Below are 282,848 nucleotides of genomic sequence, written 5' to 3'. Positions count from 1 at the left end.
TCTATTGTCCCAGCTGTCTGAATGTCTTTTGCATCTCCCACCTGCCTTCCCCACCCCTCATCTATTCCAGCCTTGCCCATGCAGCCAGAGAACCAGACACCCCTCTTTTCTGATCACCTCTGAAGCCCTGAACCATGTTGCCTCCCCATCCTGTTCAAACTCCTCGGCCAGTGGAGTCTTGGCACTGGGAATGGAAGAAAGGAGGCCAGGGCCGGGTTGGAGGGCTGCCCTCATGCTGCCGGCCCTTGCCCTCCTCCTCTTGCCTGGAATTTTCCCCTTGCCACGCATCCGCAGTCACCTCATCATAAACCCTCCAAAGAATTAACCTACCACCACTGCAGCCCTTTGCCTAGTGAATTCCACCCAAAGACACAGAGGTGACAGCAACTTTCCTGAAAAGGCCACCAGGAGAATTTGAGGCAGTACATGAGTTAGAGGGATAGTACAGATGAGACCCACCTCCCCAAAACCTAGCAGGGGCTTCTCCAAATTCCACATGGTATGAGTTGCCTTCCTTCTGCCGTCCTGGGCAGGGTCACTGCTATGCTAGGAAGTCATTACCTGTTCGGGGAGCTCCCCTGCTTCTCCTGGGTGCCTCCCTCCCCCGCCCCCAGCTCCCAGGATCTTAGCTAATCGCTCACTGAACCATGACTGCCCTGGAGCAAGGCCGTGTCTTCTTATTGTTCCTAATAAAACAATAACTACACAGGGGATTTCGGTCTCTGTTAATAAAAAATCTTCATATTTTCTCATCATGAGTTCCACATCACACAGGACACTTGAACCTCAGAGAGAGGAGGTGACTTGCCCAAGGTCACCAGGTGGTAGGAGCAGAGCCAGGACTCAGAGGTCAAGGCTTTCCCCCACAGGATGGTTTATCACATCTCCAGATCCAACACAGCACAGGGAGCAGGCACTTGATAAATATTTGGGGAACTGCACCAAACCTTAGCAGATTCCTGCTGCATGAATAAAGCTCTGATAACGAATAGAAACCAGACCACCTCGGTGATTTCCAATTCAAACGCTGCCATCCGCCCCATGAATTCTGATGCACTGAAGTCTTTTGTTTTTTTGGAGGGGGTTTTGTTGCTTTCAGCAGGAGAGGCAGCAGGAGGAGGTACACGGAGCTCCCCTGGGGAATCGATTCTGCACAGCATTTCAGATGAGAGATGAGGAATCATTTTAGAACAAATAGATGCTGGTTATCACACTACCACCAAAAGGGAGATGGGCAAGGACTTGGGGTCCCATTTAACAGATGAGAAAACTCTGCTCGCCCCCCCCCCCAGAGTCAGGGGACATGTTTGAGGTCACTCAGGGAGGGACCAATAGCAGCTGTTTCAATCCCCAGGTAGGGTGGGATTCTTATAATTCCTCTGCTACCACTATCTCCAAAGTGACTTGCTCAGAACACCAGGGGCTGTGGGAAGAACAGAGGGCTCAGCTCTAAGGAAAACATGGCAGCGTCACTCCGTCAGAGGGCCCAGCTCTGACTACAGGCAGAGATCCCCAAAACCAGCCTCCCTGAGGCAGGAGCTCATGGCCCCTACCCCAGCACCTTGTCTCCCTTCCCCTCTTCTGCATGCAGCAGGCAGATAATCAGAGCAAGTGGACTGACTCTGCTTCTCACACTGTGCTTTGCAGAGAAGAAGGGAACCAAGCAATCAGTGTGTTTCTTGTTGACACAGAGTTGGTGACACTCTCTGGGCATGGGGTTCCCGGAAGATTACAACCCTTGACTGACCCTCCTTGCCAGTAAGTGTCTAGAAATTCCCCTGCCCATCTTCTAGATGGAAGGAGTTGGAATAGAGGGAACCCAGCACGAAACTAAGGCAAAGCTCTCTCGTCCTTTGACCTGGTAACCTTGGGCAAATCACATCTCCCTGAAACTCTGTTTCCCCATTTGTCAAATGGTGCTCAGACTACCCACCTGGAGTAAATGTGTATCTCCAGAGATCAAATGATGACATGACATTACACCTGTTTTATTACAACTGTGCTTGCTTCTCTTATTACAGCTTAATGCCAACCCTGCTATATGACTAGCTCCCAGCCTGCTCCTGACTGGAGCTGTCCAAAGCCAGGGCTCAGGGCTGGAGGTCAGCCACCAGGCCTGGGCCAGAGAAAAACCAGTGGACCAGCTTGGATGGTTAAGTGTGGTTGCCTATGGCAACTGGAAACAGACTGCATCCAGAGTACAAGGTCACGTCTTAGATGAGGAGGGAGCAGAGCCAGTTTCTCAGGAGCAGTAATAAGCATCAACAAGAAGGGAGACGAGGCAAGGGTCAGGAACCACAGAGGCGAAGCCAGTCAAGATGCCAGCAGCAGCGTGGTCAGCCAGCCAACAGCTTGGGAAGAAGGCTGTGAGCCAGGTCCCTTGTCAGGGGAAGGTCACACATGGCAAGGCCCTGCAGGCCACAGGCCACAGAATATAGCACAGTCTGTGTGGCCAGAGTCTAGAGTGAGACAGGCTTCTGTGACCAAAAGTGGGCCCAGCACCCACCCTCTGGGTCAGCCTGGGAGTGTCACCTTCTGAAGAACTTTGTCTATACCCCATATATAACTTGTCTGGTCCCTACCTTCAAAAGTGACCTGAAACATTTACACATCTATGAGAGATTTATAAAGATCCATAAAAGCACCATGATAAAACAAATTAGAAATGGATATGGACATAAGAAGAAAACAGAATAAAGGATATTCAATGCCAGAAATCTGGCTAATTCCAAAACAAAGACTACAAAGTCTTAAATGTTGTTTCAAAATGTCAAAATTTTAGATCTGAGATTTCTGGTGGCAAGTGCAAAAGAGAAACCTGATCAGTTACACAAGTAACAAGTAGAATTAGCAGGGGCTGGACCACCAGAAGTCTGGGTGCTGAGGAGCCCATTACTGCCCAGAGCTGCCTCTGAGTTCACAGCTAAAAAGGCCCAGCATCCTGCCCCACCACTGGGACCAACCTGAGGTTGTGACTGCTCCCACCCTGTCTGGGCCTTTCAACTCCTGGACAGTGCCCCTTCCTCCTTTCTCTGGTGTTGGCCTTGCTGCCCAGATTCAGGGACATGGGGCCTCTTAGATGGTTCCCAGCCAGGGCAGAGTCAGCTCGGAGAGGAGCAATAGGTATCAGGTGGACAAGCCACTCCTGGATACAAAAATCAGCCTGAGTGTCTTAGAGGAGAAAAGGCCCTTAGACATCAGCTGACACAACTCCTTCATCTTACAGATGGGGAAAGTGAAGCCCAGGAGGAGAGGGGGCTGATCCAAAATCACACTGGCTGGTTGACTCCAGAAGTTCAGAGTCAGGAGATGGCAGAGGGAAAGCCAGACCAGACAAGTCAGCAAGAGCCCTGGGGATATGGGAGGAAAATCCAAGAAGAGGATGCATGTGAATAGAAATCACCCCAAGCTTAGGATCCGCATCAGAGACCTTAGGCAGAGGATCATGTCCCCCAGCACACAGCTTCCTCACCTGCTCCACAGGATGTCACTGACTCGTCCTGCAGGGGTACTGGGAGGAATAGTGAACTCTTTGTAAACTGTAAAGTTTTGTTCTGTACCGAGTGACTTTGGGCATGATAATAACAGGCCCCTCAGCACCAAGCATAAATGCGTACTGCTCTGAAAGCAGCCCCCCCGAGGCAGTGACTGGTCATCCCATCTTACAACATCTTACAGCAACCTGGGCTTAGTAAGTTGCCCAAAACTCACAGCTATGAATACACCACTGAGTGGGTACCAGGACTTTTGCTCAAAAGAGGACCTGAGACAGACCCAGACTTGGGGAGTTCATCTCTGAGAAGAGTGTGGGTAGAGGAAGCTGAGCAGCTCAAAACCCCAAGAGCTGAAGAGCCCCAATCTCACGGCCTCCAAGTCCAGGCACCTTGGGGTGTGGGGGGAATGAAGGACCCTGTGATGACAAGAGGTACTGCCCAGGTGGCACAGCCATATTAGCAATGTGGACACCACATTGAGGTTGCTTCTTTAGGCTTACACACCAGTGACACAATCAGATGTATGCAAGTGACTGGCCTGAGGAACCACTGGTACATCTGGTAGAAAATGTCCTCTGCCACAGTGGGACCTCATGGTAAGCCAGAGGGGCCAGGGGTCCCAAGTTGTCCCATTTCAACTTCTAGGTTCAACTGGTTGTGTACTGAGTGACAAAGAATCAGTGGTGGGTGGGCATAGACATGATGGATGAGTGATGGACAAGTAAACAGCTCAAATAGGTTTCCAAGTCCCACCAGGAAACACTCAGTCCCTTTTAAGCCTGGTCCTATTGAATGTCATCTTTTTGGTGAGAAACAGTACAAAACGGTTATGTTTAAACTCTCAGAAGCATCAGAAGAGGGGTGATAAAGCCCCAATTGCAGGGGTCTTGACTTGGAGCATACCCAGGTGGCTCTGAGGGTGCATTCCTAGCCAGCTCCCAGTTACAGCTGTGGCCGTTGCCCCACACGTCATGCTTTGAGTCATTCTTGGAGGAAAGCAGAATAATTGGCTTCCAGAAGCCTTTGCCAAACAAGTTCATGGCCAAGATAGGGTCACCTGGCCCGGGAGAGGTCAACAGGAGAGGAAAGAAAGGTGCCCCTCCAGGCCTAGGGTGCAAAAGAGGCATGACATGACCCTTGCCCCCATCTCTGCCAATCTTCTGCTCTCATCTGCAGTCTGGACTCTCATAAACGTCCCTGTGAAACCGCAGTGACCACTGCAGCAGGGATCTGGTCTGGAAGACACCACCTCCCTCTGGGAGTTCAGGCTGCACAGCAATCCCAACAAGTAGACAAGGTATCCAGAGGACAGGCAGGCCACCCACCTGCTACAATCCTGCCAGCAAGGAGGAAAAGTCCTGGGAAGAAGAGAGTCCCCTGGCTTTTCACACACACACACACACACACACACACACACACACACACACACACACGTGCTTGAGGATACCTGAGAGAGCTTGACCCTTTCTCACAGACATCCGCCAGATCTTACTCACTGTCAGTCCAATGGCCAACAGTAGCAGAGCCTTGGTTCAGGATTTAGCTCAGTCATTAACTTGCTGTGTGACTTTAAACATGTCCCCTCCCCTCTCTGAGTCTTAGTTTTTTCCAACTGTAAAAGAAGGGAGTTGGACCTGGCCTTGCCTAGGAAAGGAAACCATCCCTGGAACCACTGATGTCCTCACTTTTTTCTTTCTTTCATCCAACAGTCCTGTGGCCCAGGAGTAGATCTCTAGAAATGAACAAGAGCAATGAGATGAGCCCAGGGCCTCATTTAGTGCACGCAATGCATTACTCTTATCTTATTTTGCCTTGACCACACACAACCATGGGAGCTTTACAGATAAGGAAACTGAGGTACGGAGTAAGTACAAGAGCCAGGGTTCAGAAGTCAGTGTTTCCGCAGACCGTCACACACTACCAAGCTGCGACCCAGCCTTGGTCCTCCAGCTCTGTGCTGGGGGGGGGGGGGTCACCCTTCCCCTCCCCGTCATCCTCCCACCCTTCACCTCCGTGATCCTCCAAGATCCAAGATCCATGACCTACAAGGATGAGGAAAGACCGGATGCTATGGGGAAGACAGTTCTTACCCCCCAATCAGATCTGGGGGGTCCAGGCTGGGCAAAGGCTTCTACTCCCTCACCCTGAGAAGGCGATTCCAAGCCAGGCTGCTCAAAGCCCCCGACCACAGCATCTCCCTGCTCTAGGAGTGCTGACAGGTGCTTCCCAGGCCCCGCCCCCACCTGGGCTTCTCATCATTCACCATGATGCCCACATGTGTCCCAAGCTGTGGAGCAAGCCCCACTCAAGCAGTAACAGCCTGGCACGAAGACATGGAATGAGTCTGACTTCAGCACACTTAGCCACAATTTTACAAGCCAGAAACTAGAAGGATGCTATTTTAATTCCAACACACAAGGAAGTTTAGTATCATTATAGAAAATGAACTTTATTTTGAGTTATGCAGATGAGACTGTGACCTTGTCAGTGCTTGGGGTCTAAAGGTCTCAGCCAGCCTAGGCCCCATGCCTCACCTTGCCACTTTGAAGATGTGCCAATCACTTCCTACCGCCTGAAAAATTTCCACTCTCCTCTTCTGCCTCTCCAGATATGCTCATCTTTCATGGCTTCCTTCACCTTATGTGTCCTCCAGGAAGTTGCTCCGAGCCCCAGTTGCCACCCACCTCAATCCCAGCTCCTCGCCTGGATTGCTGAGTTCTGGAACCCAGGTCTTCCTCGGACTGTTTTCCTGGTTCCTCTGCTATTTGTCAGGTTGAGGCAGGTGGTGGCCCTACCAAAGGCCTTGCAGGGACATCAGACACCGTCTAAGACAGTTCTTTCAACGTCTAAGACCATTCTTTCATGGGGTCTGTGAAGTTGAAGGCATTATTTACCTTTACCCCTCTCTTTTGCAAGCGTACTGTGGCACCTTCTAGGGGCTTCGTGACGTGCGGTAGCTCAACAGATTGAATGCAGAAGCAAGCATGAGAACCCAGCTGTCTCCTCATAAGTGAATCACTAAAGAGAGTCGCACAAATGTAGTGATGCGGTTCTTCTGTTCAAATTTCTCCCTTTTAGGAAAATAGTTATTTTATGAAAAAAAATATCTATGTTAATGGAATGGCATATTCTTGGTACTCTTAAGGAATTAATAAATATTTTGTAATTTCTCTGTTTTAGTTTCTAATATGATAAAAATCGAGTGACCGGTTGTTAACCATGTAACCCCCCCCCCACCCAAAAAAAAAAAAAAAAAAGAAAGAAAAAGAAAAAAGAAAAAACAACTGTGGCCCCTATTAACTTCTAAGAGTAAAGGAGTCCTGAGGCCAGGTCTGGGATCCGCTGATTGGAGGAGGTCCCTGCCGGCCACAGTTGATGATTGGAGGAGGTTCCCTGCCGGCCACAGTTGATTGGATGAGGGGTGGAGCGGGACCGAAAGAGGACTTGCGCTGTGCTGTGCAGAGCTAATTGGGCCTGGAGGGCCCGCAGAGAGGTCTGGAGAGAAGTCAAGAGGAGTTTGAGACCTTAGAGCGGCCGCATCTTTGAGGAACAGGGGCTGAGGTCCAGGCCAGACACACGGAGAGGAAGAAGGGAATGCAGTCATTTGCATGGAACAGAATCAAGCATAGAAGCAAGGGACATGGAGATAACACGGCGCCATGCGTGAATTGCAGCTCCAGGGACCTTTACTGATGTGCCTGGTGCTCCCTGGTTCCCAAAAGGTTCACACCACATGCCCAGCTCTGAAACACACTGGCTTAATTCTCCCAGATTTCGACGATGGGACTTTTTACTTGGTCCTCCTCCATTCCTTGGGGTCAGGTAAGCACCTCTGTTCCTTGCCATCTTCAGAGCTCAACAGACAGCCTTGACTTCTGCCGGGCTCTGGGACCCTCCCTCCGGACAAGCAGCTGAGCAGTAGTTCCATCCCATCGTCACCGTGAAGCTGCTGAATGCAGCTCAGGGAGCAGGGAGGGCTCTGGACGACTGACATCATCACATATGGAAGGGCTCTCAACAGGTGCAGCTAATATTAGGATGCTTGCTCCTGCCTCCACTGCTCCTGTTATTATTAGTGGTGGTATTAATATCACAGCAGGAAATGGTCTTCAAGGTCACAGAGCTCCAGCACTTGATTTTTTTTTTTTTTTTCAGGGATAAACAGGAAGGCCAGGAGTGGGTCAGAAGCAGAGCCGTAGTCAAAGCCCACTGTCCTGTTCTATCCCCAAAGTCCTAGTGAGACTGTAAGCTCCCTGCGGGCAGGGGATATCCACTAATGCCCACACCCATGTGACCATCTATTCCTTCTCTCGGGAGTCATTTCTTTGAACACATCCCATGGGCCAGGCACTATGCCAGATGCTGTTTGTCTACAACAGGGCTTGGCCCCAAATTGGTTCAATCGATGTTTGTAAATCGATCCTTGGCCTCTCCCATCTGGCTGGGCACTGAGAATTCAGGCCAGGGGTGGGGGTTGGAAAGGGCTTCATGAGCCAGCCTCCTGACCACCAGTAACCAAAACACAGCTGGTCCTCCCAGCAGTTCTTATGCCAGTTGTCTGCCCAGAGTACCTCTAGGGTAAGCAAAACCTGGATCCTCATCCCTTTAGTAGGGGAGGAAACAAAGCCCAGAGATGTTTAGTGCCTCTCTCAGGATGCACAGCCAGGAATGGGAGCACAGATCTTCCAGTGTAAGTTCCAGATCCCAGAGCATGACCAGCTCAGGCAAGTGGAGGCATGTCAGAATGTGCCTGAGAATGGGGAGTGGAGGGTCTTCGTGGGCAGAGAGGAGGGTGAAGGAGAGAAGTCTCTGTTGGGTAGGCTTTGGAGACACCGAGCCACTTCTCCTACCATCTGCTCAACTGAGCAGCTCCAGCCTCAGATATTTCACACCAAGATAGTAGAATGTCTGTGCTAGACAAAGCCTGCAAGCCTGAAAAAGAAGAAAGATGAAGCCACTGTCCTAGGCAGGGTGGAAAGTGGAGGAAGGGTTGTGGCAGTCCCAGAGCTCAGGGACAGCTCCCTGGGAGGAGCTGCAGGGGTCAGCAGAAATGTAGGCAGCACTCCTGCGGAAGGAGCAGATTAGTCAAAGCTGGGAGCTGGCCTCTCCAGAGAGGAGGTGGGAGCCCTGAAGTCTGGGTGGGGAAGAGGCCGGCCAGCCGCGAGCACCCTGCCAACGCTCTTCCACCTGCACTTGTGAGGCGTCTCCCCAACAAGGTGTGAGTCTCCCTGAAGGCAGGGACTGGACCTGGGTGACTATGGATGCTGGCTTCAGTGACAACGTGGGACTGCTCTGGAAGAGGAGCTCTGCACACAGGAAAGGCACCGGTCCTGGGCAGCCACAGGCTGAGCATGGGTTCCTGATCCGTTTTGGGCCTCAGGAGCCAGTGGAAAAGAGGGTGCAGAGGACAGGGCCTGGAGGGGGGCTCCCCTGACAACTGAGGGATCAGCAAGACCCAGTCAGGGGATCAGACCCCCTCCCCGCAGTCTCAGCTCTGCAGGCAACTGAGGCGAGCTCCTGAGTCCAGGGTCCCCCAACACCACGCCGCAGGTGAGGCTCCAAGGCTGTCTTTTGGCTCCCACTCAAGCCTGGCTGATCTGAGCCAGCTGAACAGAGCACAGGATTTGGGAACAGACGGTCTCACCAGGTTACAGGGAGGAACCATGCTGCTGGTGCCTGCGGTGGCTCTTCATGTCCCTGGTCCAGCCTGCCTCGGCTCCCTGGGTGTCCTTGGGCAAGTCAGTGACCAACTGTCTCTGAAGTCCATAAGGGGGGCTCCGCCATGGGTTGAGGCTGTGACTAGGTCTGTGCCTCCCCACTCACACCCACATGCACACACACATGTACATATGTGCACACACGTGCACATGCCTGGTGGCACTCCATGACCACAGGTGCCCTGCTGCAGGAAGGGCTGGGGAGGGAGCCAAGCAGAGCCCGCAGCAAGGTCCCTAACAAAGGCAGGGGGGCATTGGCAGTGCGAGGAGTGGGGGAGGGTTGGGAGGGAAGTGGCTCAGAGCCTAACAGGCCACCAGCAGCCGCAGCATCTGCTTTTTCTCACCTCTAAAGGGAATCGATTTGTCTCTGACTGATTTCCCTGACGTCTAGTTTTCTTCTCCGCCCGGCTGTCAGCCCAGCCACCATGCAGGGGGGTGGGAAGTGCCTGGCCGCCAGCCCGCACACCCTCCCACCTCGCCACATGCCCCCACATCACGCTGCACCCTGCACTCATGCGGGCCCACAAAGAAGCCCACACCCCACAGCCCACAGCCACCCGCTTCCCCCACCCACACCCCCACCGCAGGCCCGCCACACAAAGCACACACATACACAAACACACGCACAACATGCCCCCTGCAGCAGCCCTGCTGCACAAAGCACACACACAACACAACACACACACACACACACATGCACACCATACCTCAGATCCCCAGGCACTGCAGTGGCGCCCTCACCCTCACACCATGCTCACAAGGCCAGGCCCAGAGGGTCACACACACACACACACGTCCACAGCCATGCAGGCCTCAGCCCTGCTCACACAGACCTGCACCTCGACACACACACAACTTCCTGATCCCCTCCAGAACTCCCACGCCTCACGTGACACCCTACAGCCACACTCCTGACGCCCACGCTGACTCACACACCTGCGCGCTGCACGCACCCCGACCACACACATGCACTGCTGCTGCTGTCCCGGACATGGGGCCCACAGCTCCCACTCCTCCAAGCTGCTTTGGGCCCTGGGCCTAAGGGTTCTCCTGGCCCCCAAGTGTAATGACACCCTCGTACTGCCACCCCTCTGCTTGCCCTCTGGGGCGGGGGCGGAGCAGATGCATTAGGAACCCACTTTGCACCCAAGGACTCCAAAGCTTTGCTGGAGGCAGTCCTGGCGCAGAATAGGGCAGGGCCAGGCCTGGCTGGGTGGGCGGAGTGCCCCCTGCCTGGGAAGGTGGTTGCAGAGCAGCCGGGTGAGGTGCAGGATCCCAGCAGGGTTTGAGTGACATGGGACAGGAATGGGGGGATCAAATCTTCAGCATCACCAGGATCAGTCCCTGGTTTCCTGACCACAAGCACTTCAGGAAGGGCTTCCTAGCATTCCAAAGGACCCTGGCCAATAAACAACAATCATAGCAGCAAAAGAACAATAACCATATAAACAGACCCTCTCTGTGTCCACAAAGCATCCTCAGGTCCCTGCCGCATAGAATTGGATCCTGGGAACAGACCCTGGCTTAGCACTATTCCCATCTGAAGGACGAGGAAACTGAGGTCCGAATCAGGAAAGGAACTTGTGTGGTCAGTGACTGAAATCCAGGTCTCCTGATTTCACAGTCAAAAATTCAGACCAACTAACCAACTCCAGATAATGGTCTACCTGTCCTCAGAAATGTCATGAGGCCATCTGTGTTGGCACCACTCCCACCTTGGACAATATGAAAGAAGCCCTCCGCCTAGTGCTAGTGAGGCCTGTGTGCGGAGGTTGTGGAGGTGTGTGATTGCCAAGGCGAGGTCAGGTGCATGCAGGCAGGCAGGTGGGGGAGCAGGTCCTGTTGGCAGGTGTGGGGGGGTGTGTCTCCATTGGGTGCATGCGGCTGGGTAGGCGGTGGGGGTATGTGCTGCCAGAGGGGTCCAGATGTAGTAATAGGTTCACATGCACAAGAGGATGCAGATGGGGACTGTACAAGGGAGAGGTGATGGTGTGTGCCCAAAGATGCGCACAGTGGCGCGACTGTGGCAATGCTCCCTCATACGGGGTGGCCACTGGAGATGAGGGGCAGGTTCCCCTCCCAAGCCCTGTCTCCTGCTCCCCTTCCCTCCCCCAGGGCTTTATCTAGCCAGGCAGCCCTACTTTCAGCTCGGGCAGCAGATAATTGATTAATAGAACTGGTTCTTGGCTCTTCAAGGTCTGGCTGGAGATAAGAGGAGACGCGAGTACCAGTACAGAGGGGTTGCTGCAGAATCTGGGGCTGAGCTGAGGCCACGGGCCACAGGCGCTCCTGTCCCAGTCCCGTGCCCTCCTCCCGCAAATGCCAGTGGTCCACTTACCTGCCTGAATAATACTCAAGGCAAAACTCAGCGAGTCCCTTGAGGGCAGGGACTGGGCAGGGTCCACCTGCATGCCCATGGACATGGACTCCATGCTGAGCCATGCTGCTGGGCAACTTACCTCCCTGCTGAGCATCCACTCCTCTCCCCACTCCAGGTCCATTCATCCCGACACCTGACTCCGCACCTGCTGGCTTCCCTAAGTTGGGGGTGGCTTCTTCAGCTCCCGAGGCCAATGAACCTGTTCTTTTCTCAGAGACCTTGCTGCTTTCTGTGACCCCTGAGGACCTCCTCCAGGCTGGTGGGACATGTAAATAGGCTATGACACCAACCTGAAAGACCCAGTCACAAAAATAGAGGCCACAAACTGAGACCTGAAGTTTTGGGGGAACCAGGGACCCTGGTGGATGTTGGGAGGGGAAAGGTGGACATGACATCCTGGTTCAGCCACCAAAGTGAAGGCCTCCCGCACCAGTTATTTCTTGTTATATGCTAGACACTGTGCCACTGAGCAGTGAGGTTAATTTCCATACTCCCTGTCAGGAGCGAGTACTGTTACCATCCAAGCAAGCATCTCACCCATGAGACTTCAGAGAAATGCAACAGGTAGACAAATGAGTCCTTCAAAAGTCATCCCCCTGACCTTAAGGGTACAACAGAAAGATACCAGGGCTGACAGCAGGAGACACCCGTTCTTCCAGGGTCCCCTCCAAGCAGCCATAAATTACCCAGGATGGTTAGGGCTCCCAGGGAGGAGGGCAGGAGGCTAAGTGGTGAGTGCTAGAGGATTGCCCTCATCTCAGGTGGAGGCCTGAACTCACTGCCCCTTGCCGTCTGGGGAGGGGTGTGCATTCACAGCTCCCTGAAGAACCCCCAGAGCCCCGAGGACTTCTGGGCAGCACAACTTCCCTGGCGCGGAGCAGGGCTGGCTAGTCGGCCCCTGGGAAAGAGCCCGGAAGTACTTCTGGAGTCATCCCACCCCTCGAGCCTGGCCCATTCCCTGCAAACCTCCCTCAGCCTGGTTCACTCTGACTTGGAGAACTATCCAAGCCAGGGCCAAAGGCCAGCAGAACTCGTTTTCCAGGGGAGAAACTGAAGCCAGCACAAGGGAGCTGCAGACAGGCTGAAGGTCACACAGCTGGTCTGAGGCAGGGCTCGCCTCGCACTTGAGCTCGGGTCTCCTGATGCCTGGGTGGACCTCAGCAGGAGCAGGGGCGGAAGCCATCTGCTGTGAGCCAGGGTGCAGTTCTCCATCCCCCTTTTCCCTCCCACTTCCAACGTCTGCCCTTTTCCCTCTGCTTCTGTTCTGTCCCCAGGCCCACTTCCTCTCCCTTTTGCACTTTTTCCTCTTTCTCCTTCATATTCTTGACATCCTTTTGCATAAATGTAGGAAAAAGGCATCCTCTGTTTCCAGAGTGCAGACTATCCGTGTACAAGGGAGAAACCTCAGAGGCTTTACTCCTCATTTGTGGTAGACAGGTTAATGGTCCCCGAAAGATGGACACATTCCAGTCCCTGGAACCTAGGGTATGTTAGTTTATATGGAAAGGGGACTTAAGGTGGTAGATGGACTCGAGGTAGCTAAGCGGCCGAAGTTGAGGTGGGAGAGCATCCGGGGTTATCCACGGAGCCCAAGGTAATCACAGGGCATATAAAGTGGAAGAGGGAGGCAGAGGGCAAGAATCAGAGAGAAGGCAGCATGGAGAGGCTCAGCCTGACATTGCCAGCTTTAAAGATAATAAAGGGGGGCCGCAAGTCAAGGAATACAGGTGGGGGCTGGGGTTGTGGCTCAGTGGTACAGTGCTTGCCTGGCATGTATGAAGTACTGGGTTTGATTCTCAGCACCTCATATAAATAAATAAATAGGTTCATTGACAACTAATAGAGATAGATGATAGATAGATAGATAGATAGATAGATAGATAGATAGATAGATAGATAGATAGATAGATAGATAAAGAAATACAGGCAACTTCCCAAAGCTGGGAAAGGCCAAGATTCAGACTCTCCTAAAGCCTCTGGAAGGAATGTAGCCATGCCAACAATTGATCTTAACCCAAGAGACCCATACTGGAATTCTAACTGTCTACCTGTAAGACAATAAATTTGTGTTGTTTCAGGTCACACATGGTGTGTTACATTTGTTACAGCAGCTATTAGAAACTAATACACAAACCACATCCCCAAAGCCCTTTGGTTGCCTTCATCCAGTGGAGACTCTCCAACTCTGCTGACTCTACTGTTATCAAGTGCCTCCTCAGAGGATCCTAAATTATTCCCTCTGGAACTGTTTCTGATGCTTCAGCCCTGTCCCCCTGAGACCCCAACTCAGCCACTCTGCCTTCCTGATGTTTAAAAGAAGTGATCATGGAATGAGCCCCTCTCTAATCTTCTTCCCTTTACCCACATTCATCAGAATTCCTTTCCGATTTTACCTCCAGAAACTTCTCTCAAAGAAATCTCATTTCCTACTTCAAACTTCCCCCTCATGCTGCAGGGTCATCATGTCTAGGCCAAAGTTCTCAGAAAGATAACCAACCAGCAGGACATTGTGGACATCATGGTTTCAACTGGCTGTGTGGCCTTAGACAAATCCAATGCCCTCTCTGAACCCCTGATGCCCCATCTGTACAATGGGATGGAAACCCATGAGTTCTGTGGAGGGCCCCCGGGAAGAGTGGCTCTCCCCATGCTGACTTCTTTGCCAACACAAGTCTCAAACACCTGCCTTCTTTCCATGTTGCTTGTCATTAGAAGAGAGGGGAGAGGCAGAGGGAAGGAGAGAGGAAAGGAGAGGAGGGGAGGGGAGAGGAGAAAGGAGAGGGAGGAGAGGGGAGACATTTGTCCCTACAGAAATTGTACTCCAATGTTTTATTATGTGCTCTGGCTCGGGCAGCACCTTAGTTAATGGTGTGTCAGATGATGGTACAAATTTATAGCTGAAGGTTTACATCACAGACAGCTGGAATGAATGACAATAAATTAATTTAAAGTGCTACCAAAGTGTTCCCCAAAGTATCTGTGCTTATGAGCTCTGGGCTAATAATTTATAAATGCACGCCTTTTATAATCCTGGTCTTAAGTCTTGAAAGCAGCTAGTTAAAAAGCAGTCACATGACATCAATTATTTTTATTAATATCACAAGTGCACGATCACGGTGGTGGGGACAGTGGTCACCAGCCCGTGGTTTCTACAGTCAACCCTCTCTCCCTGTACTCCCTGTTTCCTCATCCAGAGGGGCTTGAACCTTACAGTCCCAGGCTCCATTGTGACCCAAGACCCCCTCAGGCTGCCAGGGTCCAAGGCAGCCTGATCCACCACACCCTAATCCACATTTCCTGGGGGATGGAGTGAAATTTCCATCCATTATGGGGTCCTTCCTCTAAGGAGGCCAGGACATCTTCCTTCTCCTCAGGCAGAAGTGAGCAGACATCTTTCTCGTTCAGAAAATCAGCATAAACACACAAAAGAGCAAGTGAGTGAGAGAGAGAGAGGAGAAGAGAGTTGCTGAACCTCAGTTTCTTCACCTGTAAAATGAACCTCACAACACTGACCTCGTAGGGTCATCAGGAGAATGAAGGCCACCTCTTAGCACTTGTTATTAGAGGACTCTCCACTACCTAGCCTACAAAGGGAGAAGTTGGAAGTGGCTTGTACTGCTGGTCTGTTGGCTTGCTCAGATCTTCTTGATAAAATGCAAGATGTCTCTCCCCTTCTGGACCCCATTCCAAACCCTCTTCTCTCTGAAGCCAAGCCCAGCACAGGGACCCTGTGCCCCATGCCCAGAAATTGTCTTGGTGGACCTGTGGATCCTCTCTTAAAGGTTCACACTGGCCTGTATTACATTAAAAATACACAGAATGCTTTGCAGCTCCTCCCACCAAGAGCTGTCTATTCTCACAGCCCTTGAATTAGACTAACCTGTGACTTGCTTTGACTTACAGGATACAGTAACAATGACACTGTAACTTTCAAAACTGGGTCTTAAGATACCTGCAGCTTCTGCTTTGGAGCATTTGAAATACTACCTTCTAGAACTCAGCTGGTATGCTGGGAGAAGTCCAGTCCAGGTGCAAGGACCCCAGGAGGAGAGCCAGGACACTGGGGACAGCAGCCCAGCCATGCTCCCCAGCTTTGACCAGCATTGCCCCCTAGCCACATGAGAGAGCGTATTAATGTTTCAGTCCCACCCAGGTCTGCAGTCAGAACCCACGCCACACTAACCAGAAGAGGTAGCTGGCTGAGTCCAGTCAATCCAAAACCTGAGTGACAGTACACGGCTGTGGCCTCAGGCCCTAGCTTTTGAGTGGTTTGATCCACAGCAGTAGGTAAGCAGGGTGCCCCTCTCTGCTGGCCACTCTGCCCAAGCATCTCCATAAGCCCCATGAGAAGCCTCCCTGGATCCAACTTCCCCCACCAGCTCCATCCTGAGCTCACTTCCTCTGTCCAAGGGCGAGAAGTGTTTCTGCACAGTCCCCTCTTCCACCCTTCCTCCAGGACGGTTACCTCCACGTCACTGGGCACTGGCCTCCCTTGAGCCCTGCAGCCACTTTCACAGGACCCTCGGCAGCCTGCTTCTCGGTGCCCACGCCTCCTCCTTTTGACACTGTCCCCCAGGACTCCTCGACACAACCCTCTCGGCCCTCACCTCTGCTTTCCCCTGTCATTCCCTTAAGGTTTACTGACAGGTCCCTGTTGCTCCTCTTGAAACCTTGGCCTCCGTCTCGAGCCATGTTCTCTGCCATCTTCATTCACTTCCAGGCACATTCACCCCCTCTCTTAGATGCCAGCGCCTCCCAAGTCTGTGTGTCCCACCAGGATCCCCTCTTCCGGCTGAAACGCACAGCGGGACTCTCCACCTGCACATCCTGCAGACATGCCGACCTCCGTGATTCCCACAGCCACTCATTGTCCCCATACCTCCTGCCCCCTCCTCACTTGCCTCCCCTCCAGGGATCAGTGCTACCATCTGTTTAGTTGCCCAAGTCCTAAATCTGGGATCCAGTCTTGGTCCATTCTTCCCCGGCCCCACATGAAATCAGTCACCAGATCCCAGCATGGAAACGTCTAAGTTGTCCTAAAAGCTGTGGTGCTCATTGCCATTGCTCCTTCCTGACTCGCCCGCTTCCCTACCTGGAACATCTGGAGCACTCCCCACCGCCCCTACTCACGCACACGCAGTCCTTTCTTCATTCAGAAGTAGAGACCCTAATTATATCACTCACTACTTCAAGTCTATTTGTGGATTCCAATTGCTTTCCTAACAAAAGCCAACCTGGGTGTTACTTTTGGGTCCTCTACAACTGTCCTGAGATCACCTCTCCAGCCACAGATCTGACCACTCCCCACAACCACACTAGGGTCACTCCCATGACCTGCTGCGTGTCCTCACATGGGCCTTCACAGAGGCCCTTTCGCGAGGACACCCTTCCCTTCACAGGCCAGCAGACACCACCTCCTGCCAGCCTTGGCCTCCCCAGCAAGTCTCGCCTGACCCTCGACCCCTCCTTGAGTGGCAGTCCTGCTGGCTGCCCACTGCATCCTCACCCAGGATATTCACTGCTCCGTGAGTTGTTCCTCTCAGCTGAAGAGGCAGCTTGGGTGGAAAGGAACCTCTGCCATAGTCTAGAACAATGAGTGGCACAGAGGAGGAACTCAGGACATACTTGTGAATAAATGAGTGACAAACTTCATCACCTTGCTTCTCCAATCCCCACCATCTCGAGCTCCTGCAGATTTATAGAGGAGACTCCGCCTCCACCTTCCATTCATCCACTTAGTCACTCAACACCCATTTACTGAGCACTCGTCAAGTACCATCCCTGAACGGACAAGCAACTGACAGATGAACAGGTTAACAACATTACTCAGCTGTAAACGGACAAGGGTATGGAAATGTGCAGCAGCATGCGTGAATCTCAAAGAGCAGTAGGCTGAGAGGCCAGAGACCACACTCTGGATGATCCCACTTATGTGACATTCTAGAAAGGGCAACCTAGAGGCTCAGAAAACAGACCAGGGATCCCAAGGCTGCAGTCTCAAAAGTCAGGTGGGAGCTGAGTCGACTTTGTAAACAGCCTCCGAAACCACCCTGCATCGCTCTTCCCCTTTTTCTCGAATGGAAGTCAGTCACTACAGCCAGCCCTCACTGTGGGGGAGCAGAATGGAAGGCCACCTTTGATGGGAGAGTGTCAGATTATGTGAGGACCTGCTCCGACACATCATCCATCCCCACCTGACCACGCATCCACCAGGCACGATGACAAATGTACACTCAGTGTCTGCAGGTGGCACAGCCACGACACCAAAGGCAGCTCTCATTGTAAGGACATTATTATAATCAGGCTAACAGAACATATGGGAAGAAAATCATCCCTAATTACTACTTATTCTCCATGTGACTATAAGTCATTTGCCTTCTCTGTTCCTCAGTTTCCTGATCTGTAAAACAGGCATAATTATAGTCCCTAACACGTCATGTTATTGTGAGGATTAAATGAGATAATTACGTGGTGTGTTTAGAAAAAAACATGGCCTGTAATAATTTCTAATAACATTGTAGTGGCTTCTGAGCCAGCTGGAGAAATAAATGAGATAATTTATGGAAAGAGTTTGGAGTAGTATCTGGTACATGAAAATTAATCAGTTACATATTATCATCATTATAGTTATGATAATAATTACTAGTCATAGTCTCCTCAAGACCTCCAGGATAATATGTGACCCACTGGACCACCATCCAAGGGCCTTTGCAATACGTCCTTGCTATCCTCTGGCTTACCTTTCTCTCTCCCCACACAAGCACTATGTTCACCCTCCTGAATGGGCCCAGAACATTCCTCGCCACAGTCCCTTCTCCTAAGATGCCCTCCTCCAGGCCTCTTCCTGTTGCACTCTGCTCATCACAAACATCAGGCTGGGAGTCAAAAAGAGATTGTCAATCATGTCTTCTTCTTGCCATGCCCAAGTAACTGGTGGCCAGAGCAGCCCTACCAAACAAACAAACAAACAAACAAAAGCAGAAACACCAGTTTTCATATAGAAACGCAAAGCACAGATCAGTAATTTTCTAGAGAAGTAAAACAGATAAGGTAAACTCTACAGCTGTCTCATTTTTCTAACTGGAGACATGTTCCAGACCACAAACGAAGAGAGGGAATCCAAGGAGAGTTCAACCATCTCCATGAGCTGATGGACAGAGATTGGAGCAGAGGGAGGCTGAGGATGCTGGAAGTTGTGAACAGCACCAGAGAGGAGGGAACAGGCCAAGAAAGAGTTCCAGGGACCTGCATAGGGATCTTTGTGAGCCTTTGGCTGAATTATAAGCTGTGCATGCTTCTGGTGAGACTCAATTAGGCCAGGCAAAGACAGCTATCAGAGAAAATCACTACTGGAGTTGGACAGCTATCCATACTCACACAGCACTGGGAGACTTTGGGTCCCAACTAGTCAGAGTTGAGAAGCCTCATTGATCAGCTTAACAAATCTTTAGAATTAGCCTCAAAAGAAGCAAACTGATCCACAAGTAAACTAACTGCCTGTCAAATATTCTTTAGTACTCTTTAAAAAAAAAGACAAGAAAATCCAAGCACTTGGCAATGCAGTGACACAATGTCCAGCATCCAAACTAAAACTACCAGACACACAAGAAAGCATGATACAGAGACCCACAACTGTAAGAAGAAGAATTAAATAGAAATAGACCTAGATAACAGAAATTCAAGAATTAGCAAACAAATGCATTAAAATAATTACCATAAAATATTCAAGGATTATAAAAGAAAACTAGAAGGTAAAGAAGAGATAAATGGAAATCATAACAAAGAAACAACTTCTAGAGCAGAAAAATAAAATATAGGAAGCGAAATTTCACAGGAAGGAATTAATAGTAGATAACACACTGAGGATCAATATATCTAGGAACTTAAAGACAAGGCAACCGATATCATAGGGAAATGAGAAAATATTTTGAACTGAGTGAAAAAATGAAAACACAATATATCAACATTTGTGAGATGCGGCTTTAAAAGGGTGGCTAGTGAGAATTGTGTAGCTTTAAATCCTTATGTTAGACAAAATGAAAATCTGAAAACGCTTGTACAGAAAAGGGTTAACAGAGCAGGTCCCAAGACTACTAGCCATAGAAAGTCCTCAGAAGGTCTTGGGTGGCATCTGGCAGCTTGGATTTCAGGAAGATTCCTGTCACATTCCCTGATAAAAGTGGCTTACTCTGCCTCAACAGCTTTTGTAAACAATGTGGTCTATGCTGAATACTGCTTTCCTTCTGGAAGTCTAGGATGCTAGAATATGCCATGCAGAAGGTGCATAGGGGGTGCACCCCTGGTGAGAACCACAGGTATGGTGTCTCTAGTACACTCCCCTGGGAGAGGGCACATCACATACATTGTCACGACTCGTTGCCAGGATAGTTGAGCACATCCCGTGTGACTCTACCCTGAGCAGACTCTCAGAGGCTTGTGTCTGGTTTCCTTAAAAAATTCACCCCATATGCCTTTTCCTTTTGCAACTTTGCTTTGTGTCTTTTGCCATAATAAATCTTAACAAAGGAGCATGACTTTATGCTGTACCTGTCTGTCTTCCTAGAAAATCATTGAACTTGGGGTGTTCTTAGGGACAGACGCCCAACACACCATTGGCTCACCTCAGAAAATTTGAAAAAAGAAAACCAAATTAAAATCAGGTGTAGAAGGACAAGAACAATAAGGAATAGAAATGGATAAACAAGAAAATGGACCTATATTAAAGAAACTCAATGAAACCAATAGTGTATGTTTTTGAAAAGAAGACGGGTAAAAATGAACGAAACTGTAGCTAGACTGATCGAGAGAGAGAAAAGGAAACACAATTACCAAGGTCAGAAGTCAAAGTGAGTTCACTACAGATCTTACAGATATTAAGGATAATAAAAGAATATATTATGAGCAACTCTAAGTTAGTAGCTTCAGCACCTGAAATAAAGTAGACAAATTCCTTGAAAAACACAAAATACCAAAATTGACATAACAAAAATAGAACATAAGTAGCTCTGAATCTATTATAGAAAATCAATTCATAAAATAAAGCCTTCCCACAAAGAATATTCCAGGTTGATATAACTTTGTAGTGAATTTTATCAAACTTTTAAATAACAAATAATCCTAAATATAGACCCTCAAACCACAGGGAAGATGGGAGTCTTCCTAAATTTGTTTATGAGATCAGCATTACCCTGACACCAACATCAGACAGATATATTACAAGAAAAGCACAAACCAATGAAAAATCCCAGCAGAATTTTAGCAAACTAGAAATTGACAAGATGATCCTAAAATGTATGTGAAAATGAGAAGGACTTCCTAGAAAAAAGGAGAACAGACTTGGGGGACTTAACGTTGTTTGATTTCAAAACTTACTATACCATAACCAACAAAACGTGCCACTGGTTATCAGGAAAGACATGCAGATTGACGGACTAGAATAAAGACTCACACCTAAACATACACCTAAACAACTGATTTTTACAACAATGACAAGGTTATTCAGGGAGTAGAGGATTATATATGTACGAAAAAAGCATTCAAGCAAATGGGTGTCAGACTTTCAGTTTCCATTCTAGCACATAAAGAGTTTGGGAGTTGCCACTCTGATCCTAACGATAAGAAAAAAAGCTGGACAAACTGAAAATCAACAACTTTTCTTAGAACCATCTGAGAATTGAAGTCATGGGGCAAACTGCTGCTCTCAAAACCAGAGAGACACACAGAGGAATACAAATAATCACAGCTACCGAGCAGATACGTATGAGCAGACACCTCTGCAGGAACCTGGGTCAGACGCCATTTTCTCAGGACATCAGGCCTACCTTTGAACAACAATGACAACGAAAAATTATGAGATTTTAAGAAAAGCAAACCGAACAAATATAACATATAGACAAGTTTGAAGAGATCAGAATCAGACTCAGTTATGGTAAGGATATTAGAATTATCAGGCCACAAATTTAAAATAATTGTGATTCATATGCTAAGGACTCTCAAAACAACAAAAAAAATGGATATTATGGAAGAAAAGATGGGTAATATGAGCAGAGATATGAAAATTGTAATAAAGAATCAAACATAAATGCCAGAAATCAAAAACACTATCATGGAAATGAAGAAGTCTTTGATGGACTCATCATACTGAATAAATTATAAAAAGACTCTCTGAACTTGAGGAAATGGCAATGGAATCTTCCAAAACTGGAAAGCAAGGAGGAAAAAGACTGAAAGAAGAGGAACAGAATGTTCAAGAACTGTAGGACTCCAGAAGGCATAGTATACGTATAATGGGAATATCAGAAGAAGAAAGAGAGAAAGGAACAGAAGAATTATTTGAAGCAAGAATGACTCAGAATTTCCCAGAATTAATGTCACACACCAAACACAGATCCAGGAGGCTCAAAGAATAGCAAGAGGAATAAATTCAAAAAAGTCACAATGTCATTGAAATTTCAAAAATCAAAGATAAAGAAAAATCTTGAATAAGCCAGAAGAAAATAGAAAACCCTTATGTACAGAGAAGCTACAATATGAATGACATCACACTTTCCAGAAATCATTCATGCAAAAAGAGTGGGATGAATACTTAGTGTGTTGAGAGAAAAAAAAAAAAATCAACCTAGAATTTTGTTTTCTGCCAAATTATCCTTCAAAAGTAGATGAGATAAACACTTTCTCAGATAACAAAAATCAAGGGAATCTGTCTCCAATAGATCTGCCTTGAAAAAAGTGTTAAAAGAAGTTCTTTGAAAAGAAGGAAAATGATATAGTTCTAAGACAGATCGACATAAGGAAAGGAAGATCATAGAGAAGAAATAAATGAAGGCAAAATAGAAAGTTTTACTTTTCTAATTCTTAATTGATACTACCAATGACAGTTTGTTCAAAATAATAGCAAGAGGATGTGAAATGAAGGACAGTAAGGATGCATGGGATAGGAGGGAGGGATACTTTGTTACTAGGCTGTGCTAGTACTGTCCATGAAACAATGTAACATTCTTTGAAAATGGAATTAGATTATTTGTAAATGTATTGTTGCATCATAATGCCAGCATCTGTAGCCACAGTGACTCTAGAGACTGAGGCAGAACCATGACTTGAGCCCAGAAGTTTAAGCCCAGTCCAGAAAACATAGCAACATGCCATCTCTTTTTTAAAAATGTATATTGTGAATTCTAGAGCAAGTACTAAAAAAAGTTTTTAAAAAATAAGCATAATTGATAACTAAGAAAAGAAGATGAAATCATATAAAATGCTCAAAATCAGAGAAAGTAGAAAAAGAGTAGAAGGCAAAGCTGGGAACAAAGAATAAGGGCAACAACCAAAAAGAGTAACAAATATAGTAGATAAAACAATGGCTATTTGTTTGACACTCAACTCTACTTCATACCATTCACAGAAATAAATTCAATGGGACCACACATCTCAACATAAAAAGCTAAAATTATGGTACACTTAGGAGAAAATCTTTGCAACCTTGCTGGTTGGTGAAGCTTCCTTAGAGAGGTCATCAAAAGCACCAACCATACAAGCAAAACCTCATCAATTGGACCTTTGCTCTTCAAACAATACCATCAGGAAAATGAGGAGGCAAGACACCAATTGTGGGAAAATATTTGTAATACATACATCTGACAAAGAACTTATATTGAGTGTTCATATGAAGAATGCTCACAACTCACTAATAGGAAACCAAAAGTCCAATAAATTTGGCCAAAAGACTCAAATGCATATTTCATCAAAGAAAATATATGCACACAAGAAGATACTCAAATCTTCAACATGATTAGTCATCATGGAATTACAAGTTAAAAAAGCAAAGAGTTAGCATTACATACTCACCAGAACAACTCAAAGCGAAGTATCAGTATCAAGTGTTGGCAAGAATAAGGGACAAGTAGAACTCTATTACACTGATGGCAGCTGAAATGGTGTGAACTCTTCAGAAAAAAAGTTTGGCACTGTCTTACAGTAAAACACATAGGTACTGTATGACCTAACAATTCCACTTCTAGTCATCGTTCTAAGAAAAATGAAAAGTTGTTCATCCACAAATTTGCACATGAGAGTGCATAAGTGTTTCATTCATAAAACCCTAAAGATGGAAAGATTGCAAATGTATATTGATTGGTTAATGTGTAAATATGGTATGTCCATTCACTGGAATACAACTCAGCAATAAACAATGCCAAACTGCTTGTGCATAATACAACATAGATGGGTCTACACAGGCCCATTAAGTTCCATTTATAGAAAGTTATAAAACAATCAAAGACAACTTACAGTGATAGAAATCAAATTGAAACTTGCCTGTGTGGGAGGAGGGGATTGACTAAGAAGTATCAGCCAATGTTGAGAGATCATGGGAATTGGTTACCTCTCAGCTGTGGTGGTGTTTGTTCCACTGTATACATTTGTCAAAACTCACTCAACTGCACAATTACAGTGGGTGCCTTTTGTAAATTATTCCTTAAAACATTAACTTTTCAAAGAAGGAGGAGGGGGAAGGGGAGGAGAAGGGTTGGCAGAAGAAACACAGTCATAGGGTGGTGACAGGTTGGAAGGAAATGGAGCCTGGAGGCCATGGGAGCCACTTTGAAGAGTTTGAGCACCATTCAAAACTGTCTTTGTGGACATTTGGAGCTGCCTTTTCTTTTCCTCCTATCTTAGGAGAGGAAGCCATGGAGCCAAGAAGTTGGAACCACAGGACCTGAAACCCCAATTCTTTATAGTAACAAAGTGTGGCTGCCTCTTGGCTCTTATCCCGAGATCAAGGACATCCTTCGTTCACCTCCCCCTGGGCTGGACTCATCGACTTGTTCTTTCAGTCCAATCCAGTGCTTATTCACCAAGTACCTGCTACACACCATCTCTCCTGTGCCAGGAGATTTACTCACATTCTCACTTTTAAATTAGAAGTCAGACTTTACCTAGAGTGCACCCCTGCCTCCTGACTAGCTGGCTGACTTTGGCCCCGTTCCTCAACTTGCCTTGGTTTCCTTCTCTGTAAAGCATGGATAATGACCAGGTCTCCTAGCAGGATTGTCACAGGGTTTCAATGAGGTAGTTCTTGTAAACTACACACATTAGTAATCTGAGTTGCCATGGTTACATTTTTGGAAGCCCTTTCACCTGCACATCTGTATTCATTCAGTGCACCAGGCTGCAAACCCCGTCCTCATGTCTCACGGGCTGTGAAAACTGGAGATGGTCATGTAACCTCTCTGTGCCCACAAACTGAGAATCATAGTGAGCCTCATTGTCAAGGTGGTTGAGGTTTAAATGAACTAATAGAAGTAAAGTGGTTGACTCAGTACCTAGACATCATAAGTGTTTAGGAAATGTTAACTGTTCTTACCCTTTGGATTATCAACACATTTGAGCAAAGAAAACCAAAGCCCAGAGTGGCTGGGCCCGTTGGCCAAGATCACACAGCAAGACAGCCAGGATGAGAATCCTGTCTCCTGGCTCAGGAGAGAGCACATTTCCTGGCCAATGTTCCTATTTCCTCCCTCCACACCATGCCAAGGTCTCCTGGTTCCCGTCGTCACCAAAGACCAAAAGTCTGCAGGTAGCTTGGGAAGAGAAGGTCCTCCCCTACCTTCCCCTTAAAGGTGATTGGCCTGAGTCTGAGGACACTCAGGTCACAAGTGACAGACTGCACCCAGTTGTCCATGGAAACCTGCTGGGGCTTGTCAAGGGCATGAAGACCACTAGCAGGGGAAGAAACTGAGGCAGGATCCACCTTCCTACACACACACACACACACACACACACACACACACACACACAGAGCCGTGGCCAGAAGCCCACACGGTGGCCAACAATAAGTCACTGTACATCCCCACGCTCTGGGGAGGAAGCAGGGTCTCCCAGTTGGCAGGGTTAGAGGTAGAAGTTCCAGGCAGGCTGGTGCCCTATCGAGGCAGTGACGGGCAGGGAGGACCCTAAGCAGTGCCCAGGGGAGCAAAGAGCTTCCAGGCCAGTCCAGGCCCCCGGGAGCCCTTCCCCTTGGAAGAGTCCCTGCTGACGGACCCTGGCTTCCCCACCTCCCCTTCTGCAGGACACCAGCACATCCGCCTCCTTTCAGAAGTGCGTAAGCACCACTTGGAACTGGTAAACGGATGGAAGCTTCGCAGGTTCCAGCTCTCCTTTGCCCCCCTCTCCAGGGTGGGCTTGAACAAAGGCCTGGGAGTACAAGGTTAAGGGTGCAGGTCCAGGCCCCCCAACAGGCTGTCAGGTGGGTGGGTCAGGTGTGTGAGACACTGTCACAGTGCTCATGAGAGGTGCAGCTGGAGGAGGGGACAGTGGCCAGTGGTTCCTGGAGGAGGAGACTTGGTACAAGCACCACAGGATGACTTAGTAGGAGGGACGTTCCAGCCCCAGGGAACAGCATGTGTTGGGGCAAAGGCACAAAGCAGGGGAGCAGGGAGCTTGCAAAGCCTTAGCCCACAGGTGAGGCGGCTGAGCAGCCTGGAGGAGGCCCCCACACCAGGGATCTCTGGCTGAGCCCCAGAGCTCAGGTCCTGCTGCTGGGGTCCCCAGGGAACCCAGATGGAGCAGGTGCTCCTGGGAGAGCCTTCCTGCTCACAGATCAGGGACCAGGCACTTTATCCTGTCCTTCTGGGCTCAGACCAGTTACCCCCCCTCCTCCAGGAAGCCACCCAGGACTGCACCCTCGGCTCTCAGACCAGAGGGCCACAAAGTGATGTGGTATGAAAGACCTCAACAAAACTTTGCTCCTGGCTCTGAGTCTGCCTCACAGCTCTGTGTTGAGGAAGCCATGGGACAAAATGCATCCAGCACAGGGTGTACCCCCAGGGCCATTTAGCAAACATCGGTGTCCGGAAGCATGGAAGGATCAGACTCCATTACTCTCATTCTAACACAGGAGGGAACTGAGGGTCCGGGGAGCCTGTAGGCAGGCTTATGAAAACATGTGGTTTTTATGTGGCAAGAGGAATCTCGATTCTCCACACCCACCTGCTTCCAGGACCCTGAGTTCAGGATGGGAAAACGAGTCCAGAGAGGGCAAGTGACTGTGCAAGATCACACAGTTACCCACAGAACCCACACTTGACCTGGGTCTCCTGACACCAAACCTGACCTTTCCCAAGAAGCCTCAGACAAGGCTTGGGCATTGCTTCTCAGGGGATGCCCAGACTCCAGGTAAGCTGGTTAAGGAGGCATATAAAAGGCAAAACCCACAGGAGCTTGGATATCGATGAGCCAGGGCTCTGGTCTCTGCTGCACCAGCTCCAAGAAAGGCATTTTCAGGCACCCACAAATTCTCTGAGCCTCAGTTTCCTCATCTGTCAAATGAGACTAATCGTATTACCAGAGCCTGATGCTAAGCCAAAATTCACAGGCACATGAAATTTCACATTCCACCCCACACCCTGCGCTGGGATGTTGTTTGTTTCCTTGTTTCCCGTGCTGAGGATGGAACCCAGGGCCTCACATGCGTCAGGCAAGTGCTTCGCCACTGACCTACATCCCCAGCCCAAAACGTCACATTCTTGATTTTTCTTTCAAGAAACTTAATTGTGGTGGGTTTTCACTTAGGACAGAGGCTTCACAGTGCCCAGGAAAGTGTGGGGCCCCTGGCATCGGCTGTGTCCTGCTTCACTGGACCGAGGTTGGAGCCAAGTGTCAGACCGGCCTCCTGGGCATGGCGGAGACCAGGTCCCAGGCCCCGGTGTCTGAGCAGCCCAGCCCTCTCTGATCCGCCTTCCTCCCCAGCCCGGCCCTCCTCCACTCCCGCCTCCTGGGCTCCCTGGGTCTCGCTCCTCATGGCATCTTGTCTGAAATGCCCAGAAAGTCCAGGGCTTGCAGCAGTTTCTGCTACAGGCCTCAAACCCCAAAGTGAAGACGCACCAAGTGCCCAGCAGGGAGACAGCCACGCATAGCCCAGCATCCCTAACCCAAAAATCTAAAATTCAAACTGCTCTGAAATCTCGAACTTTTTGAGTAGCAACACGATGTCTCCTGTGGAAAATAACCACACAGTGAACCTGCCTCACACTTAAAATTATTTAAAATATTGCATCAAATTGCCTGCGGGTGTGTGTGTACCAGGTACACCTAGGAAACACCATTGAATTTCATGTTTAGACTTGGGGACCGTCCCCAAACTATCCGATTACACATATGCAAATATCCTAAAACCTAGAAAAATCTGAACTCGGAGACAGGCTCTATGCATTTGGAGAAAGGGATCCTCAGACTGATTTAATATCTGTAAAGAGCTCTGTTGTACCCACATCCGTGGGTCCCTGCAATCCCACGGCAGGCACGGAAATGAAGGAGAGGCCAGAGAGGGTAAGGGCCTTGGGAATGAACACACAGCAAGAGAGGGTGTCCGTGGCATCCGTGCAGCCACTTCCGTTGCCAGGAAAGCAGGCGACAGTGGCTAGCTCTCCCAGTTTTTGTTTGCCAGCCTCATACAGGACGCAGGCCCTAAGGAGAGTGAAAATCAGAACCTACGAGAGAAGCATTTCCCTTCCCAGAGCTGAGCAGGCGCAAAGCAGGAGGAGCAGCATCCCTGCCCCCGGCCAGAGGAGGAGCCGGGAAGCCTGTGCACCCACCAGGGCTTTGGTTTGCCTGTCTGGGGAACAGGTGCCTCCGTCTGCTGTGAGCCTCCGACTTTCCTCTCCCTGACCGAACTTTTGAGAACAAGGTGGCCTTTGTCCCCACACCTCTTCCAACAAATTTGGGAAGAGGAGGAGCAGCAAAGGTCCCTCTTGTTTCCCAGCCTCTTTGACTATCAGAAGCAGTGGGTCATCTCTAGGGAAACCCCACAAGAACCGTCATCCTTTTTTTGTTTTTTTGGTACCAGGGATTGAACTCGGGGCACTCAGCCACTAAGCCACATCCCCAGTCCTATTTTATTTGGACAGGGTCTCCCTGAGTTGCTTAGCACCTCGCCAGTTGCTGAGACCTTGAACTTGCAATCCTCCCACCTCAGCCTTCTGAGCTGCTGGGATTACACCTTTAAGAAAACCTGTGACACATCTTTTTTTTTTTTTTTTTTTTAACTGAGGACTGAACCCAGGGATGCTCTTGCACTGAGCTCATCCCCAGTCCTATTTATTTGTTTCAAGACAGGCTCTCTCTAAGTTGCTGAGGCTGGCCTTGAACTTGTGATCCTCCTGCCTCAGCCTCCAAAGTCGCTGGGATTACAGGTGCGCGCCACGGTGCCTGGCATATTAGAGAAATTTTCACTTTACCAAAAGTCTCCACCCTCAGAGAAGATGTCCCCAAGCCCCCTGACACCCTGAGTTCCCCTCTGTGACCTGCCAGGGCCTCAGAGAGACCTGAAGTGTGGGGGGACGAGACCAGACCAGCTTTCGTCTTGCCCTGCTCTGAGGGTGAGGCTGCTGGGAGTGGGCTCAGGACTGGGGCCAGGGCTGGGGTGAGTGCTGGGCCTTGCAGCAAGAGTTCCAGGGAGCCCGGCTGGTGGGGTCAGTGAGACAGAGGTGACGTGGGCCTCCAAGGGGCCTGCCCTCACCAACAGCCCCTAGGACACAGGGGCTGCCCTGTGCACCTGCAGCCCACAGCGGGCTGCGGGAGGAGCCTGGGGGCAGGCCCTCTGCCCTGGGCAGGTGCCTGGTACAGGCCACACGGGACAGCCTCCGTGCTTGCACTCCTGGTGGGAAGGGGGTCATCTCATTTTTCTGAAGAGGAAGTCAGTCTCCTGGGCGACCTCCCACTCTTGCACCTCTGCCTTCTGCTCTTACTCCAGTCAACTGCTTTTTCTGAAACATGATCTCAGAAACAGCACTCCCTCAGTCCCCTACCTTCAGTAGCTCCCAATCATCTCGGTGGCTTCCCCAACCAGGCTGATGGATGAAACACTGAGGCTAAGGACTCAACTTCCTGCCTGGAAAGGCTCCTGGGAATTTCTCCTTGTTCCTCATTTGATAGATAAGCCATCTGATGATCAGAGAGGCCAAGTGACTTGCCCCAGGCCACACAGCAGGAGAGGTTAAATTCTAATCCAGCTCACAAAGCTCATGCCCTTGGGCTAAGGGTTCAGGAAGGAAGTTTCAGGAAGTTATGTGGCTTGAAAGGGGAGAAAATGGCAGGTAAGGAAGGAGGAAATCAAATGATGAACTTTGAAAACAGCCTCGGATCTCGAATCCACAAGTTGGGTTTGCTGGCCTCAAGTTGCCTGCTTTGAGAAATGGTTGGCAAGACCCAACCTTACAGGGACCTCGTAGGCTTCCATGGGAGGTATCTGGACAGTGGTGCCACCGAGGGGCACACAGGACACCTCAACTCCACATTCTGTGCCTTGCATGGGACCCAGAGGCCTAGGATTGTGTGCAGACTTGGCAGCTCGAAGCCCCACAGTGCCAGCTGCCACCCACAGCCCCTGGGGCTCTGTAGGCCCAGTAAACAATTCCTCCCCACAAAAGGAAACCTTAAAACAACAGAAACGAACATCTCTGCACCTCGTGTGTTGGTGGCAGGAAAGGAAACCTCACTTCAGAGAGGAACGGTCCAGGGGTGGGGGCGGAACCAGCGGAGCCAGAGAGGGAGGAAGGCAGATCTGATAAGGAGGCTGCTCAGCAGGGACCTGGGGCTTCTGCAGGGGGAGTCTCAGCCCCTCCTCAGTCCCCTCTGGCCCCTGAGCTACAGCTGGGGGTCTGAGGTGGACCAGGGTGGCCCCTGCCCTGTGGGGACACTCAGTCCACAGGCCTAGCAAGTGTCCCCTCCCTGGGGCTGGCTGTGTCCTCTGGCACCTGCCCTGCTTTGGGCGTGGAACTAGCCAGAGACTCAGTGTGCATGGTTCCTCCTTCCAGCTCTGCAGCTAACTTTCCCATGGCCTTAGGACTGTTTTTGTCCCTCTAGGCTCAGCATCCCTCATAGGAGAATGTGGACCATCTAGAGCAAGGGTGTTAGGATGCCATGCCAGGCTGGGAACCTGGAGGGTTAGGGTTGTGTGCTGGCCATGCAGCTTCAGGAAGGGGGACTGAGACAGTTCCAGCTCAGCGCTGGACATCCTGCATCCCAGGGCCTGACCTGAGCCAGCCGTGAGAGCTGGTCACTCTGTCCCCTTCTGGGCTGAGATCCTAGACGTCCCGCCTAGCTCACCGCGTGGCCTCCTCCATGCCGAGGACCCTGCCTGGAAAGCAGGGCATAAACCTTCCCTGGGACCAAACCTTTCCTGGGACCATCAGGCAGCCGGCAGGCGTCAGAGCCCCGACGCTGGAGAGGGTGGATCCAGGTGCTGGGGCAGCAGCTGGGTTTGGAGGAAGGTTCTCGAGGGCTTGGCTGCACGGTGGGAGACTGAGGAGCAGAGAAGAGCAGGAAGGTCCTTCTGTTGGGGGCGGGAAGAGCCTGGCAAAGCTGGAAGGGCTGGAGTGGGGGAGCAGTGTCCCCCCAGCTCTGTTCTGAGTGCTCAGCACGATAGTGATCCCCAGATGGTCTTGAGGACCTTGTCCATTCTCTGGATTCCCTGACTCTGTCCACTGCCATGAGATTTGCACCAAAATGCACACCCAACAAGTGAAACTCAATACACAGCTTGTGTTTTGTTGCTCTTTGAAGTGAAGGTAGGCTTTTCCCAGAAGTTCAAAGCCCCCAGAGGCTCTGAAAGGGGGGCCCTACCTCCTAATGCCACCAGATTCCCTGTGCACCCCATAGGCCAGCCCAGAGTGAACAACCAGGGGCCACATGGACAACGCCCACCTGGGATGTCCATGGGGCCTGCCCACACTGGAGGGTGCCTCAGCAGCCACTTTGTGGTGGCAGGGAGTCGCCAGGCCATGCTAGTTGCGTGTGCCCAAGACCTTGTCTTCGGGCCTTGGTTTCCTCGTTAGGCTGCCCTTTCTGAGCCTCAGTGACCTTCTCTGTAATGGAGGGTCTAAAACAGGTCTCAGGTGGTCAGGGCATGTGGTGGGGTGGGCAGCCAGGCCCTGCTCCTGTGTTGGGGGTGTGGGACAAAGGGAGGGGCTGCAGAATCAGGGGCAGCAGTGTTAAAAGTAAGCCTGTCCCTGTTAAGGGGCCATGTCAGCCAGTCTGGGCCTCTGCAGGGGCCAGGGGCACATCCGCCCTGGCTGTCTCCCCATGCACCCGCTCAGCTCCTGGATTGCAGGGTCACGGGGTGGGATCCCAGCCCCTGCGCTTCCGTGCACCTCACACCCGCTGTGCTCGCCTGAAGAAGGCTCACTGTTTCCTCCTGACCCTCTGGAAGGCCTGTGGTTCCCCCTGCTTCCATCCATACACTGAGGCTGGGAAAGACCAAGCGACTTGCCGGGGATCCCACAATTAAAGCCCATCGCGGACCACAGCCAGTCTGCCCAAGAGGTCTGGGTTCTTCCCAGCACCTGCAAAGGAACCCAGAGTACAAGTTCCTGGCAGGCAGGAAGGAGGAGTGGCAAAGTGAGGTGGGTCGTGGCCAACTGGACTGAGGGCCTTGAGCCTGAAAACAGCAAGGTCACCCACCTGCTCCTGTGAGCGTCGGGTAACTGGGGTGCAGAGAGGAGCAGGGGTGAGGGAGGCTGGAGGTCAGGCCTCCTCGATCTTCCCTCCTCCTCGAGGGGTCTCAGAAGTGGACAGAAGAGAAAGAAGGAAGAAAGAAAGTGGGCTGGGTGGAGGGCGTCGGAATGTGCTCCCAGCCCTCCCAACAGGCCGTGCGCCGGGCCTCCCTCCCCAGACAGCACAGGGGCGCTGGGGACGGTGGTGATGCCCCAGGGCAAGCCACGGGTGCCCACTCCCCTCCACACGTGGGCTCCTGCCCCCCGCGTTTTCCTCTGCTGATTCCCCATGCTGGATTGATGAACAACATAATAAAGGGGGCAATCACATTATTCCTGAATGCATTTTAATAAAAATCAAATAAAAGCAATTATGTGAATTTCCAAGAGGATCACCTCTCCTCCTTTCCCTGAGGTAGGAAATGGAATGAATTCAGGAAATCATTAAAATCAGAAACCCGAGCTGCCTGCCACCGCGGCGCTGGCGGCTGCCACACAAAGGCAGCAGGGAAACCCAGTCCCGGCGGGCGGCATCGTGGGCGCCTTTCCTTAGCTCTTTGAGTGGAAATTCCACCTATGGGTGAAGAAGGGTAATTAAGGGCCAGGAGAGTTGCTCTGAATGCAGGTCACCTTTGCCCCTCCAGTGCAAACGTCCAGCTTCAAAGGGACCTCAGATGCCCCAGTGGAAGCTCAACAAACTAGCAGCTCAGGCGGGTGGGGGACAGCGGACGCAGGGCTCAGGGCTCAGTAACCCCCACAAACACACTCACCCTCTGCGGGGACACAAGGCTCTCAGCCCAACCGGAAGCCAGATGCTGGGTGCACAAGGACAGGGACAGTGTCAATAGGTACCGGTTCCTGTCTTCCAGCATCTCCAAAAGGGGCATAGCCTTGTGACTTCAAGGCCCACTGATGTCAGATCTGCCATCCTTGCCTCAAAGGGACCCTGGGATCCATGTGCTCATTTGGGACTGATGCTGATGCAGCTGAAAGGCGCAAGTGACATGCCCAAGGCCACATGTCCGGTGAGGGAATGCCAAGACTGGGATTCATGTTCTCCTGAGACCAGAGGCAGACCCAAATCCTGTGGTTCTGGTGGCCTGGACTTGATGGGGCTTGGCCAGGCATGGTGCTTACAAGCACTGGTCACCCCAAAGGCCATCCCTTGGACTCTGGCCTTGGCCAGCATCATGGTGTCCAAACTCTGTGATGTGAAAAATTCCTATCCTCTCTACACAGGTTAGGGACTAACTGTAGCCAGATGACATGGCCTGTGTTCTTCACAGGTGGCAGAGTCCACAGCCAAAGACGACCTACCAAACCCGATGCAAGGAGCTTACATGGGACAACCTTCACTCTGGTCTTCCATCTACCTTTGGGAACTGGAGGATGCAAAGACAGGGATCCACCAGCCCTGGTATTCACACGTGCTAATAACCCATGTCACCCTGCCACCTGAAAGGTATGCTGAAGGTGCCCCAGAAGGAATTCCCTGTCATGCCTCAGTTCATCTCCTTCAGCCACCAGCATCCTGATTCTCAGATTAGACAGGAAGAGGGCACAGGAAAGCGGCCAGCCGTAGGTCTGCTTTTGGGACAACCCGAGCAAATGAAAGAGTTCACTAAGGCTGGGTGACAGAGGGCTGGCTTTGACTCTGCATGTCCTTAGGCAGCTCCCAGGTCCTCCTCAGGCACATGCACACATGCACGTGTGCATGAGTATATGTGTTGGAGCAGGGGTGACCTGGTCTCCAGTTCAGACCTTGCTGGTGGTGTCCCAGTGTAACTCAGCTCAGAGCTGCCCTTAGTCTCTGCTGCTGCTAAATGCTATGGCGCCCTCCTAGAGGGTGCTCAGGGAAAGTCTCCGCCAAAGTGCAGTTCCCATCAGGAAGCAAGAGGAGTGCAGGGGAGTTATCCGGGGCACCCCTTCAAATGCCAATTTTCTCTTGGAAGTCAGGGGTCCTGCAAGCCCTGAAGCATCCTGCACTTGGGATGGAGGACACAGCACTGATCACAGACCACTAATCTCATTGTTCCATCCCCACTGTTGACTCAACAGATACCCAGGATCTGGGGAGCGAAGGCAGTGGCAGCTGCTTTTAGGGCTTTGGCATAGGAAGACAGCGTATGAGTGTTCTGTCATTCCCATCCCTTCAGGGCCAACTGCCCTGCACATGGCTCTGTCACAACCCCTTGGTTATTGCATACAGCATACAGCAGGTATTCCATAAATGTATGCTGTGATGCTCAAAGAGAAAGCAGGCCTGTCCAGGAGAGGGAATTGAAAGCAGGAAAAGGAAGCACCCCTCCATGCTCTGCAGGTCTGTGGACGTGGGACCATGTAATGCCCAGGTGTGTGCCAGCAGGTGAGTACATGTGAACATTCCTCTGGTCACACCTGCCTGCAGATGTGACCTGCCCATGGGTCTTGCCCATCAACACGAAAGCCCCAGGCAGTCTCCCACAGACTTGCCTCTCAGTCCTAGCCCACACTGGCCTTGGAGCAGATTGGTAGGATCTTGGAGGAGGTTCAGACCCCTGGGGTTACATTACCCAGGGATGTCCATCCACTGTTACCCCAGGTTCTATCTTGATCTCTCTGGGAGTATCTGCTTCAGATCTAGGGCTCCACTGAACCTAGCAGCTGGGTACTGGCTACAAGTGCCTCTGCACTGGGACAAGGACTGATAGAGGGATGCCCAAGGACAGGGTGCAGGAGAGCAGGTCCAACAGGGAAGGCCTCTCTAAAATGAACCCTTGAAGCTGGAGCTGCAAGAAGGAGCCTGGTTCCCTGAGCAGCCCAGAGGGGAAGGGCTCCCCAGGGCAACTGTGAGGGGGAGTTTGTGTTGAGCCAATGTCCAGCTGCCAGGCACAGCCCTGCTCCTCCTGGCTGCACCAGGAAGAAGTGCCCTGTTTCAGAGCACTCTCTGGAGTGAGGGGCCAAACACGGTACTGATGGGCACTGGAGGAAAGAGACCCACGGGGGCCAGGGGGATCCTCAAAGCTCCTCCCTCTCCCCTTTAAAGAAGGCACTTCCCCTGGGAACGCAGAATAAAATGCAATGACTCAAAAATGCATGGGCCCAGGGGTCCCCATACCTGCTAAAATTATTTGTTAAAAAAGAGGAATGGAGCTGGGCATGGTGGTGCACATCTGTAATCCAGGCGGCTGGGGAGGCTGAGGCAGGAGGATTGTGAGTTCAAAGCCAGCCTCAGCAAAAGCAAGGTGCTAAGGAACTCAGGGAGGCCCTGTCTCTCAATAAAATACAAAATAGGGCTGAAGATGTGGCTCAGTGGTGACCCCTGAGTTCAATCCCTGGTACCAAAAGAAAAAGAAAAAAAAGAGGAATAGAGCAATTAACAAAATTTGGGTAGTGGTTCTTTCTGAGAAGTAGGGAACCAGGAGGGGCAGATCTTTCCTGGTGTCCATAATAATCCATTTCTTAAGTGGAGGGGTCATGAGCCTTCCTCTTGATGTGTTTCATAGCTCACAAATAGTCTTTTATATGTATGAAATATAATGTAATAAAATTTTAATTGTGTTTATGCCCAAGTTTATAAGGCTGTTCCAAGGCTGGTTTGGCTGAGATGCCTCTGTGATCACCTGAGCTGGGCATCCTCACTGGTGTCCCATCCCCTGCTCTGGAGAATTCAGGGGCCCGGACTCTTGTTCCAGCTCCACTGGGTCCATAGAAGATTCGAGTCACTTTTGGTACAAGACTTGGTGTAGGGGACGATGGGGGCTGAATGCTGGCCAACTCTCTGTGTGACTTTGGACACATCCCTTCCCTATCTGGGTCCATTTCCCCTCTGTACAGTAAGGGACTCTGGTTGGCTTGTGTCCTGGGCTTGGTCAGATTTCACCACTTCCTGCACATGGGACAGTCTGTCCACCTGTCAATCAAGTCTAACAACAGGGTGCTGGGAGAATTGTATGAAACATGTATGTTCAGGCAGCCCCTGGCTTGGAGAGAAGCCTTTGCAAATGCTGGGTAAAAAAAAAAAAAAATCATCAAAACGAACAAAGACCCTCCAAGGAAACAGGGCAGGATTGGAGGCTGGAAGATCTGAGCAGGTGGCCTGGCTGCACCACTCACTGTCCAGAGCCTCTGGGGTCCCTCCCCAGGCTCCTATGCAACATGGGAAAACCAGAACCCCACCCTGGAAAGAAGAGAGGAAAGAAGAGGCCGTGTTCTGGCCTGGAAGAAAGAGTGAGAAAATTCTGGCAAAGGAGTGTGCGTAGCAAATGCGGGCCAGCAGCCAGGCTCTAATCCCCCAGACCCCTCCCAGGACAAAACCCCAATCTGCTGCATAGTAGGATATGCCCGGGGGCTTCACCCAGGGCAGCCCTAATCTCAGACCAGGCTCTGCACCGGGCTCCAGCTCAGAGTTAGGGGCCCAGGCTGGGGTGGGCGGGGCAGTGTGGATCAAAGGCAGAGGAAATTAGCATCATAGTGAGCCCCCAGCGAGCGACCGAGGCCAGGATTAATTCACTCTCCTCTTCCTGCTGTTCCTTCCACAGCCCAGGGAGCCTGTCCCGGTTGGGGGAAGGGTCACCTTCCATCCCGAAGCCCCTACTGCACACCTGAGGCCCAGTTCTTACCCAAGGAGACAGGGCAATGATTTGGGTGGAACCTCCTGGGGAGAGGAAAGCCGCCAACTGAAATGGACAGAACGGAGGTGCCTGGGCTGGGGGCACATCTGCAGAGGCTGAAGCCTGGACGTAGGCCACCGAGTGCCTTGTGAGTCCTCAGCTCTCTGGGAGTCATTTCAGGTACACAAGAGCCTGTGTGTGTGTGTGTGTGCATGCACGCCCATGTGCACACACTTGTATGAATGCGCATACACACATCTGTCATTCTGAGCATGAGGGTGGGCATGGGTGCGAGCCACCATGCGTCCCAGAGCCCACGGGTGCTGTGTGTGTGTCTGCGCAGGCTGGGCACACTGCCTGCACACATGTAAGTGTCTCTGAGCCTGTGATTGTGCGTGAGTGTGAGCTTTGTGTGCGCCTGTGAGTCTGGAAGACCACGTGTGGACGTGCCTGTGTGTGGGTAGTGGGGTGGAAGTGCTGGTCCGAGAGCGACTTGAGAGCTCGGAAATGAGCAGAAGGCGGAAGTGTGTGAGGGACACGGAGCTGAAATGCTTCCAGCTCAGGTCCTCCTTCCAGGCTCCAGGATGGTCCCCATCCCTCCCCCTCCCCTTCCCTGCCATGGTGCCTCTGTGGACCAACTGGATGAACCTCTCCGTGCCTCAGTTTCCTCATTTGAGATGAGGGCACCTCTAGTGTGGTTGTGAGGGTTCCCAGGAGCCTTTGACACATGGCCCATGCTCTCCAAGGATTCTTTAATACCGTCAGTGCTGCCTGGAGGCGGCATGTTTTAGCTGTACTGAGTTGGCAAGAGGAACAGGGTCCAGCCCAGAGCCATCTTTGCAGAAGCAGCAGAGGTGGGCAGCCTTTGGCAGTGCCCAGAAAACAGAGCATGCAGTGCCAGAAGAATCCCGTCTCTGCCCCTGGCCAAGCGCAGGGGCTCCTCCTGCCCTCCCCATCCCCCTTCACTCCCTCTCCCCTCCAGGACCTCCCCACCTCCTGTGTCAGACACAGACCTCCAACAGCCCTGTTTTATCCTTCAGCTGCCTCCTAAGGTCCACTCTTCATGCCCATTCTGCAGAAGGGAAAACCAAGGCGCAGAGAAATGGAGGGTGTGACTGCAGAATCTCACAACAGCTTATAAAGAAGCAAAATGCCAACCTGCCTTCAGAGCTGCCCAGCTGGCCTCAGCTCTGTGGGGTCTGCACTGGCTTCCAGAGTCCCTGAACCAGCCTCCTCAGCTGTTCCTGAACTACAGACTGCAGCCAACAAGCCCCAATGCATGGATTCAGATCCATCCCACCCATGGAGTATGTGCAAATGTCCAGCCCAGCCTGACACCGAGAGGAAGCCCCCACAAGCCTCTCCCCCCTTTGCTCCTGCTACTCTCGCTGCTTGTCCACCTGGGTCCAAATCCTCCTTTGTCAAAGCCCATTGCAAATGCCACCTCTTCCGTGAACCCCCTTCCTATTGCCTTACCCAGGGGAGACCTCTCAGTCCTCTTCCTCTCAGCAGCACCAACCACTTTACCTTTTATCTCTAGGACCTCCTAGAGGGCACAGCAGGGGTTTCTCTGTATCTCCCGACTCCTATCCCACAGGATGGAGATGCATCCACACCCCACTCGCCATCACCACTCCATAAGTCACCACGAGCCTTGGTAGCACAGCCGTGTAAGATAGGGTTCAACAGCTAAGCCTCTAGAGTACATTTTCCCGGATTCAAATCTCTGTTCTTCCACTCATTAGCTGTGTGATCTAGGGTTTGTTATGTAACCTCTCTGTGCCTTACATCGTCACCCATTAATGGAAATAATATTAGTTTCAATGTCACAAACTTGTGGTGAGGATGAAATGAGTTGACGCATGTTAATTCTTAGAACAACACCCTGTTCAGGGCATTGCTATTTGCATAGTATAGAGATGGGATGATGATATCGACGATGCCATCATTATTAATATTGTTTTTACCAGGTGACGACAAGGAGGCATTCACACCATCTCTGTTCACAAGAGGATGGGCGTCCAAAGTGGAGCAGGGAAGGGGTCTACATTTCTAATGCCATGTAATGGCACAACCACGTTGGAAGTGGTCATCACCAGCCCCACTTTACAGATAAGGAAACTGAGGCTCCCAAAGGGGGCGTGAGCTCCCTGAGATGGAGGGCCAGGTCATGCGGCTCCAAAGTCCACACTCTTTCAACAAGCCCGTGCTGCCTCTCTGTCTGGCAGGGAGATAAGCCATGTACACAAATAGCTGTAATCCAAGGTAGAAAGTGATAAGTACCAAACGGGCGATAAGGCTCTGGGAGGGCTGGGGAAGGGAAGAGGTGGAGGTCAGGACAGACTGCGGGGACAAGGCGGCATCTGACCGCAGCCCGGAAGGTGGATGAGCGGAGAGGGAGGGTGGTATACTGTCTCCTCTTGGCTAGAGATCTTCCCCCACTCACAGGAAGAGCGCCGCTTCATGGGGTCCCCCTTCAGACTGGAGTTCCTGACAATCAGATGCTTTGTTCAGTACCAGAAAGAACTTTCCAGCAAGTGAAGCCAGACAAGTCTTCTCTGTGGGGCAGGGGCCGTGGTGTGTCGCGGCCTGCTTGGACTGGCTCATGAGAGCCGACTGGTAAATTTCAGGAACTGTGTGAGCTGGTTGATGTTAAATTGGCAGCTTGAAATTGGCCGTGTGGTGGGAATATTTACACTATGGAAATCAGCAAATACTACAAATCAGGTTGTCCCCCCTTCGGAGAGCCAGATGTTAAACATTTACCGGCACACCACTGGGCAGGGGTCTGCTCCATGAGGGAACTAGTGCCCCGTGTCTGGAAGGGTACAAGCGAAGATCGTCCCTTCCCAGGAGGCCTGAGGCTAAGAGGCTTCTCCTCAGCCAGGGGTTCACATCAGATGACCTCGGAAGCCCCTCTCTGGCTCCAAGTACCCATGAAAAGTTGAGTTTAAGAAAACACTAAATCAGGGTAATTATTCATGCCAGGAAATCATTAACCACTTGACCCAGAAGTGGGGAGTAGGCAGGAACCTGAGAAAACGTGTGAGAAGCCACGTGCTTTCAGATTTCACAGGTGGAAAACCTCATCCAGTGTCACGCTGACATTTAGGGGCAACAGTGGGACAAGGACCTGTGTCCAAACCCTCAGCCCAGGGCTCCTTCTAGGGCATGTAGGCTGGACTAGAGCCCTGGCAATGTGACAGAACAAGGGCGCCTTTCTGGATGAAGTTTGGTGACTGTCTTGTCCACTGGAGTACCAGCTCTGTAGATCCGTTTCCTTAGTCTTGGGGACCTGCGCCTGGTTTTGTGCCCAGCACATCACCTGTATTCTATATTGGTTGAATGAATCACTGTTCCTGACATCCTGTCTCCTGGCAGCATCTGAGGGGCTGGCAATGCCATTCTCCAAGACCACCAAGCCTGGGTGTCCATTCCTGCTTAGTGACATGGAATTAAGACCAGGGTTCAAATCAGAGCTCTTCCCTCCTCCTCCCCCCTGACCTTGGGTAAACCATAGGCCTCTTGAAGCCCCCAGTTTCTTCCACTACAAGATGGGCTGTGCATTTAACCTGCCTCCAGAAGCTGCTGCAGCAGGTGAAAGAAGGTGCTTTACCGACTCTCAAGTGCCGTGTCTATAGGAGGAAGGAGGGAGTGTGGGAACCTGGCTGTGGTGGCTGTGTCAACCCAAAGGTTCCTGCTGGACATTGGCCAGTTGCCAGGGTGTTGCTCTCTTGGTGTTGATGTTTGGGGTAATCTGGGTCAGACCAGCATGCTCACAGCCTAGGGAGATGGGGCCCAGGTGCCAGACAGCTCGCAGGAGGGAAGGGGAGGGAGGGAGGATGAAGATGTCAAGGGAGATGTTGGAGAATCACTTTCCTCCTCGAGCCAAAGGTAGAAGGCAAACCAATGACTTCAAAAAGCTTTTTTTTTTTTTTTTTTGGTCTCCATAGAGCTGTTTATCATGTCACTTGTCCTCCAAGGCCTTCACCACTGCAAATGGCCTTAATGTGCTAGTGGAAGCCAGGCACGTGGGGTTGGGCTGGGAAATTCTCACAGATCCATCCATCAGCCCTGGAACCAAAACAGTATTCTAAATGTTTCAGTGGAGGAGGGCATCTGGAATCCTCTCCTGAAAGGGTGGGGGTCAGGCTGGCAGGGAGGGTCAGGCTGTGGGTGGATGTAGAAGGAAAGCACAGGGGTGGGGGGGGGGGGGTGCCACGTTCCTCTGGCCCTCCCAAGTGACATCCAGTTTGTGCAAAGAGGGAGAGGGCAGTGGGAGGCTCAGAGCCAGGGCCAGGGAGGCAGGTGGAGAGAGTCCATGGAGGGGCTGCAATATTAGCCTGGTCCCCAGTGGAAAACAAACTAGAAAGGCCCTGTGTCAGCAGGTAGGTCCCCGGATGGCCAGCTCCCGGTTCCATTCTGTTCAGCAGGTTCTGGTTGGCACTAGCTGCAGTGAGGAACAATGCCCGGATGTCTGTCTGTCTGTCTCTCTCTCTCTCTCTCTCTCTCTCTTTCTCTCTCTTTCTTCTTCTTCTCTTTCCATTTTAATAGAGGGGGAGAAGGACCTGAGTCACTCGTTGAACAGCTCAGCACCATGGAGGCGTCAGGGACTATGCATCCTTGAAAGAGTAGTTGCAGGTGCCCCACAGTTGGCAGCGAGGTGCAGGAAGGCACATCATGCCAGGAGCCCCCGGCTTCCATCCCACTCCTGTCCCACCAATGCTGTGTGACCTTGTGCAGTTCTGTGCTCCACTCTGGTCTGTTTCTCTACAGCCTCCATCAGAGCTTGCCTTCTAGGCCCCACTCAAAGCTGGTGCTTCTCCTTCTCCAAATGCTTGAAGTGGCATTTGATGTGGGTAGTCCTCCCTGGGAGCCTGGCAGCCCCCTGGAGGGCTGGCTCTGGTCCATCCTCTACCCCCGACTGTCCTGGACCACCTGTCAGTTCTTCAAGTGGTGTGACAGGTCAAAGGATGGAATAAACCATGCTGCACCCTGAGTCCTTCGGGGAGGGGAAGATGAGTGCATACCAGACAACCTAAACTGTGAGGTGTCATGCTGGGCCAAGGAAAACCCTGTGCCTCAGTTTCCTTATCTGCAAAAGGGAAGGTTTGATGCTGACCCTCAGCTCAGACAAGGTCTGAGAAGTTCAAGAGAATGACTACTCGGTTATTGGCAGACGGTGAGAACAAATACTGGCTAAGGCCACACTGATGGGGAGGCATGTGGGGCTGAGACAGGTAGACAGCAGGTCTGATGGAAGCATAATGGTTGGCCCTCGGCAGGTGGCTGCAGATGTGGCCTTGAAAGCTGGGAGGGGTGTGTCCCAGGAGGCAGGAAGGAGCCTGTATATAATGCTGGCCACCCTGAAAGGCTCCCAGCATGACTGCAAGACAAGGCATGAGCAGGCAGGGGTGCGAGCCCTGCCTAGAGGCCAGGAGTGTGCACATCCCAGGAAATGTTGCTCTGAGCCCTGCTCCCACCCCAGCAGGAGGCAGAGGTCTTCAGGAAGCAGCCAGCCTGCTCACGCCCAGCCTCTGTCTCCAGTGCTCCTGGAGGCTGCTCCGGAGAAGCACCGGGGCAGGGGAGTGTGCTGCATGTGGAGACCTGGTTCTCATGCCAGCTCTGGCACATCGAAGCTGTGTGGCCCTGAGAAAGCCACCACCTCCCTTTGGAGCTCAGTTTAGTCACTCATAAAAGTGCCAATGTGCAGCTCAAAGGATGAGATTCCCCGTGAGGAAGACTTTAGGGTTGTGAAACCTTCAGCAGCTTAGATGGTCCTTATCCTGGGCAGCTTCCTTCAAGGGCATCCATTTTCCTGTTCTTATGCCCACCAAAGGGGCCCTGCTGAGAGAGATCTCCAAAGAAGGGTACCCCTCAAATCCTAAAGTGGACTTGAGGTCAGTCTAAGGGTGAAGACTCACAGGACAATCAGAGGCCACAGCTCCAGGCTGTCCACTTTGGGTACCACATGTTCTCACACTTGGTAGATGGGGTAACAGGCACAGAGAGGCTGTGATGTACCCAAGTCACACAGCAAGCCAGGCAGTTGGGTTGGGCCACCAGGTGAGGCAGCTCCTGAGGCAGGCTTCTGGGGCCTCCCAGCAGAAGAAGAGGATGCTGGTTGAGCTGGGTCTCCAATCAGAACCACGGGACAGAGCTCTCTGGTGGGAAGTCAGCTTGCTGGAGGAAAAGCCCTGAGGACAAGACCAAGGGCTACAAGGGGTGGGCTCAGAATGGAGGGGTGATTGCTTGGAATACTAGGAGGAAAGCAGAATAGGGGAGCCCTATGTGCTAAGGACATAGTCCCTATCTGCTGGACTTGATCAGACACCCCTGAGATGTACAGGCTCAGGGCTGGGCAGGGAGGGTCCAAATGCTTTCTGGATTCGCCAACAGGTGAAGACTAAATGTACTCCCCAGAACCCTGCTGCCATGGGAAGGGCCCAGTAATTTCCTGGTAGATGGGTGAGCCTTTACCCCTGGAAGTACCTGGAAGTTCATGTCTTCTGCCCCATCGCCTGGTGATGAGTGCAGGGTTAAGACCCCATTCTCCACCTCAAGGCATAGTCCAGGCCTAAAGCCCAATCCTGGTCCCACCTCCTCAATAGGCACAGGATCCTGAGCAGATCACCAAACATTTCTGAGCCTCTTTTCTCCACAGGGAAAGGATGATTGGGGGAAAAGAATGGAAGGAGAGAATTTTCCAAAGTCCCTGGCCCACAGTAAACACTCAGGAAAAGGTGACTTTCTTCCCATCTCTGGAACCAATTCCAGCGTCTCCTGGCTCCTTATGGAGAATGAGGCGTGGAGACACAGAAGGCAACTCTTAAAGAACAGGAAATGTGTGCTGGTCCCCACCCCCAGCCCACTGAGGTCTCCACTTCCTAGCCCAGAAAGACACAGACCATACTCTCCAAACCCTATGTCCCACAGGTATCTCAGGCCTCCCATCACCACCTTCCTCCTGGTCCTGAACTTCCTGCCTTCTGAGACCCAGACCCAGACGTAACCAATTGCCTTTTTCCTTATTTTGTTGATAGATTCTGCAGGGCAGGGAAAGTAACAGCATTGAGCCCACTGGGAAGGTGGGTGCCAGTGGGGCCCAGCATCAGCACCTGCAGCCCAGACCCATGCAGGCCCTGAAGCTGGATCAGGTGATTTATGGGCTGGCACTGACTGAGCAGAATGCATCTCCCACCTCTCAGTGGCTGGGATACGTGATGGCACCCTCCCCTCTGCCTCACCCCCCAGGCTTCCTGACCCAGAGAGGCTGAGGCAAGAGATGGGAGTCTCAGGACACACATTCGTCAGTAAGGTCTGCTCACTGCCAGAAGAACTTGCCCTTAGTCTACAGAAGCTCAGAGAGGAAAGCAACTTGCTTAGGGCTATGCGTAGTCTCTGGATGTCCTGCAGAGCAGGACACTTTGTAAATGAGAGCCAGAGTTAGCATCGTTACCCACTTCAGGCAAGTCACTCAGTCCAGTCTCCTCTAAAGGGGAAACAGGAATAGCTCCTAACTGGAGTGATGTAGGAATTTAATAAGCTAATGCCTATCATGCCCTCACCACAGTACTCAGCACACAGTGGGAACTAAATAAATCATAGCTTCTTCAAAGACCCAGGGGGATCCAACCTGCCCAGTTATCTCCCTGGAAGATGAAGAGAGATAGCAAGAACCTTAGAGTCCAAGACTGGGGACCAGTGTCTCTAGGTGGCTTAAACAGGTTTCTCAGTTTGCTCCCCTAAGTGCCAGGCTTGTACAGCTGGGGAGGGCTGACATTACTACTGGCTCCTTGTCACTAAGTCTTGGTCCTACTTGGCTTCCCTGCCCTCTGCAGCTACTTCCTCCTTCCCAGATGTAAATGCTGCTAGAGAATGGGGATAGGGAACTTCTAGACAGGAGGTTACCTGCATCCCCTACTTCCTGCAGGTGGCCAGCTGTGTTTATTCACTAGGAGATTGGGTAGAAGGTTGAGAGAAGTGGGTATCCTAACTTGGTGGTGGCCATCAGAGGACAGGAATGCTCAGTTGTCAGCTAGGGCAGGAATCTTGCATTCCAAGTCCTTAAACACTCAGAAACTCTGTACTGGGATTTTGGACCTGGGTAGGGGTGGCTTTCTGGTTGTTGTAATGCAGTGGATCCCCGGGGACAACTGGTTCCAGCTACCATCAGTAAACTGAATTCCGACCTTCCAAGTTAGGGCTTCCAGGATTTCTCAGCTACCCTCTCCCATCCAGTGAACTTGGGTCGCTCATTGGTTGAAGAGGGCTCCCTCCTACAGGAATGTGTTTGTATCATGTCTCCCTGTTGTCCCTAGAGGTCTGGAAGTGATTTCATACCACCCACCCTCCCCAGGGATGCTCAGCTGCCACCTGTGGGTGGGTGGGGGAGCAGCAGTGGTAACAGTCCATTCATTCCATGTGACAAACTGGAAGACTGAGGCCTGGAAAGGGGCTCCTTCAATGGTAGAGGAAGACAGAATTTCCCCTGGGAAAATCAAACAGGTATACACACACACACACACACACACACACACACACACACACACACCCGGAGTCCCTGTGGACCTGAGCTGCTGTTCTCTGAACACTCAGGAATTCCAGGCTGAGTTCACCGGCTGTCAGACCATCAGGGCCCTGAGAATGAATTCAGAGCTGGCAAATTCATTTTGCCTCCTCTCTTGTGGTGGAAGGAGTGATCTCTCCGGCCCTAAAGGAGTTCAAGCCGAGGTCAGAGCAGTCCTCTGAAAGATGTTCTAAAATGGGGATCTGCGATGGAGGGAGTACTAACGGCCTGCTCCCCCTGTTGGCCCGGGGTCCGCTCAGATCACCGCCCACGAGGCCCAGGCAATCCGCGAGTCTTCGTGGCACGTCTGCGCTCCCATGCGGACCTCGTCAATCAGGCAGTAGCCCCAGCGGGGCCAAGATTTCTTCCGCCAGCCCCAGGCCCCCGGGGAGACCCCCGCCCGAGCAGCCTCCCGGTGCCCGCCCCCGGCGGTGTCATTGTTCTCTGACGTCACGCTGCGGCCCCGCCCCCGCCCCCCCTCCCACCTTTCCTCCCCACCTCCGGCTCCCCTCGTCCGCGACCCTGCAGCCTCCAACGCCCGGGCAGTGCAGGGCTCCCCCCGCGTCCCGGCCGGGGCTGCGCCCCCTTGCGCTCTCCCCAACTTGCCTTTGTTATTCCAGCTCCCTTCCTCGCCTCGCCTCCGCCACTGCGGCGGCCTGTAAAACGCGGAACGCGGAACACCCGCCACACCTGGATTCTGAACCGGGCTCCCGGCCCAAGTCTCCCCCTCCTGCCCCGGAGGGGAGTGCGTGCTTGCGCGCTTGTTTCCAACCCCCGCGCTGATTATGCTTGGGACTGGGGGGTGCAGCTCATCAGGGATGGGGGACCTTGAGGAAGAGATGTAAAAGGGGAGGGCGCGTGTTTGTATATATATGTGAACGTGAGATTTAGTGCACAGGAGAATGTTTTTGTATGTGTGTGTGTGTGTGTTTAGTGTACGGGGGGTTGTGCATAGCGATGTTTGTGTGTGTGCAATCGCGTGTTTGTGAGTGTGCTTACTGAGGCCGTGTACGCGGACATGTTTGTGAGGAAAAATGTGTGTGCGGGCACGTTTGTCAGTGTGTGGCGTGGTAGCATGTTTGCAGTGCTCAGGGTGGGAGTGAACGTGTGTGCCATTTGTGTAGGAGTTTCTGTGTGAGTGGCAGTGGACGTGAGCCAAAGTGGGCGCGCTCTTGGATGCTCTTGGAGGTGGGTCTGCGAGGGGAACCCCGCGAGTGGGCGCACACAACTGCGCCTCCTGAGTGCAATCGCTCTCCGCCACCCCTGGGGCAGTTCCCAGGCTTGGACTAGAGGTGGGCCCGGGTCTCGCTGACTCCCTGCGAGGCCTTGGGGCATCCACACTTCCTTGGACTGTGTCTGGTGCCGAGGATAAGCGGTGCGCACCGCACCCTGCTCCTTCCCTGTCGTCGGGGCGGCGCGGGGTGCGGTGGAGCGCGCTCCAGCCTCCCTCAACGCCACCTTTGGCGGTGAGGGTGGGGAGTCCTCTTCTCGCCTCACCCGCCAGGTCCCGGGCTTTAGGAACAACCCTAAAATCTCCTCCAGGGAAGGTTTTGGAGATCTTGCTAGCAACTCGCTCACCCCAATTCAGGTACCTGACAGCGCCCGCGGACCCGAGTGCACTCCAGGCGAGGGCGTACGTGTGCGGGGTGGCTAGGAGGACGCCGGTGAGCGGGTAATTTTGGTCTCCTTCCCAATGTGGTCCCTTCCTAGATTCTGCATTTCTCCGCTTCTCCAAACTTGCTGGGGTGGGGGGCGGGCGGGGGTCGTTAGGGAGCAGCAGAGGGAGGTGGAGAAGGGATTGGCGAGTGAACAAGCAGCGGGCGGTAGCGGGGGGTGGGGGTGACGCGGAGTCCGTCAGTGCCAAGAGGGGAAAATCTTGGAGAGCGCAGAGACTGGGGAGAGGGGAAGAAAGAGAGCGAAAGAAGCGAAAGGAGAGAACGAGGGGAGGCGGATAGGAAAGGGAAAGAAAGAGCGCTGCGAGAGCGCAGAGAGAGCGCCAGCCAAGGCGAGGCAAGCAGAGCGCTGGCGGCGGCCGCCGCGGTGCGGCGCTCCGCTCCGGCCTCTAATCCGCGCCGGCTTTTGCGAGCGGCTGTCGGCGCGGGGCCCTTTGGAAATAGAATAGCCAATGTAATCTGACACTTCAACTTGCTCGGCTCCGGGCGAGTTGATTCACTTACTCACCCCCTAACGCCGAGTTCCTTTTCACTGTCTGTGGACATTAAAAAAGCGAGCGGCGGCGGCGGGCGCCCGGGAGAGCAAGCGGCCGGGCGGCGGGCGGGCGGCGATCAGCGATCCGGTGGCCAAGCAAGCGAGCAGTGTCGGCGCAGCGCGGTGACCCCAGCCCCGGCCGACGAGGAGCAGGAGCCGGAGCCGAGCCGAAATCGGCGCCCTCGCCGCGCTCCTCTCGGCCCCAACCGGCCCTACCCGGTGGTGGCCTCGGCGCGTCCTCCAGCGGCGGCAGCGGTGCTCGCAGCGCCCGGTAAGTTTGGGGACTGAGCCAGGCGCCTGTTAGCCCTGAGGCTTCCTCCCGCTCCCGGCGGATACTCGGGGTGCGAGCTGAGTCCTGGGGCTTTTCCCTTAAAGAGTCCGCCGGGGCCAGGCGAGCGGGTGAGCGGCCGCTGCGCGGGCTCCGCTGCACTCCGCTCCTCGGCCGGGGGCGGAGGCCCAGGCGAGCGGCAAGCACCCCGCTGCACCGAGCCGGCTGTGGTTGTGCGCGGGGGCCCGGGTTTATCGGGTGTGCGGGGTTTGAGTTGGGTTGTGAGCGCGCGGACCGGGTGCCCGCCTCCTGCCGGCGCGCCTCCAGCCCTCTCTCCGAACACTCGGGGGCCGGGCTGGACCTGGATTCTGAGGAGGGAAGAACCGGGGCTACCGCCTCGGTCTCCCTAGCCTCCTTTGGGGGAGACGAGAAGTTGTGCGCCTGAGAAGCTCCAGGGAAAGCGCCGGATTTCAGGGTGACCAAGGGTGGTGGCGTTAAGTTGTGCATCTGAATTAACAGGGAAAACACACTTTTGTAAATGGGAGGTGGGGGCGCGGTTAAGTTGTTTGTGTGGGAATTGCCCCGGGAACCGCGGCGCGCGGCACGAGCAGGGAATGCCGAGGGGTATGTGTCGGGGCTTCTTGTGGGGCTTTGGAAGCCGGAGGGGCTTTCAGGCCAACGCCTGGACGGGGCTGCCCCAGCCAAGAGGGGAGCCCAGAGGGAAGATGTGCGTTGTGTGCGCGCGCGCGTTGCAAATACGAAAGTAATTTCCCCGTGTTCTTTCTTCCTCTCCGTCTCCGGCGGCGGTGGCCCCGGGGGAGTGGGAGGCCGGCCGGGGCGGAGGTTGAAGGGGCCGGGCCGGGGCTGGAGCTGGGGTCGGGGTTGGGGGCCGGGCTCTGGAAGCTTGTTTCACATTCCTGGTGTGTGGGTTGGGGTGAAAACTGGGGAGCGCGGCCTCGGTGTCTGGGGCGCGCGTCGCCCTCTTGCCGGGGACATCTGTCCAGGAAGCCGGTCGGACGGGGAGAGGGCGCGGTGCAGAGGGCAGGCTCTCGGCCCCGGAGCGGTGGGGGCGCAGGCAAGGGGCGGCCGCCTTCCCGGCCATTGTGCGCCAGCAGATTTTCACGGGAGACTGCCCCGGAGCCGCCGGAGAAGGCCGGGAGCCGGCCTCAGCCCTGGGTTTAAAAGACACTCCAGGAATGTAAACAACCCGGGCGGGAGGGCGGGCGGACGGGAGCGCGCCGGGGCAGCCCGCCCGGGCCCCCCACCCCTCCCCGGGGGACAGCCCGGCGGCAGGGCCGCCCTGCCCTAGCCCTCTACCTGCCGCAAACTTTTCCCTCCTCCGCCTTCCTGTTCCATCTCGCCCCTTCAGCGGGTGCAGAGCGAGAGCCTCTCCCAGGCTGGGGCCGAAAGCGCCTGGCACCCCGCGCCCTACCCGGGAGGCCTGGCGGCAGCGTCCCTCCTTCGGTGTCTGGAACCCGGGCTGCGCCTGCCCGGGAGCCGCGGCTTCCTGGGCAGGCAGTGCCCGAGTAACTGGGGCTCGGAGCCTGCCCGCCTCCCTCCCGCCCTCCCTCCCGCGGCTCCTTCCCCCGCTCTCCCCCTTCCCCTCTCCCCTGACTGCTTTTCCAATGCCCTGACATGAGGGAGGAAGATTTAACTTGGCAGCCCAAACAAATGTTCTCTCTGAGGTCCTCCAAGAAGCTGGCGGCTGGGCTGGCGGGGTGAGGGCACCGCTCGGCCATGCTTGCCTTCCTCTCTGCTCTGCCACGGACATTTGGAGCTCCCTGGGTGGACAGCCCAGGGCATGGGAGAGTAGAGCCCATCCCTGGAGATTTTAAAGGGCAGTGGGCAGCGCCCTGGAAACCCCTGGTTTGGCTCTACAGAACTGTCCTGCTTTAGCTGGCTCCTGGTACCAAGGGTTTTTTGAAGGATTTTCTTGAGCAACAGTTTGTCTCCTCCTGCAACCTGGGAACCGGGCCTGGTGGACCAGAGGGTTAACTAGTGCAGTCTCCTCCTCCTCGTGGGTGTGAGGACAGGCTGGTTACACAGGGCAGGGCAGGAGGCCAGAGGCTGTTCCCAGAGGTGCCTGGGTTTGCTTATTATTGTTTTTTTGAAGGTACAGATAAAGGGACAGGCACTGTGGCTGCAGAACTGGGCAGCTTGTCTGCTGGTGAATTCCAGCTTGGCTTGGCTGGTTTGTGTGGTGCCCGGAGCCTTAGAAGTTGCTTGTAAGCTATGTGGGAAGTTTAGATCAGGCAGCAAGCCCCTGGTTTTGTTTGTCTCCACCACTTTTTGAGGGTCTCCAAGGAAGGGACACACTCCTGGGTCCCTCCTTTGCCAGCTCCCTGGCCCCTGTGCAGAGGCTACTGGGGTTTATGGATACCCAGGAGCCTTGTGCTGACCTTTCCCTCTTCAGTTTGAGGATGTTGAAACACCAGCATCAAACAAAAGACACATTGAGAGCCCTATCTGCTCCGGAGCACGTGTGACTTTGGCGGAGGGAACGCACTTGGAGGAGTTGGTGTTTTCCTCTGAGTTTTATGATTTCACTTGGGTTTTGTTTTCCCCAAAAGGACAGAAGCATCTCCTGTCCCAAATCACGAGGTTATGAAATGCTGTTTTTTCGTGTAAATCTCAGAAGTTTAGACTTGGGAGAGTTGGTAGCCATGGTGGTGGGGAGGAGCTAGAGAGTTTTCAGGAGTTGGATGGGTTTTTGAGGCATTCAGAATCCAGCTCACAGAGACTTGGGAATTAAAAATTGCTGGACTTTTGAATAAATACCTTCGTGCAGAACAGGGTTACTGGATTCTTTATGGGGACAAAATGTCCCCTTTTCCTCCTAAGAAAAGCAGGGAGGAGGATCCAGGAGCAAAGTAAAGAAAGACCCAGAAACTGGGGTTTGGCCACAGAACCATAGTTCCCCCGCCCTCACACGCACACACTTCTTAGCCACAATAGCAAAGCATTATCTCCATCCCTGGTCCCCATAGGCATAACCCAACATAGGATAGGTGTCCACACTTGGCTCATTCCAGAAAACTGCAGGGGGAAGGAGAAGTGCTGCAAACTTCACTTTTTCCCCCTGATTGACAGGGGAGGGGTGGATAAGGAAGGAAGATGCTTTGAGGTCTGCGTGTCCTGAGAATCTGGGCACAAGAGAACCTGCATGTGAAACCATGGATACAGAGTTCTCTAGTCTTGCTGAGGGGCTGAGGGTCCAATGAATGTCTGTGACATGGGTCTCAGAGTAGACGTTGCTGTAAGAAATTGGGTACCAACAAGTTTATTTCAGGGAGGTTCTGTGGGCTCTCATGGATGGAACCAGGAAGTAGGGCCTGCCAGGTTGTGACTGGGTCCCACACAATTTCATTCATAACTCTGCTCCCATGGGCCCTGGCCCGGCTCCTATCGCGGCCACATCTTTATAAGGTTCCTTAGGTTTTCTGTGGACAACAAAAGCTGGGCTGCCATAATTACCCTGGACGCCAGCAGCCTTGCCTGGTGACTGCCCTGACCTCACAGCAGGACACGGTGCCCTTTACCCAGGCCCTCTGAGTGGGGACTCTTTGTCCTTAAGAGTCCCTGAGGTTGGGGGAGGGCGACAGCCTGCCTAGGCTGAAGCTCCAGGAGTGAGTCTGAGGCTGGGCCTTACCCTCAGGGATGAAGGGAGGCTCAGAACAGAATCTCAGGCACAGGCTCTGGGTGAGTCCACAGCCCATCATGATTCTGTGGGTCTTGGCATTTCCTGGGGAGATGCCAGAGAGGAAAAGCTGTTAGGAGGCCATCACTTTCTGGCTACTTGGGCCAGTAAGTTTATTCAGCTGATCTGTGATATGGGCTCAAAGGCAGAACTTCTACCATCTCACTTGGTGGCCTGGAGAATGAGGCAGGTACATGTATGCACAAGAGTCCCAAGCACATGTCCCCTGAAACCTCAGCAGGCTCTGGAGCAGAATGGATAGAACACAAAGGAGCTGGATCGGGGGTGCTAGAAGCATTTTCCAGAGCCGCTCACTCATCCATGCTTAGCTCCCTGGCAACTGACTGTCCAGCTTCGGCTTACATGCCCCTGTGACAGGGTGCTCACCACCTCTGGCAGAGACTTCTGCCTGCCTTGCTTGGCTGTGAGTGTCACCATGCCTTGCCACATGTCCTCTGGCAGTCAACACCTCTGGACCTTTGCTCTGGGCTTGAGGTGCTGGGGTTCCCCCAGACCACAGACTCATTTTTGTCTGAATGATCATGGGTTCAAGGCCGGTGACTAGGCAGGTCATACTGACATGGGATCCGGGGATATCCTTGAAATTGCTGCTGTCATCCTCTAGTGGGGAAGCATCTGCCTGAGGGGCTCCCTGTCATCTGCCTTTGGGTACCAGGTTTGCCTCTTGGCACTTTCCGTCCTTTGAGCTGATATGACAGGGAATGGTCATAACAAGGGTGGGATTGGGTCAGGGGCCAGGCATGGATCCCACTGAGAGTCAGCATAGTGTGAAGACTGAAGCCTGTGGAGACTCACAACTCGGTACGAGAGCCCTCGCTCCTTAGGAGCTTGTGTCCAGCACAGGCAGGAAGATGGGTCTAAATAAATAATTAACCACTGCCAGCTGGCCACCTGCCATGGGGCACATGATGACAGTAATAATCACAGCCTCTTTTCTTTGTATGGCACTTGGTGGATCTAGAAGTGATCTCTAAATGTGTGTGACCCCAATAACAACAGTGTAAGCTAGCTGCTATTTGGAATTACCCCCATTTAAAAGAGAAGAAAACAGGTCAGAGAGGTCAAATGACTTGTGAAAAGTCAGGACTCAACTCTAGACCTTACAGATACCACTGAGCCAGAGCCCCAGATAAGCTGGTTTGTGCGTATAGAAGCTGGTGTGGACCCCAAAAATCAGGAAAGGAGGTTAAGCAGGAGCTGTTCCCAGGAAGGGTGGAAGAAGGGTCTCACCTGTCACCCTCCACCCATCTGGCAGCACAAGATCCATGCCCCCAGATTCACCCCAGGACCTGACTCTGGAGCAGGATGCAGAGGGGCTTCCAGCCCCTGTCCCTGTGCAGACCAGAATTCTCCCCTGGGCTGCTTTGGTTTCTGTTGATACAGAGAGCGACTTGGACTGCCCCTCCTCTGGCTGAGGCAGCCCTGAGGCTCTGTGAGGTGGCTGTCCTGTGGGACCCGTGGGTTTTGTTTGCCCCGTGGCCTGCAGCCATGCGTCTGGATTTCTGGAGCTCAGCTGAGTGTTACCTTAGGGCAAGGCTGCAGCCCATGGGGCAAGACAGTGGGCACCTTCCCAGGAAGCCCAGCCCAGCCTGGCACACCTGTGCAGGTAATGAGTGCAGCCTGGAAGGGCCCGGGGCTTGCCCCTCCCATCCGGCCCAGCTGCTGGGGTTACTACAGGATTGTGCTAGGGAGGTTGGGGTGTCTGAGCTAATTAGATTTCTTAGATTTCAACGCTCCCCTAATCCTGTTAGCCAGGCTGTAATTGTAACCACTTCAAGGTTTCGGCCGTGGCAGGCTGTTGAGGACAGACGGTATGGGGACTCTGCTCTGCCCCCGCCCCTGCCCTAGACAGCCAGCTGGGGATCAGGGACCACTTTTCTAGGTTCCCCCATGGTGGGGGCTTGAGTGAGCGTAGGGGGATGTTTTTCTGTAGCATCTCGGCATCTTGGGATTTCAGAATAGACGTGGTCCTCTGAGATCACCCAGATGGAGCCCCTGGCAGTACACAGGCCTTACAGCACAAAGGGGGAAACTGAAGCCCACAAAGGGACAGGAATTGGCTGAGGGCCTTAATGGCCAGTAGTGGCAGTGCCAGTGGTCTGACTGTAACCCTTGTTCCTGGAAACTTCAGAGCAGATCTAGAAGTCTGAGGAGCTGGTGGCTCCAGAGACGGCTGCCCCCAGATATAAGGGTTGAGGGGCCCCATTTGTCCTCAGACCTGCTCCCTAGCTGGCAGTTACCTATCCTATCCTATCCTCCCTTCCCGCCATGTGTGTCTTGGTGCCTGAACACACACACGCGCGCATGCACACACACATGCACACACACACACATACACACAACTCTGCTGGCCGCCTCAAGCCTCCAGCAGTCTTTCCCAGATACTCATCCAGGCCAGTGCAGATCAGGAAATAGCGAGGCTACTCAGATGGGGAAGCATATAAAAACACAATCTCTACTTTCAATGATGGATCTTTCTTCCAAAATATTTGGGAGTGTGTGGTGTGTGCATGTGTATGATTGCATGGAAACTGCACCCCCTCCTTACTCTCTCTCCTCCCCTTTGCCATTCTTATTCCCCCTATCTCCACTCATCTACTCACCTGCCAGTAGCCCCACCTTGTCCTCTTAGCTCTGGAGCAGTGAGGACAGATTTCATGGAGGCATCCTTCCATCATTGAACCTCCCTGTCTCTGAGCTTTGAAAACCTAAGCATGTAAAATTAGGGGCACTGTTGGGTTCCAGCTCTGGCCTTTCTTCTTCTAGTCCAGGAAACTGAACCTTAGAAAGCAATGATCAACTTCATCCAAGGTCAGCAGCAAACGGAGCCGGAGCCCAGCCTGGAACCTGGTCTTTCCCAGCCCATTAGTTCATTAAACATTTATTGAGCATCTACTGTTGGCCAGGCACAGCCCCTTAGATGCTCCCGAGTGCATACATAAATGCTCTTCCTGCCCTGACCGGGGAGCCCAGCTGAATCTGGGGAGGGCAGGGTTTGCCTCTAAACTCTCGTGGTAGACTAAGGATGGAACATTTTCTGAGGTGCCTCGAAGTCCCCTGCAGCTCGGGCAGGATGGAGTACTCATGGGCAGCAGGTGTCGGTGAAGGCTGATTGCCTTGCAGATGTGAGCAAGGTCAAACGTGATCCCTCTGGGGAGGGTCTGGGTCTCCCATCTGCCAAGGCCTGGCAAGGCCCAGAGAATGGGTCGCTTCCTCTGCCCACACCCCAGCCTTCGTGTGCTGACTCTGTCCTTTTCAGGGCCAATGGCTCACTCTTGTGTTCTTGCTGTCACTTCCTCTGTGGAGGGGGAAGCAGGGAGGGAACCTTATCTCTCTGCCCCAGGAGTCACCTGTGTCAGGCTCAGGTGACAATGAAGGAGGAAGAGCAGGGGGAGATGTCAGTGCCTGGATTTTGCCCTGTCCACAGGCTCCTGCACGAACTCCCACCCCTGCTCTCTGGTGGACCTTGGCCACCATCAGGAAGCTCAGCACACAGCTCCAGCCAGGCAGCGGTGTCACCGAGTAGTGGGCAGGGTCCAGGTACCTCTGGGGAAGAGTGCTGAGATTTTCTTCTGGTGTTTGCAAGTGGGAAAGGCCCTTCCGAGGTCTCGTCCACTCTTCTGGTTTGCAGGTGAGGAAACACAGTGCCCAGGGAGGTGCAGGGACCAACCACAGGTTGAACAGCAAGATGACTTTTCTGCAACAGGGCGTCTCACCTAGGGGCTGCAGGGATGGTTGGGAAGGGGTAGAGTGCACCACGGATGTCGCACTTGGGTGTTTATACCCTGGAAACAACTTGCCATATGGTAACAGAGTGAAAACTTCATTTTAGGCTCTTCTCGGACTACCTGGGGTCAACTCTCAGCCCACCCTTGAGAACTGTAGGAAGTGGGGCAGGTTGTGTTTGATGTCTTGGACTTTGGGCTCCACCTCTGTCAAAAACTTACTCTAACAAGAACTCACATACTTCCTTCCCCGTAGGTTGACCAAGTGGAGGGTGTGCAGTGCCCCAGGTGTCCCAAGTACTCAGGAAAGGCGGCCTTCCTCGCTGTCAGGAACACTGCTCCCCCTGCCTCACCTCCAGTATACTGACTGCTCAAGGTCGAGTTGCCTCAGGACCATCCGAAGCGTCCTGATCCATTGTCCACAGTCTCTCCTTTGTAGCCCACTGACATCCCAAGTGCATTTTCATTCAACTCACTGGGAAACCTCTTCCCCTTGGAGAAGTGTTTCAAAGATGCAGATCTCATCCTGGTTCCTGTCTTAGAACTTCTTTTTCCCTCCCGTAGACTGAGGTGGGTGAGGATGTGACTTCCCTTTTGGCCTCTTCCCGTGTGAAGGATCACCAGGGATGGCCCAGGCTTTGTGATCTGTGTATACTGTGCAGATCGGATGTGAAGGGGACTGACTGTGGGACCGTTGGCTAGTCTCTGACCCCTCTGAGCCTCAGTTTCCTCATCTGACAATCATGTGCTCATCTCTTGGTTTCCCAAAGTGGGTTCTCAGGGTAGCAGAGCATGCCCCCCTCTCCTGGGACATTGTCTACCCTGTTTGCCTGCCAGGGACGTCTTGGAGTGGAAAGACTTTTGCCTCACCCCATGCTTCCCAAACCTACAGGTTACTCCTGTACCCCCTTTGTTATGCAAAACCACTATTGGAGATACCAGTGGAACATTTTGGGAAATTCTGGGCTAAATGCTCTGATATCCACAGAAACCATCAATCCATGGATCCTTTACCTGCTACACAACCCCCTTTCCAGGGGGAAGGACCAGGACCAGCCCCTGCTGCCCCCACAGACCTCCCCACAGCCTACTTTCTGAGCAGTTTTGCCAAGCTTCTAACCGCCCTCCAGTCTCCATCACTTTCCCTGGCCTCCTTTTCTTTGTTACTAGACCACAAATCTCTCTGTGGTTGGGCAGTCCCCAGAGCAAGGCCAGTTCCGCAAAAGGGTAGGGAACCCTGCTGTGTCCCTCGAGGTGGACCTCCATGACTTGCTGTTCCACTGGAAGGGCCCATACCTGCCTGCAGGGACTGTGGGGCCCTGTACCTGTGGGCACACCTTTTTGCAAATATGCAGTTTTCTGGAGATGGTCCACAGCTCTCTTCAGGTCCTTCAAGTGTGGACCTGGAAGCAGTGTCAGAACCGTGGCCCTGGTCCCAGGCTCTGCAGTCCCTGGCCCCAGGTGGCATGGCAGTGTCCTGCCGCTGCTTTCCTCTTCCCTCCACGAGCCTTCCGTCCGTCCCACTCAGGCGTGACCTCTCCAGCCTGTTCTGAATCCAGCTTGACATTTTCCTGATGAGGAAACTGAGACCAGGGGAGGGGAAGGGACTTGACCGAGGTCATTGAGAGTGGAAGTCCTCTGGGATCCAAGACTTGACATCGGGTCTGGGGTGGCCCCTGTGGATGGAGGTTGACTGGCTGTCAGGTGTGGCCTCCTGGGCCCGCGGACCTCACCATGAAACCGCCCTGTCTCATCCTCTGTGAGATGTCAGGTTTCAGTGTCCCCAGAAGGAGCTGAGGATTAGGGTGGAGGAAGTGCCCTCCCACACCCTCCTCTAGGAAGCCTGGGCGGGGCTGGGTTAGGACTGAGCTCCTCTGGGTCAGGAGGTCAGTTTCAGCCTTGCTGGTGGCACCGCCTGTTCATCCTGCCTGGGTCAGTGTTCCCTCCATGGCTGGGGGCTCCCTGAAGTTGATGCAGACCCCCCTTCTTCATCTGAGGGCCTTGCTACTCTGACTCTGAGCCCTGCCCTGGGACCTCCTCTTGGTGGCGTGGACAGCCTGGCTCCCGTGGTGATGGCGGAAGGCTTGCTGCCTCCCGGGCTCATGGTACTAATGTCTTCTGACTGCTGGTTCTGACCAGTGCACAGGTTACAAATGAGGGGACTCCTTGGCCATCAGTTCCCTGGTGGGTGTGCATGGCCCACCCGAGCTCCAGGACCCCCTTCTGTCCCAGATCCTGGGCAAGAGCAGAGAGCTCCGGTGTGCTTCCTTGTCCTGTTCTGGGAGACAGGGCTCCAAGTTCTGCACCCATCTGTAGAAGGTGGCTTCAGGTGGCCTGGGCTGACACGAGCGTTCTGCTTGTACCTGCTCTGCAGAGCTGGCCCCTTCAGGCAGAGGAGTGGGCCTGCTTCGGGGATGCAGTCCTCATGGGCCCCAGAATTCTCTGGGCTGTACTCCTTGTGGATGGCCACCCTCTTTGCTATGCCCAGAGCTGCCTGGGCAGCGTGGCCCTGCTACTCCACACACTTCCATTTCTGGTCTTCCTGGGAACTTTGATTCCCAAGACCACAGGGACCTTGGCAGCTCCTTCAACTGATGCCAGTTATAAATGACTTACGCGCTGTGGGTAGCATCCCCACGGAATGGCTTATGCATTCTCAGGGATGGGCTGTGCCCTGATTCCTAACAGCCCCTTCCATCTGGGAAGTTCCACATGATCTGGAGCCTGAAAGGCTACCTATGCCCTGGTTCTCATTCCAGAACCATGAAGACTGTGGTAGCTTCTGTTCTCAAGAACTTCCTCCTGTACTGTGCACCCGGGACTGCACGCTCAGACACTCCTGCCTAGGCTGAGAACAAGACTGGAGTAGGCCCGGAGGGCTCTCTGGAGGAGGTGGTTTTTTACATCTCTGGACCGCCTTGTTTTTTCTGCCTCTGGTAAGAGTCTGGGCAGCTTGGAGATGTCAGATCTGACTGGGAAATAACCTAGCTCAGGTCGTGAGCTATGGTAGCAGGCTGGGGAGGCCCAGCAGTGGGTCACTGGGGCCCCAGGGGAAGACCGTAGCCTGGCATCTGCTGATCCAGCAGGGTCAGCTGGGTAGGGTGGTTTGGGAAGACAGTATGTCTTCCTGGCCCCTCCTGGTGTGCTCATGTGTCACTGGAACTGGAGCCCTTGCTGGGAGGTGGGGAAGCTGTGAGTGACGCTCCCTCCCCAGCGTGCCTCTGCCCTGCCCTTCTGTCCAGAGACCTGGCTCTCTGCAGGGCATGCTGGATGTGAGGGCAGAGCTCCTGGTACTGCCTCATGCTACGGCATCACTTGGGGCTGGTGTGAGTCACGTGCAGGGCGGGCCCTAGCATGCAGGACGGCGCCACCCATTGTGCAGTGTCACTGTCAGGGAGCATGGTGGCTTATTACCATGTACAGTGATGATAATGTTAGTGCTGAAAGGCTGTGGAGACATGCAAGCCAACCCCTCATTCAGCTCGTCCCTGGAGGGGACAGTCCCTTAGCAGAGCTGGAACTAAAACCCAGGTGCCCCAACCATCCATCCAGTGCTTGACCTGTGCCCTGTCGCTCCTCGGAAGCCCTCTGCTGGAGCAAGGCACCACACAGCTGTAGGGAGAGGTCTCTACAGCTGTGGTAGATGACTGGCCTGGGACTTTTACCTCGTCTCACCCTAGGGGCGCACCCGAGAGCCCTCGCTCAGTTGCCTGGCCTAGTCACCACAGGACGTTGCCTTGGCCGGCACCACGGCTTGGATTTGTGGCTGTAGTTCCAATCTGGTATGACCTCCTAGAGTTCCAAAGACCCAAAGATGCCCAGATTGTTGGAGCAGGAGGGACCTGGACAACTGACTTACCTCATCCATTTCTCATCCCCATTTTTACAGATGAGGAAACTGAGGCCCAGAGAGTGAAAGAATCAACCTGCAGAACTGGCAAGATGCTAGGTCCTCTCATTCTTGCGAAGCCTGGCTTTGCTCTGCTTCCACCCACTGTCCCCTGAGGCTGTCTGGGGCCCATCCCAGGCCAAGTGCTCCCAGAACTGAGGGACCCTGGGCAGAACAACCATGGCTCTGTTCCTCTCAGGACTCTTCCAGCCCTCAGGCCAGGTCCTGCTCCCCTTTGAGGTCTGGGGTGCCCGGGCACAGGGAAAGCAGTGTGTGTTTCCTGCTGGCAGACCCTCTCGCCAGCAGAGAACAGGTTTCCTGACTGATCTCAGGTCCCCAGTGCTCTGACCCTGGGGACAGCAGTGCCTGGAAACCTTCTGTGCTTACCATTGCCCGGCTCCCCAGGAAAGACAGGCTTACTCACTCATTCACCGCGTTCGTTCGTTGAACGCCAGGTGCTGTCGCAGGCTGTAGGGACAGAGGTGAACTTGACTGAAGCTCTGCTTACATTCAAGTAGATGAGACAGTCAGTCAACAGCTTACTGATGTCGTGAGTTTTGGTAAGTACTTGGAGGGAAAATAAGTCAGGCTAAGGTGCTGGAAGAAGAGATGGGTGGGCTGTGAGCTTCCTTCCATGGTTGTCAAGGAAGGTGTCTGTAAAGAAGTGCATCTGAGCAGACTCCCTGGAGAGTTGGGGGGTGATCCCTGTGAACATCTGGGAGAAAAGCTCCGCCTGCTCTGGGAAGGGCAGGAAGCCGGTGTGGCTGGAGGAGGTGCGAAATGTCAAGGATGGAGACTTTCTGATGTGTCCTCTAAGATCCTTCTGGCTGGTGAGCTGAGGGCAAACTGCAGGGGACACGTGTGGCAATAAAGTGGCTTTTTTTTTCCGTGTTGGGGATTGAACCTGGGGCCTCACGTAGGCTAGGCACATGCTCCACCACTGAGCTACACCCCAGCCTTGCTGGGTGATGTTTTGTGTAATCCTGGATGTGTTTTGATGGTTGACTGAGTCTGAGCCCAGAAGCCCACTGGGACTGAGGGCGCTGAGGCTGGGAACTCTCCTGTCTCTGAGTCCCGGAAGACGGAGTCCTTTTTGCTGCTTTCCTCTTGGGCTACAGCTCAAGCTGCCCGGATACCAGTTGGAAAAGCAGAGGCGTGGAGAAGTGTTCCTGGTACCACTGTCTGAGCTTGGAATGAGGGCGCTGTGCTCCGTCTCCGTTCTCCTCTCCAGCTGCTTCTCTTCCCTCCGCCCCCTGTGCTTTCGTATCCTCTACTCTGTGCCATAGTTGTCTAACATGTGAGTTACTCTCAAGCCCTGGGCCTTTGCACAGACCAGTACCTCAGAGCCCCACAAGTCACCTTGGTAAACTCCTGCTCATCCCTACGAACCCAGCTCAGAGCTGTCTCCTCTGAACTCCCTCCCCTGATGCTCTCAGGCCCTGAGGATTTCTTCTCCACTAAAGTTTCTCTACATCGCGTCCCTCCCTTTGCCTGGGATCATCCTAGTTGAGACTGGGACTGTGCCTCCCTTCACTCCCCTTCTTTCCGCTCTGTGTCCTCACAGCCTGGCCCCCCAGCCGGCACAGAGGAGGGAACAAAAACATTTCGGTGTATTCCTGGAGCAGTAGCTGGTTACTATGGAAACAAGTAAGTGTTGCAACTTCCTGAACTTGAGGTTGGGGTCAAAGAAGGCAGCACTATCTTGGTTCCGCAGGATCAAGCCAGAATGACCGAGCTGTGGTTCTTATCAATTCAGTCACCTTCAGCAGGCCTGTTCCCATTCCCGAGCCTCAGTTTACCCATCAGTAAGATGGGAACATTGGTTTTGCTGGGTTCTCTGCCCTTACATTCCAAATCCCACATGACCTGACCACAGGCAGGCTGTTTACCCTGGTGAGCCTCAGTTTCCCCATCTCATCCATCTCTCTTCCCAACAAGATACCTGTCTGAATCAGGTGTGTCCAGAATTGAGTTCCAGCAGCCTGGCTGAACATGGGTAACTTACTGGGATTTGTGCAACTTGCAGGCGCACACAGAGGGAAGTCCCAACTGGATGGCCAGGATGGCGGCAGGTGGAGCAGGGGGGTGGGGAACTGGGGGAAACCAGGCCAGCCGACTCTGGTCTGAACCTGCATAGGTCCCGGCTCACCTTCCCTCACCTTGCAGGTGACCTGAGCCAGTATTGGTCAGGGTGGCCCTTGCCTCTGCTGGGCCTGCCCACTCTGTTTTGCTGCTGTCCAACATAGGCCCTGACCTGGCAGGTCCTGGGGTGGCTCCAGAGCTGTCCCCTGCCCACCATGGTGGGACCGAGTGGGTGGGCAGCACAGCCTCTGTCTCCTCTCTCTGCTTCATTGCTCAGAAGCCACAAGTTAGCAAAGCACAAAACCGCAGCTTGGCAGTGGCACCCCCTCTGTAGCCCTACAGCGCTGGGCAGGGTGTTCTGGAGCTCAGCCCCAGCCACGCAGGGCTCATATCTGACCTCTCCAAACCAGCAAGGCCAAGTGTGCAAGACACCCAGCACAGGCCTGAGCCGAGTTCCCACTGCCCTTGCACCTGTCCCTGGCTGGATGGGCAAAGCTGGGCCCGCCTAACACCCACCCTGACTCCTGCCTGGCACTTAGGAGCAAGTGGGCCTTCCCGCCAGGTCTGGGAGCAGCGTGACCTGGGAGGAGAGGGCCTGTCTGACTCTCCGAGCCTACTCGCCTATCTGTGCAATGGGCAGAAGGTTCCTGTCCCCCAGGGCCACCCGGAGGGAGCCTGAGGCAGGTGGCCTGTGCTCTTTGGAGCCCAATAAGCACTTGCTAGAACCACCAGCAGCAGGCAACACAGGCCGCATGCCGCTGGCTGCAAGCCTCTGCTCTGGGAGACCTGAACTTCAAGTAGGAGAATCCTGGGCTGGGCTCTGCCTCAGTGGTAGAGCACTTGCCAGCACCACCATAATTAAAAATGATTTTAAACCAATGAGACTCCTGTTCTGTGTGTACTTGCCTGCCCCTCTATTTCTGACCCATGTCCAGAGGCCAGCGACTCGAGTAGCCATCCAGATGGATTGTCCCTGTCTCTGGCTGCTTCTGTGCCTCTAGTCTTGGGCTGAATAAAACCCCTGGGGCAGCACTGGGGCCTGGAAGGGTCTCTGTTGAGGGTCAGGAGACACTTTCCTCTCTCTGCCACCGATCCTCTTCCCGACCTGGGCGAGACCGTTGTCCTCTCTGCCCCGTCCGTGCAGCTGGGACTCTGGTCTGAAAGGCTACTGGAGAATTTTGCCTCCTGGGTAGGTGAGTCTCCAACACGAGACCCACACACAAGATTTCATGATGTGCGTCTCACCTCTCCCTGAAAGTTCTCGCTTTTGGCTGGGCGAGGTGGCGTGCGCCTGTAATCCCAGCAGCTTGGGAGGCTGAGGCAGGTGGATCACAAGTTCAAAGCCAGTCTCAGCAAAAGCCAGGCGCTAAGCAACTCAGTGAGACTCTGTCTCTAAATAAAATACAAAATAGGGTTGGGGATTCGGCTTAGTGGTCCAGTGCCCCTGAGTTCAATCCCTGGTACCCCCTCCCTCGCGAAAAAAATAAAGGTATACGAAATAGGGCTGGGGATGTGGCTCAGTGGCAGAGTGCCCCTCAGTTCAATCCCCAGTACCAAAAAAAAAAAAAAGTTCTTGCTTTTGTTAAGTGAGGGCTTGCCATCATCAGCGTGAGGATGGGGACGGAGTGATGTCCCGCCCTTGCTGCCTAGGCAGTGCTCGGACTGGGTATTGCCTCCTCCCAGGGCCTCTCAGGTGTGCCCCTCTGGCCCCTGCCAGCTTGCCGTTCTCCCCGACTGGCCCGTCCCTCTGTGAAGTGCTAGCCGTGTCTTAGTCCTGCACCCCCGTACAGTACGCGGAGTCGAGAAGCCTCAGTGAGGCTTGCCGCATTATCCAGTGAGTGAAAGTCCCCAGTTATCCGGATTGTTCTCTTGGCCAGAAAGCCCAGTTTTCTCAGCTTATGGGCTTCGCTCAGTTATGTTCACTTGCTGGAGTTTTGCTCAGCATATAGGATCTTTTTTCTTTCTTTTTTTTAATTATCTTTTTTGGAAGCTCCATGACCAGGACTGGTTTTTTTATACTTTTGGCCAATCCCTGTCTATCAAAACCCGTGTTTTCTGGCTTGAGTTTTTGTATTTCCTCTATTTGCCTTGTCTGAACAGCTATTTTTTTTCTCCTCTTTTGGATCCCATATAGTAAGTAATTACACTTCTCATTTTATTTGATTTCTTATGCCAAAAAGACAGGGAGGGCTTAGTAAATATACTGCTTCAGTTGTTCTTTGCTTTGTTAAGTGTTTTTACCTCTGTGGATTCGATTTTTAGCTAGCTTTTCTACTGCCTGAACCTCAGGCCTCAAACCTTCTTCCTGCTTGCTTCGTGGCCATGTGTCCACTAGGACGGCTCTGTGTGGTAGTACATGTTGCTTACTGCACAACTTGAGCCTAGCACTCCCTCTGTAGTTCCCACAGATGATAATTTTTTGGCAGATGGTGCACAACATTTGAGGAAGGGCCCAACACCCACCCTGTTCTTGCCTGGCACTCAGGTCAGTCTCCTCATTGTAATTCTCAGAACCACCCTGAGGACGAAGAGTAGGGCTGTCATTGCCTCGCTGCTCTGGCTGAAACTTGGAAGTCACCTTGACTCCTCCTCAGGACTGCTGACCATGACATTGGGCTTCCATCCCCAGTGCCCTAACCAGCGCACGGCCTGTGGGAGGAGATAGTCAGGGAACTGACAGCTCTGAACTCTGCCTTCTGAGTGTTTCCAAGGCCACCCCTCCTCTCCAGCCACCGTCAGTGTCCTTCCCTGGGGTCTCCCTCCAGCTTTCCCTTTCCTGTCCTCCTTCCACTTGGCCATGCCATGGACCTTAATACCCTCTGCTCCTGTTACCTGCGCCCCTCTGCTGCAGGCTCCTCTGTGGCCCCCACTCCCCACGACCTGGCCTCTGTGGCCCCAGCGGACTCTCGTGTGTGTTGTTTGTGCTCTCTGTTCCCCTCATGGTCCGCCTGGTGAGCGCCTGGGCATCCTGCAAAGTGTGCACCAGCTGGGCTGAGTGGATTGGTGTCCCTTTGCCCTAGTCCCACGAGCACTCTTTCCTGGCACCGTTACAGCCCTGGCCTGGCAAGATGGCAGGGTACCCCAGCCACAGGGGGCCCCGACTCCCCAGTACCCAGCACCTCGTTTGACGTCTAGGAGACATTCCAGAATGCTCCCTGCATGGGTGACTAATAAATGGCAGCTACCCCTGACACAGAGCTGGTAGGCTTTGTGGTTTGGAATACACACTTATGTCTTTGCACTCTGGAAGTGTGACTTGGAAATGTCTTGACACTTGGCTTGAGAAAGAATCGAGTAACACCAGGCTCACAGCTGTGCCTGATCTGACCCCTTGGCCCTTCTCCACCAGTTAAAAGCAGAAGGCCGGGCTGGGCTCTCGGGGCACCTCCTGGACCAGGCAAAGCCACTGGGTCTGAGGACTGCAGTGAGTCAGTGTGCCCACATTGCCGCCCGCCCAGACTCGGCTTCCTGGGAGAATTGGCTCAGAACAGCAGCTTGGGCCAGGCTGCAGGGCCTCTTGGGCAAGACTCTGGGCAGGGCCAGGGGAACGTACGGGCAACCTACGCACCGGCGAGTCTGCAGGCAAATGGGCTCCAGCTTGCCAGGGTGCTGGGGGAGGGCGGAGGGAGGGAGGGCCACCCTTCTGTTGGGTAAACACGGGTGTTCAGGCCTGCCTAGGCACGTCCCGTGCTCTGTCGGTTAAAGGTGCAGGACAGCATTTTACCGAGCTGGGAGTTGCCAGGTGTCAGCGAGAGGGTGACAGGGAGGAACACATGGGAGTCTCAACAAACCTCGCCTAGGACTCAGCTCCTCCAGCCCTGGCTGGAAGCAGAGTAGAGACTGCAGGAGGTTTGGGGGTTCCCGACCAGCCTCTGACTGCTGTCCTAAGCCTCTCTAGCCATCTTTTCTCTGTTGCAATGCTGGCAGCAAACTGAGTCCCCGGGAGGTGAGTGGGTCATGAGCAGGTGCGTGGGCTAAGCCAGGTCTGAGACCAGAGATTCCAGTTAGCTGTCCCCACTGCAAACACATTTTAGTCACACTTGCCTGAGGCAGAGCTCCTATCCTGGGGAACGCCCTTTGTGCACCCGGCATAGAACTTTGGGATCCTGAGATTGTCACAGCAGCCCTCTGAAGTGGGTGGTGTTAGCCCCATTTTTCAGAAGAGGAAGCCGGAGCTCAGAGGGGTGAAGTTGCTTCAGGCTCCTCGACTACCCAGAGGAATCTGGCCCCGTTCTCTTCCCATGAGGTCCCTCCCTGCATGGTCCATGTCTGTTGGTCCAAATGAATGACCTTAGTGGCACAGCTGCCTGCCCCTGCTCTGTGACAGGATAGCCACGAGCAGGCGCCTGGGCCAGTGCTGTGCTGGGGGAGGTGAGTGGCAGCCTCGGGGCATCCGGCAGAGTTCACAGCCACAGAAGGGACCCTCTTCACGGTCCACGGCTGGAACATCTGCACGGTTGGTTCGCTCTGTCCCCACCCAGCTGGAGCTGAGCAGGCCCTACTTCATTAGCCCCTGGTGCTTGTGTAAACAGATTTAGGGACACTGACATTGACGAAGAAAGCGGGGTGCTACCCATGAACCTGGCTTATTTTCCTTGTCCGTGATGAATCACCTGCTGGTATCATTTGGATTTCTCTGTCTTCTTCTCATTTGGTTTTAGTATTGGAATCTCTGTCTCACTCCAGGGCTAGCATGGACCCTCTCCCGGGGCCCTGAGAACCCAGAGGAGTCCTAGGACTGCGATGGCAGACTAGACCAGAGAAACTGGGGATGTTGGGACCAGAGGGCACAGGAGGGCACCTGCTGTGTGCCCCTGCTGGTGGAACTGCTCCGCAGGGTCTGCTAAATGGGGCTCGCCCAGGCTTGGAGGGCTGCCGAGCCATCGCTTGTATGGGCATGACAAGGCCTCGCTGGCTGCTCCTGGGACAGCTGGCCTTGCAGGACAGAGGCAGACCTGCTCTTCCTTTGTCCCTCTCCCTCAGACCACCTGCTACCTTTTTACCCATGTGTGCCTGTAGGAACTCCTGGTTTGGGGAAGGGAGGGGACAGGTTGCAGAGACAGGACGAGCAGAGTGTGATTTTATTTCCGTGGTTCTCCTTTCAAGCTGTCACAGTAAATCTATTTTACTTGTCGCTTTGTAAATCATTATGCAGGATTAAGGCTTTTACCAGCTCTGAAGGCTTCTGCAGCCTGGACGACCCGTCTCACCCCCATCCTAACTTCCTCTTCCTCCCGCCTGCCTTTGGAGCGTCAGGCTGCTCTGGGCACAGCCCTACTGCCACTTCTTCGGCATGATGAAGTTGGAACGCCAGTGGGGACAGGGGTCGAGGCCCCGTCCTTGAGCCTAGCTGCCCTGCTTTACAGATGGGAGAACAAGCAGGGGAGAGAGGGGCACGGGCCGCATGCTTTCCATGCTCCGCTTCTTCAGAGGCCCTGAGTGGGGCACGGGGAAGCTGCAGAAAATGACATGGTGTGGCATAGTGGAGCTGAAGGGGTCATCCTCATCACCAGGGCAACCTGGGACTCCCGTGCCTGTGGCAGGACTGCTTGGGACCCTGAGGGGCTCCAGCGTGGAAGGGGAGACATGCTTGGGTCAGCAGAAGGCCTTCTGTCTCCTCCAGGGAGGGGGCCCAGGGGCTGCAGCGGGCCTGGGACACGCACTGGGGGGACAGAGCTAGAGGTGGGGGTGTGAGAGGAGGCGCCACACTGGCATGTAGGACCCCATTTATTTATTTCTCCAGAAGTCTGTGCCCTGCTCCAGAGAAGGCTTTGCGATGCAAGAACAATGGAACCATTGGCTGAGATGTTCGGAGGCGCGGGGAGGCCAGGCTGCTAGGCCAGGAGCCAGCATGTGCAGCGGGGCATTTCCGATGGCTGGTCCATCTGGAGAGGCCTGCTCAGAGAAACAGAAAACAAAAAGGTGCCCACCCACGAGCTGACACCGTGTGGGAGCCCAGGCAGTGGGAGCCCGCCCTGAGGAACCCGGGACGTAGGTGCTGGGCAGCCCGCCCAGCTTTTATCTGGCTGCCTTTTTGGGGGCATACATTGCCTTGCCCCAGGCCCAGGGCTCCCTTCTTCTTGCTGGGGGTCTGGTGCTGCCTGCTTCTTGTCTGCTAGTAGCATCCTAGCCTTGGGGGCCAGCATACACCCACCTGCTTCACCCCTGCCTGCCCGGCCTCCTTTGTCCTGAACCCTGCTCTATAGTCACTGCAGTTTCAGTTTAAGAGGGGACTGGCCAGCTGGAGCACCTCTGCAGGCAGGACCCTGTGGAGAAGCCACCTTGGGACTGTTTACTGCCATGCCCTCTCTGCTTCTGTGGCCATAGCCTGGCCATGTGGCTGGCAACCGTCGACTTTTTTGCAGTTTCTAGACTTGAGAAGGCCAGAACCTTATCTCTGTCTCCCCTAGCACAGGGGTCGTCAGAGCACAGGCCAAGATGATATTTCTTAAATGGAAGGATGGTCAAAAAAAAAATGCTGAGACCCTGACTTCAAGGAGTTTCACAGTGTAATTTGGAAACTAAGTGCGACTACTTGGCAGAATAGGAAAGTCAATAAAGCGCTGAACACTCCGGCGAAGTTCTGAGGGCCCGGAGTGATCTGGAGGACTGCTTGGAGGAGGGCGCATTTAGGGCCGTGTTGAAGGTGCAGAGGCTTTGGCTCCAACACGGCAAGGAGGAGGGGGAGGAGAGGTCCGTCTTTCAGTGGAAGGGCCTGAACACAGGACCGGAGGCGTGTGTGCCCATGTGCTTGGGGGCAGCACAGCCAGTGCCCGTGCGCTCCAGGGGAGTCACTGTGACCAAGCCTTTGGGATGGCCAGGCTCCTGAGAGAATGCCAAGTTTGGATGGGGGAGATGAATGATGGCCGCGGAGGGGGACTGAGCAGGGAGGGCAGGACGGCGGTGTTTAGGAGATTAGTCTGGCGGCAGGGAGGAGAAGATGGAGCCCTGTTAATTACACAGGTAGCGCGGTCCCTAGGGTGCCTTCAGGACCAACCAACCTCCAGGGCTGGGTGGGAGGATGACGGGGCGGGGCCTTCCTTCACCCCGCCCCCCATGCTGCCTCAGGAGCAGGCCACAGAGGCTGGGGGATCCTGAAGGTCTGGCCTGGTGCAGGTTCAGCCTGCCGCTCCTCTGATGTCGGGCCTGAGCCTCCGTCCTCAAGATGGGAGAGTCTTGTGGGCCCTCCTGCCTGTCCCCAGGAGGAGTCAGTGGAGCACAGAAGGGAAGTCCTTCATGGGCTAACATTGCCAGGTTTCATCCTGTGCTGAGAAATCTGGCCAGCCTGGTGGCGACCATGAGTGACCCCTGACCTCCCTGGGTTTTCCTGATGAGAGGCAGTCCAGGGATCCAGGTTTGGTCGTCCAGCCATGTGACCTTGGGCCAGTCACCCTCTTCCGGGCCTGGGCTTCCTCCTCCCTGAGCGGGTCCGTCCTCATGACTCCTGCCACCCTGGCTCTCGGTGAGTGTGCGCTGGTGTGCTGGGACAGCAGGCCTGGGTGGCCATCAGGGGCATCCCTCTGCAGGCAGGGCTCCAAAGTGCCATTGCCGTGACAGTGCTGCAAGGCCAGCTTCTGAGCCTTGGGACCTCAGCCAAGAGGTTCCAGTGAACCTCTTGGCCTCCGGCGACTTCTAGGGCCATTTTGTATTCACTTGCACTTCCTGCATACTCCCAGAAGCCCCTTATCAGATCCCTGTAAGCCCCCCAGCAAGCCTTGCACAGGGCATGTGCCTTTAAATGAAGCTTGGCGTGGACACCCGCTGCAGAGGGGTGGTCAGGTAGCTTGCTTTCCCATAAGGTGGAGTTGGGGTTTTTGTAAAGAGCGAGTTTTGTTTTTCTGATAAAAGAAGCTTTTGAGAGAGTGGGGAGACAGTACTGGAAATAGCACCCCCAAAGCTGTTTGATCATGATGCAGGCAGTGGAGGAGCAGAGCAGCTACTGAAGGGTGGAGGCAACCGAGGCTCAGAGTCAGAAAGGACCGTCCTGAAGCCATCCAGCAAGAGAACAGACGGATGGCAGGTCCAGACTTCAGTTAATGATGACAATTATTTTGTCATTCCTAGCCTCCACTGCCATGTCCAGGAGCCTTCTTAGGGTCTTTGCACTGTGCCAAGCAATTTTTGTGCATTATGTCATTTAATTCTTCAGTGAACCCTAAGAGGGAAGCACTATTTGGATTCCCTTTTTATACACCAGCATAAAGTGTGTGGTACACAGAGATGAAGGCTGCAGAGCTACACCGTGGTGGTGGCTGGATTTGAATACAGGCTTTGGGGTTCAGAACCTTTTCTCCCACTGCCTTTGGCTGCTCCCAGGCCTCTGGGCCTGGGCCTGTCCCTGAAGGAGTGGAAAGATATCTTCCTCTTTCCAGGAGGTCTGGGTGCAGCACACTGTCTATAATGGAGAGATAAAAGTGCCTGTTTGGGATGATTTTTATCAGCTCGACCAAGCCAGTTTGACTTACAGGAAGAAGTCAATTTGCATTTGGGGAGAGAAGCTGAATGCGGGGCCACAGTGAGCGCTGGGTGGATTTATAAATAAACAGTCGGCTGAGGGCATTGTCTGTGCCCAGCCGTACAATGCTGGGCTCGTATTGACACCACAGCCCTGTTCTGCACGTCACAGCTGCCCTTTGGACAGAAAGGCCTGCTTGAGTAAGAGAAGGCCGCTGGAAATGCCAAGGAACCCGTCCTCAGACCTGGTGTCCCCGGGCACAAGCCGGCCGGGTGAGTCCGGCTGCAGCCGGGTCTGTTTATCCAGGCTCCTGGCTGGCACAGGGCGCCAGGTGCGGAGCGCGCCAGCGCTGTCATGGGGACAACGTGGGGCTGCAAGTTCTAGAGCTAGGCAGCTTCTGCTGGCCTCACAACCCCCAGGGACCACTCAAGCCAGGTCCCAGGAGCCTGGAGCCGGTTGCTCAGTGGTTACCAGCCTCCAGAGCTGAGGCCTGGGTTCAGACCCTGTAGCTGCCACCAGGAGGTTCTTTTCTTGAGGCTTAAGTCCTGGGCCATCTCACGGGTACTACTCACTTTCCAAGTCACACCGAGAATGAAGTCAACAGCAGGTGTGTCAGGTATGCCCGCCCTGCCAGCAGGGTGGGTGATCTGGGACAAGTCCCAGGCCTCCCTGGGCCTCACTGTCCTCCTCAGAAAGGGGAGGGGCTGGAAGCTAGTCAGAGGCTTGGGACCCTTGGGCCAGAGGGGCTGCTGCCCTGCACAGGGTGCAAGAGCTCCAGCTCTGGGCCCAGCCTGGATTCACACCCCTGTCTTCATCCAAGGGACCTCATGCATGGGATGTCCCCTCTCCACCTCAGTTTTCATGGATGTAAGGTAGGGACAACTGGGGTTGTTAGGACAATGAAATATAATAATATGTGGTAAGTGCTCAGCATAGAGCCGGCCCCGTGGTGAATGCTCATGAATAAATTATGTCAGTAATATTTATTTCAGGGAAAAAACCTATTTTCAAGTCAGAACACTATCTATTAAATCACGTATTCTGATTTAATTCCAGATGGTACTAAATAACAATAATAACTATAATGCCACTAGTTAGAAGACGGCCCCTATGGGGACCGTTTCCTTGCCCTGCACGCTTCCTGACGGTGACCCTCACTCAGAGCAGACCCTGACTTAGCCGGCTCTCGCTGGCTTCCTGGGTTTCCTGGTGTCCAGATGCCCTCTCTGGTTCTATAAGATGGTTTAGCCTTCCTGTCTGGCTGTTCAGAGTTGCTCCGCCCGCCTTTCACTGAGCCTAGCCCGCCACCTGGGGCCTGGAATGCCCAACCAGTGCCCAAGAGAAGGGTGTGTGGTACCTGTTCACCCAGAGATGCCCCCAGACCCCTGCAGCACTGGGGCACAATGAGCCTCCCTCAGAGCTCAGTCCACATCATTCCAAGCATTTCCAGAGTCCCTGTCTTGGGGCTGCCAGGATCTCTGAATCTCAGCGCAGTGTAGACCACCGACAGAGCTCTGTAGAGGTACCTTGGGTGGATTCTGGTCATGATGATTTAGGGATTCATCTCCTGTGTTGCTGAACCCGAAGGTCCTGAGAGACAGCAGGGGCCGCAGGCTCTAATGCCTGTGTTTGCAGAGGAGGAAATTGGGTACAGAGGAGCTCAGTTATGCGCTTTGCCCAAGTGGTGGGGCCAGGATTTGAACCAGACTCCTGGCCTGGCCTTGAGACCTCAGTTCCCAGCAGCCCTGCTGCCTTGGATGTCCTGAAGAAGCTGAGTGTGTGGGATAGGTCAGGGGAGCAGGAGCTGAGTCTGGAGAGACAAGCATTTGCACAGGGAGCAGAAAGCGAGAGGGCTTCACAGAACTTCTAGAAGTGGGGTTTCAGGCATGGCAGAGATCACTTGGCTCTGAAAGCCTACTGTTTTCTCCAGCACTTCTTGACCCAAGATGCTGCCTTTGGGGATCTGTAGCAACTGGCTTATCCAGTCTTTGCCTACTCTCAGACTTGAGCATGGGGGCCAGAACCCTGCTAGCTTCTAGGGTCAGGATGGTGACCAGAACAGATAAGATCCCTGCCTGCAGGGAGCCAAAGGAAGAAGATGAGTCAACAAGTCAAACCAGGGACACCTTTATTAAGCAGAAGTGCCCAGGAAGAAACGAACAGGGTGCAGCCTGGAAAATTCCAGGAAGTGGGTGTCAGGGCCTCAGACAAGGAAGGCCTTTGCGGGAAGGGACGTGAAATGGTGGCAAGTGAGGAGATGAGGAGAGAGAGCCTGTGGGCAGAGGAAACAGCCTCTGCATGGGCTGAGAAGTTCAAAAGAAGCTTCAGTGTCCGGGGGACAGCAGGCAAGGGACAGAGCAGCTGGAGATGAGGCAGGCACTGCACATACCCCTCAGTACTACCTGTCCCAGGAGAGCCAGCGGGGCTGCCAGGTGAGGGCCTAGGTGTGGACCTGCCCATAGCTGCTGGTGGGTTTCTCGTGGGACCAACTCCCTGCCCCAGCCAAAGGGCACATGATGGTGACATCCTTGGCTATTTCTGCCTCCCGCCAGCCGCCTCCATCTTTGCGGCATGAAAGGGAGGCCTGGCCCCAGCTTTTGATACCACCTGCTAGTTCAGTGGCGCCTGCAGTCATGGAGGGAGGAGGAAGTGTTGGGGGAGGGGTGCAAGGGCTGTGGCCAAGGGTCTTGAGGTAAGGGCAGGGTCTTTGGCCCGGGCTCACCCTGGCCCTGTACCCTTCATTTATTTACTCTGATTCTTGCTCAGACCCTGGTAGCAAGCTGCCTGGAATGAAATGTGAAGAACTCAAGATGATAATGAAATCAATTGGACTGTTTCCCCAGTAATTCTAGAGACTGATGCATCATTAATGTTGGTAATACAGTGCCTGTCAGATCACAAACTTCTCAATAAATGTGCAGCTGGCAAGCTCTGATAGAAATTGGAGGCAAGCAGAGAATGAGATTTGGGGCCTTTGATATATGGGGTGTCAGCGGCACGGTGAAGTTTTTATCAATTTCTGTCACTTTGGGCTTTTGTGCTCACTACATATGTGGTCTTCATGGCACCTCTCTGTGGGCTGCTCAGATGCTAACTGCCCACCCCAGCTAGTGTGAGGAAGAGGGGCCGCAGGAGGGGCCTTGGCACCTACTCGGAACCTTCTATGGGGCCTCATTACCAGGAGCTTCTTGGGCCAGTGTGGACAGGCAGAGCCAGAGGCCTTTGAGCCCGATCCCTTGGGTCATTTAGCCAATCTGCAAGGAACTGTGTGAGTCCGTCCCCTTGGGCCCCCCAGGTACCCTGATGGAAGCCTAGGCCATAGGGCTGTGAGGACTGGTCATATGGTCATTTTTGCCTAAGGGTCAAGGGTCAGAGGGAAATGGATGACTTGTTGGAACTTGCATGGAAGTGTACATGGCAGACTAGGGGAAGGACCTACTAGATGGGGGAGCTGCATAGGCCCAGGCACGGAATCCTGGGTGAACCCTAAAGTTTATGAGGGAGGGAGGAGTTTGACCAGGCTGGACGCCAGTGCCACTGCAGAGAAGGTAGAAGGTTTGGGCACAGCTTAACAGAGTGCACGGGCCCTGGAGCCAGCATGCCAGCCTGCCTCCCAGCTCCTGTGCTCGCCACTGGGCACCCTTGAGCCAACTACTCAACTGCTCTGTGCCTCCCTTTGCCCATCTCTTAAGTGGGTGTAGAAATGGAAGGACCTACCTTGAGGGCTCTTGCGAGCCTGAGGGAGTGACTGTCCCTGTGACGTCCAGACTCGCAGAGCTGGCCGGAAGCAGAGCCGGGACTGGAGCCTGCCTCTCCAGGCTGCTGCTGGGGCTGGGTCAGTGGGCCCTGGGTGCTCATGTGAAGAAAGAGGCATGGGGAGGGACTTCAGCAGACAGGCCTTTGAGGTCACTGTCATCAGCAAGGATGTAAATTACCTGGGGAGGGATGGATAATGAGTGAGCATTGGCTTTGCTGTCGTAGTTGTGTGGTGGCTGGAGAAGCAACCACTTAAGGGATTTGTGTGGGCTCCTAGAATTTGGCTGGAGAAAGGTGACAGTGAGTGGCAGATGAGGTAAATGGAGGCCACATTGCGGGCAAATCCTAGAGGGGGCTAGAGTTTGGGCGTTCTTGGCTGCATCCCCTCAGGGAGCTGCCCTGAGAGGCAGTAAGGCCCACACTCACCCTTGACATCCACTCTGGAGTCCTGGTCACTGGAAACCAGAGTGAGAGGAACACGGGCAGCAGGGAGGACCGTGCTGGGCACTGGGGCAGGGGTGGCATTGCTGACCTGCTGGGGCCTCCAGTGAGGGCCACCTGAAAGTGAGTGTGCCAGTGCTGGGGCCCTCTGGGCAGAGTCCCCAGGCTCCTCCAGCCTGGGGTGCTCCTGGTTCTCCCCAGGCTGCCTTTGAGGTGCTCCTCCCTCCCAAGGCTCCCTGGGACTGGCTCTGCATCCGTGTTTACCAGTCCAGAAGGGCGGCCTGTGAGGCCCCCTGGGGCCTCAGGAAAGAGGAAGGATCTTAGATGAGGTGAGGAAAAGACCCGGGGCCACTCTGCTGCTCTGCTCTGCCAGCAAGAGGCTGCTTCCCGGCCAGGTCTGCCCCTACCAAGCCTCCCTCTGTGCTTCCCTGGACCTCCGTGGCCCCCGGGGGCCTCTCTCCTACTGCTGAGCTTGGGACCCTGACTTGTCCTGGTCCTGCAGTCCCCAGGTGAGAATGGGGCATAGTTGCTGTGGGTGTGCTGGGAGGAGCCATCCGACCCCCCTTTCCGCCCCTGGTCACGGAGGCGGTTGGAGCACCGTGCTTCTGTGGTCCTCCCCCTGTGGGACGCATCACCACTGTTTATGTGACCTGAACACACACCCAGCCCCTCTGAGTGTCTCCAGAGCAAGGACCCTCGGGCCCATGTGCCCTTGGGTTTGGGCCAGGGAGGGACCCCTGATGCTCAGGACAACTCTGACCTTGAGTTCAGGCCCTGGGTGATGTTCCTGGTCTAATCCAGGAACTCAGAGCCTCACTAGGGAACAGGCCAGGAACTTATGGCACGAGGGCCTGCTGGGTGGAGACAAGAGCCCTGCCAAGGGGAGCGTCCAGGGGGCAGGCTTAGGTCAGCCTGCAGTGGGAGGGCATTCATGGAGGGCTTCCCAGAGGAGGTGACCTTTGGGCTCTATCCCAAAGGATGTCAGGACACACTCAACACAAAGTGGGAAGGGGAGGGCATCAAGCCTGCCAGAGGCAGGAAGGCAGGAGCTCCCCAGGGGCCCGAGCACATCCCAAGGGCCCTGAGTGCCCACGTTGCCTTGGAGTGCACGGTCAGCAAGGAGCGCTGTCAGTAGATCTAATTTGTGATCCACACAGCGGCTGCTTGAATGCTGTTCTCGTGCAGACTCGTGAGCCCTTCCGTGGTCTGGGGAGGGGGCATTAGGCCACCGCTGGCCAGCTGGGCACAGGAGAAGGGGCCAGGGCAGTGCTGCAAGTATCATATGGCTGGAGTAGGTGGGTGGTAGCTAGGAGGGGCACTGGGTGCTGTGAAGTCCCGAGGGAGTGAGTTCAAGTGCCGTGTAAGTGCCCTCGGCCACGGGGCTTCTGCAAACAAGACTCCTGGTGCTTGGCGACCATGCAGCTACAGGCAGGTGCATTGAGAAGCGTGGCTGAGAGCTACACATCCAAGGAGGAGCAAAGAGGCTGGACCTTCGGGGCTCCCCAGAGGACAGGAGGCTCCCAGGAGGAGAATGGAGCCGGTTGTGGATCGTAGAATCTGGAAGGGGCGAGGAGAGAGGAGGACCGAGCGCTTCCCTCGAAGGTGATCTGGCACAACTTGGCCTGGGCCTCCTATGCAGCCCTGTTGGAGGGGTGAGGAGGGCGAGGGCCTGGCCCTCGGGAGCTACGGATGGTCTGATGGAGAGGGGCACACAGTGCAGGCACGAGGCGGCGCTCACTCTGCTGGAGAAGTGGGCACTGAGGGAATTCCCAGTCCAGGTAGCGAGGGACGGAAATGGGAGGCAGCAGGAGCAGCATGGCCAGGGGCACAGACTGCCAGAGGGACGTTGTCCGAGGGGCGCGGCTCCCGAAGCCAGGCCAGTGGCGTGGACTTCGCTCCTGTCTAGGGCAGCAAGCCAGCCAGACTTCCCAAGCAGAGAAGAGAGGCCGGGGCCCCAACATCCTGGGCTGCCAAGGTCCTCCACCCAGCGCACGTTTGGTCAGGGCTTGCTGGCCACTTGCAGCCCGAGGAGGGTGACCAGGCCAACCCTCTGACAGCCCGTGTCTCTTAATGGCACGGCATTTGCGGGAGCCATTGTGTCAGGGGAGAGCTGTTTGCTGAGGGAGGGGTACGCTCTAGGCAGGCGACAGGCACCTGCCCCTCCGGTGTTAAAGTCCACCTGAGTGAACCAGGGCAGAGAGGGAGGGAGGAAGGCGGTGGCCTGATGACAGCTGTCCTGGCAGGTGTGCCCTGTCATCTGGCATGAAGACAACCATGGGGACTGGGGACTGGCACCATTTCTCACATAGCCCCCTGCCCCAAATGCACATGCTGAGATGCACTGTCAAACCTTCACACTGAGAATGTGATGGGAGGAGCAGCTCCCATCACAGGTCGGTTGGTCAGTTACCAACCGACCTGGAAGACGGAGACCAGAGAGGGGAGGTGGCCTGCCTCAGGTCACACAGCAAGTTGGACTTCACCTGACGTCCAGCCTCCTGGTTGCTACTACAGCCACTGTGGCCTCAGAACAAACTAGCTGGGCCCCTGCATGGCTGGGGACCTGGCTACCTTTTCTATATTTCCTGCTTTTGGAAGGCCCGTCTCCTAACAAATATTCTGCCTACACAGAATTACAAGTTCGTTCCATGTTTCGTAACCTATCTCCACCTGAAGGCAGCCCAAGACCACAGACTCAGAAAGTCCTGCTCCTTGTCTGCGTTGGACCCCAGAGGCACAGCGGGGGCGCGTGGATCGTGGTAGAGTTCCTGAGCCCCTCTGACAGAGGCAGAAATCCCAGCTCTGGAAGTGTGTAAACACAGTTATTTTTAGCCCTCAGAGGGCTGTGGGTGCAGCAGCGTGACCCGAATTTGGCTCGGCCATGGTCCTGCCCCTCCCAGGAGAGGAGGTGGCTTTGCCCCCTGCACCTCCCCTCCCCCGCCAGCCTCAGGGCAGCTCAGTGAGTTCCAGAACCACTAAGAAAAGGAACTGGGCCCGGGCGGGGCTGGGGGGCGTCTCGGCAAGAGTGCCCAGGGCTGCGGCCAGCTCACAGGGACAGGATGTGGTTTTCAGAGAGGCGACATTTCACGCTGCAGGAGAAATGCTGGAGCTGGAGTTTCCTGATTTTTTCTTGGTTCCTCCTTCTCGGCTCCTTTTGCCCTCCTGACCTGGCCGGAGCTGAGGCCTGGGCAGTACCAGGAAGGAACTCTGGCCCAGGTGGCAGGAGGCCGGCGTTGCTGTGCGCCATGCGTGTGTAGCACCTCTTGAGGTCCCCGGGCCCCTGGGGGGAGTGGACTACTTTCCAACCTGACAGGGAGGGGTGGGCGGGGCACTGATGAGATCATGGGGACGCGTCCCCTCGTTCACACAGAGCACGCTGAGCGTGAATTTTGTAGCAACTGCTCTTCTCGACACTGGATGTGAAGCAGGAAACCGCGCGGACAATGTGCCAGCCCCGCGGGGTTAACATCATTGGGCGGGGATGGGGTGGGAGCACAGTGGAGCAGAAAAAGTGCATACTTAAGCAATAATCAGCTTGCAGATGGATAATATAGGAAACAATATCAAGTGTTGTGTTACAGAGTGACGGGGTAGGGGTGGCATGTGTGTATTAGACAGGGACCAGCAGCAAGAACCCCTTGAGGGTAGGAGATGGTGAGAGAAGAGCAAGTTCAAAGGCCCTGGGGCAGGACTACTCTCAGCATCTGAGGACGGCAGAGAAACTACTGGAGGGGGCCAGAAGTGAAGGGAAAGAAGGTGCACATGGTGAGGCGGGTGGGGCCAAAAGCACAGGTGGACGGTCCCTGGGGATGGGGGTGGAAAGCTTTACTTTAGGGTTGCCAGGAAGAGGGAAAGGGACGTGACAGCAGGAGCCAGCAAAGGAGCTGGCGGGAAGCGGGCCAGCGAGCACGCAGGGAGGTGCGCCCTGGCGGTGACTGGGGAGTGTCAGCCCTGACTTTGGGGTCTGACACCTGGGCTGCTGGGGGCAAAGGGCAGGTGACGGGGGACAGTGGAGGGCAGAGGGAGAACAGGATTCAGGGGAGGGCAGGCAAGGCAACGGCATCCTGCACATACACATGATCGCTGACACCTGAGCGGGAGGGAAGTCCAGGGGAGTGGCCGCATGGGTCCCACCAGGTCCCCGGCTGGCACGGCCCTGCTCCCTGGGGCTCTCTGCCAGCCCACGACCAGGCCGTGTGGGCAGTGCACCCTCGGGGCCTGGCCTGGAGTTTTGTCCCAGTGCACCATGGATGCGGGCCTTCTGTGCCGCAGTGCGGAGACTGGCCTGGTGGGCAGCAGGTTGCAGCCTCGGCGCAGAGGGGTCCGAGGCTCTGCTGCAGGGCTGGGCCTGGAGCAGCATCTGCTGCCAGCTGACCCGAGCCTGGGGTGTCACTCCCCAGCCGCATTCTCAGCAGGATTGGCCTCTTATGGTGAAGGAGCAGCTGTCCCTCGTGTGCCTGGACTGGAGCTTGAAGGCCAGAGGGAGTAGCAACACGTTTTGGGAGCTACTTTCGCCGTAGACCTGGTTTCCTGCCTTACCTCCTCGTGCACTGAAACCCTGAACGTGTCCACACCCTTCATCTAAGACCCCAGGATAGAATGGAAGGTCCTCAGGGTCCCCACATGAGACGCTGCGTTTGGTTATGGAGCTTCGGCATTGAGACTGTCAGGGACCCGCGCAGGGCCCCAGGGAGCTGGTGAATGTGGCATAGAGGCCACATCAAGAACGGTCAACAGAAGTGAAGTGGGGTCGCCAGGTTGCCTGCAGAGGGCTGAATGCCGTTGTGGCCTCCAGAACACTTGACTTTGTCAAAGTCTCAGTTTTGCCATCTGCAGATTGGGGGTAAATACAGGTGCTGCGCAGCCAGCCCAGCACCTGGTGGTAGAATGTCTTCCCTTTCTGGTGGCCGCCGCCTTCTCTTCCTGCCTTCTCTTTCTGTCCTTCTCCACTCTGCAGCTGGAATCCGAATCTTAGGGGAAAGCTCTGCTGCTGTGGGGGCTTCCTGTGAGAGTCACAGTCCCCGGCCTGGGAACCCTTCCAAACCTAACTTGGAGGCCATGAATCTTACCATGGCCTTGGGGATTGACCTGCTGGCTGCGGCTCTGAGCATCGGCCTGAGGTGTTGCTCGTAGGGGCATGTCGGGGTGTGAACCAGAGGCAGCAGTCAGCTCTGAAGTCCTGCCAGCACCGCGTCTTATTTCTCAAAGAAACGACAGGCTTCCACTTCCTATCAGCACTGATGTGGTTGCTGTTGTATTGTTGTGGGGTGTGTGTGTGTGTGTGTGTGTGTGTGAACTGCTTTGGGTTTCAGAGCTGTGGTGGAAAGTGAGGAAAATAGCAGATGCTGGATCCAATTGCCACCAAACTGTCTTGAAATGCTATAAATATTTTCTAAAAGATGAGCTTCCCAAGCCCAATGTGTTAGTTATCTCTTCCCTGAGAAGCTGATTTCTGAAAATTAAGACAAATAACCTCTTAAATCACAGCTGTTAACCTCAGGTGTAAAAAACTGTTACCCTGCTAGCCGCAGGTCAGGGTGACTCTGCTCTAAGTGACTCTATGTGACACAGACACGCCAGCGCCAACAGAGAGCACAAGACCTTGTCTTCAGTCAGAAGGCCCCAGTCATTGGCCTGGCCCAGCCCCTCACCGCCGTGTAATCTGGGGCTAGTGGGCCCGCGTCTGTGGGCCTCTTTGTTACCTGTCTCAAACAGAGCCGTCACCTGCCGCCACGTGGAGCCTAAAGCATCCCTGAACCAGCCTGGGAGTGGTTGACACGTGACTGTCAGTCACTGACAGGTGCCTGTCAGCGGTTGACATGTGTTGATCAGGACTGAAATCCCTGTCCCCAGGCCCCTTTGTCCCTCCCCTGTGTGGAGAACAGCCTCCTGTGTCCCAGACCACCACCAATGTCCCTTTTCAGCAGAGGGCCGAGCTGCTGGGGGCCGGAGCCCCTGGCAGGCAGGTGGCACCCCGTTGTGCGTCCTTTCCCTTGCGCTGGCTTTGATGTTGTGCTTGTATTCGCACCGAGTGATGCTAGTTTTGTACGGAAGGTAACTCTAGAAAGTTTTTTTTTTTTTTTTAAATGTATTTCAGCAAAAGTTGTGAGTTGATTTCAAAAAACATACTGAGCTAATGGCCATCTCCGTGGCAGGAGGAAATTGACGAAACCCAGGAAGCCGAGGAAGCCGAGCGCCCTGCCAGCCGTCCTGTGGGAGGCCCTTTCCCTGCGCACAGTGGATGGGGAGGGGGCTGTCGGAAGGACATTTTGGTGACTGTGTTCCACACAGAGGGGCTGCAGAAATCCCTGTCCTGGGCTCCAGCCAAGGAAAGTGCCCTCCTGGGGCGGGGAGCGCTGGTCAGCCAAGAACCCAGTAGGCTTGGTGGCACAGCCAGTGCCCACCGTCCAACCCCGCTGCTTCTCCTCTGAGGTTCTCAAACCCGGGGAACCTGCTAGCTGGCCCCTCCCACTAGACTCCAAGACCCCGTCTCACCTCCTCCAGGTGTGGTCAAGCCCCGTGGATGGCATAGCTGCTCCACTAACAGGGGTGTCCACTGCAGTTTTGTTTGATACTTCAGCAGGGACAGCCTGGAGTGTCCTACAGGAAGGTCATTCAGAGGTCACAGTGGAGCTCTGTAAGCGCCATGGGGCACGGGAAGGGGGCATGCCTGCTTCCTGCGTGAGGCAGGCATGTTCCTTTGTCACTCAGGAGCTCCCCCAGGCTTGAGGCTGGGTCCTACCCCATTGCTCTGCCAACGCTGGGCATGGGGATCAGTGAGCGGTCAGTGGCAGCCTAGAAGCTCCCCCTGGGACTCAGCAGGTGCTTCTTGGGTGGCCCAGGCAGGGGGACACAGGGGGATGTCTGCCCACTGCATTATAGGCCCCAAAGGGATGGCACCCAGCCCTTAGGCTTGGAGAGCCCTCCCATATGGCTAACCCAGGGCTGGACGCAACATAGATGACCATGACTTTACGTGATTGCACAGCCAGGGGAAGAAGCCACAGAAGGACAGCCAGCAGCAGGGGTTTGGGAGATGCCTCAGGCTCTGCCGGGCAAGTACCGCTGCCTCCCCCTCAGGAGTCTTCAGGTGGCCAAGTGCCCCAGATTTTCTGAGACAGTCCTGCTGCCAGATCCTTCATCTGTTGTCCTTGAATGTCCCGCCAGAGCAGGCGGCTGAGCTCTGGTTGGACATCCTGCCTGCTGTATGGATGGCCATGAGCACGGAGCACTCACAGCATGGTCAGGTGCCCACTTGACCACTGCCTTCGAGTCTGGCTAGTGGACCGGCAGCCCCACTTGCCCCTGTCTTACAGATAAGGACATAGAAGCCCAGGGTCGGCCAGTGACTTGTTTGAGGTCACACAGCATTTTAATGCAGATTCCTGGCCTAACCTATTGGCACCCATCTCCCGGCCACTTCACCTTCTATTCCACAAAGATAACTCAAGAGATGTTACGCATCCTGGTATTTAAATGTCACAGACCCATTTCTTTTTTTCATTGGCTTGGAGTTTTTGTAGCCCAGTGGGTGAGACCTCAGAAGCACCAAATGATCTGGTTTGCATTTCAACCACTTCCTGGCTGGCCATGCGACTTTCGGCCACTTTTAATATCTCCTTGCCTCAGTTTCTTCATCAATACATGGGCATAAATACCTCAGGGGTCCATTGTAGGGACTCCTGGGGCTCACAGTTCCTGGGTCAGAGAGGGGGTCTGGCGGGCCCCTGGTGGTCTTCTCCCTTCATCAGGCGAGCTGCAGAGGCGGATGGTCAGGAGCATCTCCCAGTATAGAGTGGGGTGTGCCCCCCAAGACAGAGAAAGAGCGTCAGATGGACAGGCAAGGGCAGAGGTGCCGGGCCTGTGGGGTCGGGGGAGGAGGCAGCCAGGACGGCTGGTCCATCCAGTAAGGCTGCTCGGAGCAGGGCTTTACCTTGGGGGACAGAGAGGGCATCAGGTCAACACAGGGGCTGCCTCAGCCCCGGCACATCGCAGCACGGTGACTCCTCTGGACAGAGGACTGCACCGTGCCACCCCGAGGTGAGGCAGGGGAGCAGAGGGAGGCCCAGTCGGTTTCTCCCAGGGACAGGCTCAGAGCGTCCTGTCAACTGTTCATCCAGCTCCCCACTGTCTGTCTGTCCACCTGCCCCCCTGGCCCTCCTCCCCACATCTGCCTTCCAGGAATCACCATGGACCTGCCCTCAGGCTAGTGTTGACACTTGTTGGCCCAGAGACCCATTTATTCCGCCACCGGGCCCAGTTTTAATCGTGCCGTCCACCGCGAGATCCAGATGGTTCTATTATTAATAGTCATAATTAGTCACAGAGGAGCCTTTCCCTGGGCAGCAGATCCTCAGGACCATCCCGGGAGGCCCTGTTCCTGTCCCCACTTTACAGACAGGGTAGGCAAGGCCAGGGCAGGGAGGTGACTTCCTGGAGGTGAAGCTCAGTGGCCAAGTCTGGTGAGGGACCACGGTATTCCTGCCCAGGAAAGGACTGTCCGTGCCCTAGGGCCCTGGGTGCTGGTTTTTTGGGGGGCAGGACTGTACTCAGGGGATTCAGATAAGCGTGGAGGAAGGAGATCAGAACAGGGTGTGGGGGGAGAAGGGCCAAAGAGAAGAAGGCCTCGTGAGCTAGCAAGACAAGGGGTCTGGCTGAGGTGAGGGCGGGAGGTGCCCTGGGCAGAGGAAGGCCAGATACCAATGTCCTTCCTCCCCCACACACAGGTGGTGGCCAGGGCCTGACGAGCAGCTTCTCCTAAGTGCTGCGTCCCGGGAATTGTGATCTAAATGCTTGCGGTGGGCGGCTTCCTGATTTATGGGGCCACTGTGGACAGACTTGACTACAACAGCATGGCAGCAGTGTGGGGCTCCTCCTCTGATCCACAGATGGCCACCAGCCCACCTGCCCCTCCCTGCCCATCTCCTGGACCCAGCCCCACCAGGACTCCAGTGTGTGCGTGCCCTGGAGCCCACGCCTGGGACATGCACGGGCCCACGTGCTGTGTGCACCAGAGGCTGTTCCCGTCCCACTGAGCGGCCCGTAGACCGCGTCAGCTCTGTGTGCGGGTGTGTGCTGCTCTTGGCCCTAGTTCAGATGAACACAGGTGTGCCAGGTACACACATGTGTGCCTGCCAGTGTTCCGCAGGCCAGGTCCTCTGAGGAGTCTCTGCCTGTGTTCATCTGCTTCTGGAACTGGGGGGTGGACATCTGTTTACTGTCCCGTGGGAGCATGGGTGTGTCTGTTGGGGTGCAGTGGGCAGGTACCTATGTGCACGTGTGCAAGCACACAGCCACCACCTCCACCTGTTTCCCTCCATGGGTGCCGTCCATGCTGACAGGTGTATGTGTGTGTGCACATGGAGCTCACGTGCGTGCCTAAATGTGCCCGTGGGCGTGTGTGCACCATCAGGGCATCACTCACCCGCACACACAGTGTCCAGTGTGGCTGAGACCCCGGCCCGCTTACAGGCTCATCGTGAGGGCTTTTTGTGGTCAGAGAGGGAGAGGAGCCCTGCAGGAAGTGGGGAGATGGCCTCCTCTGTCCTCGGAGCCCCTCTACCTCATTCCCACACAGATGCTGAAGGAGAGGGAGGGACCTGCAGCCGCCTCCAGGTCCCCTGGCCAACTTCGTTTCTGCCCATGGTGACCACTAGCCTGCACTTAACTCTAGGCCAGGCCCCGGGGTCTGCCCCATGTCACATGAGAACCCCGGTCCAAAGGCAGGCTGATCGGGGCACAAACCCAGGGTCTGTCCACTAGCATGTGGCACCAGGCTGTCCCTTCTACAACTCCATTCCTCATTTTCTGATCTGCAAAGTGGTTTTAACAATGGCCACCCTGTGGGGTTACAGTGGGGATTGAAGGGGTGCATAAACTGCTGGGGAGGTCACCAGGCCCCAGTTTCCCCTTTTGTAAGATGGTACTAATGACCCTCACTGGTCAGCTCCTGGGGCTGTTTTGAGAATTCATTGGTCCAGGGGGCAGGATGGTGCTCGCAAAACTCGCTCTGGCTCTAAGCATGGGAGACGGGAGCTCCAGGCCTGCGTGTGGGTGATACGTAGCCCTGGGTCAGACATCCGAGTGGAATTCCCATGTGCCTTCACTCTGGCCTTGGGACATGGGTAGACCGCCTCATCTTCTTCTCCTTCTGAATCCCTGTGGACCTGGGAATCCTCCAGTTTTAAGCAGGCACCTTAATGGTAGCCTGTACCTCATATTGCGAAGGGAGAAAGGATTTAGGAGAAGGTGTACCAGGGTTGTTTCTTATCGCCTTACGAGAGGTCACTGAGTCTGGAAGCCCGGGCGAGTAGGTGGAGGCTGGTGTACTCTCACACCAGGATGCCTGCTGCCAAGGTGCCGTCTGTGCCTCCAGACTACAAAGCAGTCCTGCTTGAGGAGGATCCCAGCCCTTCCTCAGGGCAGCCCAAGGGCTGCAGTAAAGCCAGCAGCCCCAGCCTGCAGCTTGGCACCTGGGGAAGGAGGTGGTCAGTTCTGATCTCTGTGACTACCAAGGAACCAGTGTTTGGCACCACCCAGTCCTGCAATGAGAGGCCTGTGATCCCTTTACTTGCCTCCTTCAGACCACAGAGGTCCTGAAAGGAGACCGGGGGGAGCATGGATGTCCCATCTGAGTCAGGGGTGTGTTGTAGACCCCACTGTCAACCCAGGTGCTTCCCCTGCTGGCTGCAAGAAGGAACCCATGAGCAAGCCTGTGTGGTGTGACCGCCTAGCCTGTGCCCACTGCATGCCAGCTACTGAGATCCAGAAGAGATGCAGAGGCCCTGTCCTGGCAGGGACTTCAGCAGAGAAATGAGCCTTGGCACCCAGGTCAGGGCAGGCAGAAGACATTTTGTTGACAGTCAGGGCTGCAGGAGCTCAGAGGTCATGGGGCCAAGGTGGGCACAGGTGCAGAGGCAAGAACAGAGGCAGGCTGGGCCAGAGCCAGACCTCAAGGACAAAGGGCTGAGCTCACTGGAAGGGACAGCATTCCAGAAGGACACGAGTGTGTGGGCAGAGTTTGGAGTCCTTCCCGGGGAAAGGCGTACCTCTCCCATAAGACATCTGGGCATCTCTGGCTCTGATGGCTTCGGCTCTCGATGACCAGTGGCTGTGGGGTGAAGCAGATGGCCAGCAGGGGCGGGGGGGGCCCTCAGGCCTGAGCCAAGGGAGGCCAAGTGGCCCACACAGGCCAGAGCCTGAGACCTTGGCACCCGCTACTCACAGCTCTCGACTCGAAAGTTAATGATTCATTTGTGGCCAATTTCTGCTGGCGTTTGTCTGGAAATTCCCAAGCCTGCCCCTTCCCTTGACTCCGGAGCTCCAAGAATACAGTCTCGTCTACACTTGGCTAAAAACATCGCACCCACTATCCCGGGGATGGTTTTCAAAATGACAGTGGGAGCTAAGCAGCTTCGCTATTAGGAGGAACTGGGTCTGGGTGATTGGCTGGAACACAGGGTGGTTGCTCTGAGTGCGGTTGAGTTTAGGGCTCACTCTGACCCCATGTGCCATGTGCTGATGAAAGGAACCCCATTTACATTCATGGTGTCCCCAGTCAGTTCAGAACAGATGTGACCAGAATTCAGTCTAGTGTAATGTATAAAGTGCACAACAGTTACAAAGGGCAAACTGGAGCTTGACCCAGAGCAGGACTTGGCTAAGTAGAGGAAGCCCTGTTATATGCAAAGGCCCTGGGGCATGAAAATCCAGGGGAGGTTGATTGTGGGATGTCTGGGGTATGGATGGTGTGAGAGACTTCTAGGACTGAACGTAGCTCATGAGTGAAGGACTTGGATGGCTTGGGAATTTGGCAGTCGGATGAAAGGCTGGGGGCTGGGAGTCAGGGCTGGTACCTGAGCAGGGACATCTGTATTTGTATTTGCTCATTTGGGTCTTGATTCTGCTGGTCAGCAAGCCTTTCTGGGCAGCCTGTTCTATGCCAGCTTGGGCCCAAGCTCTGCCCAGGGCCCTGCACCTGTGTGGATTTCTGAGTTAGAGAGAAGGGGGTCACGTGTAGCAATCCAGAGAGGGCAACAGGGACCCAGGGGAGCCATAAGACATGGGTGCGAACTTGGGTGTGTGGGAAGAAGGCTGATGGCATCACCCCAAGTCCTCCAGCGAGTGTAGCAGAGGTGTTGGGGTCAGATTTAGGATCTCCGTGTTCCTGGCAGGCCCTGGGGACAGAGAGTTTGGAGGTTACCCCTGTCCCGTCAGACTCACAAGGCCTTCTTGAGTCTGAGTGTGTATCTGTCATTGTGCAGACGAGCAGAATGAGGCTCAGAGAGGGGAAGGCTGATGGCAGAGCGAGGCAGAACCCAGGGTCCCGACGGGCTCGCTGTGCCCCTGTCCCGCTCATCTGCACACTCCTGCAGCTCCGGGTCCGTCCTCCCAGAACCAGCCAATGGAGCAGCCCGATCCTCCGGGACGAAGCATCTGGGAGTTTGGGGAGGGGGTTCCTTTGTGTCGTTCACAACTTTGCAGATTTAATGTCTTCGATGATGCCTTGCCAGTCCCCGGGGTTGGTGGTAAACAACTGCTCTCCCCAGAATGTTTGCCTGTGACAGCAGCTTTCCCTGGCGAGGGTGCTGCCCGCACTTGGCAGGGCCTCTCGGGCTCCAGCTCCCAGCTTGGGCTCCACACGAGTGAGGGATTCTGAAAGGCATTTAAGAATGCAGAGGCCACCATGCGCTGGGGGCAGGGGCGGGCCAGGGAGAGGGCAGGGACGGCCCAGCCCCAGTCAGCCTCTCCGCTCCTCGCAGCTGCCCGTCCGGACTTCAGAGCCTCAGAGGCCCCTGGTTGTGCATGGTCCCTGGGTGGCAAGGTGGGGCAGGATCAGGTGTCCTCTGGCTCTCACAGCCCTGGTGCCCGAGTCCTTGGCACGGCTCAGCAACAGGAGGGAGCCTATCTCCCGAGAACAGCTCTGCCAGGCCTGTCTGTGGCTGACAGCAGTGGTGCCTTGGCCCTGTAGCCTCCGTGGCCTGCGTCACACTGGCTTAGGTGTCCTGAGTCAGAGCCAGGAAATGGATCTGCCACACGAGGGTGGAGGTGCTGCTGCCCCGGGAAGCTGGGGTGAACCCTGACCTCCTGCCCATCCACACCTGGGTGATGCCTGCCTCTGGCCTCCTTCCCCTGGCCTGGCCTGGATTTGACCATTGCCTAGAGGACAATGCTCTGCGCTGCACTCCCTGGACCCAGCCTCCCACGCCTTCAAGTAGACCGTGGACAGCAGGGACGTGAGACCCACGCACGGCTGTGCCCGTTCATGCTGCTGGACCAGGCCTGGCTCTTCCCCTTAGAATGCCGTTCCCCATTTATCCTCTGGGTGCTTCTGTCTTCATCCAAGAATTTCCCCAAGAATTACTTCTCTGGTCAAGTCTTCCTTAGCAACCAACCACTCCTCCAGTTGAAATTGTCCCTTTCCTCAGAGCCACCTCTCCATGCACCTCTATTAATGACTCCGTCACAATGTAGTATAATCACATTTTCTTGCAAAGTGCCCGCTCCCCCATTAGCCCGTAGGGGCCCGGAGGCTTGTTTATCTGTGCATCCTGCAGGCCTGATATATAGTAGGTGCCTAATAAAAGCAGGCTGGATTTAATTAAGGTGGTTCCTGAAGGCAGTATTGGAGTCTCCTTTTCTTAATGGGAAGAGGGGAGGTGGGAGTGTGCTCGTGAAGAGCTTGACCTGCCCCTGTCCCCTGCCCCTGACCCTTTGGGATGATAATTGCTGGGGGCTGGAGTGGCCCCCCACCCCACTTCCACCCCGTCACCGCCTTCCCTGCCAGCAGGAGCCGGCTCCCCGGGCTGCCCGAGTGATCACTCTCCAGAAAACACCCCAGTGGAAACTGCATGAATGATTGATAAGAGCTGAGAGCTGTTTAATTTTTTCCCCCTGTTTAATGGCTATCAATAATTTAATACGCTCTCTGTATGTTTTTAAGAAATAGCACCCATTTTGCCGTCTCCGGTTTAGCTGGCTAAATGATTTAAGTGTTGGAAATGTGCTCAGAGGATGGTGGTGGAGGGAGTCAGAGAATCTGGAGGCTGGGGATGGGGTGGGGGTGGAGGAGGCAGGCTCAGAGTCAGCCACAGCGTCTTGGCCTGGGCGAGAGTGTGTGTGTGTGTGTGTGTGTGTGTGTGTGTGTGTGTGTGTGTGTGTGGGTGGGAGGGAGGGGGAGGGAGGGAAGGGGCGGGTAAAAGCCAGCTCCTCTCTGCTAAGAGCAAGATAATTGCTTTTCCGGGGCCTCACTGAACAGCAACTGAACAGCTGTCGCCACCGCCCCCCACCCCACAACCATGCTGAGCTTTTCTGGATGGCTCTGGGGGCTCAGGGGGGCTAGCAAGGAGCTGGGCTGGTTTCACCATGGGCTGAGACTCCCCCTTCCCCTGACTTCTTTGCCCCCCTCCTAAAGCTTTGAGATCATTTGTATTTTAATGATGCGGCTATCCAGCTGGCCAGAGTCTTCCAGATGGGGTTTGGGTGGCGTGGAGGGGGAGACTCAGAATCACTCATCTCTGGGCCCGCAGGGACCTAGAAGGTCATCCGCCAGTGCTCCCCAAACTTTCCAGATGCAGAGGATCACCTGGGAGGACTTGTTAACAATTTAAATTTCTGGGCTATCTTCCAGACCCACAGACGTTCATTCTCAGGGGAGAGACCTGGCAGACTGTGGGCTTAACAATCAGCGGGGTGATTCTTATCAGAGGAGTTTGGGGCATACGGAGTCCAGCTCCCCTCTAACGGTCACAGCACCCACAGCTCCACGTGGCCGCTCCCTCCAGGGACAGGGTGCGCACACCCCTGCCCTGTGAGACCCTAGACACTCCGTTCCGAAGTTCCTCCTGACGCTAGGCTGACCCGGCTCCCTCTGCACTTGAAGTCACCTCTGCTGCAAAAGAGCCACTCTCTAGGGACCTGATGTCCTTCCCTCACCCAGCCTGGCCACTCTCTGGCTTGGCTATGCCTCTGTTGAGCAGGGAGCTTCCTTTCTGAGTAAAGGCAGGGGACAGGTGACAGGGGGCTGTGGCCTGTGAGGAGTGAATTGACTGGCCACGTCAGCCTGCTGCTGGCAGTGACCACTGGGAACCTTGAGGAGGGCTGAAAGAGATACTGGGTCTCAGAACCGCCTTGGTCTATCAGAGCTCAGTCGTCCCCCCCCCCCCCCCCCCCCCACCGCCCCGAAAGAAAGAAGACTGTGACCCGTCAGAGGTAATTGACGAAGCAGACCATCCAGATGACAGTGTGGGGAGCTGGGCTGGAGGGCTCCTCACAGGTCACACCTCCAGTTAGGACAGAGTTGGAATTGTGAAGAGAGGACAAGAGGCCTAAGGAGTGCAAGCTGAGGCCCTGGCCCTGGGGACCAGCGGAGACCTGTCCTAGTCACCCACACGAGGCCACACAGGCCGGGTGGGAGAGGATTTCTGACTCAGTATGTGAAAGGATTGCAATGGAACCGGTGCCTCTGTCTAGCATGGAGACTTTTCCGGCAGTTTACATTATTTTGACACAGAGTGGAACACCGCGTGACTGCCCGTCGGTTTTGCCACCTTATTTCAATAGATACTTTCGGGGAGAGGAGCAGTCCAGATTTCACGGGGATTTTCATCTGCAAACTGGAGAACCCTGGTGTCCACCTGTAGATCCTCTTTGCACCCCGAAGTTCATCCCCACCTTAATCTCTGTAGGAAGAGTTGGTCAGGGAGCACCTGCTTGGTGCTGATAAGTGACCCAGCTTGTGATCGCCCGTACCCTGTGTCCCTGGAGGCTGCTCTGATCCTTGAAGCTTGGCTGTGGGGGTCTTAACCCGGGGAAGAGGAGGTGAGGTGCTGCCTGACCCTGAGAGGGTCTCTGCTTAGAGAGCTCTAGAAGGTGGGGAGACAGAAGAAAAAGCCATCAGCCTGGTGGAAGACGGCTCTGGCCACAGAGGGAGCTGCGGGCACAGGGGCTGATGAGGTGGGGAGGTAGTCAGGGAAGGCTTCCCAGAGGAGGCGCTGCCTGGCACAGGCTCTAGGCATGGCGGGGAAGGGAAGAGAGAGGTGTGTGCCAGTGGTGGGTGTACACAGAGGAGGCAGGAGAGGCCGCAGGACAGAGTAGAGCTGGACCTGCCACTCCTGGGTGGAGAGCCTCTGAATTTTTTGTTGTTGTTTTTAGCTACTGTTGAAAAACATCCATGTTCCATCTGTGCAGAAAAGATCATATCCTACATGTGTAGCACCACAAATTGTCTGAAAGTGAATACCTTTGCTGTCAAGAAATAGAACATTCCAGACCGATGCTGACTTGCAATAGCCCCTCGTCAATGATCCACTGCTGCCCAGCAACCCCCCAAACCGAGTGGCCTGAAACAACCCCTTATCCTCAGGCTTGTGTGGCTTCAGTCCCCACTGGAGTGGAAGGTCGAAATGGCCCCAGTCACACCTGGCCATTGGTGCTGGCTGCTCCCTGGGCCTCAGTTCCCCTCCACCCTCCAGTGGAGTAGGTGGTTCCTTTCTGTGGCCTGTCTGTTCCATCAAGGTCAGAAACGGCAGGACCTCTTGTGGCCCAGTCTCTGTATCTCATGCCATGTCACTTTTGTTGAATCCTATCTGTCAAAACAAGTCCCAAGGCCAACTGAGATTCAGGGGTGGAGAGCAGACTCCACCTCCTGATAGGAGGAGCTACAAAGATGCCCTGGCTGTATTTAGTCTGTTATAAGCCTGGAGTCATTTTGCCTATTCTTGAGCTTGATATCAGAGGACCCCAGAAGCGTGTTCTCTACTGCATCTGGCTTTTTAAATCCATGTCATGTTTGCGAATCCCATCCGTGCTGCTGGGCACGGCTGTGGACCAGATTTCAGAGATTCTCAGTGCTGCAGGGTGACGCGTTGTGTGGGTTCATCGGTTTATCCATTCAGTGGTTGAGGCTGTTGGGGGGGGTCTTCAGACCTTCCTGTGCAGCACTGCTGGGAACCTTCTAGGGTGCGTCTTTGATGAACAAGTGCGTGGCTTCTGTGAAAATGGAGTCTCTGGGTGGTGAGATGGGCAACCAGGTAGGAGGCATTTCCACTGTTTTACCAAGTGGCAGTGTTTGGGGACCCAGGAGGGATTTTAGAAAGACTGCCAACTGAAGATGCAGCTAACCCTGTGCAGCTGCAGAGGCACTGGAAGGGGATCCCTCTGCCTACCCCCAACCTCAGGCCTCTAGACTGGGGGACATGGGGCCATCAGATGGGAGTCTCTATTCTGAGTGGGCTTTTCCAACCCCAGGGTCCTCTCCTTGCCTTTTCTCTGTTACCTAGAAGTTGCCTGCATGTCCAGCCTGACCATCCACAGTCAGGGACCCAGGTACCTGCAGACACAGGACCTGGGAGACGGTCTCTGACAGCTGCTGTGGGGGGCAGGCCCGGAGCAGGTTCTTCTGGCCTCATCTTCGCGTGTTGTGGGACCACGGGAGGAACCCAGCCCCTATCTGGGCCTCAGGTTCCTCACTTGTAAAACACCAAAGCCAGGTATCAACCTCATCAAGTGTCTGTCCGCTCACCCATCTGATCCCTGTTTCCTGGGCTCTCGCAGCAGGAAGGAGGCAGGGATGCTTTGGAGGCCGCGGGGGCTTCCTGATCTCCGGCCCGTGGTAGTTGGCCCACCATGTTCAGATCATCCGCTGCGCACCTTCCTCTCCCACTACATCCATCCCTACCAAGCCGGCTCTGGCTCTTACTAACTAGACCTCATCCCTGATGTCCAGGAGCTCTGTCCTAAGAGGGGGACCAGCCTCTGGAAGGCTGGAGGAGATAGGGCCAGGCAGGCCCAAAGCTGGCTGGGGGGTGAGCAGAGGGAGGAGGGAAGGCGGAGAGGGCCCCACAGAAGCCTCTGAGCTGAGCAGGCTGCAAGGCCAGGGGGGCTTTGAAGGACAGAGAAGTGGGGACAACGAGCTCCGGGAAGGGCCTCTGGCACATGCCAAAGGTGGGTTCCCGGAGGCTGTGCTGTGCTGGCGGCAGCTGCTGTCATACAGGGCAGTGGAGGACACGGGCTGGTTTGGGGCCTTGAATGTGAAGTTCAGGAGTGGGGAGCAGCACTCGGGGGCAGCACTCAGCTTCCTCTTGGGGCCAGCTTGGTCTACCAGGAGACGGCCCGAGGGACAAGGCAGATAGGATCTAGAGGTCAGTGAAGGGCGTGAGGGGCTGTCCACAGAGTTAGAGCCTGAAGCTCACGGTCCCCTCTCCTCTCTCCATAGGACTTGCAGTGACTGTGCTCGGATATAGCAGGGCTGGGGCAGCCATCCCCCTCGCCCGCAGCCTCAAATCCCTGTCTGTTTGCAGAAACCTCGGCAGGTAAGCGGGATGGGACAGACCCCAGTGCTGTGCGCCTGCCAGTGTGGGCTGGATGGGGCGCCAGGGTTCCCCCAGGGCAGGCAGTGCGTTTCAGGGGACTGCAGAGCCAGGAGGGGAGCGTCTTAGTGTCCAGTTTCCACTTCTTCCTTCGAGGCAGTGGAAGGAAGTGGAGGCCGGGGGTGCCCTGGCCCCAGACTGGGACGCTTGCTTTTATTCTGTTACCAACTGCCGGTGTCACCTCAGGGAGCCCTGTCCCTCCAGGGCTGAGGGCCTCGGCTTTCTTATCTCGTCCATAGACACAGCAGGATGGTGATGGTGATGATGGTGACGGTGACGCCCTCTGACATTTGGGCACTTCTCTGTGTGTGCTGGCTCCTGTGTGGTTATGACCTTTCATCTTCATAACCTCCCCAGGAGGTGGTAGTTACAATCATCACCATTGTGTAGGTGAAAAAGCTGAGCCTTGTGGTCAGGAAGTGACTTGCCTGAGATCACACACCGGGCCAAGCCGGGGTTCAAGCCCAGGTCTGTGTGTTCCGGGGTGCCAGCCCGAGCCCTGGCTCATCCTGCTTCTGACCTTGCCCCCTCCGTGGTTCTTCTTGAGGGTGGGGATCAGTGTCCTCAGAAGTGCCAGGTCCCGTCCCTACTCAAGGCAAAAGGAGGGACCTTTTACAAGGCTGCTGGTTGGTGTGGGGTCAGGAATCAGGTGGATGCAATATGGCTTCCACCAGCCCTGGCCTACGAAGTCCCTCTGAGGTGACACCCAGAGTCCCCTCTAGAGAAGGACTATGCTGGCTGGGTAAGGCTCTTTCCATTTTTACCCCCCTTGTTCAATTTCCTAAGTTCATATTAAGCACTAACTGTATGCAGACCCTACACCAGGCACCACCATGCGAGGGAAAGAGGCCTGTCAGACTTTCCAGCAGAAGCAGGGACATCCCTGTACAGTGGTGAACAGGGCTCAGAGGTTAGAAAGGGGAATTCTGGTAAATAACCCCAACGTGAGTCACAGAGTGGGGAGACAGGAGCAGTGGTCAAGTGGGGAGCCTGACAGGATGGGGAAGAAACTAACAAGGGCTACCAATGCCAGGCTGGGGCATTGGGTCCCAAGGGCCATGGGAGCCACTGAGGGTTATAAATTGTGGTACTAGTGTTGGCTGCACTGGAGAAGTCATTTGAAAGGCCTCGCTGGAAGCCAGAACATTAGTGAGCTGTCCCACAGGCCAGTCCCAGTGGGAATTTAGAGGATTTTAACTGGGGCCAAAGTGAGAAGCACAAGGGACTGGGGAGGGAGTTGGAGCCTCTGCAGCTGCTGACGCTGGGACGAAGGTAGGAAAGCTGCCAAGGTGTGAGATGGGGTTGACCTTGGAATTCTGAGTGGGTGGGGGAGGCTGGGATCCAGGAAGGCTTCTTGAGGAGGTGGAGCAAGTGGTGGCCTAGAATTTCCTGAGGAGGCCGAGAGGTTCATGAGGGAGAAGACAACTTGGGTGACATTGCATTTTTACAGGGGCCTGATGTTCTCGTTGAAAGTATGGATAAACACAGATATCTTCACATACACACCCCAAGACCTCTCTGCCCAGAGTCACAGTCATGCACAGACATCGGTATACACATAACCATGTGCTCTCACACATGCCTGCACATGGAAAAGACACGCAGATGTGCCTACATGCACTCATACATTACTGGTCAGGTGCCCAGGTACTGATGCAGATGTGTAAGTGCAAGCTCCCTCATGTCCATGTCTACATGGACATCACTCCTGAGTGCCACATGTGTGCGCAGGTCCACCTGCAGGCATGTGCATGATCAGATGCACATTCACAAATTGTGCTGCACACAGATGCACATGTGTGGCACTCACACGTGCACCTGGGACTGTACACAACAGACACACACAAGGGGCCAAAGAGGTGTAGTTCAGAGTTGTTGGCTTCTCATCTGCAGAAGTTTCCAGCAGCCGCCAGGGGCACCAGCAGCCGTGGGCCAAGGCCAAAGCTCTGTGGGTGTGGTGGGGAGGGCTGACCACATGACTGACCAAGGCCAAGCTCTTGCCTTCCACCCGCCCCCTCAGCTTCCTCATCTGGAAACAGGAGCACTCCCCCTCTGCTGCCCCTGGGTGGTCATGAGGATTCAAGATGGAGGTTGCTGAGAACAATTTCCGGTGCTTTGCAGCTTCAATGAATTGGAGTCATTCTTCTCCTAAGTAAATGGATCATGGGTGCAGTGGGACTGCTGTAGGCACTGCCATTGGACATCTGTGGGGCCCTGTCCCTGCTCTTCCTGCCCTGGGGACTCCATCCAGGCCCCCTGGGGCCTGGGCACCCTTTGAGTCATAGCCTGACAGGTGACCCCCTGGCTTCTCCAGGGCAGTGGGGTCCATGGCATCCCCCCCCCTTTTTTTTTTTGGAAACGGGGATTGAACCCAGGGGTGCCTAACAACTTAGGCACATCCCCAGCCCTTTTTTGTATTTAGGGACAGCGGGGTCTCACTGAGTTACATAGGGCTTGCTGAGTTGTTGAGGCTGGGTTTGAACTTGTGATCCTTTCTAGCCGCTGGGACGACAGGCATGCACTACCGGGCCCCACCCATGTCATCCTGCCAGTGCCCCATCCGCCTTTCCCTGTAGACTCCGGGGCACTTGGGGTCCGTGGCACTGAACTGTGGCACACCAGTCACTTTAGGCAGGCACATCATTTACATGCTTTTTGAATCCCCCTGAGAAGCCCAGGAGAGAGGCCTTACAGAACCATCCAGATGAGTAAAGAGACACGTTAGGTGAGTTTCCCAGGACACCTGCTCAGAAGTGTTGGTGCTGGGCTCATGGCCAGGCCTCTGGCAGTCAGAGTCTGTGCTCCTTAATCCAGTGACCTCCCTCCAGGAACAGGCCATCTAGTGCCCACTTTGCCGATGGGGAAACACAGAGGTTGAGCCACATAGCCAGGAAGTGGCAGAGCCAGAATTAGTGCTCATTAACCCCACTGCACCCCCAGGCCCATTCCCCACCCTCTTTCCTGGAGGAACCACTTTGAGCTGGCGAGGTTTCCCCAGGAAGATTCTGGGGTTACCTGGGCATTACTCCTGGCCCAATATTCCCTGGCATATTTGCCGTTTTCTCGCAAAGAAAAAAATGGGTTGGCCTCCAAAGCCTGCTGTCTAGCATGATCTAGAAACTTTTTTCTCCCAGACCCCTTTGTAAAGTATCCTTGGAATCGTCCTTTGGAAATGGCCAGCAGGAGACTTCCTGATCCCCAGGAGGCCTGGACTAGGCCTGGGAGGAGGAGGTGGGTTTCCACACCCATTAGCAGGCTCTTTAATCTGCTGCAGGGAGCTGGGATGCTGCATGACATGCGGCGGGGGATGACAGTTACCTGGGTCTCGAAAGAAGAGGAGACATTTGCTGGGTTGATGTGGAAGGAGAAGGAAGACCTAGCAGTGGCCCCAGCTCCAGCAAGTCCCCAGGAAGTGAGAGTCCATTCGCAGCTCTCCAAGGCTGCACCTGACCGTGCCCATCCACAGCTCCTAGAATCAGGTCCAGCTCCAGACTTGGGGGTCCCTGTGGAAAGTGAAAATGCACGTTATGAAGAATTTCAAGATGGTGATGGCAGAGTGGGGCTTTGCCAGCTGGGGCCCCGGGCAACTGTCCTTGTGTGTGAAGTCAGCGTAGTGCTTGTGATTAAGTGAGAAGAACTGTGTTCGTCGGCAGCCTGCCCCTTTGACTTAGAGGCTCGGTGGCTTTGGGCAAGTCCCCCTCACCTCCTGAACCTCTCTGCCCTGGGGAGCATTGGTGTCCTCCTCCCTGCAGCTGCTGGCTTGGCCTTGCAGCTTGTCCCGAGCAGCCGGGGACAGAGACGTCAGTTAGGCAGACTTTGCCATCAGGGACGGTGTCCAAGCCTCCCTGGCCTGTCCCTGTCTTTCTTCCAACCCTGTCCCTGCCTGTCTTGGTGGCCTGCTTTTTTTGCCCTTTTCCTAACCCACCAGGCCAGGTGGCATGTGTGAGGAGTGGGCAGGGCGGGTGGAGGCCGACTGGGTTTTATTTGCAGAGCCCTCTGTCTTGACTGCCTCCCGCCTGTCCGTCTAGCTCTTCTTGGCAAACTCATGTCCACTGGCTGGATGCCAAGGAGCCTCGACTCCCTCTGGCTCCTCCTCCAGGTGGTCGCAATGGCCTCTTGCACCATGAGGCTCTGTGGAGGGCCAAGCTCTTCCACATTCCATCAGACCCTTGACAGAGCCCTTGAGACGCCCTCTTCCCATTTGCTGGATGGAAAACAGAGCCTTGGGGGAACAGCCCCCACCCCACCCCAAGCTCCTGGGCTCCACGTGGGACAGGGGTGTTGACGGTGACAGCAGAGGCCGCACCTGGGCTCCACCCTGGGACGGACCTGCATTCCAGCCCTCTGGGGAGACTGGTTTTTCCCTCCTGCTAAAGAGCTCCAACCCCTGGCCCAGGAGCAGCCTCAGGTACCTGGGGGACTGAGGAGGGCCAGGCAGGCCGAGGGCCATCTAGTTGAAGGAGTCAAGCCCCCAGTCCTGCCCTGCCCTGCCCTGTGGTGACATGGCTCAGCTCACACGGCCAGTCAGGGTCAGCCAGGTATATGTGGCTCCAAAGCCTGTGGGAGTCTCACACCAGGCAAGGTGAGAAGCCCGAGCTGGTTTGGAATGTAACAGCCAGAAAAGGCTGGACGCAGAGAAGAGGGACACACGTCAGGGAGTGACCAACTGTCCCGTATGACTGGCACTTTGTAAAAGGCACTCAAACACTTGGTGGATGAATGAGAGGACATGGCTGTGACTAAGGGCATAAGCTCTGGGCCTTGGGGTGATTCCAGCCTTGCCACTCCTCTCCGTATGGCCTCAGAGTAGGTGACTTCACCTCTCTGTGCCCATGTTCACGTCTGTAAAGGAGGGAGAGCAGGACCAGCCCCACCCCTCAGGAGGTCTCTGAGGTAGCCGGGCAGAGCCCACGGAAGTGCCTGGAGCGCAGACAGCAGCGTGCAGTGCGCGGGCGAGTGGGTAGCAGCGGGAAGTGCCGGGCTGTGTGGGGCTGTGGTCACTTGGGGCAGCCTTAGGGGAGAGGGCCGCGCTCCCTCCGCACCAACCCCTGACGTGCATGAGGCTGCACGCTGCCAGCTTGCAGGCCATCGCCTGTCAATCAACACACTTCCAGGGTCACAGGGGCAGGTGTGGGGCTGGCTGCTAAGACCTTGAGTGCCAGCGCCCACTCACAGAGGGCCTGGCTTGGCCCAGCCCAGGGTCCTGCAGAGCTGGGAATTCCAGGGTCCTCAAGTGGTGCGCCTATCACTCTCGGGCAGCTGAGAATGCGCACCACCCTCCCCCTGCCTGGAATTTGTTGCCTACAGCTCAGGCCCCTCTGCCTGCAGCCCAACTGGCCACCCCCACCCCTGCTGGAGCTGCAAATAGTCCCCAGGCTGCTGCTCCTTCCTGCCTGAGCTGGGTACGCCCCTGGGGGAGGGGGGCAGCAGGGTGAGGCTGCCTCCTGGCTGGCCTTCTGAGCAGGACTTTATTTAAGCCTCAGTCTCACCTCAGACATGCTGCGTGACCTTGGATAAGTCGCTGCCTCTCTCTGAGCTGTTATTTATTGCTCTGTAAAACCAGACAGGCCAAGGGGTCATGGAGTACAGTCTTGAAAGGCGTCAACAACCCGGTGAAGCGGGATTATATTATTGTGAAGACGAGGAAACACATAATAGAGATTAGGAAACCTACTGAGGGTCACCAGCTGTTGGTGGAGCTGGGCTTGAGCCCTGTTTTATCTGATACCTAAAATATGTGTTTCCCCCACTACCAACTGCTGCTCACAGGTACCGTTATGGTCGCTGGGTGACCAGTTCGCTCCCACAGCCAGGGTGGGGGAACATTTCCTTGGACTCGGCACCGTGTTCCACTCTGACATCTGAAAGTGAATGGCAGTTGAGGAGCTGAGTGAACACAGCCCAGGCCTGGGCAGAGGTCACAAAGCCACAAGTGCACACTTGCTGGAGAGAAGCCTGGCGTGGGGGAGGCGGGGTGGAGGAGGCGGTCAGGGAGACTTCCTGGAGGAGGCAGAGGTGTGCCGTGTTCCTAGGAGGTTTTCCTGGAGTCTCTGCATTGCGTGGTGAGGTGAAGCAGGAGCTTAGGCAGCTCAGGAGGGCCTCTGAGGCTGGGCCCTTCGTGCTTCAGGCTCAGACTGGGAGGGTTAGCTTCAGCCTGCTGGCTAGGCCGGTGGGGGGGCATCCTGAGACTCGGCCTGCCCAGAGGCTGGGGTGGAGGGCTCGTCTGCTCCAGTGGGCCACACCTCCCGACACCACTGGGCAGCTGCCAGCCTCTCTCCTGGCCAGCACTGGAGCTCTCTACCAGGAGGGACAAGCCAGCCTCCCCAAAGAGTGAAAGATGAAGCTCCCAGGGCGGATCCAGGTGCCACCCCCTTCTGCTGCCATCTGTATAACTACCCCACCCACATCCCCGGTAGGCCAGACATTAGCTTGGGAGCTTAGAGTGTTTAGTGACTAGGTGACTCAGAGAGGGCCAGAGACCAGCTTAGAGACACACAGCAGCATCATGGTGAACATAGGAGACCGGAGCTCGGGCAAGTGCTGTCCTTGCCAAGGAGGCAGATCTGGGTCTCTGGGGCTCCTAGAATCCTGGGGTGCCTCCCCAGTTGTACATACTCACTCACATAGGCGTGTCGAGCTGTGTGCTATGGCAAGCCCTTCCCCCTCCCGCTAAGGATTCTCACCGTCTCTTCCGAGCCCTGGAGTCTGCCTTGAAATAGAGAACAGCCTTGCCCCTGGCCTGCATCCCCGGGTCCACCTGGTGGCCTCGCATCACAGGTGGGGTCTGCATGAGTCACAGCCGCACCGCGGTTGCTGTCTCTCGTGGAGAGAACGTGGTCTTTAGAAATCATTTGGTCAAGCCCCTTGTGTGCAGGTGGGAAACGGAGGCCCAGAGGTGGAGGGTGCACCCCAAAGTCATTCTGCATGGTGCTCTAGGCTTTCACTGGAGCACTTGGTGACCCCAAACCTCTTGGAGAGCACGGCAGGTGCAGAGACTGGCAGGGGAGAGAGCAGCTGCCGTGGTCACCGGAGCACCAACGGAGGGGCTGGGGACCCAGAGAGGAGGACATGGGGGTTCAGGGCATCTGTGAAGACCCACTCGGTCGGGTCAGGGAGCTGCCTGGGTGAAGGCCTCGCTTGCCTTCACCTCCCGTAATGGCCTCCAGCCAGACCTGCCACCCACAGGGCTTCTCCCCATCAATCTAGCTGATAGCCTCGGGACCACAGGCCTGATCCGAGAGCTGACGGCATGCAAGAGGGTGAGGAAGGAAAGTGGCCTGGGGAAATCAGAGGCCACATGGCTCAACAGCCTCCTCTGCCAAGGACCTTTGGACTGCCCAGCTGGTCTGCCGTCTGGGAGACGGCTGACCACAGAACCGCATTTGTGGTCCCTACAGCAAGGGGCTGGTGACTCTTCTGAGGGGCTCAGCAATCAGAGAGTGCTTCCCGGAGGAGGTGGGGTTGCAGCTGGGCCCTGAAGGAGGAGCCAGAGCCTGAACTGAACCATGACCATCCCAGCCAAGGGAATGGCTGGACGGAGGCAGACCTGTGCACCGTGCAGAGGGCCGAGAGTAGAAGATGAAAGAAAAGGCGGTGGGGATGCCCCCTGGAGGCCAGATGGCAGAAGAAGGAAGTTAGCATTTTCCTTCTAACTTGCTAAATGTCCCTGAGCAGATTACCGCCCCACTCTGCCTCAGTTTCCCTCAGATCGCCTCTGGGCTTCAGGCACCTGGAGCCTCAGAAGCACCTGGTGCTTTGGGAAGGGTCTGCCTTTGGGGCCTTGTGACCTGAGGCCAGGGTCCTGGGCAGAAGGAGACAGGTGGGCAGCTGGCCGAGGAGGCTGCTGTTGGCCTCAGGGCTGCTCTCTGGCTGGCTGGCTAGAGTTGGTCTAGGACTCTGGGGTTTGCCAGACTGGCAGGAAGCAGCAGGCCCCTGGGGCAGACCCACCTGTGGGCCTCGGACCCAGCTCCCAGAGCAGAGCCCGGGGAGTGGGCTGAGACTTGGCTTCCCCTGTCCTTCCCATGACTGGCCACCGCCTCCTGGGAGGGAGTCTGCCTCCCCAAGGCTGCGGGGCTCAGACCGTGACGCAGTGAGAGCGCCCTTTGGAGCCTCTCGGGCTGGTGCCAGGCCCGTGGGCACCTGCTGCCCTCCCCAGGAGGGCGCGGCCCCTCCTGGTGGCCTGGGCCAGGTGGCGTGTGTTTGCTGCGTCTCCACCGGCCGGCCGCCCTCCTCTCACCTCCCTCCTATCAGCAGAGCAGCAGCTATAGCTCCTTGGACTCCGAGTACCCGCGATTGCGCAAATCCCCTCAGCGATTTGCACAGCCGCCAGCTCAGGACGCGCCAGCTCAGGGCTGCCCAGTTCCTGCTCAGGAAGCCAGAATTCGTTTCTGGAATAGTACGGCAGCCACCCCACGGGAGGGAGGCGAGTCTCCCTCGACTCAGAGGCCTTTTCATGACCCCTGAGTCACATTCATAATATCAATGGGCTTAGGTCCTGTGTCAGTGGCAGAAACTGGAGTCAGAGAAGGCATGAGAATTGGCCAGGGTCACACAGCCAAACCAAGACTTGTACCCAGGATACAGGCCCCTGGTCAGCCTCCTTTTTGGACCAAACCAGGGGAGAAGGCCTCTGGTATCGTCTTCCCTCCCGGCCTCCAGTTGCTTTAATTGACTGGGTCTGCCAGTCGCGCTGACATTTACCTGGTGAGGAGAATGGCCTCCTCCCTCTAGAATCAGGAGGCTAAAAATAACCAGGTCCAGCTTCCTGGGGCCCCTGCCCAGCTAGTGCCTGCCTGCCTCAATGACCTTTCTCCTGGGTGCTGGAAGCTAATTGTTTGTGAGTGCTATATGGTCCCTTGTGCCCAGGACTTCAGAGGCGTTGGAGCAGGAATGGCTTTGTGTGCACAGCCTCTGAGTCTGAGCCGGGACTTTGCAAGGCCAACCTGTCTGCACAGTGTTGGGGCAGGTGCCCTGCCTGAACCTCAGCCTCTCTTCCTTTACTCCCTGTGAGCAGTTCCTGTTGGCTGCCATCTCCCTAGGCAACCGGACCCCTTCCTTGAGCTGCTGGTTTCTGCTGTGCTACCCAGGCTGTAAGGAGAGGGGGCCGTCCCTGCTCTGGGCCCAGTGCACACAGTGTGGCATCCTGCCCTGGTGCCACTCCCTCCTGTCACACCAGCAGCCCAGAGGAGCCCGGTTTGGAAATGGAATTGCACATTGCTGACTTTTAATCTCTGTTTGCTTTCTTCTCGTCTTTTCTGGTTTGAGCTGTGCGGGGGATTGAACCCAGGGCCTCACACTTACTGGGCAAGTGCTGTACCACGGAGCCCCAGCCCCAGCCCAGGTCTAACCTCTGAAACGAGCATCTCACCTGACCTTGCAGTGTGTCCAGACTGAAGGCAGTGTGCAGCTGGAGGCAGGCGTGTGTGTCTCGGCTGTCCTTTCTTGCTGTGTAAATACACACTGGGAACCTAATAAATGAGATTGATGTGCTTGGGCAGGAAGGGAAAGGTCTCGAAGACCCAGGCTAACAATTGGCGACTCGGTTTCCCCCCAGTCAGGGACTCTTGTTCCATCCCCTGTACACCTCTGAGTGGCCTGGCATGCCTGCCCAGCCTGTGTTTGTCCAGTTTTGGGGCTGGGTCAGTGTGACCAGAAGCCTGTGGACACTGGCCTTCATCCAGTGGCTGCCTGGCTTTGGAGTCAGCCCAGTGGAAACAGAAGTGGTTTTCCAGGTTCTGGAGTTGCCAGCTGCGGGAGCCTGGGCCTGTGGCGTGGCCTTTGCATGCCTTGGTCTCCTCGCCTGAAAGGGGGTCCATAATGGTGCCGCCCCTGTAAGTGTCATGGGAGTTAAATTACAGCAGGTGTGCAGTACTCAGAAGAGCGTATGGTACGGGTCAGCGTGGGTACGTGTTAGCTGGTCCCCGTGGAGTGAGGCTGGTGGTGCAGTTGGTGGCAGCATCAGTGGCCACCTGCCGTTGGTTGAGTTCTTGGTGTCAGATGTCGTGCACTTGGCGTACATTATTGAATTCAGCCCTCCCGGTGACCGTACGCGAGGTGATGTTGTAAACTCTATTCCAGGTGAGGAAACGGAGGCATGCGGTGGGGGGTGGGGGGGGTGTCACATGGAGTCTGAAAATGGTAGAAACCAGAACCAGAACTCAGAATCAGCTCTGCTAGGGTGACCACCAATTGGGTTTGCCTAGGACTATTCCAGTGTTAGTACCAAATGTTCCAAATTCTGGAAACCTCTCTCTTCAAGGCAAACCAGGATGGCGGCCATGCCGGCCCTGTCTGAAAGCATTGGCTGCAATTCTGAGTCCTCCGGAACCCCTCCTTGGCTCAGGGGCTTGCTGGTGCCCACATCTGACAATTCCTTTCCCTGGCCTGACCATCGTTGCTCCCCACCACCCCCAGCCCTGACTCCGGTCTCCCCTGCAACTTCCTCTTCTCCCTCCCTCTCTAGCAGAAGGGGTCTGGGTCTTGCCTGCTGGGCTGTCTGTGCCCAGGGCTGGACCTGCTGTTGACTGGGGGGCCCTGGGCAGCGCCTCACCAGGCCTCAGTCTTCCCTTTTGCATGGGGGCTTCGGCAGCCCTGCGCTCAGCTCTGGAGAGCTCCAGGAGCCTTCTTCTTAAAGGGGATGGCAGAGGGAGGCAGGGAGGACTGCAGGAGCCCCTCGGGTGCATCGATGGAGTAGCTGACGAAGGGGAAAGGCCAGCAGGGGAGAGGATGGAGTTGGTGTCAGCCACGGGTAGCAGCATCCTCCCCCAGGTTGGGGCTTCCTGGGGAGGGACCTGTGCTCCCTAGAGTCCCGGGTCAATTCCTATTGATGCAGGCTGCTGATGCTCCAGGGAAGCTGGGCATCCAAAGCCCAGAGGACAGGGGAGAAGCCTAGGATGTCCTTGAGACCTCCCTCCCCCTACCCCATGGCCCAGTAGGGGATCTGGGCTCCTGTCCCCCTCATCACCCAACTCCTGCTGGCCATTGGCGTTCTTGCCTTTACATTCCTTTCCCAACCCCCCGCTGCCCTTCCTGACTCCCCACAGTCACCAGGAATAGGCACATTCTGAGATTGGCAGGAAGGCTCCTGTGTGCTCTGCAAGGCTGCCCAGGATGCCTGGGCTTTCCTTCCCCAAAGATGGCAGTGCGCCTGGGCCTCCTGCCCACAGACCCTGGGGTTGTATTGGGCATGGGGCACCCGAGTGCCAGGACCAGCTTTGTGCCCCACACCCTCCTCAGAAGCACCTGGAAGCTGCTGGGGAATTGCCCAGTGCATCTGATGCCTCAGTTTCTGGAGCAGGGCAGGAGCCATCCGTTTCCCCAGGCACACGGAGGCTGATAGTCAGTGCTGACCGTAGGGTGCAGTGGGTAGGGACCAGACTCTGGGGTGGTAAACACAAGTGTCTAATCCCAGCACCCTCACTGATGAGCTGTGTGTCCTGGGTCAGTCATTCTGACCTCTCTGAGCCTCAGTGGGATTATCTGTGAAATGTGGGTGATGATAGTCCCTCCTTTACAGGATAGCAGGACTCAGTGAAGTGACAGTTGCAAAATATTTACAGTGTCCTAGAACAGTGTAAGGATCAATAAAATCAACTCTCATCAGTCATCATCTGGACCGACAGGCACCTTATCCATGAGCTGAGGGCCATATTTCAAAGGGGTTCTTTCCCATTCTTGGAAGAGACCTTCTATTTCTGCCCACTGACCTTGGTCCTGCCCTTGCACTCCTCTCTCACACCTTCTGAGACCCCAGGAAGCCCACCCCGTCCCCACGTGTGCCTTCTGTGCTGTTAATCCTGTGGCCTCCCAGCCCACATGGGTGTTTGGACCAGAGCCGGGGCCTGATAAGAGTCCGTGGGGTGTTACCGATATTCACCAAGCAAAGTCACCTCCAAAGAACAGCATAGCAGTGACCATCCGGGCCACCCGCAGGTGCTGAGGGCAACAGCACACACCCGCCTGGCCCCCTGGGGGGCAGGGGCGGGGCAGGTGGAGCAGCCAGGGAGGGTGTTTGCAGGCTGCTCCTCTCCTCTGTCTGAGCTGTCTGGTCCTGTTCTGTTGCTTGGGTCCTTTCCCCACCCCCACGATTCTCTGCTAAATTGTGTTATTATATTTAAACAAATCAATTCCATTGCAGTTTTCCTGTCCTAATGATGAGTTTGCAGCACAAACGCCATTGATTTCTCACGGCCCTGCAAACCAGTTGATGAATAGCACCGGGCGTGTCTTTGGGGAGGCACGGAGGCAGCCTGGCCCCTGGCTTGCCCTCCCACCACCCCCCCCACCCCATCCTCAGCTGCCTCACCTGCGAGGCTGAGGTCACGGGATAAAGGGAGCCCCCAGCACTCGCCGAGAGTGGAATGTCATCTCGAGGGGCTTGGGCCCTGTTCTGGGGAAACAGTCATGGTGGAGATTTATATTGATTTTGGCCCAAGGCAGGAGCGCAACTTACAGCGCGGCCAGTGGAGCTGTGTGATCTGGGCTTCCCTTACAAGTTCAGAGCGTGCTCCCGAGAGCCACCGCCACTGACAACGCCGACACTGTTCCTGGACCAGGCCGGGTCATGGGAGCGTTGCCTTGTTAAAGGAAGGTACCAGAGGTGTGAGAGCTGTCCCTGCCAGAAAGTGTGGCTCTTCCCTCTGGGAAATCCCGCAGTGTTGGAAGGCACAGTCCCGCTGCCCCCGGGACTCTGACTTCCCTCGGATCTCCCCCTCGCTAGCTTCTCTGAGCTTTCACCCCCCGCCACTCAAGGCTGGGTGGGCTACGCTGCTCCAGGTTAGATGTGGGCACACTGAGTCCACGCAGCCACTAGAGGGAGGGCCTGCTGTGTGCCCTGGTAGAGGCGCCCCCAGCCTAAGTGTGGCCATGACTGTCTCCCCAGTGACTCTGACTACTGGCCTTTTTCCCATCTCCACACACCCTGGCCTTCGGTCTGCCCAAACCAGGTCATGGCTGTCAGCTTGGAAGGACCCAGCCAGTCATCTTGCAGGGGTTTCTACTCGGCTGTCTGCAGGGACCACACCAGCTTGGGAATTGGGCTGGGGTGAGGCAAGAGGGAGTGGCAGGGACTCTGGCAAATTGGAGCGTGTCTGCCCTGCCTAGATTCCTGAAAGCTTGGCAACCCAGGCCCATAAGACCCTCTAGATGAGGTGAGGACCAATTTCCCGCCTTTCCCCTTTGTTTTGGTGACCATAATATGTGGCCCAGTGGATCTTCAAGGTCACAGCACAAGGCAGGGGGAGAGCTGAGTTTTGACGCAGCACCCCCGGCGCCACTGGCTCCTGTCCTCCAGGCTTGGGGAGGCTGCTCCTAGCAATCAGCGTTGGAGGGCAGGGCAGAGGACGCTGTTCTAGGGAAGAGAGGCCCCTTACTCAGAGGACCTAGGGAACGTGCCCCTTCCCTTTGCTCTCAGAGAGGCCACCCTCCCTCCCCCGCCCTCCCTCGCAGACAGACCTCTTGTTCCCGTAATCAGGTTAGCCTCCTGCTCAGCGCTCGCTCTGCTGCGCTGGACCAGCTGCCTCTAATGGCCTGTGGACCTGTTCCTCTCTCTGGCTCTGGGGTGGGGGAGGGGGATCTAAGACAAGAACTGCGAGCAGGAGGAGGCTGCTTCGCTCCCTCCTTCAGACTTTTCTGTGTCTTCTGGGATCAAATCCAACCCCCTTGCCTGTCATCCAAGACCCTGCCTCGTTCTCTGGCATCCTCAGCCCTGGAGCACGCCTAACTGTAGTCACACAGTGCGACTGCCCCCTCCCTACCTTGTCACCTGCAGGTCTTCCTGCTTTCTCAGAAAACTCCTGGGCATCCTTCAAAACCCCACTGGCATCCCTTCGGGTGGGCTGCCTCCTTCCTCTCTGGGCTCTTGCCTCTGGACTCCCACCGCACTGGGTGCTCTGATGATCTGGAACTTACTCCCACTGGGTTTAGAGCGTTATTCCTAGATCTAGTTTTCCTTGAGTTCCAGGAGGAACTCACCCCAGGGTGCAGGGCAGAGAAGTGCCCAGTGAAGCCTTAGTGCCAGCAAAAAGGAGAGAGGTGGTGACCAGGGGAGAGAAGGAGACAGACAGGAAGGAGGATAAGAACAGCTGCTCCCGGCTCCTCGCAGCTCCAACCTACAGCCTGCCAGAGAGGACCGTTCCCAGCTCCTGGTGACATATGCTGGGCCTGAAATAGACACACGGGGGCCTTGATGGTGCTTTGCATGCCCCAGTGCTGAGCAGCCCCCTCCCCCTGGGCCTTGGGCACTGCGGCTCGCGCCCCTCCCAGGGCCCTGCCCCTGCCGCCAAGACCCTCCCCAGCCGTGCCAGGCCTCGCTCCTCTGTTCCTGCTAACTTTGTTTTATAAATAAATTATATAAATAGGCTCCTCCGATTCCTGGGAGCACGCAGTGTTTAAGGACTGGGGCACCGCTGCAGGCGTAATTGTACTACCGAATCCATCAGCTGCCTAATTACCATTCATTTTGCATTTATTTCTGCTAATTAAAAAGAGAGAAACTCCTAACAACTTTTACGTAAATACTATATTTGTTCTATGTAAAGATGGGATGCTAATTTGCTGGTGATTAGCTGATTATCTAATTTTATAGCTGTCACACAAGATGGCCCTGTCTCCCCTTGGCACCCCAGACACCACTCGAGGCCCCTGAGCAGGTGTAAGGGGAAGAGGTCACAGGGCAGTTAGAAGGCCTGTCACCAGGAGCACCCAGCTGCACCAGCATTCAGAGCGGCTGCATGTGGTTCAGGTGACTGAACGCTGACTCGTCCACCGTTTCTGTACTGGTGGAGAAACTGAGGCCCAGAGAGCCCCAGCAAGACAGTGGCAGAGACAACTGCCACTCCCGCCCCTGGGCCCAGCCCCGCTATCCTGTCCTCATCAGGAGGAATTTGCAGGAAGATGGCTGGAGAGCTATCAGGCCCAAACTCCAGCTGTAAGGAGGAAAGGAGGTCGCCTGGTCTGAGCCTGTGGCCCAGAACACACCCTCTGTGTGCCCATCTGGAAACCTCCACCTTTTCCCGTTTCCCTGTCCAGCACCCAGACTCTGCTTCCCAGCTCCCTGACCACTCTGATTGAGGTGCTCTCTCTCTCTCTCTCTCTCTCTCTCTCTCTCTCTGTCTCTCTCTCTCTCTCTCTCCCCACCCTCCACCTGAACCAAGCCCTCCCCAGAAGCAGCCTGCACCCCATCCTGGCCTTGGGCAATATTGACCGCCCTGACAAGTGTGAGGATCTAAATTTCAAATTTTAATATGATGTATTTATTTTCGTGTGGATTAGAAAAAAAATATATAATTAGTTCATCAAACCCCTGATTTCACAGATAATATTGCTGTAGATGAAGCTAAATAAAAAGAAAGTGATTGGTTTAAAGTGATTTAAATAATGATACATAAATAATTAAGACGCAGCACAGATGTGGCTGGCAGTGTCTGGCACCTGAAGTGGGAAACACTGGAGGAGGGCCTGAGCATGAGGGCCAGGCCACAGGCTGTAGGCACCAGAGAGCTGGGGCAGGGTTGGCCAGTCCTCAGCCTTCAGGCCAGCACCACCTCATCCCCTAGCATGCAGATAGTGCCCCTGGACTGTGCCTTCTCTTCCTAGTCCTGTGGCTGCCAAAAGTAGCTCACAAGAAAGGCGCCCTTTTTCCTGCCGGGGCAGTTTAAATGGGAGTCCCTGTGAAGCCATTTGCCTGTACCTGGTCACTCAAGGTGGGGCAGGATCTGCCTCCCTGGCCTCCTTGGCATAGGCGGGTGAGCCCCTGCCTCAGCCCCTTCTCTCTTCCTGGCCCTGAAAATGGCCACCTCCCAAGGTAAAGAGAGGTTGAAGTGATGAGGACAGGTGTTGTCTGGAGACCAGACTGAGCTAGGGCTGCAAGTACCCAGGGCTCTGGGGCCAGGGCTCCAGTTCCATCTGCTGTCCCTGGAGCCTGAGTCTCCTCTGTAGAATGACTGTAGACATTGAGCCAAAGGACTCAGAGCTGGTGCAAAGTGCCCCAGGGACATGCTCGGCATGACCCACTGCCCCTGCCACCAGGGACACCCCCCTGCTCATCGGCCCTTTTTTTTTAAAAAAAAAAAATATTTTATTTGTTTTAATTAGTTGTGCACGACAGTAGAATGCATTTATACATTTTGATAGATCATACATAAATGGAGTGTAATCTCATTTTTCTGATTACACATATTGCAGGATCACATGGGTCATGCAGTCATACATGTACATGAGGTAATAATGTCTGTTTCTCTCTACTATGATCGGCCCTTTTATCACTCTGTACACAATCCAGGGGAGCCTGGAAGGCCACAGGGGCAGGGGCAGAGGGAAAACACAGGACAGACTCAGAGGAGGCCACAGCACCTGACCCCAGGCCACTTGACCCCCTGCTCCGCCCCTCCAGAAAATCAACCTCAGACGTGGGCTCCCTGCCTGCTGGGAGGCCCTTGGAAGTCACTTCTCTCCAGCCATGTTTTTTTGGTTTTTTTTTAACCTGAAAACAAGGAGTAAGACACATACTGTGTGACCTTCAGCACATCAGCCCTCTGCTCCCAGCTTTAGAGTCCCCGTGGGGCAGACTCAGGCATCTCTAGGACCTGCTTCTCCCCTCCCCGTGCCAGCCAGCCCTGGGAAGCAGAGGCAGTCAGGAGGCCCCGTTTTCGGCCCAGGTCTTTCTTGGTGCCCCGGGGGGTACTCGGAGCAGTTGGGTGAGATGAATGAATGGTTTCTTCAGAAGGGGACTGACTTAGCCCTTGGTCCCTGAGGTCACTGGAGTCTCTCAGGAAGACAGAACTCTTCTAGACTCTCTAGAGAGGTAGCAGAGAGCGCTGGCACCCACACCAGGCTGTCTGTCTTGGGCTGGTTTCTTGACCTCTGTTTCTACACCGTTCAAATGGGTACAGTACCTAACTTCTAGGTCGCGGTGAGATTAAAATGAATTAATTCATATGAAGTACTTAGACTGGTGCAGAGAAAGCCCCTTTAATATCAGCCCCTTAGGGTATTATGATCATATCCATTTTATCTCTGTCATGATGGTAGAGAGGGGCTCACAGGCAGCGTGTAAAGCTGCGGAGGAGCTGGGAGTCCCCGAGAGCTGAGGCAGGTTCTGCGGGGGCAGGGTTGGGGCACATAGGTGCACCCAGAGCTTTCACTACAGGCATTTTTGGCAAATTATTTAAAGAAGCCTCATGAAATCAGGGTTCAGGACTCTAAGCCTCCTGGGATTTGTTATGACTTCTGATTCTAAACAGGTATTTGTAATTTTATATCTATATATATTTTAAGAGGATCTTCAGAATCGTATAAGCTTCAGCCCCTGTTAAACCAAACCATAATCCATGACGGCTATTCTATTTCTGTGGCTGGTCTTGTGCCTCCCACCTCAGTGGCCCCGGCGGGAGGATGGCCCCGGCCTTGGGGTTGGAGGGACCTAACTTCTCTCTCTTAGGCAGCCTCGCTACACAAAGGCTCACCCCTGAGCTGGGTCCACCCTCTCATCCTAGACTGGAGGAGGCCCCCCTTCGTGTACCCAGCCCTGCTCTGCCTGCCCTCTCTGGGCCCAGTGGCCTGTATGCAGGCTGGAAGCCCCTCCCGCCCTCGCCCCTCCTCTGTGTGCCCCAGTGGGTAGCACAGGAGGCCGTTGGTGTGGGAAGCAGGCTGCTGGGCTGGAACATTGAGGCTGCTGGCTGTGTGCCAGGCCCAGGGTTTAGGGCCAGGCAGGAGCCCAGGGCAGACCCTACTCTCCGGGACCTGTCAGGGTTGCTGGAACCACAAGACACACCTGGAAGGAAGAGGAGTGGGTAGGGGAAGGTGGTGTCAGACCTCATCGCTCAGGCATCTCCGAGAGGGGTGGAGAGAGTGAGGGCGCGTGAAGACTGGAGACTCAGGAGTGGCCCCTGGGAGGACAGGCCAGTGGCTGAGAGGCCCCCAGATGGGCACCGTGGCCCCTTGGTGCCTCCGCTGGCAGCAAGGCCTCTCTCCACCCCAGCTCTGACAGGGACATTTATAACTCACAGCTGTGCGGTCCTGTGCCCAACTGACTGTGGTAAACCGATCTGGCTTCAGGAAGTCCCGTCCCAAGGCCTCTCCCCACCCGACCCCCACACTCAACCCTCACCTCCTGACACCCACATCCTGTGCTCAGCAGGAGGGGCGGGAAGGGCAAACAGCGGGGACAGCCAGGGGCCCAGCTGGGGTCTCCTGCCTGTAGCAGCACCAGAGAGGACCTAGAGTGTCAGTGAGGCCCGAGAGCTGCGAGGCCACCGAAATCATCAAGGCTGGCTCCCGAGGCATGCACAGGGACACCAAGCCCCAGAGAGGGCTGGCAGCTGCCCCAGCGTCCACAGGATCAAGGACCAAGAGCTCAGGTTGTGGGGCTCAGTGCTTCTGACTACCTAGAGAGGGGATTGTGTTTCTAGTCCCTATCGACTGACTATAGCCGTGGGGGACCCTGGTGGGAGGGCCAAGAGGGGACCAGAGGCCTCAGGGAATGCTGGGAAGAGATGCCATGGTGACCCCTGGGCCTCTGTGTCTCTGCCCTTCCCTGGAACACCCGTCCTCAGTAGGCCTTGTCCCATGTTCAAGTGGGGCTAGTCATACTCTGACCAGTGCGGGAAAGAGAGGCCACACTAATGGCTTCCAGCACACCATGACTTTGGTCCCTTTACCTCCACTGGCCCTGGTCCTGGGGCCCTGTCCGCCTGCTGCCCCTCCTCCCTGCCTCTCGTTCTCCTGTCCATAGAGCAGGGTTGATACGCTACAGCGAGTTTGCCAAAGCTTGGCCGAGGAAACTCTGGTCATCTGTGAGGAGATTCTGGACTTAGGCAGTACCTGAAAGAACATACATTTTTGCTTCGTTCGTTATCTATTTATTAAGGCATATTAGAAATATGTAACTAGCATGCTGTGATCCCTGGCCACCATGGCTTTGGATAAGGCCAGATTGCAGGAGTATTGATTGAGTCATCTGCAGGTAGGCCTCGGTTCCCACCCAGAATGGCAAGGGGCATGGCAGAAGGCCTGAAGTCGTCCTCCAGGGCTCTTGTCTGCTTTCGACTCTGTTTCTGGCCTCCCTACCCGTGTCCAGCAAGGCAGCAACCCTCCGGGTTTGTAGGAAGGGAGAAGCAGGGCGCCCGGCTGGTTTTCCCAAGGAGGCGTGCACGGGTGTTCACATAAGGCTCCCAGCGCCTCCGAGAGACCTGCTGAACAATTCACGAGGAAGGAATTCAGGCAGGGGTCAAAGAGTGGCTTTGAAAGTGACTGCCGGCCTACCGTGTGAGATAATTCCCCGAAGCCAGGCCCGGTGCAGAGAGGAGGCCAGGCCAGGGCTTTGTGTGTCCTGCTAAAAATACCCCGACAGCTTCTCTCTGTCACCCTTCCTGGGGGCCACACAGGAAGGCCATGGCTCTCTGCTCTCCTCACCAAGAAGAGAAACAGCAGCCCAAAGGCCCCGAGCCCCAGAACAAACAAGACTCATGTGCAGGTGTATTTTTAAAATCTCGCCAGGAGGATTCTTCCTCATTGGAGGCTGCTGAGTGGGAAGAGGTCACGGGCTAATCCATCAGGCATCCACAGTGGGCTTAAGTGACCTCAGAGGCCATGGGGACTAGTCCAGTGTGGGATAGAGAGAGAAGGACTGGACAGCCATCTGTGTCCCTGGCTGCTCACGCATGTCCTGTCTCTCCCCTGTATTCCCAGGAGGAAGAAGGGGCCCGTGCCTGCCGTCAGACCCATGTCACAAGGTGTGTGAGGAGAGGAGAGGAGCCACCACCCGTCACTAAGCTGCCAGACCCTGAAGGTAACACCAGGTCCTCGAAGCCCCGGTGCCCAGGTCATGCCGCCACAGTTCCCAGAAGCCTGGGAGGGGGCGAGGTCGGGAAGTAACGGCTGGACGGGAGCCGAGGGCTGTCACCTTTCTCCCTGCTGCTCTTGACCTGACTGAAGCCTTCCCCGTACCTCCTTGTGAAGTTTCCTTATGACCACAAAACACTCTGGGCTTCTGGGTGTCTTTAAATCAGGTGCTGGGTTCAGGCCCTCCGCTTACTCTCATCTCAAGGACTGTGAATCAGGAGGATCAGTTGGTCTTTGGAGACAGGTCACGTTAGCAGCCCGGCCCAGTTTGAACTCTGAGGGTGTAGCCAGGGCCTCAGGCCTGGTGGATGGAGCATGATGTGGCCCCGAGGTCAGCAGCAGGTGGGGCCTGAGAGGAGGGGCTGCCGGGAGGGTGCTTCACGGCAGCGCGGCTGTGCTCTCCTTTGTGACTGCATTCAGACTCCAAGCTGTCTCCCTGGCAGCCCTGGGCAAGAGTTATCTGCATGCTCAGACCATGAGAGCAAGCACAGGAAGTCACTGGGTCTGCCAGGGATCACATAGCCAGCTCTGACCACGCCAGAGCCTCTCAGCTTTACCCTGTTTACCGCATCTGCATCTATACTTTTGCCTTGCACTGGTCTGAGCCATCCTCCCTGAGAAGTCCTGCTGTCGAACCCAAGCCACCAGTAGGCTTTATTATGTGCTGTGGTGAGACTCATCCATCCATCCATCCACCCATCCACCCATCAGTCTTCTCCACACCTATCTGTGTATCTACCTGTTCTTTCTTCCATCTATTCATCTATCTACTCACTGACATATCCATCCTCCCACCCACCTTCCATCCATCCATCCATCTGTCTATCCATGCATCCCTGTACCCATCCACCCCCATCCATCCATCCATCCATCCATCCATATATCCACTCACCTATCTACATTCAGGTACCCATCCACCACCTATCCATCTATTCACCCATCTCTCCATCCATTCTTGCATCCATCTCCCCACCTATCCATCCATTCATCTGTATATCCTTCTATCCATCCATCCATCCATCCTTGCACCCAACTACCTCCACCCACCCATCCATCCTTCCCCCTCCCTATCCATCCATCTACCCATTCATCTAACCACCACTTTCTACTTAACTCATTCATCAAACACTTATAGACTTTTGCACCAGATCAGACCTGAACTAAGGACTGGGTTTTGAAGATGAGCAGAAGCCAACTCGGGATCCCAGAACTGGACTCGCTACCACGGGGTGATGCTGAGACTGCGTAGCATCTGGGACTGTGCAGGGGAGGCGGGAGGAGTCCTGTGCCGGCCCCATAAGCAGGTGTCCAGGGAAGAGGACGCAGCACTTATTCATTCCCCAGATATTTATTGGAAGTCACTGTGTCAGGACCCCTTGAAACTTGGTCGACAGAGCAGGGAGTGAAACAGACAAAACTCCCCCCACATGGTGCTTCTGTTCTTACGAGGAGATGTGGACAATGAATACCTATAAACACTAACCTCTTGTATGTCAGATGCTAAGTTTTAAGAAGATAATTGAATCCAGGAAAGGGAACAGAGTCTCCATCCAGGGTGGGGAGACCAGAATCCGTGGGGTGAACTCAGTGTTCAAGGAAAAGCTGTGCTGGTGCCCTGTGAAGGCAGAAAGTGAGAGGGGGGAGGAGGTAGGAAGCTGTGAGGTTGGAAAGTGTCTGAGAGTCCGCAGACAGGCTGGACCAGAGGAGAGGATCACAAAGACAGCCAGGGCTGGCTCGTGGGTTGGGGACAGGAGCCAGGGGGGGAAGGGAGGTGGTCATTATCTCAGCCTGAGAAGAATGGCCGGGGGAGGGTGGAATGAAGCCGGGGGGCTGCGCTTCACACGTGGAGTTTGAGATGCCTTTGAGCCATCCGGGCGGAAAGGCTGAGCCATGGCTGGATGGGAGTCTGGAAGGCAAGAGCGGTCCCGGCTGCTGGAGATCTAAATTTGGGAGTGTCATAGGTAGCCGGAGTTGCAAGCTGTGTGGCTGAGGTCACCTCCAGAGTGCAAGCAGGTAACGAGGGTCAAGGGCCTGAGTCTGATCATGGCCATCCAGCCCCCCGGAGGAGGGGCGAGCAGCAGTCAGGAAGGTGCAGCACGGGGGAAGAGGAGGACAGAGGAGCAGGCTCTGAATGGACACGAGATGCTACTGGACAGGGCAGGTTAGGGCACTGCAGGCAGCTGGAACACCAACGCACCAAAGGCCCAGAGGCCTCAACAAATGCGCTGTTCGAATGGAGGGTCCAGAGCCGCCTCCTCGCCCCCCTGGCCACACAGGTGTGAGGGCTTGTAGGTATCTGTCTGGTCTGTGAGCGGCCCGTAACCAGGCTCTCCCTATCCCCCTCGCCAGCACCCCCACAGCCAAGCCTCGCGTCCCCATGTCTGTTCACTTCTGCACTTTCTTTTAAGCAGCCTCACTCAGCTCTCTTGACCTTTTGCTGCCACTCTGGGGCTCTTGGACTCAGGGGACCTCCCCCTTGCCTGGAACACTTGTCTGAAAACACAGGGCTCAAGGGGGCAGCTCAGATGCTGCCCACAGGGGACGGACACCCAACAGTGCCTGTGGAGTTCCAGGGTCTCCTTTATCTTAAAGAAACAGCAGCCTTCCTGGGCCATGAGAGGGTGCAGGAGTGGATCACTAGTTAGAGTGCTCCGCCTTCTGCTGGGAATTGTGGGTGCCATCTCTTCCCTGCCCTGGCTTTGTCTCTGTCTCCCGGTGTCTGTCTCTGTCTTCTGTCAGTCTCTCTCAGTAGAGCCCCCTCTGGACCAGGATGGGACCCTGAGGAGCAGGGTCCCTCCCTCAGTTCCAGACATGCCCCCACAGCAGGAGGACTTCAGGAACTGCAGCTACCCCATGCTGGCATTGAAACAGAGAACGCAGAGACTCCAGAAACCAAGCCCCGGCTCTCTGAGCTGTCCCTCTCTGTCCGAGGCTGGGAACACTCACCTCCCCCTCGGGAACAGAGTGCTGGGTCTCTTGGGCCTTCTGTCCACCTCTTGCAGGGGCACCCTGACCACTGCCAACTAGAACTTGCTAATCACCTGCTTTGTGCCAAACACAGGGCTCAGGTTGGCATGTCCAGAGGTGACAACAGAGACCTCCCCTCATCCGAGAGTCGGCAGTCCAGTTGGACTGGTGGGGGACAGGGACAGAACCAGCGGCTTCCAGTGTAACCGGGAGTCTGCAGGCACCAGCAGAGAATGCACACCGTCAGTGCCTCCAGGGAGGCTGCAGAGAGACGCGGCTGCCCCGATCGAGTGCTGAGGCTGGACGGGTGCTCAGGGGGGCGGGAGGTCAGAGGTCGTGTGTCCAAGCCCTGGAATCTACAGGAGCCAAGTCCAGCCGTCTGCAGAAGCCACTTACTGGGCTGTGAGCAGAGTCTCCAGAGACGTCTCCAGGCTGAGAATTGCATGGAGCTAGGCGGGGGCTTGCTGACCACTTCCCTGGGGACAACGTGAGGGAGATGCACCTCTGACTGTGCTCTGAGGACTAGGGAAAGCAGCAGAAGCCACTTGCATGGTGCAGGACTGGTGGTATGTTAGTGGCGGGACACTGCGGTCATCTAATTAGTGTGCCAGGGGAGGGGACAAGCAATCCTGTGTCTTCAGGCTCACTTTTCAAGCTTGTCTCTACCTTTTCTCTCCCAAAATCCTTCCCGTCTCAGTGGCATGAGGCAGGACTGAACTTATGCCCATTGAACAGATCGGTAAACCGGGGCTGGAGAGGACAAAGCGTGCATGATGCCGTAGCTAATGTGGCAGGAGGGATTTTGAACCAGTCCTGTTCTACTACAAAGCCCACAAGCTTATCACCACCCTCTCCCATCTCCCAGACTCTCCTAGAATATCCAGATTTATAAACCACCTCTCCAACATCCTCATTTGGCAGATGAGGAAACTGAGGCCCAGAAAAGGCAAGACACCGGCCCAGGGCCACACAGCAAATCAGAGCAGAAGTGGCTCCAGATTCCACCCTGGACCCTGCCCACTTCCGCTTGGAGCACCCGCTGCTTTTGATCCTCCAGCAGCCTCTGGCATCCTCTCCGACTGAAGGCACCAAGTTCCCTCCATTGTGCCTATTGTTTAAATATAGATTACTAATGAAATGTCTCTTCATTGCCTTCCCAGTGAATAGTTTCCGTGTAAAGTTAATTTGCAGTGTTATGTAAATTCTGTTTAACTTCAATCAAGTTTCTAATTATGTTTTTACCGCAGTAATTCCCATTTGATTTGTCATCTCCTGTTAGGTATTTAATGTTCGGTGGGCGGGCTTGCTTTCTGTCTGTCTCTCGGTTTTCCAGGGTGCTCTCCCCAGTGACCTCCCATTCGCCTCTTCCTCTCCAGTCCTCCACCTCTTTCCCGCGTCCGCCTGCCTTCCCTTCTCCCCCTCTTCCTTCGGATTTCCCCTTCTCTTGCTGCCCTCCTCGGCTCCGTCCCTCTCCCTCTCCTCCTTCCCCACTTCCTGCTGCCTTCCTCACTCTCATCTCTTCCTCTTCTTTCTATGTTCCGGGTTCCTCCCCTCTTCCCATGTTTTCTTTTCTTTTTTTTTTTTTCCTATGGTACTGGGGATTGCACCCAAGGGTGCTTAGCCACCAAGCCACATCCCCAGCTCTTTTTATATTTTATTTTAAGACAGGGTCTTGCTAAGTTGCTGAGACTGACCTCAAACTTGTGATCCTCCTGCCTTAGCCTCCTGAGCCTCTGGGATTACAGGCATACACCACCGTGCCCGGCTCTTTCTGTTTTTTCCGTGCCCTGATCTCTCTCTGCAGCTCTCGTGCCTCCTCCATATTTGTCTGTGACCCAGCCCATGTTCTCCCTTCCTTGCCTTTTCTCCCTCTTTCCTCACTGCCTTCTTCCTCCTCCTTGGAGCTGCCATAGAACAGGGCTTCCTGTTGTACCCAGACAGGTGGAGGATGAAGGCATGGGCGTGGATCACGGGCTGGAGCCAGCAGGACAGCCCTGTGCATCCCTGGTTAGGAGCTCTGCAGAGGACAGGCCTGGCCAGCAGCCGGGGACACAGCTCCTGGGGTTGTGGAGTAGGTATTGATGGAAAACATGGACTCTGGAGTTGGAGTCTGTGGGTTCAAATCCTGACTCCGCCTCTAATTAGTGGGTGACCTTCAGGTTGGTTGGCATTCGTTTCAGTACCCCAGGTCCCATCTATAAAATGGCATGCAAGTGGCCCCCGTGGTAGGGTTGCTGTGATGATAGTGACATGGACAGTCAGAGGACTTTTCTGGCCAGGCAGGGGGTGGCCTTTGTTTAGGAACTCTTGGCCATCCTGGGAACAGTGCTGTTCTGCTGGGTTCTGTGCTGCTGGGGTCCCTGCAGGAAGGTCTGAGGCCAGGTCAGGCTGGGAGCTGGCTGCAGTGACAGAGTACCCAAATGGGGCCTGCCCTCTGGGACAGCAGCTGAGCCCAGGCCTCCTCCACACTGCAGGAGCCCTCGCGTTGCTGGCCATAAGCCTTTCCCCAGCAGCAGAACAAAGGCCTTGCCTGCCAAGTGAGACCAGAATGGGCTCCTACAGGCCTTCTCCTTACCTTGACGCACACAGGCAGCCTGGGCCCCTCCCTGTGCCTCGGCTCCCCACCCAGCCAGCCCGAGTGCCGCTCAGGGTTCTCCTGCTCTCAGGGAACCACTGGGTAGCTGCAGTTTCCCAGCAGGCATCTGCCTTCTGGGTGGGGAAGACAGAAGGAAAACCCCAGGCAGAGGCCACCGGGCTGGGTCCCCCACTCCACTCGCTTCCCAGCCAGTATGTCCCTGGCACGTTCAGGAAGAAGAAGAAAAGTGTTTGGAAAGAACATTCTTCTGGGTAAGGAAAGACAGCCAGGTCACTTGTCCTTTGGAGATACAGAAACCCCAGTTGGCCCAGCCCCTGTCCTTCAGGACTGCATGGCCACTTGACCCACAGGAGTAGCCGTGTGTGTGTGTGTGTGTGTGTGTGTGTGTGTCTGGGTCAAGGAAACCGCAGTCGTCACATGCCTGCCTTCTTTCCCTATTTGTCTAAGTAAGCAGTTTAGGCCGGCTACAGCCAGGAGGCTGTGGAGTGGGGCCGCGATGGTGTGGGCTGTGGGCTCTGCGCCCTGCGCCAGCAGCGGGCCCTGGGTCAGATCCCAGAGTTCCTGGCCCCTGGACTGCAAATGGAAAGGCCTTTGCTGAGGCATGGTCCTAGACCTCTACCTCCCCTGCCCTATCTGGCAAGAACAGACCCTGGGCTCAATCACAGAGACCCCTCCCAGCCACGAGACAGAGAGGACAGGCTTTCTCTGACCTGGAAGAGCCCAAAGGGCAGCCTCTTGGCCTGAGTGGGGGTGAGCACATGTGGACCCAGCCTCTGTCACTCATGGTCCTTGGAGTACGTACGCTGCAGGACCCGGCTGCTTCTTGCCTTGGCAGGAGAATGGAAGTGAGGCCTTGCAGATGCATCCATCAATCTGCTGACGGATTCAACAGATATGTGTCAAGCATCTGCTGTGTGCCAGATCCCGGGCTGGGCAGCAGTAGGGAGGTGCCAGAACACTCGTCCAGAACCTCTATGGAACCCCATATCTATGGTGTTTTCTTCCTGTTGTGTGGGCAGAGTCCCCTTTCATTGCAAAGACCCTGTGATCTTGTCATGAAGGACCATGTCCCACCCTACTGCCATTCCAGAAGGATAGAACCACAACTTTGGGGCAGGGCTCAACAGAGAAGTGAGAGATGCTGCTGAGGCCCTCGTGGATGGGCAGGTGTTTCTAGCTGGGGAGAGGGTCCCTGTTCTCCAGGAGGTGGGAGCCAGAGTGATAGATGATGGGGAGGGGTGCAGAGCACACAGGCCTGGAGCCCTGAGCATCTGGGGCCCTTCTCCAAGCCCACCTGGGAGAGCCTAAGTGGGCTCCCTTGGCCATCATCCTGGTATGCTGGCCTTCATGTGTGTATTGTCACAGATAGTGCAGGGCCTGGAGGGAGAAGTAGGGCTGTGGTGGCATTTGGGGGCCATGCTTTGCAAGCCACCTGCATTTGTGGGTCTGTCTGTCTGCCACCCACTGCCTCTTTCCTCTCTCTCTTCGACACACATCTCCTGGCAGCCACATGAATGGTGAGCCTGTGTTCAGTGAAAGCCACATCCCTGGCCCTGGGGTTGCTTACCGCCAAACCAGCACCAGGCAGCAGCATAGGGTGGACAGGGCTGGTGGAAGTGAACCCAGAGAGGGGCAGCAGTGGGTGGAGGCCAAGTTCAAGGTATAGCTGACTCCTCAGCTACCTGGGCTCTGGGGAACCTGAGACACACTCCTCCCCAAGGGATGGGCTGATGGCAGAGCCCCCAGGAGCCAAGATGAAGGACAGAGAGCTGGCATCGGGGCCGGCAGAGCATCACCAGGCCTTGTCCCCATAGTGATAGGATTCAGGGATCTGGTTTTCACGTGAGCATAAGGCCATTCTCTTAGAAGTAGGAAACCCCAACTCTAAAGAAGAGGTCCAGGGGGTGGCCAGTGTCTGAGAGGGTGAATGGGCCAACCACCTGCCATCCACCCCGTAGCGTGGGCTCTGGGCAGGGGTAGTTGGACAGCTGTGGGCCATTGCACCAGAATGCTGCCTAAGCATTTATCCCAGACCGCGGTTTGTGTGCTGCACCCCAGGGTCAGAGGCCTCCTACACCATGGTGGGCTTGAGGCCTGGCCTGCACCCAACTCGAATCTGCCTCTGTCTTCCGTCCTGCTTGTCTTAGCCCACAGATCATAGGCCTTTAGTGTCCTCTGACTGAGTCCCTCCCAGACTGCTCTCCTGCAGATGGCCCAGAAGACTTGTTCAGGTGATGGGAGCCAGTCCTGCGTGTCCCACACGGGCAGCCAGTTCCTGCCTGACACAAGCAGCCCCCATCCCACCTGTCAGAAGACCCCAGGCCACAAGGGACTGCTATGGATTTGCTTTCAAGGGATTGTCTTTGGCCCACCCATGTGCAGCAGGATACTTGGGCCCCAACTCTGTCCCTGTCCCTGTGGTCCTCTCAAGGGAGGCTTATCCCCTCCTGTCTGCATTCCTCCCAGCACTGAGCTGGGAACCTCGGTCTGTGATGGGCCCTCAGGGCCTCCCCTCTCTGGCCTGTTTGCTTTCTGAGTCACCTTGATGAAGATTGGAGGCAGCTGCCCATATTGTGTATGCTGGGGACCACGAGGCTTATATTCAGACCTTTCCCCTCTCTGGGTCTGACCAGCAACCTCTCCATTCCTGCTGTGCCCCCAACCATGGATAAGTGTGTCCCTGACTCCTGGCACCACCTGGGATAGTTGGGGGTCCCTGGAAGGCTCTCCCGACCCTATTAGCACCAGGCCTGCTGTGCTGGGGTGGGGAAAGGGTCTTCCTCTGGGCTGTGGCCAGACATCATATCCTATTGTACCCTTAGTGTGGGGCCAGCTGGGACACCATACTTTCTAGGGGCAGCACTACACTGCTCTGGTCTTTGACCACCAGGACATTCTGCCTTGAGGCCTGCAGTGGGTCTTACGATTTCTCTCCCTCACCCTGGTCTCCTGGTGTGATGTCTTCAAAATGACAGTGCCAAGCTGCCTAGCATGGAGCAAGCTCAAGGCCCCAAGTTGTGTGCTTAGGGAAGAAAAGCCAGGGGTTCTATTGTCGAGGCCTCATCCTGTAAAACAAATGGTTGGAGGCCTGGAGGCCAAAGGCCACCAAGCACACGAGAGTCACCTGACCACTCCTGCCCCCAGCAAACACTGGGGCTTCTGAGGAGGCTCCATGGTCCCTCCCTCTCCCCTGGGTCGGGTGGATCCAGTGGGGCAGGAAGCCAGGGCCGGCTGGAGGATGGGCTAGGGCCAGGGATGAGGCAAAACCCAGCCTGGCCTGTCCCCAGGGGCACAGCCGTGCAGGTCACCCGGCTTCTGCAAGGGCCACCCACCCCCAACAGGAAGCCCTGCCCAGGCACCGCCTTTGTCCCACCCGAGCTTCCCTAGGCTGGTGCTTCTGTTCCCGTGGGAGCTGCCTCCAGGAATCGTGCCCTTCCGAGAAAGGAAGCCCGACCTTGAGCTGTCCGGCTGCCCTGCTTCTGACCTGCCCTGACCCCCTCCCAGGGCCTCCTACTGGCGGGAGCTCTGGACCCACACCCATCCCTCCCCCCACACATGCTGATGACTGAGCTCCTCTGGAGCTAGCAGGAGAAGCCCCCTTGTGTGTCTAGGTCTGGGTGCCTGGAGGCCTGGGACCCTGGTCCAGGATCGGCCACCAGCTTGTTGGTGTACTCGGCAAGGCACTTACCAATACTGGGCTTCTGTAGAAAGAAGGGGGAGAGGCGAAGACTCTGTCCGTATGTGAGCATCCCACGGGAGACGGGCTTGGGGTAGGCTGAATTATGCTTGGGGTGACTCCCCGGAACCCCCTCCTACATCCCTGCAGGGCTGGGCAGAGCCCTTCCTTCTCCCAGGAGCCGGGGAGATGCACCTGGTCAGTGGCCCGTGGTGGAAGCAGGAGGGAATATTCCTATGTGAAGACTCCTGCCACCACCCAGCCCCATCTTTCTCCTCTCTTCCGAGAGGTGCCCCCAGCCCTGCCCAGCTCATTGTCAGCAGGGATAGTAGCCTGGGACTTTAACTGGGTCCCAAGGGCCTGAGGAGAGGATCGGGACACCAAGCTAGCAAGCCCAAGTCACAGTGACATTGGATGGGCTAAGGCAGACTTGGGGGCCACCTTGAGCTCATGAACTGGCTAAAAGCTCCTCAGCAGTGGGAAAGTCCCTACACTTGAACAACCCAAGTCGCTCCTCATGGCATAGTGACAGCCGAGTCTGGTGGCCTAGGACACATCACCCCTTGAGGCCTCAGGAGTTGCCTGTTGTCAGTCAGCTGGGCCTTGCAGAGTCCGCATCATAGGGTGCCGCGGGAAGTCATCAACATTTTGGAGCACAGAACCGACCCCCTGCGCCCTTCGTTGCAGAGATTGGGGACCGTCCCTGTAGCGCATTGGCATGAGCAGTGGTACAGAGGTAGGAAGGTTCAGGCACAATTCAGAAAGGTGACAGGTCACAGGCAATAGGACACCCTGGAAGTTCTTAGAGAGAGGAGCTGGCTACAAGGAGATTGGCGTGCACATCCAGGGAGAGGACCTGATTCAGGAGGAGTCATGTGGTAAGAAGTTGGCCCAAGTGGGTGTCAGCACCAGGGGACCCAGGCTGGCCCTCGTTCCTCCTGCCGAGGGTGCTGTGCACAGGCTGTGCTGGGCGTTGCTGCTTGGAAGGCTGGGCAGACCCAGTGCTGGCCTCATGCCCCTCACCTCTTCCTCTGGTGTCCCTGTGTCCCACTCAGCCCTGGGTGGAGCTCACTGCTCCTTCCTCCCTCTGTGGCTTTCTGGTCCTCAGTGGGAGGAGACTCCAGAGGCTGCTGTGGGTCACGGGATGCAAGCCAGGGTGGGGGCATTGGTGGTGGGTGGAGTCCTGGGGTAGGTGGCCATGAGTCAGGAACTGTGGGCCTGTGTGTCATCTGGCCACGTGCTGTGCTGACGTCCCTAGCCTGTCTGCTCATCTCTCCCACCTACATCTGGGCCTGTGGGCTGCTCCACTAAAGTGGAGGTACTCAGGTTCCAAGAGCTCAAAAGTGAGGAGGGGGGAGCCTGGTCCCCCACTCTGGCAGTGCTGTCCCTCCCTGATTGTCCCTTACAGAAGGGAGATAGTTGGACTGACCAAGGACTCAAGCACAGGCCCTAGGTGAGATCCAGGATAACTTCAAAATATAACCCAGCCCAGACAAGTTAAGTCCCATACTCGGGCAAGGCTGACAGCCAGGCTGGGTGGCCTCTGATGGGCTGCCCTTTCCACCTTCCCCAAGGGCTTCTGAGAAGGTAGCCCTCCAGATCAGTGCATGAATTCTGGAGCCCAGAGTCTGTGCTAAATTAAGCTTTGTTATTTCCTAACACTGGATCAGTAACTTCATGTTTCAGAGCCTCAGTCTCCTCATCTGTGAAATGGGAGTAGCATCACTCACTTCATAGAATTGCTCTGGGGACTAACCGAGTTCGCCATGGGTTCACATATATGAACAGTGTCTATTAGAGTTGGCCCCAGGCAGGTGCAGTTAGCTCTGTGCAGCTGCCTCCTGCCTCTGTCTTTGATCTGAGTGGGGTTTGTGCCGCTCCCTGCCATCCCTGCTCATTCATCCAGCGGATATTCTGAGATTCCTTATTTTGGTCTATTTTCTGTGCCCTAACAAAATGCCTGAGACCAGGTCATTTATAAAGAATAGGAGTTTGTTTGCTTCTTATGATTCTGGAGGCTGGAAAATCCAAGAGCATCTGCTCGGCATCTGGCAAGGGTCTTTCTTCTTCCTGTGGTATAACATGTCAGAGGCATCACATGGAGAGATAGAGGAAGAGTGCTAGTTTGAATCTCCTTCCTTTTCTTAGAAAGCCACTAATGCCATCATGAGGTCCCACCTCCACGTACCATGAACATATGACTTTGGGATTTTTTCCAACATATGAACTTTTGGGACACATGGAAACTGCAGCACTCTGGTCCAGGCTGGGTACCCCACACCAGGACTGGCCCTGGTCCTTCTGAGTCCCTCCAGGGCCCCAGAGGGCAGGTTCTGTCAGTCCTGTGGACGCATCAGCAGATGAGAGGTGGCTCTCCTGAGAATCCAATTAAACTGCTAGACTGAGAGCACCCCTCTTTCTAAAAGAACAAGGGAGATCGCAGACTCAGGGGAGAAGAAGGGTCATGTCAGAGTTGCTGTGAGGCCTGCAGTTGGGAAGCAGCTGGAAAGGTCCTGGGCACCTCTGGGTGGGCCCCAGGCCCTGCTCTGGGTGTGCTGACTCAGACAGGACTGGGCCCAGAGCTTCCTGGATGGCAGGACTGGCCACGTCTGACAGTGCAAGAAACAGATCAGGGACCCCAAACGCCTCCTCCTCTTCTTAGAGTCCTCCTGCAACCAGGGGGATTAGCTCGACATCATTCCTCCTACTTGCAGATAGAGATAGAGACCTCAAGGGACAAGGGGTACTTGCCCCACCTCATGGAGGGGTGCAAGGCAAAAATGGGGTTTGAACTTCACCTTTGAGTAAAGAGCAGGAAGGTGGAACTTCCTCCGGAGTCTGGGCTGGGGAAGTCTCTTGGGACAGGCTTCAGAGTGAAGCGTGGTGGTCAACAAGAGCATGATCCAGTTTCTTCCCTGACCCTCCAGCAACTCCCTGAAGATCACCACTGGCCACTGCTCTTGGGCAAGGGAACTTAATGATTCCAATAAATAAAATGGGTTCCCAATGACAGGACTCCTCCAAGGGCCAGAGACTGAGCTGGGCACTTGTCACCCAGTCAAACCTTCTTCCTCCTCATCACACCATTAAGGAAACTCAGTCAGGGAGGCACGGGGACTTATTGGCTAAGGTCCCCTGGCTCATGAGCAGCATAGGTGGGATTTTGTCTGGACCCGAGGGACTGCGGGGCCTGTCTTCAGACCCGCCACCTCCTGCTAGCAAGAACAACACTTTTCCTTGTGTGGCACTTAAAATCTGGGCCTTGGCCTTCTCTTCAGACTGGCCAGGCCCACTGTGGCCAGAATCCCAGAAGGAGCCTGGTTGGGAAACGTGACTGCCAGAGGCTGGCCAGGAAGGGGGTCACCGGGAACACGCAGAGCCCGGCTGTTTGCATGACCATCGCTGTGCCTTCAGCCTCTCCACCTCCCTGCACCAAGTGTGGGTGTGACGTCACTCATCTAGTCCTCGAGCCAGTGTTAGCCCCGAGGAGGAAGCCGAGACCTGGAGGGCAAGCGACTGGCCCAGCCCGTTCTTCTCTAGCCTTGTGTCCCAGCCTCTGTAGGGGGCAGGCTTGGAATTGGGGCTCCCTGGGGACCCCTGGGGACTCTTCTGAAAGCCTTCGCCAGAGCCCTTTAATGCTACAGGGATTTGGAGTTGGGGGTATCCCTATAACTCCAGGGCTGCCCCAGATGAGCAGAGACAAGTGATAAAACTTTGGCTTAATTCCTTGGCTTCAGGAATGGTGAGAGCCCTAGTGGGTGCCTGTCTCTGTGATATGGGGTCTAGAACCTCCACCTGGGCAGGACCCCACGTCTGTGCTTGCAGCCCACCTGAGCCAGCGATGATGGCAATCCCTGCATGCTGAGTCTTTCCCAGGCAATGCAGTACTGGCAGAATCTCGTTAAGTCCTTCAGCTCTGTAAGAACAAGAATTCCCATCATCTCCATTTTACAGATGAGTAAACTGAGGCCCATAGAGGCCAGGTTCCTTACCCAGCATCACACAGCTCAGGAAGTGGCAGAGTTGAGGCCCCAGATCTGGAACACTACAACCAAGAGCTGCACTGTGGGCCATCATCTCTGCTGTGCCCTGTTGCCTTGAATAGAGGAGCAATGGTTCATTTGATGATTTCAGAAGGAGGGAGACCCTTCCCTTTTTCCCCAGGGTGAGTGGGCCATGTGCCAGAGCCACAGGCCTCTGGTTGTTAGGAATTGTTGCTGGGGCAGTTGGGGGTGGCTTTGGGAAGGAGGTGAGCCTCCCTCCCCCTTCCCAGAGGGGCATCTAACCAGGGCCTGAGTTCACGTCCGGGGCTTACATTCACCACTGTGTGGCTGCACGGATCTGTTCCTCTCTAGTCTGTTTGCTCTTCAGGTGGCCCCATGCCAAGCTAAAACAGCAGACAGGGTGACAACACGAGTGGAGTTTCATGGGCCAGAGCACCGCTGAGCCAACGGGAGGGGTGGGAGTCATCCTCTGAGGCCTGGGTGATGTCACTGAGCGAGCAAGGACTTTCTGGATTTTGTGAGGTTCTCCAAAAGAGGTGTCACTTCAGAGTGGCCTTCAAAACGGAAAATCATGATCAAGCTGGGAACAGTGTCTTCGTAGGTGCCCCTGCTCACTAAAGCCACCTACAGGGCTATCTTCAGCCCCAGCCTCTTCCCTGCCCAACCTCTGGGCCTGTGCCCTCTCACCCAAAGGCTCCGCCCAAGGGAATGATGTCCCCAAGTCCCCGTTTTACTTCTAGGTCAACCTGGGTACGTCCTCCAGCAAGCGAGCCCCACATCCCTAGCTGACCTGGAACCATCCGCCCATCCCCTGTCCTCCCCACCTCACCCTAGACGGTGGGACACCCTGAGAGGTTGCGCCTTTGCGGCCCTTAGCACTGCCCCCATTGCCACTCCGCTCTGCTGCTCCTCCTTTTCCTCTGGCAGATAGTAGCCGTCATTAGTTGTTAAAAGAAGGAAATGAAAGATTGGCTGAATGAATAAGTGAACAAAGAACTCCTAGAAGTTGCTTCACAGCCACATCTTGGAAAGGAGAGAACCTAAGCTGGAGATAGGTTAGGTGTGTAGTTCCGAGAGACCCTCCTTCCCTAACATGCACTCTTTGGGTCCCCAGTGGTGCCAGGGTGTGGCCCCAGGTTTGCAAAGAGCATCTTTGCATATGTGGAGGCATCTGTGAGGGTCCAGAAGCAGATGTTGGTGACTCCCAATGATCCAGATCCACCAGGCCTGCCCGCTCTGGCCTGGCATTGCCATCTCTCAGGCAGGTCAGCCAAACGCTGCCTGTTGGCAACTCCCCAGCCCCTTGCAAAGTTTCCAGACAGAGAGAGGAAGGCGGGAGAGCCAGGGGCATGCTGTGTGGCAGGGCAGGGCCCAGGGCTGGGCTTCCCTGGGCTGGGTGCGGCAGACTGTAGGAACCGTTCTCAGAGGAAGTGAGGACCCAGGGGTTACTGACCCAGGGCACCTCGTGATTCTCGGGCAGCCCTGCCCAGGAGTTCCTCTGGACCCCAAACTGCCGGCTTGCTAAGTCTGTCTTTCTTATCTGCTCTTTAAAGCCAACTGCAGTTACTGCTCTGTGGTGAAATGGTGCAGAGGATGTCCAGCCCCCGCCCGGCCCTCAGGGCCGCCCAAGCCCCGGGCTTGACTCTGCTGTGCCTGGAATGAGGACAGGGTCACTGTTGCATGGCTGAAGAGATAACCAGGCACCTAATTTTAATTTTGCAAGAAGGAAAGAAACACCATCAGGATGTTCTGTACATTCAGGGTGGGGAAGTCACTCGGTGGACTCTCAGGGAAAGCAGCGTGGAAGAGGTGGTCCTTAGGGCCTCGAAGGATGGACAGGGCTCAGGGGACAGCCGCAGTGCCACAGACCTCTGGTGGGAGGGTGTGGTATGGACTGAGGCAGCTGGCATCTGCCTTTCTATGCTGTGCCACCTCCCGGCTCTGCTGGGCATTTTCCTTTCTGTGAAGTGGGACCCTCCTGCTCCCTAGTGATGGGGTTGAACTGAGGATGGAATGAGATGGTGTAGCAGTTGGGACCTCGCTGGTAGGCAGGAGAATCTGCCCTGTTGGTGGCAGGCCCATCAGCTCACTGCGCATGTGTGCGTGTGAGGAGAGCCAGAGAGGAGCTCAGGCCTGGTGACAGGAGCTCTGAACCACGGCTCTCGCGTGGCACCAGCACAGCCCCTGCCTCACCCCCCACCCAGGGGCACCCCAGGCCGGCCCAGCTGTGGAGTGTTGACCTGTGCCCCAGCAAGCGCCAGCACTCACAGCTCTCCAAGAGCAGGCTGAGCTTCCCCGAGTGGGTGAGTGGCCAAGAGGTGAACGAAGGCAGCCCTGCCCCGTGTCTAGCAGGCCTTGGCCTTCACCTAGGCCCGGGAACCCGGTCTGGCTCTTCTTCTGGGTCTGGATCCCCAGCCCCCAACTTGGTGAGGTCAGGGAACATGTATTCCAAGAATGCAGGAGGCGGGGCAGCTGGCCCCTTTGGATCAGGTTGGGATAACCATCAGGGGTAAATATTTGCCTTGCCCCTGGAGCCAGCTCTGGCCACCAAGGGAGGGTAGTTGCTAAGGTCACATCAGGGGATGAACTCCCAGGTGGGTCTTCAAACTGAGGAAACCCCTCCCCCCTGGAGAACATGCAGACAGCAAATGGGCTCTTGGCCCTGGCCACAAGATGTGCAGCCATTTGTCCCTTCTGTGAAGTAGGGTGGAAACAACTGGTCCGTCTAGCTCAGAGACTGAGGGTTAACGTGGCAGAGCTGATTCTGGTCGGCTCAGCCATGGGAGGGACAGTTGGACCAGGATTGGACGGACCCCCTCTGGAAGGTCCCCATGCCTGGTGCCTACTTGGCTGTTTATGACCTTGAGCAGTTAATTATTCACTCCCCCAAAGCCCCCATCCACCAAGCTTCCTCCATGGCACCTGCTTCTGCACACCCTACAGCCCCAGGGCACAAGGCATATGGAGGCGAGGAGAAGAAGTGACCATAGCAAGTGTGAACAGCTGCCGAGCTGAGAGCTGGTGACAAGAACCCTGAACTTCAGGCTCAGGAGTGCCATTGCCTCTGCCCAAAAGATCACCCTGGGGCCACCTGACCCCTCCCCCAGCGATCTGTGATTAGGTTCCTGCTCTGACCACATCAGCCTGGAGCTTCCCTGGGGCTAGAAGCTGGAGGAGAGATGGAACCTGTCTGGAAAGAAGGTGGGGTGTCTGAGAGGCTGAGCCACTTGCTCAAAGTCACCCAGCAATGAAGAGCAGAACAGGGACCCAGACCCAGCTCTACCCACCCTTGTCCTCTGGCCTCCCCACACTGGCCAGGGCCAGGGCTCCAGCCCAGAGTTGGACTTAACCAGATGCCTTCACCCCAAGTCCACACCCAGTTCCTCCTACGGGAATCCTGGAGGAGGTGGAGAGGGAAAGGAGGATGGTGGGGGGAGCCCTTCTTGGTCCTGGGACATTCCTCACCCTTCAGTGACCTCTGCCTTGGAACCTCAGTATCCTGTTCTGCAAAATGGGCGTCTGTCCTGCCTTGCCATCCTCCCAGTGGCTTCAGACACCTCCAGCTACCTCCCTCCTCCAGGCTGCCCTGTGGTCAGGATCCTGCTGTGTCCGGCCCAGTGAGAGTCCTAAGCAGAGGGTACCCATGAGATCTCTCTGGACATAGGGGCCCAGGGGATGTTCACAGCTCCTCATGGTTCCCAAGGCTCAGGCTGCACCCTCTCCATAGCGCCAGGGGCCTTTGAGGACGAGAACCGTGCCTTCCAGCCCCGCGTGGTTGGTCTTCTAGGCCGCTCAGGCTGGAACAGCTGGGGATTCACACAAGGCTCCTGCCGTCTCTCCCTGGCCTGGCTCGGTGGCCAAGCCCACCCAGGTTGTGAGCCTCAGTGGGGAGCGCCAGCAGGGCTCAAGCTCCCCACCCTCAAGCTCCCCACTGCTGAGCATCCCCTTCAGCGTGAGGGCCCCCAGGCCCGCTGACTCTGAGCAGGTCTGTTGAGCAGCTCCCAGGGCTGCCAGGGCAGGAGCACAGCAACCACCCACCTCTGCTCGGTTCCCATGAGCTTGTCAGGGATGTGACCTTAACAAGTTAGTCTCTGGGCTCACTTGTAAGTTGGGGATGCCAGTTTCTACCTCACAGCATTTCTCTGAGGGTTAAAGGAAATATCTCAGGCATAACCCACAACACAGACTCCATAATGTGAGCCTCTTACTCCTGTCTTCCAGATGGGTGGTCCAGTCCCTGGCCAGGGCCCGAGGTTCCAGTCCTCTACTTATCACTGTGAGATTTTGGACAGGTCCCTTCCCCTGTCTGGTTTCACCTGCCCCTTTGCACAAGCTCCACGCCAAGGGCCAGGGGCTGTAAGGGGCAGTGGGGCGCACGTGTGCGTACCATGAGCTGGAGCACCCCGGTGGATGGGGTGGGCGTCGTCCCTTGCGGCCTGGACCCCACTCACTGAGTAAGAAAGTCCTTTCTGACTCTGCCTTCTCTCAGCTGCCAGAATAATGATCTCTCTGTGTCAGGGGCTCTGCCTGCCATCTCGCCTTTGGGGAAGGTCGAGCTGTGGAAGGTGGGGATTCCACCAGCAGGAGGCTGATTCCAGTTCTACCCCAGCCAGTGACTTGCTGCATAACCCTGGGATGAGGGCAGATGTTGCCCTTCTCTGAGCCTCACCCTTCTCAACTCTGAAATGGGGGCATTGGAGTCATTAAGTCCCAGGGGGTATTTGTGTTCCCAAAGTAGGCAGAGTGTGGAGACTGCAAGAACTAAAGAGTCATCCTTTCCTTATGGCTGAGGTGGGGTCACTGGGCCTGGCTTTGGGATCTTGGAACTTGGGGACCCAGTGCCCTGTGAAGCCCAATGCTGGCCCCTTTGAGACAGTCCATGCCTTAGCTGGTGTGCAGGGGGGTGCTGTGCCCTGGTCCTTAGATATCTGCACGTTTCTCTGGGGGAGCCTCTAATCCACCCCCCTAGTTGAGGGAACTGCAGTAGAGAGGTTTAAGATATGTATCCAAGCACACACCTGGTAAGAGGGTAGATCCCAGCTGGGAACTAAGGGCTTTTATCACTAAGTCCAAACCTCACACCCCAGACCTTGAAGCCAGGGCTCCTATGTTTCCCTGCAAACCTCCTTGCTGGACATGGAGTGGGACTCAGGTCTGAGGCCTCCACCTAGCCCCAATGCCTGTATAGAATCCAGGGTGCCCGTGACCCTGGACTGCCTCTGCCGCTGTTCCCCGGAGCTGCCCTCCTCTGAGACACACAGCCCTGCAGGCCCAGAGAGGCACAGTGATCCTCCACAAGCACGGAGCCAGGCACTGCACCACAGGGATTCAAACTCAGGGCTCTGCATCCCACAGATGCCCCCAGCCAGGCCTCTGGGTCTCACCCTCCTGGGTTCCTATGGGACCACGTGGGTGGTGGGGCTAGGGCGGCATGTTGGTAGAACATTGAGGATGTGGACCAACTGGACCCCACCCAATAAGCCCAGGCCACCAGCAGGTCCTGCAGCTGCTACCCACTGCCCTTGTCCTGAGCCATCTAGGGTGACACCCCTTAGAGGCCCAGACCTCCTGTGACTTCCCTCTACCTTCTCTGTGACTGGCTGTGCCTCCCAGCCCCGACTCACACCACCCACTCCTGTGCTCTGCATACCTCCCTCTCTCCAGTCCTCCCCTGGACCAGGCTCCCCCACCCCCATCTCAGACTCTTCAGATATACTGTTCCTTCTTCCTGGAATGCTGTTCCTTGCAGCTTGGCCTGCCTCTCCCTGGCTCATCCTCAATTTTGCTTCCTTAAAGAGGCCACGATATACTTTGCTGTGTTGTCCCTGCATTTGTTCTTTCCAGCAGGCATGACATTTAATTCTGTACTATTTTATTCTTTGCTCATTGTCTGAGTCCCCATGAGGCTGGGGACCACAATCACAGCACCCGGTGCTCATTAAATGCGTGTTGAGTGAATAAGTGATGTCATCCTGTCTCCCTGGATCCTCCCAGCAACCTCGAGAGAGACCATGATTCCATCTTGACACGAGGAAGCTGGAAGGCAGGGAGGCTGCAAGCGTGTCCATGGCCATTCTTCTCCAAGTCCCCAGTCGTCAGATGGGGCTGTGGCTTTACTGGCTATGGACTTCCTGCAGCAACTGCCTTTGCAGCATGCTGGGTGCCCAGGCCTTGGCACTGGACCCACTGACCACCCCTCTTGTTGCAGGACAATGGAGCTGGAGTAAAGTGGAGGGGCTGCTGACCAGCACGTGGGACACTGGTGACTTGCAGATCACAGAGGTAGGCCTGCAGCCTGGCTGTGCTGATTGGGGGACGGGTGCTGGCCCGAGCCACACTGTACTCTGGGGACCTCAGCCCTCATGGCAGGACTGGGCGCTGGCCATCTTTGCTGGGATATCATCATGGCTGAGTGGGGCCGCCCTGTGCCCAGCACCCCGGGGCTCCTTCGTCCTACCCTGTGTCTAGGATGCCTGTGGGATGGAATGGGCTGTGCCTGGGGGAAAGCCAGGCCTGGCATCCCCAGTCTTGGCACAGCAACCCTGAGTGCCCTGCTCTGAACCTCCTGGGGCCAGGCCCCTGACCCTGAGAAATAAGGCCGCCAGTCAGGAGACCTGGGCAGCAGCTCAGGCATGCTCCCTGGCGTGGGTGCAGTGGCTGCACACCTGAGCAGACCCAAGTGGGCGCTGCTGCCTTCAGATCCTGACTCTGGCACTTGTCCCCTGTGACTTTGGGTGGTGGCTCTGCACCTTGGTTTATGCTTCTGTCCACTGGGATGGGATTCCCCCACTGTTGTGGCAAGGGAACAGCATGCTGTGCAGAAGTCTTCTTCAGGGTGCAGGGACCCTCCCTCCTCCCCACACACCTCCCCACCCCCTTCCCCTTGAGGACCCACCAATGTCAGGATAGACACAAACTGGTCACCTTCCTGGTAAGGAGACTGGGGCCCCTCAGGGGGCTCCTGAGAGTGGCCGAGTCTCCAGATAGGACCTAGGACATCAGCATGTCTCATCTCAGGGTGGCATTCCGGGGTCGATCACAGTTGGCCCTCTGCCAGAGGGCACCCTATCCGATCCCTGTTTAGAGGACAGGCCTTCACAAAATGCTTACTTGGCCAGGGCCCTTGGTTCCAAGGTGTCACGACCCCGGGGACCAGCCCAGGAAAGCATGGAGGCCTCACCTGCTGCCCTCAGCTTCTCTGTGGAGCCCGGCGTTCACAGGGTCCCCGGGCAGCTGTGCTCGGCTCTGGAACCAGGGAGCAGGGCTTCGTCTCTTTCCTGCTGCCAGAATCCCTGCTCGCTGCTCCTCAGCTGCATGATCTTGGGCAGGTTCCTCACCGCGGTGAGAGCCAGTTTCCTCATCTGATGGCGCTGTCGTGAAGATGCTTAGAAGCTGTGGAGACTTGCAAACCCTCCAGCTCTGTGAGCGCCGGCCTCTTCCCAGGCACTCTGCTCCTGAAATTCCTATTTCTCCCCACAAGAGTCCCTTGAGGAGGCTCGATGCAGACCTCATTCTCTGGAGGCTCAGTGTGGTTAAGAGGCCCGTAGAGCTGTAAGTGGTGGAGCGGGGATTTGAACCACAGTCCAGGGAACTAACGGGCTCCTGTTGATTCAGAGTCGCAAGGTGGAGCCACAGAATAGGCACAGGCAGTTGCCCTGCCCAGCGCTTCCGCCAGCTGCTCTCTGGAGCCGGGGTGGCCCCCACTTCCTTCTGCAGTGGGGGCTGCTGGCAACCCAGCACAGGCAGGGGAACCCACTGCTAATTGTCAGGTAACCTTTAAAATTCTCCTTCACGGTGGGTTCTCTTTTCGGATGTTTTTCAAGGTAATTCATTCCCTTTCCAGAAATTGCCAGTGGCAGACCATTAGGCAGCTGGTAATTAATCATAGGAGCAGCTTCGAGTATTATTTTTAAAAAAAAAAAAAAAAAACAAAAAAAAAACAGCAAAGAACAGAAAGCCTTAATGGGGAAAAGAAAAGAAAACCACTCCAAGGCAAAGGTGGTAATCAATACTTCCGGCTGGGTTTGAGGGTGGCAAATGGGCAAACTTCTCCCTTTGGTCTTGGGGTTGGCAGATGGTCAGCATCCACAGCAGCATGAGGCTCTGCTCTTGACCATGAGCTCCTTGCAAGACTCTGAGAAGTTTTTCCCTCTCTCTGGACTCAACTTTGCCACCTGTAAAATGGGTGAAGGGTGAGCTATAGACTAGAGAAGCATATTAATGATTACCCTGGTGCTGGGCGCACTGCTGATATTTTACTGAGTGAATAGATGGTTATCTGGGTTTCTGAGGAAGTGGTAAAGGCCATAGCTCTGTTATAATGTGCAGTGACAACCAGGTTGATGGGCTAGTTGTGTCACTTTCCAAACTAAGGGTGAAAGAACAATCAGGCTCAATGGCCAGGAGAGCTCAGACCACACATTGGTAACCATACTGTTTTCTTGGCTTCTTCACATTCAACTTTCCGAGAGTCTAAGCTGTCTGGAGTTTTTTTGTTTTGCTTCTGTTTGGTTTGGTCTGGTTGTTTGTGTTTGGTTTGGTTTGGTTTTTTTTAAGCTTCCTCTTGGGGAAATAGTGAGTTGCAAGCGTGTGAGCTGGAGCTGGGGTTGCACGGGGCATCCAGGCAGCAGGTTAGGGGCGCAGAGCATCCCTGAGTGCAAGAGCAGGCGTGAGGCTCCCTGGGATGGACTCCGGGGAGGCTGGACTCCCAGGGTGAAGCCTCTCTCCTCCAGAGCTGTTTCCCAGAGGCCCCCAGAAAAGCTGCAGGGAGATTGTCCATGCGGGCTCCTGATGCTGTCCCCTCTCCTTTGACTGGCCCTGTTGCATGGGCACCAAGGCACTGGGAGAGCACCAGGGGAAAGACCCAAGCCCCTAACACCAGGGTGGGTCTCAGGCTGAGAGCAGGAAGGGATGGGGTAGCACAGATCAGGGGATGGGAGGAAATGAAGAGCCCTTGTCTGGGAGTAGGGGCCTCAGACACGGGCCCACGCAGGTCATGTTTAATGTGCCCTCGCCAGTTCCCTTTTCCTCTCTGGGACCTGGGCCACGGTCCTTAGAAGGGAGCCGCAGCTGGGGAATGTTTCCAGGCCCTCCGCTGCCCACGTACACTTGGCCTGGGAGCCAGAGTTGGGCCTGACAGAGCCCCGCTTCCCTTGGAAACTTATGCCTCCACCTCTAATGTGGTGCTTGGTCCTCTGCTCAGACACCCAGGATGGGCACCATGGCCCTGGTGGGGGCCAGAGTAGGCTCTGAATTTGAACTTCAGAGGGAGAGAAGAGTGCAGTTGTGTGAGCCCACATGTGCTGGTGTGAACAGGCGTGAGGGGGAGAGTGTGTTCAGGGCCACGTGTAAGGCTGTGTGAGTAAGCCTGATCAGTTGAGGAACAGGGAGATCCCCCATGTGTGTCAAGACCCACCACATGCAACGCCTCATTAAGACCCTTACACTAACTCCCCACTCAAACTGGCTGGGTGGGCTCCATTGCCCATGACTGAGGGACAGCATGAGGGTAAAGTGGGCTCCAGAGGGACCCTGGAGTAGATAGCATCCAGTCCTGGGTGCGCTGACCTCCCCTCCCACAGCGGATAGGACAGGGCTTTGGGTTCTCTGGGGTGAAGTCTCTGGGTGGGCCCAGCAAATGCCTGTGTGTGGGCCGGTCTTCTAGGGGAAGCCAAGCCCAACCTGGCCCTAATCGCTTCTGTCTTGGCTGCAGGCCAGTGGTATGTGTGTGTGTGTGTGTGTGTGTGTGTGTGTGTACATGCCTGGGCTCTCCTGGACGTGGGACTGTGGTCCCCTGTCTCTCTGCCTCTCCTGCTGCCATCTTCGTCTCCTCTTCCTCTGTGGCTCTCCTGCCGGGCAGCCCCACTCTGCTGCTTTCCCCTCAGAATGGCCATCTTCTCCCTGGAGTGCCTCCCTGAGACCCCAGGTCTCCTCGCCTCTGCTGTCCTTTCCCTCGGCGCTCTCCTTGCCAGGCAGCCCAGTGGCATGTGTGATGAGTGTCACACCCTCCAGGGCTCCACAGAACTGAGACCTCCTGGGCTCTCAACCTGCCTCCCTCTGCTGTGTTTATTCTGCAACATGCCGCTCCTTCCCTTTGGAGGGTCCCAGGGAGGCGGGAAGTGTCCCAGGCAATGCCCCACACTCCCAGGCCTTCAGAGCTTTGCTCTGTGTGTAGACAGGTGGTGGGGGCACCAGTTGGTGCTGTCCCCTCTCTGGGGACCTCGACCTGCTGTGCAGGCCACTTGGGGTGGAGATGGACCTCACAGGCTGAGAGCCCACCCCAGGGCTGCCTGCCTCCCAGGGAACAGAGGGGTCTGCACCCACCAGCAGGGGCCCCAGGAAAGCTGGCGTTTCCCTGCAGCATTAATGAAATTCCTGCTATAATTAGAAGTGAGGTGTACAGGGAGCTGGCCGCCCGGCGGGAGCCTGTGTATGTTCATGAATAAATAAGTTGTCCTCTCCCGAGGGGAGAGGGAACTGGAGGGTGGGCTCCGGGGGAAATGCATGCCTGGGGGTCCTCAGTCACCTGGACGTCCTCTGAGGAGCTCTTTACATCGAAGTCCCTGGTCAGCATCTTCCTGGAAGAGCCTGCCGTGTGCCTGGCCACTCAGCCTGGCATGGGAAGCTGCCGCCATCTGGCCTCAGCCTCTATTCCCAGCCATGTCACATGCCAGCCTCTGCCAGTGCCCCAGGTTGCAGGGCCCCTGCCCTTTCTGCTCCACTCTGTGGCACTCCCGCCTCCAGCACCCTCCGGCCTGCCACATGGCCCTTCTTCCTGCTCAGGGTGGGACTCACCTCCACCCCTGGGGGCCCTGAGCGCCTGCTCCTTCACCCTTCCTTCTATTCCAGGCCCTTCCTCCCCTTTAAGTCTTTGGAGCCCTGGAAAGTGCGCGTCAGATGGGGCCCTGTGTTGCTTCTTCTTGATTACGTGGTGGGACGATAAGATATGAGATACTCAGGGAAGACGTTTTACATTCTGTTTGCCATTCTGAGTCGAAATCTGGTGCTTTTAACACGTACACACCTCCTTTCTGCTCAGCCGCCACAGGGGCTCCTGAGTGCATGGTAGGTGGCACAGACTTGCAGGGTTCAACCTCCTCACTTGGCAGGGGGGGAAACTGAGGCCAGAGGAGGACGTGTTGCGGAGTGCAAGCTCTCTCTGTAGGCAAGACAGTCACTGTCCTAGAGTACTTTGTGGAGCTGAGGCCAAAAAGGCAGATTGAGGCAGGCAGGACCGTGATTGGAACTCACATGACTGATCCTCCCTATGAATAAGGGGTTGCCATGAGCTGAGCTGGCCCCCACCTTGTCCCTAAACAGCCCCAGTCCAAGGTAGCACCCCGTGTTGTCCAGTCCTGCCCCTTGCTCCTCTCAGCTTCCAGATGCTGAGCACAGAGCGTAGGAGGAGGAAGAGAATTGCCTCCCTGGAGTCCAGGGCTCACCCAGCGCTCTGAAAGGGTGCTCCAGAGACAGGGGTTCTCTCAGGGCCAGGTTGGCAGCACAGCAGCCCCTCCAGAGCTGATTTTCTTCTCTGTTGCTCACAAACCCCCTCTGGCTGCACTTGGCCACGTGCTCCATTTCCAGCTGCCTCTCGTGTTTGCCTCTGCTCAGGCAGTGTGGCAGGGAGTCATGGAAGGTTCAGGTGCCGAGCTGTCTCCCTCCACAGGGTTGAGGCCACTCTCCAAGGGACCCGCCTCCTCCCTCCAGCTGCAGAACTTGCACATACTGAGCCAAAAGCCCCGGTCTTTTTCTCAGCACCATCTCCTTCTTCAGCCCCTGCACCAGTGACCTACCCTTACCTCTGCTCCTCCAAGCCAGCTGTCTGCCATCTGCCCTGCTGGACCAGAAGGCTCTCTACAGGCTCAGGGCAGGCTCTGAGCTGAATCCTCATTGTGTTTCCTGGTCCTGAAGTGCCAAAGGGCAGCAGAAGCCTCAGTGCCCCGGTTGTGTGTCCTCGGCTCCCGACAGGGACAGCAGAGGTTTTATCTAGTGTGCTAGTTCTCTCAGCGCTTGATGGGCTGTGTTAAGGAGGATTCTAGGGCTGTCGCATAGACTCTGTGAGAAATAGCATCAGGCACCATGGTGGGCACCTGCCCTCCCAGCTCCCCCGCCCTGGGCTGAGGAGGAGGGAAGAGGCAGTGACCTGAGCTTAAGCCCCACTGGTGTCTGTCCACCCTGGCTGCTAGGTGAGCTGCTCCCCAGAGAACCTTCTGGAGCTCACGGTGAGCTGACTGGTTAATGGAGACAGGGAATCGGTGGTCTCCAAGCTTCCAGAAACTTTCCCCTCGCATCTGTCTTTCCCGATAAGTGTGTCTTGCCCCCTTCGGTTCCAGTTTGGAAGCAGCACATCTTGCCTCACATCTGTTCAGGACCCTTCGCTATCTCCCCGAGGCATCTTTAGGGGCCTCTCTTGAAGCCCGAGGGAGCACCTTTGCTTCATAACCTCCATGGAATTTTCTCCTCTGGTGCCATCTCCATCTGGCCCACCCCCTGCCCGGTCTCGCCAGAGAGCTGTCCCTGGGTGGCCCCCGTGAGCCCTCTTCAGCCCCGTCCCCACCCAGACTACCCATCACAGCCACCCCACCCCCGCCCTTCTCACTGCCCGGGAGGCAGCCCTGCACCCTGCACCTCCTGCCCCTTCCTGCCCAGCAGCTACAGGGGGGTCAGTGATTACGCTAGGAGGACTTTGATGAACTAGAACCTGCAAACTATCTGGAACATTTTTCTCTGGGTGAGAGAAGCATAGCAAGCGCCCCTGCTTCCTTTAGGCAGCTCAGCCCATCCCCAGTCACAGCTCCAGGAGGGCTGACAAAGGACATCCCATGCTGGCCACAGCTCTTCCAGCAGCTGCCCAGACACATCTTTGATTAGCAAGCTCACCATCCACAGGTTCAGTATTAGAAATTTAGGGTGGTAAAGGACACAGTAGGGCTGTGGTTAAAGGGTGGTTTAGGGACAGAGAACTCTGGGTTCAAGTCCCTGGTCTGCTACCTATCAGCCAGGGGAATCTGGACAAGGTGATTTATCTTTGTCTCCCCTCTGGTTTCTCATCTGAGAAGCGGGAGTGGAAGCATGGAATGCAGCAGCCCTTCTGCCACCTATAGCCTGGTCCCCTGGGGAGGCTGCCTCCATCCCCCGTGTCGGAGCATTTACTTGAGGTTGGTATCCATCCGCTCTGGTGACCAAATACTGCCCTCCCTAGAGACACTGGCCCCTCCGACCTTTCTGGAGCTTTCTAGTGGGAATTTGGGGGACGACACTTCAGGACAGAGACAGTGTTGGCCAAGCCTGCCAGCACACACGGGTCTTCTAGGCTAGCTTCTGGCTTAAACCGATTCTTGGGCTCTCTCCTGAGGTCGATTCTGTGGGTCTGGAACTGGACCCAGGCCTCTGAAGTTTTAACAGGTGCCCCAGATAATACCTGTGTCAGGCCAATCTGTGATATACCAGAGCCTGAAAAGGAGAGCTGGACCAAGAGCAGGGCCCTGGATGGTGGCATGGTCCCCTGGCCTGGGCGAGGCCTGTCCCTCTCTGTGGCCCAGTGTTTGCACTATTAAACCAAGGGTTTGCATGATCCGTAAGGGCTCCTCCTTCTCTTAAGACCTTATGATGACCTGATGGGCATACCCTGATGTCCCCAGGGCCAGGATCCTGAGGTCTGTGGGTTTCTGCCCCATTCCTTTGGCCACAGAGCATTTGGCCTCCTACCAGCCCCAGAAACCAAGAAGCATGATGTGCCATTTAGTGGCCATTCCCTTGGGCCTTCCAGTGACCATCTGACTCAGCAGGCGTCTGCTGAGTCCACTCGGATCTGCAAGCCTGGCAGACTGCTAGCCTGGAGCTGGCTGAGGGAGACAGGGTAGGGACAGGAGTGGAGTAGGGTCGTCTGGTCTGGCTGCTCTGAGGGACTTTGGGGCCTTAGTAATGTCAGAACCGAAGATGGCCCTGCAGAGCCCTTTCCTGTTACAGGTGGGGAAACTGAGTACCCCTGCCAGACCAACCAGAGAGAGAGCAGGGGATACTTCGCACCTCTGGGCTCACGGTCTGGTTTCTGGGCTGCACTGTCCTCCATATCTCCCCTCAGAAAGGCCACCGGCAATGGGCAGTCCCTCCAGACAATAGCCCTAAACCATCCTGTGCAGCTCCTGGGAAAAGACAGGGCCATCCCAGGAGAGAGGCCAAGGAGCTGCCTGCTCTGGACATTGGTCCTTTCTTTGACCTGTGCTGTCAGCCTAAATCAACGGGCCACTCCTTGTCCCCAGGTTTTTGGGCAGCCATGGAGGGTTTCCAAAAACCCCCTGCAGAGGGCGGCGAGGAGAAGAAACGAAAAGGCTCTCAGGCTCCCTCGCTCCCTCCCCTCTTCCACTCATGGCACCAAGGGGTGTCCATACCAGAGATGAAGAGGTTGGTCCTGTCCTAATAAGGCTTAAAGACTCAACCCCAGGACTTAACCCCAGGACCTTCGCTCACCCCCACTTGGTGATATCAGGACCTGGGACTCAGGTCTGGGCAGTGCTGTCACTCAGATGAGGGACCAGAGCTCGTCTGACCACAAGTGACCTGCTGGCACAGCCAGCCTTGGGTGAGGGGCCATGGCAGGTGGCTTCATTTCCCTGGGCCAGGAGCCCCAGCTGGGTGCCTGGTACAGGTCCCCTTCCAGGCCTTTGTACAAGTCACCTCTCCTCTTTGTACTCTGTCTGAAGTTGCTAAGGTAGCAGTATGTAGTGAGCACCTACTGTTTGTATGATTTCATGCTCAGCTCTTGGGGCAGACCAAAAAGGAGACCCGTGCCAGCCCTCAGAGAGTTCAGGGTCTAGGTCACAGTGCAATCTAGTGCAGGAGCAGGTAGTGATATGTGGTGCCTATAGAGCCAAGAACATGTTGAGAGCAAAAGAGGAGGTGGCCTTTCGGGGCGAGGCTCGCGGAAGGCTTCCTGGAGGAGGCTGACTGGAGCCACTGACATTCAGACCTCCAGGGTTCCAAGTGGACTGGGGTGGGGACAATGATGGTGTTTGTACCAGAGCATTGGTAGCCACACACCTGCCCTCTCCTGGGCAGGCAGCGACAGAGCGTCCTCGTAGACAGAGTAAGGATGAAGCTGTGCAGCGGAGGCAGCCACAGATGAGGCCCAGTGCGTGGTAGGCCACGTGCCTGTTAAGTAACTGTTCTGTAAGCGTGGTGGGGATAAGCAGCGTGTCGTTGGTACTGCATAAATGCAGAGTGAGCGCAGGGTACGTAGCGCACACCCACCTATCTGTGGAGCAATGGAGAACCAGGCCAGGAAGCGCAGGAACAGGCAGAGAGTGTACACGTGAGGTCTTAGGGACAGAGTGGCACCAAGGGCAGCTAATTCAGCAGAGCCCTGGCCACCGCGGCACCTAGCTGAGCAGGTACCTGGTGGGCAAGGACACAGGGCCCAGCTGCAGAGTGGTGGCAGCATTGGGTACTTGTTGCAGAGATACCCATCCCTCCTAGAGCCCCTGGGACAGAAGGAAAATGACAACCATGGTACGTCCACCACTGGAGGTCAGAGCACAGCCAAGCCCCAGAGCTGCGAGTCGTAACAGCATCCTCTGACCCTGAGCTCTGTCTGCTCTCACCTGGCTGGGGGTCCTCTCGTCAGCCCTCACAGCCAACACGTGCAATGCAGGGACCCACGTAGCATGTTTCTGGACAAGAAGAGAAGGACACAAACTCTCAAGTAAAGAATTGTCTAATGTCTCCCGTTATCAATCCCTGCAAGGCCCTTCCCACGCCTTCCCGCTCTACCCGGGAGATGAAGGCCAGCGCTTACAGGATGGGCCCTTCCCCTGAATCAGCCTTTTGTAACGGAAGTAAATTATCTGCCAGCCGTTGGTGCTGGACAGTGTGATAATTCAGGTGTTTAAATGGTAATGAGTGTGGGGCCAGCCAGGGGAGGGGGCAGTAAGTCAGAGGGGACTCAATGGGAATGAAAGGCACTTGATCTCAGTACATGATTTTTTCCAAATCTGCCAGCTCTTCTTAAAGAATGAGCTGACCCAAGACCCCATGGTCCTTCTGCCTGAGACTGGGCTCCCTGGGGCCGGGCCAGGAAGGGCCAACCTGGCTCCATCAGAGAGGCTCTGGGGTGAAGAGCTCGCTGGGAAGTGGCGGTGACATGGTAACTGTGAGAACAGAAAAGGAGCAAAGGGTCAGAAGGGACCCAGGTGGTCTAGGTGCCAGGACAACCGGCAAGTTTTTCTTGGGGGGTGGGGTGGGAGAGGGGTTCTCAAAGAGTGATAAGGAAAAATTTTAGGAATGTATCTCCATCAGCACAGAGTGAGAGAGAGAGAGAGAGAGAGAGAGAGAGACCAAGTGACTTGCCCAAGGCCACCAAGCCAGGATTTAAGACCCAGTCCTTGGTGTTAGTCATTGTATAATACTGCCACATGAGACCATGTGAGGGTATGAGTTGTGTGCTGGGAAAATCTTAATGGTAGTTGCATTATTAGCAATGGCTCCAGTTACTCTGTATGCATCATCTAATTTAATCTTCACAGAAGTCTGTTTAGGAAACAAGTAAACTGAGGAACAGAGATGTTAAGTCACATGTCCATAGGAGGTAGAGCCAGAATCTGAGTATGGTTGCACCTGACTTTCAAGCCTAAGCCCCAAGGGGCAGAGACCCCTGCCAACCGGGAAGATCAGAGGACACTGTTGGAGGGCACATCAGTTTTATCTCCAGTGGACCCAGTCTGTAATCTTCAGGTCCTGGACCTCCCAGAGACGCTTCCTGGCCCTTAGAAAACAAGAATAGAGCCTCCACATCAAGTGTGGGGAGTGCTAGGCGCACAGTAGGTGCCATCCCCAGGTTGGGTGGATGGCTGCAGAAATCAGTACAGATTCCCTGCCAGTCAGGCTGTGGCTTGGAGCCCTTTGCTGTGCCCACTGGGAGAGTCAATGTTCTCAGTGTCCCCTTCCCCTGAGCCAGGATGGGGTGAGTCCAGGGCTGCCCAGGACACACAGCTCCCAAGGGGAGGACAAGGGGACACTGGGATAAACATGACAGACAGCGAAGCAAGGCAATGGCAGGCCAATCCCTGGCACCCAGTAGTTTCCTCTGGAGGGTGAGTAGGAGGGCCGGCAGGGGACCTGGCCAGCTGAAGGGCCATACCTCTGTCTTATGGGCAGTGGGGAGCCAGCAAAGATTTTGATCTGCAGGACACTGCACCATTCCTCACCGGGCTTTCCTTGAAACCCTGTGTCAGAGCACAGAAGTGCATTGAGGACAGTGGCTCTGCTCCCCGGGGTGCTGACAGCAACCAATGCTCGATGCTCTCAATGCTCGCGTTGGGGATCTCCTTTGGAGCCGAGCCCTCCCTTTGTAAGTCTGGCCTTTAAAATCCAAGCCAGGGTCTGGAGCGCTCACTTGCTGGCCTCAGGTGTTCTCCCTGCCAAACAGGTTCTGCACCCATCTGCATGGACCTCTCTGGCCCAGTCCACAGAACTCCTGGGGGCCCGTGTGAGCCTGGCCTTCACCTGGCCTGGAAGTGGCTCTCGTCCGGGAGCAGGAGTGCCCTGGATGGAAGAGGCAGAGGAGGGGCAGTTTGTGAAAAAAAGCAGACAGGAAAGGGATTATATTCCCTGAAAATGTGCTCTTTGTCTATCTGAGTTGGCGCTCAGGAGTCCCAGAAAGTGAGAAACAGGGTACAGGGAGCACACTGTGCTGACAGACCAGGGCTGGAAGCCACCGTGGTATAGCCACACTGAGGACACCCACCACAGGAAGCTGAAGGCCAGGACTCTGCCTCCTCTCTCCTGCACATGGTGGAAGAAGCTCCCAGGCCTCTTCGAACCCACTGAGGGAGCAGAGGCTCCGGCCCCACCTTCTCCCTCAGTCATTCAGCTGGTGTTTATTTAGCACCTACTGTATTCAGGTGTTTGGGATACCACAGTAAGCAAAAGATTAGGTTCCTGTGTTATGGAACTGGGAGTCCAGCAGGGAGAGGGAAACAGAGACTCTGGATCACTGAGGCCCAGCTGGTCCCTCTCAGAGATTGTGCAGCTGGGACCCTGAAGTGCCAGGGCACAGCCTCCTGCCCACCAGTGCAGCCCATGACATTCTGTGCACACTGGCTGCATGAACGCCCTTGCTGCAAGCATCGCTCGTGCTTGGGAATTTCCCAGAAGCACCTGGGAGAAGCTGGCAGGGCCTGCTTGGTAGTGAAGCTTTTGGACAGACTGAGCAAGGGTGGCTCCAGACAGCCAGCAGCAGGGTGAGAGCAGCACTGGGCAGGGAAGGCGGCTGGGCATCTTTTGCTGAGACTCGCAGCTCTGTGGTTACTAGCCTTGTGAACTTGGGCAGGTTTCTTGACTCCCCTGAGCCTCAGTTTCCTTAGCTGTAAGATGTAAAGGACAGACAGCTCAAGCATGTCCGATGGCCTCCATGAGGTTCCAGTGCCTGCCTGGTGGTAGGCAGTGGAGGTCAGCTGTCTTTCCTGTCACTCATGCCACTTTGCCAGGGGACCTAGTTGGGCATTTGCGAACCTGAATTGAGCTCATTCTTTCTTTGCTAAAAATCTGGTGCCATTGGGAAGGCTTTAGTCTTTGAGGGTCTCTTTCCACATTTGTCCTTGAGGGGCAGGACTGGCCCATGTGGGAGCCAGGAGCACAGGGGGTGGAGTTTGTGGAGTGACATCTTGGGTGCAGCCGCTGCTCACAAAACCATATAAATTAGCTGGGTGCAGAGGTGCACACCTGTAATCCCAGCTGCCCAGGAGGCTGAGGCAGGAGGATCCCAAGGTCAAGGATAACCTGGCAACTTAGCAAAACCTTGTCTCAAAATTTCAAAAAAGGGCTGGGGATGTAATTCAGTGGTAGAGCACTTGCCTAGCATACGCACTCCCAGTGCCCCTGAAACCAACAAACAGAAGAGTTCTAATTTTGCCGGGGTACCTGTGGTGGAGCTGTCTGGAGCGCCGCCCCACGGGGATCCCCCCGAGGTCCCCGCATGGACTCTCCACCACAGCGGGGCCTGGAACTGCTCTCCGCACACAGTCAGGCTGAGGGAGCATGGGCCCTGCTCACAGCGCCTGGCAGGGACCTGTAAATTGAAAACACGATGTTTCCTGTTGGAGGCCAGCACAGGGCTGGACTTCGTGTGGCCTTGGAAAGCTGGCCTCGCTCTCAGGAAGCCCGAACTCCCCACTGCACCGCCACAAAAACAGTGGAAAAGTGAAACCTTTTCAAGTCTGTGTTTCCACTGTCAACAGGGGAGGAAGCTGCCCCTCCCCTCCTGGAGCTGCCCGCCAGCCTCTCCACCCTCTGCCCTGGTCCACCCTGCCTTTGGAGGCACCTCGGCTGCCCTTCAGCCCCAGACAGCTCCCTCTAGTCAGAGAAACCCAGTGGCCCCAATCCATGATGCCCCACAAGTTTAGTGCAAGCATGCCCAGACCCTGGTCCTCACACTGTGAAGTGAGAGAGACTCAGGACTGGCCCAGTGTCCTACAGCAGGGTGAGGGCGGACCTGGTTCTCTCCGTCCTGCCCAGAAGAATCCTCACAGGGTCTGCAGGCCACGAAGCGAGGCCCTCGTGTGTGGCTTCTTTGTCTCAGTGAAGTTGCTGCTTGATTCAGCTTGAGTTTCTTTGACTTTGTCCTACAGAAGAAGTAGCTTGTAGTAGAAGTAACTTTAATGATGTTTTTTTCTTAGTAATACTTGCTTGTTGTAGATGACCGGGGAGTCACAGAAAAGTGAAAGATGAAAAATCAAACTGCCTCTCATCTTCCCACCAGAGGTCATCCTGGTCGAACGTTTGCTGTATTTCTTTCTCATCACTTTATAATTTCCTTTCGTTCTCTTTTGGACTTAAGTCGCCAGCAGATTTCAGGGTCACTCAATGTTCTTAGAAAATGTGATTCTTGATGGCCCTGTGGAGGGGTCCGGTCAGGGTCCTGCTTCACAGCCCGCTTGCCCTGGACTGGGCTGGGTGTGATAGGTTGCCTTTGGGGACACCGTGGGGAAATGCCCCCACCCTGCAGTGATGAAACTCCAGATGAAGGCAGCTTGGCCAGACCCCAGGCCTGGGGAACCTACGTGGCTCTGATTTGCCCCAAGACTCTGGCCTGTCTGTGAAGCGGGTGAACAGACTCCTGTGACAAAGCCCTGCTTGCTGGTTGGCTGCAGACACAACAGGTGCTCCTCCACTTAGTAGGTCCATAAATGGATACGGAGGGCCCACTCTGTGCCAGCACTGCTGCTTCTAGTTGACCCGAGCCCAGTGTGCCCCCATGCCCCTGCCCTCTTTGACCTGCAACCCGCCAGCCTTCCTCATCAGGGAATGCTGGGAGCTTAGCTGGGCAGGGGGAACAGGAGGGGGTCCCAGGAGGAGCATCTCCAGCCCCCTCCACCGCACCGACGTCCTTGGTGGCCCTAAGACAGCTTTATGGAGGACGGACTGAGGCTGTCTCCCTCCTGGCAGGTTTATTTCTGCAGTTTTCAAGCCCTGTTCTGCTTTTTCCACGCGACCTCCCTGCCCCCACCTCCTCCCTCCCCGCACTGCCTTTCCCTCCCCCTCTCATCTGCCCGCCCAGCCAGGAGAGAGGGCCACTGGCCTCCAGGGTGATTGAATCAGTGGGGGAGACAGGCCCGGGTTTTCTGCGTGAGTGCTTTTGGCTCCCTGCCCTTGGAGAGGGGCTGGGGAGGCATGTGATGGCAGCAACCAGGGGCCCCAGAGTTGCCAGACAGCCCAACGCCCTGGATTCTGGGCCACAGTAGAGCCTGGTCTCCCCCAGCCCAGCCCTACTCAGACCTCAGTTTCACCTCCAGCAGAATGGGCAGGTCCCCATCCAGACCCAGGAGGAAGGAGAGGTGTCAGGGCCGCTGGGACTGCTGACTCACACTTGGAAACTTCTGAAACATCTGTTGCCTCTGGGCTGCGGACCAGAGGCCCCGGATGAAGAAGAGAAGAGGGACTTACAATTACTAAATACCTACTGCCTGCCCTCTCCAGCAGTTACTCAAAGTTGCACTGGGGCTGGTAGCAGCAGGTAAGAGTTGCTGGCCTCATTTTACAGCTGAGAAAGTACACACTCCTACCACTAACCTGTGGGCTCCTAGAAGACAGGGACTGTGTATCCCTGGGGACAACAGGAAGCCCAAGACACAGGTGGGACCCAATAAGTGCCTGGTGAACCTGATTCCACTGAAGGGAGACCAGAAAGGTAAAGAAAGTGGACCAGAAGCACACAGCTAGAAATGGAGCTGAGCTACCTGGTTTTGCACACTGCTTATTCTTGGTAGTACCAGGCCACCTCTTCTAGGCTTAAGCCTTGGCAGGGAGGCCTGCCATTCTAGCTGTGGTGGGCTGAGAGCTTGGTGGCTCCAGGCCTCACGCCCTTCCTGCCAGCCAGTGTTGTCCCTCTACTGTCAGGCCCTGCTCTCTGTCTCTGCCATAGGAAGGAGGGGCAAGAGGGGAAAGGCCCCTCTCTTTGCTCTGCTCGGCACTCCAGCTCATGGAAATGAAAAACACATTGGCTTCATTATCCCCGGATTGAATGAGCAGGGTTGCCATGGAGACAGCCATCTCAGGCCGGAGAGGGGGCAGGGAGGGGGCTGACGAGGCCAAGGCAAGTGGGGACCGGGCAGCGGGTGAGCAGGCACGCTGGGCAGGCAGGCCACAGGAACAATTGCCATTTGTGCCACTAGCCCTCTCTCAGGGGCCCAGCTTCGGATTGACATCCTTGGGCAAAGAGGGGCAACAGAGACACGGCAGGCAGCACCATCTTCCACTGACTGCTTCTCATCTACCTGTCCCACCTCCTGTCTGTCCCCTTCCGGGAGGGGTGTCAAGAATGGAGTCAGGGTCATGCCTCACACCACCCTGGAGCTCAGGGAGACAGATGGCGAGAATGAGGGAAGAGGGAACAAGTAGGAGCCAGGAGAGGGTCATTGGGCCCACTCCCCAGCGAAGATCAGCCCTGGGGTTCCACTGGCCTCTCTGGGGACATGGACGGAGGAAATACCCATGAATGCCACACATCTGAGCATAGCTGGGACCAGAGAGACTGGATTCTAACTATCTGGGAGGACAGTAGGAATGGGATGGCTACGGAGTGATAGCAGGGATCCTGGCCTGGCACGGCCTGTGGAGGAGGCACCAGATGGGTATCCTTGGTTCTAGGCCTGAGCTAGGCCGTCCCCTTGACCTTAACTAGGCCAGATGTTCAAGTGGCCCTTCTCTCCCCAGGCCCTGGGTGCTGCTGCTGCCTCTGCCCTATAAGCTGTCCTGTCTAGGTGGACCCAGGCCCTACCACTTGAGGACTTAGGCTGCCTCCTTTGAACCAGCCTATCCTCCTTCCTGCTCCAAGTTCCCTGGTGATGGAGGAGCCCCAGCTAGAGTCCAGAGGGGCACCAACAAGCACTGCCACCTTCTTCTGGGCAGAGAGTCTCAGCTGGTCTCTCCATGTGATCTATAGACACTGAGGGCCACTACCAAGTAGCCTGGAGGGACCAAGTGCCCACAAGGCAGTCCGTTCAGAAAGAACCAGTCAGAGGAACTCATTGCCTACATACCCCAGTTCCAGTCTCAGCCTTGACCTCAGCCCCAGAGCTCACTCAATTGCTACAGGGTCCAGACAAACCCGTCTGCACAGGTCCCTACTCCTCTCACACCGCCAGCTTCTGTTCCAGCCACCCCTTCCACCCAGTGTCCTCTCTCCCCTACCTAGCCCATGTCACCAAGCCCAGCTTCCTCCCAAGTTTGTGTTTGAGGAGGAACTGAGGCGGAGGGAAGGGACCTGACTTAACCAAGGCCACAGTGTGTGGGAGGCAGTAGGTCAGGCCTTTGAACCCCCATGAAATGGGCCAAGAGTTCACATGGCTGGGGATCCAGAACGAAGCTCCTCCAGAGGCTGGTGACAGCTTTCCTGCCAGAGCAGGTTTCCAGAGGAGTAGAGAGCTCCCAGATTTAGCTCCTCCGTGGATGGCCCCTCTCAGTGGGGAGGGACCCAGGAGGAGTGCTCAGGGACTAAGCCAGGCCTGACTTCTCCTCTGATCCAATGGGGGCAGTCGATGGCCCTGCCCGCAAACAGGCATGTGCGTCTGCCGAGACAGGTGGTGAGTGGGCGGCAGACGTGGTCAGAGTGCCAATGGCGCTGTAGTAGCCTTGCCCTCCTGCCAACTGGGGGTGGGTGCCAAGGGGACAGCAGAGGTGATCCAGGGGTTCCCAAATAGCCAGCTGGCTGCAAGCAGATGCCAGAGGTGATTTCTGAAATGCAGATTCCCCAGACATCCCAGGGAGGCTGGGGCAGGGCTCAGTGAACTGGGTTACCTGGGGGTCTGGCCCCGGGACCCCGTGCTTTCAGCCTCTCTGGCTGAACTCCCTTCTCTAGGCTGCGGTTATGGAGTAACAACCCTTCCCTGACCCTCTCTGGGCTTTGTCCTGCAGAAGACCAGCCCTGGGGTCTCGTGCCCACCCTCCCCTCCTCCTTCATCCACTCTCTGCCAACAGCCCACAGTCCCCATGGCATTTGGTCCCCGCAGTTGACCTCCCTTGACTCGGCAGCTGCATGATCTGGACCCGCCTCCCAGCCACCACCATGCCACCACCCGGCTCCCCACCCACTGGCCGAGGGCGGCTGCTGGGCAAGCCTGTCATTTTCCCTGCTGGGGATTATAGGTTTGGGGCTGAGGGAGTCTGAGCTGGAGGAGGAGGAGCTGGGACTCTCGCCCTGGTGCCAGGCCAGAGAGAGACACCTCACGGGAAGGGCGGGCTCATGCATGGTGCTATTTGGTCTGGGATGGGAATTCCTGTAACCTGATGTTCCGGAACTGTGTGTGTGTGTGTGTGTGTGTGTAAGCCTCTTCTGAAGGTCAAGACCTCTCTTAAACTTGCGACTTAATCCTCCTAATGATCCTGGGGCAAACCCAGCCCATTTTCCAGACAGAAAAAAGACAGAACTCAGAAAGGTCAGCAAATGGGCCTGGGTCACACAGCAGTTTAGGGCAGAACCAAGATTGGGCCTCATGCTGCCACCAAATATCACCTAATGTGACAGCCTCCTCCTTGGTCTCCTTTGAGTCCATCCTCAGGGACAGAGACAAGAGGGGAATTGACCAGATTATCATAGGCCTCCAAGGAGGCCTGGCTGCTGGGTCAGGCTCTGCAGGGAGATGGGGGTATAGAGCATGGTCCCTTTTCTGCTCAGTGATCACGGTGGCTTTGGAGGGTACTGTGTGAGCCACACTCACGGTGTGGCAGCATCAGCACTGGATGAGTAGCAGCTGGAAACATGTCCCAGTGGTCCACCTCTGTGCAAGTTGGGATGGGCTAAGTACCCATGAGGTGACCCCAACCCCAGTGGGGGAAATGGGGCAATGGAGGGCTGCAGGTTGCCAGGGACAGGGTCTGAGAAAGCCTATGTGACTTGAGGACCTGAGAAGCCCAGGATTTGAGGCAACGTGGTGGAGTGGTTCAGAGCACAGGCTCCAGAGTCAGACTGCCATGTTCAGACCTGGGGCCCGAGTCACACAGCTTCTGTGAGCCTCAACGAGGAGAGAATAGGAACCCTGAAACCCTGAGGGAAGCAAAGCCCGCGCCTCCTGGTGTGCGTCAAGCAGATCCTCACCCTTCTCCTCAGGTCTGTCGGTGTTATGGGGCCCTGTGAGTCTCCTCGGGCTGGGTTCCTCAGGTGCCAGCATTTCTGATAAGCAATACTAGGCCCACCTAGGGGGGTGAGCTGACCAGGCAGCTGGCAGCCAGAGGGACCTGGCAGGACCAATGCATGTCCCCTTTCAGGCCCCAGGGAGCAGGGAGGCTGAGGGAGCCAAGGCCCGGGGGCGGCCTGCCTGTCCTGGGGAATTCACGACGTGTCTGCCTGTCGCAAGTACCTTGATAAGGAAGATTTGTGGGTGAGATTTGCAATTCTGTTTTCTCTGGGGTTATAAATCAGCTGCACACACATCCCCAGTGCGGCACAGCCCTGAGGCTCAGAGCCACTCACAGACACCCCGCATGCGCCAAAGAGTGCCGGCTCTGCTCCATGTTCCTGGGGCAGGATGGGGAGAGCTTCAGGAGCCGCACGAAGGGAGATCCAGCTCCCCAAAATGCTACCTGCTGTAGCTGGAAACATGTCCCAGTGGTCCTTCTAGAACCATCTAGAATCTCAGTGGGTGGGGAAATAGCACATTCTGTGAGTGACAGGTGTGAGCTCAGGAACGGCCTGGCTAGGTTCAGACCTTGAACCTACAACTTAGTAGCTGTGTGCCCTTGGCCATGTCACTCTCAACGTTCAGTGCATCGGTTTCCCACGAGTCAAAAGGGGCTATTGAAAGCAGAGAATAAAACAAGTTATTATGTGCAGAGTACTTAAAACGGTGGGGAGATGGCCCAGTGGATCCCAGGTACTTGGGAGGCTGAGGCAGGAGGATTGAAAGTTTGAGGCCAGCTTCAGCAACTTAGTGGGGCCCTACATCAAAATAAAAAATAAAAATAGCTGGGCATGTAGCTCAGTAGTAGAGCACTTGCCTAGCACATGAGAGGTCCTGGGTTCAATCCCTAGTACCCCAAAACAAAACCAAAAAACCCCAAACAGAGCAAAGCACATAGTAAGAACTCAGGAAGGCTTGGCTGTCATCTTTATCAATGCCAATTAAGAGTATACTTGGGGTTTGGTGTCAGGGCAGGGCTTGAACCCCAGCTCTGCCCCTTGTTAGCTATGTGAACTTAGACGTGCTTCCAACCCTCTCTGATCCTCCAGCCCCTAAGCTATGAAATGGACTGTTGCTACCTACATCAAAAGGTTGTTCTGCACCTAAAGGAGACAATGCTTATAAAGGATGTGATATGAGAACCTGAGGACATGTCAGCCACTGGGGACATGTCTGCCTCAAGGTGGAGCATAGGGGCCAGAGCCTTTGGGTTGGAGCCTCCAGGTGGCTCTGCTCCACGGCCTGTCTTCCTGAGGAAGGACAGTGTGCAGAGTGTTTAGAAAAGAGGGGAGGCTCTGGGGAGGGGAGAATTCCAGAAACCTCTGTCTCCTTCCCCACAGGGGAAGAAACCGCTAGCCACGGCATCCCTCCTGCCTCTCTCCCGACCCTGATGTGCAAGGCACTGTGGGCGTGAGAATGGGCTTTTGGAGATGGGCAGGTGTTACTCATAGCTCTGCCATGCACTTACTGGGTGGCCTTGGGCAGGTCACTTAACCCCTCCACTCCCTCCAGTGAAGGATAATTGCGTCTGCCTCACCGGGCAGCTGGAGAGCAAGTTAAATGAGATAATGTACGTCGAGCACTTAGCCTGGCTCCCGGCAGCGGCAGCTGGATAAGTGCTCTGCAGATGCAGCCACGGCCCCTGTCTGCCTCCTCTCCTCGCCCCACTCCCTCCCGCCCCCCTCTTCCCTTGCGCACCTGATGCACGCGCACCGCATCTTCCCAGGCCAGACATTTCAATATTTCTCTCTGGGAAGATGGGCTTTAAATCCAGAAGGTGCCTCTGGAACAACCCTAACGAACGTGGATGGAAGATGACGTTAGAAAATCCATCCCGCTCTGTTCTGATCCAGGTCCCCTGTGCCCGCTACACCAGCCGAAGTGTGCTATTGCAGGAAGCCCGGCGCTTGCTGGTCCGTCACCTCCCACCCCAGCGCCTTTACAGCCTCCTTGGGGTCCTTGGGTGCTGTCAAACATGGGCTGGTTTCCAAGCTGTTTCAGGCATTTTTACCTGCTCAGCCATAAAGCCCTGGAAAGCAATGAATCTGGGATGAGTCGCTGCTTGCACAATGCGGCGGGCGGGAGACGGGGACCAGGGCCCATATTTTTGCAGAGCTGACGTTTTTGTACCTCTCCCTCCCAGCTCTCTGCTTGGGCGAGCTGGACAGTGAAGCCTTGGCCGTGGATAATTATCAGGAGCATCCCAGGCCAAGCCTGGTCTCTCTTCAGAACTTTGGAGGCCAGACTTCTCTGTTGCCAGGGAAACCAGTGTGTTCCCTGGAAAGGAAACCACAGTGAGCTGTTAAGGTGCCCCTATGCTCCCCCAAAATTAGTTCCCTCCAAAACTGATTCTGCTGAAACCATCCAGTAGGCAGCCTCCTGTCTCCTCCTTGATCCTGTGGAAATGATAGAAAATGAAATCCACCCCGACCTTGTGTTTTTCACCTCTTTTAAAAACATTCCACTGTAGCACAAGGACATGTTTTGTTTTTTCTTATTTGTCTTCCTCCCATGCCAGCTGGGGCTCCAAGTCTTTCTCCTCCTGTTGACTGGAGCCAGAAGGGAAAGGACTTCCACATTTTTTTTTTTTTTTTTCGTTCAGCTGTCAGCAAAAATAAACAAGCAGGTTTATATTTGGAAAGCAGAGGGTCTCAGCCACAGATCGCTATGTCCGGGGGAGGTCACAGTCCTGGTACCCCCTCCTGCCACAAGGGCTTGAAATCTGATCTGCAGATTTGCAAGGGGCGGGTATGTGGAGCAGGCCTGTCTTCCTCATGTTGACTTTTAAATGCCTTTGGAGATCATGGAGCTTCTTCTCAGCTGACAACACTGGGCCTCCAGAGAGATGGTTTTTGGAAAGAATCACCTGGAACAACCCTAGAATGGGCAAGTCATGGGCTGGGGGATCTCGTTCCTGTCCATCATGTGGTCCCCTGGTCAGGAAGCGGGAGCTCTCATCCATCTCACAGGCAGGAAGCTGGGCTTCCATGAGCCTTTGAGACCATCCAAGGAGGAGAATCAGGAGCACGGCCAGGCCGGGTAGATTGCTATTAGGAGACAAAACAGGGGAGAAGTGAGAGAGGATATGGCCTGTGTTCCCTTGGGCATCCTGAATGCTTTTGAGAATCCAGTACAGGAGGAAAAAGAGATGGAAAGACTTTGATCCAAACCCTAGGCAGGTCCCCCTCTCCCCATCTGAACCACAATCTGGTAACTGAGTCCTCCAGGGCCCTCCCAGCCTGCCCCATGGTCTCCATTCCCAGGGCTTTTTTTTTTTTAATCTGAGCAGTTAATTTTTCACCTAAAAGTGACTCCCTGTTCCGTAAGTAATTTTAAACAAATTCTGTTCCTGTCCCTGTGCTTCCACAGGAGGAAGGGACAAGAGCCAGCTGCATTTTCCACTGTCTTCTGTGGACTCAGGGTTGCAATTTGAAGCGGCATGTGCTCTGGGAGGGGTGCCTGTGCAGAGCCCTGGGCAGCTGTGGGTCCAGTGCTCTGTCCACATGACCTTCTGAGCAGGTCACAGACCAGCCACAGGGAGAGGCAAGGTCCCGAGGAAGGACCTTGGGGTCTCCAGCCCTTTTCAGCCCTCTTCTGGATTTCCAGCGGATCTTTGTTGATTCCTGAAACCTTGTCAGATCTTGCTATTAGCATGAGACTCTCAGAGTGTAGAGTAAACTAATGAATTACAGCATGATTACACAGCACATAATTAACTTTGTAATTAATATGCAACTGCCACTTAAGCTAAAACACTGCTTATGGAGACGTACGGCAATAGTAAATCACAGGTCAGAAATAGCACTTTGGAATTTTCAAAAGAACCAGCGTAAGCAGGGAATCACTTAAGGCAGCAGGGCAAGTTAATTAAAAAGTGGATAAATTGTGAGGGTCTTGCTTTCTTTCAATACCTTCTCCTTTAGGAAAGATCCCCATGCCACCCTTCCAGGCCGACTAGCCAGGCCTGGCCAAGAGGACACTGGGCATGTGGTTTCATTTCCAAAACGTCAGGCCTTCCCAGCCCACCCCCACCCACATCTTGACCCTCTGCCCAGCCACACTGCCCCCCTTCTCCCCCTCCACAGCCCCACCCTCCTCCTCCAGAAGCTTGTGGGTGCCCCCAGCCTGACCCTGCCCTCTGTGGTCCAGCCCTGTGCTGGGCGCTACTGGCAGGTGAGTTGGATGGTTCATCGGGCTTCACCTGGATTTTAGGCTTCTGGAAGTCAGAGCCTTTTTTGTTGTTGCTGTTCAATCCAGTCTTTCCCTGCGCCTCTGCCAGAGCATTAAATCTAGAAAATGTCTTGGAGGTCATCTCACCTAGCCCCTACTTTACCAAGGCCAGAGAGTGGAGGGATTGAGCACGCCCATCAGCATAGGCCTGGGCTGGGCAGGAAGCCCTCCCCTGCACCCTACTGAACAGGATGTCGCCCATGCCGCTGTGGGGTCCGTCAGGCTGGGAACCCATGTACAGAAGCCAGCAGACATCGGGCACAAGATCTGAACCCAGGCAGCCTAACACCCTTCCTTAACCACCAAGCTGCACTGCCTGAGCTTGGGTGGTAATGAGGCAGGTGGTAATGAGGGTCTACTGGTGAGGTTATGATACCGGTCCTTTGCAAACCATAGAGTGCCTGCCACATAGTTTCACGCAGTTTTAGAGCATCTGATGTGAATTTTTGTCTCTTTTGATCAGCAGACAGTCAGAAGGTACATGGGGGTTGCCCATGTGGGTACCCAGCTTATCTCTGGAGGGTTCCTGTTCTGGGACACCAGTGGACCAGGCCCCTGAGTAGCCTCATACCCAGGGACTCCGTGACCACAGAAAAGAAGCCAGGCAGCACAATGGGGACCAGCTCTGACTGGATCCACCCTTGCTTCTTCTGGAGAGAAAGAGGGCTCGAGGAGATAGTTCGCCAGCCTCGGTCCAGGTGAACCCTTACACCCAGGGAAACTGCAGCTTTCCACATGGAGCCCTGGGGCCCTGTGACCCTGGAAAACAGAGCTCAGATGCTTCCTGGAGGGCACAGAGCCCCTGCTCTCTCCCACCTGGCATGGCACCCAGTTCCACCATCCCTCCCCCAGGGTGCCTGGGTGCTCCCAGGGCAGCCCTGTCCGAGCCATCTGCAGACTGAGCACATGCCTGGCCTGGGCAGGCCCCTGTAGGGGCTGGCCTGAACATGGTTGGGGCAGGGAGAGAGCCCAGAAGCTCAGGGCAGCTGGGGCTCCCAGTGGGCCTGCATGACTCTGTTCTGCCCACACCCACCCTTATCCAGGGCTCAGTTTCCTCATTTCTCAGAGTTAGGATGGGCCCAGCACATGCCCAGGCTCCTTCCACAATTAGTCCATAAGGGTTGTTCCTTGTTTCTTCACATCTACCACTTTTAGTTCAAATAATTGGCTCTTTTTAATTCATTTTCCTAATTTATTTTTTTGCTTCTGAGAAATTTTTTAAAAATCTACTGATAGTTAATAGTAACTTACTGAATTAGAAGGCTTGTCCAGTTGGTAAAATTGGAAGCACAGGCTCAGGAGGGGCAGGGACCGTGCAGGGGGAGCCACACCGCCCCTGAGCTGTGCTGAGCCTCAATGTTTTCACCTCCAAGATGGAATCATACAGGCTGCTGTGGGACTGTGACGTGGCATTGCTTGAAGCATGGCTGGCTTGTCACATGTCTTGTCCGTGGGGCTCTCGACTTGGGAAGAGCCTACCCTGACTCTCACTTCTCGGAAAGAACACAAAGTCTGCCTGGTGGCCTTGAGCTCAGCCTTCGTCTCTCCAGGACTCTGTTGACTCTTTCAAAGATGAGCCAGCTGAGAGTCTCCATCTCCTGGGTTGGTACCAGGTGGTTTAGAGTGGCGGGCAGGAGGGTATATGGAGGAGGGACTGGACATGTCTGGACTTGGCAGAAGAGAGTGGTGACTATTGGCCCTGCCTGCCCTGGGTACAGGAGGTGGGGTGGTTCCACCCCACACCCCTGACCCCCTGTGCCAGCGGGTCCTTAAGGGATTCCAGCTAGGTCTGCCTCTCCTTGGGGAATGCTGCTGGCCCTGCTGGTCCAGAGCTCTCCCAGAATGCCAGGTGGGTGGATTTGGAGGCCTGGGGAGCTGGAGGAAGGAAGGGAGAGTCCATAACTCCTCCTTGCTCCTAGAGCTAGGACTCGGAACATCTGCAGTGGTCACAGCTTCCAGAGCACTCCAGCCAGTGGTCAGCCTCACTCCTGCCCACATCCCCCAGGCCCACCTGAGCACCTGTTCCCACCCCACTCCCACCCTGGCTTCACGGCATCTGAGCCTTGGAATGGCAGGCAAGAGCCTAGAGGCCAAGCCAGGTCAGAGCTGCTACGTGAAGTCAGGAAAAGGACTGAGGGACAGGAGACGGTCTGGTGCACTGCAACCCTGGGAGAGGCTGTGGCCCGTGCCCAGCACTGGACTTGCCTGTGTGTCCCTGTGTGTACCATCCTCAGCACTCCAGAACAACAGCTGTCACCTTCCTCACACTTGGGGCGGTTGGGGCCAAGGAAGGAGGTGTCCAGTTGAGGGAAGCTGACTCTGTTCCCATGGAGAGTGCGATGCGTAAAACATGGGCTCTATAAGCAACGAGGCTTTGAGTCCTAGCTCTGCCACATCTCAGGCATGGCCTTGAGCCAGACTCCGGACTTCTCTGAGCCTTGGTTTCTTCGTCTATAGCATGGTGATCATTGAAACATCACAGTGGAGTTTCCACAAGACTTAAGCAAGGTGGCGGGGAGAACCTAGTGTCTGGCATATGTAGGTTCAATAGTTGTTCAGTTTCTCTTTCCACTCTGAGGGAGCAGAAAGTGGGAGCATAATTTGGGGGATGAAACAAAATGCAGGGGATTTGTCTGGGGTTGAACCCAGCCCTCCGTTGTCTTTTGTGGGAAGTGGCTGCCAGGGGAAGTTGAGGTCAGGGACTGGGAGCACGGCCAGAGGACAGCAGGAGGGCACAGCCCAGATCTGCTATGGCATCATGTGCCCAGAGGACAGGGCACACCCCAACACAGCTGGATTCACAGTCCAGTGTGGGTCAGGACAGAAGTTGAGTCTTAGTCGTGTGGCATTGATGAGTGTCCCCCGGTATGTCTTTGCTCCCTCTAGATTAACTTCCGTGTCCAGGACAGGTCAGGTCTAGTTGTGTGGGGCCTGCCCTGGGGGAGCCCCCACTCAAATGCTAAGGCTACACTGGCTCATCCATTAACCAGCACTGGAAGCGGGTGTCCTGTGGGCTAGAGTGGATAGTATGAGATCGGATCATGGAAGAAGTAGATCTGCCCTTCTGGAAGCCTCCAGTGTGCAGGCAAAGCATCCAGACCAAGTGGCCAGGTGACTTAGGGCCCACAAGCCTTGGCCCACAGTGCTGCCCAGGTTGGAGAAGGAGAGACTAGATTCAGAAGAGCCGTGGTCCAAATCCAGAACACTGTCCCTGAGCGATGTCACCTACTCAGCTCCTCAACTCAGTGGGGGAAGGAGCAGGTGTCTTTCCTGCTGACAGGTGAGGACATGGGCTCAAAGAGGTGAAATGGCCTCTCACAACCTCACTTCCAGAAAGCTCTGGCTCTGCAAGACTGCTTGCCTGGAGTGGGGAGCAGCCGCCCCTGCAGCCACCTGACCCTGCTGCCCTCCCTTCTCCCTTTTCGTCTCCTACGCCTCTGTCCTTCCTCCTGACTTCCCGGGGTACAGCCCCGAAGTCAGAGTCACTCTTCCCCACTGGCTTTGCTTCATCCACATGCTCCTGTGCAGATCCCCAAAGACTGGGAGTGGAGCGTCCCTGTTGGGTGGCCCCAGACAGCTCCTGCGCCTCTCTGGGCTTCTGTTCCTTCCCTTTAAGATGAGAAGCCTTGGTCCACACCAGAGCTTCCCTCATCTTGGTCACCTCCACCCACTCTGAAATGTGTCTTAAGCCCGCCAAGGAGGACCGTCACTACCCAATTTAACTTGGACCTAAATAATATTCATGAACTTACCTGTGATCATTTTCCTGGTCCAAAAACCTCATGAAAATGCCTAAGATCTGCCTACAGACCACCTAAAAGCAACCGTGTCCCACCGTTGGTATGGGCATTACTCTCTGGGAACCCTGGTCTGCGTGGCTGGCATCTCTCCCAGTCCCAGGGGCCTCTGATCAGAGCCGGGACACTGGGCTTTCACCTCTTGCCACTCTGGATCGCGTGCTCACCTGGGGAAGACGGTGCACCCACCTGTCTGTTCATGCATCTAGTGGTCCCCTGCTGGTTACCAGGCCCTGTGCTAGAATCTGGACTCCGTGACTGGAAGACTTCCCAGCTGATGGGGAGACAGATACAAAGGTACACCACTGACCTAGTACCACTGGCATGGGGATGCATGACAGGGAGGCTGAGGAAACAGGAATGGAAGTGAGTCCCTCTGTGAGGGGTGACAGTTGAGCCAGGCCCTGATGGATGGAGGGGCCGGGCGTTCTGGGCTGAGGGACCTCAACTCGAAGACATGGAGGCGTGGCCATCCGAGCTCAGTCTAGGTGGCAGTGGGTGGCCCCAGGGGAACATGGAATGTAACTTGGAGTGACAGAAGGTGGGGACCAGGCCAGGGGGGACCCTGATGGTGCTGGCAAATGCAGGGCAGCAGGTAACTAGCAAGCCTGGGACCCGTCACGTCTGTCCCTTTCAAAGTCTGCAGCTGGTGAAGGGGCTGGTGGCCTGGGTTCCCATGACCCCAGGCTCTTCTGCCAGGTGAGCTGCGGACAGTCCCCAGCTTGCTGGTCACAGCCATGTCTTGAAGCACAGCCTGCACTCTTGGACCCCTGCCTCTGCTCCCCCAGGGGCCCAAGCTGCAGATGTGCATGGCGATTGAATCATTCCTACACACCGTTGCTCACAGAGCTCCCTGGGGACCCACCACTTGCCTGTGTAAGCTGGTACAAGATGTGTGTGCTCAAGGACTTCTGTGCCAGGATCCAGCGTGTGCACATACCTGCTCTGAAGAGTGCAAAGGGGCCCACAGGCACGTGCCTGTGCGCACACGTGATGCTAATGCCTCTCCCCTGGGTGCGCGTGCATCCGGTGTGTCGATGCATCAGTTAGGCCTGAAAAGTGAGAATAAAGCACACTTTCATAGGTCAGCCTGCCACCCTCTGGAGCTGCCTGCAGGGCTCCACATGACTATGGGGCAGAAGGGCAGTAAGAGCACATGTCCCTGTGTCCAGGGGAAATCCCATCATGGACCATTTGCCTTCCTTGATCTTGGCAGCCCAGAGACAATCCAGGGCCCTATGTAGGACAGCCAGAGTTTCCATCCAGCGGGCCCTCAGCACCCCCTCTCTCCTCTCCCTTTCTCTACCTCTGCTGCGCACCCTGCTGGAGAGGGTGCGGGAGAGATTGGTCCCCAACCCCTTGGGCATTCACCATTCTGTCCTCCAAGCAGCCCTACAGGGGAAGTGGCAGCTGTCATGGCGTCTTCTGCACCAGGCACCACTAAGGGGAAACTCGGCCCTACTTTGCTGGGTGGTGAGAAGCATAAATGAAGTACAGCCCCATGAGACCGCTCCTGGGAGTTGGGAAGACAGGCTGACCCCCTGGGTCACCTTCGGAAACCTTCCATAAGGCACACAGCCCCCAAAGGGGCAGCTTCTGTGGCCCTGGGCCACCCTGGAAGAAGGCCTCTTCCACAGCCCCAGGACCCGTCTTGGGACAGGATTTGCAGTTTCAAAGCCAAGTGTTCTACTCCTGTGGAGAGATGCCCCAAACAGCTATAGTTGCCGACACAGGAATTCTCAGATGCTGGAGTTTCATGGGTCACCAAAGCCTAAATAGCCTGACGCTTTGCTTTACAGATGGGAAAACTGAGGCTCAGCTCCTTGCCCGTTCACCCAGCAGGAGGGCGGCAGAGCAGACGTTCTGCCACCTCCAGGTTGACTAGCTTTGTCTGCAGACAAGTTTTGCTGGCAGACAGGCTCTGCTCAGACAGGAGAGGTGCAGGTCCTTGAGCCAGGGTGGGGGTGGGGTGTGTGACCAGATTGAGTCTACCACCCTTCCAAAGGCAGATAGGCAGTAGGAAGGGCTGAGCCCTGGGTAAGCCAACAGCGACCTGCTGGGAGGGAGCCCAGGCCTCTGTGGGTGCTGGAGCGGCAGCTACCACAGATTTGTAATGACTTGTAAAGGCTTGAAAGGGTCCAGGCCCCCGAGGCAGAGGGAGCAGCGGAGCCCCAGCCGGGTCCCACGGCGGAGGGCGACCTCTGCTGGCCACTGTGCACTCCTGCTTCCCTGTGCCAGCCAGAGCATAGAAAGCTCAGACCTGAGACCCATAACTGGGTTTAAACAGGTTGGGTGGAAGGAGGACATCTTTTAGGGCTCGGTCATAGCTTAAGGTGGGGACAGGCAGGAGGCTCTGACCTCCTTTGAGGAGTGGAAAGAACAACACATTAATAGTTAGAAAGGCAGAGGGTTAGATCTTAAGTCAGTAACTTCCTGGCTGTGTGACCTTGGGCAGGTCCTTCCACCTTTCTAAGCCTTTTAAGGGTTAAGAAAGTTAGCAGTGCATGGGACCTGGCCTCATACTGGCAGGTAGCAGGTACAGAACAAATGGAAGCTCTCAGTCCACCCTCACCAGCCACATCTCTTGTGCCTTGTTCAGCCCCGCCCCTCGCCACCCTTCTTGCCTGTGACCCTAGCTTGCAAGGCCTTACGCCCTTTACTGTGAGGATGGGAGCCCCCCCCCCCATCCATTCCTGATGCTAATAATCCCAGGTTTCCACCACTGATCTCAGCAGCTTAACAATGTCACCTCACCTGTGGGACCCTCCTTAATTCAGCAGCACATTCATCCTTTTGTAGATTACGAGACAGAGGACACGCACCTGTCTTGTGATCTATGATGTCTTCCCCTTCAGCTACCTACCCACCTCTGGGCCTCACAGGGTCTATCTGATTCCCATAAAATGAAGCACTGGCCTAGGAGAAAAGCTCCCTGGGATCTGGACCCAGCTCAGATGTGCCATGTGACCTTGAAAAAGCTACTTGTGGGTCTCATGCTCCCTCAGATAAAACCGTCTGAACTGTTGGCGGATAGAGCACTCAACGTCCCCTTGGCCATTGATTTCCTGGGTCTTTGAATCCACCGATCTGATCCAGCCATCAGGCTTCAGGCAGCTGCCCAAGAGCTGGCATGGAGACCAGCTTACCCTTGACAGTTCTGTCTCTGTCTTTCCTGTTTGCTTCCTAAAGTGAGAACTGCACCCAATCCCTTCCACTCCACTGTGACCCAACAGGGAAGAACAGCCTCAACACCCCGAGGTTGCTGCCTCGGGAGGTCTGAGCTCCTGGTGTCTGCTTGGGGTTCCCCTGGGTAGTCTGAGCACCCCAGCCTCCAGAAACTATTGGTCATCAAATGAGCTTTTATTAGGACCCTGCTGGGTCTCCGAGCCCAGACAAAATGCCATGTCCTGGGAAGTTCCTCCTTAGGAGCAGAACTTGATGAGACCACCTAATTCTCCCTTCATGCTGTGCGGTCCTGCGAGATGGAGAGACCAAGGCCTAGAAGCTAGAGAAGGCTGCACAAAGCCTGTCCTGGCTAGGGACACCTGGGTGTTCCCTGGAGAGAGAGGGGGGGGGGACCCACAAGAGCCCTAGAACCTGTAGGGTGCCCGTTTCCAGCCCTCTGGGCACTTACGTTTGTTAACAGCACCCCCTGCTGGCTCCATGGGTCTCCATGGACCCTTTGTCTCTGCTGGCTGCTGCCTGTGGACAGGGAATGAAGGCAGGTCCAGGCCTCGAATTGCTTTGAACGTCCCTTCAAATTCCATAGTCGGTCGCAGAGCTGGTGCAGCCTTGGTTAATGGGTCCTTGGCTCAGTGTCTTTGTCCCAACAGGCTGTGAAAACCACATTCTTTGTTGGGACCCTGCCTGCCATTGTTCACCCATGCCCCTTGGACGCAGATGGCAGCAGGAACCGAGGTGGCCTGTGGAAAGTTGTGCCTGCTTGCTCCTGCTCTGGGCCCTCTCATGTCCCTGCCTCCCTGGGGTTGGCCCTGGCTCTTTGTCATGTGAATGCTGGCTGAGGGGATGTGCAGGTAGTACATATCAGGGGACCTCGGGGGCAACAAGGGAAGCCGCACGCTCCCCTCCCCTGCAACACCACAGCCGCCTCCAGGAGAGTCCGGGCCCCTCCGCAGTCACTGTTCATGTGCTTAGGTTGTACGGGAAGGCTGGGGTTCTGCAGCTGATGCTTACCAAATCTGCTCTCAACTGTGAGCCTCGGTTTCCTCATCTGCAGAGTGGAGATAGACAGAGCAGTGTCTAGGTGTGCCAGCGCCTGCACCAGCACCTGACTATTCATAGGAGCAGCCCCACACACTGTCACTTAGTAGGTGGCATGGAGTGAATGCAGTTGGACCCAGAGGTCCTTGAACCCCAGAAGATATTTCATCTTAATCTCTGCTCACTCCACAGGCCTAGCCTAGGACCCGACTCAGCAGTTATCACAGAGTGCTTGCTGGGGGTGGGGGCAGGTGCCGGTGAGCAAGTGCAGACGAGGGGGGGGAGCGGGAGGGGGTGTCTGGGGGAGTGGACAGACGCACAAATGCCAGATGGCTCCTGGGGTACCTAAATGGTGGATGTGGAGCTAGGTGGCAGGGTGACAGGTGCTTGGATGTAGAGGTGGTTGGCAGAGAAATCAACATGGGGCACAACCCCCACTTTCACCTCCTTTCCAGAGAATTCCATGATAAAGAACTTATCACAAATACACCTATAATCCCAGTTACTCTGGAAGCTAGCAGGAGAATCACAAGTTCAAGGTTGGCCTCAGCAACTTAGCGAGAATCTGTCTGAAAATAAAAAATTAAAAATGACCGTGGATGTAACTCAGTTGTAAAGTGCTCCTGGGTTCAACCCCCAGTACCAAATAAATAAATAAATACAAATGTCCAGACGACCTAGCCCCTTCACTTCCAGGAGCTCTAAATCGCTAGATGCACCTACACCAGGGTGACATGCCTGTATGAAAGGTCGCTCCAAAGAAGAACAGCTCCAGGTTCCCTCGGCTCAGGTGGCCAAGGGAACCTTCTGAGTGCAGGACCTGGTCAGGACCTAGGGCCGTGGGACAGTCCCTGGCAGGTGTTGACATTCGTTCAGCTGTTAGTTGGTAAATGCTTCCTGTACGTGGAACACTGTGCAACCATTAAAGAAATGAAAAGATTCTTCGTGTCTTGATGGAGAATAAGCTTGGAGACCTGTTATTAAGAGGAAAAAAGCAAGGTCCAGACAGTGGGTGGAGAATGCTGCTGTTGATGTTTTGAAAAGAGATGTGCATGGGTATTTTGCCCCTGGGGCTGGGGTCAGGACCAGGACTTGCCCCTGGATATCCTTGTGGATGTCCTGGTTTTTGAACTGTGCAAATGATCATCTTTTCAGGAGCTGCGTAGTGAAGGGCTCTCAGAGAAGGAGGAGGGCTTTCTCTCTAAGGCTGGGGCCAGGCAGTGGCAATGGTCCCTCAACAAAGGTGCTGAGTCTGGAGGGAAAGAGACAGGACAGAGCAGACAGGCAGATGCAGTCCACACTCCTTCTAGCCATGCAGACTTGGCAGGTCTTGGGACCTCGGTTTCCTCATCTGTAGAACGGAAATACTCTCAACCCCTAAAGGAGAGAATACAGGTACCCAGCACACAGAGAGTGTCTGGTACATGGGTTATTTGTGACCTGGTGGAGATGAGGGGCCTTCTGCTGGGCAGTGGGGTGAGGTAGGAGGTAAAGCCAGGCATTGCAGGCATCCTCTCAATGTCCCTAATCCCCTAGATTCAGGAAGGGAAGCTAGTGCCCAGGACATCCACAGCCACTCTGCCCTGTGCAGTAGATGTGGCCACCTGCTAGCACAGGAGCCCTGGCTCCTGTGGGAACCAGGACACCCATGACCCTAGCAGCTCCCTTCTTTCTGAGCCTCAGTTTTCTTATCTGGAAAATGGGCATGTGCTAATTCCTGCCCTCCTTCTTGGCCAGGAAGGCAAAGTGATAAAAATGGAGCCATTCAACTGTGAGTAGTTTATAAAGCAGGAAGAACTGCAAAGCCAGAGGGATCTGAGGAGGGCACGTGGCACCTGTGACAGGAGAGCTGGCTACACAGGAAGGTCCCCACGTTCACACAGGTGCATCCCCCACACAGCCACGTCAGGACTCTGGGGATGGGGTTGCCGTCTCCCCTCAACCAGCACACACACAGTACAAAAGTGCGTGCACCCGCCTGTGCAGTTTCTCACCTCCTGGTGCCTGTGCCCGCTCCGTGCTCACATGGGCCACCCCTGGAGAGCACCCAGGGCCACCTCCTGCCCTCAGCCTGTGGGGCACACCAGGTGCAGAGGCAAGCAAGGGGAAGGGCTGGGGTGGCTCCAAGGTAGGGCTGCCTGGGACAGAGGCCGCCATGGCTTGGAAAGGACCCTGGAACCTGCCGTTGTCAGGGCTGGCAGGGGGTCAGGGGGACTGGGAGACTGGTGCAGGTTGACAGGCCTGGTGACAACCCGGTGACATCCTCCCTGCTCCCTGTCTTCACAGGCTGGACCACGTTCATGGCTCTCGGGTAGAACCCAGCGAAGTGGCCAGGATGAATTCTATGGACAGGCACATCCAGCAGACCAACGACCGGCTGCAGTGCATCAAGCAGGTGGGTGTGGCCACAGGGCTTCCCCGTGTGCTGGGAGGGAGGAATGGTGGGCATGGGACAGCCGCCCAGCTTCCGACACCCCCTAGTGACAGCGTTGTCATGCTGGTACAGGCCAGCCTAACACTGCAACTACACCCCCTGGGTTTGAATGCCAGCACTGCCTTTTGTCTTCCCAGCTGTGTGACTTTGGGCCAGTGTCCTGCCTCCTCTGGGCTCTGATGTGTGCTCTGGGCTGTGGTGAGGATGCAGTGACCTGCCTTCCACCACCTCTGTCCCCAGACCTAAAGTTTGCTGCCCCTCTGCTCCAGGTGTTTGCTAATCAAGGTTACAAGAGAAGAAAGGGTCCTAGGAAATTCAAGCATTTTACAGGCACGGAGAGGGGAAGTGGACAGAAGTCACGCAGCCCCAAACTGGACCCCACTGGTGCCAGCAGGCGGCCAGTTTCCCATTCTGCTCATGCTCTCACCAAGCCCAAGAGGCAACTCACCAGGAGTGTCCCTGGTCTGGATTGCTGGGAGGTGGGGAACCCTTCCCAGGGGTGCCCCAGAGGTGACCAGAGTGGGCAGCTTCCCTGCACAGACCCAGCAGTGTTGGGAGGAAGGGGCCTGGGCTTCCAGGGGAGGCGGAATCCACATCCCTCCCCCCACGTACCCACGGGGCAACCTCGATCTAGTCACTATTTCAGAGCCTCAGTTTCCCCATATGTCAATGGGGCCCACCTCATAGAATGCCATGGAAATGACAGCATTGTAGGTGACATACACAACCTGACCTTGTCAGATGGCATGTGACTGGCTATTGACAGTTGTGACTATTGTTTTCAGAATCCCAGACAGGCACTTGCTGGGCACAGGCCCCTGGCTTAGGTGGGCTCAACAGGAAGCTCAGGGAACCAGTGTACGCCGCTGGCCTCAGGAAACAGCCTCTGCCTCCCTTCCATGAGATCCAGGGCCCCATGGAACCTCCTCCAGGTGTCCAGCAGTGGAGCTGTGGCTACTCAGCAGGAATGAGGGATGTGCGTCCTCTCGTTAGCAGCCCGTGCAGGGTCAGAGGAGGGGAGACTGAAGAAGACTTGTTACAGACTGAGCCCAGCCTTCCCATCACCAATGCCTCCGTTCATGGTCACAGGACAGAAACCAGACCATGCCCCCTGTCCGTCTCCCTCCTCAGGCTCACAGGGCTCTCTCCCAGCTCTGCCTCTGACCCAGTTTCTCCTGCCCAAGGCTTAGCTGGCAGTGACCCCCCTCAACAGCCCTGCCTCCTCTTCCTGAGCCCCCTCCATGCACCAGGGACACAGCGCTCCTGAGACCTGCTCTCCCCTTGACTTTTCCCCCCTGTCCAGCTCTGTGCCACCAGGAGTCAGGGTGCCATTCACTTCCTTGGCCCTTCTCTGGAGCAGCCCCCTTGAAGCTGGGCACACCCAGCTCAGATTTTTCAAGTTCATCACTTAGAAGCTACGTGGCTTTGATCAAGTTGTCACGTTGGCTTACCTCTCTGTAAAATGGGGATCCTAACCAACATATGAGTGCTGGAGCCCCGGCTGCCCGTACCCAGCTGTCCTCGCACATGCATGTGTGCTCAGAGGGCCCTGCATTTGGGACAGATAGGGGTACACTTGGGAGGGCAGGCAGCTATATGGATGTCCCCTGGAGCATGCTGAGCTCCCGATGTCCTCCGTACCCCTCCTTCTGCTCCTCCCGTCAGACACAGCTCAGGGCTGACGTCTGGCTGCCCCACAGAGGGCAGCTGCTGCTGGCTGGGGACAGACGATTCTCAGGCATCCGGTAACCTAATCGGAAGAGAAAGGGAAGCACTGTGCTGAGGGTGACAGATGCACTGGCTGGAAGAACCTTGGGCTAGCCAGGGCTGCGGCTCACTTCAGGGCCCCTCACCTCCTGGTGGAGCTCTTGCCACTGAGGTCCCTGCCATTGCTGAGGTTCGCCACTCCCAGCACCCCGTGGCCATCTTCTCTGCAGGCCTCCAGAGCTCCGGCTCCCCCTTCTCAGCTGGGAGGACCAGAGGTCCCTCTCCACGAGCTGCTCCCCTCAGAGCTCCAGGCAGAGAGCCCTGCCAATCAGCTCCTGATTGCTCAGTGGCCTCACCAACTCCCAGGCTGCCGTCTCAGGACCTGCACACCCACCTGAGCGCAGGAACTTCCTGGGCACCCTGCAACCTCACTTCTCCTTCGAGTTCAGGTCCATGCACCAGGGCTCCCCACCAGACTTAGTCCCCAGGGGCAGAAGTGCTACATTAATCTCTCCGTCTGCGGAGTCTAGCCTGGTTCCCAGCCCAGGGTGGGGCCCAAGTAGTTTGGTTAGGTACCTAGGACTGGTGGACCAGCAGATGGACACATAAGGGACTACATGGACATACAGATAGGTCGTTACAGGGATGGGTGGCGGGTGTAGATGATGAATGAGTGGGTGGCTGGATAAATTGACTTCTAGAGGAATCAGTAGATATGTGGATAAATGAATGGGTGAGGGACGGATAAAATAGTGAATGGGTGAATGGATGGATGGGCCAGTGAATAGGTGGATGGATGAATTGTTTCATTCTGGATGGATGGATGGATGGATGGATGGATGGATGGATGGATGGATACGTGAATGCATTGCAAGGATGGAAGAATAATTTGATTCACAAATGGACTAGTGAGTGGCTGGGTTGATAAGGAAATGAATCCATCATTTCTAGGGTAGGCAGCCCTGGTCCAGGCATTGGTGTGCCCTACTCTCGCCCCATAGACCCAGCAGCCCTATGATGTCACCCAGGCCTTAGGAGGAAACAGGGAGATCATCTGATTTGGGGTAGGGGACAAGACCTTAGTGTCTAGCACCAACCAGTATATGCCCCTGGCCCATCACAGGCTGGCCACACCTGCCTTGCCCAGCCCCTGCCCTTCTCTGTGCCACTGGGGTCCCCTTGTAAAGTGACCGGGTTTCTGTCTGCTCAGCAGAGGGGCCATCCTTTGGACAGTTAACTGCCCACCAACCATTTCCCATGGGACCATGCTCTGTGCCAGTGTTTAGGGTTCCAGAGATAAGCAATAGGCTCTTCCACACCTGAGGAACTTGTCAGAGGAACACAGAACCTTGGCGAGGCTGTGGCCTCCTTCATAGCAGACTTCACCTGGGCACCTGCTCTGTAATGAGCTCCTTGACATAGCCGGCCAGCTGTCTGTCTGTCTGTCGGCCTTCCTTCCTTTTTTCCTTTGGGTTTTTGTTTTGTTTTTTGTACTGGGATTTGAATCCAGAGTGCTCTGCTACTGAACAGCATCCCCAGCCCTTTTTATTTTTTATTTTGAAACAGGGTTTTGCTGAGTTGTCCAGTCTGATCTTAAACTTGCAATCCTTCTGCCTCAGCCTCCCAAGTCACTGGGGTTACAAGTGTGTGCCACCATGCCTGGCCACATGTAGCCTTTCTAAATTCTATCAGCCCCACAAGCTGTCACTACCCCACTTTACAGATAAGGACTCTGAAACCCAGTCATGTCCCCAGGGCTGCATGTCTTTGTGACTGGGTTAGTGTTTGGCCCAGGCGTATTCTGCATGTGTCCCCAAGTCACTCAGTCTCTGTGTGCAACTCAGCCTCTTCATGGTTGACAAAGACATGGAGAGGGGACAGGGCTCAGCAGAGGTGACAGAGCTATTGCACAGAAGCCAGCCAAGGGAATGCCTGATGTTGGCTCCATGTGGCGCCACAGGGGAGCGAGCCGTCCGGGCTGAGGGCAAAGGATCCCCAGCTGGCAAGATACCAAAGGCTGGTGCTCAAGCTCCAGAACAAGACTGAGCCCAAGACCGGTCTCAGAGGTCACTCGGGAAGCCAGAGACCCAAACAGGTGCCGTGGCCACCTGTGAGCAGGCAGGCAGCTCTGAGAGCAGCATGCAGTGGCGGCTAACCCTGCTAATTGGGTGTGACATTACGCAAATAAACGGAACAACTTGGTTAGTGGGAGGGAGCTGATGTGCACAGCTTTCCACATGGAGCCCAGGACCCTCCATGGCCTCCCAGGGGCACATACTGGCGGAGGGCTAGAGAGGCAGAGGCAAGGACCGGCGTTGCCCTCGTGAAGGGCACAGCTCTGTTCATAGACGTCCCTCTGTCATGGCAAGTCAAGTGCAGGGGGCTGAGCTTTGCCGGAGCCTGGGCTGAGTGCGGTTGCAGCTGTGCTTCCAGGGAGCCAGGGGGATGCTGGCAGGCAGAGGCCAGGCCAAGGGCAGCCCCATGTGGGAGCACCCACGCGCCAGGCACCTTGCCAGGGCCTGTAAGCCTCATCTTGTTTAATCCTCAGCCCGGCCCCGGACGGAGGCTTGTCTCTGTGTGCTCACTCGCCTTCTCTCCTTCGTTTCTTTCTCTTCCTTTGTTTCTCTGGAGGGAGGGCATGCTAACTATTCTCAGCCTTCTCTGTTTTTCAACCTTGACTTGCACGTACCACGTTGTAGCAGTGACAGTCATGGAACCCTAAGTGCAAAAAACAAAAAGTCTCACCGTCATGCTGTGGTTGTCATCCCCATTGTACAGATGGGACTGCTGGAACTCAGAGGAGGGAGGGGCCCATCTTAGATCAGCAGCTAGGAGGAGGCGGAATGAGACCAGGGCCTCTGCTCCACAGGTGCTCCCAGAACATTCTCTCTACTCCCTGTTTGGGACCTGTAGTGCCCAAGGCACTACCTGCTGTGCTGCTGGCTGGGTCATTGGGGCCACCCCAGGGCAGTCACTAATCTGCCATCTCTCCCAGCACCAAGACAGCAGGACTCGAGAGCTGCTGCCGTCCCTGCATCCGTGGTTTACACTCTGCCCTTGGGGACATGCTGCAGGCCCCCAGGAAAGCACAGGCAGCCACCCCGGAACCACAGATGCCCCTCTAACTTGTCCCATGGCCCTGGACAAGTCTTTTATCTCCGAGTCTCAGTGCCAAACTCGGAGGACCTGGGAAGACGTGGATGTGTTGCAGAAGGAAGGGGCCTCCCCTTCTACCCTGGCAGCCCTCCAGCCTGGGCCTGAAATAGAATCAGAAGGCCCGAGCACCCTGGCCCCAGAATTCTGACTCCCTAGCCAGGAGGGGACCCCTCCCAACAATGCCAGCAGCCCCCAAGCTGAGGCAGACAGGGCCTGGGGGACTGGGAGGGCACTAAGCCACATACGCCAGACCATGATCAAGGAGGCCAAGTGCCGGCCCCCAGAACCCTGCAGGGGCCACCACCCCCAATCCCCTGCGTCCAGAAAGTGCTGGAATACCTGATCTCTCTGGCCTTGCCAGACCTTGTGTGCCTGTCTCTGCCATGGGGCTGCTTGTCCCCTCCCTGCTGGGTGAGGGTGGAGATGTGCAGAGGCAGGTGGGAGGGAGGGAGGAAGCTCACCTCCACACCTGCCCTTTCTGAGTGTCTCCTGGTGAGGCCTGTGTCCTTCCTCCCCCAGACCCCAGTGCTGCTTTCGCTGGCCTCGCTCTAGGTGCCTCAAGCCACCTCCTCTTCTTCCCACAGCACCTCCAGAATCCTGCCAACTTCCACAATGCCGCCACGGAGCTGCTGGACTGGTGTGGAGACCCGCGAGCCTTCCAGCGACCCTTTGAGCAGAGCCTGATGGGGTGCTTGACGGTGAGTCTGGGCCTCGGCACTGCCAGCACTGGGGGAGGATGGGGGCTGTGGGCCTGTCCAGATGCCAACGAGCCTGCCAGATAGTGGGGATGAGAGCAGGAAGACACTGTGCTGGGGGGGGGGGGATGGCCCAGCCATGTGTGTCCCCAACCCAGGTATGATGGGGAGGTGGATTACGTGGGTTCCCACACTTGAGTCTCAGGACTCACTTTGGAGGTCAAGGTTCTGTCATAAGCAAAGCAGCAAGACTCTGGGGGTCTCAACCATCCTTTTATGTAGTCCTTCAGCCACTTACTCTGCATTTATTGAGCTCTTTTTATTGCCTGTTATCCATCCATCCATCCATCCATTCACCCATCCACCCATTCATCTACTCATCCACCCATCCACCCATCCACCCACCCATCCACATAAGCATTAACTGAGCCCCCATCACACATCCATCTAGAAATGCAAGTTGATTGAAACCTCACTTGCCATGTGCAATCCCCTCTTCCACGTCCCGGGCAGCCAGGGCTGAAGTCAACTTTGCCTAGCCTGATTTCCTCTTTGTGGGGGTGGCCAGCATGTCAAGAGATGACTGTGAAAGCCATGTACCAGGTGAGGGCAGCATGGAGAAGGAAGTTTCTCAACCGTCTAGAAGGTGGAGCAAGTCACAGAAAACTGAGAAGGGCCACTTATACATATGCAGGAGCTTGCCAAGCCTCTCTGGGGGACAGAGCATGTCAGGTCAGCATATGCAAAGGTACAGATGCCCAAGAACCTGGGGAGCCCCGTAAGGCTCTAGGCTACAAGCTGGGAGTGGCCAGGCCCAGGGCTTGTGCAATGATTCACCAGGCAGAAGAGAGCCACATGGAAGATGCTCACAGCAGGCAAATGTCCTCCGCCATGTGACCTGCATACTTAAGTGTCCCCAAAGACCTCAGCTAGCTTTGCAGGGAAGGCACGTAAGCAGATAACCAGGTACCTCCTCTCCCTGAAGAGGAAGGACCAAGGATGCCTGACCAGACAGAATCAGTGGATCTACGAGTCCAGGGGCACCATGTTTCCTGAAAAGCTCAGATACAAAGGGTACTAGAGGGTACTAGAGGCCCAGCTTGGCCCTGGCTCAGAAGAGGAGAAATCGAGACCGTTCTTAGGACCATGATGGTCAGGCACCTCTTCTGAGCCTGAGGTATATGCCGGTTCACTGGATCCACTCTGCAGTCGTCTCTGTTTTCTAGAAGAGGACAATGAGACTTTTAAGAATTGGGCCTGGGCTTGCAATTGAGACCTGTCTGCCTCTACAGGAGTTGCTCTGGGCCATTAGGGATGCCAGACAGGGATGGAGCCCACACCCTCCCTGGAGTTCTGTGTCAGAAGCTGACACCACACGGCTCCCTCAGGGCCACCAGGCCAGATCAGGCAGCCACCTGCACTGCCCAGGCTTCCTCTTCCTTCAGCCCTCAGGCTCCTCTCCCCACCCCCAACTCCCTTGATCCTCTTTGTAGGGATCCTGGTTCAGCCTAAGCCCCGCGTCCAGGGACAGATGTTGCACTCCCACCCAGCTGCCAGTAGCCTAGAGGCAGGAGGAGGTGGGGCCACACAGTGCATGACCTGCCAGCCCCCACAGTCCCCTAACCCACTGCCCAAGCCTGGCCCTGCTTAGGTGGTGGAGACTCAGGACTGAATTGACAGTGGCCCTGGGCAGGCTGGATGGACCAGAAACTGACCCTTCTGTGGCCCTGTCATTCATCACTCATTCATTCATTCAACAAACATTGACTGAATCCCTGCTATGAGCCAGCTCAGTGGCTTTGCTGGACCCTTCAAGGAGTTTGCATTTCAGTAGGAAGACTGACAACGACTGTGCAGAGGAGTAAGGACAGGCCAGGGCCCCTGGAGAGGGGCCAGGGTGTGGGTCAGCAAACATCTCCCAGGAAGGTGACCTCCTTGGGAAGACAAAAGGAAGGTGCCTCTGGCAGAAGGAGTTACCAGTGCAAAGGTCCTGAGGCAGGATCTGGTCAAGGAACCAAAAGGAAGCCCAGGTGGCCGAAGCTCAGAAGGGGAGGGTATGTAACCAGGAGCAGCTGACTCAGGTCCTACAGGCTGATCAGGAAGAACCTGGTATTATCCAGGGGCAATGGGGTGGCAAGAGATGGTAAGCAGGGGAGCAAAGGGCATGATTTGCATAGGAACAGGAGCTCTGAGGGGGAGCATCCCTGGAGGGGGGTGGAGGGATTCTGGAGGGCTTCCTGGAGGAGGAAGCTAGGGAGGACCTTGTGGGATCTGCCTGGGCAGAGGAGGCCATGGCTTTGCAGGCAGGGGAGGCTGTGGACAGAGGCACAGCCACCCTGGCCTCCCCTCCCTGGGCTGATGGCCAACTCTTACTCCTGACCCTCCAGCCATGGCCGAAGTCTGTTCTTAGTGCTTAGCAGAGCCAATGGCAGGAAGGGACAGGGTGGGGCTGGAAGGAGGGTGGACAGCACCCTCCCTGGACGCCCAAGGTATTTTCCTGGGCACCTTCTCTTTGGATCTTTATGAAGACCCTTTGGTGGCAGGGAAGGGGGCAGCTCTGCCTCAAAAACAAGGCCACCTAGAGAAGGGGAGTAGCTTGCCCCAGTCCCAGCCTGGGCCCCCTGAACCCCAGCAACCTCTGCGTCCTCCTGCAAATCCTCCCACCCCTGGGCACCATAGCCCTTGCCCTGCCCCATAGAGGGAGGATGGCTGGGGGAAGTCAGAGACCTCAGGGGACCTAGGCAGGGCAGGGTGACTGACCCTTGCCCACAACACACACCCATGCCAACTTGCACCCCTGGTCCCATCCAGGTGGCAAACCCTCCAGGTTGCCCAGACCCCCTCGGTGATCTCTGAGAGTGGATTCCAAATTCCTTTGGATCCGGCTTACTTTAAGGATATAAATTAAAAACCACTTAGCTTCAGGCAGCAAATGGACACATTTTTTTTGCTGCCAACTTCTAAGCAGCTCAGACCCCAGGGGACCAACTCAGGGCTTCGGGCAGGGCCCTGCCCCACCCTCCCCTGACACCTTGAGACATCAGGGTGGAAAAGAGCAGAGTCCCAGGCCCCTCCCTGAGGGGCGGCGCCTCGCTTCTGCCCTGGACGACCCTCCCCTTCAGGACCTGGTCCTTTGACCCTGCTGGAGGTCCCCCCGCCCCTCCTCTGGCAGGGCTGACTGCTCTGGGTGTCCTGCCCCCAGCTGGATGACCTCTCCGCCTTTCTCCTTGGCCTCCCTGGAGGGAGAATACATTTGATGATGAGGCTCCGGGGGTCAGAGTGCAGGAGGGGAGGTGGGGAAGGGAAGTGAAACCCAGCTGCTGTCCTCCACCCCAGTGAGGAATTCCCTGTGGCCCCGAGCGGCCCAGGGGAGCACATTCACATGCATTCACTGAATGTCACCGATGCACCTGGTGCCGGCCTGTCATCCTGCAACCAAGGGACATGCGCTCATTTCACAGATGAGAAAATGGATCCCCCGAGAGGCTAAGCCCCTCGAATGAAGTGGAATCGTTAGCAAATGGCAGAAGCAGACCCCAGGGTCATGCTTTGCTTCACAGCAACCATAGCCCTAGACATAAGTACCTGTCTCCACCTCTGTGTTGAGAATGGCAGCCAAGTGGGAAATCTGGGTGCGACCCTGGGGGGATTGGGATGTGACCATGGAGACGGAGGTGGAACACAGTCAGAGTCCAGTGTGCACAGCCCTGAGATGGGGCCATCCTTGCACCTTTAGAAGAGGAAGTGGAGGCTCAGAGAGGTGAGCTTGTTTGCCTTAGGGTGCACAGGACTGGTGGGGCAGGATGGGAGCCCAGGCCCAGCATGTCTCCAGTGCCCTCACTGCCTCAGAGGGTGTCAGTCGGAAAGGACTGTGGGGACCAGCTCCTCCCGGGAGCAGAAACCTCTCCAGTCTGTTTCTTGGCCGGTAGCGTAGTGCTCCCCCCAGGGGACTGACGTGACTTATCACATGACCTCAAGCACCCGAGCGAGGGGGAGCAGCTTATCCCAGTCTCAGGCTGGTACCACTGGTCCACAGAGTCTAGGATTCTGTCGCCCGGCCCGCAGGGCCTTCTGGGCTGCACCAAGCTGCAGGACCCAAGCAGCCAGCAGAGGGCAGCTGCTCAGCCCTGGCCCATAGGGGAGGGGTGTCCATGCCCCGTGGGACCCTCACAGACAGAACCTTGCTCACTGAAATGAAAGCAGCTCTCTCCAAAGCTCCAGCTGCTTCAGTAGAGACTTGATAGAACCCGGATGTGCCTGGAGTAGAACCCCGAGAATACTGGCTCCCCCATCCTGCCTCTCAGACCCCACCTCACAGAGCTCTCTTTGGGGTCCTCAGACTTGGCCAAGGGAACCTGGGGCTGGCAGCATATGAGGCCTTCTCGAGTCACAGGATCCAGCTTGGCTTGCTTTATCATATCTGTGCTGTGTGACCTTGAGTCAGGTCCTGCTATCTCTGGGCTTTGACTTCCTTGTCAGTGAAAGGAGGCTGGTGGAGCCAAGGGCCCTTCTGAATGCCAGGGCCCAGGGGACTTGGCAGCCAGCAAACATGCCCTGCTTCCCTGGCCTGTGATCCTGCAGCCTGCACACAGCCCCAGGCCCTATTGCTCAACGGAGCTAGTATTGTTTTTTAAAACCAGAGCAACAGGATTAGCCAGTATTGGCCAAACACGGGGACCTTTGCCTTCCTGCCCTGAACCCAGGGCCCTGGAGTCCTTCAGGCAGGTTGGGAGTTATGGACTTAACCCCTTGTTGGCTGGAAAAGAGGTCCTGTCATGGAAAAAGCTCAACTTTGCAGCCAAAGCGCCTGGACCCATGTTCTGCCTCTGTCACTGGTAGGCCTTAGTTTTCTCATCTGAAAACAAATAATGCCCACCCATGGGAAGGTGGCCTTCTGTGGCAAACAGAGCACTTACTTCGCCCTCCCGGGAACCAGCAGTCTCGGGGCTCTCCTCAAGGACACCGACTTCCCCACAAACAGCAGCTTTGCTGCTGCACGGTCCAAACACGGCCTGTGCTCACCGGCATCCTCTCCGACACTTTCCTGCCACAGAGGGAGGGCACCAGAGGTGACTTCAGAGCTGCAGCACCCCCGCCCCCAGCCTAGAAGCTTTCTGCTTGTCCTGAGAGTGTCCACCTGCAAACTGGAAATACTCCACAAGCCAGAAAGAGCTGGGAACCTTGATTTTTCTATTTGGACAGGGAGACTGGCGAAGAGGATGCCCTTACCCTGGGGACTAGGGATAGGCAGAGGGGCAAATAGAGCCCGTGGGAAACAGGCCTGGGGAGAGCAGGAGGCTTCTGGGTCAGGGACTACTGTTTGCAGCAGAAAAGCTGGGCAAACATCCTAACGTGACAACGGCCGGGCTCAGACATCGGCCCTGCACGGAGCATTCCCAGGGGAGGGCTGGAGAGGGCCCAGGGCTCCATTCCAAGAGACACTGGTGGTCCTGGGAAGGGGGTCTGGCTCCTCCCTGACTCAGTGTGACATTCCCTGGGCCTCCAGCGTGTCCCTTCACTTTAAATGAGGAGGTAGCCCCAGAGGCGTGGTTTTCCCACCCTCTTTAGCCCTAAAGCCCCTGCAGGAAACCCCTAAAATAGAAACAGTAAAGGGGAGCTATTCTGACGGATCCAGGGGCCCAGCCAAAGCGCCTGGCAGCCTGAGGCCCCTCCAAGGCCCTCGAGTGCCCCTGGAGCAGGTGGCCCCTCGGAACCTGATGACTGGGTCACCCCTTTCTGGAAGGCACAATTACAAGCCCAGCACATCTGGGAGGACGCTCCTTTCCGTTCAGCCATGGCTGCCCCAGCTGCCGTCCACATTTTACAAGGCCCTTCCTTCTTAATGAGGAAACCTAATTTTGCTGCTGTTAATGAGGAAGGCGGGCGGGAAGGAGCAGATCTGGCAGTCACGGGACACCTGGGAATGGGTAAGGACAGTGGAACCGGATGGGCATGGGCCTCCAGAGACTTCGGATGCCCAGGAGCACCCCGGTTCCACTGCCCCCCAGGGAACGGGCAGCCCTCCCTGAGTCCCACATCTTGAGTTGGGTGGGACCGCCAGGCTCCAAGGACACTGCCACTCTATGGGAGCCCCACTGCTGGCTCCCAGGGAAGGCGCGTGCCTTGCCAGGGCTGGAGTTGGAGGCAGACCGCGGGCTGCATTTCCAGGCTACGGTGTGAAGGGCCGCCAGGGGAGCCAGCCCTGAGCCGTGTTGGCGCCCGCCCCGTCCAGGGCAGCCCTAACTCTACCAATGGCTCCACCCGAGCTCTGGAGAAGCCGTGTATCCTGAGTCCCCACCTTTTCTGGGGTGCAGACATGACATAGGCCAGGCTAGGCAGCAGACTGCCTTTCTTACAGGCAGGCCTCCACCATGTGCCAGTGCTGCTGGGAGTTGCAAGGAACAGGGAGCCCCTGCCATGGGTGCACAGGAGCTCAGCAGGGACGGGAAGGTGGGCAGGGGAGGGCTCCCAGGTGCGAGGATGTGGAAGCAAGTTAAAGAGCCCCACAGGCAGAGCAGAGAACTGGCTGGGGCCATCCTGGAAATGGACACAGGGCATCCTCAGCCAGCATGTGACCCTTGGAGCCAGTATCAGTGCTTGGCTGAGTGATCCAACAAGGCACTGTGGAGCCAGCCCTGCCGCCCTGGGGTCCTGCCTTAGCCAGCCCATCTCCCCTGCTTCACTGCGAGATTGGCATGTCCGCCCACTCTGGGCTCAGAGGCTTTGTACGGATGGTGACTCATGCCTGCCTTTCCTCCCTCCTGCTGGCAGGTGGTCAGCCGGGTGGCGGCCCAGCAAGGGTTTGACCTGGACCTCGGGTACAGACTACTGGCCGTGTGTGCTGCCAACCGAGACAAGTTCACTCCCAAGTCTGCCGGTAAGCGTCTGTCAGGGTGTGTGCGGGCGTCATTGGAAGGTGGGAGGGTTCCAGACTCTACCAGGGCTGTCTGCCATGCTGGTGCCTTGGGTCATCTAGGTGTGGTGTGAGCTCCGAGAAGGAGCTGCTCAGCAGCCAGGCTCTGGGGCCCACAGGCGAGGGTCGGCCCTGTTTCTGTCCCTGCACACGTTCTTGCATTGGGTCACTTCAGGGGCACTGCAGGGCCAGACAAGATTCCAAAGGGACACCACACCCCAACAACAGGCACTGTGCGGGAGGTAGGACATGCATCCTCTCGTTCCCTGGGCATAAACATTGGGATTGGCCCCATTTTACAGGGGAGAAAACAGACTCAGAGAAGCAGATTTCCAAGCGGCAGAGCTGGGATTTAAGTGCAGGTCTGTACTCCACAGTCAGCATGCTGAACCCTTACGCTCCACTGCATTCAAAACATCCATTTCTTTAAAATCAAAGCAAGGGGCTGAGGAGATAGCTCAGTCGTCGGCAGAGTGCTTGCCTTGCAAGCACAAGGCCCTGGGTTCGATCCCCAGCACCACCAAAAAAAAAAAAAAAAAAAAAGCAAAATATGTCAATATATCCAGGGTTCCAAAATCCTGCCCTGCAGTTTATCCTCCAGCTCTGTCTTTGCATGGGGCCTCCTGACCCCATCTTTCACAGGGGCCACAGAAGGTGCCAATCAGCAGTCTGTCTGTGGGGGATTTGAGCACAATAACAGTGCAGTTTTAGCATGGATGCTTGCATGCAGCTATAGTCCCACATACTCAAGAGGCTGAGGCAAGAGAATCACTTGAGCCCAGGAGTTTGGGGCCAGCCTGGGCAACATAGTGAGACCCGTCTTTTAAAACAGGCAAGATAGAGTTTTATAGTTGCCATCATCCTCATAACCTTGCTTAGACAGCAGGTACCCAGCAACCTTTAAAAAACAGACTCACCTGTGGCCACCTACCTGTCACATGCTGAGTATTAGTCTCTGGACCTCAGTTTATAGCCTCAGGAAGGCAGGAATGATGAGACTTGCTTTGCAGGGGTCATGGTAAATTTCAGAAATATGTAAAGTACCTGGCACCGTGTCTGGGTGCTAACATTCTTTATTGATTCAGAACCAGTAGTTGAAAGGGAGGGAGATGGTATTTCTTCTGCATAACAATAAAACAATTTCATTGAATTCGCCAGTCAGTTCTTTGGCGTGTGTTTGGAAGTAGCCTTCATGAGAACGCTTAAAGGAAATCTCACAACGCGTTTCCATAAATCCACTCAAACCATAGTGTCTTGAATGTGGTTTACAGTCCCCTCTGCAAACACTTACAGTCCCCAAATGTGGGTGTGCTTCACTTATAAAACTGTGTGTGAAGGTCTCGTGAGCCAATAGCTGCTCTGAAACCTTTTTTCCGCCAGCCTGAGCTGGGATATTGCTGTGCATGGAACTGCTTGCCAGAAAACAGTCTTGGAATCTCACAGGGAATGTCTATTCCTGTCGGAATCTGCAGTTTTAATAATAAGTCAATACAATTTAGACAAAGTAAAAATTGCATCTTAAGAAACACATCTCTTACATGCCTGTTCTGTGCAGATACCGGCCAGGACTGAGGTCACCAGGGAACCAGACAGGGTCCTGCCTCAAGGAACTTACAGTCTGGGGTAGGGCTGTGCAAACTTTTTACATAAAGGACCAGATGGTATCTATTTTAGGCCTTGTGGGCTACAAAAGCAGTCATAGATGATATATAAAGGAATGAGTGTGACTAGTTCCAATAAAACTTTATTTATGAAAACCAGTGATAGCCAGTAGCTTCCTGGCTCCTGGCCTACAGGAAGAAAAAGCCATTGATCAAATGATTCAGGAGTGTGTGTGTGTGTGTGTGTGTGTGTGTGTGTGTGTGTGTGTGTAAGTCAAACTGTGCTAAGTGCTGTGAACAAGAAGCCACCAGATGACGTGGGAGTGTTGGGGGCACAGACTACTATAGGGTCAGGGGAGCATTTGGAAGGTTAAGAAAAAGTTGAGTGGGTAAAGAAAAGGAAGGTATTGTTCACAGGACATCCTGTGCAAAGGCCCTGAGGTAGGAGAGAGCATGGCTTTGTGTCAGACTAAGACAAGGCTAGTGGTTTTGGAGCCCAGAGTCAGAGGACATGTGGCTAGGGTGAGGCTGGTGAAGGCGGCAGCTTAACTTGCCAGCCTATCTTGAAGGTGGTTGTCCTCGTCCTAAAGTAATGGGAACATGGTTAAATTCTCACTTTGTAAAACCTTATTCTGCTACAAAAGAATAAGTTGCACAGGGGAGTGGAGGCGCTGGTCAGTTGGCAGGTCACGGGTGAGGGTGGGGTGCTCAGAGAGGAAGACAAAAGTGGCGCGAAGGGAAGAGAAAAGGATATTTCAAAGGCAAAACCAGGCTGGGGCTGTAGCTTAGTGGTGGAGAACTTGCCAAGAATGCGTGAGGCCCTGAGGTTGTGGCCTGCCACCAAAAAAAAAAAAAAGAGAAAAAAAGTGGGGCCAAGAAGGGGGACCAAATCCAGACAGAGAGGTCAGGAGAACAGAAGACTGGGCTGCCCAGAAGTCTCAACTGCAACCCCACAGGGGAGGAGGGGCTCAGGTCCCTGGGCCACCCTTCCCTGGTGGGGGAGGGGGCTCTCCTAAGCCCTTGCCTTACTGGCTCTTGCAGGCTATTCTCCTATGGTTTGCCACAATTCTCAGCTTTGTGAGACATCTTCATTTATCAATGAGGATACCGAAGCTCAGAGAGGCCCCGTGCCTTGCCTAAAGTCACACAGCTCGTAAAGGATAGAGCTGGAACTTGAAATGTAGCCTGACGCCAGGCTGAGGGTTCTCGGCCTGTTCCATCACATTGACCCGGGCTGGTCAGGGTTCTGGATTAGGAGACTTCTGCTTCCTGCCCCAGGATCTGGGAAGCCACTCCACTTGGATGAGACTTCACTGTGTACAGGATTCTCTAGCCTGGCCCTGTGTTCCTCAAAGTGGCGTTTCCAAGATCACATCTCCTGAAACGGGGAATTGTTCTTTCCTTTATCCTCAGCTCCAGCTGTGCACAGCTCTTGGCAGTTCACAGAGCCCTTTCTCATATATGGTGTCCATTAAGTCACACGATGCATCCCAGGACCCCAAGATGAGTGCTCAGGGACCCATTCTGCACCTGGTGACACTGAGGCCCAGCATGCCTCCTTAGGAGTCCAACCCTTGTTGTGCTGACAGCCATGACCCACCCCGTGCCAGGCAGTGAAGTCTGGCCATCCTCATGCTCAGAAGGCAGGGGCCCATCTGAGTGGGCCTCAGCTGCTGGCTTCATTCAAGGGATGAAGGATCCACTGGGGACAACTGGGCTATAAGACAAGCAGAGGCCAAGGGGGCAGAGCAGTGACTCCAAGTTTGAAGGACAGCTTGGTGGTGGCCCCACCTCGGCCACTCTTCCCACCTGGGAGCCCAGGCCTGGTCTGCAGAGAGGCTCACACACACACAGCTGTCTCTGAGCACCCAGCAAGCTCCCCTAACACGGCAGGAGAGAGGGCCCCCCAGTACCCGACCATGTGGGCGCCAAGTGAGTTCCACTTCCAGACCTCCGTCTCCCCCCAGCTTGGCGCCCCACCTCGCTGAGATCCTCGCTGCCTAGCAAGGCTGCCTCCCCAGGACTCCCCTTGGCTCTAGGGTGTGTGCATGCCCTGTGCTACCCTGCCCCTGATATGCATGTGTCCCTCCCAGACCTCTCTTAGGTGGCCTCTATAATTCCAGAGCTCCCTGTCCCCAGAGCGCCCAGCTCTGGGTAGCCAGCCAGCTACCCCCCACCCCTCCCACCTGTCTGTCCAGGCTCCTGCTGTCTGATCACTGTGCAGCTTTCCCTGCCTTCTCTCCCTGGCCATCTCTGTTATCTGTCTGCCTGTCCCTCACTTCCAGGTCTAGCTTCCCATTGCTTTTTTTCTAGATTGCTCCAGGTCTCAGACTTGTTCCTGTGTGGCGGGTCCGTGGCTGTGTGCATATGTGCACATCTCGGTGTGGAGCGTGTGTGTGTGCGTGCCTGTGCATTTGGCTGCTGAAAGTCTGCACGTGTCTCTGTGTGGGGTGTGCCGAGTGTGGGTGCCTGCATGTGCACTGTTGTGTTTGTGGCTGTGTGCTGTGTGCATGCATGGCCGCAGCGACAAGTGCCTCCCCTTCCCCGTCCCTGTCTGTCTGGTCAGGAGCTGGGATGAGCTCATGCAGCGGGAGAGGAGCTTTGTCAGGACGGCTGGCGGTGAGCCGGCTGGGCATCCGTCGGGGGCTGTGGAGCAGGAGCTGGGCCTGGGGGCAGCACTGCTGCAGCATGTGCTGTGTGTGTGTGTGTGTGTGAGAGAGAGAGAGAGAGAGAGAGAGAGAGAGAGAGAGAGAGAGAGAGAGGGGAGCCGGCGCCAGGAGCGCGGAGTGTGAGCCGCAGACACTGCAGCAGCCAAGGCGGGCGTCTGCACGTGGGGCCCTGGTACCCAGCCCCCAGCTCTTTGTTCTGGTGCAGCCTTTAGCCTCTGCTCACACAGGAGCACAAGCGCAGGCGCGCACAGGGCCGGGATCCTCCTCATCGGAGGCTCCTCAGGGCAGCTGCTCCCCCCACCCTGCCACCACCTACAACAGAAGGTCACCTGCCCAGTCCCCTGCCCCCACCTCCTCCAAGGCCATAGTGCACCCACCCTGCCCCCACCCGTCCCCACGTGCCAGCCCTCAGCAACTTGGCAGGCAGCGCTGAAATGTCAGCCTCATCACGCCCATCAGCCCATGCTGGCTACGTGGGTGAGAGCACCACCGGTCGCCATGTCCACGGTCCCCCAGAGCCCTCGTGCCTCAGCTCGTGTCCACGCTTGAATAAATCTGTGTCACCTCAGCTGACCCCACTGAGCAGCCAGCGTGTGTTGAAATAATGGAACAGGGAATGTCAGAGCCCAGAAGGTAGGACGTCCAGGGACCAGAGAGGAGAGGACCCACCCCGAGTCACAGGGAAGCCCCAGGGACCTGGGGGACCCACTGCCTTTCCTAGCGCCCTTCCTGTCTCCCTGAGGCCTGATGGCTATGAGCTGTCACCTTAGGCAGTTGGTGAAGTCAAGATGTGCACACAGCAGGGCATCCTGGGGAGCACGACTGGGCATTTGGAGAAGGGACCATAGAACTCAGGAGAGTAGTCAGGACAGGAAGAGGCCAACCTTCCTCAGGGACAGGCAGAGAACGTTTGTCAGAGTATAGAGTGGTCATCATGGGCTGGATGTGGCCTGCAGATACCTCAGGCTGGACTGCTCAGTAATTTTAGAAAAAGAATATTAATTGCCCACAAATGCCCTTTAAGAGATAGCTGTGTTGCGTAGATGCCTGACTTCCTTTGAACGAGCGCCTTGGGATCATGTTCCCCAGAGGACCAGGTCGGGCTGTACCCCTGACAAGTGCTGTGCCCAGCCCCTCCTCCCTCCTGTCTTACACCCAGTGCATTTGGAGACCAGCCTGGCCCTGGGGCCCCGTGTGTCTGACCTCTGTTCTAAGCACACCCACACACCTCAACCCCAGGAACGGGAGTGGAACCCAGGCAAAGTGGATTGCTAGCTCTGCGTCCCCGAACATCTGCTTGGCCCGGTCTTCTTGGCATGCTCCCCAGAGGAAAGAACAGTCATGAGGGAGGTCACAGATCACAGGGGGTGGACTGAGACATACTCTGTGCCCCAGCCAGCCCGGGGAGTGAAGAATCAAGAATGCAGGGGTCCCTGCCACGCCCCTCCCTGTCTGTGGCCTGCCTGTCCTCCACAGAGGAGGGGCTTGGGAGAGGCTGGGTTCTATACAGCAGCTTGTGCAGGCTTAGCGAAGGGCCCTGACCCCAGGGGCCCTGGAGTGAGTGTCCTGCCATTCACAGAGGGTTGGGCTGGGACACAGGGATCAGAGGCCAGCCAGGTGGTTCCCACCTCTTCTACTTAAGCCAGGAGGTCACTGCTGTTTCTGGCTGTCTTTGAAACCAAGCCTTCTTGCTCCCACCTGGCTGAATAGGGGGACTCTCAGACCCCAATGGTTGTGGGGACATTTCTTGTGGTTCTCAGTGGCCTGGCTCCTATCTCCACCTTCACACTCCCTCTTAGCCTCTCTCCACCCCTCTCTGCCTCTGCCCGCTCCATGCAGCCGCCTTCCCGTCACCAGGGAGGACAAATGGCCTCATTCAGGGACACCCTGCCAGAGCTGTCTCTCTAAGACAAAGCTGTGCGCAGCTCTCCGTGAAAAACGGTTCACGCCGCCCAGCAAGCAGGCGGGATTGGTGGGTGCAAATTGCAGGGGATTTGTTAACGCTGCTGGCTCCCCCCAGAGACAGCAGGTAGGCGAGACCATGCCCTTGAAACACCAGGCCGCCCAGCAGGCTGGGCCACCCTTCCAAGGCCAAGGACAGACGTCCTGGACACCACCCCACCCCCACATCCGAGCTCACCAGAGCTGGGATATGGGGGAGGGACATGGCTTCCTTCCTCCTGCTAGGCCGTCTCCACCCCTGAGTCAGGTCTCCCTGGAAAGGGCTCTGGACTTCATCACCAGACCCTTGTGCACTGGAGGCCAGATCTGTGCAGTGGAGAAAACCTAATCATGTGCTTGCCCCCTGCTGTCCACGCTGTAGGGGAGGCTGGATCTCCTACCAGCACACCCATTTATAGAGGAGAAAACTGAGGCTCTGAGAGGGAAAGACAGACCTAACTCACGTGGCTCCTGATACTAGAAGCAGGATTTGCTTCCAGGAGGGTCACGGCTGGTGCTCAGAGAGCTAGACCACTTCTGAGTGACTATGAGTGACCAGTGGGGCAGGCTGTTTTGGGGCAGTGGCCTTGGCCCCTCCCCTCCCTGGCTCCCTGTGAGATGAGCCTGGGATCAGAGTGGCCTCTTGGAGAAGAGGGACAATGGGAGGAGCTTGGTGGACACAGTCCTCCCAGGCCAAGGAATTGGGGAGAAGACAACTGGATGGTCCCTGGGGTGTCAGTAGTGCACAGTGAGGAGGGGCCGAGCCCTCCAGGAATGAGAGAGGGCTGAGGATTTCCATGGTCGCTCTATTTATGGCCATTCAAAATAAGGCCTGCGGGGAAATGCTTAGGACATAATCATATTAACCTTTTAGAACAGTAACAAAATGATCTGCGTGGTATGATGGCAGCCAGGTGCCAAAACAAAACATGCATGTATCTAGGCACAGAAAACAGAAGGAGATGTCCCGAAATGTCAACTTATAAATAATAGATCTATCTGGACCAGGGCATGCGTCTGATACTCTCATTTCCCATGTTTTCTGCAGGGGACATATATTCTGTTTTGAAGCTGGAGCAGTGATATTCATTGTGGGTTTCTTCAGAGCTTGGTTGTGACTGGCAGGGGTGGGTGAGAACAGAGTGCTCTGTCTGCTGGCTGGCTCAGCAGTTTCCCAGATACAGCCCTCTCTGGTTCCCGAGAGCCCAGGGGACAGGCCTCAGCTTGTCAGGAGGCCACTCTTCCTGTCTCCCTCTCATCTGCCAGATTAGTCATTGTGGCCACTCCTCCCACCACTGCCCGGGTGCACAAGGACAGTGCTGCCTGAGGTCCAGCCAGTGGACATGGACTTTCCAGGCTTTGGAGAGGGGGCCTCTCTGTTGGAGATGGGGCATCTGAGAGCCAGGACCCTAACAGGTGGAGCAGACCCCTCTCAAAATGGGCCTGCTCCTCCTACCTAGACCGCAACCCTAGTCTAGAGTCCCTGCTGGGAATCCACCCCACCAGCCCAGCCACCTGGTTGGGACTTGGGGTCTGGAAGTAGAGAGGTGGGGATTCATGAGGCCAAGCTGCTGGAAGATTCCCATGGAATGGCAGGTTTCTGGAATTGATTTCCCCGGATGCAGACCCTGTGCTGAAGATTCAGTGCACATCACTTCTTTAGGAGGATTTCAGAAAACACGGATGGGAAAAGTGGGGCAGATGGGACAGGAAGGGGAGGAAGTTAAGGAAGAGTGTGGTTGGTTACGAAGTTGCCTGCTGTGGACCCCTGGGGCTCAGTCCTGTCGGGGGCTCTGGCAGACAAAGGAGAACGCTTCCCTACTACCTGAGCCTCAGAGAGAGGAGGTATTTATCCACCACGCCATGGCCATTATCGGTTGAGGGCTGCTTGGGGTGGGGGTGAGGTGGAACCTTCCAGCATTCGCGTGGCTTGGCTCTGTGTCAGGACAGAAAATGCTCGGGCAGGGCCACAGAGTACCTGCAGCAGAGAGTGTGGACGCGGCACCTGCAGTGCTGCCTCGAGGCCCATCCACATTTCAGTCCTTGGAACCCCACCCTCATCCTCTCAGTCGATTCCCGTCCACTCAGATTCTGATTGTGTTGTTTGTAGTTTACTCACTTATTTGAACTTCCATATGGAAATTGTGAAAGGACGTTTTACATTGGTACCGTAACTGGAGGACCAGTCTCCCTTGCCACATTCAGAAACTGTCAAAGTGAAGACAGCAAAAGCCGTGTCTTGTGCCTGAGGGGAGCTACAGGTGTCTGTTCAACAGCCTGAGCCTGGGTCCCTTTTCTGCCAGTTAAAAGGGGAGATGAGCGGGTTCAGGAAAGGGTTAAAATGCAGCATGCACAAAGTAGAAGTAACAGCACCCTAAGCTGGAAAATAGCCGACAAGACAGTGATTTTTTCAACGGGAGCCATGACCACCTTATTAATCCTTTGGGCCAGGTCATCTCATCCACATTTGAGGGTGATGTAGTCAACAGTCCCGATGGAGGATGCCAGGGCATGGGAAGGCTGCGCCCATCAGTTTCTCCCTCTCTCCAGGGCTTCTGCACCATTCATAGCGGCACGAATTTGAAGGAATTTGAAATGATGAGCTTCTGGGGCCAGGTCCACCCCCGCCCCTCGAAGCACAGGTCCGCAGACACATACAAATGTAGCGCACGCACACACCCAGACCTTGCTCTTGTGGTTTAAAATAAATGAATATCTCCATTCTGTGGGCAAGAGATGACAGGAGTCCTGCCTTCTGTGTCCAGCTCTGTGAAACCCCAGAGCAGCCTCATTTCCATTTTAAGGAAGAAACTGAGACCCTGATGACCTGGACGGATGGTCTCGGCAGGAGCAGAAGTGGGATCAGAGGTCTGGCTAGGACATCCCTGCTGTAGCCAAGTGCCCCCCAAATAGCTGGAACAGCCTCTCTGGATGCAGAGACACAGTGTTATCAGCCTGGAGGTACCACAGTTGTCCCTCTGCAGGCACAAGGCTGCCTTTCCAAGTCTTTCCATATCCACTTCCTGCCACCCAACCCAAAGGTACTTTCAGGACAGAAGTCCTGCCAAAACAATCCCCCTGCACTGCCCCAGGGTGCCCTGAGGATGCTATGGCTTAATAAAGCCATCAGCAGCAATTAATTCTGCAGAGAAAAGAGCCAGGTAAGAGGATTAAGGAAGCCAGAGCTTTGGTTTTAAGATGGAGCTTAGCATTCTCGCCCCCAGAGGAGGGATTTCAGGGGATTCGAGGGTGTGAGAATGAAATGGAGCAGGGGCTTGGCAGGAAGTAGGCAAGTTGGTTATGGAACTTTCTGAGCAAATGTTGCAAGCCACCACCTTGTAAATACCTTCTGGGTTAGACAGACAGGAATTAACGATGGTGCAGTCATTATCAGTCTTGCCTGTTTAGACTTACAGGGCTGGGGCAAGTCGGGGGAGCACATCTGGATTAGGAACAAACCTGATTTATTTCCCCTTTTAGTCAGGACATAGCAAACACTTGATCAGCAAGTACAACTCACTTATCTCACCTCCTGCAACTCATGTCTACCCTGTTCTCCAGATGAGAAGACTGAGGTTTAGAAAGGTGAAGTAATTTGACTAAAGCCACCTTATTAAAAGGAACCAGAGTTGTGACTCAAACATACCTATATGACCTCAAAGCCATCTGCTGTCCCTGCTCTCTGAACAAGTTAACGTAAAATCCTGGGAGAAATGTGATAATGACTCACGACACCTGTCAAGATCACCTAAATTGTTTGCAGGTGGCTGTGTGGCGTATGTGACAGTGATTTGTCCCCATTGGGGGTTGAGCACCTTCCCATCATTGAGCTCATTTGACAGTTACAGCCCCATGGGCGAAGAGGAACAGAGAGCCTGGCTTGGCCCCAATTCCAAATACCCTCTCCAGAAACCATTCATCTATTTCATAGAGAAGAGTAGTAGTTAAACATGTGTTCTGTGGAGCAGCCTACCTGCTCTGAATCCCACCCAGCCCCCTACTCACCAGGCTAGAAATGTCCCCTAACCTCTATGGACCATGGTGCCCTCGTTGGTTAAGAGGGGATCCTCCCAATGCCTATACCATAGGCATTGAGTGAGTTAACTTATACAGGGCCTGGTGTCTAGAAATTGCTGTATATGTGCTAGTAATCTTATCTTATCATGTTGCCCTTTGGACTCAGGAAGCTTCTCATACCCAGAGATAGCAGAAAACCCAGGGTCTAGAAGATATGGAACCTATTTGCAAAGGTACAGACGAGATAAATGCCATCTGCACCCACCTCCATGGGGGTAGGAGATGAGTGGGATCCCATTACAGGCAGGGGAGCAGCCCCTTACTGGGTCTCCAGGGCAGCAGAGGTTTACATGGAGTTCAGAGCGAATCTCCCCTTCCCCCCCAAGAAAAGGAGGCTGAGCTCCAGTTGGGGAGCCAAGTGGCCTTCAGCAGTGGAGAGAGAGAACTAACTGAGGGAGGCTGGGCAGGGGGCCCAGAGGGCCCAGTCTGTCCTGAGTAAGGGAAGTTTGAGGCCTTCTGTCTCACCAAGTCTTCCAAGCAACCTTTCCCCAAATTTAAGATTGGAAGGAGGGAGAGAAGCTAACATAATTGAGTTCCTGCTTCATGCCAGCCACTTGTGGGTGGTTTATGAACATCAGTGCCTGTCCCCACAGCAGCCCAACCTCTCATTTAGACTGGGAAACTGATGCACAGAGTAACTCCTTTCTCCTTTGTGGAAAAGGGAGGGGATTCATGGATGGCCGACTCTAAACTGATGGACCTTGAGGCTGAACAGCTGGAAGAAGTGAGAGGAATGTGTGGGCCCAGCCTGCCTGACTCCAAGTACAGTGCCACTTCTACTGCTCCCCACTACTACTGTGGGTGTGCCCCTCACCTGTCCCCAGGGTCCATCTGACATGCAAGACTGGGAAGAGGGCCCTGGACAGCAGACTTCTGCCCTCTTGTGCAGAAGAGCCAGGGCTCCAGGGACCAGGCCCTGGGATCTCTGGGGCTCAGCCTGCAGGGCCCCTCCACCCTTTTGGCAGGGGAGCTTCTGGGATAGGGTTGATCTCAGCACAGGTGGAGCCCAGAGCCAGAAGCCAGAATTAGGAAACGGCCCAGGGCAGGGGTCCAGCTCAGGCTTCAGGATCGAATGGCATGGTTTCAGCTCAGCTCTGCCACTTCCATGTTATATGTGACCCCAGCTTTGTCTTCCAGCCTCATGAAATGATGGACACAAAGCACGTGACAAAGTGCGCATCTCACAGGACTCCGTACGACAGTTGTGATTACTTATTTAGTCTTGCTTTGCAGTCCAGGTCTTGAAACCTACTAACTGTGTGACTTTATGCAAATCAATTCCCTTCTCTAAACTTGGGGTCCAGCAGATTTGGAATTCAGGTCTCTTGACGGGAGTAGTAATTCTGTTTCCATGGCAACCCAGCTGTCTCTCAAGAGACCATCTGGATGGCGTCACCTTGGCAAGGTGCTGCCCAGGCAACCAGGTGTTCGGGTCTTGCAGTAGAAGCTCTGCAAGGTGGTAATTCCCCTCACTGGGGACAGGGTGGTGGTCAGCCAGGTGGCTAGAAGGAAGCAGAGCCATCTTGGCCGTGCCAGCTGCAATTGCTGTTCCTGGGCCCAGAAAGAAACTGAACCCAGAGCTTGGGAGCTCTGTCCAATGGCTCTTCTTGAAGAATCGGGAACAGATGCTTCATTCTATTCCTAGGAACGTCTCCTGGCTGGTTGAGGCTGGCCAGGTGGGAAGCACTGCCCGGGGCTGGACGCCTGCAGGGAATTCCAGAGGACCCAGTCTCACCTGTTTGAGATGAAGAGACACTATTGTCTCTGGCAGGAAACTGGATTTACCAGGGGGAAAAATTAGGAGTCTGCCTTTCATACAAGCTCATAATTATAATGACAGCAGAAACTGGGTGCAAAGGATAAACTAAATTCACCCCTGTGACATAGCACCTGGTTACCTATGAAGTGCAAACTGTGCCATTGGCATTAGGTAACCCTAGAGATTTTTTGTACCCTCAAAGAACTTCCAGACCCAGCCCAGGCAGGGACTTGCTCAGGAGGTAGACAGTGTCAACAGACCCACATCACAGGGTAGAGAAGCTGAGGGTGGGAAGGCAGAAGCCCCTGGGCTAGCCACTTCCAGCAGGAAGTTCCCAGCCTAGACTGGGTTGGAGCAACAGGGGACAGTCAGCCACCTTCCCTTACTTTTCATAAATGAGCCCCTGAACAGCAACTCACAATGTAATGTTCCTTTTCTTTTCCAGAAGAAGAGACTGAGACTCAGAGAGGTTAAGTCTTATGTTCAGAGTCACACAGCTGGGGAGGGGTTGGGTCAAAATCAGAACTGGGTCAGTGTACCCTGTGGGGGTTGCTGCCATTCTTGGTATGTTGCCAGGGGGAGGCTTCATTTCCTGGAAGCCAGAGGCCTCTTTCTGAGTCCATCAGTTCCCTGACCCCCTCCCCCACTCCTCTTTTCTCTCACTCTCTATCTCCTTTCTCCTTTTGTGCCTCTCTCCCCCTGCTGTTCTCCTTATTTCCTTTGTCTCCTCCTTTCCCCCTGGGGACCACAGATCCAGGCACAACTGATCCTGCTGGCTGTAACTAAGTTCTGCCATGGAGCCGCTGGCGGCCTCTTGTTTAGGCCCCAGGATCCCAGTCCATGGGGCACATGGCCCTGGTCCAGCCCTAGAATGCTTGCTCTGCTCCCTCCCGAGCACTCCCAGCTCAGGAAGTGACATAATTGCTTATATCCCCATTTCCTCCAGGCCCTGTGGTCTCGAGCCCCTCTCAGATGTGCGCCCCAGATGTTTAGAATCACTTCCTCTAATTAAGCGTCTGCTGGGAGGCTGGGAGGCGAGGGGACCGCCCGTGTGCAGGGCGCACGCCTGTGCAAAAGGCCCTGCCTGGGAAGAGAGGAAATGGGAACCTGCCCCCCCAAGTCTGGTGTCGGGGAAATTGGTGCACTGTTGAGCTCGGTGGGGAAGCCGAGCGAGCGGCTGTGAAATGCGGGGGGGGAGGCAAATGCTCTCGATTGTGTGACGTGGAAGCCGGGGCGCCTTGAAGCTCCCCTGGGAGAGACTCACCCCACCGCTGGAGACAGGGCCTCTGTGTCTGGCTCTCCAAATAACTTACATGTTTTCTCTAAATGGACGGACAGCTGCAGGACAAGAGACACAAAAGAGACGTGCTCTCTAGAGAAAAGTGCAGGATACTCAGGTGGCCCTAAGGCCAAGGTCAGGTCTCCTTCGAGGACAGTAGGGCCCCCGTTGGACCACGGCTAGATTTCAGGGTTCTGGTCCCAACTGCACCTCGGGTGGGAAGGGTTTTCTTCTTGTTGGCCACCTTTTATTTAAGACACTGTGCTGATCAGCCCAGCGTGGCTGAAAGATGGATCTCAGTGGCCAGTGAAGGCAATGACCCTGGGCCCTCCATCACTTGAGCAAGAGGCAGGGACAGATGGGCCTCTGACTGATGGAGGAGGGCGGGTGAGTCTACAGAGAGTCTGCTGGAGGTGGCTGCCCTGGCCTTTCCTTCTCCCTCTTCCTTTTGAGCTATGTGGCTTAATTTATTTATTTATGGGTGCTGGAGAGCAAACCCAGGGCCTTGCACCCGCTAAGGCCAAACCCTCTCACTGTCCTACACCCTGCTGCCATGTGGCTCTACGGAACTGATGTGACCTCTCTGAGTTTCAGCTGTTGCATCAAGAAATGGGGATACCTCTCTCCTAGGGTTATTTGTGTTGAGGAGCAGATGCGATGATGTAGGGGAAAGCTGTTTCGTTTGCCACACCCCAGGGGCTGAGCCAGAACAGGTGGGTGACACAACCCTCCCCACACAGAAAAAGAATCACTTGTGGGAGGAAAAGTCTCAAATGGGGAAGAGGAGGGTGGTGGCCGGCAGGGAAGAGACAGCAGGGCAGTGTCTTTTGGGAGATCCTGAGGCGTACCTTAGGTACAAATAAGTATTGGTCGTAGTGGTGTATTATTCTTACCATTACTCTCTGACATGATGTTGGGGCGTAGAGGAGGTTTTAGGATCATTGACCCAATCGCCTATTTTATCTGAGACTGGCACACAGAGAGGATGCAACCTTCCCAGTGTCCCTTCCATGCCATGGGCCAGGCTGATACCATCAAGGACTTAGCACTAGTACTCTTCCTGTTACTTAGTTACTGCTGCTAGCACTAGTCCTTTCACTTCACCACAGACACCATCTCCACTGCTGCTGTTGCTATGATTACCACCCACCTGTGACTCCAAATACTATTATCCTACAAGACGGATATCTCCAATCTTAAGTCCAAAATCCCAAACTCTGGGTGCTGACATGATGGTATAAGGGAAAAATTTTACACCTGATCTCATGTAGCAGGTCAGAGTCAAAATGAGGTGCCCTAAAATTATTGCACAAAATTACCTCCAGATTATGTCTATAACTTGGATATACTAAACATAAGTGAATTTTAGTTTAAACTTGGGCCCCACCCCTAAAATATCTCATTATGCATATGCAAGTATTCCAAAATTAAAAAAAAAAGATCTGAAATCCAAAACAATTCTGACATCAAGCATTTCAAATAAGGAATAGTCAACCTGCACTGTTACTACTCAATTAAGGAGTTAGCTTTTATTGAGTCCTTACCATGTTCCAAATGCTGGGGGAAATAGCTCACATCCTCTCCTGCATTATTACAAAAACCTTAAGCAGAGACTGGGACTCACTGATCTTGGTAATGCACACTTGTAATCCTGGTGACTCAGGAGACTGAGGCAGAGGGATCACCAAGTTCAAGGACAGCCTCAGTTACTTAACAAGGCCCCTAAACAACTTAGCAAGACCTTTGTCTCAAAATAAAAAGGATTGAGGATGTAGCTCAATGGTAAAGTGCTCCTGGATTCAATTCCCAGAACCGAAAAAGGAAAGAAACTGTGACTCAGAGAGGTTAGTGTCTTCCTCAAGGCCACGAGCTAGCAAGTGGCAGGGCTAGAATTCAGAACCAGGCAGTCCATCTCTAGGCAGAGCACACCTGGGTCTCCAGTCCATCTTGCTTCCCAGAAGGAGGAAGAAGGCCTGATGAGTCCCCCAGATGTATGGAGGCCTAGAGGCGCCCCAGGAGCAGCACTGCCTTGTGACTCAGCCCAGAGGGCAGCTTCCTCCGTGGAAGGATCTGACTATCCCTGTCCTGCCTCACCTGGCCAACCTGAAATTCTTCCATCTGCCAGTTCACTCACTCTGTCATTTGACCATAGCAGGGGAAGACAATGAGGCCAGGTCCCAGACTCACACCGTTCTGGCTATCTTTGTAATCTGGCGACCCTGGGCTGTCCCTTCACCTCCCAAAGTCAAGATCTCCCAGCTCAGGATCTCACAAAGAGAGCTCTCCATCCTTCTGGCCAGGATGTCAGTAATACGAAGGTGGATATGCCTGCCCCACAGCCTCGCTCCAGCCCCTGTGACTCTTAGGGGATGCCCAGCACAGCCCGCAGTACGATACCTCTTACAGATGAGGCACCCTTCCCAAAGCCTGGAAACCAACAGAGTGTCTAGAAAGATCTATAATTTAGAGGCATGAAGTCATTCAGTCATTCATTCAGCAAGCACTTATTGAGCATCGCCATGTCCCCAGCCCTGTGCTGGGCTCCTGGACATAGTGTGAGTAAGATGGCCATCATCCTTGCCCTCCAGGGACTTGAAGTGTCACAAGCAGGACAGATGTGGAAGAAATAACCTCTGACAATGACTTTGTCAGCATCATGATGGTTCTATGAAGGACAGTGGAGGGGCCTCAGGAGAAGAGCTGAGGGAAGACTTTCTGAGGAAATGACCCTTGCCGGGAGGCTCCAAAGAGCAATCTGCCATAGAGGAGGGCAGAGAAGGGCGAACCCGGCAGAGGAAAGTGTGTGAAGACCCCGCGTGCAGGGGGGCTCCACTCTCTGTTCTACACCTTCTGAGCCTGTCCCATCTGTAGGATGGGAAGAGTGCCACTTGCCCCTAGGGTTCCAAGCATCCAGGAAGTGAAGGGCTCTGCAGGTTCTGGCACCTAGCACTGGTTCCAAGAAAACCTGAGGAACTGGAGGCTGCCCCTTGGATCCTGGCTTCCAACCACCCCAACACTGGGGACTGTCAGCACTGGTGGTTCGTGAGCATAATTAGGTAATTGGGTCAAATTCAATTACACTCCACACTCCCAGGTCTGTCTGGGGCCCAAGAGGGGCACAGGCTCCCCTTGATGAGCAGCCTTCAGGAGCACAGTGTGGTTCTCGGGGCTGAGCCTTCCCAGCATGCATCCCCAGATGTGGCCTACATCCCGGATGGGCAAACTGGTAGGGGAGAGGCGATGCCGGCTGGTCTCTGTCTTAGTCCATTTGAGCCAATATAACAAATTACCTTAGACTAGGTGACAAGTAAACAATAGAAATTTATTTTTCAGCTCTGGAGGCAAGTTCAAGGTACCTGTAGATCGGACATCTGGTGAGGGTCCATTCCTCATAGATCCCACCTTCTCGCTTTATCCTCACATGGCAGAAGGGGCAAACACCCTCCACCCTTTAAAAGAGCACTCATCCTATTTGTGAGGGTGGAGCCCTCGTGACTGAACCACCTTGAAACCCCACCTTAATACCATCGCACTGAGGATCAGATTTTTGACACATAAATTTTGGAGAGACACAAACATTTAGACCATTAGCATCCCCAGGGCTGAGAGCCCCAAGGTCTAATATTTTTTCCTCCTTGAAAGCCCAGTGGAAGCTGCTGGCTGGGGCCTTGCCCTCCTTTGTGACTGTATTATTGGTCTTGGCTTCACGTCCCCCTGGAAAAGCCCAGAGATTGGTGGGTAGGTGGGACAGGGGGACTTAGTTTCCCTGCCGCTCCTGAATTTGTAGCCATTTCCCCTTCCAGCTTCAAGCTGGCACACAGCTGCTGCCTCACACTTTGACTGGCAGGTGACCCTTTGGGGAGAGCATTACCTCCCATAAAGTTGGGCAAACCAGGGTTTATATACGCCTTTCAGGGATTGCCAGAGGCATCAGACAAGAGCAGCTCCAGGCGAGCGGAGAGCAATGCCAGCGCCTTCTGGAAACCAGGCGTGACTCTTGCAGGGACATCTGAGGAACCTGGACCTGAACGGGATCCTGACAGTCCTAGGGAGCCAGGGAAGGTTTTAGACAGGAGAGTGATATGGTCAGGTTTGCCTTTTAGAAAACCTCAGCAGGTAAACGGTTCAAAGGTTGGTGCAATAGTGGGGACAAGAGCCCTCTGGGTGGAAGTGTGTCGTGGGTGGAAAAACGAATGATGAATCTCCAACAAAGTCCACTGGCCATGTCCTGCCCTGGGCCACCCACAGGCTGGGTCTTGGAAGCTCGGTTGGTATATGACATGACCTCATGGCCACTCTCTGCTTGACCCTCCTGTTACTGGTCTAAAGATGGTACACAGCAGCCTTCAGGGGGGAAAAGTCCTAACTTTGCATTTCTTTAAGATGGTAGTGGTTTTATGGCATTTTTCTTCTCGTCACAAAAATAATCCTATTTATTGGACAATCAAGGAACACAGGAAATGATAAGGAAAGAAAGGCTGAAATCCCATCACCACGGACGATAATTTGCTACATATCTGTTAATCATAAAAATGGATGCTTCTTGGGTCTACCTGGCCAGGCCCAGGGGAGGCTGCTGCCTCCAGCAATAGAGATATACTTCATTTGCACTAGAAGGGCAAGCCGGGCCTCAGAGAGGGAGAGTGATCCACACTTGGTCACACAGCAAGCTCCCAAACTCTCTAGGCAGCATTCATCCCAGTGAGGGACTTGGCTTCCTGCACCAAGCACGTGCTACTCTGCCGATCTTAGCTCTGCAGATTCTGATTTCGACATCAGGCCTCCCGCTCCTTGCCCTGCCCTGGCGGCCACCTTTGGATGTTTTCCAGACAGACATTCCTGCATGGCCTGTCTGTTCATGTCCACAGGTGGGGGATACCTGGGACCACACTGGGGAGTGAAGGAAGCCAACAAATCCCCTGGGCTGTTGTGGGCCAAGAACAAGGGGCTGGAAGGGAGCAGGCATCCAGGAGAAGCTCCCCTCTCCCTGGACAGCTGCAGAAGGGGGGAGGGACAGTGGCACCAGGGGATGAAGCACACCTGGCAAACTTTGTGGGCATGGGAAGTTCATAAAGCTGCTACACCGCTGCCCGGAAGACTCCGAAGTGCCAGACTGTTTCTCAAACTCACCTACCTAGCACTCCAGAGCAACAAGGGCCTCAGACTCTATAAGCCTTCCAGAAGAATCCCTTCTGCCACGCTCCATCCTCAGCTTACACACCTGAGGTAACAAGGCGCTCACTGCCACTTCTGGGGAGTCCTCTTTCTTTTAAGCCCATGCTCAAAATATGATGCATGTGACTCCCACAGTGGATGAGGAAAGGAGCGGAAGGGACCGAGGTCTGGCCCCCAACCTCCCTGTGAGAAGGAGGAACAGAGTTGGGTGGACACTGTGAATCCCCCCATGTGATAGAGGCAGTTGATAAACAAGAGTCCTTTAGAAGAGTAGGCCCTCATATCTGTCAAGCACATTAGAATTCAGAGACCATGCCCTCAGCACTACAGTGGGCACTGATATAGCTCTGGGACACATAGTTTGGGCTTCTAGAACAAGCCAGGAGTCCTGGGTTCTTGTGCCAGCTCTACCACTAATTTGCGGTGTGACCGAGCCCCCAGCCCCTCTCTGAGCCTCGGTTTCCTCCTTTGAAGTGTATGAATCAGCTGCTGATTCAAAAAAGGGCTCTATTCTGAAAAAGTCAGGGCACAGTGGGCCAGCAAGGTTTAGGGGCACCTGGGTCCAGACGGTTGTGCATGTGACCTCAAATCTCTTCCCTACCTGAGCCTCACCTCTGTCCTCTCCACGAAGGGTGATGGCATCCTGGCAGCCTGGGAAACCTTTGTCCAGGGAGCATTGCGGGTGGAATCGGGCAGCTCCGGCCCAGACAGGGAGGTGTGCAGCAGACAGACGGCTCCAGCAGGAAGGGAAATTGCATTCCCAACTGCAGGAGCTCATGTAAGTCCAGCCCTGGGGCCATCCGGAAGCCCCCTGTCAGAGCTGTGTCCTGGGAGAAGCAATAAAACCCCAGGACTGCTGAGGCTCAGACATTGGAGCTGCCTTTGCATCCCTCCCTTCAAAGGCCACTCAGAAATCAATGGGAAGAGATTCATTAGCAGCCTGGGTGGCATTGGTCCCACACCTCCGGCAGCTCCTTTGTTAACTGGCCTGAGCTTCCTGCTGAACAGGTCGCCTTCTCTGAGAAATAGTCCATGTTCTTCCCAGGTTGGGGACCTAGTACCTGGGCTGGCAGTGGGGCAGCTGGGCCACCACAGTCCCTTGGAGCCGGTAATTCACTGCATTCATTCATTCCTTGACTCATTCATTCAGGCGGCTGGTCCTTATTTCATTTATACAGTGAATATTTATCAAGCATCTGCCAGGGATGTTTTAGATACTGTCAACATAACAGTATCAAACAGACAAAAGTCCCAGTTGATGTGGTGCTTACCTTTTTGTGAGGGAGACCGCGTTAAACAAGATAAATAATTGAAACACAACAGCCGTAGATACTGAAGAGGAAGCCAACTCAGGAAGGAGTCCTAGGATGTGGCAGCAGGGCCTGCGACCCAGGACAGTGTAGCCGAGGAGGGAAAGCCTGCAGGAGGTGGGGGAGCCTGTGCTACCTGGAGAAGTCCCCGGTGAGGCATCTGGCACACTTGCAGCAAGAAAGGCCTGGATGCTGCAGCAGAGTGAACAGAGGGGGACTAGAACACGGGTCAGGCGGATCTTGCAAGGCATAATAACAGGTTTTTACACTGGCCGCCCAGGAATATTTGGAGAACTGATGTACTGTGACTTAGTTTCAGAAGGACCGTGTGTGTGTTAGTTTGCTAGGGCAAAATCCCCCAAATCAGGACTTTAACAACAGACATGGACTATCTCACAGTTCTGGAGACCAGAAGACAGAGATCTAGGTCTTGGCAGGGCCATGCTCCCTCTGAAGCGCTAGACAGCTCCGCTCTGGCCTCCCTCCCAGCTTCCTGCAGTTCAGTGGCTGTGGCGCCGTAACTACCCCCGTTTCACAGGGTGTTCTCCTGGTGTGCTTGTCTCTGACGCTGTGTCTAGAGTTTCCCTTTCCATAAGGACATAGTCGTATTGGATTAGGGCCCATTCCAATGACCTCATCTTGACTGGATCATCTGAAAAGGCTCCATTTCTAAATAAGATCCCATTCCCAGGTCCTGGAGCTGGGACTTCAACACCTTTTAGGGGTACACAGTTCACCACTAATGTGGTGGCTTCTCAACTTGTCTTGGCTTATCGATGTTTTCTCCATTGGTCCTTCTCAAGGTCACCCTTATTTTGCAAAAGGCGGCTGGGGTGGGGAGGCCCAGAAAGTCTACTCGGCTGGTCCATGACTGCCAGCTAGCCACTGAGCCTCAGCCTCCAAACCCAGGCACATCCCTTCCCTCCACAGACCTTCAGGTGGCCAAGGAGCATGGCCAGTTCCTCATTCCAGCCCTGGGGACAGCTCCAACCCTGCCTGCCAGCTTCCCTGCCCACAGGGCATCCAGATAAGGTGTGGCAGTAGCATACAGCCTGGGCCTGGCACCTCCCCAGGTAGAGGTCAGGCAGCTCCCTAAGGCTGAAGCCACCTGAAGGACCATTTGGTTTATAGGTCCCCTCCTCACCACTCCCCAGCCACTTCGGCCCGGCAGGAGGCTTTCCTGGACCTTCAATAACCTTGAAATTGTAGGATTTCTCAGACATGCTGAGTGGAGGTGTGGGGTAGAGGCTGGTGTTGTTTTCAAAATGAAATGATTATAGGATTTGGGCAGAAGCCAAAAGCAGAGTTCAGAGAATGCAGCCCAGGTCTGGGATGCAGCCCTGCTGGGGGGTGAATCCAGGAAGGGGAGCTGGGCTCAGTGACAGGAGGTTGGAAGGTGTAGAGGTCTCATTCTGCACCACCTCCCGTCCCTCCTCAGGTGGAGCCCAGCAACTCAAAATGTCAAGTGGTTGCTTACCAGTGCACAGATGCTAAGCTTTTAAAAGAAACAAAGTAAGATATTTTTTCAGTATATGTAATGTGGTATGCTGGAGAGAATAGGTAACAGGGAACAGGAGTTCTCACCACAGCTGTGACTGACTGTGTGACCTGAATGGTCACTGGCCTTTTCAGGGTCTTGGAGTCCCACCTTGGGAACATAGTATGGTGGATTTCAGTGCAGGCTTTGAAACCAGAATAGTTTAAATCCTTCAGCCAAAGTTGTCCAAACCTTTCTGCGGCTCAATTTTACCTTCTGAATGGTTTAAATAATAATTGCCCCGGGCCAAAGAATGCTGCTGGGGAGGATCCTGTGTGCTGGTGCTTGGAAAGCACCTGCCCCTGAGCCTGGAAACCAGCAGGCACTCATCAGCCATGAGCTCTGTCTGCATTAGTACAGGAGGAGAGAAGCCAGGATCCAGCACGCCGCCCGCCCCCCACCCCCCGTCTGAATCCCCAAGTGTGGGCAGGGTTCTGGGGCCTGGTGGGGATGCCCACACTGGCCAGGAGCTGAATCTCACTCATGCCTTCCATCTTCAAGACTGTAAGAGAAGACTTGAGGAGATTGACCAGGGCAAAGGACCAGGGAGAGGAGGCGGAGGGAACAGTGATCTTGAAAGATGTGAATTTTGCACCTGACCACTCAAAACTGAGCAGAAGCCCCAGGAGAAGTCTCTGGAGAGAGAGGCGCTGAGTTGACTCATGCCGATGCTGCATTTGAGGCTTCTGTGAGCCACTTAGCTGACTGTGTGCCCAGTGATCTCAGCCAGTTCTGTACATGTGTGTTCTGCCCTGGGTCCTCTTCCATGTGTCTTGGAGAAGGATCGGTATGCAAAAGTGGATGACCCAGGCAGCTCCCAGGGCCTGAGCTCATGTCTGTCATACTCACCTGGCTACCTGCCTGGGGCCTCCCTGTGGATCTCACCCTCCCTATGCAAGCTGTGAGTCCTCAAGCTTGCATAGGTGACATCTCCCCAGTCATCAGGATCCATGCTCAGACCCACTCAATGCACAAACCTCCTGAAAGTGGAGTTCTGGGACACAGAAGCCAGTGTCCAGAGAGCCACCTCTGGCTTCATTGTTTGCCCTCTCCTCTTCACAGGGAGCTTGGCTTTTGTAAAGCAGGTTGTTCCTTCCTTTCTTCCAGGGGCCTCTGGGCCCCTAGGCCTCCCTCTACACAAAGCCTTATACAGAAGGTGACTCCTCCTGGAGCCACTTTTGACCCCTGAATGACCTACATCCCAGGTAGGTGGTGTGACTCTTTTCTCTTTACTGGCCTGAGCTGGGACAGGATCCAGGAAGCCCATTCTGGGAGGGAACTGGAGAGCCCAGGATGAGGCCCCTCATCTGAGCTGCCAAACTTGACTATAGCCTTCCCCTCCCCGCCCCCAGGGCCCAGCCGGTTCTGCAGAGGTGGGTTCTGTACCACAGACTTCCCAGCCTCTGAAGCATCCTCTCTCTGGAGTCAGCTGCCGTCGCTGCACCTTCCCGGCTGCAGCACTATGATTTATTGGTGGCTCCTCCTCACCAGGGCCCATGGCAGGAGGAGTTCAAACACCCCCAAGAAAAGCCACCCGCTATTGATCCCGCGTCAGGCCTCCCGAGCGCTGGCGGGCATTCATCAAGGAGTAGCGCAGGTCTGCAGCTCGTCCTTTCTTCTTCCTTTCTTCTCCCTCCCAAGTCATTCCCCCGGGGCCAGGCCCCCCTTGCTGAGGTCACTCCGGGAGCTTGAGGAGTGCCTGCCAGTCGAGGCGGAGAGAGCCTTTGTCTGAGGCCTCTTTGCTGTAGATCCTTATCAAGGCAAGGCCTGGGGGTGGAGCGGGCTGCTCTGGGCCCCAGGCTTTTGAGCAGATCTTTGGAAGTTGGAAAAGTGGAGTTGGAACTTGGAATAAGTGGGGAGAAACCCTTCTGAAGCAGGGACTGGCTGGACGACCGTGTTTCTGTGGACTCCAGTCGTGCAGTACTAAAAAGAGCTTGCTAACCAAGTGGGCCAGAGAGGGCTTGAGTAGCAGGGGAGCTGGCTCTGAAATTAGCATGTGAAAAGGGCCGGTTTGGGGCTGGGGGCCTCCAGTGCAGGCTGCTGAATGGATGCTTAAAAACAATTTGTTCTTCTAATTATGTAAATCTACGGGTGAAGAGAGTATTTACGCGTGTGTGTGTGTGTGTGTGTGTGTGTGTGTGTGTGTGTGTGTGTGTGTGTGTGGTTTACTGGGACGAAATCTTAAATTGTCGTCTGTTCTCTTCTCAGGTTCTACCCTGGGGCTTCTCCCAAGGTGGGTCCCTGGGAGAACTAGGAGGGGAGCAGGAATATGAGCAGGCAGGATGTTTTATTGAAGTTTTCCAGGCAGTGCCACAAGGCCACCTCTCTCTGTAACTGATGCAAATTCTCTCAGTTCCGGTCCAAATTCTGGCTCAACCTATAAGAGCTCTTTCTGAATTAAGTGCATGAGATACCAACACATACACGGTATCTGGAGAATGAATTAAAAAGTTCCCTTCGGTGGTTCAGAAGTCATTAAGGGTTAGGTTAAAATTATGAATAGTCATTTTCCAGAACTTCTGGAAAGGCAGAATGGAGTTTTTGGTGGTGTTCTGGTTATGGGAGGGCTCCGTTGCTTCGATTTTAAATAATGGGAAAGCAAGCACTGGCACTGTGTGAGAACCACATTAACAGTACAGACCAGGTCTTAGGGGCTTCATCTCAGTGTTTTCTTCTGAAATGTGGGCCAAAGTGTCATGTCCTAGGCTGAGCTAGTGGACTTTGAGCTAGTGGACTGAGTGAATCAGAGGTCTAGAAGATTTGCAGTCACAAAGATGGAAGAGTCTTCATTTGGCCTCTTGGGGTCCCAAATCCGTGTGAGCTGCTTGGAGGGCAGGGCTTTAATGAATGTTTCAGTAAGGTAATGACCATCCCAAAGAAGCCATTGTAACTCTAGAGGAGGTGAGACTGAGCAGGGCCCAGAATTTGTGCAGACTGGAGGGAAGTCCTTCCTTTGGCTGCCCTGGGGTTGGCTGGGCAGGAAGGGGATGCCAATTAATCTCTTGCAGGAAGCTACTTCTTGTCCAAAAGCCAGCAAGTTATGAAGTATGAATTAATTCATTTAACCAGCTCCTCGGAGGGAAAGCCCATGACATCTGCATTTCCAAATGCCATCCCGAAAGTAATATTTCAAGTGGCAGTGGGTGGGATTAGAGCCTGCTAACGATTTATGTCAAACAAGGAGCAAGAACATAATTTCTAGATAAGTGATTTGTCTCAGCCACTTCCAGGGCGGGCAGCAGGACAGACAGGAAGGTTTAAGGGAAAACCAGCAGCTCAGGCTAAAAAGGAGGAAAGAACAGGAGTAGCAACCTCAAAGGATGAAAACCGGGTCGGTACCCAGTGCTAGGGGGGCACAGTCCACTACAGAGATTTTAAAGGTGGTCCTGGCCACCTTTTCATGGGGGTGAATGATGGGGCCCTCGCTTACCTACCTAATTGTTTGGGACACTTAGGTAACCACTCAAATAACTTTCACTGGCGGGTGGGCGGGACTGGGGTAGGGGGTTATAAAGCAAGTTATCCCTAGGGCGTGATGGAGGTGGGAGGTGCCCGCAAAAGAGGGAGGAGCGCAAACCTCTTTGGACCCGTCTGCGAGTGTGCTTCCAGCGGTGTCTGCGGGGGAGAAGGGATGGGGAGCCGGCAAGCTCAACTGAAAGCCTGGAGGCCTTGCGACACACTGGCTGGAAGGAAGAGGCCTCGGCCACCACAGGATGCAATGTCAGGAAGGCAGCTCCCGGAGCGGGGCGGGGCCGCGCGCAGGGCCGCCCCCGGTTTCCCTCCTGCCACCCGCTCCTACGCACAGGAACTCCCCGAAGTCAGGGAGCCAGAGAGTACGTGCGCGCATTCACCCTGCCCTGGGCCCTGAACTCGGGGAATCCCAAGGGTGACAGGGGCCCCTGTGCAAGGGTAGTAAGATGCCAGTCTGCCGACCTTCCCCGCTCCCTAACCCGTTCCGAAAATCCTTTAAACCGAGGTTTAATCTGGATACCCCTGACCCGCCCCGCCCCTGCTGTCCCCTCCCCCGGCCACCAGCCCCGCTCCCTTCGCCCCCGCCCCGCCGTGGACCCTCATTAGCATGACCACTTGGGAGGATTCACTGAGGGGTGGGAGACGCCCGAAGTCATCCTCCGCCAGCGCCTTCCCGGCGGCCCCCTCGGGCGACAGCGCTCCAGGAGCCCCACTCGCACAAGTGTTGCTTGCAATTAATTGCCTAGGCGGGGGAGGGAAGGGGGCCTGGTCGCCGCCCCCGCCCGGAGGCTGGAGCGCCGCTCGTCGGGTCGTGCGTTCGCTCGGCGGCGGCGTGCACCAGCACCACCCCTGCGTGCAAGTTTGAAATGTGAGCTGCCTCCGATTCATACTCGCTCGCGCTCTCTCGCAGCAAAGTGGCTGGGCTGGCGGTCTGCGCGCGCGAGTGAGTGCGGGCGGCGGGCTGGGGGGCGGGGGTGCGGACGGCGAGGCTCGCGGGGCGGGGAGGGCGCGCGCGAGCTGGGGCTCCCTGGAGACGCCAAGGCAGGTCTGCTCGCCTTTCATCTTCCTCCCGCGCTCCTCCTCCTCCTCCTTCCCCTCCCCCCGCCGCGGCGCGCTCGGTTCCCCCGAGTCCCCAGCCCCACGCGGGCGCACGCGGGGTGGGTGGTCACGCCCGCGGGGTCCGGGAGCGCGGCGCAGGGCGCGGACCGTGGGAAGTTTCGCCGGCGCGCCCCGTGCGCCCCCGCCCCCCGCGCGCCCCCGGCCCATCCCTGTCCCTGGAGGGCTGTCGCTTGTGCCCGGGCGCGCGGCTGGCTGCCTCCACGGCGGCGGCGGCGGCGGCGGCCCCATTAGCGGAGCCTCCGCCTGTGATTGGCTTCGCCCGGGAAGCTGGAGACGGGCGATGAATAATTGATGTGTGCGGTGCGGTAGCCGGACGGCGGCGGCGGTGGCGGGCAGCAGCGAGCGGGAGCGCGGGAGCCTGAGCGCCCTCGGAGCGGGCAGCGCGGAGCGAGCGGGCGCCGGAGCCGCCCGGGCCCCCGCGCCGCCGCCGCCGCCGCCCGGGCGCGGAGCGGGGATGCAGGCGGCGCCCGCTGCCTGCGCGCAGCCTTTGTTCGGCGCCGGCTGAACCCTGCCCGGAGTCGCTTGCCGCGGCCGCGGCAGACCGGGCCCCATCCCCCGCGGGCTCCAGGGCAGGACCGCGGTCGGTGCAACTTCTAGGTAAGTGCGGGGCTGGAGGGGTCGGCTGCAGGGCGCCCGCTGGCCGGCCCCGGCTCCCTCAGGGCGCGGGGGCGAGTGTGCGTGCCTGTGTGTGACAGAGAAGGGCCGGTGCATTGTGGGTAGCGCCGTGTGCTGCATGGTGTCAGCCCGAGGCTTGGCCGCGAGAGTGGCACCGGCATGCGCCGGGCCCATTTTGTGTACCCACAGAGGGGGTCTTAATTTCTCCTTGGGGCTGGAGGTCAGGGTGCTCCCTTTGCCCCATCTCCAAAGGTGAAGTGGTGGCTCTCCAGCAGGCATTTTACAAGGCTCCGTCCATCCTCAGTAGGCTCCCATTGCAAAAATAAGGATCAGCCAGGAAGCCAGCGATGGAGGTAGTGGCTGAGGGTCTTAACTTCAAGATGCTCCTTTGTCAGAATGCATGCCTGATTCCGAAAGCACCAGGAGACCTCCACGGGCGCTGGTGAAGCTACCATTGCGGCAGGACGCCCTTCCCAGAGGTGGTGGGTGCACTTCTGACAAGTGTTTGCAGGGAAAACAGCTGTCGGAGGAGGCGGAAGATGGGTCTGCACTAGAGGCAGGAAGGGGCCTTCCTAGGGGTGCCTGACATTACGCTGTGAGGATTTTGCATCAGATCTTGGAGGTTTCTCCAAACACTGTTAAGTAAGGGGCAGCTGCTAGAGGTCCCCAGAATATAGCTTTGGTGTTGATTTCCCAGGCATCAGAGCATTCCCAATTCCTGAGTCTTAACTGGAAGCCAGCTGTGGGAGACTAGGAGAGGACAGGTGGCAATTCCTTAGATGGGCTTCAGGAGAGCATCATTCTTTCAGTGGGAGCCCAGGTGCCCTGCCCTTGACCATTAGGCAGGACTGCCATATGAACACTGGGCATGGCTGATGGCTCTTCCAACAGGAAGGTTTTATGAAGCAGCTGGCAAGATTTGGTGCCAGAGTGCTTTTCAATGGTCCATCCTTGAGAGTGGGCCAGAAATCAGGCCAAGGAGATAGAGTGATCAAGACCGTGTCACCTGGAAATCAGGGGAACCCCAACCCCAGATGGTGTGTAGGAACTTGGGCTCCTCCAGATCTGGGACTCTTTACCTGAAATTCATCTCCCATTCACCCCAGAGTGAAAAGACCCTCATCCCAAAGTGGGTGGGTTGGACTGGTGAATCTTGGGGTTCATATGGCTACTCAAGCCTGTTCCCCTCTTTTATGTGTTAGCCAGGCAATGACTACTCTGTAACTAGCTGGATTCAAGTCCCTTCTCTGCTATTTTTACCCTGAACTTCCTTAGTGAGAAACCACCAAACGCTGATGCTTTGGTGAGAATCTGGGTCTTTACCGGAAACAGCAGCCTACACAGAGTTTGAGACTTGCTTCCTAACACTGTCTCCGCTCCCCTGCATGGCCCTCCCTTTGCTCAGAGCCTTTTCACCTCTCTCTTTCTTGCTTCTGAGTTCCCATCAGTTTTGTGCGTTCAAACACTTGGGAGCCCCAGTTTCAGGTGGAAAAACTAGTGTGCCCGAGACCACCCACTAGGCGATGGAGGCATCTGGGCATAGCTCCTGCTGGAGCAAGGCCTTGAAGGCAGGGACTGCATGACTGCATATGCCAGCGTCAGTCTTGGTGCCTGGCAGGTAGTGGCTGCCCAGTGCCTGCTGAGTGATTGCATGAGCAGAAAGCTGGTCAGATGCTGTTTCCCTGTTCACGTGAGAAGCTGGCGGAGGGATTGAAAGAGCACTTCCAAATCTATATCAGCGTTGCTTGAGCGTCTGAGCACACAGCCCATGCTTAGACCCTGGGAACACTAAGATTAGTTCCTAATCTGGAGTCATCCAGTGAGACTGAGAGGCACTCCCACAGGTTTTTAGCCAGAGACCCGCTTGGGGGCCCCCTGAATGGCTCTTTCTTGGTCACACGCCAGGGAGCAAGGGGTGGTAGGTCTTAGACTACTGTCCAATACGGTAGCCCCTAGCCACAGTGGCTGCTGATACATTTAAACTCATTCAGAGAGTTCAGTTTCTTATTGGTACTAGCTGCACTTCAAATGTTCAATAGCCACATGAGGCTAAGGACTAACTTATTGGGCAGCTAAGATTATAGGACATTTCAACAAAGGCAGAAAGTTGCACGGGACAGCTCTGGCCTGGAAGGGTGGAGATTTGGACAGATGTCAGCCGAGGACATTAGCCCAGAGCCTGCGGGTGTGACAGTGCAGGGCCAGTCAGACAGATAAAGAGGACTTATGTGTTCTTAGATTTTAGTGTCATGGCAGCCTGCATGTGAGGGGACCTAGACCAGGCAGGTGCTCGCATTTAACATGGGAGAAAGCTGAGGTTCTGTTTTGCCTGAGGTCACCAGGTGAGGGAGTGATATGAGCCGCAGGTGTCTGACCCTTCCTCAGTCAGTGCTGTGCCATCTAACAGAGGTCAGCCAGGAGGCGTGGGTGGCCAGCGGTCCCAGGAACATCCTCAGCCCTCCTTGAGGACCGTCTTGGTGCCAGTAGGCGTCAGTCTCTGTGAAGTCATTCATCGATCGGGCGGGAGAGCCAGCTTGGCCCTGTCCTCAGGAACAGATAGTTCTGTGCTGGCAGCACTGGAGAGGGTGAGGCACTCTGGGCGAGGAGGTGTTTACCTTGCTGGATGTGGCTTTGGTCCCTTGGGAGAGGCTGGCTCCTTGTAAGTAGCCTAGTTGCTCACGCTTTCCCAGAGAGGGCTGCAGGCCTGCTGCCAAGTGAGGGAAGGGCTTCTGGACAATTGGCAAATGGTACCAATCGCCCCCCTACTCTCGCTGTGCCAGGACCTTACCACGTCTCATGTCAAGGGGTGTCTGCTGGGCCATGCTTGCTTTTGTGCTTCCCAGAAGGCTCAGCTGCTGAGGAAACTCTCCCAGGGCCTTCCAAGCAGCCACAGCCTCACAAGGGAACCTGCTCAGGGAAAAACAAGGCCCTCTCCCTTGGAGCGCATCCAGCTTCCCCTAGGTGCACCTGGGCAGCACCCACAGGCAGGGAAAGACAGCCAACCACTGCCCAGAGGTGTGAAGGGACTTGCTGCCCCGAGGTCACATGGCTGGGCAGACCTGGGATAAAGCGAAAATCCTCACACAGTCGGCTGCAAATCCCCGTCCACCTTCATAAGTCTGAGGTCTATGATTCAGCCGTGCCCTTCTTCTCTGGTCCTTGCTCCAACAGGTGAGTTTAGTTTATCTGAGGCCTTGTCCCTGTGTCCTGTACAGCCCACTTCCCCCAGCAGCAAGCTCCTGTGCCCTGAGGCTGCTGGAGGGGTGGCAGTTGTCATGGACCCTAGCACACCAGAACACAGGATCTTCAAGACCCCTCCAAAGCAGCTTGAGGGATAAGAGGTCCTTTGTCCACATTTCCAGGTTTCCAGTTCTCTTAAATGAGGACGTGAGGAGGGGGTGGTTAGGGCCCCTGCTGACTGCACCCTTCCTGGGAGCCAGGGAGAGTCACCTAGGGATGCCTACAGGGCTTTTGTTCCACAGACTCGTGAACCTTGGCCAAAGGCCCTTCCAGAGTGACTCAGAGGCCAAACCCTGCTTCCCCCAGAGTATGAGGGCCTTCAGAATGGGCGGCCTACTGCCCCCTGCCCAGGCAGGCTCAGGAAGTACAGGCCCTTTTCCTCTTTCAGTAGCCCCAGCTGTGGTCCTGACTTTTGCTTGAGCTCTGGGGACTTCTTCAGGGCCTTCTCTGAGCCTCTGCAGTCCTGCTGCTTCTCCCTACCCACAACATAGGGTGAGGCCAGGGCAGTAGTGGATAATTGACGTGTGTTCAGTGAAAGGGTGTTTAACCAGGGCACCCCTGTTCTGTGAGGCTGAGGCTCCCGAATCACCTTGGAGGCTCTGTAGTTTGGGGGTGGGCCCTTCCTCTGTGGTTGACATTGGCTTTGTAATGTTCCCCCACATGATTCTGATGCCGTTCATGGAAACACAGCTCCTCAGCCTAGCCCTCAAGTGATAATATCTATGACGTGGTGCCAAATTAGTGTGTGACCTTTGGCAAGTCACATCCCCTGGGGGGAACCCGAGTGTTCTCATCTCTGTCCTGAGGATGTTGCTGTCTCATCTCTTTGTCTTGTGTCTGAAAGACAGACTCCACTCCAGGATTTCAACCACCGGCCCCTAACAGGGCACATGAGATAGGTGGGGAGAAAGTAGGAAGGAAGCTGGGTCCTGGCCCAGGGGCCATCAGCATCTGGGGGTGCGGTAGAGGCCTTGGTTTATGTCCAAAGAGCGGAAGGAGGAAATGGTGACTTTAGGGCCAGAGCAGCCTGACACTCTTCCTAGAAATGTGTGGGAGGGGTTCTGAGCAGAACGAATGTCAGGTGGGACGACAGGATGGCACAGGCTCCAGGAGAGGTGTGGAACTTGAGGAGAAGCAGAACCTTCAGGAGAGGGTGAGGAGGGCCGCTGCTGGAACTCCAGCCCAGAGCACAGATTTTATCGCCGGGGCGGAGGGAACCAGGGGAGGCTTTGGAACCACAGAGGCCCCTGGGACTGAGCTGCAGGCAGAAATCTGTGCATGGAAGTGAGGAGGTCAGTGTCCTGCTGCGGGAATGTCCCTGCCACTGCTTATGCAGTGCAGAGTCTCCTCTGTCACAGGGTTCCTGAGTGCAGCTGGCCGTGGTGCGGATGAGGGACAGCAGCTCTGCCTTCAGCAGAGGAGCTCCGGGAACTTGATGGAACTTGTCCTGCCACCCCACCCCCACCAGAGCAGCCTCTGGAAAAAAAGAGAGTTGTGCCTGTTTGTGAACTCACTGTCCCTCAGGGATTATAGCCAGGCCTGGAGGCCTGATGTCCGTGTGGGCCTCTGGCCCGGCCGGGGCTGAGTACACAGGTGAGAGGAGACAGCTCTGGGCTTTTTGTTCTCACATTCTCTCTGCCCTAATAATTCATCTCTGCCCCCTCGGACTGAGCTTGAGGTGACTGGTGACTTATAGGCATCCTTGCTGCCTCCCAAGAGTTTGTAATCTGATTGGTAGATCAGAAATTTTAACTTGGTCTGTTTCAGCTCCTAGATGTGGGAGGGAGAACTGTGTAGAATCAGGGAGGGGATTTTAGCAAGGAAGGAAGAAGCAGCCCCAGGAATGAATGAAATAGATTTCCCTCCCTTCCTTCCTTCCTCCCTTCCTTCCTTCCTCCCTCCCTCCCTCCCTCCCTCCCTCCCTCCCTCCCTCCCTCCCTTCCTTCCTTCCTTCCTTCCTTCCTTCCTTCCTTCCTTCCTTCCTTCCTTCCACGTAGTTAACACACATATTCTTGATATGCAGTGTAACATACCATACCTGTGAATAATGCATAATCATCAGATAGTGGGGGGCTCGTATCTCCTCGCAATTCTACTGTGTTCCAGCCCAGTTCAAATGCCACTGCCCAGGAAGCCTTCCTCGGTCCACTGCCTCCAGCACATGTGGATACTCCCTGAGTGTCCTTGAGCCCCTTTGTACATCCTGCAGCCAGACGTTGGTATGTTTTATGTGATCGTTTGCCCAGGGGGTGTCAGCCCTGTTGGACTGTGAGTTGAGGGACAGGCCATCCAGGACATCCATCAATGCTGGGTGCTCCATAAACGCCTGGTAAATGACCAGCACAGGGCCTAGGTTGGTTGTGGCAAAGGCATTCACCCCGGAAGGAGATGAGAGGCTGCCCAGCTCTTGTCCCAAATTGGATGTGCGATATCATTGAATCCTTCCTTTCTTGGTGTCCCCATCTTTACTGAGCAGCACTGGCTTTTATCCAATACAGCAACCACTAGCTACATGTGACTGTGAAGCTATGTTAGGTAAAATTAAATAAAGTTTTCAATTCCTCAGTTACAGTAGCCAGTTTCAAGTTCTTGGCAACCCCCTGGGACTAGTGGCCAATATACTGAATGGTGTCACTAGTGAACACTAGTGAACACATCAGGCCAGAGGCTGTTGGACAGTGCTGTGTGTGTCTGAGAGTCTGAGAGGTCCCCACAGCTGTTGCCTGTGGTTGCGTGGGAGGCCCGAGCTGTAGGGGGCCTGAGACATTGAGGACCTGCCTGCCTCGCTGTCAGCAGCTCCTGTGGCTACTTCCACCCCTGCCCCTGTGCATAGGACCCAACAACTCCTCCCTGCCCCCAGCACCCCAAGGCTTTTAAAATGGAGCCATCCAGAGTTCTACCAAGACGGTGTCAGAGAGTAATTATGAAACCCACATCTGTTGTTTCCTGGGTGACTTTGGGGTAGTCACTTCACTTCTCCAAGCCTCTGTTTCCAAATCAATAAAACAGAGCTGCCGTACCTGGCTTGGCAGTGTTGCCATGGGGTGTGAGTGACATGGGGCTCAGTGACTGACACATGGTACTTGCTTAGTGAATGGCAGCTTTTATTACTTACATGGGGTTGACAGCTCCCTCATTTAGCTCCAAAACTAGCTGCTTTTTGGTTTTCTCCGTTCCCAAGCCTGAGAGCCTGGGGGCTCTCTTGATGCGGCTTCCCCCTGGCCTCCTCTGGGCCTCAGTTTCCCCACCTGAGAAACTGCTCCTGCCTGTCTTCACATTGTGTTATGACCAGAGATTTTGCCAGGACCTGTGGAGGGACTTGTTCTTCTCTCTGAGTGACAGCTGTCAGGGGAGAGCCTGAGGAGGAGGAGGGAGAGGGCTCAAGTCTGTGGTTTGTGTCTGTGCTCAGCCGCAGAACTGCCCCCGCCCGTGGCCAGCAGGGGCTCCAGTGTGTGCCCTGGCTCTGGAGGAGGTGCTCGAGGGCCGGCGCCCTTGCACCCGCTTTCACTTCCCTCCTGGGGGCGGCGCTGGGAGCCGACACCCTGCACACCTGCCGCCCTCGGGAGCGTCCCACAAGAGCTTCCCTCTGAGGTCCACCCATGGCTTGCCAGGGCCTGGGGGCTCCCAGAGTTCTGTGTACGGGCGCGTGAGCCCAGCCATGCTGAGGTGGTTCTCAGCGGGGACCTGCAGCCCTCCAGAGGGTGGGCTTGCAGGGGCAGGCCCGCGGCCCCAAGCCTGGCTTCCATCTGCCCGAGGCCACTGCGAGAGGCCCTGGCTGAAAACGAGTTCTGGGTGTTGGCGGTTCCAGCTAGCAAACTGCACCCTCACACCCCAGGACCTGGCCCCTACTGGACTTTCGGTGCTGGGCCGGGGTCCCGGAGGCAGAGCAGCACTGGGCCAGCCTTGGGGAGCAAGGCAGCACAACACTCTCTCGGGGAACAGACTGCACTGCAAGAAGACAGGCGCAGCAGAGGGCGGAGGGTGCTTCCTGGGCATTTGTCGCTGTGGGGAGAGGCGAGGTGAAACTGGACATTCTGGGCAGGCTTCCCCTCAGGTGCTGTGGCTTTAGGACATATGGAGAGGGCGTGACTCTCCCCAGTGGGTCTGGAGGCCCTCGGCCCTCAGAGCCCCCAACTTGAGCCTTGCCTGGCACCTCTCCCCTGCTCGCTCGTGCGCTCCACACACTGGGTCCCAAACCCTCTCTAGGCTTCAGTTTCCTCATCTGTAGAAGAGGAGGCTGTGAGAGGATTACAGAGCCCACTCCAGCCAAAAGCCTTAGGCCTGGTGCTCCGACCTAGTCATCCCTGAGTAGCCATTAGCTGCCCTTGCTGTTCTGCCACGGGGAACTTTTGCCCCCGGAGGAGCAGGCCTCACACTGTCCTTGCACTTGTGTGAGGCCTGCTCCTCCGGGGGCACATCATCCCCCTGCTTCCCTGCAAGGGCCTCTTAATCACCCGCCGCAGCCCCAGCCCGCTTGCACATCCTTCTGTGCGTCAGTGTGGCAGTGCCTTCCCTCCAGCCCAAGCCCTGAATTGGTGGCAGATGCAGAATGCCCACCTTCCCATGAGCCTAGAGATCTCGTGCACACGGTGCCCTGCCTGCCCCCACTACCCTTGGGCCCTTGGGACTCTTGGTCAGGAGCTCAGCACTCACTCAGAGAAAAGGCTTGTGGCTTCTCTGCAGGGCATTGGGGACTGCCCATGTAATGCACAGGTGTGTCATGTGTTTTGTTGTTTGACAGTGACTGTCCCCAAAAGCTCCAGGGTGGTCCCAGGAATGCCCTAGTAGGAGGACAAAACCATCAACCCAGGGTTTCAGGACAGCAGCACCCAAAGCAGAGAAACTCCCTACCCTACCCTCCTGGACCAGGGGAGCCTGGACTACTGGCACTAGTCTAGTGACTTCTGAGAGACACGTGGGGGCGGGAAGGAGATTCCCAGAGGTCATGTCAGGTCAGGGAAGAACGAGGGCCCAGCACTGCCTTCATTGTGAACGCGATCTCCAGCTCCTTCCATCCAGGCCAACGCTGACATTTGAAATGAAGGCATTACCTCCTCCCTGTGCACCTGACCTTCCTGCTCTCAGTGGGCAGCAGGCAAGATAGCAAGGGGGTTCAGGGGAACCACCACTTCCAGACCTCCCTCCTGAACAGGCAGCCCTTGGTGAGCAGAGTCTCCTGCAGCCCACTGTCGGACTAGAATTAAGCCTCTCCAGCCTCAGGCTGATCAGGGGCCCATAATCCTCTGAGCTTTGAATGGTGTTGCGCTTTCTCTAGAAATATCTTTGTACGGTGTTGTGCTTTCACTAGAAATACCTTCGTATGGTGTTGTGCTTTCTCTAGAAATGCCTTCAGTGACCTGGATAAAATTCTCAGGTAACAGCCCCTGGGATAGAGGTTTCTGCCCTAGGGTTTCTTCCCAGGATGTGGGGTTCCCCCAGTGGTGCCCCCTCTGGGAAGCCAGCCATCCCCGGGCTTTCCTGGGCTTCTCTCTGGTCTTGGGTCTGTTTACTGAAGCCTTGCATCACCCACCCAGGTGGTCTTGAACTTGGGATTTCCTGTCACTGGACAGCATGCTTAGGTTCCTCTTCTGTAGAAAGGGACATCCTCACCCACAAAACTGTTGTCTCAGCTAGAGCCACTGCGTAGCTGGCTCACTGGGTGAGCATGTGTCAGACATCCCTCCCGAGGACCCTGGGTACCTGCTTCTCCTACTTGTGCTCGTATTAATGGACACACCCGTGACACCGACCGTGTGCCCTGTACCATTGCTACAGCTTCGGTACCACCCTGGGCTTGTGTGGGAATGTTGTCTTTCAAGTTCATAGCTTAGCTCGTTGAAGTTTGCATGTTTAGTGTCCTAGTGGGCAATACGTGTGTACTAGTATGTGTTTAAATGAGCGCATGAACACAAAGAGCAGGCTTTGGGTGGGGTCTTGCGCCCAGGGAACTTAAATCCCAGAAGGAAGACATCAGGGCTGGGTGTGCAGGGCCTCATGCACATCCAGGCTGAAGTGGGGGTGAGCCTGTCAAAGGATCGTGCCCTAAGGTGGAACATTTGCAAATAGGACATGGGTTTTGCATCTGTGTGCATGCATCACGCACATGCAGGGGAACGTGGGTGTGTCCGTGGCAACAAGTGAAGGGTGTTTCCGAGCTGAATCATGGCTGGATGCGGGTGTGGGTTGGTTCTCATGAGTTTGCATGCTTAGTGACATGTGGGTGTCGGCAGCATGTCTGCAACATGGGAGGGGCATGTGGCATATGAGTAGGCGTTCAGACGTCCTGCTTCCTTTGGGGCATGCAGGTGTCACCACTGTCCCTCCCTGCCATGCTGCACTATGCAAGGGAGAGGAAGGACCGTCTGTGTGTGGTCAGGCCCTCGCTTACCAGCCATGTGACCTCAGGCCTGTGATGCCCAAGCCTCCACATTTGGAAACAGAGATAGTAATAGCCGTGACTTTGAGATTGTTGGGGGACCCAATGAGTTCATGCGCCTGACACAAAGGGTGCCATGCATCAATCTTGGTCATTACCATCATGTTGCAGTAAGAGAGATGGCGCCCCATGTGGCCGCTCTGCAGTGCAGGCAAGCCCTCAGTCCACTCCCACAGAACAGAGCAGTGACTCCTGACAGGGCTGGCTTTGAGGTCCCTTATTTCTGGGGTATGCCTCCCCCAGAGGGAGCATCTGGCCTCACTGCTGCCAGGGACTGGGGACCAGGCTTACCCCAGGAGTGGAGGGGGCCCAGATGGCCCATCCCATCCTCAGAAACATGACCGCAGAGCTTCAGGAAGGAGCCTTTAGTGGCTTCTCGGGGAAATCCACTCTGGTATCCACAGCTTCCTCTTGCCTATCTCAGTGGTGACAGAAGAATACTGTGCATTCAGAGTGACTACAGAGAGACTTTCACATATTTTTTCAGAATGCCCACCTGCCTTCCACTCCTGAAGGAAGTCAGTGGCCTCTCTAGGCCCCTATTTTCCCCATCTGGAAAATGGGCTTGTCCTTTCCAGTCCTGCTTTAGCACCAGGGTTGAAGGACCCTCGCAGGCCTGTCTCTTGGGCAAGGTCGACCTGAGCAGAAGCAGTGGGCTCCTTTGATGGCCTGACTCCCTCTCAAACTGGCCCCAGCCTCTCCATGGAGATGACATCCTACCCTGCATAATCACCCTTGGGGGAACAGGGAAGGAGAACTCCTGGCCTACATGGCTTTACCTTACACCTGAGACCCAGGACCCCACTTAAGCTCCAGTGCAAAGCAGACAGAGGCCAGAGGTCATGGGCTGCCTCCAGAGCTGGTGGTTACAAGTTGGAGAAGGGCTGGGCTCACTGCACGTTTCTAGAGCTTTCCACATCCAGAAGGCACTGCTTACGTCTGTGGTCTATGGTGTCCTCTCTTCCAAGGCAGATGCTCTCTTCACCTCCAGGGTGTGATAGGGGAACCCAGGGCTGGGAGGGTGGGGCTGTCGTGTGGAGCTGAGACCCCAACTCTGGCTTTCTGCCTTCAGAGACCAGTCTTCAGCAGCCACTAGGAAATCCGGTGAAGGCCTTGGTCTGCACTTCCTGACAGCACCCTGGGGACTCTGGGGCCCAGACAACAGGAGCCTCTCTTGAGTCTAGGACTTGGTTAGGACCCCCTGTCCTGGAGGATGACCCTGGAACAACAAAGATAACCCTGACTCTGCATCCATGTGCCCCATGTGGACACACGTGCATGCACCACGTTCTTACTGCCACACACACAAAGCACGCACACACTCACATGGGCCTGGCCCTTGGGGTTTCCCTCTCCATCTAGAAAACTTAATTATAACTTAAATTCTCATTTTTAACCAACTTTGTTTTTAATGTCGAATAACTATCACTTATTTGTATATACTTCAGAAACGGAATCCCTGAGGGAGGAGTAGTCTGTTTCTCAAGATGAGTCCTAGAAGTCCAATTAGGAGCGATTGTTACTCTTCTAAGATTTTTCTGGTCGCTTTCTGGCATGCCCTGCTGAGCCCCTAATTAGGCAGCGGGCTGCCCCAGCTCAGGCCCCACATGGCGGGGGGGGGCCTGGCGTTTTTGAGGGCCAGGCGGGCAAGCTCAGGGACTGGACCCCAGCAGGGTCTGAAGGGTCTGGGAGCTGGTTCTCTCCCCTATTCAGGACCTGGGCTGAGATATCGCCCGCCATCCCAGGGCCCTGGCTGCCTTTGTGGGGAACAGTGCAGGAGTTGGATTGCTTTGGGTTTGAGGGAAGCCACAAAGTCAGATCTGGACAGGTGTCCCTGGGCTGGATCTGCTGAGTGCTCCTCTTGCTCTACATGTAACCTGCCTTGACAGGGTGCATCCTGCTTGTCCCCACTCACTGTCAAGCAAGGCTCCAACCTGCCAAAGTCACCACTGACTAACTGGAACCACGCCACACCTAGAGCCAGGTGTGGGGTGACCAAGTCCTGCAAGCGCAGTGTGACGCTTGGTGCGTTAGTGTCCAGTTTGGTGAGGGAAGCATCCCCTGGGGTCGAAGAAGAACTGTAAAATATAAAGTATAGCTTAGATAGGCAGAGGAGGGGCCCTGCGCTATAGGGACAGCTGGCGGAGGCGATGCCATCCAACCTTGCTGGCTTGCGAATGGAAACACCTGAAATTTTTCACACGGTGCTGATTTCCAGTGGTCCCCATCCACTTGGCTAGGGAAGAAGGGTGTGTAAGAAAAGCCATATGCCTTGTAGCCGAGCTCAGCCAGGGACCTCAAGGTTTCTCCGAGCTGCACGTGACAGCTGGTGCCTGCTCTCACCCTGCGGGACTGGTGGCCTCCAGCCTGGGCAGGCTCCGTCCTCTGATGCCACTTGTGCCTCCCCCCACACTACCTGGGAAGGCATTGCCCCCACCCAGCCTGGGCCTGTTCACTGCAGCCTCTGGGAGGTTCGGGTTTCTGCCCGCCAGGTGGGCAGCTCCCTGCATTCCCTGAAGCAGCAGCTCAGCTCACAGCCCCATCCTGCTGCTGGCACCTTGGCCCCCAGGTGCCATCTGCCAATCCTGTTTCCCAGGTGGCAGGTGGGTGACCTCAAGACAGGGGCTGGGAGAAGGCTGAGAGATCCCAGGCGCAGAAGGGGTGGTGCTCCAATCCAGAGAGCCAGTGCCTGGCCTGCTACCTGCCACCTGGTTGTCCCTGCCTTTCTGTGACAACGAGTGAGAGCAGGTCTGGTAAATGTGGGTGTGGGAGTCTCAGGAGGGGTCCCGGTATTTCTCCATCATGTGTTTAAGGAGTGGGGTCCATCTGGGCATCTCTGGGTGCATCTGGGTATCTGACCCTCTCTGTCCTAAGCTGTCCAGGGTCTGGGCATCCCTGTGTCTCTCCCCATGTGTTCCTCTGCTTCATGTCTCGCCATCTCTGCCTCTCTGTGTCCCTGACTGTCTCCGGTTCTGAGCTCTCGAGGGTGCCTTTCAGCCACCTCCCCCACGTTGGGTTGTTCTGCTTAATTTCATTTTCCCGGGGCTCCAACTCACAGAAATAAACCCTCCCTCCCCACCCCTCCACTTCTTTGATTTAACAAGCCTGCTAGAAAACAATAGTGATTTCCGCATCGATCATAAACAGAAGTGATTACCATACAATTACAGCCTGAACCATCAGCCTGGATGCAATCACAGAGCCGCATTGTAAATCGGAAGACAATTGCCTGCGGAATTACCCCCAAATTGGTTTAAGTGGCAACAAAGGAGTGTTGGCATTTTGGCATTTTGGGGAGGGGCGGAGGGAATGCTAGTGGTCCTGGCAGAAGAGGGTCCTCATGAGGAGCTCCCTGGTACCTTCCTCGGCACTGAGGGGGTAGCTTGCTGAGGGGAGCTAACTCCCCCCCACCCCCGCACCCCGCATTCTTTTCCCTTCAGTTATTGTTCCTTGCCCGTCTGGGCACAGTGTTACAGACTCGGTTAGACTACTGTGTGAGTGGCTAAGTGTGCCTTCAATTTGGGGCAGTGGGAGGGAGCTGATACCACTGCCTTCTCACCTGGCCCTTCTGGGTCACCTCATCCCTCCAGGCTTTTCCGGCCAGGAACCTCCTACATTTTGTCCAGAGCAGCCCCTTCCTTCCCACAGCTGTAGTGTGCCCCTGAATCCTTCCCAGCCATGCAGGCCAACTAGGGCCCACAGTACCCACCAGGTGGGCTGGGGCAGCCCTCCTGGGAGGCAGCCTGCTGGCCTCTGCTGCAGCACATTCAGGAGGTGCTCCCGGGCAGCTTCAGTTGACCCAGGCCTGCTCCTTTCCAGCCCAAGTTTTGTGAATAGTCCTTGGCCAGCAGTACGAAGACTGGACTCTTATGCTCCAGCTGTTCTGCAGTGGCACATCTGCTCTGGGTGGTGATTGCTTTTTGGGGTCAAGCTGCCCTGAAGCTACTGGGAATGTCTGCCTGTCACTGGCACACAGATCCGACCGTGTGTGACAAATCCAGACTGCACAGGCCTTTGCACATCCTGCCTGTCCCTCACAGTGTTTGCACGTGCTTGTGATTTGAGAGGGATGGGGGTTTGCTGGTGATTGAACCAGGGGCACTTTACCACTGGGCTACATCTGCAGTCATTTTTATTTTTTGTTTTGAGACAGGGTCTAACTAAGTTGCTGAGGTGTTGCTGAGTGGTTGAGGCCAGCCTTCATATTACAATTCTTCTATCTTTAGCCTCCCGAGTCTCTGGGATTACAGTGGTGCGCCATCATGCTCAGCTGCTGCTTGTGATTTTACTTGTTTCTGATTTAAAAAAAAAAAAAAAAAAAAAGTCTGTTGGGGTAAGGAGGCTTGTTCCAAGTCACACAGTCCACTGGTGAGCAGCAGTCGGGCAAACTGGGGATCTGGCCTGGAGTCTGACCTACCCTACGACCTCAGGCACACCAACCATGTGAACAAGCCCTGCCATCACGAGCTTGCTCCTCGAAAGTGTTCCATCTGTGCATTGCATGTCCCATCCCATTGCAGCCCCGAGAGGGAATTACCAGGTCCCCGGTGAGGGCACTAAGGGCCAGAGTGGGGACTGAGCTCTCCCAGAGCCTTCAGATTCCTAGTGACAGAGTGATTTGACCCCACCACCTGCCAGACTTCCAAGCCTGTGCTCACAAGGTGTCCTGGAAGGGAGGAGAGAGCCTCATGGCCTTGAGCTGTCTGACCGGTCACCATGGCACTGAGGACTGCTGCTCGGTCACCCTGATCGCCCTGCAAAAGCTTCAGGGCAGGGTCTGATCTGGGGTTAGTATATTTAGAACCAAAATTCGGAGCCCCTCTCTGCCCTGAGCTCAGAGGCTTGGTGTTGTGTTTGGCTTGGCCTGAGGGGCTGGGGCAGGCTGGGGTGACCCTGCGCCTGCACCTGCAGCATGGCATTGAAGCCACTGATCTGGCAGAGATGCTGGCCACATGGCCTCTGCAGCATGAAGTGTGGGCAGACAGGAGGCCGCAGGGCCCCGCCTGCCCACCAGGGCCTCTGCTCTTACTGTCTGCTGGGAGCCAGGCGTCCTGTGCGAAGGTGGACCTTGAAGCCACAGAGTTCCACGCTCCTCCGGTTCTGCCTCTGCCATGTTAGGGTTTGTGGCATCTTTACCTCTGAACTGCTGCTGCTTTTTCTTTAAAATGGGAAGACAACCTGCGTCTCTGGACTGAGACTAAAGGGGTGATTGCCAACATTCAGGGCTGCTGTCCTCTTTGTTCTCAGAATCCAGAAGGGAGGGATCTGAGCCTTGTGGAGGACTTGTCAGGGGCCAAGCCCTGCGCAGTCATATGAAGGCTAACCCAACTGCTGAATCTGCACTGTCCCACCCAGGAGCCAGTAGACCCATGTGTCGATTGACACTTAAATTTAATTAATTAAGGTTAGATGGAATTTAAACTCCGTTACTTGGTTGCAGTAGCCACAGGTCAAGTGCTCCATAGGGTCACGTGCCCCTGACTCTGGTTTCAGACCGCGCAGATCTAGAACATGTCCATCACTGCAGAAAGTCTGTCACAGTGATGCGAAACACTCTCATCCCATTTCACAGTGTGACACCGAGGACCAGGTCTGTAACGGGTGAGGCCCAATGTCTCAGCTGGGCAAGGCAAGCTGGGACGCCACAGGCCCATTGGCTGCAGGTACTGGTTCCTTCTGTCAGCACACCACAGGTGCCCAGATCAGACACCTCCCCAGGCCTCCCATGGGCAAGAGCTGGGTGTTCTTGCCGGGTGCTTGGGGCAGGTAGGTGTTGAGCAGATGATGGGATGAATGACTGAGCAAACACCGCCTGGTGAAACTTTGAGGCGAACTTGGCTCCCCTACTGATGGAGTTAATGTGGGGCGACAGAGCCAGCGACTGAGGAGTGATGGATGGCTCCTCTCTCGAGATAAATGTGGCAGTCAGGGTAATCGGATTGTGTGTGACGGTCTAATTTGTAGGCGAGGGTAGGAAGCGCCCAGCCATGCCTCGCCCCAGCCGCCCATATTAGTTTAATCAAATGCCCAGTATCTAAATGACTGGGCCCAGTGATGGATGGAGTGCGCTTTGTTAAACGCTGTTGCCCTATCGAGTCAAACTACCCTGGCACTGGCTCCTGGGCACTTCAATTTGTTTCTTCATCCTTGGTTATCTCTGCATGGGGCGGGGAAGTAGCTGGGGCTCTTCTGTCTCTCTCAAAGTCCCTGGTTTTTCATGGAGGAGGAAGAGGAAGGCAGAACTGGGGAGGAGGGACATGAGGTCACCTTCCATCTCCTCTGAGAATCCCAACCCTCCAGAACCTGGAGCATCGCCTGCACCATGTGGCTGGAGGGACTTTTCACTTTCTCGGTGGGCTCTCCAGGACACCAGAAGTTCTCCACTGTGCTCTCAGAAACTTTATCAACCTCCCCTATGGTTAGTGCTGGTCTCTCTGCCTTGAGACTCTTCCCCAACCCTAAGACCATGGAGGAATTCTTCTGTGTCACCCTGTATCACCGTCTCAAGCCTCCCCCCACCATTTTTCGGTCTGTGGTGTGAGGTAGGGATCAAGGTCACTCAGCTCTGAGCATCTCCCAGGTGGGAGAGATCAGACAGAAGAGACAGGGCCCTGCCCTTCAGGAGTGGCAGTGCGTTTGATATGAAATGGACATTCTTAAAGAGGGGGTTCAGGACAGGTGTAGAGCGGGATTCTGTGTCCGGCGGGGGGCAACTCTCGCCCGACAGGTGGTACTCCTGCCTTCCCTCAAGGGTACTTGTCCTGGAGTGCCGGACATTGTTCTGGGCGTCGTGGGTTTGTTTGTGCATGCAGCATGTGGCAGCCTTGGCCCTGGAGAGCTTTGGTTCCAGTGTGGGGAGTGGAGAGTCACCGAATGAGGTTTCCTACAGCAGAAGCTCACAAGTGCTCCGCAGAGCAGTGAAGCAGGGAGCAGCAATAGGGGCAGGCAGGCGACAGGCTGTGTTGTAATCCATAAACTGGAAAGCCAGGGAAGCCGGACCGAGGGAGGGCTCGGGGGTGTCTAGGCGAGAACCTTGCAGGCAGAGGATGCAAAACCCTGATGGGAGTCCCTGATAGAACAATCCTGCAAGGAAAAGCCACAAGCCACCAGCCGTGGTCCCCTGGTGAGAAAATGAGGGGGTTGTGTTTTTCGAGACTTAACACTTTTCTCCTTCTCTTTCTGTCTCTTTCCGAAGTACCAGGGATGGACCCAGGCTCTCCTGCAAGCTACACACTTGCTCTGCCCCTGAGCCTCACCCCCAGCTCTTTTTTATTTTGAGACAGGGTCTGGAATTTCGATCCCCTGCCTCAGCCTCCCAAGTAGCTAGAGTTCCAGGCATGCAAACACAGTGCCCAGCTCCTTCTCCGTATGTCTAGTTACATGCATGTACTACCTCTTCAAAATAACATTTCGGAGTTAGGAAATGGAACCGTGAGGTGAATCATCACATGTTACGGAAGAACTGTGGGTCCTGATCCCTATTGTGGGCTCTACCTGAATGTTAGCTCTATAAAGGGAGTAGATTTGTGTATTAGTTATGCAAGTAAAACGTAATTTTATTAATTAAAAGCGAATAGTTCCACTCTATGGACCGTTATCACTGGTTGCCCTTGGGCAGTTTCCTTAGCCTCTCTGAGGCCCAGTTTCCTCCTGTAAAATGGAGGTAGTGATCTCCACTTTGCAGGATTGTCAGGAAGATGAATGGAGAAAAAGGATGTTCTGAGTTTCTGCCTGGTCTGTAGTTGACCTTCCTGAGGACTTGTCCTTGTATAACCTGGCTCTCTTAAGGGCAGAGAAAGAGAGCCTGTCCTGTCCTCAGATTTGCCAGGGGCTCAAGACCCCAGGAAGGTCCAGACTGTAATCTGGCTCCTCCAGGGGTACTTGGGTTTGCTCCAGACCCCGAGTCTAACCACCATCCAGGACCCTGTGGCCCTGCGGGGTGGTCATTTGTCTGGCTGAGCCAGCCCTTCAGCTCCAAGCTTGTCCAGCTGATCTCCAGCTCTGACCCCTCCCGCCCGATGTTCTCTCTCTCTCTCTCTCTCTCTCTCTCTCTCCCTCTCCCCCTCTCCTCTCTGTGCGTGCAGTGTTAATTTCTCATGGCCTCCATCAGAGGCAGAAGGCAGAGAGCTGTTTCCTGCAGGGAGAGAGCAGGCGCTGGAGGGGGAAGAGGGAGGGAGGGCTGCGTGGTGATTAAACACTGCAGAGGCCTAAACAAATGACGCTCCCTCCCCCAGCGGCTCTGGAAGAGAAACAGGGAGCCAGACTGAGCTGCAGATGGTCCAGGCTGCGTTCTGTCCCCTGACATACCTAGCGCTGCTTCCTGAGAACCTGCAGGGATGCTGAACCTGGCAAGACCTAACTCAGTCCTTACAGCCACTTTGTACCTTGGGTCCCCAGGCAGAGAGGGCTCAGGACATGCAGCTGACACACCTGCAGCTGTCAGAGCCAGCGCCACTGTGGGAGGACAACCGTGCCACCTCCTAGAGTAGGAGCTTTAATTAGACCACACACTCGGAATGCTGAGAACAGGGCCTGTCTCCAATCAAGTCCTGCATCAGCAGCCACTGTCAGGGTTTCCCCCTCGCACCTTTAGAGCATCTAGGTGAGGAAGGTTTGCCTACAGGTGAAGAAACAGGTGCACACACCCGCTGGGGCCTATCCAAGATTGCACGGTTCCTAACTCATCGATGAGGCCAGGGCTCCACCCACTTCCGACTCCCTGCCCAGTGTTCCTTCTCCTTTCCCACAGGCCAGGGAAAGAGTCCAGGGTCAAACCTCTAGGGCCCTGAGTGCAAAGGCGAAGGGAGGTCAGCAGCAGCCTGGGAGAACGTTTGCCAAGCACACGGTTGAGCTCGAGTGTTCTGAAAGCAGAGGGGAAAGAGACCCCTTCACACAGCACCGGAGCACCTGTGTCTCGTCTGGAGAGGTGCTTCTCAAAGTGAGGTCCTGGACTGGCAGCGTCAGCATCGCCCAAGAACTGGTTAAGCTGTGGGGTCTTTGGCTCCACCCCAGGCTCGCCGAATCCAAATCCCTGCTGGGGAGCGAGGTGCAGCTTGGGTGTTGTAACCAGCCTTCCATGTGATTCTGATGCTTGTCAAGGTGGATGCTTTTGTCACTGTGAACCAAATACCTGAAAAGAGCAACTTAGAGGAGGGAAAACTTATTTGGGGCTCACAGTTTCAGAGGTTTCAGTCCACAGACCGGCAATACCTTGCTCTGGGCCCAAGGTGAAGCGGCAGATCAGGGAGGATGAGTGTGGTGGAGGGAAGCTGCTCCCCACTCATGGCAGCAAGGAAGCAGAGAGTTGGGGGGAAGGGGTCACAGAGAAGATGTACCCTTCTAGGACACGCTCCAGGGACCTACGTCTTCAGCCTTGTCCCACCTGCTTACAGTACCACCCAGTCCTTCAGACTAGGATGGGCTGATTAAAAGCTCTTAAAATCCAATCACTTTCCCTCTGAACATTCCTGCATTAACACAGGAGCCTGTGGGGGACACTTCATATCTAAAGCATAACAATGGAGAGCCCCTGGCCTGGAGAGTCAAGTTTTTCTTTAGTCCTGCCCTGGAACTCCCCCATCCGGGATGTGGATCACCCAGACATCACCCAGGTGTGTTGTGCCCTGAGCAACAGATGCAGCCCGGAGCACTGGATCTAAAAGGAATTCTTGTAACTCATTCTTATTTTATTGCAATGAAGCAAGTGAATATTTACAAAAGCCTCATAGAGAATCATTTCTTTGGGTAAAGGATATTCTGCAAAGAGAAAAATCTCTGATTCCTGCCCTACTGTCCAGTGGACCATAAATTTAGTCTTTATGTCAGGTTTGTTCTGAATGGTGTCTGAGTAGAACCAATGACAGCTGTGACTAAAACAGTAATAGCGTTATAAAATGGACAGACATTCCCCAAATGCGCCAGGGACGCTAGCTTAGGAGGACCCAGCAGGATGAGTAGAGGTCAGTTGGGTGTTGCAGGCAGCAGGGTCATCTATCTGCCGACACCTGTGGGGCACCTGGAGAGGTAGTGATGGCCAGCAAGGGTGGTTTTCCAGGTCCTATGAGGAATCTACGCTTGAGCTTCTTGAAAAAGGCATAAAATAACCAGCTAGGAAGCCCGATGGAGAAACATGAAACACATAGGCAGTCACTGTCTCGCTTGATGAGTGGGTAAGAGAGAACCCTGCACCTCGGCTTTGGGTGGAGAACCTTTTGAAGGTTGTCCTCTCCCACAGTGTGGGGTCAGGAGGGAACATCTCCACCACCGCATGCCGTGCTTGGAGAGCTGAGCCAGTGCCAGGTGCCTCCTGAGCATAAAATACCTACAGCTGGCAGGAAGCCCACCTCCACCTCCACGGCCCACCTGCCCAGCAGCGCAGGCTTTGCCTGCTTTAAATCTCAGGTTCACCAGCCCAGAATCAGAAGGAAGGGTTACTCTCGTGTTTCTTGCACCAGGAACCTGAGACTTTTAGAAGCTACCCGAGTCAGTCAGCCAGGGGAAGCAGAAGCAGATAAGCATGGGGCAAGGCAAGGGGTCCAGGTGGCTGGAGGTAGGAGGAAGTGCCCTTTGCGAGTGACCTGAATCCAAACTCGGCACTTTAAGGTGTGGATCACCCAGCAAAACTCCACCCAGTGCTTCTGCTCCTTGTCACCGTGGCACACCTCCCTTAGTCCCTCTGTAGACTGAGGAACTAACTGTCCAGGTGGCTCCTTTGTAGAAACAAAGGTGCCCTGGAATTGGCACCTCCCCAAGGCTTTGTGTCTGGACCAGGATCCCAAGACCAAGTCTCTGCTCTGGTTTCATAAGTGTGGACTGGGCCAAATGAAACCACCATTTTAGGGGTCTTGAGGGTTGCCCCTGGCTGCTGGCTCCCTGGGGAAGAGCCAAGGGTCTGGGATTGGACATGGGACCCAGGGTAAATTGAGGGAATGCACAGCAAGGCCTCCCAGGGCCCAAACTCACAGTCTGCTGCCATTCGTGAAGGCTGAGATGTTGAGAGCCAGGGCTCTGTAAGGTCCTAGGAAGGCCTGGCCTCCCTCCAACCTCCCCTTTTTATGCTGGTGGGGAAGACACAGCCAGATTGCATGCATCCAGCTGAGAAGCCTCAGAAAAGCAAATTACCCAGGGAAGAAATTGATTCCTGTAACCCCTCCTTAGCCCTCCAGCTCCCTGAGAGCGAGCAACGGGCAGTGGTGTTTAGCTCAGAGGAGAGACTGTGCGTGCAGAATGGAGAACAGTCTCTCAGGGTGGCTCCTGCTGGAATGAGGCCTGCATGCTGCTCCAGGGCCCCTGGGAGTGGAGGGCTCCGGGCACAGCCAGTGTGGTTCATTCCTCACCTCGCAGACGCACTGGCCTGGTGCATGTTGACCCACCGCCAGCTTGGGGAGAGCATCCTCACCGCCCTGAGTGGGCTGACCTCATCTCCTTGTAGCGTGCTAAACCTCTGGGTTCTCTTCCACCTGCCTGCTCAGGCTGTCCTTGGGGGTATAATGGAGGTAGGGGGATTCCTGGCTCTCGGCAGCACACCCACGGTCACTGGTGCATCCTTGAGTACCAAGGAGATCTTGTATTGGAGCCCATGTCCTCCCAGATTATAGAGGGCAAGTGCACAGAGACCCCCCCTCACCCCAGCCCCGGCTCCAGTCTGTTGGGAAGGTAGGACTCAGGCCGGTGGCCAAGGGCCCTTAAAGGGGAGTTGTGACCGTCCTTGCCCCCAGCACACTTCATTATTGAAACTACTTGGTTTCCCACTGAAGTGGTCTGGAGCTCCCCACCCTTGCCCCACAGTCAGCAAATGTCTATCCCTGGGGTAAAAACAGGCCTTGGTCTTGGCCTGCCTCCCACTCCGGTGTGCCCTGAGGCAGGTTACCTAACTTCCCCAAGGTGGGAGTTGTGGCTGGGCCGCACTTCTGCAGGCTTGTGAGGCCTGGGGAATGAGGGAAGGACAGGCCAGCCCCTCTCAGGAGTGCAGTCCCCAGTGACCACTCCCTGCCAATTACTCTCCATTGACAGCCGTGCTTTGACCCATCCCCAGACCTGTCCTCAGACTGGCGGCACTTTGGAGTGGGGGTGCTTTGCAGAGTGCAACCCCCAAGAACAAAGGGGCATTTTCTTTTTGATGAAAGCATGCTCTTGATCTTGAACTAAGGTGTCCTTGCAATTGAGCCTGCCTAATCCAGGCAGGTCAGGTAGTGGTGTGAGATGGGCAGGGAATTTTTCAGGTTGGGATTTTTCTGAAGCCCAGAGAGAGGTTCAAGCCATCTGGCATCTCCTCCTGGTCCCTGCATCCTGCTCATCTGGCCCATGGGTGAGGGATAACCAAACCGGTTTGGGAATCAGCCCTGAAGAAGCTGAGGTCCCCCAGAGTTCAGTTCCCAGGGTGCGTTCACACGCTTTGAGACTCCAGCTCCTGCCAACCCAGGGGCCCTTGGGGAAAGGGGGTGGGAGCAGGCAGGAGTTCTCTGGAGGAAGGGACAGTCTGAGGCCTTCTCTTGCCTGGGCTGGACCACAGCCTGGGCCGTTCATACCCAGGCTGGGGAAGCAAGTAGCTTCAGGGGGACAAGCCATGAGTGTCTACATCTCAGGCCAACTGCACCCTGAACCAGCTCCTTGTATGTGGGGCCTGGGTGCATGCAAGGACAAAGGAGTAGACAGGGTGTCACAGTCACGCAAAGCCAAAGGGCCATCAGACAGTTTCTCCTAGTTTTGTCCTTCCTGCCTACATAGTGATGGAGATGACGGAGCAGGGAGCAAAAAGTAAGAATGATCTAGAAAACCCAGAAGCAGTTGAAACTCAGAACAGGTGCCGCTGATGGTGATGGAACAGCCTTTTTCCAGGATAGTGAGATTTCTTTTCCCCCCCGCAAGGAAAACCACTCTGTTTTTAGGTTCTAGCAGTTAGCTGTCAGGGCCACCAAAGTCCATCCCACTGCCCCCCAGGAAGGACGTATCCTATAAGCAAGAAGAAGTCCTGGCCTTTCAACTGAGACTGCAGAGAGCTCCCAGCCAGCCAGCCTACACTCTGGGAACTCACCTGAGCCAACCCCTGACCTCAGTGAGTCCATTCCCCTCTGCTGCCTGCCTTGCTAACCTGGGATCCTGGGCAAGGTGGCTCTTCCACCTCCACCTCATGCTTCTCAGGGAGGCACACCTGCAGGAGGCAGCAGTGTGCCCTGTCAAGGGTGATGCCCACCCAGGCCCTGAGAGATGTGGCCCCATTGTAAGATCAGAGGGCGTGCCTGCTCCTCTTACATGCAGCCCAGATAGGAGAGAAAGTTGCCCCTTGTCACACAGGAAGTGGTAGCAGACTAGGACACAAAGCTGGGGATGAGCCTGCTCACAGGCATGATGTCACAGGCTGGGGTACGAAAGGGAAACCGTGTGTATCAGCAGCAGAGCCGCTGTCCTAGGGAGTGATTGTGTTCGGATCACCCATCTTGGATCTTAACTTCCCCACTGACAAAATATAGGTAGTCTCAAACTCAGGCAGCCCCTTGGGGGCCCCTGGGAAGCAGAAGTGCAGAGCAGCTGGAAATATGTCTTTGCGCTCTCATGGTCCTGTCAGGCCCTCGCCATCCATGGTCAGTTGAGCAGGGCCAGATGGTCACCCCATTTTACATGTGCACACATATGACCCGAGACTGCACCAGAGTTCAGTGGCCTCCTCAGAGTGTTACCTGTTCTTCTGGGGCTCACTAGTCACTGTCCCCCAGCCTGAGGGCTCCAGGTCACCAACCCTCCTGCCCCTTGGTGGTCATGTGCTTCTTGCTGGGAGCAAAAAGTGGGAGTAGGAACCCCAGGCCCTCTGCTCCCGCCACCTCCTGCAGCACACAGGGCAGGGGCCTCACGGGTGTGGGCTTTGCCCACTGTGCAGGTCTCTTAGTGGGCCCAAGCGGAGAGGGTGGCTGCAAAGCCCATTCCACCCAGTGCCCAGTGCTCCTGAGGAAGAAAGTGTCAGCCAAACTGGCCAGCAGGCACTGCCAGGCCTGGGAGCTGAGTGAAAAACTCCAGCATGCAGGGCGAGTGCCCCAGGGCCTGGGGCCTGCCTGTGCAGAGCATCTGACAGAGAGAACATTGATCGGGGCACATGGGTGCTAGGGAGTATCTTTGCCTGCACCAGGATGCCCCAGTGTGAAGGAGGTGGTGACGGGCTGGCTTTTTTTTTTTAACATTTATGAGCATTCATGTGATCCTCTTGGGAATTAAGAGTTGAGTAAAAGAAACAACAGGGACAGAGGACTGTTATCCCCTTCAGGGGATGCTCAGCTTTGTTGGCCCTACAGAGGAGAACATAGGAAAAAAATTAAGAGCTTATTCTTTTTTTTTTTTTATTTCCCTGGTGGTACTGAGAATTGAACCCAGGAGTGTTCTACCTCTGAGATATATCACCAGCCTTTTGAATTTTTTTTTTTTTTTTTTTAATTTTGAGACAATGTCTTGCTAAGTTGCCAGAGCTGGCCTTGAACTTGTGATTCTCCTGCCTCAGCCTCCTAAGTCCGTAGGAATATAGGCATGAGCTGTTGCTCCAGGCAACAGTTATTCTTCTGGAATGCTTTCTTTGTGTCTGCCATTATACCAGCATTGTATGTATGAGTTTGTTTAATCCGTGTAACTTATGAGAAAAGTAATATTTCTTATTCCCATTTTGCAGAAGAAAAACAAAAGCCCAAGAAGCTTAGGGAACATATCAAGTCACACAGCTACTCTCTGGGGAGATGAGATTTGAACCCAAGCAGTTTAACTCTAGGGCCTGTGTTTTTGACCTTTTTGCCTCCTGGAGGTAGGAGGTAGTTGGCATTTTCTAGCTTCCCAGGTTCCACTTGGGACTTCCTGGTTCAAGACATCTCTCTCAGGTGTAGCAGCACACAGCTGTAATCCCAGCGGCTTGGGAGGCTGAGGCAGGAAGATCACGAGTTCAAAGTCAGTCTCAGCAACTTAGCGAGACCCTAAGCAACTCAGTGAGACCCTGTCTCAATAAAAATATTTTTAAAAGACTAGGGATGTGGCTCAGTGGTTAAGTACCCCTGGGTTCAATCCCCAGTACCAAAAAACAAAAGGCATCTCTCTTGCCAGGCATGGTGGCCCATACCTATAATCTCAGCAACTTGGGAGTCTGAGGCATGAGGATCATAAAGCTCAAGGCCAGCCTTAGCAACTTAGTGAGCCCCCATCTCAAATTAAAAAAAAAAAAAAGGTAGAGGACTAGAGATATAGCTCAGTGGTAGAGTAACCCTGGGTTCAGTCTCTAGTGCTACTAAAAAAAAATGTCATCTGTCCTTCATCTCGGGTCTCTTCAGACCACAGGCCAATGAGCAGGAAAGCTTCCTCTTTTTGTACCTCTATTTTATTGTAGATAGGGTGAAGCCTAGCCTTGGGCCCTCTCACACCCTATGTGCCCCCCACACACACACACCTGCGTCCCCCACACACACCATTTTTCTGCATACAAGAATGGGGTCTGGAGCCATGGGTGCTGGACAAGGCAGAAGACCCCACTGCCTCTGACCCCCACTCCTCCAGCAGTGGTCCCAGGACCCGGTTTATGGGAGATGAAAGAAGATCCGAGGGCCAGAGTGTGTGGTCTGGACCTGTTCACCAGAAACCCTCAATGTGAGCACCAGAGGCACCAGTACTAACCCACACGCAGTGACATGAAAACCTGAGTTTCATGACCTGTCACTTCTGTCAGCTGCTTACCTTTATTTTCCGTTACCAGCAGGGCTGTGCATGGCTGTGTGTACTGAGACAGTTGTCACTTGACTCCGTTGTAGGTTTTATTTGGCGACAGCGCCAATCTCTGAACACATTGTGACAGGATTGCATTTGAGGCTCCTGCCCCTGGAGCTGGGTTCCCCTCAGGAATGGTGAGCTGCGGGCAGGTTTAGACACCCGCAGGGCACTAGGTCATAGGCATCGCCCCCATCTTCCGGGTCTCGGAGGCAGGGCGCCGTGTCTGACCATCTCTGTGCTCTCTGTGTGCTGGATTATTTCTGTCTGTGATTCATAGCAACCTGGTAGTCATATGTTGGCTGCAGACCATGTGCTAAACCCCATGCTGGTGCTGGGGTTGCAGAAGCCAGCCTCTCCAACCCTGTTGTGGCCTTTGGGGGCACACGCCCACGCCCCACACCTTCCCCTGGCTAGCCAGTCTGTGATTCACATCTGTGTCCATTGATCATCTCCCACCTGCCAGAGATGGCCAGAACGCATGCAGGGGAAAAATTCCTGTGACGGCCACGTGGAGGGTGGGTTGGCAGGAGGCAGATCTCTCGACTGAGACAAATGATAGGACGCTCCTGGCATCATTCAAGAGAAAACCATCAACGATGCTAAGGGTGTTTGGCTTGGAGTAGGCAAGGAGCAAAGGAGCCAGCTGCAAAGACAATCCAGTCAGCAGGCGATGACCAGTGGGTGGCATGGGGGAGGACCCATCTTCCAGAGGTGACTGGAGGTGCCTAGGATTCCAGTGGATGTGGGAACAGGAACCTGGAGCATGTCTTGAAGGGACGGGGAGGGAGAGAGGGGCCCAGCTCTCCCGCACATGACTCACCAGGCAAGGCCCCCAGCTTCCTGTTGGGGAACAGGATCACTCACTTCTCTCCCGTCAGAGTGTCTCTTGTGGCCTTAGTAAACTGATGGTACAGAAGCATCTAAAAATGCATCACTAGCATTTTGGGTGGAATAGTGAACCCCACTTGCATTCTTCCAAGCTCCCCCCACCCCTCCGCCTGACTTTCCTGCCCTTGCCCTGCCCCCAGAGCACGGTTTGAGAATGACAGCCCCTCTACTTCCCAGGCCCGTTCCTGGGCATCTCTGAGTGCCGTGCAGTCCTGGGGGTCTTGTGGGTCTCAGAATCTCCCCCAGCACGCACACACAGCTCCTCTGTTCTCTTGGCAGCCTTTTAGCTGCTGACACGCGCTTTGATACTCAATCCGCCTTTGTTTCATTTGGCGTGTGGTTCCCTGGGCTGCAGCGGGTTGGATAAAGCGCCTGCTCTGCCCTTACATCCGGGTCCCTGTACCCTCCTCCAGATTGCCTTTCATCCCTCCCAGACCGGCTCCCAGCCCTTCCCATTCCCAGATCTTACCTGGAACCAGCATTCCAGGCCTCACTTCACAATCCATACCTCGCTGCCCAGCTCCACCGGGAGGACCTCTTTCCCTGTGGCCTCTGCTGCCTCTGATTTCTTGCTCCTTTCCAAGCTGGAGGCCAGCCTGGTGAGGCATAGCCTTCCCTTTTTGCCTGAGCAAGCCTGTCTGCTCCCTATGGTGGCCAGAACCAGCCCGCGCCTCCCCTCCACCCCAGCGCCCTCACCAGCCACTAACAAAGGCTGGTCTCTGCTGCTCTTGAGAGTAGTGTAGCTGCACCCTCCCTACCTGGGTGCACAGAGCAAATACAGGCCTGTCACTGCCCCAGAGGAGGCAAGCCAAGACTCCAGTGCCCTAGGGCTCTCCAGTCCAGTCTGCCTCACCCTTACCTGGTTTCCTGCTGCCTTTCCCTAAAGGACCATTGTGGTGGCTCCTGGCAGCAAGGGGTGTTGCTGAAAAGTCTTTTGGGGGCAAATGTTGGGAACGTGGCTCTTCCTTAGTGCCAGCACTCAGACCTGCTTCCTGAGCCCCTCCTGGTCCTCAGCCCCTGCGGGCTTTCGTCCCATTACCACCCCACACAAGCAGCCTGGGCAGCCAGTGTGCTTGCCACCTTATCTGTAGTAGCCTTAGGTGCAGCACTAGACACACCCGTGGGGGACCCTGGGGAAGCAGAAGCGCCTTCCTACCTCTTGGCTTCTGCTTAGGCTACACTCCATTGTGTCTTCCCTCATAGCAGCGTACTTCTTCACGGTTCATTTCTGATCAGAGCCTCCCAGCCTCGCCGATGGGTGCCTGGACCACATCACATCCAGGAAAGGGGTTGATGGCTTCCTGGAGGAGGCATCCTGGAGGAGGCATCCAGGCAGAAACCTATTCTAGACAGAAACCAAGAGGTGGGAAATTTTTACTGCATCTTGTGGGACTGGCATGTGGGGTGGTAGCATGGACATAGAGAGGTGGCCCTGGAGCCTGCTGGGCAAAGGAGACCAAGGAACAAAAGACTACCTCCCGTCTCTGAGGTGCTGTCCTGCCACGGTGAGCAGAGTGCATTTGCAGGTGTCTTACCAGCTGTCTGGGACTACATATAGACCCCATGCTGCCTACGGGCCAGATGCTGCTTTCAACACTGTATGGGCCTCAGTGTCTTGGAAACATCACAGTAATCTTAAGGAGTAAGCATTTGTATTATGCCCATTTGACAGATAAACAAACTGAGGCCCAGAGAGCTTCTGTCATTTATCCAAGGTCACATGGCTGTGAGGGTAGAACTGGATTTTGATTCCAGATTCTTGGGTTCCCTTGCCCTCTCAGGTGAGGAGAGATGAAAACGGATGTTCCTCCCAGCTTGCTGGACTTGGCATATTGTCCTGAGTGGCTTGGGCTTTGTGGTGGGAACTGTGCAGGGTCTCAGTCAGGGATGCTGACCTGGACCCCTTCCCCACAGCAACTCCAACACACAGTAGGTGCTCAGAAGCTGTTGACTGAATCCTGGGTGAGTGATCGAATACCTTGGTCCCTAAGATGGGAATGGACTGCAGTGGTGGGAGCCTGGTGACAAAGACGCCAGTTAGGAGGGGCGGGGGTCACTTCAGATGTGTTCGGTTGTGCATGTTGCACACTGTACACCAGGGAGTTCATGGAGTGCTTGGAAATCTGGTTGAGGCTCAGACTTGTCAGCCGAGGTCTCAAGGGACCCTACTGCTTCCCCAGCCCTCTCTGTGGGCATCATGAGATTGACTAAAAGGGTCCCCAACAGCACAATGCCTGGACGGACTGGCAAGGATGACGGATGGGGCTTGAGGAGGAGCCCAGCTCCCAGCCAGCCTGAGAGCACTTGCCAGTCCCAGTTGCCCCATGCTTATTATGCAAGGCCTGCCCCAAGGGAGGCGGCCAAGGGGATTTCTCTCAGGTTCTGCTGGAGCAGAGGGGGCCGCCCTGGGAGGGGACCTGCTCACCTCTGTGGTCGGCTCCACAGGCCTCCCCTGCCTCCTGCCCCCTGGCTGTGGCTGACCTGTTTCCAGTAGCACCCCTGCTTCTCAGTTTCTGCTGGGCAGAAGGCACTCCCCTTGCCGACACCCCAGATTGGGAGGTGTCCAGAAGGGAGCACGGAGGAGCCAAAGTGCACCTCTACGTGCCTGATCGGCTTTGGGGTATCTTGCCTTAGAAATGCTCAGCTTTTTAGAGGGTGACCTTGGGTCACAGTGGCATCTGTTGCCAGCTGTGCAGGTAGCATATACATGTCTGGCCACAGGTGCATCAGCAGGAGGCACAAAACCTCTGTCAACAGGAGAGGCAGTCACACATGCTGCCCAGGGCCGTCCTGGGGCCAAGCAAGCTGCGCTTTGTAAAAGGGGAAGACACGTGTGGTCCTAGTTGCTGTTTTAATGTGAAAAGGGGGATTTGGGGACAGCCCTGTTACCACTGGTGAGTGGGACTCTCAGGACAAGGCAAGAGGCAGCTGTGCTGGCTGCCTGGTGGTAGGAGGGGACTCAGGTCAGGACAGAAACTGCCGTTGCCAGGCACTCTGGCGCACCACACCTGACCTTACCAGGCTGCCACCTGGTCCTTGGACTGTTGGTGCTGCATCCAGCCAGGGCACAGAACAAAGGCAGGTCAAGCAGGTGTGGAAGCCGGACCCGCCTTGCCGGAGCAGATGGCCCTTCCCGGATCAGATGTGCGCATGACCGGAGATCCAGGCACACCCAGAACCCTGTCTGACCTGTGTCACACTGTCCTTGTGCAATCCCCGCCTGCCTTGTCTGGCCCTGCCGGTCCTCCTATCCTCTGACGGTGCTGACTCCCTTTTTGACTATAAATTCCATGTGTTGTCATTAACTGGCATTTGCCTCCTACCAACTTGTGCTGGTTTGTGCCCTAATGAGAACATGCGCCGCGTCTGCCCCCCCGGGAGCAGAGCTGCAGGAGGTGGGTGCGGGCACAGCCTCTGCCAGCCAGCCCCTCGGTGGCCAGGGCCCGTGCCTCCCTCACCAGCGCCGCCTTTCCCTCTGCCTCGCAGGAATGTGGCCTTCCAGGCGTGTAAAGTTGTGGTGGCGTAATTCACATATCAAGCCAGGCTGCGGTGGTCAGGCCCTGCCACAAAGCTGTCCTGCCTTTATTCCTTTACAGAAAGCCACTTCACTAGGGATAGGAAGTCAAGGGCTGTCCTTGAGCAAGCGGGGGGCAGCCTGTGGCATTGAAGGAAAGCCCCGAGTCCCCGTGGTGCATGGTGTGGCTGACACCCAGGAGGAGCGAGGGCTGGGAGGGGAGGGGCGGGCAGCAGGCGGCACCGTCTGCAGCTGTCCTTTGTGTGGCAGCCGAGCAGTCCCCGCCGCTGCTATCGGGCGGGCCTCGTGCTTGGCGTGCAAATGAGTTTCCAGATGCCCAGTGCCCTCGCACAAGAAAGCGTAACTAGGGGCCTGGGAGAAGAATGGAGCGATCTGGAAACACGTTCCTGTTTGTTCCCGACTCTCGGAATAGGCCGCCTCCCCTCCAGCGGCAGCAGATGTGTGCTGGACACCCGCCGAAGGAGCCTCTGCCAGTTTCTGGGCAGACACACGCCAGGGGGCAGGGGAATGTCTCCTCTCAAACCCTCCTTCCTGTTGGCTGCAAAGTGACCCCACAGAGAGGGACAGGGCACATCTTTTAAGATGCAGACCATCCACGGCTCACCCCCAGGCAGCCAGGTGCCCCCTTGGGATGGCAATCCCCATTTGCCTCCTGGGGGGGCATCTTTATTTCCTACACGAGCCAAGCAAATGCACCCAGTGGCCCTGGCAAGACCCTTTGGGTGTTGTGCTGATGGGGACTCAGTTTGAAGTGCCCAGCCACTCCTGGTCACTGTGCATTCTGCTACCTTCCCCCAATACCAGCTGAGACTGCTGAAGGGATGACTCGAGGTTCCTTACTAAATCAGAGGAGCTGGGAGACCACTTGGGCTTTTTCCTGTATGAGGGCTTCTGCCAGGAGCTGGGCACCATCTCTGTCTCTGCCACTCTCTGGCTGTGGTTACTAGTACCTGAGTCTTGGTCTATAGAATGGGAACAATAACAGGGAATATCCTGGACTGTATGGGCAGATGGAATAAAGGATGAAGGAGCAAGTAATATGGCGTCCAGATGGGTGACCTTTGAAGCGAGGGAATAGGCTTTGCACCCAGCCAAATGGCTAAGCAGAGTCCTCTGACAGGTCAGCTGCCTCCCAACCCTTCAGGCCATTGTGGCCGAAGTGCACAGGGCAGCCGTGGAGGAGGGGTCTCCCTGGGCTGCACCATCTGGGCTCCCCACCTGCCCCTCCCCACAGCCTGGGGAGGAAGGCCGGGCAACAGTTATTACCCCTCTTTACCTCTAAGCAAACTGAGGTCCAGAGAGGGTCTGTGAGTGACTTAGAGTCACATGGCAAGGTGGCGACAGCCCAAGCTCCTCGGCTTCGTGGTACACTTTGGAACGATCCACTGGCCTGGGCCCAGATTGAGACACGCTAATCTTGAGCTTGCTTTGGGCCCCTGGTGGCCATATTGAGACAGCAAAGGATGAAAGAAAAGCACTCTTCCCCTATCACCTGGTGCAGTCAAGGCCTAGAGGCAGACAGCTCCCGCATCCATTTGGGGTCCCTGGTGGTCCCCGGCTTAGCCCCCACCACCCTCTGCTCTGGAAACCCTTTGTCCTCCTAAGCATTTGTGTCTAGCCGCATGGGGACCAAGAGACATGTGCCCACTCATATGCTTGGCAGGAATTTCAGGGAGAGCCCTTCATACACTTGTGGCTTGTTGGCAGGCTCCAAGAAGGCTGTGGATTTTGCCCAAACCTTACCATTTTCCACCACACCCGTGTTAAGCTAACTGTTCCAAGTGCAAAGGGCTGAGCTGCTCTGGAAGTCTGGGGGTGGCAGGCAGTGCCTACCCACGCCCCGACAGGTCGTGCCAGGCCCTCTGATCCTTTGCCACCCTTGGCTCTGCCTCGGCCCTCCTCTTCAATATCTGCACCCTCTCCTCCATCCGTTGCCACCACCAGTACTTCTCTGCGTGATGGCCATTGAAACCATCCCTCCTCCAATCCACTCTTAGCCACAGGTGTATTTGAATCCTCCAGGGATGTTAGCCCCATTTTATAGTTGAGAACACCAAGGCTTCCTGAGAAGATTTAATCTCCTGGTGGCCCTTGAATCTGGGGGCAAATATGGCGTCAACACCTCCCATTCTGGGGCGGGTGCGCTGGGGGCTGAGTGTGGCTGGGCATGGCAGCCAGGTGCCCACTGACCATCCTGTCCTTCCTTGCAGCCCTGCTGTCCTCCTGGTGTGAGGAGCTTGGCCGCCTGCTGCTGCTCCGACATCAGAAGAGCCGCCAGAGCGACCCCCCTGGGAAACTCCCCATGCAGCCCCCCCTCAACTCCATGAGCTCCATGAAACCCACTCTGTCGCACAGGTGAGCGGGCACATGCCACCAGGGGGCGGGGTCAGCTGCCCAGGTGGGTGCCAAGCAGCCTCCTCTTGGGATTCCCTGGTCTCCTTAGAAACACCCCTAAGGCATAGGTACCAAGAAGGGGCCTCTGAACAGTGGAAAAGATGCCCCATCTTCAAAAATGCAGGTGGGATTTAAATCCTTGAGGTGAACGCCATTCCTCCCCCATCAGCGTAGGTGGAGAGCACTAGGTTTCCCAGCCTGACTGCTCTGTCCCTTCATGGGGCTCTTTCTTTATAGATTCTGGACTTCTGGTGGAATCTTAAAAGTCCTGAACTCAGGGTCTTCTGCCTTTCCTGAGCAGGGTTTCGGGACAAACAAGGTCTCCGCAAGGTCACAGGGCTGGTGGTCCTGCTCCAGCTGGGGATGGAACGAGCTCAGGCCAATCACCTTGAAGCAAAGTGCGTCTGTGCTGGGTCTGCCGGAAGTCTGGGGTCATAGGCAGGAGCAGGCTTGCTGGAAGCCTCTAAGCACCAAAGAACTGGCCATTCTGCCCTGCGCCAGCCTCAGAAGAGCACGTGGCCAGGCCTGGCAATTCCCTCAGTTAATTATCTCGAGAGTCCCTTGCTGAGCCGGGATGCTCTCTCCAGCACTCTGCAGGCTGACCCTGGAACAACGGAGCCTGTCATGCTGTCTGCACTCCCTGTGCGGGTCCCTGCTAATGACCGGGAGGGGCATTTGCAGTCAGAGCTCTGCTCTCATTATCCAGCCTGAACGAGGAACCCACAGCCCAGAGCACGCTGCAGGCAGACCTGGGTTGCACCACAGAGGCACTGCCGGGGACTCGGGTGTCAGCCACGCTTTATAAATCAAATTAGAGGCTTGTTGACTCTCAGAACCAGAAAGGACCTTAGTGCTCATCAAGTCCAGTCCCTGCCTGGGCGAGATCTCCCTGACACATGGTGCTCTGCCGCAGTCAGGGGCACCTGGTACCACAGCAAGCCCACCACCACCCAGGGTCACTGCCTTGCTGGACCCTGAATCTGGCCACTGATAGCCACAGCTACCTGCCCTCTGCAGCAGTGTTGCTTGGCAGGGTTGGCATTTGGCCAGGGGGATTTTTTGTGGAGCGTGGCTTTGCAGGGCATTTATCTCGGTCACTGTCCATTTGAGTCTTCTCACGACTGGCCCCTCCCCACCAAGTGCTGTAACAGCGAAAAGCCCCCTTGCACATTTTGGAGAGTCGGGCATCACCTTGGCTGAGAACCACTGCTCTGGAGTGGCAAAGCCTGCCTCCTGCGTTCTGATCCCTGCCCCAGCTTCAGCTCTCCTGCAGGTCGTCTCTGGGAGCCCTGCCTCTGAGCATAGGCTGTGGCTGAATAATAACCCAAGCAGCTTATTTGGCAGTTGCCCTTGTGATGCTAAAGCTCACTGTCTCTGGCCCAGCCGGCCATCCCTCCAGAATCATCTGAGTGCCTCATCATCCCACCTATCATGCCCTCCCCAGCCCTCTCTCCTCCAAGTCATTTCAGCAAAGTGGATGCTGATGATGGGTCTGAGCCCCGTAGTTGCCCACTAGAGACCCGCCTCAGACCTGCTTGACCATGATGGTGCCGCAGATCTGGACCTCAGCCAGCCCTTTGCTGGATCCTTATCGAGTTGAGCTCAGGCATGAGGCTGTTCCATCCCACACACAAATGATGAGTGTCTCTGCTCCAGCTGGGGAAGGAATACTCACCGAGGCCGTCTGGGGACCGGCTCAAGGCAGGGTTGGAGTTAAGTGACCTTGGGTTCAGGAGAGAAGCGAGCGGGACTGAGTGTCAGGAGACTGCGCAGAGGACAGGGATCTTAACTGTCCAGGACTTGGACGGACTGTATGTGGGCGCATGCATTCTATGAATTCAGACTGGTGCGGCCAAGAAGTGCTGTGAGCCAAAGAGCCACCAGCCAGCATCCCAGGTCCTGTTCCTCTGCCACTACTGCAAGTCCAGCTCCCCAGAGGTCCAGCCAAATGACAGACAATGAAAAGCACGTGGTCTGGGAGCTTGAAGACCATGCTGGCATTTTTTCTGCAGAACTCAGGTGGTCTTCCAGAGAAAGGAGAGCCCCGTGGGCCAGACATCTTGCTAAATATCAGTGGTGATCAGTCAGTCCCATGGAACGAGGGATCCCCTCAGGAGCCCAGCAGGGTGGTAGGCTGTCTGGATAATGCCTGCCCCATTTCTGAGTGGCAGAACGGAAAGGGCAAATGGGCCCGGAGTGGGAAGGTGACTTGCCCAAGAACACACAGCCAGAGCAGGATTTTGCACACCACCATCACCCTGTTACTCATAGTTCAAGGTCAGTGATGTCTAGTTATTAGCCTCATTAGGAGGGTCTTTTCAGTAGGGGGTCATGCACTGTTCTGATCCAACAGTTCATCAGTTGCCCGTTTTATAGTGGGGAAGCTGGGACTGGAAGAAGATATGACATTTGTTGAGCAAGGGCCAGCATACAGTTCTTCTCCAAGCCCAGGGCTGTTCCAAGGACACAGTGTGATCCAGTGCTTCAAGTTAGCTTGTGACCTTCACGAGTGTCCCCAGGGAAGAAATCTCTTATTTCCAGGGGAACCCCAGCATAGCCCAACACCTTTTAAGGCCCTCATATAATTTCCCAAACTTGAAGGGGAAGGAAATGGAAGAGAAAACTGAGCTTTCAGAGTTGGGAAAACCACCAGACTCCATCATCTCAGCCCAACATTGATGACCTGGAGGAAGGCGGCTCTTCGTGTCTTTGTGTTAGGGAGACAGACGCTGGGCCCGGGAGGGCTGGGCTCTGGGATGCTCAGGATGTGCTGCTCAGAGGCTGTTGGAAGACTGGGGGTCCATGGACAAGCAGAGAGGAGGAGCCAGGGAGCCTGGAAGCTTGAAGCCCCACCCTGCCTGGAGGCCTGGGGGGGTCCCTGGTGACTGCAGGATTCCTGTGGCTCAGCTGTCACAGTCACATCCACTTGGTGCCACTGTGTGCAGCTGCGCATCTGGATTTGTTCTCCAGGGTTGTGCCTGTGTGTGAGGTGCTTGGCGTCCCTGAGTCCCACAGTTCCTATGGGGACATGGTGACACAGCACCATGAGTGAGATACCAGGGCAGGCTCAGGTTGCCGTGGCCCCAAGGCAGTGTCTGAGGGTGGCTGTGCCATGAGGACTGTGGATAATCATCCGTGAAAGTCTCGACAGCCTGTTTTGTCCTTGGTACTGGCCACCGTGAGTGGGAGAGGAGAGAGGCCTGGTGAGGCCCCAGACACTGGCGGGCACTAGGACACCTTCCATGTCCCTGTAGTGACCCAGACCTGATGCCAACAACCATTTCTGCCTTCCTCTCCCAGATTCTTAATGAGTGGTTAAGAAAGTCATTTGTGATTAGCACATTGTCCGTATGCAAATCAGTGTTGCAAAGGTAATTAAGAACCTAATAAATCTTGTTTATGCTGTTAATTTGATTACAATCAAAGCTGGCTGAAACTGGGGAAGATTGCAAGATCAGAGGGTGCCACCCTTGTTCCAGGTGTGGGATTTGGCACTCACAGGAGAGGTTCCCTGGGTGTAGCAGGTGGGGAACAGGCTCTGCTTTTATGTTAAGGAGCTGGGTTTCAGCTCTGCTATCTTCTAGCTGGGTAACTTAGGGCAGGTCCTTAACCTCTCTGTGCCTCAGCATCCTCATTCCCAGAAGGGCAGTAGCACCAGGGGCCTGAAGTCCGTGCGTGCCATCAACCTTGGCACACTGGGGGTCTCACAGATTATTCATTATTCTGATCCTTGGCCTGGTGCCATCTGGCCCTGCTTGCTCATTCTTGGTCAACCCACAGAGATCGGTCACTCAAAACCGAGCCCATCTTCCCCTCACTTTGGTCACGTCCCCATCATCGCAGCTGCCGCTTCTTGCTTTTTGCATAACTGCAGCAAACTTCAGTTTGCACTAGGCCCTTCTTGCCCCCAGAAATTGAAAACCCCACAAATCCCTGCTCCACCAGCTCCAGATGGCTAAGACGCAAGGACCTTTTCTGTTCCTCCTTCCTGTTGAAAGACGTTCCCAGCCTCTGGCAGGCAGTGAGCCACAGCACTTTCCCCTTTATGTTCCCTGCAGGGAGGGGAGGAAGGAGGCCCCAGTAATTGTGATGATGGAGAACACCGTTAATGGGTCCCCTAAATTAAAGAGACCAGGAGCGTCGGCTCTTCCCTGGCCTGGCGTTTCATTAGCAGCAACACTACAACCTTGCACAGAGCCGGGACCAATATAGCTGGATCGGGGAGATTAATGAGGGCCTGACAGTACCCTTAATGAGAATTGGTTATTTCTCCCAAATAAAGCGGCAGCCACAAGTGCAAGTCTCACCCACCTTCCATGAATGTCTGTGCAGACACTGCCACTGGCGGTACCCAGCAGCCAGGATCCGTCACTCCCTCACCTCAGGCCTAGCTCACATTCAGCAGACCTTCATTGGTGCCCATGGAACTGGTACAGACATGTAAGCCATCTCCTATAGCTGCAGTGGGACGAGCTCTCCATAAAAGATATGCAAAAAGTGCTGAGGGAACAGAGAAAAATTCCCTTGGTTTTATTCAGGAAAGTCCTGAAAGGGGGTATGCAGGCTGGGCTTTGAAGTATAGGTAGGAGTTCACTCGCTAGAGATGGGAAGGCACAAGGTAAGCCTCAGAGGCTTAGAAAACATTCTTTTTAGTTGACAAAGAGGAATGGTAATGGCCCCTCCCATGAGTACATACTTGTAAAACTTCTCAGCACGTTCAGCGTATCATTGAACACATATGGGTACCTGCATGTGACTAGCCAGGAGACCTGGGGAGAAAGGACAGCAGAGCAGGTACTGACTGCTGGGCCCTTCACCCATTCTTGCCTTTCCTCTTAGGAAAGTGTTAAGTCCCACTTTACAGATGAGGAAATGAGGCTGATTGAAAACGAAGCGGTGAAGTTCACAGAATCGGCAAAGGCAGAGCCGAGGTTTGTCCCCAGTCTAACTCCAGAGCCCACATGAGTGGCCTGTCTCTGGCACGGCACTGATTCCTCTGTGGATGGAACAGGATCCCTGGGGCGGTGGTGCCTGGCCAGGACTGTGGCTGGGGGCAGTCTGTGGCATGAGATCAGGACTATTCGTGCTGGAATAGGTGTACAGGGTGTACAGAGCAGCAGAATCATGAAGTAGGCTTCTCAGACCTTAAGAGCTCGGGCCTCCCTCTGCGTTGCTTCAAGGCAGTGATGAGAGGGGGATGTGGCCCCCAATGGGCAGCCCCAGAAGTCCAACACCCCAGCCTGGGGCTGAGCGTGCCTGCAGAATCAACAGTGCTTGTCAGGGGCTCAGAGGGGCCTCAGGTTCCCCTGAAAGCCCTCTAGGCCTTCCCTCTGTCGCCCAGGACTCCCTCCCACCTTAGCCAAGCCCCTGACTGGGCACAGGGACCAGGTAGCCCCTGAGGACCGTGTAAATCTAGGCAGAGGCTGGAGGGCCGCGGCCTGTGGGGGTGAGCACCCTCACAGCCACAGCGGGAGCATCTCCCCCAGAACAGGATGCGTCAAGCTGCAACCGCGCCTGCCACTTCTGCTTCTGCAGCAGGTATGCACGGAGGCCCGGAAGACCAAGACCACATGCCTACTCCCGGTGTGTGCTCTTCCCGCAAGACGTGCAAGGCAGCACGTCTGCAGGGCTCCCGTGTGCCCGGGCCTCTGCACGCCTGTGTGCACACTGGCTGTGCACCTCCACTCTAGGGCAGTGACCCTGCCAGCCAGTCAGCAGGATGCCCACTTTGGGAACATTAGTTAACTTTGCTTCTCACCAAGTTTGGGGTGGAGTGGGTGAAACAGGAAGGAGCGGGTTTCCTCCCACAAGGCCCACCCACAGAGCTTCAGGGCAGTCAGGAGCTGCTGTGGGCCTCAAGCACAGTATCCCTGCTGAGGTGGTGAGGCAGCAGCTGCCTGGGGCCCCTGGGGGGTCACTTCCTGAGCGTGGCCAGGCATGTTCTAAAAGGACAGAAACCTTGCCTACACCATCATCAGCCTGGAGGGTCAGTGGGAACTTGTGGGCTGGAGTTCTGGGGAGAGAAAACAGACTCAAGCTCGTGTTTGCCTTAGTTGCCGGGGGAACCCGTGTTTATCCAGCACACCTGGGCCGTGAGCCCTGCAGGACAGCCAGTGTAGGGATCTCTGTTTCTAAAGCAGGGCCTCCCTGCCAGACGCTGCTCTGCCACCCTGGAACCACCTTGGGCTCAGCCACCTCATGGAGAGAACAGGGGACCTTTGCCCAGCCTCCCGAGGAGCCCCTTGAGTGCTTGCTTTTCCGTGCTGCTCCTTCCTGGTCCCCAGTCTGCAGACAGAGACCTGTCGCTACGTGTGCATCCGGAGCTCCCTCTTTCCAGCAGCACCGACCCCTGTCCCGTCCGTCCGGCTGAGGTCATCTCTTCCCCAGGTTCAACCCTGCTCTTTCCCCACCGACGTCATGAGTAATGAGTGTGTCACTTTCCAACTGAGGAAGCCTTTTTGTCCTCTGAGCCACCTCTGTCTTAGCACCTGAGACTGGGGTTCGGACTTATTTGAGCCCTACAGTAAGACACGTAGTACCTGCAGCCCAGGTGTGTTTCAGACCAACACAGAAGTTTAACACTCATCCTTACTGTGAGCTCACGCTTGATCACCTTGTCCCCTCATGCTGGCTCAGTGTCCTGACCCACTCATGTTTTTGTGACCTGCAGCTAGAGAACGCTGGGGGAGCGGAGTGGAGGGTCACACTTGTCCAGATGTCCTGGTCTGGCTCACTTTCAGGTGCCCAGGTAGATGCCGAACAGACATGGGGCCCTGCCCTGGGCAGTGGGTGAATAACAACAAAACAGATGGTCACGACAGTGGTGGAGTGCTGCAGAAGATAGTCAAGAGCCAGGGAAAGGGAGAAAAACAGTGTGGGGCGTGACTGCTCTTATACTACGGCAGGCAGAGCCAGGCTGGCCCTCCACAGAGGTGACCTCTGAACAGAGACCACAGGCAGTGGGAGATAAGGAGAGGAGCGGATGAGGCAGGGGAAGGGCGAGTGAGCCTCAGTGACACAGCCAGCGTGCAGGCAGATCACTGCCACAGGGTCCTGACCAGCATTGCCAAGGGCTCAGCCAGGCAGCACAGGCACCTGAGTGGCCATGCTGGCTCCCCGCTCCTGCTGGCACACGGAACGCCCTCCTGGAGCCTCCTCGGGCTGGTTCTAGCTCCCAGTTGTGTTCTCCACCACGTCTGGGACTGGATGGCCCCTCGGGCAGGACTCAAGTGAGCCTTCACTTTGTACTGAGTCTCATAAGGAAGGCACGAGGTGTTTCCCACACCCTTTCCCTAGCGTAGCTTGAGTGGGTACACAGGACGTCACCCCCATGGGAGGCCCGTGGCACAACTGGGCCACAGACCTGGGCACTCTGCTTTCCTGCCCTTCCTGGGGCCTGCATGCTGGGATTCCGTGGCCACCCTGACAGGTGGGACAGAAGAGCCAGCACAGGCTCTAGGGGTGGGTCAGCCTCAGCTCAGCACCCCTGGGGCTGGAACCCCCCGGCAGGTCTTCATGCTGTGACCTCACCTGCCTCTGGTGTGAGTGGGGGAGGGGCAGGTGTCCAGGGCAGCTCCCAGAGAGTTGAAGCCACGTGCAGGGTCAGGTGGAGTTAGTGGGTAAATCATTCCTAAGTGGGCGTTTGGACTTTGCCTTGTCAACACTGGAAGCCATTGAAGGACTTTGATTGTGCTGAGGGTCTTGGGTGTTGGAGGGGGATTAGCTCGTCGGGGATGTGCACAAGAGATGAGTGGGGGCAGTGGGGGGGACTGAGGCTGGTAGGCCCATACCTGCATTGTCCTGGCCCAGGAGGGAAGGGCGACCTAAGAAGCCTGCGTTCCAAAGGCCAGGCCAGCTGGGCTCAGCAGCCAACCTGCTATGAGGGGGTGGGAAGAGCCAAGGCTCCTGGTCACAAACCTTTTCGGCCTTCACTAAGAAGGGGCCCGGCAGTCCCCAGGGGCGGTGGTGTAGGCTCTTCCCAGGGGGCTGCTTGGAGTCAGCGTGATTGAAGAAGGGGCTTAGATCGAGACCCACTTCCTTCATTGCATGGACTGTGGACTTGGGGCCAAGGTGAGGCAGGCAGACACGGGGGTGGCCCCGCAGGGACAGGGGAGACTCACTTCTGCACAGCCTGCCACCATGTAAGGCCCACCTGTTCTACACCAGGTGCCATGACAGACCTGGGGGTGGAGTGCTGTGCTGACTGGGATGGGGTTCCTGGGACTCTGGAGCAGCAGCAGAACAATGGGGTGCAGGACATGGCCCCCCTGAGCCCTGTGCACCAGCCTCTGAGGACCTCCCTCTGTCTCTCTCTGCAGTGATGGGTCGTTCCCCTATGACTCTGTCCCTTGGCAGCAGAACACCAACCAGCCTCCCGGCTCCCTCTCCGTGGTCACCACAGTTTGGGGAGTGACCAACACATCCCAGAGCCAGGTAAGATCCTATCTTGCTCCCGGCCACATCCTCTTCCAGGTACCCCTCATTCCTGGGGCCCTCAGGTCACCCTGCCATGCCTGCCCCTCTTGTTCTCCCAGGCTCTGGCTGGCAGACCTTTTATCAGGGTACACCCAGCTGCCAGCACATCTGCACTCCAGTAAGGGTCTGTACACCACACCCTCACCTACTCCCCCACACTGCCTGCCTCCCCGCCTAGCCCTTGTAAACTCTGGGACTGACTCTGCCTCCGCCACCCCACTTTTTCTACATTGTCCTCCTGCTCTCTTTCTTCCTCCCTTCCCGTCTCCATGTCTCCCTTTTTTGTCTCCATGGGTAGCAGCTGGGGTGATAACCACTCACTCTGCTCACAGGTCCTCGGGAACCCTATGGCCAATGCCAACAACCCTATGAATCCAGGCGGCAACCCCATGGCGTCGGGCATGACCACCAGCAACCCCGGCCTCAACTCCCCGCAGTTCGCTGGGCAGCAGCAGCAGTTCTCGGCCAAGGCTGGCCCCGCTCAGCCCTACATCCAGCAGAGCGTGTACGGCCGGCCCAACTACCCCGGCAGCGGGGGCTTCGGGGCCAGGTGAGCAGGCAGCAGGGGCTTGGCCTTCAACAGCCGCATGTCCACCCCGCCCTCCTGCCTCCATCCAGGTGGGGGTGTCCAGTTGCATTCCCAGCACCGTGCTTCCTGAGAGGTGTGGGCAGGGCGGCCCCTTGTCACATTCCTGGCTGTCCTGCCTATTCTCAGGACTGGCTTGCAGATTCGATGCTGCAGTAGCTGGGCTGTGTCCTGACGCTCTCAGGCCTGTAGGAACAGGAGGCTACTAGGTTCTCCCTCCTGCCAATGACCCCTCTCTGCCTCATATCTTTATAAGTCAGAAGCCATTGAGAGCTGGACCAGGAAAGCCACGGAGCAGCTAGAAGGGAGCTCCCCACTTGCCCAGGCCCCGTTAAGCAACTCTGCCTTGCCGGTCTGTGAAGGAAGAAGGAAGCAGGGATCCCCAGGGAGGAGTTTGGGGGTGGGAGGCAGGGCAGACACGGACAGCAGAGGTGCCCACCCTATCCTAACAGAGACCCCCACTTTGGCCTTAACCCTGCCTGGCTGTACGCACCACAGCCTTGCTGAGTTTCCGGCCTGGGGTTGGCAGAGCAGTACAGCCTACTGGTTAAACTCTAGTGTCGGGCGCACCTGGCGCTTTATCTGCAGCTCCGCCATCAGTGCCAGAGCACCTCGGGCGAGTTGCTCAGGCTTGCTGGGGCCCAGTGTCCCCTAGAAGACAGCTGACCAGGTGACCACGAGCTTGCAGTGAGGATGCCCCAATGCCAGGGCTCCAGGAGTAGTGCCTGGCCATCTCTAGTGCACCGTGGTTGCCAGCCTCAGGAGTCCCTTGTCCTCTCCAGGCTCTGCACCTGAGTGCCTCACACATGCATGAGCTGGTGTCCCAGGCACTGGGACAGCCCTGCCCACCTCCCCGGAGCCCCAGGTTTGTCCTGGGTTCATCCTTAGGGGCAGGCAGTACCTAACTCTTCCATCCTTCTCCTCGCAGCTACCCTGGGGGTCCCAGTGCCCCCGCAGGCATGGGCATCCCTCCGCACACCAGGCCACCTGCTGATTTCACTCAGCCGGCAGCCGCTGCTGCAGCAGCTGCAGTAGCAGCAGCGGCGGCCACGGCCACAGCCACGGCCACAGCCACCGTGGCAGCGTTGCAGGAGACGCAGAACAAGGATATTAACCAGTATGGACCGGTAAGGGTTCCCACTCATCCTGCCCCAGCCTTGCCCAGGCAGACAGTGCAGGGCTTGGGGGCCGTGTGTGCTGGAGAGCCAATGGCGTCGGTGGGCTGGGTATTCCTGGCAGCGCCTGGAGCCTGTGTGTTAGGGTGTGGGCGTGGCGGCATGGCTGGGTGCGGTGTGGGCATCTGGGAGCTCATGTGTGTTCTGTGTGGGCTGGCGTGTCTGCATATGAGGAAAGAGGTTTCTGCATTGGCCCCTGAGCCCCCTGTTCACTGAAGAGTGGGCTCAGTGTCTGCCAGTTGTCTCCCACAACCCTGCTGAGGCCTGGGGCCTGGGTAGGCCTGCTAGGGCATCTGCTGCCTGTGCCAGTTCGAGGTGGGCCCAGGAGTGTGAGCAGGAGGGCCCCCGTAGCAGTGCAGGACAGGTCCCTGGAGGTGGGGCCATAGAGCAGAAGTAAAAGCTGGAATTGAGTCAGATTTTGTGGATGGAGGGTGTGTCTCCATTGGCCGAGGATCAGAACTTCCAGGAAAGGGGCTTTAGCCTCCATCCTCATCTGCCTCCACCCTCCAGTGTCCCTTCCCATGTCCCTTCCCACCCTGCACACTCTTCCCTGTCCCCTGCCTGCCACCCTGGAAATGCTGCCTGTGCATTGGAGTGACTGTTCCCCACCCCACTCCCTAACACCCCTGGAGCTGCATCTTCCCTGTGCGGCCTGCAGAGGACAGCAGTGAGCCCAGGAGGACAGGGTCCCTTGGGACCTGGTCATCAGCAGCAGCCACCCAGGAAAGTGCTCCCTCCCCGTAACCCCCTGCCTCCCTGCACTTTCAATGCATGTGGCATTTTATTCTTTTTTTTTTCTTCTTCTTCTCCCGTTGAAGGTCTGTTCCTCTTTCCAGATGGGTCCCACCCAGGCGTATAACAGCCAATTCATGAACCAGCCCGGGCCTCGGGGGCCTGCCTCCATGGGGGGCAGCATGAACCCTGCCAGCATGGCGGCTGGCATGACGCCCTCGGGGATGAGCGGCCCTCCCATGGGCATGAACCAGCCCCGGCCGCCTGGCATCAGCCCCTTTGGCACACACGGGCAGCGGATGCCCCAGCAGACCTACCCGGGCCCCCGGCCCCAGTCCCTTCCTATTCAGAGCATAAAGAGGCCATACCCTGGAGAGGTGAGTGTGGTGGCAGTCTGCAGGGGCACAGAGGGCAGAGGGAGGGCTGGGCTCGACGATGCCAGGGCTGTGGGTGGAGCCATGGAAAGGGCACAGTTGGACCACCAGAAAACCTGGGCCAAAAGGCAGGACTGGGACCTAGGCCTCCTGGCATTGAGCCCTGGTTCTGCTGTTTCCCACCCAGAAGTCCCTGAGCAAATCAGGCCACCTCCCTGAGCCACCATTTCGTCATCTGTAAAAGTGGCAGCAGTCCATTTCCCCGACTAGGCCGCCTGGGGTCCTGGCCAAGGGCATGTTCAGGAAGTCCTTCTCAGCAAGCAGTCGCTGCTGCTGCCACTCTCTTCTGTCCTACCGGCTCCTGGGCAGCTGCGTGAAGAACAGAACCACAGGGTCACGCCCACACGAGGGCTCCCCCAGCTTCCCCAGGAACCGGAGCTGAAATGATACCCTTGAAATGCATGTGTGTGTGCCATCGGTGATCGCAGGCAGCATCGACCCTGCTGGGCTAGTGGCGCTGCCTCTTGGGCACCAGCCAGCTTAGGGGAGGTGTTGGGGAAGATTCAGGGAAGCAGAACTCATACCTCCTGCCTCAGGAACCCAAGACTGAAGCAGGAAAGAAAAGGCTTAAGCCAGGACCCACAAAGGAACAGAACTCAGTGTGAGGCCAGAGAAAGGGAGCATCACAGACAAATCGGCAGCAACTGGGCCATCCTGGTACCAAGTAAGGGTTTAGTTCACCTGCAGAGGACACCAGGACCCTAGAGTCCTGAACACTCATGAAACCTGCCTATCTGCTCACCCCGGAATTCTCTGTAGAGCACCAGCTGTCTGCTCACACACCGTTCTCAGGTTGGCTTCCCAAAGAGCACATGTTCCTTGAATGTCTGTGCAGCATCTACTGTAGCACAAGCTGGGTGACTTGGCAACCAGTGTTGTCCTGTGACCAAAGGGTGCAAGGGTTGGGGGCCATCCTCAAGCATCCAGGAGGCTGGGTCAAGGCCTGATCCCTTAGTTCAGGGAGGGCCAGAGAAGGACCATGGACCCCCCGCCCCCAGGCCCTGGCTGGCCTTACTCCCAGCACAGAGCCCCTGCTATTTCTGAGTTTTCTTCTCAGCCCCTCTGTGCTGACACTTGCAGTGTCCCCAGCGACTACCCTGGGGTTTGCCTCCATGAGCCAAACCTTGGGCAACCAGCACAAGACCAGCCATCTCAGATGTGGCCACAGCAGAGCCCTGGTCACTAGGCTAAGCCTGCACCTGCACCAATGTCCGCCCCAGGAGAACACCCCAAGAACTCCTGCTCATCTTTCCTGAAGAAGTCACGCCCCTTGTGGAACACTGCGGCTCCCCAGTTACTAAACGCCGGGTCCTGGGTGGCAGTGCTGTGTGCTCCCAGCCTCTTCGGCCTGACCCGCCTGGAAGGGCTGCCCCCACCTCACCATGGTGCTCTCATCCGCATTGAATTATCGGCCTTAGGGTGGGGCTGGAGTCAGGTCATCCAGTCCCAGAGAAGGGCAGGTGCCAGCCAGGTCCACGTCTGCAGCAATGAGACCGCACTGTTGCACACAGCAGCCACCAGGTCCCAACGGTGTGCATCACGGAAGGTCCTTTAGTGCTCACCACTCTGGTGTGTGCCCCCAGGCCCTTCATTCACTTAGTGAGCAAGTGTTGATTGAGGTCCTGCTTTCTGCCAAGCCCTGGGGCACAGTCACCAACTGGATCTCTAAGCCGAGAGGACTGGAGAGACACTTAGACAAGAATGTCAACAGAGAAGCAAGAAGAAATCACTGACTCCACAGGAAGTCATATTCTGGGGGTCTGGGCTGCAGGTGGCCCTGAGTGTCACCTGACTCTGGACGCTGAATCTTCTCCCTTCACCAACCAGGTCTCCCAGGCTCTGCATGGCTGGGTGGTGACGGCCTGGAACTGGATGTGTATGTGTGTGTGTGTTCTGCTCAGCTGGGGTTCGGGGACAGTGCCATGCAGATTCCACCTCAGAATACAGGGGGTGTGAGCTTTCTGGGAGTGCAGCCTGTGGCTTGCATTTCCCTGTCACATTCTGGTGCACACTGGGGAACATAGCCCTGAGGCAAGCCCTGGGAGACATGGAGAGGAGGGCTTTAGAAAGAGCCTCCTCAAGATGGCAGGACCAAGAAGCTCTGGAAGTGGCCCAGGAGTCCCAAGGGCATGTGTCTCTGGATGAAAACCTTAAGGGGAGGTGTCCCATGAGCTGGACAGGCAGAATGTCACGCCCCCAGATGTCGAGGCAAGAAGGGGCTCAGCATCATCACGTTCAGCCTGTCCTTTCTGCAAGGCTGGCCATTTCAGGGTAGGACAGCAGAGTCCACAGATAGGAGGTGGACCTGGTCCCAGCATGAGTGAGCCACTTGGCTACAAAATACTGACAACTTCTCCTCTGCCCTTCTTCTGCCACCATAGCAATATGGAAACCAGCAATATGGACCAAACAGCCAGTTCCCCACCCAGCCAGGCCAGTACCCCACTCCCAATCCCCCAAGGCCACTCACCTCTCCCAACTACCCTGGGCAAAGGATGCCGAGCCAGCCCAGCACCGGGCAGTACCCTCCCCCCACGGTCAACATGGGGCAGTATTACAAGGTAAGTCCCACCCACCTTGGGGCACCCCAAACCTCACTACCCTCCCCCCAAGCCCCTCCCTCTTAACACATCCTTAACCTCACCAGTGATATTTGGAGACTGTGTGTTCCCCCAAATACACCGAGGGCAGGGGAGGTTTCTTGTCCTGGAGGGCTCAGAACTAAGTTTGAGTGGCCAGGAAGTCAGACTAACTTCTCCTGGTTTCTGTTTATATGGAGCTTAGATGATGGATTTCTTTATATATGACACCCACAACATAACAACAATAGAGGAAATGCCTTTTAAGAAAAAACTATACACCCTGAATATGTTAACATTTTATTCTAAACTTGCATGCAGATGGGTCCCAACACATTATAAAACTCTCACTACACCTGTGATCTCTTTGCTTTCTTGGTCCTGGGGATTGAACCCAGGGCCCCACACATACTTGGCAAGTGCTCTACCACTGAGCTACAGCCCTAGTCCTTCTCATTTTTTATTTTGAGACAGGGTCTTACTGAATTATACAGGTTGGCCTCAAACTTGTGACCTTCCTGTCTCCACTCCCCAAGTAGCTGGGATTACAGACATAAGCCACAGCTCCCAGCTACAGCTATAATTTTGACCTAACCTGAATTAATAAGCATATTACTTATTGCTGTAGCATCTCTATCACTCTCACTTTTCTTTTTTTTTCTTTTTTGGTACCAGGGATGGAACCAAGGGGCTCTTAATCAGAGAGCCACACCCCCATCCTTTTTTATATTTTATTTTGAGACAGGGTCTTGCTAAGTTGCTGAGGGCCTCACTAAGTTGCTGAGGCTGGCCTTGAACTTGCGATCCTCCTGCCTTAGCTTCCCAAACCCCATGTGCTACTGTTCCTGGCTTATTTTCACTTTTCATAGCTGCCTAATACTCCAACAACTGCGCCCTGGTTTTCTTTCTCTCTCTCTCTCTCTCTCTCTCTCTCTCTCTCTCTCTCTCTCTCTCTTTCTCTGTCAGATGTTTGCGTTATTTCTGATTTTTCACTTTGGAAATAATACTATGATAAATCTGTTCAGGCATCCAGACTTTTCCTTCCGGATTTTTATAAAATACTTTCAGGCGTGAAGAAGACGTCACTATTTTGCATTTACTTGCCAAAGAACCATGCCAGCATCCACGGCCATCTGCCACGTGGGTTGACCATTTTTGCTCTGACTTCGGCACCACCGTGTTGCTATTTTGCTGGGCTCTTTTGCTAAATTAGTCGCTATGGACAGAGAGGGGCAGAACACAGTCCCCGAAGGATGGCCTGCACAGCCCCCTCCTTCCCGCCCTGGCAGAGGCTCCCCGTTCTCCAGGCCAGTTCCAGCATCGGGAGGGAGAGCTTTCCCGCCTTCCACTCCTAGCGTTGCTTATCTTGTTTTAACAGCCAGAACAGTTTAATGGACAAAACAACACCTTCTCGGGGAGCAGCTACAGCAACTACAGCCAAGGGAATGTCAATAGGGTATGTTCCGATTGAATCTTCCAATCTCTTACCCTCAGGCCGTCGTTGGGGGATCTAGAGGTCCTCCCTGTGCCTGCCCCAGCCTCTCTGGATGACAGTGTCCACGGGTGGGAGACACACCCCCCGGTCATCTGCCTTGGGGCACAGAGATGCCCACAGTTCTGCGTGGGCGAGCCAAGGAGGAATGGCCTGAGAGAACAAGGCGAGGACTGAGAAGAGGGCTCTTGGGGACGGGGACCTCTGGGGTGGGGTGGAAGCACGTGGCTTTGAGTTGTGACACAGGATGGCTGCCTGGCTGGTCCCAGCTCTCCTCTCCTCCCAGGGTAGATTAGACAAGTCTCCCCTTACCCCGAACCTGGGTGTCTCCATTGGTCAGAGGGATGTGGACATCTGCATTCACCTGGCACTGAAGCAGCTCAGTGGTGTGAGACCCAGATAAGGATGGGGTGTCCTTCCCAGGCAGGAAGATCAGGGTACATGGGAGACTGTGGTTTCCCTGGGGGAGTCCTCCGCCAGGGGGAAGTATTAAGCCTAACAGGGCCCTGGTGAGTGTGGGGTAGATGTCCACAGCTCAGTCCTTTCCACCCCTGTGACCCCATATCTTATTTGTGGCTTCTCTTCTTTCCAGCCTCCCAGGCCGGTTCCTGTGGCAAATTACCCCCACTCGCCTGTTCCAGGGAACCCCACGCCCCCCATGACCCCTGGGAGCAGCATCCCTCCCTACCTGTCCCCCAGTCAAGACGTTAAACCACCCTTCCCACCTGACATCAAGCCAAATATGAGCGCTCTGCCGCCACCCCCAGGTGAGGACCCTCCGTTCCGGACCGCCCCAGTGGGCCAGGAGTGGGGGGCTTGGAAGCTGGGCTGCCGTAGGGAGGCAGCGTTCAGGAAGGGCAGGGGGACCTCAGAGCAGAGAAACGCCCCCAGAGGGACATCTGAGCTGGAAGCTGGGCTGCCCACCTGCTTGGGAGGCAGGAGGCTGGGAGGCAGCCAGGAAGAAGGGCCTAAACTTCCAGAGCAGGGAGGCTGGGGGAGGAGACGGAACACGTGGGAGGGCACAGGTCCCCGGGTGCGCACTTGGTCACAGCCCAGCTTCTGGGGTTCTGTGGCCCACACCTGTGTTCCTCTGAGCAAGCGACCCAGGTGGTTTTGGATGGGTGAGACCCATCCAAGGCCCCAGCGCCTATGCCTCTGTGCCCGTGGCTCATCTGGCCCCTGTCCCTGCCCAGCCAACCACAATGACGAGCTGCGGCTCACGTTCCCCGTGCGGGACGGCGTGGTGCTGGAGCCCTTCCGCCTGGAGCACAACCTGGCCGTCAGCAACCACGTGTTTCACCTGCGGCCCACGGTCCACCAGACGCTGATGTGGAGGTGAGTGTCAGGCGGGGCGCGGGCCAGGTGGGATGGTCCCCCACACCGCCGTAGTCCATCCTGGGCCCAGTACAGCCTGCACAGGGGTTAGCAGCAGCTTCCTGCCACCTTCACCTGATCAGCATCATTGATGGCCCTGCCCTGCATGGGGCCTGGAGAGGTCACAGGAAGCTCACAGTGGCTCAGGGGCCGGGAGCAGCCGTCACTTACCCTGGGCCTGAGTGTCAGGGAGACCAGCCACAGATAAAGGTGGCTGGCTTAACCTTAGAGGCTGAGAAGGAGGCTGTCCCGGTGAGGCCCTGAGTTGGCAAGAGGGAAAAAGCAGTCAAGAATCTGAACTTGGCTTATGTGACCAGAGCCTCAAATATACAGATGAGGCTGGAACTGATGGGAGACTGGGCCAAGCCTGGCAGGCCCTGCAGATTGCAAGGGGCTGACCTTGGGCAGGGTTGCTGCTCACGCAGGAAACTCCAGTGCAGAAGCTGGGGGTTGCCTCATGGTCAGGCCCTGTGTTCATGATCTGCTGTGATCCTGAGTGGTGGCATTGCTTTCCCTTTGACAGATGAGGAAAGTGAGCTAGAGAAGTGCTTTAATGGGTATAATTTCTTACAGCTAGCAAAGGGCAGAGCTGAGACTTGGGTCCAGTTCTCTTGAATGCCTGGGTCTCTTGAATGTCTGGGCAAACACACACGCTTACACTCAGGCCTTGCTATGGTGTGAGTGTGAGGGCATTCAGGACACAGGGGCTGGAACGCTCCCTCAGGAGGGCCAGGACGTCCCACACATGGACAGCAGGACACTGTTCACACATCTCCATACCCAGAAGTGCTGTGTGGATGTAGCCTGGAGACAGTGCAATCCGCCTCTCGGCGGGTCTTGTCAAACAGCGTCTGTCCTTCAGGCCCTCTGTCTTTATGCAGAGGATCAGGAGTCACCCCTTTAGGGAGCAGGACCAGGTAGTCGAAGCCAGAACTGAGTAGTGCTGGAGTGCAGGGGCGCGGGCATGCGGGCTTGGTGTGGATTGGAGATGTGGGAAGGCGGGATCTCCAGGATGAGCCAGGATGAGCGAGGCGGCAGTAAGGCAGGACATGGGCAGCGGCAGGGGTCGGGTCCCGCGGGACTCGGGCGATGGTGGTTTAGAGGCACAGAGTACCTCCCAGAGCTGACCTGAGCCCTGCCCCCAGGTCCGACCTGGAGCTGCAGTTCAAGTGCTACCACCACGAGGACCGGCAGATGAACACCAACTGGCCCGCCTCGGTGCAGGTCAGCGTCAATGCCACGCCCCTCACCATCGAGCGTGGGGACAACAAGACCTCACACAAGCCGCTGCACCTCAAGCACGTGTGCCAGCCGGGCCGCAACACCATCCAGATCACCGTCACCGCCTGCTGCTGTGTGAGTGTGGGGCAGGGCTGGGCCCCTCCCTCCACATGTCCTGGGTTGCCGTCACCACCCCCACGGCTGTCAAAGCGATCGAAGCCACTGATCTCTAGTCTCAGACTCAGCCTTTTCCCCTTTTGTACCCTGCTTCTGTCCACGTATCACAACGTTGTTCCTCAGGTCCCCCTGGGCACTGCACCCCCTTTCTGTGACGTTCTGTGCGTCCCTCAAAGCCAGGGCCTGCACTTACCTCATCTGCGGGAAAGTGTCATATTCTAACCTCCTTTCCCCAGACTCACCTCCTCTCAATCCAGAGTTAACTCTCCTTCTCCACCAGCCCTATTTTCTTGGAGGTGTGTGTGTGCCTACACTTGTGAGCACTTGTCCCTCCAGCCTGTGAGTCATTGTGGGACCATGACTGAGCCGTGCTGTCCCCAGAGATCAGGGGCTGGCATGCAGGGCTTCCTTGGGCAACTTGTGTGGGAGTGAATTGCATGCCCTGCTTTCCTGGTCTCCCGGAGGACCTGGGAGAAGAGAGGCTCTGGTCCTGTCCCTGCGAGCACAGGGGCACTGAGGCCACAGAGTTGGGAGTCACAGGACTAGGGGGGCTAGGCAAGGATGCACCGCTCTCAGTGTGAGGAGCCTGGGTGGGCAGTCCTGGACCGCTGCCCAGAGGAGGGAAGGCAGGATGGGCCCTGGGACAGGAAGGCTGAAGAAGCACAATGGGGGCAGTATGGGGTGGTTGTGGGTAGGAAGTGGGTCAGGATCCATTCCTGATGCCATGTGTCCTATAAGTTCCTCCAAGAGGGGTTCCAGTGTCAAAGTCCACCTTGTCAGCCTGGAAAAGAGACAGCCACCCGGAGTGGTGACTGTAGGCTTGCGGGTCCCAGGACACCCTGACTATTCTGGGGCTCTGTCCCTGGTCCTGGGGGACCCTGTGCTAGAGATGCATCACTGTGAGATCTTGGAGGTCTGGGTGGTGGCAGCCTAGGCTGTAGAAGCTGCAGGTGGGCAGGGCGGGGGGACAGTGGGCGGGGACTGAGCTCGGCTTTCTGCTTTCTCTCTGGCAGTCCCACCTCTTCGTGCTGCAGCTGGTACACCGGCCCTCCGTGCGCTCGGTGCTGCAGGGCCTCCTCAAGAAGCGCCTCCTGCCTGCAGAGCACTGCATCACGAAAAGTGAGTGGGTGTCGGGTGGGGACAGGAGTGGCAGCCAGACCTGCCCCGCCTGCAGCTAGGCCTGGGAGGGCATCCTGTCCTGGGGGAGCCCCGGGCAGGGGGTGCAGATCACACCTCCTCCTACAGGGATGATCTTCACACTGCCTCCTGGAGCCCTCGGGTTCCAGCAGGCCACCATCCATGTCCTTTTGCAAGTTGCAGAATCAAGTGCAAAAACGCCTGAGAGGGCTTTTTGCTGGCCCAGTAAATCAGAGAAGTGCCAAACGGTTTCTGCAAGGTTTGCAGAAAGTCCCCCACTCCTAGCCAAGGCCAATCGTGTTCTGCAGAGATTGGGGAGCTGCTGGTCCCCCTCCCGGGCATGAGCCCTCCAATGTGTCACACTCGGAGGCTGCTCTTCCTCAGTGCCAGGCAGCAGGACCCCTGGAAGAATGAGCTCCGCTCCCCAGGGCTTCAGAGGTGGGGAGGACCCAGGGCATATTCAGGAGTGTGTGCAGGCCTGCCACCTGGCCTTCCCAACCCCCTGTGCCTCCTGCCCCACAGTCAAGAGGAACTTCAGCAGTGTGGCTGCCTCCTCGGGCAACACAACTCTCAACGGGGAAGACGGTGTGGAGCAGACGGCCATCAAGGTGTCTCTGAAGTGCCCCATCACATTCCGGCGCATCCAGCTGCCTGCCCGAGGCCATGACTGCAAACACGTCCAGGTGAGTGTTCCCAGTTCAGCTCTAAGACAGCAGGGCTGTCCAACCCCCAAGGACACAGTCAGCAGCCACCTTCGCTTACTCCTTCAGCCATCATTTATGCTTCGGACACCCTTTCTGCCTGCTCAGGGCTCGGGTGCCAGGGACTACAGGATCAAAGTTAGAGAGTTCTTTTCCTGGCACATGGTAGACCCAGCTGGGAATCCTGCCAGGACACCACAGCTGGCCCAGGACCTGAGAGCAGGGATACCTCTACCTAGTGAGCTGCTGCGTCCAGGGCCTTGCCTCAGGAGAGGGCTTGAGTGATTGTCACAGTCCAGGTAGGCTGTGACAGAGCTCTAGGAACATGTGAACCATCCAGGCTGGGAAGGAGTCTTGTGTGGGGGCTGCTCAGGCAGGGTCTCCCAGAAGAGGGGTGAGGAGCCAACCTCTGAGAAGCTGGTCGTGAGCATGGCAAGTGACACTGGGCCATCACCCTGAGCTCGTGGTCAAACACAGCTGGTCCTGAGGGCTGTGACAGGGGACAGGAGCCTCCCTCCCTCTGAGAGAATGTTGAGCGTGATGGATGATGTGGTCACTTTATCCAACACGTATGGATATGATCAGAGCTGTCCTCAGTACCTGGACTTGGTTGAAGGGATGGTCACAGTCCACACTGCCCCTGGCCTCACAAGAGACTTTCACAGGGCATCCTGGCTAGGAGGTGGGACAGGAAGCCTACTCAAAGGGTGTAAGGCGGGGTCATTTGGGGCACGGAGAGGTGGTGTGAGGGGTGCCAGCAGAGGCATGGGGCTGCTTGACTGCATGAACAGGGTTGGCCTGTCTTTCTCTGCACCCTCTGCCTGTCTCCCTTTCTGGTGGGGCACTCTTCCCAAGCTCCCCAAGGTGCACAAGGCAGCGTCTGATAGGTCTGGTCTCAACCATTTGTCTGTCTGTCTGTCTGTTGTCTGTCCCCACCTCTGCAGTGCTTTGACCTGGAGTCATACCTACAATTGAATTGTGAGAGAGGGACCTGGAGGTGTCCTGTGTGCAAGTAAGTGATGACTGTCCTGGAGAGGCTTCCTACCTGGCTGCAAAGCGGGAGAGCACCCCCACCCGCCCCACCTCTCTCTGGCTCTCCCACTCCACCTGCCCCAAAAGCAAAACAGAACCAAAGCCCAGCAGAGGAACTTGGGTTCCAGGGGCTCTACCAGGCACCCATGTCACAGGGCCACCCTCCCGTGTAGCAGCAGCAGGGGTGGGATTTGGTGGGCACAGGTAGGGCAGGGCAGCTGCGCCCTGCCTCCTTGGGCCCAGGAGCTAAGGCCAAGCCCCTCTCTTCTCTTCCAGTAAAACTGCTCTGCTGGAGGGCTTAGAGGTGGATCAGTACATGTGGGGGATCCTGAACGCCATTCAACAGTAAGTGGTCCCTGGCTGAAATGTGGCCTGGTTGGAGAGGGGCAGGGAGGGTGCAGACAGCAATGACCACATCAGTGGCCAGACCGGCAAAACACTGACCACACCTATGACCTTTCCGCAACTTTGCCTTGGTAATTCATGGACCTGGGGCAATTGAATGTTCCAGAATGTTCTGAGGGGTCAGAACTCAGCCAGGACAGAAGCTGACATCACCCGCACAGCTCTCTCTGGGTGGGAGGACTTGAGGCCCCAGGCCAGCCACTCGGTATCCCTAGCCCCAGCCTCCCCATCTCTCAGAGCTGTCAACACCCCCGTGGGGCTTCTGGCCTTGCAGAATGTGGTGAAACGGGACGGGTGGCTCAGTCAGTGTGGCCTCTTCTCTCCAAGCCACGCACCCTGTAGCCTCAGCTCTGCTCCCATTGCTTTCACAGCTCTGAGTTTGAAGAGGTCACCATTGACCCCACGTGCAGCTGGCGACCAGTGCCCATCAAGTCAGACCTGCACATTAAGGACGACCCTGATGGCATCCCCTCCAAGCGGTTCAAAACCATGAGCCCCAGCCAGATGATCATGCCCAATGTCATGGATATGATCGCGGCCCTGGGCCCTGGCCCATCCCCCTACCCACTCCCACCTCCCCCTGGGGGCACCAACTCCAACGACTACAGCAGCCAAGGTGGGTAGATGCCAGACAAGGGAGGGAGGTAGCTCTGAGTCCAGTAGGGACCCAGAATTTCTATGCCAATAGCAGAGGTGCAGAGGGGAAGGTGAAGAGGCAGAGGTGACCTATCTCCAAACAGTAATCCTCAAGTCACTGGACTTGGAGGGGAGGGCAGCCCAAGCTCAGGGCCTCAGCCCACTCCTACTGCCTCTCCTAGGCCCTTCTGTGTTCTTCTATGACATCTCTTTTTGTCCCTGTCCCTCCAACTCTCCTACCCTCCCAGAACAGAGCCCAGGTACCTGGATCCCAGCCTTTGGCCTACCCAGGTCACCATCACTAGCCCTTCCTCTCTGCTGGCCAGACCAAGCTTCACCCCTACTGCTACTTGGTCCAGAAAATATCCCTCCCTCAGAATCCGAGGATAGCAGCTCCCCAACTGGGATCCCTGACCCTAGGTCCCCAGGACTGCAGGGTAGTTAGTAGCCCAGAGACATTACCCCACCTGGTTAATGTCACGTGGCATGTTGAGGACTCCAGTGTGCCAGCATGCTGACCCTCTGAGCTTTACCATCACCATGTGGCAGAGGGTGCAGTGACTGAAGGCTGGACAGCTGTCCCCTCTCTTGTCACCTTGAACCTGGTACATTTGGAGCCTTTGTGGATGTGGCAGGAGAACCTCTGGGCCTCAGTCTCCCCATTATGAAACACAGCCATAGAGGGGAACCCCTCAGGCTTAGGCCTCGTGCCATGTCCCCCTTCTCCCACGGTGCCTCCCCTCCACAGCAGTAGAGCAGCATATGCCCCAGAATGCCCGTCGCACCAGACAAGGCTTCATTGCTGCCCCACCATGCAGCCAGAAGTGTGGGGCGAAGGAGCCCTGCTAGCCTCGTGCGGAGGAAAGGACTTGGCTTTTACCTTGATTCTCTCCATTCTCTGGGGCTGGCCACCACCCCTCTGGGTGACCCCACATCCTCATCTCGTTCCCTCCCCAGGCAACAACTATCAGGGCCATGGCAATTTCGACTTCCCTCATGGGAACCCTGGCGGGACATCCATGAATGACTTCATGCACGGGCCCCCCCAGCTCTCCCACCCCCCGGACATGCCAAACAACATGGCTGCCCTCGAGAAACCCCTCAGTCACCCCATGCAGGAAACTGTGAGTACCTCTTCCTTCCCCGACTCTCCCCACTGCCCAGTGGTTCAGGCCGCACTCCAGCCTGTCTGGAGCTGTCTAGGACAGGGTTCCCCTTGGGTCTCTCCTAGTGTGGGTATGCTGGTTCCTTCCTTAGCAAAAGGGAAGACCAAAAATTGGGTCTGGGGCTCAGAAGGAAGTGAGGATCCTGATACGTTTCACTTGCATCCATGGACTTGACTGTTTCGTCTAGACTTTGGATTTTCTGGAGATAGAGGAAGCTCCAGGCTCCTAGCTGCCCACACAGGCTGCACACACACACACGCCACTACACACCTCTTTCTCTCCCTCTCTCTGTCTCCTCTCCTTCTCCTCCCCGCATCCCCCTTTGCACACTCTTCCTGACATGATTCCAGCCACCTAGAATCTGGACCCAAACTCAGGCACCTATTCTCCAAGGGTCTTGAGTCTTCAGGCTATTACCACAAAAGGCAGTGCTAGGAAGCCTGAATGCCCTAAGAATCCACGCTCCTCGTCCTGTTTCACACGTCTCAACGCACAGCCCACGTGGCTGGGGAAGCCTCTCATGGGGCAGGGCGTCCACTGCTACCCCAGACTTTCTCCTCCTGTGGCCCTGACAGGAGTGGTGGGAGACCCGGCTGTCCTCCAGAGTGCTCATCTAGGGAGTGCTGGATTCTGCTCTTTAGCAAACGTTTCCTGAGCCATGCTCTGGGTCAGGCTTGTGCCAAGCGTAAGCAAGACAGACAGGGGGCTGGATATGCTCTCACACATATCTAATCCCAGCCACCCGGGAGGCTGGGACAGAAGATCACACATTTAAAGCTAGCCTGGGTTATTTAGTGAGACCCTCTCTCAAAGAAATTATGAATTATTAGTTCGGTGGTAGAGCACTCACCTAGCATGTGCAAGGCCCCTGGGGTCAATCCCCGGTCTGGAAAAAAAAAAGACAGAGGCCTGTGCCCATGAAGCACAACTTCTGGAGCCACCAAGGTGGAGGAAGAATGCAGGAACTACAACTGGAGAGCGTATGTGACTTGACTGAGGCCTCCATTATTCTGAACTCTCACCTGGGGAAAGAGGCAGTTGCCAAGGAACATACCAGCCAGGTAGAAGGTCTGGGGTCTCAACAGTACCTGACCTACACAGGATTGGTCACTCTAACCCTCTGATCTTGTGTCGCATGACCTAGAAGGAGGTTCCTCTGGCTTGTGCTTTCCACATGCCTAACATGTAATTGGCTCTGCTCCTGGGCCAGAGACTTCCTGGGTGCTCAGAGAAACTGAGTATTAACTTTGCTGTATGGGGCTTCCAACTTCCAGGGTCTTCTCTCCTTTCTCAGTCCTGCTCCCCAGAACCTCAGCAGTCTACACCCAGATCACACTTGCACACACACCACACATCCCAAGCCTCACGAGTTCTGACCCTGGAAAACGGCAGTGGGAAGGCCATATGCTCTCCTGTCTTCTGTTAGCCCCGCCATTGGCCTTCTGGGCAGGGGCGCCTAATCCTGTGAGTTGACTCCAGAGCCCCCCTGGAATGCTCCCTGGTTTCTGGCCTCTCGCTGGAAGGCAAGCAGACCCAGAAGCACCGCTGTACCAGGTGGGGTGGGCAGCCACAAGTCAATTCCCAACACGCCTCTTGACTGGAGGCAGCCTGCCCACCTGCCCGCCCTCAGCTGTGTCTGCAGCTGGAAGGGATTTTCTTGCATGCCAGGACTGGCTGGTCAGCTCCCACCAGGTGCCAGGTTGAGGTTGACAGTTGTATTAGCAGGGCTCAGAACACCTGGCTCTCCAGGCCCTGAGATATTCCAGCCCACATCAGGGTCAAGGGGAACAGCTGTATCAGAAGATCCAGGGACCATCTGTCCAGAGCTGGGCTGTTTACAGGAGTGTTCCCCGGGAATGGGTACTGTGGGGCATCTGCCAGGGTTGGTTGAGTGTCCACAAGCATGAGTGGGAGCCCCACACTGGCCTCTCACTGACAACTGTGGTGGCCTGTTCCTCCAGTCTCTTCCTCAAGTGATCACATACGTGGCTTCTCCACGGTCCCCAAACCCCATGGTCGTGTGGTTATCCTCTCTTTTCAGAGTCTGGACTGGAAGAGTACTGGGCTGCCCCATGTCATGTTGGGGTGGGGCTCCATACATCCAGAAGAAAAGGCCACCTGGACTGTGGGCAGAAGCCAGCCCACAGCAGACCTGGGTGACAGCCCTTAGCAGAAACAGGAAGAGGAACCAGGGTCTGGGGAAAACCTGGGGTAGCATGGCTGCTATTTTCAAACTGACAGAGGAAAAACATGGAACTGTTTTTCTTTGTGGCCCAGAAGATAGAGGCAGAGATGGGGAGGGGGACCCGAAGACTAAGAAAACATCTGGCCACCAGGCTGCTGTTCCAGTTGGCAGAGCATAAGTGCGATTGGGGACCCTGCGGGGATGTTAAGGGTCGGGGTGAGGGTATGGCTCAACCTTCAGAGCCTTCCCCAGGCCTTCCACTCTGCGGGAGGGCCTACTTGAGCAGCAGAAAAACAGGGGACCTGTTTCAACCTTTCCTACCTACCAGCCCACAGACCACCCAGTTTTTTGGTGCATATGCATGCTGAAGAATTATCTAGATCTGTTAGAGACAGCCCCGGGCTCAGCAAGGCCTGGAGGTGCCTGGCCTCCTCAGCGTCTGGTACTTGAGGCCTCTTGCTGACTAGGGGCGGGGTGGCCCAGCAGTGTGCTGAGATGCCCCTAGTCACCCAGGTTCCCAGCCGGCTACCCTCTGACGTCACAGCTGAATTCCGTCCTTGGAGGCAGGCAGGGTGCATCGTCTTCATGCCCAGCCTTGCCCCTTTCCTGGGCCTACCTGAGGGGTGCAGCCCCAGGCCTGAGCTGCACGCCTGCCCCATGCTGTGTGTCCTCGTCTGCTCTCTGCTGCCCTTGGCCCCTGGGGGGCCTGCACCGCGCTGCCGGCAGCACTGCCCGCCTCCCCGCTCCCCAGAAACATGCCCATTTTGCTTCTTCATTCTGCCCTCGCTGTTGTTCGTTGTGACGGTGTCTGGGGTGGGGAGGTAGAGGGGTTCGCAGGGGCCCGGCCTGCTTCAGCCTCTGCGCCCGTCTCAAAGCCCTTGCGGGCTCTGGGCAGCCTGAGGGGACCGGTCCCTGCCTTCCTCTCCACGGCCTCCCTGACTGGCAGTTTTAGGGGAGGACAGGGTTTTCGTTTGTTTTTCTGCCCCCTCCCACCAACAACCATTCAGCCTTGTGAAGGGGCGGCTTTGTTTGGGGGTTGTTATTTCCCTGGTTTGTTTGGTTTTCATTTTCTCCAGGCATCTCGTGGCTGTTCCTCGTCACCTCACCTTTCTTTCTCCTGCTCTCTCCTCCTCCACAGATGCCACACGCTGGCAGTTCTGACCAGCCCCATCCCTCCATACAACAAGGTTTGCACGTACCACACCCCAGCAGCCAGTCAGGGCCTCCATTACATCACAGTGGGGCTCCTCCTCCTCCTCCTCCTTCCCAGCCTCCCCGGCAGCCGCCACAGGCCGCTCCCAGCAACCATCCACACAGCGACCTGACCTTTAACCCCTCCTCAGCCTTAGAGGGTCAGGCCGGCGCGCAGGGAGCGTCCGACATGCCGGAGCCTTCACTGGATGTAAGTTGGGGTCACCATGCACCTTGGCCTGGGGCCAGGCCTGGCACCGGGACCTGCCCAAGAGAAGGGGTGGGCGTTGAGGGCTCAAGGCCCCGGGTGGAAGAGGTGGGTGGGTGGTGGGTGGACCCCAGCCAGTCTGCCCTGGCTCCAGAACCAGGAAGCCCCACCAGGGGGAAGTGTCACTGAAAGCCCCTGCCCCGCTGGCCCCTCCCCACAGTCCCCTTGACCACAGTCTTTCCACCCAGGTCCTTGCAGGTCCCCTTGGGGCCAGGGCTTTGGAGGCAGCACAGGAGGGTCCCTACCCTTCTTCCCAACCTCCTCCTCTCACTCCCCCACCATGTTAAGCTTGCTATTTCTGTGTCTGCGCCCTCTCTGGCCTGAGGCAAAGGAGGGGCTGGAGTGACAGGGCCCTTCTGTCTGTCTTGCCGGTCTTGTCTGTCTGCAGTTTTCTTGTCCACGTGTTGTCCATTCCCTGCTTCCGCTTGCTCCATCGTTCACTCCAAGAGGCCCCTGCGTGGGGTGACAGAAGCTGGGGGGCAGGAAGATCAGCTTCACTATCAGGGTCACTATCAGGGGGCAACTGAGGTTCAGGGGTTCCCCACCTTGAGGCCTAAATGGTCTGGAAGGTGAGGGTGGGACACGGAATGACTGAGACAGGCAGCTGGACAGAACTGGTGGGTGTGGGACAGGACACTCGCTCTTCCCATCCTGGCCTGTGATTGCTGGAGGCCGTGGTTGGCCTACACCTCTACGTCTGCTCCCCAGGGGAGGCCTGCCCTCTGCTCAGTGACGTTTGTCCGCCACCTCCAGGCCCCACTCTGCCACCCTCTGCCCCAGGGGCAGCAAAGGCTTCGCAGTAGGTGGCGCTCGCTCACTGTGCCGCCATCCTGGCTTCTCACCCAGACAAGGCCAGTGGGGATGCTTTTAGATTCCTGAGCCCCCCGTATGACAAAAAGACACCAAAGGTGTCATGGGAGAGGGTAAAACAGTGAGCCACAGGCTTCTCAAGGAGCTCTGGAGAGAGGACCAGGGTGGTGGGCTGTAGGCAGTGCTCACGTGTAAAGACAAGTGACTCCTGCTGGGAGGCCATGTAACCTGCCAAGGGACTTCCTAGCATGTGGGGCTGACATGCACCTGAGAAGGATCAGCCCAGCCAGGGATCAGGAGTCCAGCTCCTCTGCCCTCGGCTTGAAATGAGTGTGGATGTGCCTCCACAAATGAGGTGCAGTGGCCTGGATGTTTGTGGGGACGGCCAGAAGGCCTACACTCAACACTGTTAGGTCCCTCTGTGGGCTAGGATTTTGGGGGGCAGGTGGAAGGGAAGCAAACAGGCTGGCGAGCATCCCCGCACTCCCCCAGGGTCCGCTCCCGGCCAACACCTCATCTGGACTTTATTCTTTTCCAGCTCCTGCCGGAACTCACAAATCCTGACGAGCTCCTCTCGTACCTGGACCCCCCTGACCTTCCAAGCAATAGCAACGATGACCTCCTATCTCTCTTTGAGAACAACTGAAGGCCACCCCTCCACTGGGGCTATCCCTCCCCACTCTGCCTCCTACCCCGTCTGTCCCACACGTTTCCACCCGGAAGCCCATGCCTCAGGCTGCCCCTCACTGGGACCACAGGCTTGGGGGTGGGCAGGGCGTACCCAGAAGTCCTGTGGGTCTGCAGCCAGCATCTCCTGAATGCCCTGGGCAGGGGCCCATGCCCAGAGCAGGCCCCAGGATGACCCCCACTGAGGGGGCCCAGCCCAGCAAGAGGCTCGTGCTGATGGCGCTTCAGGTCCCTCCATCTGTGCTGACTCCAGACGACCTTCCAGTGTCCCCAAGGGTTCTTCCACTTTCTAAAATGTAGCCCTGCCTCTCTGCTTCCCAGCCCAGAGCTTCCTGAAAGTGACTGGAACCTGAGCGAAGTCCCCCCGCCCCAAGACCTGGGAAACCCCAAACTTTGGAGAAGGCAGTGACAGTCAGTAGCAGGGAGAATGGCCTGCCCGTCGCCACCCACCACAGAAAAGCACAAACCTCTGGGAAGGAGACATCTCAGGGCCAAAGGTCATCACTTTGGCCTCTGACCTTTATGCCAAGATGCCCTGTACACTTTCTCAGAAAGCAGAGAAAAAGGACAAGATTCTGCGTCTGAGAGAGGGTCTGCCATTCCTGCTTGGGAAATGGTGGGAAAGGGGGTCAGGACCTCCCTGGAGCCAGGACAAGGTGTTGGAGGGCTCCACAACCTTTGAACTCAGACCAAGGTCCAGCCTCAGCCTCAAAGGGTGGAGAGCGTACGCTTGTGTGCGCCCAACCCAAACGATCATGCCCCTGGTGGGGTGCATGGGGGTGCCACCAGCCAGAGTCAAGTACGGCAGCCACTTACAGCTCTGCTCCAAGCCACTCCCTGCTGTGAGATGGCCACATGGAAAGCTCCAAAGTCACCTGAAGGAAAGGAAGGTTGCACTTGGACAGCAAGCAGTTTCCCTCCGCGTGTTCTGTTTCCTTCCTGTGGCCCATCTCCCGCCTCTCCAAGACTGTTCCATGGGACACCCACTCCCTCTGTCCTTGTTCCGTTGGTCCAGCCAGACAGCAGGGGTACCTGGTGGAGAGGCAGGGCAGGTACAGGCACGACTCAGGAGAGGCCTGCAGTAGAGCTGGGCAGCAGGTAGCCAGCGCACCCATGTGTCTCCCCATGCTCAAGGCTGCCCCTGGCTCCAGCCCAGCCGTCCCTGAGTGCCCCAGGATGCACTGCAGGCAGCTCATGGTGTCCGTGTGGCCACCAGCCTCCTTGGCAGCCCCTCCACCTGAAGCTGGCCACACACTCCTGCTCCCTCTGGTCTTCCTCCACTGCTTCACTCCATCTGGCTTAGGTGTCCCTGGGAGCTTGTCACATGTCCACTTTGTTCCAGGCTGGTCTGTGCCCCTGAGCCTCATGGCCTGTGGTGATGCTGGGGTGTCCCCTCACCTAGGTCCTGTCTAGAAATTCTTTGCGCCCTTGCCTGCTGCTGCCCAGGGCCCCCGCCTGCCCTCTCATCCACTGTTGGTATCCTCATCTGCCGTCCATCTCCCGGTGTCCCTCTGCGCGGTGGGTGGTCCCCAGCACTCTTCTGCAAATTATACCAGAAAGGTGGCCTCAGCTGTTGACTTGCAGTTACCGTACCAAACGGCACAAGGTTTTCTGTAGGAAAGCTGCCATCGCCCCCGCCCCCTTTTCTTCCTTTGTCCTGTTGTCGAGGTTTTTTCAAAGTGTGTTGTTCAGTATGCAAATCAATTATTTTAAGAATCGCTTTTGTAAATATCTTTGTGAATATTTTAGTATTGTCTTTGATAATATTCAACATTTTCATGACCTGGTTATAGCCTTTGCTGGTGTTTTTAAAATACCTTGACTCAACAACAAAAACCGAGTCCTTTTTTAAAAAAAAAAAACAACAAACAAAAAAAAGAAACCAGGGCTATTTGTACAGAGGAGGGATGAACAGAACCGGTGGCTTTGCTGGGAGTCAGAAGACCAGGCAGTTCACAGTTGAGAGCCGTACTCGGTCAGCTGCTGGGCACGAGATGACGCCAGCAAGTATTGTGGCTGTTCCTGCACAGTGCCTGTGGCCTGGCGGGAGGCCATGGTCTGGGTTGGACCATCTGGAATGTTCAGCTTCAGACAGACTGACAGATGCCTTCCTTAGAAGTTCCTGCTTCCTGCCATGATCCTTTGCCCCAAGAAGGCCTGGGGCCTGGCTGGTTCTTATCACTGTGTGCCCAGATTCCACCCATAGACCCATCCACAGCGTTAGTGGAGAAGCTGTAGATGCTGCAGTAGCCAGGCCTCCAGGCACCTCTCCTGGCCATCTCTGGGCTGGGCACCTGAGGCTGGTTTCCTGAGCTCCCTCTCAAGCAAGCCTCTACCAGCAAGTTCACTAGAGAGCTTCCTTCCAGCCGGCTCTGGATGGCGCTGCCTGAAGCCCACCCTCCAGGGACATCCCCTCCCACAGTAATTTTGGAGCTTGTCCTGGGTCTGAGGGAGGAGCAAACACATCTGGGGCTGGAACAGTCCCATAGTAGTGACAGATGCAGAAAAAGGCAACATCGGTAAGCAGAGGCAGGCCTGAGCTCTGGAAAGATACTTCCCTGATCCTTTCAGATGACAACTTGGAGCCATAAGTAACCTCAGCAAAAAAAAAAAAAAAAAAAAAAAAAGGCCTCAGCAAGCCACCTTCCCATGATAAGCATCGACCTACCACATAGGCACGTTTCTGCTGCCACTCCACAAAGACGGACTGGGAGCCAGCGGGCAGACGGGAAGAGCCCTGTGTGGGCGATCACCCCATCTTCTTGGTTTGAAGCTTTATCCATGTATCATGTTCCCTGTAGCCATTTTATTTTTTAAGAAACTTCTAATACTTTCTCCCTAATGGAGGCCCTAACCCCCAGAGAGCTACAGGCCTGCTCCCCGCAGGCCTCGGGCCTGACCCGTCCAGACAGGGCAGTGTCAGCAGCAGTGACTCGAGGGACATGTGTACATATGTAAATGAGAAATAGACACGTCAGCAGATGCATTCATTTCTCTCGGAATGTGTATTGTTTTTATTTTACGAAACAAAACAAACAAACAAAAAAAAGGCTTGGAACTCCATCTTAACGTGGAAAAACTAGATTCTGTTTGTTAGCGTTTGTGGGTTCTCCACATTTTCTCCCACTCGTGTAATATACTCTGACCCTGTGTGGAAAGGCATTTTTGTTCTGTTTTGTTTTTATTTTACCTTCATGTACTATTTAGCTTCAGTCTACTAGTCCTGCCACCTGTGTACTTTTAGGGTGCTATGGAAATAATGAAAAGAAACGGGGATTTCAGAAGAAAATTGTAACCAAATTCATACTTTGTATAATTTTTGATATCATGATCGCAGGTGATTCACACGTACACACATAAACACACCCACACGTGCAGCCTGAAGTGACTCCCACAGAAACCACCATCGTCTCTGTACATCGTATGTACAATGCAATCATTTCATACTTTAAACTGGTCAGAAAACTAATTGTGATTTCTAGTCTTGCAAAGCTGTATGTAGTTAGATGATGTGACAACCTCTAATATTTATCTAATAAATATGTATTCAGATGAAACCTGTATATTAGGTGTTCATGTGGTTATTTTGTATTTAAAGATCAAATTATTTGACTATTGCTAGACATTTCTATACTCTGTTGTAACACTGAGGTATCTCATTTGCCCATGTTAATTTTTTTCTAAATAAATTGACAAAAATGAAGGTTTTGGTGAATCAGCTATTTTGTGGCTGTTAAGGAGTGGTCTGGGTGTTTTTGCTTTTGTTTTTAAAACCACCATCCCCGCCCTGTCACTCTGCACACAGGCGAATAACGGGCGGCGTGCTTTGGGCTTTGAGCTGGGAAAGCTCGGCCCCTGGTGCCGCTGCAGGAGCCATCGGACCTACAAGCAGGTGAGTGCTCAGGGGCCCATCTCACCTCCTTCTGGCGGGACCTTGTCTCCAGCAGGCCCTGATCCTGACGGGCAGGTGGGGCAGATGGAGTGGGTCGCCGTGTGTAGCTGAAATGGGGCCTAAACGGATCCAGATCCTGTAGCCATGTATGACTCAGGGTGTCTAATGACAGCTGTCACCCAGAATTCCCAGTGGATTAAAGAACAGAAACCTATTCATGTTGACCTCCCAGTGCAGACGGGATCCAGAAAGTGTCCAGAATGATAAAGCAGGCACAGTCAGGCCCCACAGGAAGTGGACTGTTAACAGCTCTGCCTGGCCACCTGCTTCTGAGTACCCCCGTCCCCATCCTCTCCAAGGGGAGCTTCTTTCCAGGACTGTGCTTTGCCTGCTTTGGTCTCACGATGGCCCCACCCAGACCACAGTCCTGACCAGGCTCACAGCCTCAGCACCCACACAGACTGGCTGCTCCTCTGGTGTCCCATTTAAACTTTGGGGAAGTGAATCTGATTGGCAGATCTCAGTGGTCAGTTGCTGCACTTCCTCCCCTTGGCCTGACCAGTGGGTACCAGGAAGAAAACAAGCATGGTTGCCACTGGGAAGTGGAGGTGGCAGGGACTCCAAATATATGCACTAGCATGCATCTGGAGTGTCCGTGGGGATGTGGGTCAGGAGAGGGTGCAGGCCTGAGTGAGGGGTGTAATGTGTGCCTAAGTCAACCAGACTGAGGTGGCAATGGAACTGCCCATGGGGTCTGGCTGCTCAGAAGTCCCTTGCCTTTAAGGTGGTGCTAAGGTGGCCAGAGTTCTCTTTGGGTAGGAGATGGAAGGTGAGGGAGAAGAAGGGTTTACCTTAAGACTGGAATCCAGGCCACTGCTGTCTGCAGGCACCGCTCTCTGCCAACACCACAAGGTGGCACATTTCCCTCTGAGCAGCCACTGTAAGGGTAGTGGGGGTTAGCACCAGGAAGCTCTTCCAGAGGGGCAGGGCCTGCTCCTGCTCCTTACAGCCTGACCCTCCAGCAAGCTGTCAATCAGCATGGCAGGCATGGCCAGCACCTTTGAATGAAACCAATGAAAATAAAGTAGAAAATATCAGCAGTGTCCCCTACAGAGCAGGGGGAGGAATTGTATCAGGCAACTTTTCAGGGTGTGAGTGTGTGTGTGCGTGCGTGTGTGTTGAACCAGAGTATAAGTTCTTACTTGTGGGTTGTGTTTAAAAACAAAAAGTTGGAATGAGGCTGGGGAGATAGCTCAGTTGGTAGAGTGCTTGCCTTGCAAACACAAGGTCCTGAGTTTGATCCCCAGCACCGCAAAAAAAAAAAAAAAAAAAAAAAAAAAAGTTGGACTGGCCTTGCCCTAAGGTAGGAGTGGGCAGGGCAGTGGGGAGGGAGTGTGCTTCCCTAACTTCAGGACAAACAGCACACCTTCCTGACATTTCGGTTTACACCCTGAACCAGATATAGGCCTGTGGCTGACCTACAGCTCCATGGAGACCAGCTGGCCCATCTTTTCCCTCCTGAGGTACAGCACTTCCTTCTACGGGCCTAACCGAGGATGAGAAAAGTCTACTGAAAACGCCCCGGGAAGCCCTGGCTCAGGGCAGCAGGAGCTCAGCCCTCCCCACGCCTGGACTACACGTCGCCGTTTTCTTAGGGCTTCACTCTTCCCCTAGCCAACCTCATAAAGCCCTCACAGAAGCCTGCAGGGTGCTACTGGGGGAGTCATTTGGCCCCACAGGGAGATGCCAGAATACACTGGGGTCTCCAGCCCCACTAGACCCTCAGGGCACCTAGGCAACCTCTCACCACCCATTCCTCTTGTGCCCTGCTCCCACTTCCCACTCAACCATGCCCACCTCGGCACATGCCCTCACCCTCACTCAGATGCCCACTGCCCACCCAACCCACAGGTCAACATCCATCTCCCCCAGCCATACATACCTTCCTCTGCCCAGGCTCAGAGGATGCGGTGTCTCTCCCGTGGAGTCAGCTCCTCCCCAGCCCCTGAAACAAGCACCTCCTTCTCTTCCAGGGGACTTTACTCCGTCAGCAGCCCCTTTCCCCTGCCTTCCTCCTCCCTAGGTCTGGGCCTCAGCCCTGTCCTTGGGAGGTCTACCCCTGGCCTCCCCACTCCTGAATGTCCTTGCCCTCCCCGGCCTTCTCACACAGGCTCCTTAGACAATGCTGGAACAGGTCTTGCTCACTCTCCTCTACACCCAACCACGTGCCTCGCTCTTGCCCACCCGAGACTTCTTTGCCAGCTCACCAGCAACCTCTTGGTTGTTAGAGTCCAGGCTGCTTTCAGAGATGGGGCTCAGAGGTGCACGCAACTGTTCCTTCCTGGGGACTCTCTGGGATTCTGGACGATGCCCTCCCTGGGCTCTAGGGTTCTCCTGGAGTGCCCGTCTTCATGGTTCCTGGAGCAATGAGGTATTTGTGGTGCCCAGTGAAGACCTTTAAGTCTGGCCCACCTATCCCTCCGCTGTTGCCAACAGCCCACCAGGCCCCTTTTCACCAGAGAGCTGCTCTCAACAGACAGGGACCTCTTGCCTGGAGGCGACTGGCCTCCCCCCGACAGGCATCCCTGCTCAGCAGCCCACAGGCAGACCTGACTGCCAGCCACAGCAATGAAAGGCAGCCCCTCCACCAAGGCACAGCCAGATCTCCTCAGTCGCCCCTGGTGGCATTAGGGCCAGAGGCAGTTCTCTCTCTCCTCTTCCCTGCTGCCTCCCTCTCTCCTTCTCTCACAGGTTTCTTCTAAGACCCCTCCCTCAATAAATCACATTGACCTGTTTGCCTGCGTAGTGGTCTTAGGATTTCATTCTGCCTCGGCATCCATTGTGAGTACAAGTTGGACTTTCTCATCCCAGAAACAGAGCTCAGTCACCCCTGAATCGGTTTCCAGATCTTTGTCTCCTCCCAGTCCCTCAGTGTGGACGATACAGATATCACCCACTTCACACAACCACCTCCTGGTGACAATTTCCTGAGGGGACAGCTAGATGCAGCCTGCCCGACTGGCCTGGTGCCCACGCCTCACGTGGACTGTGCAGGTGTTCCACAGTGACCACCTCAGTCTCTGTGGCCTCCTGGGGATCCTGCCTGATCTCTCCATCCACCAATTAGAACATCTTACAGGAAGCCTGTTTGGATAATGCCGTGGGCCCGGGGAAGGCATCGGCCCATGAGAACCTGTCTCTCCCCACGCTCTCCCCGGCCTCCAAGTACGTGTGGCCTCCAGGACCTCTGCGTAATGCAATCTTTGTTTCCACAGTATCTCTTATAATCACAAAGGGACGCTTCTAGGACAGAGGTGCTAGGAGTGGCCTTGGGAGGGAGTTTCTGCAGGCAGGATGCTAGAGTACACTGGTGGCAGGTAGAGACTGATAGTCCTTGGCATGGCAGTGTCACCTGAGCTAGCTGGGATGGGACGCAGCAGGCTACTGCCCCAGCTGGTACCAAGTCTGTGGCATTTGAGAGGTAAGGGAAAAAACGACTAGTTATTAAGACTGTGGAATTAGGTGTCTATTGTTAAGTGTCAGTGATGCATTGAAGAAAGGAAATTACACTACACAGCTCTTAACCGACTATTTAAAACAAAAGATGAGAGTCAGACGAAACCTCTTGGCAGGAAGCATTGAAAACATTTACCTTCTGCAGCCAGAGGGGAGACAGAGTGAAGATCAGGGAGAGGGCTTCAGAGCAAGAACAGCAGAATGACAGCACAGGCTGAATTCCCAGTCGAGAAAGTCTCTTACACACATCAGACCCTGAGGAGAGACCAAGTCAAGCCCCTAGTCTTAGGATGGAGACATTTGCATTTGCCACAATGCCTCTCCATTGGCACACACACATTGCCACACAGAGGGTTTATAATGACCAGATAACAAAGAAGGAAAGTTCCAGAGCTTAGGTCAACTTGGTATATGGGGCCAGTAAAAAGTGTTTTGCACCTGCACTCCAGTCCAACAAGGGGGGCCCTGAAAGACCACAATGAGAGGGATTCCCTCCAGCAGGTGGATTTGGGTAGTGTGCCTGGTCATTTGCATGGCGAGAGACATGGCCTGAGATAAGGACATATGTGTACTAGTGGTGGATAGCAAATGTTCAGTTATTGGTCAGAGGGCTGGAAACAGCAAGATCGAACCATCAGAGACATCTGGGAAAGAGGCATGTGGCCCTATGAGAGTGAGAAAAATGCGTAAAGACCTTCCGTGACATGGTTGCATGCACCCAGAGCATCCACTGCAGAAGAGCACACAACCAGCAGGTAGGCAAGATGACACATCCAAGGGACATCAACCGGTCTCTGTCCATGCCCCTTGCCCTCCATCTAGTGCTTGCACAATATGGACACCTGATCATAGTATCATGGTAATAATTATGAAACTAAACATAACCCTGAAAGCTGGGGCTCCCTTTCTTCAAGGCTGATGTAGCTTCTGATACTGCTGAATGTCCAACCTGTGATCAGCAGAGACTAGAGTTTATTCCCTGATACAGTAGTATCCCACCAGGAGGCCAACTAACCACTCAGTGGCAAGTTTATTACATGGGACCCCTGGTAATAAGGAGATCATGAGAAGGACAGAGAGTGACTGACCAGGAGCCGTATATATTCTGGGTATGGGCTGAACTGTTCTTCTGATGGAGCCTCAGACCACTGCCATGATCTGAGGACCCTCTGAGGGAGTGATTTGCTGATGCAGGCTCTCATATAGCATTGCCACAGACCAACAGATCCAAGTCAGGACAGGGGCAGTATGCCAGTGGTGACGGTAGGATCCACTGGCCCAACCCACGTGGCGCTGTCTAGAAGCTGATGACCTAGAGAGGACAGAAGGCTCCTAAAGGTACAGCTGAGGCACCAACTGAGCGGTGCCACACTTGGAGGTGGAAGGAGATGGTTTGTTCTCCTTTAGCTTGCACTGTAGACTTTAAATCAATGACCATCACGTATCTGTCAATAAGCAGAGGAAGAAACTTACTATGAGAAGCCAGTGGAGCTGCCCAAGGGCTGGCCTGCAGCAGGCACTGTGGTGCTCTGCCACGTCCCCTTGACTTTTGCCCATGCACCCGTCCCCTAGCTGCTCTCAAGAGCTCACAGCCCCCCTCTCTCTAGACAATTGCCCTGAGGTGACGAGAGCTGCATCTCCTGGGAAGTTACACCTACAGAGCATGACTGACTAGTTCTGAGTATAAAATGCCCGCCATTTTGCCTTAGGGTAAGTCTGGTTTACATTCCAACACCCTAGCTCTGTGGTCCAACCAAGGAGAGCCTCTCCCCAAGACCCTATTGCTGTTCACCTCTTCCTTCTCCTTATTGTGCTTCTCTCACTCTCACAGACGGTGAATAAGCAGTCTCTCAATAAATCAGCTTCACAAGAATCCGCAACTCCAGCTCTGCCTGACAGAACTCCACCTGAGACAACAGCTCTTCTTTCTTACAGTGGCTAAGTGTTAGCCCGAGGCCTTTTTCTCAGTTCACTGTCTCTCTCAGTGTATCTCAACCCCTCCTATGACCTTAACCTAGAGGTTTTGATTACTTCCTACTATCTGTCCCTGCATCTTCTCTCTATCCCTAATGCCATTTTCATAACTCATGCCACCATCCAATCTCATCTGCACAAATTCACAGCTTCCTAACTTGTCCCTTAGCCCAATTCTTATTCTTGTCAAATCCACTGTGGTAAAACTGTGTAATTTGGTTTATGCACTGGGAGCTTGGTCCCCAATATAACAGTATTGGAAAGTTGGGACCTTAAAGAGGTGGAACCTAGAGGCAGGTGATTGGGTCATGACTGTTTTCCCAGAGGGATAATTGCTGGTTTCACAGGACTGCATTAGTTTCCAAGACAGTGGGTCATCTCTCTATCTCCATGTGACCTGTGCCCCAGATGTACTCCCACCATGTGATGCCATCTTTCATGTTATAACCCACTCCTCACTGGAGTCCAGTCAGCTGGGGCTACCTGATCTTGAACTTTCAGCATCCAAAACTACATGCTAAATAAAACTCTTTATTGAAGTCCCCAGTCTCCAGCAATTTTTATAGCAACACAAAACAAAGATAAGAGACTTCTGTCACTGAATCATTTTTGGTTCTTCTAACCTTCTAGGCACTTGGAAGTATTATGCTTTCCCATCAAATTGCATATGGGCTCATGTGAATAGTTCTGAGAAATGGGTTGTGAGCCTAAATAAAGTGTGTCACTTCTAGACCAAGGCACTCATTGCCACTGTGAGGCCTTCCCTTGCCACAGTAACTAGGAGGCAATATGCTACAAATGAGGCAACTACAAGATAGTGGAGCCTCTGTCAGTCTGGGTCCCTGGGTGACTTGGGAGCTGAGCCTTCCACTGTTCTATTCTGGAAATATGGCTTGAATAAAAATAAATCTTTACTATAGTAAGTCAATGACAATAAGAGTCCATTTGTTACTACAGCAAAACTTAGCCCATTCTGACTAATATGTTCATCCTCACCTGCTAATCATAGTGCCATTTAGTAAACATTCACTAAATCAATAGGAGATACTACATTAATGGCTTCACTTGTTTAATTATTTATTATAACAAAAAGATAAAAGTGGACCCACTTTACAAAAAGAGAAGTGAGGAACAGAAGGTGTAAGTACAATCATCCTTTGGTGTCCGCAGGGGATTGGTTCAGATACCAAAATTCATGGATGCTCAAGTCCATTACATAAACTGGCATAGTATTTGCATATAACCTCTGCTCATCCTTCTGTATACTTTAAGTCATCTCTAGACTGCTTAATATCTAGTACAATGTAAATGCTACATCCATAAGTGTTGTACTATATTGTTTGGGGAATAACAACAGGAAAAAAGTCCATACGTGTTCTGTACTGACTCATTTTTTATCAAATATTTTCAGTCCACAGTTGGTTGGACCCACAGATACAGACCCATGGATACAGAAGATCAATCGTAATTCTCTGAAAGAGGAGGTCCCAAATGCCTTCAGTCCCAGACAGGAATCATCAATGAAAAAATCCAGGTGTCAGGTATAATTTGCAGACAAATTAAGCACAAGAAATAAATATATTCCTCATGTTCTTTAAGGCATATGATTTTTCCCAAAGTACATTACCTTGTTGGTTTAATGCTCATTTTGGTAAGAGATAGGAAGAGTTAGTTTCCTAGTGTCATCAACAATTACCACAAAGTCAGTGACTTGAAACAACACAAACTTACCATCTTACATTTTGGAAGGTCGGAAGTCCAAAAGGGGTCTGACTGGGCTCAAGATTAAGGGATCAGCAGTACTGCATTCCTTTTTGGAGCTCTAGAAGATGAGGTACTCTCTTGCCTTTTGCAGCTTCTAGAAGCTGCCCATATTCCTTGGTCCATGACCCCTTTCATCTTCAAAGCCAGCAATGTCTGGTTGAATCTCACTTCCCATTCCTGATCCTGCCACATTTAAGGACCTGTGTCAGCTCAGTTAACAGTAACCTGAATTCCATCTGCAATCCTAATTACCCTTGGTCATGTGCCAGGGTCCATGGATTAGAACATGGGCATCTTTCTGAGGTCATTATTCTGCCCATATACATAGATACAAAAAACTATTTCTCTGTTACAATAAAACAGCACAGAAAGCTGATGCAGAAGGTCAATGACACAAGGGCATTGGAACTGGGCAGGAGTTGGGGGATGCAGAAATGTGGACAACCAGAGAGCCCTGGCTGGGACCAAGGGGCATCTGCTTCTCTGAGTGTCCATTACCAGGTAAGACTGCAGAACCAGCTGTCACCAGGTCATCTACATTTCCCAAAGAACATAGAAGTGGAAATTTAAAAATATATGTACTGCAAATGAGCAAACAAAAATATGCTCAGAAACGATGTGACCCAAATAAAGCCCAAATATGGTTTGTGTCTGCCTCAATGTCCCCTAATCCGTGACTGACTAAAGGCCACATGTTGGTTTAAGTGGCAGAGCTGAGATGCAAGCCCAGCCCTGTAGAGAACAGAGAACAGTGCTTTGCCATTACATTCTACACCTCTGGGGCTGCCGGAGGGACTCAGCCTTCCTGAAGCCCTTCAGAGAAACACATGGTCCAGAGATCCCAAGACAGGACCCATCTCCCACCATCCCTATCCCTGAACTCTCCTGACTCTTCAGCCACCCCCACACACCATGACTTCTCACGTCTGTGTATTGGACAATGACTGCCTCTCCTCCTGAATGCCGTGCTGGACTTCCCGGAGTTCCTGAGCACCCCATCCTCCTTCCTTGGAAACTGCCATCTGTCTGCAGAAAGGCAGCCATACCTGTCCCTCATGACCTCAAACCTCCCTTGATCTCAGCCTGTTAGACTAGGATGGATATGTGACCTGAGGATCAGCTGGCCAGTGAACACTCCTGTCACCTTCTCTGTCAAGAATTTGCCCTGAAGCACCAAGACTACAGAATGGCTACCTGCACATCAGGTTGGGTTTGAAGCCAGGTTGGGTCTGAAGTCTTCCCTTGCTCTTGAGGGCTCTTTGTCTTTGACTTATTCCTTCCTCACCAGACAGCAGGATTTCCCTTTTATAAGGATGAATTTTTTGATATCAAGACTTAAGCTTTCTGACCCCTGTCATTAGAACAAAAGGAGATGACTAGCTTTTAACTGAAAGTATGTCTGACACAATGGGAATAGATGTCAAACTAAAGTAGGATCCAGCTTCAGTGGACTTGGGAGCCCTTTCTTTCTATGACTACTGCTCACTCTTCAGGACCAGGTGTCTTCCCTGCGAAGCAAGAACAACTGCCACCACCAGAGTACAGCTGGCCAGGTGACATGGACCCCAGGCCCTGCCTCTGGCAGCTCTCCAGGCATTCTCTGTGGGTTGGTTTTGTAGCCTGACACTCAAGGTGACTCCTGGCTTCTGAGTGGACATTTAGTGTCCTTCCTGCCAGCGCCCCTCCCTTCCTCTGGGAACATGGCCAGCTTCCTTTGGGGAATCTGCTCCTCTGCGTGCCCCTCCCTGTCTGTAAGCCCAGCCTTGCTGCTGCAATAGATGCATGTTCGATTCCCTGTGTGCTCTGCTAGATGGGGGAAAACCAAAGAGCATCCCATAGGGAGAGAGTGTAAGGGCCAGGCCCACATTTCATTGTTAGAGCTCTATCACTTGGCTGCAGTTAGCTGCCAATATGGCAAGAAAGGAGTTCAGAAGGATGGCAAAGATCCAGAGAAATGTAGTCGAGTTAGGCACCTAGGGAAGGACTCTGATTTGTCCAGCTGAGCTCTGTGCCAGCTCTCTGGACCAGTCATTGTGAACTGTAAGGCAGATTTGATGATTATTTAGTCAGTATATCAGTTAAGTTTTGCTACTATAATAGCTACTTTTTTTGTGTTCTAGGGATTGAATCCAGGAGTGCTTAACCACTGAGCATATCCCCAGCCCTTTTTTATTTTTTATTTTGAGACAGGGTTTCACTAAGTTGCTTAGGGCCTTGCTAAGTTGCTGAGGCTGACTTTGAACTTATCATCTTCCTGATTTAGTTTCCTGAGGTGCTGGGATTACAGGTGTGCACTGCCACATTTGGAAAGATAGCTAGTTCTTATGTCCTTAAACAGCCATTTGTTTGCTTATTTTCGCTGGCATATGGGTTGTCTATCTGAGCAAGACTCTATTAATCTCAGCTGGGCTCCCTCATATGTCTGCAGTCAGTGGGCAGGTGGGTTTGGGATGGTTGCACTCACATACTTAGTAGTTGGCTTGTAACCAACAGGGGTGATGGGGAAACCAGGCATGTCTCTCATCCCCACAAGACCAGCCTGGGCTTGTCCAGAAGGTGGTGGTAGATTCTGAGAGAGGAGGAAGAAGGGCACAGGTTTCTTAAAGCTCAGAACAGGCACAGTGTCATAGCCTCTACCCCATTCTCTTGGTTGAAACAAGTCCCAACACCAGCCCAGATTCAAGGACTGGGGAAATGGACTCCTCCTCTCAATGTGGGGTAGGGGAGATGGAGAGAAGATGCTGTAATGTCCTGTTCACAGAGTCATATGATAATAGAAGAGGATATTTTCAGGGTGGACAATTGCAATCTACCACAGCCTGCTTTTGCAAGGGAGTCAACACAACCCAGTCCAGGGGGTGGGCCTATAACCCCATTAGACCAATCAGAATCCTTCTCTGAGATTTTCCATTCTGGTGCTAGGGTGAAAAAGCCCTTTTACCCCTGGCCAGTAAGCTATGTGGATATAAGCTTGGGAGTAGCCAGCTGTCATGTCTCAGGCCACGTGGAGAAGGAGCCTGCAGCAGGTGGCTGTGGGGCTGCCAAGCAAAGAGTAACAAGGAAGAGCAGCAGAAAGAGCTGGGCAGCCCAGAGTCCTTGCTTCCAGCATTTCTCATCCAACCCCATGTCTTCTTTAGTAATGTGAGCTAGTGCAGTTCCCTTCCTCTAAGCAAGCTCGACTTGGGTTTCTGCCAGGCACTGCTTTAGCCATGAAGGAAAAATGGGCAAACGTCCCTCCTGCTCAAAGGCATCTGACAGGTTAAGATGAGGTCCAGGCAAAACTGTTCCCCACCTCCTCAGACCTCTGGCCTGGTGAGGAGAGGTAGGGTCTAATGGAAGGTGCCTCAAGAACCCCTTTGGTTTACACCAGGGGTCAGCAAAACCACAGGTCCCGGATCCAGCTCTAGCTAGGCTTCTATTTTCATGGCTTATACACTGAGTGCTTTTGGGATCTTAAATGACTATATGAATACAGATATCATACTTTACACTTTGCCTCTTAGCCCACAAAACCTTATGTATTGACTATCTGATCCTTGAAGAAAAAGTTTGCAGACCACTGGCTTACACGGTAGGGGCCAGACACCCAGATACACTGACCTACAGAGGCAGAAGATATAAGGAAGGAAGATTTCCTGCAGAAGAGTATTGTTAGAAAGGGGATGAATTCTGAGCAATGAAATATGACAGAGGGTATATGTGTGATCTTTTGTGGCTTCAAATTGAAATTCTCCACCAGCTCGGTCATTAAGTGAATTAAGTGAAATGATTTGGACAGGATGAGTTCATTGTCATTGTTAGTAACGAAAGAGATGCTTTGCAGTGCCATTCAGCGCTGGGAGGAATGGCGGCTCTCAACGCACAGTAAGTCAAGGTTATGGTCGGGAAGAGGGTCAAGCTTCTGTAAACTGGAGAGACTGGAATGCTTCTTACTGAACCTCCAGTCACCTTCAGACACCATGTGTGAGTCCAGTTCTAGCTGCCCTGTGGAAAGACCACATCGAACGTGAAAGATGCTCATGGAGTTCCGGTTGCTCAACCTTGCTGTCAAAGTCTTTTCAGAGGAGGAAGGAAGGAAAGAAGAAAGGAGGAGGAAGGAAGGGAGGGTGGGAGAGAAGGAGGGAGGGAAGAAAGGAGGGGGAGGGAGGGAGATTAAGGATCAGGTCCAAGAAGTCACTAAATACTTCCTACTAATCTGGTGGAAATACATATTTTTAATAGGTTTTCTATAATCAAACTCCAGATTTTTAAACAAGATTTCCATTTGATACATTAAGCAAAATTTCCATTTGGCATAATTGTAGTTTGGGGATAAGGTTTAAATCTACCAGTTCTTTCTGACTTTAGGATAAAGTTCTGTAATTGCAATTTATTTCTGATACTATAAGCAAGGAACATGCTAAAGGATACCCCACCACTGTTCATTTACAAATAAATTATTCATCTGAAAAAGTCTCTTCATAATGGGATCCTAATTAGAATAAGTTAGACTCCATGTATGTATAATATGTCAAAATACACTCTACTTTCATATATATCTAAAAAGAACAAATTAAAAAAAGAAATGAAAAATGATTCTTCCAGGGGAAAAGACCAAGGAAAGATAAAAATAAGGGATACCTAGAGTAAAGAAGAAAGAGGACAGGAACACTATTTACAAAGAGGGAAAAGGACAATGGGGAAGGAACTAAAGCTTATATATCTTGCCTACCCTATTTCTAATCCTTACATTACTCAGATATTTGATTTGTCTCCCTCATCTTCCTCCGTTTAAAGCTATGTGCAAAATACAACCTAGTCAAAGTCCTAATTCTTCAAAATTTTTTACTCTTTGGGCTTTTGTTCTATAGAGGCAGATCGTTTCCTAAGGTGTCCTGTTGATTCCTTGTCTGTCTTTGCAGCATAATTTTTAAACTTTTTCACTTTATAATTAACTTCCTTTTTCTTTTTTTTTAATTTATTTTTATTGTAAACAAATGGGATACATGTTGTTTCTGTTTGTACATGGAGTAACAGCATACCATTTGCGTAATCATACATTTACATAGGGCAATGTTGTTTGATTCATTCTGTTATTTTTTCCTTCCCCCCACCCCTCCCACCCCTCTTTTCCCTCTATACAGTCCCTCCTTCCTCCATTCTTGCCCCCCTCCCACCCCCCATTATGTGTCATCATCCACTTTATTTCTTTGTATCTTATTTGATCAATTTTTAGAATGGTTATTTTCTTAATATAAGTTTTGTAAATTTAGATAAACTAAATTCATGAATTTTAAAAACATCTTGCCAACAGATCTATGCAATTGCTTGAAAATTTTTTGATGTAAACAGTAGCCCACCTGTATAATTCAGAAGAAGTTGTGGTAATTCAGGTGTCTAAGGATTACAGGGACTGCATCTTGTTAGGGGTCTTCTCAGTATATGTCTGGATAGCTGGCACAATGGAAAGGAGGGCTTTGAAATCAGAAATATACTAGTTGTATGATCTTGGATAAATTACAATCTTTTGTTACCTTTTAATTGTCTCCATGATTCTGGGGATAGAATCTAGGGCTTTATGAATGGCAGGCAGGTACTCTAGCACTGAGCTAAATCCCTAGCCCTTTGGTCATCTTATAATGGGCATAGTGCCACCTGCTTTTAATCTTCATGCTCACAGCTAGGGAAAGCGAATCAAATTTGGAAATATAAGGAAATATGAATTTCCTGGATAAGTTTACTGGGAATCATGGCATACTTCCTAAATACCAACAAAAATAAGACTTCATACTGCTTATATTCCAGTATCTTACATTTATGATCATTTCAATGTCTTTTGTTTTATTTTTTGCTGTATTTTTTCAATAAGGCACTTAAAATCCATTTGAAATGAAGCAGTGTATATATGCATATCTGGCTCTCACAGGGATTAAATGATGTTTATAAAATTTATGGTAAAAGCTATGTTGTTCAACATTTTTCTAAGTATGTACTGATATCATCACATTGCCAGGCTTTGCTTTTAAAGTAGTGGAAAACTTTGATGGATTTAGAGGTTTTGTTTTCACCTTGTTTAATTAGAATATCTATTTGATTACACATCCTAGTGGATACAGTGTGATACTGTAAAAAGAATTAGGCAATATAAGCTTCCATTTGCCATATAACATTGAATAAATTTCTTACCACCTCAAAAAAAAATGATTCTTCCTATCTGGGCACATGTAGTATGTGTTTCTTCAGTAAAGATTTGTAGTTTTCATATAAGTCTTGCATGCTTCCAGTTTAGTGTTAATTCTAAGTGTTTACATTTCTGTTGCTTTTGAGGAGGCAATATCTGCTCTATTTTCTATTTAATTATTGCTTGTTTGTGAAACAGTTCTGAATTTGTTTCAATTATCGTGCGTCGGATGAATTCCTGATCTTTACTAGTTTAATAACTGCCTCAATATGTTTTGTGCTGCTCTAACAGGGATACCACAGACTGAGAAACGTATAAGCAGAAAATTTACTAGCTAACAGTTCTAGAGACTCGAAAGTTTAGTGAGAACTTTCTTGCTGAATCATTGCATGGAAAGGGAGTGAGGGAGAGAGAGAAAGAGAGGGAGAGAGAGGGAGAGAGAGGGAGGGAGGGAGAGAGAGGAAGAGAGAGAGAAAGAGGGGGGGGGGAGGGAGGGAGAGAGAGAAAGAGAGAGAGAAAGAGAGGGAGGGAGGGAGAGAGAGCGCCCATTCCTGAAAGTCCTTTTATTAAGGCATTAAACCCACTCATGAGAGTGGAGCCCTCATGACGCAATCACTTCTTAAACGCCCCACCTTCAAATACTGTCACATTGACAATTAAATTTCAACATAAGTTTTGGAGGGACGAACATTCAAAGTATCTTTTTGGTGACTTGTTTCAAACTTAGGATAAATAAGAAATCATATTATATGGAAAAACAAAGTCTTTGCAGCCTGATGTCAGACCTGAGTGAGGAGACCCGTCCAGTCACCACCTGGCTGAGGCCACATGGGCCTTGAATCAGAGTCACATGGGTGAGTACAGCCAGTCTGCAGATCCACGGGCAGGACCTGTTTGAAGCAGTTGCTCCAATTCACCAAACAATAATGGCGAGCAGACCTTCACCTTGGAGGAAGCCATCTTGTGGTGCTGGATGTGCAGATCTGTAGAAATCTGAGAAGAACGAAGCTCAGGGGATGGGAGATGAGAGTGCATCCTTCCTTCCTTTCCTTGCCTCCCCCAGCACCAGTTCAAGCAGGATGATTGTTCAAGGACCCAGAAGGGCCTAGGGTTCCATTGTGGCTTCAGTGAAAGATGGGGCGTCCTAGCAGAAAGATGGGAGAAAGAGGGGATGGTAGGAAGAGAGGGAGAATATAATTCGAAGTGCCTGTCAAAGCTCTGCAGAGCCCAGGACACTCTCCCCCACCCCTCCTGTC

General features: G+C 55.0%; 1 protein-coding gene across 9 annotated transcripts; it reads left to right on the top strand.

Moving 5' to 3' along the window:
* The first annotated feature begins 47,401 nt into the window (after nucleotides 1–47,401).
* On the top strand, nucleotides 47,402–266,168 carry ZMIZ1 (zinc finger MIZ-type containing 1). 9 transcript variants are annotated; one of them, XM_079136065.1, is made up of 25 exons: nucleotides 47,402–47,714; nucleotides 91,992–92,088; nucleotides 111,832–111,931; nucleotides 131,436–131,509; nucleotides 164,430–164,538; nucleotides 170,025–170,138; nucleotides 176,907–177,012; nucleotides 235,640–235,784; nucleotides 244,142–244,256; nucleotides 244,631–244,848; nucleotides 245,813–246,011; nucleotides 246,896–247,168; nucleotides 249,607–249,786; nucleotides 251,183–251,260; nucleotides 251,889–252,063; nucleotides 252,490–252,631; nucleotides 253,816–254,026; nucleotides 255,082–255,187; nucleotides 255,728–255,888; nucleotides 256,851–256,918; nucleotides 257,215–257,283; nucleotides 257,715–257,959; nucleotides 258,937–259,103; nucleotides 262,469–262,732; nucleotides 264,138–266,168. In XM_079136065.1, the coding sequence occupies exons 5-25, from the start codon at nucleotides 164,479–164,481 to the stop codon at nucleotides 264,243–264,245; spliced, it is 3,204 nt and encodes a 1,067-aa protein (XP_078992191.1). In that variant the 5' UTR covers nucleotides 47,402–47,714; nucleotides 91,992–92,088; nucleotides 111,832–111,931; nucleotides 131,436–131,509; nucleotides 164,430–164,478; the 3' UTR covers nucleotides 264,246–266,168. The 9 variants fall into 9 exon arrangements, with proteins under 9 accessions (XP_078992191.1, XP_078992187.1, XP_078992189.1 ...); XM_079136061.1 differs by having other exon boundaries at nucleotides 246,878–247,168; XM_079136062.1 differs by lacking the exon at nucleotides 47,402–47,714 and adding an exon at nucleotides 89,823–90,807 and having other exon boundaries at nucleotides 246,878–247,168.
* Nucleotides 266,169–282,848: the final 16,680 nt, after the last annotated feature.

The sequence above is a fragment of the Sciurus vulgaris genome, assembly GCF_902686455.1.
Source record: "Sciurus vulgaris genome assembly, chromosome: 4".
Lineage (NCBI taxonomy): Eukaryota > Metazoa > Chordata > Mammalia > Rodentia > Sciuridae > Sciurus > Sciurus vulgaris.
The sequence above is the reverse complement of the archived record's forward strand: the minus strand, read 5'-3'. Positions and strand labels throughout refer to the sequence as shown.

Coding starts and splice junctions, on each gene's coding strand:
- ZMIZ1 (XM_079136063.1), top strand. CDS start 164,479: ATGAATTCTATGGACAGGCACATCCAGCAGACCAACGACCGGCTGCAG. Junction 244,257..244,630: donor CCAACACATCCCAGAGCCAG/GTAAGATCCTAT, acceptor CTCTGCTCACAG/GTCCTCGGGAACCCTATGGC. Junction 249,787..251,182: donor ACATGGGGCAGTATTACAAG/GTAAGTCCCACC, acceptor TTGTTTTAACAG/CCAGAACAGTTTAATGGACA.